The 223,068-nt window shown below is 63.1% G+C and overlaps 4 protein-coding genes and 1 long non-coding RNA gene across 11 annotated transcripts; 3 read left to right on the top strand and 2 right to left on the bottom strand.

Moving 5' to 3' along the window:
- Nucleotides 1–6,673: 6,673 nt before the first annotated feature.
- Nucleotides 6,674–87,527, bottom strand: CLPB (ClpB family mitochondrial disaggregase). 3 transcript variants are annotated; one of them, XM_066990083.1, is made up of 16 exons: nucleotides 87,078–87,524; nucleotides 84,288–84,339; nucleotides 71,335–71,421; nucleotides 58,900–59,003; nucleotides 54,781–54,909; nucleotides 36,341–36,438; nucleotides 31,536–31,650; nucleotides 22,111–22,188; nucleotides 19,419–19,474; nucleotides 16,635–16,679; nucleotides 13,967–14,128; nucleotides 11,884–12,040; nucleotides 8,923–8,996; nucleotides 8,347–8,466; nucleotides 7,748–7,852; nucleotides 6,674–7,489 (listed from the first exon to the last, which is right to left on the bottom strand). In XM_066990083.1, the coding sequence occupies exons 1-16, from the start codon at nucleotides 87,490–87,492 to the stop codon at nucleotides 7,238–7,240; spliced, it is 2,049 nt and encodes a 682-aa protein (XP_066846184.1). In that variant the 5' UTR covers nucleotides 87,493–87,524; the 3' UTR covers nucleotides 6,674–7,237. The 3 variants fall into 3 exon arrangements, with proteins under 3 accessions (XP_066846184.1, XP_047903932.2, XP_066846185.1); XM_048047975.2 differs by lacking the exons at nucleotides 84,288–84,339; nucleotides 87,078–87,524 and adding an exon at nucleotides 77,968–78,143; XM_066990084.1 differs by lacking the exons at nucleotides 31,536–31,650; nucleotides 58,900–59,003 and having other exon boundaries at nucleotides 87,078–87,527.
- Nucleotides 87,528–95,814: 8,287 nt separating this feature from the next.
- Nucleotides 95,815–105,206, top strand: STARD10 (StAR related lipid transfer domain containing 10). The gene is made up of 6 exons (XM_066990082.1): nucleotides 95,815–96,099; nucleotides 102,712–102,859; nucleotides 103,089–103,192; nucleotides 103,494–103,611; nucleotides 104,204–104,256; nucleotides 104,354–105,206. Exons 1-6 carry the CDS (start codon nucleotides 95,938–95,940, stop codon nucleotides 104,579–104,581), a joined length of 813 nt encoding a protein of 270 aa, XP_066846183.1. The 5' UTR covers nucleotides 95,815–95,937; the 3' UTR covers nucleotides 104,582–105,206.
- Nucleotides 105,207–106,983: 1,777 nt separating this feature from the next.
- ARAP1 (ArfGAP with RhoGAP domain, ankyrin repeat and PH domain 1) lies at nucleotides 106,984–151,551 on the top strand. The gene is given in 39 exon segments (XM_048047990.2): nucleotides 106,984–107,072; nucleotides 120,470–121,166; nucleotides 129,219–129,373; nucleotides 130,114–130,184; nucleotides 130,929–131,032; nucleotides 131,458–131,622; nucleotides 133,506–133,575; nucleotides 133,885–134,005; nucleotides 134,143–134,348; nucleotides 134,721–134,827; nucleotides 134,912–135,111; nucleotides 135,345–135,430; nucleotides 136,874–137,056; nucleotides 138,110–138,284; nucleotides 139,258–139,392; nucleotides 139,695–139,830; nucleotides 140,179–140,281; nucleotides 140,357–140,552; nucleotides 140,860–140,905; nucleotides 141,104–141,267; nucleotides 141,556–141,768; nucleotides 142,227–142,332; nucleotides 142,563–142,710; nucleotides 142,942–143,025; nucleotides 143,365–143,433; nucleotides 143,594–143,711; nucleotides 144,810–144,842; nucleotides 144,845–144,922; nucleotides 145,047–145,128; nucleotides 145,130–145,190; nucleotides 146,306–146,338; nucleotides 147,516–147,598; nucleotides 148,756–148,806; nucleotides 149,370–149,403; nucleotides 149,405–149,434; nucleotides 149,541–149,585; nucleotides 149,587–149,697; nucleotides 150,807–150,845; nucleotides 151,026–151,551. Coding segments are annotated over 38 exon segments (4,578 nt in total). The 5' UTR covers nucleotides 106,984–107,011; the 3' UTR covers nucleotides 150,825–150,845; nucleotides 151,026–151,551.
- Nucleotides 151,552–168,951: 17,400 nt separating this feature from the next.
- PDE2A (phosphodiesterase 2A) lies at nucleotides 168,952–221,440 on the top strand. 3 transcript variants are annotated; one of them, XM_066990080.1, is made up of 31 exons: nucleotides 168,952–169,192; nucleotides 191,845–191,905; nucleotides 207,047–207,136; nucleotides 208,468–208,556; nucleotides 209,870–209,979; nucleotides 210,739–210,794; nucleotides 211,021–211,080; nucleotides 211,193–211,352; nucleotides 211,437–211,489; nucleotides 211,948–212,022; nucleotides 212,155–212,196; nucleotides 212,303–212,371; nucleotides 212,480–212,610; nucleotides 212,740–212,851; nucleotides 212,950–212,989; nucleotides 213,901–213,964; nucleotides 214,077–214,155; nucleotides 214,257–214,434; nucleotides 214,963–215,075; nucleotides 215,201–215,278; nucleotides 216,181–216,303; nucleotides 216,430–216,500; nucleotides 216,613–216,735; nucleotides 216,834–216,921; nucleotides 217,692–217,739; nucleotides 217,889–217,963; nucleotides 218,083–218,182; nucleotides 218,442–218,554; nucleotides 218,806–218,844; nucleotides 218,997–219,103; nucleotides 219,341–221,440. In XM_066990080.1, the coding sequence occupies exons 1-31, from the start codon at nucleotides 169,125–169,127 to the stop codon at nucleotides 219,558–219,560; spliced, it is 2,835 nt and encodes a 944-aa protein (XP_066846181.1). In that variant the 5' UTR covers nucleotides 168,952–169,124; the 3' UTR covers nucleotides 219,561–221,440. The 3 variants fall into 3 exon arrangements, with proteins under 3 accessions (XP_066846181.1, XP_066846182.1, XP_066846180.1); XM_066990081.1 differs by lacking the exon at nucleotides 168,952–169,192 and having other exon boundaries at nucleotides 191,729–191,877; nucleotides 207,007–207,136; XM_066990079.1 differs by lacking the exons at nucleotides 168,952–169,192; nucleotides 191,845–191,905 and adding an exon at nucleotides 192,770–192,902.
- On the bottom strand, nucleotides 178,070–183,076 carry LOC125180056 (uncharacterized). 3 transcript variants are annotated; one of them, XR_010828479.1, is made up of 4 exons: nucleotides 182,582–183,076; nucleotides 182,132–182,477; nucleotides 178,837–179,826; nucleotides 178,070–178,643 (listed from the first exon to the last, which is right to left on the bottom strand). It is a non-coding gene; the product is annotated as an uncharacterized lncRNA (long non-coding RNA). The 3 variants fall into 3 exon arrangements; XR_010828480.1 differs by having other exon boundaries at nucleotides 178,070–179,023; nucleotides 179,601–179,826; nucleotides 182,582–183,072; XR_010828478.1 differs by having other exon boundaries at nucleotides 178,070–179,826; nucleotides 182,582–183,067.
- Nucleotides 221,441–223,068: the final 1,628 nt, after the last annotated feature.

The following is a 223,068-nucleotide window of genomic DNA, read 5'->3' as shown; positions in this document are numbered from 1 at the left end:
CCCGGCCCGGCCCCGGAGCGGCGCACGTCGGGGCGGCTGCGGGGGCGCGTCCCTGGCCTCGTCCCCGCTCGTGCCCGCGGACCCGGCGGCCTCGCCGGCCCGGCCCCATCCCTGCCCCCGGCCCCGGCCCCATCATCGCGTCCCTGTCCCCATCTCCGTCCCCATCCCCGCCCTTGTCTCTGTCCCCGTCGCCACGTCCCCATCCCTGTACCCACCACCGCGTCCCCGTCCCCATCCCCGTCCCCATCCCCGTCCCCATCCCTGTCCCTGTTCCCATCCCCGTTCCCGTTCCCTCCATCCTCATTCCCCCATCCGCATCCCTGCCCCTGCCGTCTCCACCATCCCTGTCCCCATCCCCACGTCCCCATCACCTGTCCCCCTCCCAGGCCTGTCCCCGTCCGTCCCCATCCCACTGCACCTCCCCGGCCACCCCCGGCCCCCAGCCCTCCACGACCCCACAGCTCTGTCTCTCCCCACGCTGCTCCCCATCGCACACACGCACACCCCACAGGGGACCCCAGGACCCCCCCCGTGCCCGGCCCAGCACCACCGGGTCACCCCCACTTGCCCTGGGGGCTGAACCAGCCCCGTGCCCCCCCCCCCACCTCCAGCACAGCCCCTGCACCCCAAAAGCCCCAGGCTGGAGGTGACCCCGGGGGCGGACAGACAGACAGACAGACAGACTGATGGGGCGATGGCTCCCTGCTCGCCAAGCCGGTGCCCCACGGCTCTTATGGGGCTCGTGCCCATCTCCAGCCCCGGCTGTCCTGGGGGAGCTGCATTTCTGGACCCTCCCCAGGCCAACTGGCCGAGCAGAGGCCTCTTTGATCTGTTTGCCCTCTGTGAGGTCCGTGAATTAAACACCTCGGGCCCCATCCTGCACCCCAGGGTCTCCCCCGACAGCCTGCACCCATCCCCTGGCTCCAGATTTTGGCCAAGGCAGCTGAGATTGGGGGTGCAGCAGGGGGTGGGGGGGTTCCCCACCCCCCCCATCCCATCCACGGGGGCTCTGCCCGTTGCCCCCCCTATTCTGCAACCCGGCTGAATTCCAGCGGTGCCTCATTACCGCCCCGCTGGGCACCCGTGAATGGCAAAGTCCAAGGTAAAGGCTCTGCCCCTTTTCAGAGGCTCCGGGGGGATTTGGGGGGATTGGGGACATTTTCAAGACAAACACTTTCACTAAAGAGGATTTAAAAGTCTAATTGCACCCGGCCGGGGGCTTTGTGTCCCCCTGCCCAGCTGGGGGGGGGGGGGGGGGGGCTCACTGCCCTCCCTGCAGGCATCAGTGCCGGCGTAAGAAAAGGCCGGATCCTGACCACTTGTGCAGCACCAGCTCAGCCTGCACGGGCTCAGGACATGGGGCACCAGAGACTGGCCTCTGATGTCCTTGGGGCTGCCTGGGATGTGTCCCACTCCGTGTCCTGCCCCGCGTCCTTCCCCGCATCCTGCCCCACGTCCTGCCGCACGTCCTGTACTATGTCCTGCCCCGTGTCCTGTGCCATGTCCTGTGCCATGTCCTGCGCCATGTCCTGTCCTGTGTCCTGTGCCATGTCCTGCCCCGTGTCCTGTGCCGTGTCCTGCCCCGTGTCCTGTGCCATGTCCTGTGCCGTGTCCTGCCCCGTGTCCTGTTCCATGTCCTGTCCTGCATCCTTCCCTGAATCCTGCTCCATGTCCTGCCCTGTGCTCCATGCCAAGCCCCGTGCCATGTCCTGCCCCATGTCCTGTTCCGTGTCCTGCCCTGTGTCCTGTGCCATGTCCTGTGCCGTGTCCTGTGCCATGTCCTGTGCCATGTCCTGCATCGTGTCCTGCCCCGTGTCCTGTGCCGTGTCCTGCCCCATGTCCTGTTCCGTGTCCTGCCCTGTGTCTTGTGCCACATCCTGCTCCATGTTCTGTGCCATGTCCTACTCCTTGTCCTGCCCTGTGTCCTGTGCCATGTCCCGTGCCATGTCCTGTCCCATGTCCTCTTCCGCGTCCTGCCCTGTGTCCTGTGCTGTGTCCTTCCCTGCATTCTGCCCCATGTCCTGCCCCATGTCCTGCCCCATGTCCTGTCCCACGTCCATCTCCACATCCTGCCCCGTGTCCCACACCATCCCACAGCCAGTGCCCCACCTGTGGCCATGCTCCCCTCCCAGGGGACAGCCCCCACTGGCCCGGATCCCCCTGCCCCACCGGGTCGGGGGTCCATGGGCCACCCCGGGTCCCGTGGCCGGGCCGGCCGGGGGCTGGTGGCCCAGTCCCCACGGCGAGCCCCCAGCTGCGCTGGCCGAGGCGCAGGCGCCGGACCCGGGCAGGTTGCTAAACAAGTTAATTAGATCAAGGAGATGGAGGCTGGCTGGTGAAAGAGAGCCCCAACTGTCAGGCTGCTGGAGTTGTGAAAAAGTTAATTCAATTAAGTTTTCCCTCTAAACTAATTAGGCAGCAATCTGCCACGCAAGGAGCTGCTGCTATTGCTACCCAGAGCCAGGGGCAGAATGAGGGGGAGGGGAGGAGGAAGATGAGGGGGGGATGAAGGGGGAGAGGAGAAAGTGGACAAAGGGGGGCTGGGCGGGCTGGGGCAGCGCCGGGGGTGCCCCCACCTTGCCATGGTCCTGGTGAGCCCAGAGCTTGGGCCCGGCCATGGGAGCTGGGGGGGGACATGGGTGACCTGATGCTGGTGCAGGGAGAATCGGTGCTGGCAGCAGGGGCTGCCCCGGGGGGGTGATGTCCCCACTGCCATGCGACGGCTGAGCACCCCCACCCCGACACGCGTGGCAAGGCACAGGGTGGGCTGGGCACTTCGGAGAGGCCAGGTCGGCTGCAGGGGCCAGCCTGGCCCGGGAAGGTGGGCGGGGGGGGTCCCGCAGCACGGATGGGGGCTCCCCGTGCCCCCAGCCTGGCCGGGCTCTGCGGGATGCGCGGCACCAGAGCGCCGTGCCCATTCTCCCCGCTGTCAGCACGAGGGAACTGGGGACCTTGTGTAACAGGAGGCAGTGCAGGGCCTCACGGGGTCTCCTGCAGCGCTCGAGCACCAGCTTTGCCCACGCCGTTCACCAGGGCGCAGCCCGTGCTCTGGGAAGCATCCCTCTGCAACACCCAGCACGGCATCCCCGGCCCTCCCGGCCCCCGCTGCTCCCTCGGTGCCAGCCCCGGCTGCGCTGCGGTGGGGCCGCGGTAACGCCGGGGCTGCACCGGGAGCTCAGCGCGGCGCTGGGTGCAGGAGCTGGGGCTGCTGCAGGGTGGGCAGCGGGGAGGAGACCTCGCGCCGTGCCCTCGCCCTCGCCGGCAGCGGTGCCCGAGCGAGGACCGTGGTGCTGGTGCGTGCTGGCAGCCGGCATCCCACGGCCGGTGGCTGGGCGCACTGCGAGCACCGCGAGCACCATGGGCCCCGTGGCTCCGGTTCCTGAGCCGGGGCTGCAATTTGGGGCTGCTCACCCAGTGCTGCGCTCGCCCGGCCACGGTGCCGCGGGCCCCCGGCCACCGCTGCTTTGTTCCCCGTGACAAAGCCCCGACTCGGGGCCGCGCCGAGGCCCCTCCGCGCGCTGGAGCTCGCCTGCCCCTAATCGAATTAGGAGCCCGGCACGGGGCTGAAGGCTGGCAGTAATTGAATTTCTCCCGTCACAGCCTGATGTTTCTCCCCTCCAGATCCTGCCTTGGTTTTATTGTTTCTGGGACCGGCTGCAATGGCACATTTATTTGATCTGTCACAGGGAGCCCTTTAACCCTCTGCTGTTTGCTTAGAGGCACGCCAGCTCCTCTCCTCAAACACAATTAAAAACAAATAAAACAATCGGGGAGGGCCCCGCTCACCTCCCCAGCACAGCCTGGGCCGGTGATGCTCCTGCTTGACGGGGCCTTCGCCGCTCCACTCTCTGGGGTGCTGGCATGGCGTGGTACAGCATGGCATGGCACGGCATGGCGTGGTGCAGCTTGGCGTGGTGTGGCATGGCACGGCACGGCACAGCACGGTGCAGCATGGCACAACATGGTGCGGCTTGGTGTGGGGCAGCTTGGCATGGTGTGGCATGGCACAGCACTACATGGTGCAGCATGGCACAGCACTACGTGGTGCAGCATGGAGCAGAACGGCATGGCACAGTGCAATACAGGCTGGCACAGCACAACATGATGCGGCACAGCACGGTGTGGCACAACGTGGCACGGCGTAACGTGCCGTGGCAGAGTCACACGGTGTCATGGAATTGATTTTACACAGTGCCACAGCACAGTGGGGCACGGCGCAGCACAGCACGGCATGGCACGATGCAGCACGGCATGGCCCAGCACGCCTGGCCCGGGGTTCCCCACGTCGCAGCCAGCAGCCCAAGGCTGGGGCTGGTCCCATTCCCACTGGCTGCAGGAGTCCCACGGGAGCCCTGCTGTGGTTTGTGTGGGTGCCCGTGCTGCCTGGGCTGGGCGTGGGGGCGCACGCACGCACGGCCGGCTCTGCGCCGCGGGACCACGCGTGGGCAGCTCCAGTGCTGCATTGCCGGGCTGGAGCCAGGAAGCGGCGCGGTTCAGTGAGGGGACGCGGGAGGTCAGGTCGATGGCTGGACTTGATTTATCTTGAAGGTCTTTTCCAACCGAGACAGTTCTGTGACCTGTGATGCTCCCGCTCCTGCTCTCCCTCTCGGGCACAGAGCCCCTCGGTCTCCGTGTGCCACGTGGGGACGTGGCCCCAGCAGAGCTGGACCCGGTGGGTGTCCCACGGAGCCTCCCCTGCAGTCTGGGACGGGCCGGAGGCGTCAGGGCTGGAGGCAGTTGTGGGGCTGGTGCGGAGCTGAGGGGCCGGAGCTGCGGAGGGGGCTCCTGGGGCTCTCCCTGTCCCTACACAGTGTCCCAGCCCCGTGGGGTGGGCACAGGCTGCGGCCCCGGGCAGCTCTGCTGGGGGACCGTGCAAACTCCAGCGCCCACCCCGCTGGGCTGGTGCTGAGCCGGCCCCGCCAGTGTCCACGTGGGACCTGCTCCGGGTTGGAGAGGGTCAAGAAACCCCCCCCGTGGAGCTCCGAGACCCTTTCAGGTGAAGACAAATGTGAAGGACCTCCTACTGTCCTCTCTGTCACCGCAAGAGGCTCATCAAGACCCACTCCTGCTGCCAGAGACCCTCTTTCCCCACCCAGCCCGATCCCCACGCGTTGCGGCGCGCGCACAGCACCGGCAGCTCGGGGCTCTGCCCTCCTGACGGCCCGTGCTCGTTCCCAAACCTGTTATTTCATCCACAGCCGGGCTGCTGAGCTTTGCTCCTTTTTGTGCGCTTCTGCAGCGACCCCCGGCAGCATCACCGCTTTTTTCCAGCGCCTCGGTGCTTGGGTGCAGGATGGGACCACTGGCATTGCCTGCTCCAGGTCCTCCAGGAAAACGTAATCTGTGCAAGTCTCTGGAGGGATTTTTGGGGAGACAGTGACGGTGCTTTCCATGGTAGTAAATAAAAGGACAAATCCAGGAATGCAGCTGGCTTCTGGCTGTGCAGTCCTGCTACTGAGTGCTACGCCTGCTCCTGTGCTACCCCCACACCCTCCCAATCCCCCCCCCCAGCTCTGCTTTCCACCCTGGCAGCTCTGCTTCAGTTTCCCCCCCCCCTTTTCCAGCCCTGGTGCTCCCAGGCGTCCAGGCCTGAAGCCGCTCTTGGTGGCAGCCCCGTCCCTTTGGGCACACACCTCTCGTGCGGTCGGATGCCCCCAGCAGCCCCACGGGCAGTCGGGGCAAAGCAGCCCCTTAAAACCTCCTGCAGCCCCTGGAAAATGAGTGCCAGGGACAAAACAAGCCCACGGACAGGCGGACAGCCCGGTTCCGATGTCTGCCTCGGCAGCTCAGCCCCAAGAACTCGGGCGCCTCACCGGGATGAGCCCCTCTGGCAGCCCCACGCGCTGCTCCTGGCACACCCCGGGGCCGTCTGGGGCCGCCTGCACCCACAAAGGGTCGGGGCTGTGACCCCGCCAGCGCTGCACGGAGCTGGGAAGGGGGGCACCTGGCACGCCGGGGGGGCCCTGCAGGACAGCAAGTGGCGTCCCCAAACCCGCTGCCACAGCTGGAGCAGGGTGGGTGCGCCTGGGCTGGGTGCGCCGCCCCCGGCAAGCACGGCGCTCTGCCACCTCCGGTCCGTCACTGTCGCCGTGCCCCAGGGACTGTGACTTATTAATTCCGCAGGGCTACTTTGTTTGATTTCCGTATGTATTTAATTTCCTACCCTTCACAACGCGCCTGTGGTACGTCACCGACCGGCGGGGTAATCCGCGGCGACGTGGTCGGGGAAATGCTGTGACCTCGGTGGCAGAGGGCTCCTCTCCCCACGGGGTGACAGCGACGTGGCCGAGCAGCGACCGAGGCTGTGGGAAGGGGCCCGTGCGCCTCCCCCCCACTCCCACCCAGGAGCTTGTCCGCGGGGACGTGACACCAGCCGTGTCCCCAGGAGGGGACACGTGTCCAAAACCAAGGCGCGTGGTCCCGCACTGGACCCGTCACCGAGGTGGGGCTGGCAGGGGAAACGTGCTGGCGGTGTTCCTCGTGGTGCTCCTCGTGCCTCCCGGAGGCCAGCAGGAACTGCAGGAGGCCCCCAGGGCTGGGCCTCGCCCTCCTCGATCCTATTAACGGGCAATCCCCACCCTGCTCTGCCCGGCCTCCCCCAGCCTGCGTGCGAAGCAGACCATCGCGTGTGCACGCCGCGTTTATTGCAATAAATAACGAGAAGCAGGCGAGGTACAGTCAGAGTGCCTGGTGGCTTTTAAATGGAAGCTGTCACACACTCGGTCCCTGTCCCACCCCTGTGCAGCATCAGCCCAAGCCCAGCAAACCCAGTCCCTGCGGCAATTCCCATCTTTAGGCAGCGACGAGCCCTACCAGCACCCGTACAGTCTGAAATCCGCTTGCCCATGTCTTAAGCAGCCCCAGCACCTCCTCTCTTACGCCAGCTGTTTCTGCGGTGAAATCCCACTGCCCCCCCCCCGCGTGTCCCCCCCGTGGCAGCACGGCGCCTCGCCAGCCCACGGCCAGAGCCCTCTGTGCCCACCCAGAGCCACCCGCCTGATGGTGCGGGTCCTGCCTGCCCGCGTCCTGCTCCAGCAGAGCAGAGGCAGCAGGAGCAGAGGCAGCAGGAGCAGCTTTGCCCCACCTCACGCTCCGCTCGGGCGGATGCCTGCCCTCACTGATGCGGCCACGTCGCACACTGCGAGTCTCACGGTATTTTATTGCCAGCCCGCGCAGCCGGCGTCCCCGCGCAGGCGGCTGCTCAGGAGGAGCGTGCCCCAGGAGTGGCTGCCGCTGCCTAGAGGAAGTACGCGATGTTTTCTGGGTTCAGGGGTGCCTGGATGTCCAGTTTTCGGGATTTGCTGTCTTTCTCCACTATCTCCAGCCGCAGGGTTGGCATCTTTGTTTTCTCTGCGCCGGGGGCAGAGCTGTCTTTGGTTTTCAGCAGCTGCTTGTCCGAGTCCTCCACCGTGATTCTCAGGGTGCAGCCCTTCGGCAGCAGGTCCTGCTCGTAAGCAGCTGCTAACTGGTTCACAACGCGCCGTTCAACCTGAAGGAGGAAAAAGCAGCTTCCATAAAGCCCCGAAGTATTCCCCGGGGGGAGCCATGCCGCTCTCCTTCCCACCCTCGGGCAGCAATATTTCCTCCCCTGACCATCAGCATCGTGGCTGTGGGCCCTACGGGCGCACTTTCCGCGGGATGGACACAAGCAACGGGGCTGCGAGGGGAGGCTGCGGGCACTGCCCCTGCTCCTGTGCCCTCTGCAGCACCCAGCGGGGCCAAGGCCTGCTTCGCCCTGCTGCTTTACCTCGTGCTTGATGGACCGCGCACCGTAGTGCAAGTTGTAGCCGTCAGCCAGCACGTCCATGACCTCCCTGTCCCAAAGCAGCGTGATGTTGTGCCTCGCCTTGGCCTGTGGGGGCAGGAGGAGAAGGAAGCGTTACTGGTGCATGTAACCTACCCCAGCACCCCATTCCTTCCCTCGAGCGGCTGGGAGCCGGGACACCACGGGCAGCGGGGTGCGGTGCCGCGTGTCCCTGTGTCCGAGCTCGGCCAAGCGCAGCCCGGTCGGTGCACGAAAAGGCTCCAAAGGTGCCCCCTAATTCCTATTTGGAGCCTCCGTGTGCCAGATCAAATGACAGATCAGACATTTGACTGTCTCTGAATGCTGTCCGGAGCCCATCCCTGTCCCAGCAGAGGAAGGAGAGCCCCCCGCCGCCCCAGCAGTCACTGCCCCGAGGGCCAAGGTGACCTGCTGACCGCTGGAAGAAGACTACTGCGGCACAAAACGCGCGCTCACGCCGCTTCTGCAACAGCGGGATGAAGGCTTGGCCAGGAATTCCTCCTGCTCGTGAAGGAGAAGTTACCTCTAAAGCCATCGTCTCTGAGCAACGGGCTGGATTTTACCTTTTTGGCCCAAAAATTCAGCTCCTTGTTGACAAGCTGGATGAGCTCCGAGTGGCAGAAAGGGAGAAAATAGACGATCTCGTTGATCCTCCCCAGGAACTCATCCCGCCTGAAGTGAGCCTGCAGGGACAGAGGCTGCGGGTCAGCGGGGACAGGGCGGTGACCCGGGCAGGCAGCGAGGCTGCAGGGGCACGCGCTGGCAGGATGGGCAGGGGTGTCAGCGGGACGTGTCGCTGCAGGAGGACTCCCCTGGCCCAGCAGCGCAGAAGCCGAGCAGATTGCGGCCCAGGGTGAGCGCAGGACCCCCACAAATCCCAGCGCAGCGCTTCCCACCCCATGTTTCCCCTTCCAGTCTCCCACGGTTGCACGACTGTGAGAGCAGAGAGATGCGGTTATCTGCTTCTGCAAGGCCCTGACCTTACTCCTGAGCGCCTGAAAATCAAAAAGCGACGTCGTGTCACCGATCCCACGTCTGGGAGGCAGCTGGTGAGGGGCACGGTGCTTGCTGCTCTGAACGACTCAGCGAACAAAGCTCAGGACACCTGAAAGACGAGCCGTGAAACGAATCCCCCGTACCTTTAAGATGGGGCGAATAACCTTCTCCTTGAACTGCTTGGAGATGGTGATCTTCTCGGTCACCTGCACGTCCTCTGGAAGACACAAGGACACGGGTGAGGGTGGGGAAGGAAGGACATGCAAAGCCACACAACGAGGAGCCCGTGGCTGCGCAGGAAGGAGAGATGGGTGCCCAGCAGGGTCTAGGATCAGACCCGAAATCTCCCCACGTGCCACAGACCACATCTGGTGGGTGCTGCGGTGCTCCTGCACCCGATTCCCTGACTTGGCTGGCTCTTGGTGCCCTGCGCGCCCCTCACCGGTGATTTCACTGATGCTCTCGAACAGCAGCAGAGCTCCCGCTCTGCCCCCACTCTCTGCCTTACAGCCCAGGAGCTGTCTGCCAGCAGATTTCAGACAGCAGGAGTCCTCAGCTGGCCTCCACGAAACCTGGACGGTGGCTGGGCTACGAGAACCAGCCCAGGTTACGTGGCACGCAGAGCACGGTCACCTGCGGCTGTTCTGCGGAGGCCACGGCAGCTCTTCAGGCGCAGAGGACAGGCCGTGGTCCCCTCAGCAAGCAGCAAAACCCACGCTCAGCCTGGGGCACGAGCGTGCTTCAGGCTTTGGGACTACTTCCCTCCACTGACTGCAGATGGAGCCAGGGTCTGGCAGCCCCGCTTCTAATCCCAGCTGCAGCTGCAACAGCCAGCCTCAGCGCAGGCTTTACCTTCCTGCGGCCCCAAGTCACGTTTCTCTTTGTCTTTTCCTGCCTTGATTCTTCCTACACCTTCAGGCTTTTAACTCCATGTGCTATTTAACACCAGGAAGCCCACCGGGAGATCCCTCACGGGAAAGGCGCTCTGGATAGGAGGCCGTAATGCCAAGCAGCGGAAAAAGACCCCGCTGAAGGCTGGATGCCGAAAGCCTTCCGCCTTGCCGATGGATGCCGAAAGCCTTCTGCCTTGGCGGAGCTGTGACACTCCCAGCAGTGGCAGAGGAGGCTTCCAGGCACGGCGTTGTGTGCTCTGAAGCACCCCTGCCCCTTCCCCTGGGAGGCCGGGGGGCTCTCAGCACCCATCCCAGCTCACCCCTGCCCAGGACAGAAGCACGGGGGGGGCTCCAGTGGTCCTGGGTGGGGATTTCGCTGTGCTGCACGGGAGGGACGAGCATCGCAGTGGCCACGTGGCCTAAACGGAGCTGGGGGTCCTTGGTTATAGGATTCGGCCCCTTTCACTTCCCTGAGACACCGAGGGGATCTGGCAGAGCGCTCTGCCCGCACATGGGGCCTCTGGAAGAGGAGCTGGGGAAGGCAGGGCAGAGAACAGGCAGCACTCAGGTTTGTCACCTGCAATATTTGCTGCTTTCACTCACAGATGGAGAGATACGGCGGAAGCAGCTCCTTCCCTCTATCTTTCCATTTATCTGCCCAGCCAGGCACTTAGGCTGACCTCGCAGCCACTGCGCCCAGGAGCTCCTCCAAGCCAAGGACTCGGCAAATTGCAAGGAGCTCCGCGAAACTCAATTGAGGCCGGGCTTCTGATCAAAATGCATTTTCTGGCTATGCTCTCTCGCTGCCTTTCACTCACTGCAGCTGTCTGTCGTGCAGTTCCAGAAATTAAAATTCAATGCTTTCCTCATTTAGGAGAAAAGTGCTTGGCATTTTAAAATGTTATTCTTGAAAGTTCAGTCGCAGGCATGCTTTGTCCTTTACCTAGTTTGATTGAAGCTTAAAGATTCTGAATTAAGTCAGCTTTGGCATCCACTTCTCAAAGCAAAAGGGAAGAGACAGTGAGAGAGAAGCTGAAAAATACACTCGATGCCAAAACCCAGCATTTTTTCCTGCCGTCCATGGAGCTGGTGCAGAAAGCCGTGGCTCCTGGCCGCAGCGCACACCGCACACCGCAGCTTCTCGGGCTTTTCCACGGGTGAGCAGAGAAACCCTGCCTGTATGTGAGAGGGCACACGCTGCCAGGTACCCTGAGGAAAGGAAAAAGGGAACCAAAGGGGTGAGAAAACAAGGGATGCAACCACCACAAATGACTGCCTAGTTATGCACAGGCACAGCAGCACCCAGTGGTGACGGTGCTTCCCCGTGCTCCCTGTGCCAGTGCCTGTGCTCCAAACCCGCCCCTATTTTAGAGCTAGAGGGGGAAACCCCTGGTGCAGGCACCGCTGTCCGTCCTTCCTTAGGGCAGCGGAGACCTACCAGCGCCCTCCTGGTGCTGTGGGGTTACCACTGCCTGGGCGGTGCAGGGTTGAGCGTACACTGAGACCCTGTGCCTTCAGCAGGGCCGTCAGAGGCTGCCCTCACCCTGCTCCATCCTCCTCCTGTGACCCACTTCCCACTTTGGGAAAATTTCCTTCAGGACCCTCGTGTGTGTGGGACTCGTGCTCTCACTAAAAGGCGAAGTAAAATCTGTGAAGCTCAGTCCCAACTACCTCTAGCTGAATTGAGCTAACAAGGAAGCACGCTACCTATTCTTCGTTAATGAGAGCACCTGTATGAGCCGCAGTATCGCCCTAGGAAGCATGTGGAAGGGTCCTGAGAGAAAGAAAAGGATAAGCAGCTACAGGGAAGAGAGCACGGGGTGGGGAAGGCTGAGAGGTGGGCTAGAAAGCCCCATCCAGAGACAAAGAGCTCAAGGACATGAGCGTGAACAACGAGGACTTCAGAACAGGAGGCGCCCCAGCTGAGGGGGGCGAGCAGAAGGGAAGCAACTGGGTGCTCCCCCTGGGCCGGGGGAGCTGCTGACAAACCAGCCAAGCTGCAGTTTGTAGTTTGAAGACCTTCAGTTTGCTCCCTGCTGGCAACGCAAGGGCTCTTTGCACCCGACCAGCTCCGGGTGAATGCTGGAGGGAGGCTTTCAGAAGAGGCTTCGTGGCTGATGAGGCCAGGCGTTTGATCCCCGCAGGACCTGCGGTGTTAGGGAGGAGCTGGATTCTGTAGGGGTTTGGAGAAGGATGTGCAAAGACCAGTACCTAGGTTTTCTGCGATCCTTTTCTTGCTTATTTCCATGGCCTCCTGCCTGAGCTGCAGGGCGTGCTGGGCTATCTCATCGCTTGCCACGTTGGAGGTCATGATAAAGATGGCATCCTTGCAGTCGATGGTCTTCCCCTTGCCATCTGTCAGCCTGCCCTGCAACGGCACCAGATCAACACAAGCATCAGTGGGCGCCCCGGGACATTTCCAAAACATCACAGCCCCCTTCTCCCCCAGAGATTTGGTTCTAATGCTGTCCAAGGGACGCCAAAGGACACAGGCGGGTGCTGCCTGCGATGAGAGCTGTGGTATTCACTGGTATTTACTGGCTACAGCTGGGCATTCACCAAAGGAACAGAGGAGTCAGTTTAAAGCTCCCTGGGCCACCGTGGCCATCTGGGATCTCCCCCGGTGCTGGGCCAGGCAGGGGCAGTGAGCTCTGTGGTGGTTTGGCAGCACCACGTGGGAGCACAGACTGCTAGGAGCCTGACCGAAAATAAGCAAAGCCAAAATAACCTTGCGGAAATAACAGCGTTTGGCTCTGCCCACGGAATGAACAAAGCTGGGGCAGCAAGAGGTGACAGAGAGCACCCCCTGGGACAGCCCCCACAAGCCCGAGCAGGGCTCCCCGTGCACCCAGGGAGCTGCTGCAGCGCTGAGCGCTGTGGGGTCAACGCTCTTCCCACCAAACCTGCACAGGAACCCTTCAGAAGTACTAGTTCTCTTGATTAATAAAGTAAAAAAAAGAGAGAAAAATAAGGAAAAAATAAGCAGCTCCCCAGGCAGTTTCTTTCCTCGATATGTCTCCAGCAGCAGATATCCAGCACAATGACACAAATCCTTGTTGGGTGCTTGAGATTAACATTTGGGTTATTGCCCTGTCAAGTGCGTGGTACAGGAATTGATTTCACATTTAGCTGCTGCTGTGATGATCTATGCAAGAAAAAATTGTGTTATTAATCCTTAAAAGAAAAACAAAACTCCCCAAAACCTCCCAGCACATCGCTCTGGAGCCTGTTCGCCTCCGAGGACAGACCGGGACCTTAAAAATAAATGGAAAAACTCGCATGCAAGAAGCTGAGCGTGCAGCAGGAGATGCAGCACAGCCCCCCAACTCCTGGTGTCCCAGGCTCGCTCCAGAGACACGCGTTTGTCCCCGGCTCCCACCGACTTGTGCAAGGGAAGCCGCAGCTGCCCAGGACGGGTGACAAGCAAAGAGAGCCCCAGAGACCAGCAGAAAGCAAAGGACTCCGAAGTCACTGCCTGCGCGCCCTTCCTCGGCGAGTGTCTGCTACTGCCAGCAGGGCCAGGCGGAGTCCCCAGCATCTGGGGGAGGAAGGGCGTGAGGTGACTCGCGTGCCGCCCGGAACGGCACGAATTAACCAACCCCACCTCAAGAGCAGCAATTAACGAGGCACGGCTCATTATGGCTAAGAAGTGCCCAGGCTGCCGTGCTTTCCTGATGAGGTGGCAGCACCCGACTTGAGACGGGGCGGTCAGAGCAGGTGTCCCCCATGCATGCTGCAGACGCCCCCCGTGCGGGGTGGGCAGCCACAGGGTTCACACGTGTGTGAACATCGCCCATCCTGCCACCTCTTGGTGCTCCTGCTCTCTGCTGTGGGCGAGCAGCCCACCTACACGGTCACCGAGCTGTCACCAGGGCTTTTAGCGGTATCCTCATGACACAGACTTCGCGTCGTGCCTTCCCAGCGACACGGGACAATTCCTGGGCTTTCTAGTTCAAGCTTCTGCCCCTCCCATCGCTGGCTTTTTCTCTTCCCAAAGATGTAATTTATTCCACCACGAGACCTCAGCGTGATCCTGCTTCCTGGCATTAACATGGCCTGACTGGCTGGCTCACATTTTTTGGAAATGACTATTGATTTGGAGCGCTTCCGCCCCGCTCCGGACCTCTCCGGCAGCCGTCCCTCGCACTGCTCGCTGCCGTCCTCCCGATGGCCGCTGTGCAAGCTCTGACCCCAGGTTTTCTGTAGGGAACCTGCTTGGCAGCGGGGCTGGACCCAGCGGTCTCTTGAGGTCCCTTCCAACCCCTACAATTCGGTCATTCTGTGACAGCCTCACCTCGTCGAACAGCTGCAGCATGATGGTGAGGACGTCCGGGTGGGCTTTGTCAACCTCGTCGAAGAGCACCACGGCGTTCGGACACTGCCTCAGCTTTTTGGTGAGCTGCCCGCCCTCCTCATGGCCCACGTAGCCAGGCGGAGAGCCGATGAACTTGGCGACCTAGGAGGAAGGGACAGGAGACGTGAGAGGGGATCCGTGCGCTGCCAGGAGCAGCCCTCGCGCGCGCAGAGCGGCTCAGCACCCAGCCACGGCTCTTTGCTGCAGCCAAATCGAGCTCTGCGCTCTTTGTGACACCTATCGCGCTCCAGGTATCCCAAGATCAGCTCAATAGGCCACAATTTGGCAAAACGCAGATCAGTGACTGCCGGGCAATCGCCCCACACAGGGGTTTAAGCACCAGAGCCTGCAGGAGCACCGCGCGCAGGCACAACCCCTGCTCCTCGAAGCGGTGTCCGAGTGACCCCTCCCAGCCGTCAAAGACCCGTTTCAGCGTCCTTTGGGCTTTTTAAGAGAGAGAATTTAAAGGAGCACAAGTGGTGGGTGGCTTTCGCAGAGCTTGGGAAGCAGCCACAGTGCAGGTGTGTTTCCTGCACCCATAACCAACTTCCTTACTTCTCAGCACCGGGACTTCTGAATGAGGTTAAAAAAGAGGATAGAAGAATACTTCTGGCAACAGAACTGCTTCTGCAAAAACGACAAGGGGATTTTGTTGTACGGCTTGAAGCAACCTGGCTCTGTGGGCGCACCTGAAGTCGCAGTCCTTTAAGCATACGGGAGAAGAACGCAGTTACCGCTCGGTTTGTTAGCTGGGGTGGACGCTGGGCGCGCGGAGCCAGCTGCAGGCTGCTCACTCGGGCAGAAGGAATTCCGGGAGCAAAATCCCGACCCCCCCAGAATAGCGATGAGTCCTCATAAAACAAACAATTTGCCTCTCCTTCATGCAGCACAGCCTGATGGTGGGTCTGTCATGGTTTCATTTATCGTCGGAGAACAGCGAAAGCCTTTTGTGCCGCCGCGCCGGCACAACCGTCCCCTTTCGGTGCTCCGCGGGCTGGCAGGGGAAAGGAGCCACAGCACCTTCACCTTCGCTTCCCAAAAGCCATGCCCACAGCCACCTTCTCTCTTCGAGGCGGCTCTGTTTGACCCAGCAATGCAGCCTGGGGACAGCCACAATCCCCTCGTCCCCAGGAACCAGAGCCGCGCGCTGCTGCCGCCTCCCTGCCCTCTCCCAGGGGCGCTCGGGCAGAGGTGAGGGGCTCCCGCGGGCTCAGGAACCCACCGGCAGGAATTAGCTGAAGGCAGCTAATTCATTTCATTTGTTTAGCAGCGCCTGTGGCTACGTGAGGCTCCCCAGGCTCCTTCAAAGGATGCTGTCTCCTGGGCTGACCTCCTGCTCCTTGTTTGCTTGAAAAATTTATATTGCTCTCGCTGCAATTCTCTACTTTATTTCTTCCCTCTGCTCTGCCTCTTGTCTTTGTCAGGGCACAGTATTTTATATCTTACATTTACACCGCCGCTTCCAGCTCCTCTTTCTTTGCACTGAGTCATCAACATGGCTTTATTTTCATGCATTTTTCACTCCTCCAGCGTAGGACCCCACCATAACCGCCGACAAGCGATCTATCAGGGCAGCTGCAGGCAATTCTTTATTTTCTCTTCCCACATCTCCTTCCTTCTCTGCTCTGGCTAAAATAATGCCCTCCTGGACCTTTTCTAGCCCTGGCCATTGGATGGCCCTGACCCCCTCCTGCGCACACGGCTCCCCCCACACCACAGAGGTGGTGGCTCAGCCCTCGGCAGGACGAAATGCAAACGGAGGTGCTGCCAGCTTGGGCCTGGCCTCCTGCACTCCTCCCTGGCACCTTCTTCCTCCTCTTGTTCAAGGCGATCTTCCCAGGTCCCAGCCAGTGCCTCCTCCTCCTCCTCTTCTGCAGCAGCTCCCCCGATTAAGGGCTTGATCCTCAGCAGATTTCCTATTCCGTGCTTCTGGATCTGGGTGCACCTCACCGGTGGCACCAACAGAACTAGACAAGGGACCTACGCTGCCATCAGAAGATTTCACATTTACCTTTTATTACAAACCGGGTTTATGCAGTCTCAGCTGGGACGTTGCTGCTTTTTGCACAGTTGGTGGGGACGGACCTCTCCTGAAGGGTTTCGGGCTTGGCCGGGCCAGCAGGAGGTGCCGCTATTTTCCAGTGCAAATGCCTCACAGCAGTGCCTGAAGGCTACGTGGGATCGGCCGAGGTCTGCGCCTGCAGCCAGCAGCTGCCGTATAAAACCATCCCCTTCTGGTCCGTAGTTCCTGGTGCTATTTCTCCTCCTCGGCTCACTGCAGCACTCCACCCCTTCCAGGGGACGTTTCTGCAGATTCACTGCCGCGCGTTCACTGCTGTGCGTCCTGCACCCGCCTCTGGCACACCGAACTGCCCGTTTTTTGGCGAGGTAACTCAAAAAGGCCCTGGCTGCCCTCTGCCACGGCCAGGCCCCCAAGGCAGCCTGCAGCCAGGAGGCCTGACCGTGCTCAGAGGCAGCGGGAGGCGCTCAGCACCGCCAAGGACAGTGATGAAACGCAGGGGAACGACGGGATTGGCACGATTTGTTTGAATTACCAATTAAACTCAGAACTGCAACCCCTGGAAGTACAGACAGCCCATTTACTAACCTCATGCCTCTCCTGGAACTCCGACATGTCCAGTCTGATGAAACCCTGGAAGAGAAATAAATACGTAAAGTGAGCTTTGATTAATGTGCCCCAAGTTTCATTACATTTAGAAGGCTTCTCCAGAAGCAGGCAGGTGGCTGCACGTACGAGCACACTTGCGTTCGCTTCGTGGTTCCCAAGGACTGCAGGCAGTCAGCGGCCAGATAAATCCACTGCAAATGCTAGGACTTATTCTGGAGGAAGAGGGAAATAACTGCAGTTTCTCAAAGGCAGCTAGGAACTGTTCCCACTGCTGGCTAACAGTCCCCAGCCGAGGTTCATTGAAACACCGTGCTTGTCACCAGAGCTGGGGACTGAAAACGGGACTGAAATAGCTCCTCACAGTTTGCTACATAAAATTGATTTTATTGCTGCTCAGCCTTTTTTTGAAACAAATCCCACGAAGAACACAATGCCTCCCGGTAAAAACAAAAATAAGCAAAACCAAAAATCAGAAAGCCCAGGTAAACGAGGTTCACGGACGACTGCCTCAAAGAGATAACGTTACAGAACTTACTACGCAAACTTCCTTTTGCATTTGGAAAGCTGATTATTCACTGCAGACAAGGCATTTCCTGGGCTCGCAGCTGGGTGCTGAAGCTCTGAGGAGATCAGCTTGACCTTCCTCAGCACCAGCGCTGGCACAGTCAGCTTGACAGCAGAATTTTCCATCAGCCCAATGGAGACCTTTCCACCAGCCCAACACGAGCACTTTCCCCAGCACCCCGTTGGTCTGAGCCAGCCCTTGCTGGGCGAGGGGCTCCGCATTTTGTGGCTCAGCACCAGTGAGACCACCCCAAGCAGCCACCCGGTGCTGCCGGACACCCTCGAGGCTCCAATATTGCCCTCCAAGGACAGCGAGAGACCTGGGTGATGGAGTTATTGCCTGGGGAGGGCGAAGGGAGGTGGGAGGACAGGCAGGCACCGGCACCAAGACCCGGCACCGTGCAGGAGGACGTGGCCGTGCAGCACACGCTGGTTTTGGGGGTACTCGGTGGTGGTGGTATGAGCTTAGGGCAGTTTAGGCAGCTTAGACTGACTGGAACTCTTCATTTCAAAACTGCCCACGTATTTTGTTACTCTTTGCATAGATTTGTTTTTTATCAGATGGAATCGGAACCAAATTCAACAAAACAAAACGTTTTCCCAGCTATTGTAGAAATCAACCCTATGAGAAGTTCTCCTGCCACAGACGCTGCGCTTTTGGTGGAAAATCCTCCCGTGGAGAGCACCTTGACCAGTCCAGCCTGACACTACCCATCAGCTGAGTCCCGCAGAAGTCACGCAAGGTGGTCAGCACCCAGAAAACCATCGGTACCACCTTCCTGTAGATTTGTAGCAGCTTCTCCCACCCTCCTGGTGCCCCAGACACGAGGCACACGACGTCTCCATCGCCAGGATGCTCCAGGCTCTGTGGGACCTGCCCTGCTCCGGTCTGCTCGCGGTCCGGCTCCTCCATCCCAGCGTTCGCACCGCGTGTGCTAACGCAGGTTGGGTAAGGACATTAGCGCCTGTCGTTACACCACGACCTCGCCATCAGTAAGGAAATGAGACTGTTATGGCTTCTTCCTTCTTAATCAGGCGGCTCCTGCTAAGAGCTGCATCCCCCGTAACCGCCCATAAGGGTTGATGGCCCCTCTTCAAGCTGCTCGTTACAGCGCCGGCTGCCAGGCTGATTCATTACCAATAAAACTCCGATTTGTGCATGCTATTGAATTAACACAGCATTTAGTGTTGGACTGATTTTTCTATTTGATGTTTGGCCGGGCATTGACCAGTTCCAGGTGCGGGAGTCTCGGGTGGAGGTGCCTGAGACCCAGGAACCAGGATTTATTGCTTCGGGAAGGCAATTACAGAAGGACGAGGAAAAGAAACCAGAACAGCCACTTTTATAGCGTTGGTTTACTTTTGATCTTCTTTCTACGTGTGTCATTTTCTCTTGTGTCCATTCTACGCTGGAGGATGTGGGCAAGAGGAATTAATCTAATATCAGCTTACAGAGCAGCTCTGCTCGTGTTTCCTCGTGTTCCCATTTGCAGGGCTCTCATCTCTGCGCTTCCCCCGGCCCTTTGAGGAGGAAAGCCGGGTGCTCCTCAGGGACAGGGGATGCTTAGCCGTGAATCGAGGAGTGCAGCCTTAAGTGCCGGCTGTTTGAAAAGGTAGGCACCCCTGAACCAGTCCCCTGCCAAAGAAGATAATTTTAGCCCATCTTAACTGAAAACTGCCCGGTGGATAGCAGACTAAAGCCCACGAACAGCTTCTGGTGTTGGAATCCCAAACATTTCGGCACTAAGAACCCAGGCACGAAGTCGGTTCCACCACTTCCACTGCCGGTAACTGGACACTGCTACAAACGGTGCACACGGGGACGTGCAAAACGGATTTTTAAAATTTCACCCTCCTAACGATTTACGGTGTTATCAGGGACAAAGGCGAAAAACGTGTTCACCACACAGGGTGTCAACACCCTGCGCAACCTCAAAGAGGGAACACAAGGTTTTGTTAAATTAATTTTGACATTTATGATTCCAGATATCATTAGTAACGCAGACGGGCACGGGCTGCAACCGCTTCCTTTTAACTCCGCGGAGGCCCTTGCTCAGCGTCCACGTACGGATCTCACACCGGGTTGCAATGAGGCGTGCTGCAACCCGGGGGGGGGCAGAGAGCGACCCCACCGGGAGACCCAGCGCGTCCCACCACGGAGCGCTCCCAACGGCAAAGAACCAAGCGAAGAGGGGTTACCTTTTTGACATCCTTATGTATGTACTTGGCTGTCTGTTTGGCCAGCTCTGTCTTTCCTGTTCCAAACAGAAAGAAAAGCCTCGCGTTAGAAGTTAGGAAGGCCGTGCTGCCTGTCCAGCGCTCTGCAAGCCGTGCTGACTGCCGGGCTGCCGCCCGCGACCAATACACATTGGTTTTTTTTTTTTCTGCAAATGCATTCAGGGGAAGAGGGTATCCCTGCCAACTCCCCGATATAGGGCACAGTGCTGGTTTAGGAGCACGGTACCGCAGCCCCAGGAGGGTCGGGATCCTGGAGCAGGACCCGTTGTGCTCGGCCCCGTGCACACCAGGGGGTTGGTGGCAGGGCAGTGACACAGCACGGCCGCTGCTGTAAGGAGTGAGCTGAGGGCAGGGCAGACGTGCTCCGTGCTCCGTGCTCCGTGCTCCGTGCTCTGCTGGAGCTCCTCCCTGCACGGGGAGCAGCGCCGTGAGCTGAGCCGAGCCGGCGGCGTGGGCAGCATCCTGAGCACCCAGAGGAGGAACAGCGGTGCTGAGCTCAGCGCCGGCCACTCGGTTTTTAGGAGATGGGCAGAAAGAGCTTAATTTTTTTATTTTTTCTGCAAAAAGATGCAGTTAGAGCAGATTTTTGCTACCTTTTCTCTATTCCAAGTTTCACGTGCAGTGGCTTTTACTCCCTAGATGAAGAATTTCAGGGTAGCGTGACATTCTTTATTTACTTGATCAACGCAAGGCAACTGGCAGAAAGATCCGGGATTGCAATCAGTGATGGACTAAATCCACACTGACGTGTGAGCAAGCTCAGCACTCCCGAAAGGGGAGACCCTGTCCTCCCAACCTGTCCATCCAGGTAAAACTTGGCCCAACGGGCAGCTCTGCTGTGTGTCTGAGCTACCCAGGCTGTGCCAGAGCCAGCAGTGTCCTCCCTGGAGCTTCCCTGCTGCCACCCGCTGGCACGTAATTGCTGGGTGTATCAGGTGGAGCATTTGGGGCCGGTTGCAGCTCCCGGAATTAGCAGCGAAGGAGAGGAGCAGCATTTAACAGACGGGGGAGACGCTCCGAGTTACCGTCGGTACCTCCCGGTGTGTCTGCAGCCAGCGCCGTACCTGCCCCGCGCGCGTTTTGTGTTTGGCTACACGCTGGAAAATAAACACCCGGGCATGGCAGGGCAGAGAGCAGGCACATAAATGCCGTAAGCAACGATCCTAACTAAAAAGATCCTATCTTAAAAACCAAACTAGCTGAAAAAAAAAGGTGCAATCCTACATAGCCAGCGGGGCTGCGGCTGCAGGCAGAGCTGTGCTGGTGTTACCGCTGCAGAACGCCCGCACCCGCGGCGCTGTGGCCGCGCAGCCCCCCGAGCAGCGCCAGCCCCACCCTGGGAACAGCAGTATTCTGTATTCTGCTGAAGATAAATCTGGTCGCTTAGATCTCCGGGATCACCTAATCAGATCACCGCAAACGGGCTGCGAAAATGGAAATTCGTCACTGCTTGGAAGCCTGTCCCGACAGGTAACGCTGCTGCCAGAATTCTTCACCCTATTTCGGCTCAGGCTTTGGTGACTTCGTTTGTCGCTGTGTCCTCGAGCCTAATGTGCGAGCATATAGGTGTATATGTGTGTATATATGCACATACATATTGTGTATAGATATATATATATAGGAATGGATCCTTAAAGTGCTTAACTGCTGTGGGAACCTACTGAAATGCGACGACACATTTGGCGTTTCAGTTTGTACGCATCTGGTTTTTCACACTGCCCTTACACCAAGACCCAGACAAAATACCCACTTGGTACAATCAAACTCTCAGCTGCTTTGCCTTCCCATTTCAATACTCATTTTTACGGCAGCAAAAGAAGCAAAAACCCTCACGGAAATATGTGAGAGTTGAAGAGCTGACAATTTATATCTCCGAGCCTTCAGACCTGCCATAAGCAGCGCAATGAAGTCTCAAAAACGTTTCTTACTGCTTTTATACCGCTTTATAGCAACTCGTTTAGAGTTAATACTCGGCCTGCTACTGCTGCGAGGTGCGCGTCCCGCTACCTTAACCCCTCCAGCACCAGCATCTTCCCCACAGCGCCGTGAGCCAGCCGGGTGCAGAAGCGCCGGCGTCGTTTCAAATGTCACAGTTCGGTTACTTTAAATCTGCTTTTTTTTTTTTTTTTTTTTTTCCCCGAGTAAAATTCATTTTGCCCATTTCATGAACTGATCAGCTGTCATGTCGCATTTTATTGTGCTTGTGGAAAAATATTACCAGTGTCAATACAATTGCGTCACTGCAAAGCAATCCCTGCCCGCATGGGCGAGACGAGCAGAGATCTGGTTTGCAAGCAGCAAATTTCTGTTATTACCCCACCCATGGAGGCATTAACAGCACGGTGCTGTTAAATTCGTGCTTCTGTTAGGAGAACTGTTCCTTCTCGAGCCTTTAAGGCAGACAGTCCCCTGGGACGACTCCGCGCCAGGCCAGCACGGAGTGTCCTCATGTGCCGTGTCCGTGTGTGTGCACGTGTCCATGTGTGTGCACACGTGTCCATGTGTGTGCATGTGTCCATGTGTGTTCTCACGTGTCCACGTGTGTTCTCATGTGTCCTCGTGTGGCCACGTGTGTCCACGTGTGCTCCAGCCCAGCCCAGCCTCGCCTCCACGCTCCCGTCCCGCTCACCGCGGCGGGTAACCCAAACGTTACCTATTCCAGACGATCCCAGGAAAAGGAAGACCAGCGGGTGCTCCTCGTCGTACCAGCCATTTTCCTTCCTCCGAATGGCTGCATTTAAACACAACAAAAACAGAAGTGGGGGGAGAAGGCATATAAATCAATGCCACAAAAGCAAGTATAATTATCACTAAGTATACACTATGTTTTACTGCTCTCTACCCACTCAAAGTCCTCGCTACCATTAGTGCTATCTAATTTGATTAGCCAGCAAAGGCCCCAGAGACACCTAATCAGGTTAGCATGGATTTGGAAGGCTGCCCAGAGCAGATTTCGGATAAAGTTTTCCAGGATGTGCACTCAGCGTTGCCAGGGAGACGGCGAGGAGGGGGGACGGGGAGGAACGGCGAGGGCTTGCAGGGGAGGGTGCAAGCGGCACGCTGCACTTCCAGCTCACAAGTGCGACCTTTCTGTGAAAAGGCAGGTTCGGGCAAGTTTTTTTTGCATTATTTCTCGCACGCAAATAAAAAGAGCGGTGTTGAACTGAAGGTCACAAGAGCTCTGGATGGAGGCGAGGTGTGCCTGGGGGGGCCTGGCAAGGGAGAGCCGCCAGTTGTCTCGGTGAGCGTCGGGAGGGCAGCTTCGAAGGGCATCCTGGTTAAGATACCCATGGAAAATTTTACAAAAAGCAAGGGGGGGTTGGGAGCTGAAACACCCGTCTGCCTCCCCAAACACTCACACCACAGCCCTCGGGACACGCAGCGATTTGGCTTGCAGAGCGTGCGACGCCCCCTGCCCGTCCCACTGGCAGCCTCAGGCTCGGGGGGCACGTTGGCCAAGCCAGCAAAATGGTTGCCACCAGACCCGAGCAAGATCAGGAACAGCACCTGAAGCCCAGAGGGACCAACAGGCACCGCCGGCAGGCTGGGTCTGGCCTGAAACGCCCCCCCGAGCTCAGCCCGGGTCCCCTGCTGCTTGGCCCGCTGGCCAGGCGGTCAGCGGCCCCTAGCACCTGAACACCAGCATGAACCCAGCCCCACAGCCCGGGCTGGACCGGACCTTGTAACCGGCGGTAGTTTGGTGCTGGGAGATGGGCTCGGTGCCACCTCCGTCCGCAGCGGGTCCTGGCTTGGCGCAGCGCTGCTGCCAGGAGCCGTGCGCGCAGCAGCGGGTGCAAGAGGCGGCTCGGGGAAGCCGACGTCCCTCTGGTGTCACCTCCCTCTCTCCAGGCCCTGTGTTTGAGCTCTGGGGGCTTCCTGTGCCTCTGCGGTTTGTTTTTGAGTACTGACCACGGTCTCGTCCTCAGTGTGCCTGCCCAGGCTCCCCGGGGGACAGCGGGCAGCTTGCCTCAGACCCTGGGGCAAAGCCTGTGCTGAGCGCAGGCTGCGGAGCACAGACACTATTTGTGCCCTGAGACATGGTGGGGCGACCCCAGGTAAATGCAAAGTGCTGGCGCGGGTGGGGAGGGTCAGGAACCTGCTCCAGTTCACGCAGGAGCATACAGGAGGCTTTTTGTGGGCCCTGCTCCTCATTTCCATCTGCGGGGGCTTCGGATCTCTGCCCAAATCTCCCCGAAGAGGCGAGAAGAACCTCCTGGATGAACCAAGCGCGTATTTCAGCACGGTTGTAACGATGCCTGCCGAGGGACGTGGGGACACACAAGGAAAGCATCGCCGGGCCCTGTCTCCCATCCCGTCTTGCGCAGGCTCCAGCAAGGATGGGGGAGGCAGGGGCTGCCCAGGGACACGGCTGACCCCACGAGACCCGAACACACGTGAACGGGGTCAGCAGCCCAGTTACCCCCTGGCCCAGCGCGGTGACTCTGCCCCTGCACCAGAGCCGTGTCCCAGACCCCACGGGAAAGGAGAAAAGCATCGGGGGGCTTGCTCGGCCCCTGAGCAACCTGCCGTCAGGGGGGACCCACGGCCATCAAGCGCTGCAGCTCCGGCCGGACCGCGATTTGGCGGCTGGCTGCAGCAACGCGGCGCCCAGCAACGCAGCCCTCGCCCCTTGCAGCCAGCCCTGGGGCACCGCAGGGCGCTGCACGCCCAGCTCAGCGGGAGAGGCAGAATCCCACCGCAGCCTGGCGAGGCACCCCCCCCCCCCCCCCCCCCCCCGATTTATCTGCATTATTTAAACACTGCAGCTCTTCGAAAGAGTTATTCTTGCCGTGCTGACTGCCGCGCTTTGCAAAGCGTCGCGGTGTTTTGTAAGAAGCTGCATCAGTCAAAATTGCGTCGTGTTATGCACGAGGAGGGGGCCACGCCGAGCAGCATCCCTGCAAGCGCGCGTCCCGAGCACCGAGCTGCGCCTCGGCAGCCGCCGGCTGTCAGGGAGACCAAGGATGCGGCGCAGCGCGCTTGGTGGAAGCGGGGCACGAAGCGGGCGAGACGCCAGAGCTACAGCCCGAGTTATTCCTCAGGCAGCAGAGAGAAATCAAGCGGCAGAAGCAAAAGGCCTGCAGGAGGGTGAACAGAGCGAAGCTGCTCAGGGACCCGCGGCCTGACGGCGCGCAGAGACCGGCAGAGGCCCTGCGACGCTCCGTGTTTGCTGCCTGTCGGACACCCCCCCACCAAACGCACCCCAGATGACGAGTGAGAACGGCTTCCCCTTCCTTTGTGATTTTCACTGAAAAATTCAGCCCAGGATGAGAGTGTGTCCTGGTCCCTCAGCGCTGGGACTCCAACTGCCCCTGTCTCCCCGGAGCGGGGACGCTGTGGGTTTTTGTCCGCCTGGAGCTGGAGCGCACCTGGATAAATGGGGAACGCTGAAACTCAACCTGAGAAAGAGAGAAAGGAAGCCCACGAAAAACCTCTGCTTGACTGGGTATGGGAAAAAAAGATTCTCAACAAAAGGCACCCCAAGGGCGGCACGCAAAGTTTCCCTGCAGAACGGGAACGGTAAGCCGACAGGGGAAATATTTAACAAACGTCGTCATCTGGCAGGTAACAAGAAGCCGAACATCTCGGGCTACAGCCTGACGGCGAAAAGGTGCCCCCGGCAGCAGGGGACAGGGTGGGGAGATCACAGGGTCACAGAATTGTAGGGGCTGGAAGGGGCCTCAAGAGATGATCGGGTCCAACCCCCAAGACGTCAGGCAGCAGCCGCAGGAGTGCAGCACTAGAGGTGGATTGCACAGGCGCACCGAGGAGTTGCAGGCGCATTCACCGAGCAGCTGTTGGTGCCGAGCTGCGGCTGCGAGCCCCGCGTGCAGACACGCTGCTCCGCGCTGTGTCCGCGTCTCAGGAGTGCGGGCAGGAGAGCCAGGTAGGCCGAAAGCCGACAGACCTGGCGAGGATTGGGAAAGGAAGCACAAAGCCTCAAGTGAGGCTGAAAACACCAAGGAAAAATCAATCTCCTGAGGTTAACAACGAGAGGTTTGAGGATTGACCTGACCACAGTCATTAAGCATCCCCACAAGAAAGCACACGAGTCTCTCATCTAGCAGACAAAATTAGCGTGCTCCAGGGGCTGGAGCTAGATGAATCCCAACGAGGAAGAGCGCAGAACGTGTTTTAATAACGAAGGTGATTACCCGTCAGAGCAGCGCGCAGACAGGAGTGTGCCTGAATCCCCAGCGACCTGCGGAGCACGGAGGGGACCCGCCAGGGGGCTGTGGCCCAGCCAGAAGCTCCGAGCTCACCCCCAGCTCTGGGCGGGGGGCCAGGGCAAGTGGCCGTGAGCACCTCCTGGTTCCTAAGCCCCAGGGGCACGTCCACCCAGCAGAGCGGCACCGCGCGCTCGGACGGTGCCGGCCGTGGAAACTCGAGCCCCAGTGCCACGTGGACTTGCCAGCTCATGCCCGGACGCGATCTAGATGCATTACCCAGGGCTTCAGCCGTGCTAATAAGTCCTGACTCCTGTCAAGGCTTAATTAGCTCGGGCGCAGAGCCAGGCTGCAGGGCTGGACTCCATCCGGACGCGGCTCACCTCCAGCCTGCCCGGGCGTCGCGGTGCTCGGGGTGAGCCCACGGGCTGCGAGGGCACAGGAGTGCACGGCGGGGACGTCCGGGCATGAGCAGGGAAAGGGGAAAAGCAGAGACAATGCCCTAACGAGAGGGGCAACAGGCACCTTGCATGGGTCCCAGGGGCAGACGAGGGCTGGGCACATCCATCCCAGCTCCGCACTCCTGCGTGTCCCACCCCTGCCCTCCCCGGCCGGGCGCACGTGCTCCCTCCCTGTCCTTTATCACAGCAAACGGGAGGTCAAATACCAGGGGTAGGCTTTTTTTTTTTTTAAATTGATGGGGAATAACATGACCACCGACAATTTCTGCAGCTATTTCAGCTAGGATAATAAAGGCAATAAACTTCTGCTTCAGGGCACGGAGTGACCACTTGCGGGGTCAGCACGTTCAGCGGTCCAAAGGCGGCGAGGTTAAGTGTCGTCTGTTTTCAGTCGCCTCTGCAGCAGGACACCGCGCTTTATGGCTAACGGCTTGGCTCACCCACAGCAGCTCCAGTGATATAAACCACGCCATAAAAACCTACCATAAAGTGAGTGCTCGTGATTCAGTACGAGGGCTCGGCTGGAAGGTGCTGATCATCGTTGTCTGCGGCGGGTTAGCTAGATCAAGAGTGAGGAGGTGTAAAAGCCCTTCTGTAAGCAGCCTCAAAATGATGACATATTCTAGCACACAGCCTAGCCTCAGATACGGAAAAGCTGAAAGATTTTGGTTGACTGCAGAGAGGGAACGCTGCGGCCCCAGGCCTGACAGCCACGGCTGTAGGCAGCTCTCCACCTCCGAGCCCTAAGGTTGGCCACTGCGCAGTTCGGCTTCGGCAAGAGGCACAAAGGTGCTGTGTTAGGACAAAGCAGGACGCCGGTGCCAGCCTGAGGGATGAAGACCTCAGGCAGAGCGAAGGAAGCCCCCGGGAACGCTCCTTTCCTTGGGGTTGGTACCAGCAGCCCAGGCTGCGTGCTGTGCACGATGGCCCTGCAGAAGGCTGCGGCGTGCCTCCTGGCGAGCTGCCCCCTTCCCCTGGCAGCTCCGGGGACGGCAGAAATAAATAAATAAAAAGGAAGAGGTAGGTCGCGCTGCGTTACTGAAATTTCATTAGGAAATTCAGCCCCAACATCCAGGCAAAGAGGCTGACGATGACGCCCGGGCCTTCTTCTTTGGAGCCATTTCCAGCGTCGCCGCAGTGCTCTCACTTTATTTCGGACATCTGTAACGGCGTAACCGTAGCGCTGTGTCTCCGAGAGGCCCTTCAGCTTGCTATTGAACTGATAAATTCACTGTATTACTTTACACAAATCAATACCCTAGCAGTTATCAGGGGTTGATGTGACCGAAATTGGTTTCAGCCAATTTGTGAGTGTAATAAATGTCCATTTATCAAATCAATTCATTCGGTGGTGCTTCGCAGACCGCCCGGGCTCAGGGTGCCACGGGGGCGATGTCTCCGGGTCCGTACCCGCCGCGGGACCGCTCTCCTCCGCCAGGACCCCGCGTCCCCCCGGCCGTGCCCCCACGGGGAGGAGGAGGAGGCAGGCACGGGACCGCTGGCCGTGGTGTAACAGGTGCCTGCGCACGCTGAAATGCGGGACTGGTGCAGGAGAACACTTCGTCCAAATGGAAACCCGCTCCTTCGGATCAGGGCAGGGTGCTGTTCCCGTGCGTCCGTCTTCCCCCAGCTTTGAAACTCCCGCTGGTTTCAACATCACAACCGCTCCGCGCCTTCACCATTTGGCATTTTATACTTTAAAAGTAGATTTTCCGCACTACTCTTTTATTTGTAATCTCTGAACTAAAAAATAAACAACTCTTCTCCTTCCTCCCTCCTTGTCGACTTCGGGAAGAGTCCCGATGCAAATCGCTTCAACCCGAAAGGACGGGAAAATCAGCGCTGGAAGTGGTGTTCTGCAACCCCACCTCTACCTGCCCACTGCCTGGCAAATGCTATCTATCTGTAAAACAGAGCTATTCTTCCTCCGTCCTAATATTTAGGACATGAGATCACGAAACATATATAGTTACTTAAAAATGCTCTCCTTGGGTGTCTAGTCTGAGAGAGGAGATGCTTTCTGTGGGATCCCTAAGCAGCACGCAGTTTCACCCCGGTGCCTCCGCATATTCGAGTGAAGCAGCAAAGAAGACCTAAGCAGATTCGGAGTACAATAATTGATGAGAGTGCCCTGGAAACACAGCCGTAAGCCGCTTAGCTGTTCATTTGCATGGAGCAGTTGTAGCATCCAGGCTCCCATCAGTTCCCGGGATTACAGGAACGACCTGCCCGGGGTTTTTTCCTGACGTGCCACAAGATGCAGAATTTCACCTGGATGGCATTGAGGTGCAACGAGCGGCTACGCCCGCACCGGGGGGAGCACCACGCAGCCACAGCCACGCTGCCTGGTCAGAGCATCCTCGAGATGCCCTGTTCCCAGCAGTTAATCATCACCCCCGGTCCTGCCGTCGTCTGTCCTACGTCGGGTAGCAGCACAGAGCTGCAGGGCTCTGATATGTCCCGTGCTAAGGACAGGACAGCGCCCAGGTGGTGCAGGCAGCACGAGCGTCCTGACCGCCACAGCCTCCGTGCGTCCCTGCCACCCCGACCCATGGAGCAAACCCCGAGCTCCCGTCCCCTTTGTATTCTTGGCTGAGCCTCTCTGGAGACTGTTTGGACCACGCAGCGAGTGCCGGATTAAATCGGATTATTCAATTAAGGCAGCGGTTATAAATTAAACATATCAGCTGGCCTCGGTAAATCTGGAGACGCGGTGTGCAGCAAGGCGCCCGGCCAACAAACCGTGTCAGCGAGCGCAAACGGGAGGCACGTGGAGTCCGCGAAGTGGCAGCAAAAAACAGCTGGGAAGAAAAAAAATTACAAGGATAGATAAGAAGTGCTTGAAAGAAAAAGTAATGTCTCTAAATTCACCCTTCCTGAAAGCAAACAGCCAAAATGGGGCAGAAGGGAAGGGGGGAGGAGGGGACGGAGACTCTCCTGCTACCTTTTGGTCTGATATCCTGAGGCTGCGGGGGTATCAAGCACATTCCCTATAATTCAATAAGAGAAACCTCCATAAAGGCAGCCACTTTAATGTGCAGAAACACCACCTGTGTCAGAAGCAGGCACTACCCATTAATCAAAGCTTCCCAATTAGCCCGTCCTGCTGCCCCCAGGCACAGCCGCTCTCAAAACACAGAGGGTGGCTGTTGTGTTTGCAGGAGAGCTCGCTCTTTCCAGGGCTCTGAGCTCACACAGGACTCGTCTTTGTTAACGAGGTTGCTGCGGGTTTTGTATTTACGACGGACGGCACGGCGCTCGCGGTGCTGCCCTGACCTCAGCCCTCTTACCTCACCGTCCGGCGTTCAGGCACTGAATTGGGATGCTCGAGGAATTGTTAACAGTGTACGGGGGCTCTCAGGCCTGGGACTGGCAAAGCGAGCCCAGCCCAGCTCAGTGCTGGTAACACAGCCCGATGTCCCCACGGCGGTGCGGTGCCCAGGGTGACACGAACTGCTCCTGAGAGGTGAGAGGCTGCCCCCGCTGCACCCACGGGTGACCACAAGGAAAAAGCACCCCGCAGCCCACACAGGGCTCGGGGAGGGAGGGAACGGCGCTGGCTAGGCCAAGCGACATAGTCAGAACGCGGCCCCCCCTGCTCTACAGATGCCCAGCACCCTTTTGTCTCAACGTGCTTAATTGATTAGCATAACGAAGTTAAGCTCGGAGCGACTGTCCGCGCTCATCTGAAAGGCGAGGTCGCTGTTCGGGCCTCTTTGCCTAAAAGCTGCTCTGGTTTTTCCCCCAGCTCCAGCAGCCGGTCTGCTGGAAAGCGCTGCCGGTCCCTCCAAACCTGGCTGCGCGCTGTATGCTTGCAGCACAGCCACAAGAGGCCAGGCTCCTCATTTACTCACTGTGTTTATTTAATTTTTACCAGGGAAAACTCGGAATTTGAAGTACAGGAGGAACACCTCAAGAACAAGGCGCCGGCACCACAGCTTGGGAAGGTGGCCCCAGGGGTGGCAGCCGACGCAGAGACGGAAACACCGGGCGATTGAACTCGCTCCAGGCCAGACGTGAGAGACGTAAGTCACCGAGTGTTTTACCACCCCACAGCCAGCCTGAGCAGCTCTCCAGGCAGAAAGCAACAGCAGCAGACAGGTACAGGCAGAGGGCTTTAAAGCGCAGGCTGGTGATGTGGCCGGTGCGCCGATCCTGCTCCCGGCAGGGGACGGTGATGTGCCCCCGTGTACGTCTTGGACTGAGCAGGGAAAGCTGCAGGGACACGCTGCTGACAACAGGTTTTGCTTCGGTGTTATCATCGGTATTTACCGAGCAACACCCCCAGAAGGATGGAGGTGGAAAGAGCTCAGGAGGCAGATCGCCCTTCTGCTTGCTGGTAGCCATCCCATCTCCCCAGAGGTCCGCACGTCCTGCAGCTCCCACCAAACGCAGGCTGAGAGCCCAGGACCTTGACTCCCACTGACCAGGGTGGAGCCAGACTCTGAGCTCCCAACAAAATCGGCGCGTGATGAGGAAAGAAGAGCTTTGGGCCATGAGCAGCAGCCGCTTCAGCTGCGCTACTGTTTGTTTCCTCAGCAGCCAATGCTTCCCTCGACACCAGGACTAGAGGGCACGAGGTGAAACTACCAGGAGGCAGATCTAAAGCAAATAAAACCATGTTATTCCTTCGCTAGCTATGCAACTGCCTGCCAAAGGATGCATCCAAGGGCAGCCTGGACAAACTCAAGAAGAAATATCTCTCGAAGGCTGCTGCACACAGAGATGTAGCTTCTGGGTCAGGGAACTCCTGGGTTGCAAATTGTTGGACGTGGAGTGGGTAGAGCGGGGCAACACCCCTCTGTTTGTCTTGCTGGTCTCTGCACTCCGCTGGCAGGACACGGGGCTAAAATGGCCTTTGATCTGATGGTGCACACAGGGCCAGGGAAGTGTGACCGAGCTGCGTGCTTGTATTTTGTGTGGAACAAAGTCCCACGTCTGTAAGGAATACAGGAAGGTTCCCCAAGCAGTCTGTGTGAGAGGTGTTTATGCGCATAAAGCTGCACGGAACTGCTTGTGAATTATTAATGAATAATATTCTTAAGACAAATGGTCCCGTGAAAAAGATGTTCAAGTGTCACCGTGTTCAGGCACCGTATTTCAGCCAGCAGCTGAGAACATGCTAACGGTGAGCGGTGCAGCCCCTGGAGGCCAGCTGTAACCCTTGGGCCACCGTGCTTAGAGCGGGGAGAAATCATCCTGAACCGAAGGGCTCTAACTCCGGGCCTGAGCAGAAAGCATCCAGCAGCACTGCCTCGGCACCTGAAGCAGCCCCTCTTGTGATGAAGAACAAGCTCTTTCTCGGCCAGGAAATGCCTGCAGGACCTCCCCGGCCTCAGTGGGCTGCTGAGATCTGCTGGGAGGCAGCTCGGGTCACGGCTCGAGGCGGCAGCACGCTCGCCGAGGAGCAGAAGCTGCGGGAGAGCAGAGCGGCGAGCGAGCGGTCCTACCTGCTCCCACCGTGGCTATCGCGCTCTCCTGGCCGATGATGTGCTCCTTCAGCCGCTGCTCCAGCGGAAACCTCCGGCGTTCCTCGATCTCCCTGCGGCGCTGCTCCTCCTGGAACTGCGAGAGGGAAGGAGACGTTGGGACCTGGCACTTCTGAGCAGCACGAGGAACGACTGGTAACGCGCACGCCTGTGGTTGCGTGCCTGACAGACAGACGGGCAGACAGATGCACAGACAGACAGACCGCTGCCCCTGGTCGCCAGGAAGCAGCCTGGGCTTGGTAGGAGGCAGCACCAGCCCGAGAGGTGGCAAGAGGGAACTGCTGGGTCTGCTGGCAACGGGGGGCTGAGGGCAGGGGAATGGAGAGGATGGGGCGAGCTTCGAGGGCAGCAGCTGGAAACCTGGCAGCTGATGGGAAAACCAGACTGCACCGCTCCTCTGCCTGTGATCCAAGGGCAACTGAGATCCTTCTCAAATTTCCTAGCGGGCTGTTAACCCGTTAGGGACTTGTTCATTTTGAAAAATAAAGCCTTAACTGTTCCACCTGCATTTCTTTCCTACCTGCCAGCACCCCCTGTTCAAAGAGTCCAACACCCCAGAGCGGGACGAGGAGCACTGCTGCGCCCTGTTCTGCGCCCCGGGCACACCAGACACCCGGCTTTGCAGACAAGCGCGAGAGCACTGCAAGGAGCTCTGTCCTTGGGGTGTTTGCCTCCTTCCACCTCCAGCTCGGCAGGAAGCGGAGCCTTTTAGAGCCAGTGCCGCCAGCACCGCTTCCAGCTGGGTGCAGCTGGAGCTGGCGGCTGGGTGCAGAATGCACGACGAGCGTGGCGCCTTCGCAGCTCAGACTGCAAAGACACGGAGGGGATGAGTGCAAGCACTTGTTCTCCTGGGTCCTGACCACGTTAAAGCTGTGGTTCGGATGTTTCAAAGCCACCTCCCAACAGGAGGTTGCAGAGACACCTGACACAAGCACATCTCAGATTCACGGGGACAGGACCTGGCAGATGCCCACAGCTGGAGCAGGTCTTACAGCGCGGTGAATTTCTAGAGGAAAGAGGACAAATCCCAAAGCCCCTTTGCGTCCTTAAAACGTGCTGCAAAACTTCCTGCTGACTTCCACTCTCCATCAGGGCCAGAGGCACTGCTAACATGGCCTCTCCTCAGGAAAATCCCTGCTCTGGGAAGAGCCGTCCCACGGAGCCGCGCTGAGCGACGGGCAGAGCACCCAGAGCCCACGGGGTCTGCAGAGTGAGGAACTTAACGTAGGTACACGGCCACATCATTCAAAGCACCTTCTGGACGGAGAAACCCCTCTAATGTCCTAGAAAGCAGTCAAAGGGTGCAGGAGGGCCTTGCTGTCAGCCCTGGGGAGGACCCCGCCGCCCGCCAGGCTGCCGGTGTCTGCTGGGCTGGGAGCGACTCTGCCCCGAGTTAAAAAACAAGAAATAGCAAGCAATCCGATTCTGACTAGCGCTGTCAGTCTCGCGTGTAACAGAGGTGCCACCAGTCCCGATGCCTCACACGGAGCAGTAACTTCCCTGCGGATCCCTGCGGAGCAGCACGGGCGGGCCGGACCCCAGCGTGCCAGCGCTGAGCTCCCCCGGCCTCACCGACATCGCGGGGCTCCAGCTACGGCTCTGCGTCTTTCTGTGCGTCTTGACAAATCTTTTCTTCCTCCCTCCCCTTCTTCCTCCCCTTTTTTTTTTTTTTTTTTAAGTGCAGAGAAGGCGATCCCTGCTGCCAGGGTGCTGAATGATTCGCGTGGGCTTACGGAGAGGAGGAACGACGGGCAGGACGCTCTGCCTCCCTCCTTGCAAGACCAACATCAAGAAAGTCCCTGGGTAGGAAGAAAGCCCCTTTCGTGGGCAAAGGCTGCACAGTCACGGTGCTTTTTGCAAGCTTTCCCACTACACTTTTCTGCTCAGGATGTGTTCTGGAGAAGCCTGCTGCTGCCCTGTGCCACCACGGCTCCAGCGTCCCCGTGCCAGCGGCTGTGGGCAACACCGAGTGGAGGAAACTTGGCAGAAAACCTACAGACATGGAGGGCACGGCATCTTTCACCTTACAGGAAAAGGAATTTGTAAGGTTGAAAGAAGCCAGGATGATAAACTTCTGGGCAGCTGCAAAACAAGCCAGGGACGTGAAGAAAGCTATCCCGGTGTTACAGCCTTTGGAGGCTGGGAGAGCGGTCCTTTCGTGGGAAGGACAAACAGCATCTTGAAGTAATTCCGGGGGGCTTACAGACAGCAAAAAATCAGCTTTTGCTGTGAGGCCACTTACTCTCCCCCCGATTCTACACATCAAGTTGGGTGTAGCCTAACAGACACTTACCAAGCTACCAAACCCGACATTTTCCTCAAAATGTAGGCCTGAATTGTGGAAAGAAAGCAGACTACACTAGAACCATGACTGGATGTTTGTTTTCTTTCAAAGCTCCCCCAAAGGCTATCCGATGCGATGAAGCGGGCACGAGGTCCAGCTCGGGGAGTCCTCGCACCACTGCCTGCCAGAAGGGAGCACGGGGAAAGGGCGACGACGTGCTCGTCCGGGCTCATCGCTTTCTTAAAAACCCTTCGGCAGCCACTGACAGAGAGAGGAAATCCCGCTGGGTGGTCAGGTTGGGACCGTAAGCAGACGTTAGATTCCCTGTGGACTGTAACACTCAGAGGGACAGGGTGGGAGCACGGTGCTGAGTTTTGGTGGCCGAAAAGCAAATGTGACCGACGCGTTCCAGAGCTGAGTTTTAGCTACCGCACCGAAGGGAAGGAAGACTTTGAGGAAACCGTCTTTGAGGAAAGCTTGAGAAGTCACTAAAAATAAATTTCAGCCCCTGACACTCTGCCGGGTGTGTTGGGGAGCAACAACTGAATGGGCAAAGGAAGAACCCTGGGAATTGAGATCAGTCCTGGGGCTGCTCTCAGGCCAGGTACACACAGAAGGCAGTTTCAAGGGCTACTCCCTGCCTTTCAGCCCTGTAATATACCCGACAGCTTATTTAGGCTTCACCTGCAGCGTTCAGCAACGTGAACCAGCTCAGGAGCCCTCGATACCAGCAAGCGTGGTCTAGCACGGGGAAGGCGCACACGGAGTTTTTTAGAAGGATAAAGGAAATCAAAATAAATTAAAAATACATATGAAAACTCCTTGTTATTCTGTCACAAGGATATGTAAATAAAATCTATGGGATGTGCCCATCCAGTAATAGTTCTGCCAATTCATTCTCGAGCAGTGATTAAAATGAGCAATAAATTCTCAAAGACTCTCGGTGGAACGCAGATACTGGGGTGGATGCAGCCCTTGGAGCACTGCATCCCCCCCAGCTGAATATTCATCACGAGCTGCCTTGACTGTCTTTTGTTTTATATACAAGTACAATCATCTTCATCGGGAGCATCTTTACAGATATATTTCCTTTCTCCCCTTCATCTATTAGCTAAGCATAAAAACCAAAGCAGCTCTTCAAGCTGTTTGGGGCGGGTTTTCTTGCCGGTGCTGGACCCCAGAGACTCTTTACCCAGCAGATAATTCCTCCTCCCTCCTCCTGCAATGATCCCAAGTACTTTATTCTCAACTTCCCTTCCTAAAAACTTGCTTGGAGAGCTGTCCCAGCGAGCGCAGCTCGCCAGGCGCCGTCAGCTCTGCAGCCACTTTCCCCGCTCTGATCTAGCACGGAAAGCACAGGGGAAGGAGCGCCGTGCTCCGCGCTACGGACACAGGTTTTCTGGTCGGGGAACGTGGCTTTGAAGTCTGGCTGGGGCAAGGGTTTTCCTAGGCAAGCACAGGCTGTCCAGCAGACGTGACTGCCTGGCAGACTGACTTGATGGTGTCTGCTAAATGCGGTCATCGCCACAGTTTAAATTCCCTCCATCATCTTCCACGCACGGGCGAGTTTTTAACCTCAGGTTTCCAAGAGGCAAGTTCGAATTCCACGCCTGTAGAACCTGAGGTAGGCAACGTCAGGGGACAAGTCGGAAAGCAGAAGCAAGCCTGGCCCCACCGTGACTCAGTTTCTGCTGCAGCGACCCGGTGGCACCGGTGCCCTTTCAGAGGGCAGCTCTGAGCCCCTCCTGCCCTGCCGGGACCGAGACTGATGGCGCTCTCCAGGCTCCGCTCCTCATTCCTCCGACTGCTTTTCATTTCTTGACACCAGGCTGCAGGTCCCTCGTTGTCTAATAACCTGCTAACCTCTAAGCTTAACTGCCCCTCTTGTTCTTTTCCTGGAAGCGCCACCGCCAGCAGGGATCTTTTCCCTCTTTAACGTACCTCGTAACCGTGACTCGCGGAAGGGACACGGACGGCTCCAGCCCACTCGAGAAGGAAGTGGGGCTGAAGGGACCCGATGGACATTTCACAGCCAGACAGCAGAAATCAGTGTCTTTTGCCTTAGACTGGTGCCTGTGAATACGTGGACCCCAGGCCCACAGCTGAACTTTAATTCTCAGATCTCATCCTTCTTCCAGGAATTTCAGAAAATAAAGTAAAAGAATATCTCGGTTTTACTGTATTTTTGCCAAGGGCTTGCAGGACAGAATTGCTCGTCCCTGTGTATCTCACTGTCAAGGACGACATATCAACACGGAAGAGAAGGGCACACAGCTATGGATACAGCTCATAAAGACTTCAGTTCTTTTCTTCCTCCTTTATGCATCATGTCATCAACTTACACAGCCTTCTTCCAAAACAGCATGACATCTTGGAGGTGTAAGTGTGCTAAGGCGATCCTCCACTGCAGGCACCAGACCTTCCTGAAAATTGTTCTTATAATGGAAAAAGGATGACAAAGTCACCTGAATCTCGGGCTCACCTTTGTCTCTGATGCTCTCAGAAGGTTCATGACCTCCCCTTCGCGGGCGTAATCCAGGGGCGTGTGTCCCATTTCGTTCTTCTGCAGGGGGTTGGCACCTGATGGCAGGAAGAAATTCGAAAGATCAGGGGAGCAGAGTTCAGCCTTGGTACGGAACGAGCACGAAGCGCATCTTGTGCCCCCCGTGCTAGTCCGAGTCCCCTCGTAACCTTTGCTCCAGAGGGTATCAGGATCAGAAGGGGACAATGTACAACCAGCGGTTACACGTGCGGGGAACAAGAAAAGGAATTGTCACCCCTAACAACTGGCCTGGCAGGGAAGAGCTGCTGTCGGGGACGAGAGCACATGGTCGCCAGAGGAAAATACGGCCTGACAAAAGCGCCTGCTACTGATCCTGGGGGAGCCAAACGGGGCCACGGCAGCTTCGACTGGACACGCCATCCCATCCCTCCGCTCTCTTACTCCACGCTGGAGCTGGAGATGGCTGCGGTCTGCTGAGCAGCTGCCACCGTGAGCCTACAGAAGTGGCCTTTGGGGAAAAATCATTCTCTTATTTAGAGATAAATTAAAAAAAAAAAGCCAACAAACCCCGAAGACTGAACTAGTGCAGGGAGTCAGATGGGCATCCTCACGGAAACAAGCCTGCCCAGAGCTCCCTGTCCCCTGTCCCCTCCCCAGACGTGTCGGGCTGCAGAGGGACACAGACAGTCAAACTGGTCCCAGTTGGTGCGGCGGGAAGTAGCGGTAAGCGTGTAGAGGCGATCTGGGGCAGGGCACTCCAAGATGAGAAGAAAGAGCTACTGGGGAGCAGCCAGAGATGCAAGCAAGGTCCCACAGGGCTCACCTCTGGCTCTCGGCACCTCAGGAAGCATCTCTTAATGCAGAGAGGGACTCGGCACAAATGCTCACGTACCCTGTGCCCCCGCAGCTTGCTGTGCCAGCCAGCCAGAGGTCACGAGAAGGAACCTTCCGACTGGGCTGAACCCCCCGGCAGGGTGCTTGAGCTAACCTGACCACCCCGGCGGTGCCAAAGCGGCAGAAGTCACCCAGCCTTGAGCAGAGCCGGTCGTGGTGCTGGGCAGTGCCGGCCCACAGCCTGAGAGCCGGGGGGGTGACGGTGACCGGCAGCGGGGCAGGGAGGGCTGCGGGTGCCTGTGCCCGGCAGGGAGGGACGGGAGAGGGACGGGAGCTGCCAAAAAGCTGCCCGGGCGCTGCTGCAGGCTCCCCGCTCTGCAGGCAGCGTGGCAAACACTTTCTGCCCCGCTGCACCCCGGGGCGAAGCGGCTACCTTGGCACGCGCGAGGCGGGCGGCAGCCCCTGCTCCTAGAAGGCGGGGATGCGCCGAGCACCCCGAGCGCTCCATAAAAGCGAGCAGCAATCATAATATATGAAAGAGGAGAGAGGGCTGCGCTGTCGCGAGCCGGGGAGATTAGCCATTCCCAAGCATTGGCATCGGGGATCTATATTTGCTTACAGAATGAAAAATGTGCTCCATAAACATTCGACGCAGAGTAATTTCTATTGCAAGCCTTGTCATTGCAAATAAAGAATATGATGGAGACAGGTGAGATTGCGCAGGGCCGGGGCCCGCCGCTCCATATCCCTCACGGAGGCAGAGCTCGCCGCCCCCTCCCCAGCCCTCCCGGTCCCCTCCCCGCCGCGCAGGGGGCACGTCCGGGGCTCTCCAAGTGATGACATCCTCGAGGCGAGGCCCGCTTTCATCTCAAATGAAGGCTGAGGTTTGTTCGGCTCTTCCCTTCTCCTGGATCTATCAATAATGGCTCTCCAATATTGGCCTAATCCCCCTGTTAATGGCTTTGACGACTTGACTAATTGCTGCAATAATTGATAGAACCCGACTCGCGCGACTGGTCGATTCCCACCTCCAGTACCGGCAGCAATAAAATATTACGCCGCCATAAATAACCGTGTCACTTTGCCTGCTAATAGAACGCCAAAAGTGGCCACCGGTTCATCAGCGCCCCGGCCTGACCTCCCTCCTCGCCGCCCCCTCCCCGCCGCCCTCGCCCACCCCTGCAGCCGCCCACGGCCGGGCGCCTCGGCCCCGCTGCGTGCGCCCAGCGGGCTCCGGCCTCGCCGGGCTTAATAGGAGGCAATCCGTCACCTCCCACCAGCTGTCTGGGGCTGGAGATGGACACCTGGGCGACACCTCGGGCTGTGCGAGGCGGCCGCCTCCTCCCCCGGCCCTCCTGCACCTCCCTGCTCACATTAGTAGGCCCCGGCTTATCATATTTGATAAATAGCGCGCTGGCTCTCGCCCAGCACCCGCGCGGCAGCGCCTAGCTGGAGCAGCTGCGGAAGGTCACTCATTGGGGAAATATGTTTCTGTCAGCGGTATCGAAAAAAGTTTAGTAGAGTGACAGGCCTCAATTTTTCAAATTTTATTAACTCCATCCTCTTAACAATTTGTCTTGAATTCCTTCGGATTCTGGATAACTGTCAATAGAGCGCGGGACGCGGCGGGCGCGGGTACCCGTCCTCAATGCGTCGGCACCAGGGGGGAGCGGGGGTCACCACCAGCAGCATCGGGTGGGATCCTCTGGGGGGAGGCAGCGTGGGACCCACCGTGGTGCTGTCCTTGCTCCTTGTCCTCTGTCCTAGCTTCTTGTCCTCCATCCTTGCTCCTTTTCCTCTCTCCTTGCTCCCTGTCCTCCATCCTAGCTCCTCTTCCTCTCTCCTTGCTCCCTGTCCTCCGTCCTAGCTCCTTTTCCTCTCTCCTTGCTTCCTGTACTCCGTCCTTGCTCCCCATCCTCCATCCTTGTCCCCCCCTTGTCCTCAGTCCTTGCTACTTGTCCTCCATCCTTGCTTCCTATCCTGAATCCTTGCTCCCTGTCCTCTCTCCTTGCTCCCTGTCCTCCATTCTAGCTCCTTGTCCTCTCTCCTTGCTCCCTGTCCTCTGTCCTTGTCCTCCATTTCTTCTCATCCTTACCCCCTGTACTCCATTCTTGCTCCCCATCCTCCATCCTTGCCCCTTGTCCTCCATCCTTGCCCCCTGTCCTCAGTCCTTGCTACTTGTCCTCCATCCTTGCTTCCTATCTTGCTCCATCCTTGCGCCCTGTCCTCTCTCCTTGCCCCCTGTCCTCCATCCTAGCTCCTTTTCCTCTCTCCTTGCCCCGTCCTCCATCCTTGCTCCCTGTCCTCTGTCCTAGCCCCTTTTCCTCTCTCCTTGCTTCCTGTACTCCGTCCTTGCTCCTTGTCCCCCATCCTTGCCCCCTGTCCTCAGTCCTTGCTACTTGTCCTCCATCCTTGCCCCCATCCTCCATCCTTGCTCTGTCCTCTCTCCTTGCCCCCTGTCCTCCATCCTAGCTCCTTTTCCTCACTCCTTGCTTCCTATCCTCCATTCAAGCCCCCTGTCCTCCATCCTTGCCCCCTGTCCTCCATCCTTGCCCCCTGTCCTCCATCCTTGCCCCCTGTCCTCCATCCTTGCCCCCTGTCCTCCATCCTTGCTCCTTGTCCTCCATCCTTGCCCCATCCTCCATCCTTGCTCCGTGTCCTCCATCCCTGCTCCCTGTCCCAGCTGTCCATAATTCAGGTTCTCAGCCAGGGCCTGACCTTGCAGCCGTCTCTCTGTGTCATTTGTCTAGGCAGCTCTGTGTCACTTGCCTAGTTCCTCAAGGTGCCTCCACCTCTCCCAGCTCCTCACCAGACCCTTCCCGCCGAGGAGCGCACCCAGCTCAGCCCTTCCCGCAGCAGCTCAGAGCCCACACGGGCGTTTCAGCAGGGACCAAGCCCTCTGCGGGACCAAAGCTGCTCCCTGGTCCCAGCGCAAACCCAGGCTCAGCCCCAGCACCGAGCTCCTCTCGAGTGGAAGCTCAAGACGCGAAGCTCTTGGACGAGCTTGGGACGGGCCGGGGCACGCAGCCCGTCCTCGGCACAGCGCGAGAGCCACAGGAGGGATGGAAAATCCTCAGGGATTGCCTCTTACATCTGCCCAGGCTCAACAAACACCCCCTCTGCCAGGAGCACCGCCTTGCCCCCCCCCGCAGCCCGCCTGCCCGCCCCGCGCTGCAGCACGCCGGGGAGGACGCGGGGAGCACCCCGCTCCCACGTAGCACCCTCTGCAGGACCCAGACCACTTCTCCTGGGGGAAAAACCGGGACGACTAATTGTCCTGGTGAAGGAAACTAAATCCCAGGAAAAAAAAAGACTGGAAGTCCTCAAACCTAGAGCGGGCATGCTGCTGAGGGTGGGCACCCAGAGACCGTCTCGAACCAGAGGGGCTCTGGGCGGCAGGCAGACCCGGGGACGCATTGCACAACCCCGGTGTGCTAAATGCAATTTGCCACCGCAGTTACACCTCTCCGTGGCCCTGTTCAAGCACCAAAATAGTCCGGGATTCACCAAGAGGAAGCAGCCCATATCACCTGCTGGGGATTGCAGAATGTCATCAGCCGTCAGCTTTGACAAGGCATGACATTGTTATTGCTCCACACGGCTAGTTAAAGTAATATAAAAAGACTTCTGTCCTCCCGAGTCTTCAGTGATTGAATTAGCATGATCACCCCTTTTTCCAGTAACATAAACCTGTTTTTAAATCAATAAGAGACGTATTTCACAAGCGCCTTTTAACATACACCGTTAATAGGAACGTGGCCACCAGAGCCTGGGATCCTGCCACCCCTTTTTCTGTCCGACACCTCGGTAAGTGGAAGGGACACGTTACCGGGCACTGCTCCGCTCGCTGGCAGCCACCTTCAGCCACCTTCAGCTTGAATTTCAGCATGAACACGCACTGCCCCAGGAATATCCTCAAACCTCACCGAGGGAAGGCCAAGAACAAAATCTTCAAAGGTAGCGGGTGCGACTCGGAGCTTCAGGCACACCGGAGGACGATACTCAGGTGATTTAGCACCCAGCCCTACCCCTCTTTACCCGGTGGCATTTGCTGATTACTGTGCCCATGGCACCCATCTGCAAAACGAGATCAAACCACCTCAGTGTCTCGATGTGCTGAGGCTGATTCTGCCTGCGGTCCCTCCAGTGGAAACGACAACCTCCGTAGAGGGAGTGCTCAGCATGCATCAGCTCCCAGACTTCTTACCCGCACAGCCCCACGCGTGCACCCGTGCACATCTAGGCTTCTGCCTTCATTGAGTTGAAGAAGGTATGTAAAAAAGTGATGGGGAGGAAAAAAGGAGGAAGAAAAGAGTGGAAAAGTGAATTAAAATTCTCAGGGAAGAGGAGAAATCCCAGCAACCTGCTCCCCAGAGAAACGGCCGGGGTGTGAGACCCTCTTTCTCCCCAGGACAGCAGTCAGGCCCCGAAGCGGTACGCCCAGTCCGGGGAGGGTGGGAGGAGAATCAACACGAACCAGAAACGAAGAGGTGCGGGACAGAGGTGATGCTAAAGACATCAATAAAAAACACGAATGGCTGCTGAGCTAGAAAGCGGAGAACAAAAACCCTTGCAGCGATACAGGCCATCACTAGGGAGGGTGGCAAAGTAGAGAATTTTGGGTACAGGTGGGACGGGCAGGGGCAGAACCAACACTGCAAGGCCGTATGAAAAGCAGGTCTCGTCAGGCAAGCTGCATTTCGCTATCCGAAGGCTTTACAAACGCAGTTGAGGACTGCGGATGCACCACACCGAGCAGCTGGAATCACTCATCAGTGACTCGTAAGATCCTCATTAAAAATGTGAGCGTTTATAATGCGATGGTACCACAAACACTAACTGCGGGGTGCAAAAAGATCTAGCAGAAGATCCCCAAGCGCGCCGTTGTGCCTTACGGCGGTGACACCACCCGCTTCGGTTCAGCAGGGTTTTCTGAATTCACTCCTACTGCTCCTCGAGTCCTCCCCCCTCCTGTCACCGGATGAAGCATCACTTTAATGAGAAGCCACGTTGAAGAACTTTCTTCGAGCCTGACAGATCAGCCCATGAGCACTACATCGGCAGAAGCACACACGCAGATGACGCTTGCTGCGAAATGCCACCCTCGCCCCTGAACAACTCCTGCTGGCTTCCCAAGCGCAGGATATTGCAGGAGGATTTCTGTTTCCGTGGCGCAGGATCAGTGCCACCAAACCTGGTTAACGCGTGCCCCGGGGAGGCAGCAGCCGCAGCCGGCAGCTCCTGGGGTCAGTATGTGCTGCCCCTCGTTCCTCCTGGTGCTGGTCCAGCCTCGTGCTTGAAGCCTCTCCAACACGCGTTTGCGCAGCATCATGCATTAGTTCTTGCCCTGCCCGTCCTGCCTAAAATCACTCTCGCCCTCGGACCGTTGCCCCGTTAATACAGCCTGGGGCTGGCCTGGCTCGTTCAGCTTTAGTTCAGCTCTCCCTGCTTCTCCCTGCTGCTCTGGCTGGGACTCGCGTCTCCTCAGAGCCTCCACTTCCCCCAGGTCACTAATTCCTCTCCCGGCATGCAGAACTCTGCATCTGCCTGCATGAAAGAAAAAAAATACCTTGTGCCTTAACCAAGCGTGCTGGCAGCTCACCCTCCTGAGGATTTGTTCGCACAGAATTTACCCAGTCGCCACCAGGACTGTGCACGGTTTTTAATAAATTTTAACGCATCCACCACCAAACAAGGGGATGGTGCCTCAGCTGAGAAAGGGGTGTAGGATGGAAGGGTTCGGATTTAATTACGAACTAGGGGTGTTTCTGGAGTAGAGGGAGCTCTACATGGTGAGGAAGAGATCCCTCTAAACCAGAAACAGGCTGAAGTTCTGAGGAGGGTCAAATGCTGATGGGGGCAGGTGAAAAACAGCAAGGAGGAGAGGTCCTCGCTGAGGCGCAGCTGGGTCGGTGCTCACAAACCTCGGGAACCAGACCAAGAAGAGGAGGGCATCTGCTTCTACACGGGCAGCAGCAGCGAAGTCCAAATGTAGGCTGTGCAAGCTGGAGAGCGCGCTTAGAGGAGCCTGGAAATAGCAGGCGGGAACATTGCGTCAGGACACCTCAGCGCTAGCGTGGAAATTGTACTGCGGTGAAAGAACACGTCCCACGGGTGGAGTAGTGATCTTACGTACTAAAGAAAGGCTGGAGACAAAAATATATATATATATAAGTAAGTTGATTGTACCTGCCAGTGACACAGAATTTGTACAGAATGAAATGTCCTGGCTGAGCTGGGAAAATACAGTAGCAGGACTACTCTTCTGAGGGACCGGAGGACGGGGCATGCTAAGAGAAACCGCAGAGACTGCAAGGGCAAAAAGCGTGATAGGAATAAATCGATAAATCGGTACGAACCAGAGACCAGGAGGTGCTTCCTGGAACAAAGAGCCAGAAAGCTCGTGAGTCTCAGGGAGTCTGAATTCAGGCTTGGATGGAGCAAAAGGCTTTCCTTCTCCAAAACCTCGGCTCCCACGCAGCACGCTGCAGCACGACGCTTTCTCATGCTTAACCTCGTAATAAGCAAACTCCTGCAAGGAATCTTTGCCCAGGAGTTTTGCTCCAGAGGAGTACGGGAGTCTTGGTAGAAATAAAAGCCAGCAGAAAACGTTCAGAAATGTGGACGTTAAAGGCTAAAGAAACCCACGCTGTTTATTAAAAAGTCTTTAAACGGGAAAAGTTATGATCTTAGAAATGAACCGCCCTTCAGCGAAACGAGGAAAACAACAGAGCGTTTGCTCTAGGAAGCTAAATGCAAAGCTGCAATAACGCAGGACAAAAAGGATTTAAAAGAAGCTTCAGGAATAAAACCAAAAAACCTCTTTTTAACTGTATCAGAAACCGGAAGGCAGCCAGACAACGCGAGCTTCAATAGCTGATCAAGATGTAACCCGAGGGCTCAGAGATTTTATGAAAAAACGTTCAAAGGCTGCTTTGCAGAAGTGGTTACCCCTGAGTGCTCCCACGCCCAGCCTCCCTCTGCCACCGACAGAGGTGGCTGTGGGATCTGAGCGGGGTCTGAGAGCCTCGGAGCTCCTCACCCAAGCAGCAGGCTGCTACAAGAAGACTCCCCGTAGATAAATAACGACTTAGCCGCTGAAAACAAAGGACGTAAGCAAAGGAGAGCAAGCGGTCGGTGTGCTCAGGGAAAGCAGGCTGCCCAGGGACACCCAAGGGATTCGTGCTGATGCCTGGGGGGTCAGCATCTGCGAATAGCCAGGAAGGAGGGCTAACACTGACGTGGCGATGACCACCAACACCGAGCTGTTCGGAGCCTATTGACAGACGGTGATGAGCTGGCAAGTGAAACCCAACTCATACAATAGATGTAAGCCAATGCCCACATGGAAAAACCAGTCGGAATTGCACACCAGGTGACAGGCACTGAGCCACCTTTCAGCAGGAAACCAGGCATCAGAACCCGGAGTGGCCACGAGCAGTTCCGTGAAACGTTAACTTACTGCTGAATCAAGGCGAGAATTGCTTCGGAAAGGAGAAAAGAACAGACCAGAAAAGTGTCCCGGTGCCGCTAGCGACCCATGCCTGCCTGTGCCTCGAGGGCTGCGCTCGGTTCTGGTCCCCTCATCCCCCCCGGAGCAGGGTCCTGCCGGACTCCCTGCCGAAGGGCTGGATGCTGCAGGGCAGCAGGGGCCAAAAGGCAGTCGGAGAAACTCCGGGAAGAAAAACCACCCGAGGCTGGAAGGGCAGAGAGCAGCCCCACGGGTGAGGCTGGGCTGCAGGTCGGTGAGCCTGGCCGGGGGATGGCTGTCGTGGGGTTTCTCCTAAGCACCGTCCCCATCCGTGGGTCAGACGTGTGCTCCCTCCCTCGCTGAAATTCACAACAGACCCCCCGCAATTGCTTGATCTCCTTCAGGCTGTTCGGTGCTGTGACAAAGGCGAGTGCCTCCGTGGCCTCTTGCCCAGAGATTTTCACTCCGGTATAAAATTACAAAATTCAGCAGGATGACCAAATCACAGCACAGTGGATGTTGGAAGGGACCTGGAGACCGTATGGTCCAACCCCTGCTGAAGCAGGGGCAACCAGAGTAGCTTAAATCTACTTTTAGCGACCCCAGTGGAACTCAGCAGAGCTGTGCCCAGCGCACAGGAACAACCTGGCCAAAACTGACCCCCCAGCAGTATCAGCACAGGACTGGATTTCTCTTTGAATGCATAAAACAGATGCATGGCAAATGGGAAAGTTGCAAGAGAAAGAGAAAAAAATAAGTTACCGTGTGTTAAATATGAATGTGTTATTTTGCATCTGCTTTCTTACTGGTATCTTACTGGACGGTGCTTGTGCTTTAACATTTAAGCACGGCGGGGTACCCAACCCCCCCCCTCCACACACACAGCCCGAAGTAAAGCACACACGGTCTGCAGACCTTGTGCAAGCAGAGAAAGCAAACCCAGGAGTCTCCTTCCCAGTGCCACGGCCCGTCTGTGCAAACGGGGATGTCCCCAGATCACGGCATGGCATGGGGGAGCTGCTCCCAGGGCAGGCTCTTCTGCAGCGCTGCTTCGAGAGAGGGCTCTGCTGCTGCTGCTGCCCCTGGCATGGCCTGGCACGGCACGGCCTGGCACGGCATGGCATGGTACAGCACGGCACGGCATGGCACGGCACGGCACGGCACGGCACGGCATGGCCTGGCACGGCACGGCACGGCACGGCACGGCATGGCCTGGAACGGCATGGCATGGCACAGCACGGCATGGCATGGCACGGCATGGCACGGCACGGCACGGCACGGCATGGCACGGCTGGCACAGCATGGCACGGCACGGCACGGCACGGCACGGCACGGCACGGCACGGCATGGCACAGCACGGCACGGCACGGCATGGCCTGGCACGGCATGGCACAGCACACATGGCACGGCACAGCATGGCACGGCACGGCACAGCATGACAACCTCCCTCCTGCAGCTCCACGGGCCAGGGCGGCTGGCAGGGGACGCGAGCAGCGCTGTGGGTGCGCAGCGCTGCGGGACCTCCAGATGCAGACCTCACGGTAAGGATGAAGCGGGGGAGCCAAGTTCCCAAGTGTTGCGCTCTGAGCACAAAATCTGACACACCCGAGGTGAAAAAGGCATGAAGAACGTTAGCTAAATCTGATCTCAAAACTGTTTCCAACTTGCCCAGGGACTTAAACTCAGTCTGCTTTCAAGCAGCCTTCTCCAGCAATGCCCAGGAAGGAGCAGGGCATGGAAGGGCTCAGACAATTTGAAGTCTGGGCTCACAAAAACCTCTGTTCTTGGCGATGCCTTGTAAAACCAGTTGGCCTCCCTGCTCCTTTCTGCCCTCGCTTATTCTAATGTCAGTCTGCGTTTCTGCCTACTTGGTACCTGGGTGTGAGAACAATCCTCCTTACCCTTGTTTGTGAGGTAACGCTATGGGAAGGGAAACCAAAGAATCATCATCCCTCCATACGTCTACACGCGTGCAGAGCTATTAAGTTCACGACAAACATTATGTCACCGCAGAGTTTTGTACCCAGAAACACTTAGAGAGGGATCTATTTGCTCCCCTGCCCTATGGGGAAACTATTCTTAAGCACTCCGACACGGACATAAATGTGCTTGCACTCATACCCTTATTGCTCTCGCCACGGTGGGACGTTAGAAGCTTCAGTGCCGTGATATGATTGGTTTTTAAATCCCAGTCTCACAGGATTTTAATTACTGGTCTGGAGCGGCTGGGAGTGGAACTTGCTGCCGTCGGATGGAGGGGGTCGATACGCCGGCCCAGAACATATTGAGCCACGGTGCTCGCAGACTCTATTGCACTATTTAATCATCTTTTGCAAAATTTACAGTGCAACAGAAGGAATCAATACGGAATTTATCACATTCCCTTGTAAATATGAGCACGGAGAGGGAGGGAGGCTTTCAGGCGCTCCTGCACAACAGCTGGCCTGGGCTGGCTGCGTTATGGCAGGTGCCGGTATTGTGCGAGCCAGACCTGCAGCAAGCGCCAGGACAGAAACCTGGGGGACCTCCGGGCAAGGGGCTCTCCAGAACACCGATCCTGACGCCCCGCTGCCACCTCTGGGTAAGGGAGGGCTTGGTGTCCTCCGGGGAACTCGCAGGAGCTCAGAGGACTCAGCAGCTCCTGCTGGTGCCGTGGGCTGGGGCTCTGAGGGGTCCCCGTGGCTCTGTGCGGGGCAGGGATGCTCCCTGCATGAGCGCTTACCGAGGCTGCTGGTGGGATCCCAAACAGCAGAGTTATGATTGCAAACCGGCCTGCTTGTGCTCACTGGGACTGGGTTACAGCCTTGCTCTTCCCTAGACAAGCAGGTTAACTCTGGTTGATCTGCGGCAGAACCAGAGCAGCCTGTGCTTTTCCTCTCCCCAGGCTGACCTGCAGCCGCGCCGGCTTCCAGGACGAGCACACATCCTCCCGGAGCTCCGCAGGCGGACACGGAGTGCATTTCGAACGCAGGTGCCGTGGGCCAAACAAACACCAGGCTCCTGTGCTGCTCCCCCCGGCCGTACCCGTGCCACTGGTGCTTCCAAAGCCCCGGCGGATCCCAGGGCACAGAGGCAGAGCCGGCAGTGATCACGTTAAAGGGTGAGACAGGAAAAGCTGCCAAGGTAGCTCCAGAAAAAATGATTTTGAAGGGAACCAGCTCGTGCTGGAACTGCTCAAGCACACCAACTACTGCCGCACGCTCTTTTGGGCCCTGGCGCAGCGCTTTTCACCCTGATCAATCTCTACGGACGGCTACGCAGAGAACCAAGCAAAGCACAAATTGTCAGCTGGTTTGAATTCAGTTGTATCTGAACCTTGGCTAGAAGTTTTTGGGGATCCATCCATCGGAAAAAAGCGTCAACATAACAGATCTCTGCCAGCTTGGCTTCCTCAGCTTCTCGTTTAGTTACCCCGGATTCCTCTTGCCGATGCTGGTGACCCCACCGAGCGCAGTGAACTGGACAATGACCCCTCTCGGGGTTTGGGTTTCCCCCTCTTCCTTGCTGCCACGCTCTGGCCGTGGGGACGTGGGGAGGCCGCAGCTGTCTGGTGCTGTCCTTCGCCCCCTCGCTGCAAGAACAGAGCCTTTCCCTCAAGGAAAAGCCGAAAACGCCCTTGAGTCTAAGGCATATCACGCAGAATTCCAACACAAGAAAGCCAGCTCTGATTACAACCTGAATTTTCCTGCTAATACCACAAGCACTTTCACTTCCTGATGTCAAAGGAGCATCCCTTGTAATGCCAGCTCAGTAATCCATTTACCCATCGTTCATCCTACTTACAATACTTGCAGTTACGGTGTATCACATAGGTGAGCGTGGAGCGTTACCAACTGCGCTCAATTTACTGGCAAATTGAGTTCAGAAGCCTGGGTCATTGCAGCTTCAGCTCAAATGTTTTCAAAAACGCACATTCTTTCTGTTCCCCCCCATCCCCTCTCACAGACCTGACCCGATCACTCACAGAGCTGACCCGATCACTCACAGCTGTGTGCAGAGCTGACCCGATCACTCACCCTTTATAAGTTAGCACGGATCGACTCGAGCATGGGTCTGGTGGCAGCCAGAGCCGCAGAGGCAGTGGGTGAAGTCAGGACCAATGCTCCTCTCCCGGCTCCCCAGCAGTTTGCGGTGCGGTTCATGAAAGGCGGGTCTTGCTTGACGAACCTGACCTCGAGGACTTGTTAGCATTAGGTCAGAGGCTGGACTGGGCGATCTTGGAGGTCTCTTCCAACCTAGACGATTCCGGGATTCTGTGAGCTGGACTCAGCCTCCCTGCACTGCTGAGGGGTTTCTGAGTACCCCTCCTCTGAGACACTCAAAACCCAACCTGGGCAGACCTGGGCAACCTGCTCCAGGTGACCCTGCTTTGAGCAGCGGGCTGGACCAGGTGATCTCCAGAGATGCCCCAGTGCTTTTATGGCTCTGTGATCCTACAACACCCTGGTGGGGAAACACGACTGTCCTCCTAGCACCCTCTTTGTCCTTCGTGACTATTGCAGTACCTTTGAACTCAAATGCTCCAGTCAGGGCCGCAGATGCTGTTCTTCAAAAACTGCGAAGTATGAGACAAGAGCTGGGCACAGCCAGAGGAACACGTGCCAGCCACGAAACACCGCCGAGCCAACAGCTGAGGCATCACCAAACCATTGGAGGGGCTCCTGCAGTCTGCTGAGCACTGGAGAGAGCGCTGCGGAGGAGAACAGAAGAGCTCTGCGGCATTCAGGTGAGCTCCTTCCACGCCACGATGCCTGTTTGACACCAGGGCCGGCACCAGGGCCAGCAGCTGCACGATCCCACAACGGCAAATGAGAGCTTGATGGCACCCTTCAAAACAAAGGCAAGCAGACTGGGCTTGACTTAACGGGGGAGAGACCAGTCAAGAGCTGTACAGGGACAAACAATTTCTGGTGAACTTCTCCAGTCTCTTCAGGCTCCTACAAGCCTCCTTCTGCTCAGTTCCCCTGGTTAGGCTCTGCCCCTCACAGCCTCACTTTTTGCGTGCCAGGTTTCAGACTGCTGGAATACTTCAAACCTGAATTCTTTTTCCCACATTAGCCTAATGAAGTAGCACCGGGTACTTGCTGCCCAAAAGTAAAGCTTTGCAGGTATTCTTTGGACCTAAAACCCTGCTCTGTACTTGTCACGTGGGAGTAACAAAATAAAAATACAAGACTGCAAGGATGCCCCCAAAATTAAACAAAACAAATCCCCCGTGACTGCAAAACACCCCATGAGCCCTCAGCAGCAGCAGTACAGGCAGGGTGAGAACAGCCGGGCCTCCGAGCACAGAAATGTAGGTGCTGCACGTTGTGTCTTTGCTGCCTTCCTCATCGTCTTGGATCCATCTGCTGCAGGGCTTGAGAACGCCGCGTCCACAGCGCCAGAAGCGACGGGCTCTGCATGCAAGCCCGCTCCTGGGCTCTCCGCAGGGAGAGGCTTGCTCACAGCAGCTCGCACACGCTGACGCTGCCCTGGTGCTGGAGGACAAGCGGCTGGCAGCAGCGTGAGCTGCCAGCGAGGTTTGGTTTGACTACCGGTGAAAGCCCAGGGCTACGAGGGTGACAGACGTGGGAGGAAACCCACTGGGCTTACCGGCACCGGGTGGGGGTCACAGGAACCGAGTTCCCCACAGACCTCTGCGCTCTCAGACAAATCCTGGCTACCTGCCTTTTGGCAACAGGTTCTGGAGGAGAATCGGACTCAGAAGGCTGACAGAGGAAGGCTGAGCTCTATGGCACGGCTGCCCCGTTGCCTGCAGGAAGGCGAACCTTTTAACACGGGCTATTTCGTGTAGCAGATTTAAGTGGTGACATTATGAAAGCTCCCTCTAAAACCAAGACGCTTCCATCACCAAGTAGCTGGAGACCCTGCCTTCCTTGCTCCACGGCGCACACAAAGCCCTCGGCATCGATCGTGCCTGGAGCAGCAACTGGTGCAGGCAGTAGACGTGAGCTCCCACCCACTCCTTCACATAAACACTGATATTTATGGTGTCAGCTCAGGTCAGGAGACTGTGAAATGTCACCAGCAACTGCCCCGAAGGACAACAGAGCAGCGACTTCGTCTCGCGGTCTGCTGGGCACACACATGCTGACCACAAGGGGATAAGGTCCTGGAGGGGTCAAGTGAGTCGCTGAATAGGCCACAAAAGGCCAGGGAGGTGGGGTGAGGGGGAGGCACACGGGGCTTCCCTTAAAAACGTGCCGCACAACGGGGCGGTTGTTTCAGCACAGAGGGGCCTGGGCAGTTAATGGCTTTGGCCCCGAGGGCAGGGCACCAAGCGAAGGAAGTGTTCGGGAGAGTAAATGGACACTTAGTAAAAAGGCAGGTGTAGGGAAGTGTAAAGGAGGGAGCGAGGGGAGCCTGTTCCATGTCAGCAAACAGGAAACATCCTACTCTCAGATGTCAATGGCAGACCGCTCGGGGAAATTATCCTCACAAAGGGCCGGCGGCAGGCACGCTGTGAAAGGTGTTCGATCTCCACTCGGAGACCTTCAGCCTCGCAGCCATGTATTCAGCGCAGATTACACGACCAAGAATGCCGGCCCGGCGCTTTGTTACCGCACGGAGCTGGGAGGAGGGGAGCACCCCGAGCCAAGGCAATGAAATCCTCGTGTCGCGCCACGCGCCGGTCGTGAAATCGCGCCTCCGCTTGCGGAACTCACTGAAAGGAGAGGGAAGAGGCCGGAGCGGCACCGCCAGCCCCCAGGAATTCACCTGGCAAGAGAGGGGACACGGCTGTGATTTAGAGCATCACAAGTTTTCAGCATAACTATGACTGCCAAGGGTGAATGGATGTTGTGCACGGACAGGCAAAGGCACGTTAACCTGAAGAACACGACAAAGTTAGCCTCGGATCCTACAAGGACTTCAGCGTGGTCTCGCACATTACGCACCGAGCAGGGACTCATGTCTGCGGACTGCTCTTCCCAGTGTCCAAGCACTGGGACACGCTTGTATCTTTGCAAGATGATGGTTTTCACCTGGAAATGCATTCTTAGCGTAGGCTACCTTGCATCTGTGCCCAGGAGGATTTCCACGGGGCTGGGTTAGGTACAGAATGTCGATGAGGATCGTCGAACCTTAGTGCTATGGCAGACTACATTCAGTATTTTATTCTGATTTTATGCTCAGTCCCTTCAGTTGAACCCAAACAAACGCAACCCTGCAGATTGTTGTGTGCTTTTTTTTCTGAGATCCAAGTGAGTTCTTCTGAGCTGAGACACGCCGCCACGAACAAAGAGCTCTCTGTGAGCATCGAGCAGCAGAAGTGGTCATTGATGGAGATGACGGTGGCTCCAGCACAGAAGCCCACAAACAGAAACAGCTTTCAAACCAAAAGAACAGTCCTCTCTATCAAAAGAGGCCTGTACACGGCAACGGCACTCAGACAGCTGAGCAGGGGGCAGATGTAGAAATGAGCTGGACTTGCTACTTGCCGTTGTTTATCCAGTATGGCTTAAATTCTTCACTAACTTCACTTATTTGCACCCATATTTCACCCGCGCTTCTGACACCCAGCAGCTGCCTCATCGCTTTCAATCTGCTCGTAACACACCCACCTTGCAAGGAGACTCTGAAAGGCAGGAAGAACACCCAGGTATCTTTGGAAAAATCTCTTCTTCCAGCCCTTCCCCGGACGGTACGAGGCAGGCGGCTGCCAGCCCAAACTCGACAGACCGAAGAAGAGCTCTCAGCCTCCTGCTGGCAGCTCTGCCATCGCCTTCTCTCCTTACCACCGTGGCCAACACATCCCTGCTGCTGCGAGGCGCTGTACCGTCTTCACAGAAGACTGCTCCTCTGCCCTTGCGGCTAGTCCACGCCTGTATTTGAGGTGTTTCTAGAGAGAACACAGCCCTGCCGAAACTCACAGCCTCTCACGCGTGAGACGCTCCCCAGCCCCACGAGCCACAGGCTCGCCCTGCCCAGATCTGCTCCCAGCGCTGCCAGGACGAGCACTTTGACCGCGCCGCCTCTCTCCTAACACCCCAGAGCCTCCCTTGCCTGCCGCGTTCCCCACCACGGCCCTTCCTGGCCCGCGAACTCACAGCTCACCCGTCACGAGAGGGGGAATTCCACCCTGTTCCTCCCACGGGCACCCCGGTGCCGTCGCAGCAGCTCCTCCGGCGGAGCTGCCTGCCCGCCGGTGCCCCTGCACGGTGGCTCCGTGCGGTGGGACCGTGCAGATTTAGCACCAGACCGAGCGCTCAGGCGGTGCCTGCACGTGCTGCGAACACGGAGCAGGTCGGCCGTGCCAGCCACACGCGCTGCACAGCACGCGGGCCAATATTTTGGTCTGAGGACTTCCCAGGCACCACAAGCACGCGCTCCCACGGACGCCAGAGCAGCTGTCGGCTTTTTGAGCTCCCTTCTCTGCAAGCAAACCTCAAGAACCTAGGTTAAATCCATTTGCAGTAGGTTTTCTTTCCGTGCCTCATTTCGGGGGGTTAATTCATGGCCAAGAACTCGGGTTTTGGTATCCAGAGAGAAATCCTGACCCAGAGTTAACCGTGGAATTCAGTGGCATTGAATTCCAAACTTTCCGTCTTATTTTTCTGTTTGTGAAAGGTAACGAGCATACATACAGGTGAGTATCGAGGTTCAGTGTTCCTACATTAATTTTTCCTCATCTCTTCTGGGAACGTTTACTTTTCATGGACGATACTTTCCATTATCTTTTTAGTTGCTTTCTTACCGAATGAGCCTTACGCGGACACGTCACACAATTATCTGCCTTCCTGCTTCCCGAGAATTCACTCCCGAACCCCTGAGACGCCCACACCACAGAGATGACGACATTCCTAAAATGTTTGTGAAATCAGCATCTGGCTAGAGATACCCTAGAGATGTCCCCACTGCAGGGACAGGCTGACAGCACTCAGCTCTTACACGCCGCGCTTGGCAGACGGCTGCTGGCTGGTCAGCAAGCACACACTTGCGTGCAACCCACGGCACGGCTGTTTGCTGCTCAGGGGTGCCCTAGGTGCCTCTGCAGGGAGGACAGGAGTTGAAATTGTTGTAGCAGGAGGAATGGCAGGGACAAAGAACATAAATCTGGAGGAAAGCAGAACTCGCTAGCTCCACGGCCCGCAGAACAAGGTGCGCTACGGGCAGATGCAGCTAATTTAACGGCACCGTGCACACCTAGGTACACAAGCAGTGGACCCTGGTTCTGGACAGCAGCAGAACAAAGAAGCAAATGTCATCCTGGTAAAGATCAGCAGGAGGGCAAATACAAAAAACTGTTGTCATGGTAGCACATCTCTATTCTGTTGGCTAAAAGCAGCTTCTTCTTTTCCTCTACTTCTGCTGATGAGCTTTCTCCCCGCGAAGACAGCCCAGCACTGCAACAGGCTGCCCAGCGAGGCCGTGCCACGTCCTCCCTCGGAGGTCCTCCGGACCCAGCTGGCTGAAGCCCTGCGCAGCCTGGCGTGGCTTCACAGCTGACGCTGCTGTGAACAGGGGCTCTGACTAGAGACCTCCCGTGGTTCCTTCCAGCCTGACCTATCCTACAATCCGTGAATCTTCCTCTCTTTGGATCTGTATCTAGAGTCGTGAGTATGTAAGAGAGAACGCTAAAGCGGGATTTATGAGAAGAAGGACTCTGTGCTCTAACAGAGAGGACCGATAGCTGCACAGGCCAATTTCTGCAGATTCTGCATTGCTAAGCCCAAACCACCAACAGCCATGGGTACTGGCATCCACCCAGAGCCTTGCTGCCTACAGAGCAGATATCCCAGTAAAACAGGGTACGGGTACAGTACAGGTACTTATGGGCTCGGACAGATCGGTAGAGGGCAAATTGCAAAAGGGAAAATGTTTGAAATACCGATCAGAGAGACCAGTGGATGCATTTCCATTGAATTACGGGAAGAAATGGAAGACTCGGTGATTAAGATGAGGACACCCACCATCACCACACGAGAAAAGAAGCTGGAGATGACTAAGAACACAGAGACTAAAAGATAATGAGATTAAAGCAAACAGTAAATCGTATCTAACCCTGAATATGGAGGAGTGTGGATCTCGTCTAGGCCTGGCATTCTGTGGGCCAGGCCTCCCCGGCAAAAGGGCTCCTGGCCCAGGAGCCGGCTGGAGCCACGCAACTCACCTCCATCCAGCAGCAGCTTGACCGTCAGGTAGTCGTCGGCGAGCACCGCGTAGTGCAGAGCCGTGCAGCCCCTGAAACTGGCTCTGATGTTCAGGCGGTTGTTGAATTCGTCCTCCCGGGTCACAAGGACTGCAGGGGAAGAAGAACGAAAGCTCAGCTCACCGAGCGAGGCAAAGTAAAGAACTGTCTGTCTGAAAACGCACTTAGCAGCATGGATCACCCGCCAAGGAGCTGGAAGCTTGTTAAGGGCCCAACGACTTTTCTCAGGAGACAATCGGGACCCCGCGGGGGTTTCTGGTGGCTACTACCCACTGCCCGGGGCAGCAGCACCGAGGAGGACAACACGGGGATCTACAAGTCCCGGCTGCTGCCTTCCCACTCCCCTCACGCTGGGGAGGAGGTGGTTGGAGAAAGCCAGAGAGAAAACCTCAGCGCTGTCCCAGCCCCGGCCTCTCTGCACCTTCTGTGGCTTCAAGTGAAACCAGGATTCAGCACAAAGGAGCACGCAGAGACTTCTGCCTTTTATTTCCCTTCTCCCGTGAGAAGGAAGAGAACGAACCGCCCGGTGCCTCCTCTGCACCACCCTCCTCCCCCGGCAGCCCGCAGCTCTTTAAGGCCAGGAGCACAGAACACCAAAACCCACCAAAACCAAGAGAAGAGAGACAGAGAGGCCGGGAGACGACAGAGCTACAGGTCCTGGAGACAGCAGTCAGCTGGGAGTGCCCCGGGGTGTCCTCAAAGTCCCGGTGGGCTCCCCTTATCACACAGCTCACCTCCACCAGGAGCTGCCTCCCGTACACCATGCTTCCCAGAAACGTCAAGAAGCAGACATCTAAAAGCGGGAACTCTTCTAAAAATGCTTCCTTTGCTAACTGGCAAGTAATAAAGGTTAAAGCGCCAGAGCACGATGCCCAGCTTCACCCTTGCTCCTGTCCGTTTGCTCGCTGTCTTTGGTCAGGTACTGAAACCGTCTGCTCCCTGGGACCAGGAGTTTTTATTCTGTTTCTTCAGCCACCGGTGCAGCGGGCTGCACGAGGTGCGCTCCTAGGCACTGCCAGGATGGGAATGATTCATAACGACACATTTTACAGCTCGTTAGAAAGCCTGGAATCCCCTACGCAAATGCAATTACACCGAGCCCTGGCAGGTTTTGTGAAGTCAGGCCTAGGACCTGTGATGTCTCTTCGAACAGAAGCCGACACCTCCTAAAGCTGATTAATTGTGTGTTTTTTCCTTCCTTTGAGCCCTGTTCTGCCGAATGCCGGGGCGCGAGGACACCCTGCAATAGGGAGCGGCCAGCCGTTTGTGCGGGCAGGCTGCGCGAGGCTGGGACGAGGCACTCCGAGGGCAGGAAAGGGCCGGGTGGTGAGGCAGGCACACCGACACGCCAACTCCTCCACATCAGGTGCAACACCAAAGCGGAGTTTGGACCGGGAGGATCGGGGAATACGTTAAATCAAACCCAGGTACAGTGGCAGAGCTGTCACCAGGCAGGCTGAGGGCTCCTGCGAGGTGACCCTGAAGCGCATCGCTTCTCTGCCACGCGCAGGTCCAGCCCGTCCCCGCACATCTGCATCTCGTTTTAGGGACCGAAGGGAATGCCAGTGCCGGCCTGCTGGCTAGCAGAAGGGGGCTTCCAGGCACAAAGGCGCCTTCACATCACTCCCGAGAGCATGCAGCACAGCCGAGAGAAGCCTCGTCTCAAGCCTGGCCAGGATGGAGAGGCAAGGCCCCCAAAGAGCTCAGGTATTCCGCGGTACAACCAAGAGCCCACAGCGACCACCATCCCCACGCCTCAGGGGAGCGAAGATCCATCTCCCACATCGCCGCCCACCCTCACCGGCCGTTTTACGGACGAGCAGCTCAGGGCTGTGGGCTTTGACAGCTAAACCTGAGGAAGCCCACGTTCAGGGGGTTTGTCCGTGAAGAGCTCTGGGCACCCAGTGCTCTGTGCCAGCAAGGCAAACAGGCACACACCGCGGATGTCCCGCACCGCAGCCTCCACGGTCCCTCCGCAGAACTCCTGACAGGTTTCCAGAAGATTTGATAAGTTCAGCACAGAAAGCACTGCAACGAGTGCCTGATGCTGCTCCAGCCCAGCATCTCCGCTAATGAACCGCAGTACCTCCAGGAAGATCAATTAATGCCCTGGCTCCTTTCCTTTCCTGGGTCTTTTCTCCGAGCGTACTGGGCGAGTATGTATATTTATTTATTTGTCGTCATTTCCTACCCAGGGAGGAGCAGGATAATGAACTGCGTGCGTCAGGGAAGATGAATCTGAGATACTAGGGAGCAGTGCAGTAAAGAGATTAAAGTGTTATTATTGTTGGTTTTTTTCCCCCATGGTCCGTTGTGACAGCTCGGCCGTCATCTGTAAAAAATGTCTCAGAGAGAGATAATCATCGGAAACTCAATAAAGCGTCAGGGGAAGCCTCGTCTACCATCAATCACTGGGTGCCTGGAAATTTTCAGCCCTCTGTCTCCCTTCCTGCCATCCATATAAATGTCTGTAATATATTTTGTGCAGTGTTTGTGGAGCATACCCTCTCGATTTGGATGTTTTTATGAAAAAATATTTATACACGAAATATGTAAATGGGAAAAAAAAATAAAAAACAAAGGCAGTTTCTCTCTCTCCCTCTCTTTTTTAAAATGCAACAGAATTTATTCTTTTTAATAAAACATGTCAAGCAAAGAATTAATGCAACTTCTTACTGAGTGGCCTTATCTTTTCTTCACCCCAAAAATATATAACATTAGAGAGGGATGAATGCAGACAAAAACAATTAACTTTATTGGTTGATATACTTTGCCTTAAATAAAGTCTATGTACATGCATTATGTATTGGCATTCCATTGTTCATTTTTTAATGTTGTTTCATACATTTTGCATTCACTGCTACGGCAATCTGATATATGTGTGTTCTTACTTCCATCAAGGAGCAGGTCTATGGCACGGGTGGGTTACGGTGAGGGATGAGAGCAGAGAGCTTTTAAAAATAAAATAACGCCCTGTCAAAACTGTCCCCTCGCTGATTCATCTTCTTAACTCCACCTGTGTTTTATGAAGGGTTCAAATATTACACCTTCGTTAGACTTTTCTGAGAGCTTTCAGCTCTTAGCAGTGAGGCAAAAAGCTCAGACAGACCAACGGACGCTGTCCCCGTGCGATTTTGGCTTTGCAAAATTGACGGGGCAAACACGCACCCTGGAGAACCTACGTGGCGGCTTCCCCAGATTTCCTCCTTACACTGATCGGGAAAAGGTTCGACGTCGAGGCAGAAGGTGAGAGCACGCAACCTGCAGGCAGTCTGGAGACTGCGGGCCCTGAGGAGCCCCAGCGCGGGCTGAGCTCTGACGAGGTGGCCAGAGGCGACCTGGAGACGCCGTACATGAGAATTCACGTGCCACGTCCGCCGTCCCAGAGCTGAGGACGGCGGGTCAGCTCAGCGGTTGGGTGGGGAAGACGCCTCCAGAACCAGGAGGGTAACAGTCGGTGACATGTTAGCGGGGTCCAGCCGCCTCAGCTTCCCAGCAACGGGGATGACGTTGGGGTGAGACTGGAACTTGAGACATGGGCCAGGAAAAATCGTAACAAGATCAAATGACACCGCAGAAAAATTCCTTGGTTTAGTCTGAAGACTAAAGGGATGAGTCCGAAGACAAGGGAGGAAAGCCAGCATTAACACGGCCAAAATCCAGCCACAGTGCTTGCACGCAGGTCAGCATCATTCAGCTGTATTTCAGTTGGACAAGTCTCCCTTCATTTCCTATCTATTTGTAAGACGTAAGTCTAAGTCCAGCAGTGGAATACGCTGCCCTTCCCCAGGAAGTGGCTGCGCGTGTGTCAATGGGATGGTGCTCCTACCCACAACCTTGTACTGTGTTCTGGCTGTATATAAAAAAGTTACCTCTAGGATACTGGGGAATTGCTTCTCATGATCAACTACACACTGTTTTCTCTCACCTTCAGACATACACCCACCCACACATCACCAGTAACTCTGCATTTAAATAGAAGCTGAAAAAAAAGAGGTCAAATTTCCATTTCAAAGACAGAAAATGAAATTCTGGGGACCTCAACAACAAGCGCAGGTAGCCGAACAGGAACAGTATTACCTTCTAAAGAATGGAGGCCTTTTTCCTTGGCAGTCTCATACACGCTGCTGAATTCATCTCCGAGGTTTGGATCTGCATTAGCTGCAAGCAGGGTCTTCACCATGCTGTTACAAATCACAGAAGAGTAAGGCAGAGGTACAACACGAGGGATCAGAATCCATCAGAGTCTGGGAAAGGAGACAGGGCTCAGAAAGCCATCCTCAAACACTCCCAGCTAGCGGGGGGAAGTTAAACCAACCATTGCTGAACATTTCCACAAATAAACCACCAGCACGTCCTGAAAACAACGAGATGGGGGAGGCACTCGAGGCAGGGGTGACTGCAGGGCGACATGCAGTGACAAACACAGCCGTCCCAAGACCTGCACAGAACGTGGGTCCGTCGTGGGAGGCAGTTACAGCCCTGTAACTTTTTTAGTCTGGATCAGCGGCGGAAACTGTTCACGGCCACAGCAGCTGCTCAGTCAGAGCCAGAGCTTGGCTACCAAGTGGATTTTTACAACACTCTTCAAGGCATGGGAAGTAAAACTAGCTTGTGCTTTTACTTTTGCTTTTGGGAGGCAATCATGGCAGTAAAGTCTCCATTATTAAAGGCGCCATCCTACAATACAAGCGTGTAGCACTTCAGTATGAAGCATGACAAGAGGTAAGGCTCTGAAAGGGGCCTATTCACGCCCAAGGTCTCTGCTCTACAATTTATAGCTCTCACCTGAGCGGTCCCTCTACACCTGGACAGCTGATGGAAGCCACCCCTATAAAGGCAGCTCTTGCAGCCACGTTGGATGTGACATACAGCTCGTCCTTGCTTTCTTCTGCCCTCCCAAGAGGAAGCACCGAACTCAGCATTTCGAACATAGATTTCAACTGCATTAATTATACGGGTTCTGGAAGAAAAGCATTCAACTCCTGCACGAAGTTCAGTGAAACCTCTGTCTTTGAGAGCCAGACCATTTGTATGAGATCACCGCTGAAGACAGCCCGACCACCTGCAACCCAGCTCAGCAGCTGCCAGGACTTCTGAAAGAGATTTAATCTCTGGATTTGTAGAGGGCTTCCAATTACTGCATCTTATAGCTGTAGTGCCCAGCGGAGAGGCAGATCCTCCTAGGGCTGACCGGCATGGCAACACAGGCAGCATATTTCGTACTCCAACTATCCCCCAACCATCCAAAAGCTGAGGCTTTTGGTCTCCAGACCGGTAACGTTACCAGCACGCTACGGCAGATCAGCACGAGACACGCAGGCTAGGGAGCTTGGTGTGGAAGTCCTCCGTGTCTGCTTCTGAACCCAAACAATCATCAGGCAAGAATTAGATTTCTCACCACCTCCGAAAGCGGCTTGAAGCCAGTTAATTTTTAATTTTTTTTTTTCCCAGGGTTCAAGCTTCCCATGACAGCTAGACAGTGAGGCGTGAGTTAGCATTCATCACCGGTGACATGGCTCACGGGCTGACAGCGGCTCTGTGCGACGCGCACCGCAGCCTGACTGACACGTATCTGCAGGCTGCCTCTTGTCAAGTCACATTTAGAATTTAACTTAAGCTTCTCTCCCGTTTACCCCATAAATGCATTAGCGGAATAAAAGCTGGTTATTCTGTTCTTTGAACACGGTACAACAGAGGCAGACTCCTGCAACACTTCACCACGTACAAAGTTACTTCTGGGGAATGAAGCCCCACGCTGGAAGCCAGGGGACCCTCCTGACATACACCTCTGTGATCACACTGAGTTCGTTTACATTCATACATCAACAACGTCCTTACTTCTAAAATATTTAGGTTGAGACGCACTACATCTTGATCTTCAAACGGCGATTGTTAATCACAGCCCAGCGGGGCCCCGCGGAGCCGCTGGCCCAGCCCCACGTCCCGGCGGCTGCCGGAGACCCCGCGGAGGAGCCCCCAGCCCCTCTCCGGGCAGCCTGTGCCAGGGCTCTGGCACCCGCCCGGCACAGCAGCGCTGCCTGGGGCCCAGAGGGCACCTCCCGGCCTCCAGGCTGGGCCCGGGGCCTCTGCTCCTGGCCCTGGGCACCCCCGGCGAGAGCCCGGCTCCGGCCTCTGTGCAGCTCCCCGCAGGCCCCGGCAGCCGCGGGGGAGCTCCCCCGGAGCCTCCTCCTCTCCGGGCCGAGCAGCCCCAGCTCTCGCAGCCTCTCCTCACGGCAGAGGTGCTCCTGCCTCTTCACCACCTCACGGCCCTTCTCTGGCCTCTCTCCAGTTGCTCCAGCTGCCTCTTGGACTGGGGACTTAGTTAACTGCAATCATTCACAATTCAGTGTAGTCAGGAGCACGTGACGCTGAAGATGTTCTCAAATATTTTGAATTGTGCACCCGTGATCGAGGTAGGCACCTGACTGGCAGCTACATACTGGCACTGAGGGGAGATCATCTCCCCTACTTTCGGGTATCAGCAGCGGAGGACACGAAGCCTTGTGTAAGAGATGTGCTTGTCCCCTGCCAGCTGGCTCTCTCCAGACAGCCTGACTTCTCTTCCCGTTCATTCAGCAGCGTTGTTCCTGGTGCAAGCATCACCGCGTGAGACTACCTGCTATCTTCAGCACAGTCCCACCCAGTCAGAACCTTTCTGCCTCATCCTCGGTCCTCTCAGAACGATTTGCTGCAAAGGACAACAAACCTCCCCCACCACATTCAGGAAAAACGTCTCTGCTGCTCTGCTGCCAGATGCCACCACGGTAAGGCCACCTGATGTGGGAGTGCTGTCTCTCCACACCCAACAAGCCTGTAGGTCCTTCTGGACCACCTCAGGAGCATCAGTAAGGCGTGGGGAACAAAACTTATCCTACAAGTCCCTCAGCACCTCTCACAAGGGCTTTTCAGCACACACCTAGCTCCAGACCCATCCGTCCTGCACCGATCCGACGTAGCCCCAGGTAAAGGGGCGCTGCCTCAGCTTTCCTGCGAACTTCTACGGCTGCACAAAATGGAAAGCAAGAGAGAGCTCTGGCCACAAGCACAGCCAAGTGAGCCCAAGTGTGCAGCCTTCGCTGTGCAGAGCAGCTCCCCAGGCTGTTCCACCCCTGCTCACTACGCAGGTCCTCAGAGGCCCCTCAGTCCTGTTCTTGGTGGCAGGCTGGTGATGCTGGGCAGGAGGCGTGCCGTTTGTCCACAGCTACAAAACAGGAGAAATGAAGGTGTCACAGGCAGGCTGTCTGCCCGGAGGAGCTCTAGCGCAGGTCACTGATCTGCGCACAGTGCTTCTGGAAGATGAAGTGCTGGATTACTCCGGAGACATCCTGCAACTCCAGTACTGGGTGCCGGTCACCCAGTAAGTGATGCGGGAGAAATGCACTGGAGACGTTGAAGAGGCAGATCCCTGTGGGAAGCAGGAGGTACAGGATGGAGAACAGCGGGGCAGGCACTGCCCTGTTCCCCCATGGTTTCTTTGTTGAGGACCTCCACGCTCCTAGGGATGGACATCTAAACAGTGAGCGGCCCCAGGCGCAGCGGGACTGGAGGTTCCACCCAACACGCCGTGCTGGTGCGCCAGGGCACACTGCAGAGCTGAGACAAGGTGGGTGCCTGGGAACCTCATTGCCGGGCTTCACGGCAGGGTAAAGATCTCACCGCCGCTTCTGATCACAGCCTCCTCCTGCAGAGTCTCAGGTGGGAGCCTCGCTACTGAGCAGCAAGCCATCACGAGTGCAATCTGCCTCAGGTAAGCCTTTGATCGTTCTGCCCCAGCGGGCGACTTACTGTGAAGCCCTTGCATCCGGCACTGCACCTCTGGGGCAGCTTCAGCTCCAGAAAGCCATTCTGATCCTTCAAGTCCTTCGCAGCTCAGGTTCTGATACGGACAGACCTCCCTCTCGGACCCAGGCCTCGTGGCTGTCACCACCAAAGAGATCCCTCCACTCCCATTTCAGCTGACAGGCTGTGATATGTTTTAAGGTCCGTGCCTCTTCTTCATTTTAAGAGAAATGATCCCAAGTCCCAGTGTAGGACTTTAATCCACAACCTCGCAGCCCAGGGGTGAGATACGGGTACCGAATGAGTCATATGAAACACACAACGACTTGTAATTTCCTAGGTAACTTCATCTGTCTTCCTGTCCTGTTCTTAGTGACTACCTCGAGATGAATGTTCTTCCCAGGCACTTCATCAGATATCACCTTCATGTGCTTCTGGTGACTCTCAGGAAGCCCTTTCCTCTTCATTCGTGGCATATACCTCCAGCATTGCTCTCTGGACAACAACCTTTCATGAAAAGTTTAGCAGAGTACCGCGTGTGCTAGCTGCTCGGCAGTCTAAATGTGCAGGCAGGAGGTTATGGTGTCTGAACTGCTCAGCTCTCCCTATTAAGGACCCTTTCCACCATTTCCCCCCATCTATAAAGCAGAGATAAGGAACATTTCCTGGGCTCTTAAGACAGCTGGGAGGCTCAGGTTTAATAAGCACTGATACGATCTCTTACTGGCAAAATTTGGTGTTCCAAAACCCTGGCCCGCGCTGCCAGCTCTTTTTTCAGGCTCTGGGATCCAGCTCTGTAAGCAGGAAGCGAAAGGGACTCACTGGCCCGATAACACCGTGCTGTACATCCAGTCTCCCTGTCCAACCGCCTTCCAATCTAACCTCCTGCTTTTGGGACGTGTCGTCCCCTCCAGGCACTTCTGGAGCAGCCAGCCCTTCCTGGAATCACAAATATTGATCGTACCCATCCAATTTGCAGGTAATGGGACGTTCAAGCAAATTAGCCTTCAGGAAAGGTAACAGCGGAATCAAAATGCAGAGTAACCGCACTCATCGGCGTAAAGCGTGTGGATTGGAATAAGCAAAGGACTTACAAAAATCAGATGGCACTAACAAAGCACGCTCCAGCAATCTAGTCTCTGGTTAAAAAATCCCAGTTAAATCTGGTTAGAAATCCCAGTTTCCCAGGGGGAAGAGGTGTAGCTGCTTCCCGGGTCAAAAGGCAACTCCGGGGATTAATCAAGGAGGCTCTCTGAAGCACTGCGAGGCTCTGGTCAAAGTGCTACGGAAGGCATCCTTCTCTTCCGAGGTAGCTCAGCTACTGGGTATTAATAAAGGGGTGGCTTTTCAGTGGAGGACTCCCCGGTCAATATTCCTCCCGTTTAATTTCTCTTGGCACAGGTGTCGGGGCGGAAAACTCTCCACATCAGACACCCAGAGAGGGACACAGCCTAGAGCTGGCCTAGGCCCCTCCATAACTCACCTGTGCTCAACAGCCCCAACAAGCCGAGTTTTAATTTGCTGATCAAGTTTTCATTCGATTAGAGGCAGCGCCTATTCATCAGCGCGAATATAAATCCACAGTGACCCTGCCGATGACTCAGAGGGCAGCGCTTAGCTGAAGTTCGCCGGGCAGTTCAATCGATCGGAGAAAGTGCTTTCTGCTTTTAATGGCTGGACCAACATATTGTTAAATAAATAAATACATCCGTACAATGCAGGGGGTGGGGAAATCAATGACGAGGTGGCTGGACGTGGCTGGGGCTGCGTCAGGAGAGGCGCAGCGCCCGGACCAACCCGCCGGCAGCTGGGGTTGGTGAAGCACGAAGCCCGGTGATCCCCATGACCGTGAGTTAGCAGCACAATGCAAAAACCTGGATGCGTTTTGATATGCGGCTGCCCCGAGCTCTGGTGGGAGCCCCGGGTCCTGCCTGGACACAAAGAAGAGCCCTGGTGCGGCGATGTCTTAACTCTGCAAAACTCAGCAGGGGCAGGAGGTCCGGGGGGAGCCGCTGTTTGCACACAGGTGTTTCTGTGGCTGGGTGAGGTGCAGGAACCTGCCGACAGCGTCTGCTTGTGCCTCACCTCCCGGACGCTGGATGCAGAACATCCCTGGGAAGAGGGGAGCGAGGAGGGAGAGGCGAGGGTTTTTTTTCTGCTGTGACTGTACCAGCACCCTGCCCTGCCTGGCCTGCCTGCAGCTGGGTTACAGCCACCCAACTGATCAGAAACCAGGGCGTCGCTCACGGGAATCTCAAGTGGGGATGCTGCTGGGGCGCTGGGAGTGGTGGTGTGGGGAACAGCTGCCTTGGCCTGTCCTCGGGTGGGAGGCACAACGCAGCCACGGCCGAGTGGGCGCTGTTCCTCCAAGAGCTCTGCAACGGGACCCAGAGGGGGATTCGCTCAAACACGATGCCTTGGTTTACAGGAGCAAGCCCCCAAAGTGCAGCATCCGCACGGAAGGAAACCACGTGTAACTCCTCAGCTCTTTGACAGACACCACTAACGGCCACGTGCGCTTCCAAAGGCATCCAGCTATCTTGCCAGCTCTGCTGCAGACAGCTCTAAAATAGTTGCCTGAAGTGAAAGGAGTGAAAAAAATCATACAGAACAGATGTATGTACCTAATATAGGTGACAAGGCGGCAGCAGTTAATCACGTCATTGCCTATAGACAGAAAGCAGCTCCGATAGGGCACCCTTCACTCTAAGTCTTGGAACATACCCACCAGAATATTACTATGCATGATGTACTGTTATTGCCAATATAAAACATCTGTACAGCGCCTTCAGTGCAGCCTAGGTATGTGTGGAAGAGGCACACGTCCCAGCCTTCAAGAGCCAGCGATCCACGCCGGCACAGAGGGAGAGCTTCTTCCCAATTGCTCTCTGTACGGAGAGGTGGAGGAGGGCGAGGCGAGGGAAGGGGCCAGGCTGGCCAGGCTGCTGGTTCTGGTTCCTCGTGAGAGCCTCTGGCCCCCAGCTCTGTCATCTAGGTAGAAAGACAGGGAAGGAAAAGGATTGCTGAGGCACAGAGCGGAGTCACTTGTCTTTGGTCATTGCCCTCTGAGTCCTTGGCAGGGAGGTGTTGAGAAGGAAAGGCGTGGAAAGGAGAAAAGATCCAGGCCTGAAGATGGAGGCACAAGGAGAAAAGGGTGTGCAAGAAGCCAAAGCTGCAAAAAGGAAATAGGGGAGAGGAGAGGATGCTGGAACAGCTAAGGGAGGAACCAGAGGCTAAAGCCCCTGATGAAACGAGAACATGTACGTCTGGGAGGCAAGGGTGGGAGCTCACACTGTGAACTGGATGAACGAGCAAGACTCACTGAAAAGCACAGGGACGGGATGATTCAGCAGCACAGAGCACTGAGGTTGTCCCTTGCTGCTTTAAGAGAACACAAAGGGGTCTGTGCTGAAGGACACCCATGGGAAAGGGAGCTGGGGACGAGCTTCCAACAGAAAGCATCTGTTTAAAGAAACGCTCTTTAGGTGGAGCTGAATTCTGTTCCTGCCCCTCCTCCTGCTTTCCCTGCACTCGCTGAGGGCATCTTGATAAGATCTCTGCACAGCTGCTCAAGGCACTTAGTGCAAGACTGAAGGGCTCATTTACGTGTAAAACAAGATGGGTACGTGAAAAAGGGCGCAGGAAGATGGACGGAAGCCCTGCAGTTACAAATCAGCAAAGAGGAAAAAGGGAAGCTGGAAAGAAGAGGACTTGTGTGCTTAACCTGAGAAAACACACGCAAACTCCCTCAAAGCAGGCAGCTACCTGCCTCACTCCCACCCGCACTCCCCAGAGCCGCACCTTGTCCTAGCAAACACCCCCCGGAGCAGAGACCTCGCTGTGACAGAGGGCCAGCCGCAGCCAAGCCGTTTTGTGTTCTCTCCCCCCGCTGTAAAACGTGGGCGCTGGTGCTGCTGAGAAACCCGTTACCTCGCCATGCAGGGCCTGGACGGCTGCGAGGCAGTCCCCGTACAGCCGTGCCCTCCTCCCCACCCCGGAGTTACGCCTATAGCTCTGCCATGTACGTGGCCAGCTATGCCTAAAGCTCCGGGAGCCCTAAAATCATGCTGACTGCTTCCCCTCCCCAGGGCACTGCTGCGTCTGGTTGCATCGATGGTGACGGACAGAAGCGGAACAAGGTGCGTTGGATCAGAACTACCCGACATCATCCCACCGGGGCTGGAAGCTTCCAAGCCGCTCTGCGCCTTAGTTTCCCCCTCTGCAGCACCAGTCTGCAGAACCTCTACTGCGTGAGGGGCTGAGGGGTGACTCACTATTTCACCCTCGTTTCATTTCTGGTGGAACAACACAACCCGGAGTAGCTGTATGCGGAAGAGAAAGGCAAGACGTGACATAACAGCAGCGCCCGCAATTCTCTGAACTGGCTACAGAGAGATGGTGACAGGACAGGAGACACACGGCATTGTCACTGCCACTTCTGCTGGCACGGATCAAAGCGTGCTCGTGTTCTCCTGGGGTGCACAACGGAGCCTGACCCCAAACGCATCTCTGAGCTGGTAATTTTACCCGGTCTGCAGGTCACTGGACTGCAAGTGCAGAGGTACTTAGCCTGCTGCGGTACTAACTGCTTTGTTTTATTTTATTTATGAAAGCTTATTTTAACGAAGGCACAAAACCCACAAAGCTCTCAGCAAGCATTTAATTAAAGCTTAATTACTATAAATACGTTAAATGTGCAAAGCTAGCAGGTACGGCCAAAAGAAGAAAGCCCCTAGCAGTGTTTTTCACACAGACCATAAATCCTCCCTCTTAGCATGGATGTCTTTCCATGAGAATTAAGAAACCATTTTAAAATAGGTCTTGAGATTCGGCAGAACGGGCTTTCACAAATACTAAAGAGGAAACAGACTGGGAGCAACTCCAAAAGGAAAAATTACGTGAAGAGTAAGGTGCATGTGTGTGTACGTGTGCACGGCCACCCACCTGGGTTACTCTCCAGGCCTTAGCAGGGACGCAGGGCTGTAAGACAGCACCGCAGAACGCAACAAGTGGCAGTTACACGTCGTTATGTTTAGACTGAAACCAGCATCACTGCGTCCTTCGCTACGCTAAGGCTCCCCCAGCAACAGGAATTACAGCAGAAACCCTCCTTTGCCTGGGTAAACGTGGTCACAGCTGATCTGCCTCTATCTCAACCCGGTTACAAGCTGTCTTATCACAGAGCCGAGGCATTTGGAGCGGGGCCCCTGCTCACTTATAAAGAGCAACCATAACGTCGATCTACCCGCGCTTCAGGAAAGGTCTAGAACAAGGAAACACACTTATTAAGAGAACAAAAAACGGAACACAACTCATTCTACAATATTTTTATACCATCTACATTATTTTATATCATCTAAGTTATCTCATCTAAATTTATACAGCAAATTCATAAATTTATAACAGCAAAATCAGACGCCATACCGCAGTCATTAGCAGCCTCCCTTTATTTTTGTAATTGGCATCTCAGCAACGTCTGGGGGCTTGAACTACGACTGGCACTGTGCGCTGTGGCCCTGGGAATTCGTAGCGCAAGAGAGAGCCCCAGTGGCATACAGAGACACATACAGCATTCAAAGGCCAGTAGGAAAGGAATAACTCCCCCAAGCCACCCAGCAGCGACCGAGTGGATCCCAGACGTCGCGGCAGCCCAGTCCCTCTCCGGTAGATCACACAACTAATTCTTCTTGTTCACGTGTCCGCATTTTCTACAAAACGTGCTGCTGAGGCTGACGCAGTCCAAGCAGGGATGTCAGCACTGAGCCACGCTCTCCCGAGGCACTGCTGAGGCCTTGAAGTGCCGAGAGCACGCCCTGCAGCGCGCATACCGCCCGCCCTGCCCCACTCAGCAGAGCAAAGTGCCCGGTGCTGGTGCCAGGACGATCCCCACGTGCGGAAGGTGACCGCTCCCCCGGTGCCCAGGCAGCGGGGACACGGCACCTCTGCCTGGACCTCACGCTGCTGCAAGTACCGGCACTTCTCCCAGCGCACGCAGTGCTACGAGGCTGAATCCAGGAGGGTCAGGAGCGCTTTGGGATTCCACGGGAAAGGCTCCGCTTCAGCACGACGTCAGGCCAGGACTCTGCTCCTTCCCAGCTACGCACCCTTGAAACCTACCAGCAGAAAGGCAAACCTCCGGTGGCAACGCACCAGGATCGCTACTCAACGCCTCGAGATGTTTTGGACACAGGAAATTTTCAAGAGGAGGAGAATGATCATTGTTTCGTTGAAAAAAGGAAAGACAGACCCCAAAGATCCCTGCTGGCACCTGGGATTTCATCTTGTAGCTGATGGCAGCTGACAGGAGTCATTAATGCAGCGCCTCCAAAATTAAATTAAACATATGGACTGTCGCTGTCTAATTGGAAGAGCGAGGGCTGCGAAAATTGGGAAACATCACAAAGCTAAAGGACAGGTCACGGAAATCTCCAGCAGCACAGCAGAGACTTGAAACCATAGTCCTACTTTGAAAAACGACTTGGGAAAGACAGCAATTTGGGGCCGAAGGCTTACTTTCTCTTAGTGGTTCTAACACGAAAGCACTCACTTCAGCTGCCGGCGTCACGGCCCCCCGCAGCCACGCTGGGTGGCTCGCGCAGGTAGCAACAACATTGAAAAAGAAGCGCTCGCAGAGCAAGCCGATGAAGCTAAATTGAACGACCTTGTAGTTCTCGCAAGCTAAAGGTGCAGACCCTCGCTCAGCGGCTGCATCTTGAGCACCTCCGAGCCACTGGTGACCTCCCTGCTGACGTCCGAGCCAAAGACCCAGCTCACCCCCCCCGAGGCTTTCCGACTGACGAGCTGAGAACCCAAAGTCCTAACAACTTGCAACCCACGGTCAGCTGCCGTGGCTGGGCAGACCCGTTTCAGATTATCGCTCTTCATGATGGGACCACACTCTAAAAAAAAAAAATTCTGCATCCTTCTGCAGAGCGGAGTAAGTCGTGTTCAGACCAGTCCCCAGCCGAATGTGTATAAAAGGACTGAGAGAGACCCAGAGCACCAGCAGGCACTGCGTTTGGAAGGGACAAGCGAAGTGTTTAAAATTCTGCGGGCAAACCTGTGCTATCGAGCCGAAGCCACCAGCTCCCCACGCTCGGCTTTCTCCACTCCCGCATCCGACCGCACACACAACGCCCGGCTCTGGCGGGCCCAGGTCAGAAAGGTCAGCCTGCGGACTGCATCTGCGAGCAAGCGATCTGTAGGGAACTGCAAACACTCCGGGCGTCGTGTTCCAGCTCGCTACACTTCCCAGCCGGCGGCGGGACCCCACTGCGGACGTTACAAAGCCAGCAGCAGTACGGAGGGCCAAAAACCTGCCTGGCGTCACCCCAGAGGTAGCAACAGAGTCGTTACACCAGGAGTAAGCTTGGCGGGCTGGCATTAATGTGTGCCTCCATGAAGTATCTAATTACTCTGTCCGTATATTGTCAGAGACACGTCCTACCGAGCTTCAGATACTCGAGGACTTCTAATTTTCAGTTAAAGCCAAGATTCATCCAAAACGTGGGAAAAATGAGCACAATTCACGCCACACGGCCAGCGCTGCTCTCCTGCCAGACCCCCAATGCGACGCGCTGCTGCTGCTCTGCCAGCCCGGGTGCCGAACGCCTGGTACTGCCTCGATGTTTTCATTAGCATTTCTACCTGATTTTAGGCAATTACTGTACCGTGAACGGCCTTTCTCCCCGTCTCCTCTTAGCCTTTGCAACTCGGGAAGCCCTGTTCTGGTCCGCCAGTCACTTGGAATGGTCAACAGCCGTCACACTCCACTGCTGACCATTGTCCTCCGGCAGAGGTGGGAGGCTCCGAAGCCCGTCCCTCTGCGGACGGGCAAACAACGGGGCCCGTTGCTGCTCGGACATCAAAGTTAAACAAACAGTCCCAAGCCCCCGCCTCTGTGCCCGTCGTAAGGAGCTCCCCGAGGAGGTCGCGACTTTCAGCTTGTCACAGCACACATCAAAGTTTGCACCACACACGAACTCGGCACACGGATTCGAATCGTGTCGCCCGAGAGCGGATATTCGGCCTTTGTGCCCTGCTTTAATCCTGTGTTTTCCCAAGTAATTAGGCTTTTTTGCTTATGAACTTGTGACTAAGTAAAGCATCCCTGAGAGGGTGTAACATCAAAGCTCATTCTCCCGCCTGTCCCGCGTTTTCTAAAATTGGATTTCTCTTTCTCTTTTTTCTTTGAATAAAAAACTAATTGAATTTAGTTGTAGACCGAATATATTTAAGAGTGCCTCTAAAAGGTTACAAGAAGCCACAGCGATCATCATGGGAACTCAGGAGGGAGGGCGCAGCGTTCAGCCTTTTTGCTTCATAAAGGCCTAGCATGAAAGACCCAGCAAAGGCCCCGCAAGCTAGGAGGGACGCGGCTGCTCTTACGGAGCTATCTGAGCCCCTGGCTGATGGCCTGGCGTTACACTACCTGCCGAGTAACATCCCGAGGCTACAGCCTCACCAGGTGCCAAACCCGGCGTGCTGCCGCGGCACGGCACTGTCAGCCCAGCGGTCACCTCCCAGCCCGCAGAGCAGCCGCCCTCCATCTGTCACACAATGCACGGGGCAACGAGGAGCGAACAGCTCCCTCGGGCCCAGCCGCACAGCGCGCCCCAAACCGCCCAAACTTCACAGAGACTCTGCGGAGCTCAGCACGACCTCATCAAACGGGGAGGCAGCTACGGAAGGAACCGACCCCCCAGGTGATGGCGAGCGCCGAGACGAACGTACCTGGAATTTCTGTTGATAGCTGCCACCATGAGAGCGGTCCAGCCAAGCCTGTGCCTCGCGTTGACGTCCGTGCCTTCCAGCAATAACCTGGGCAGGAGGGAGACAGGGTCAGGAAGGAGGAGCAGAGACAGCACCCCGAGCACACCGGAGCTAATGACACGACACAGAGCGTTCCACTTCCCAGGCACCCATTCCAGTGCGGCCTCGAAGACCCGACGTGAAGTCAGTTCAATTTCTCAGCGGCTATGAAACTCAGGCAGACTGGTAGGTGACACCAAGTGCTGCCCTGTCAAGTGGCCCAGTGCCAGCTGCCTTGATTGCTTTTTTCCTCATTTCCTTCTTCTGTTCAGCCTGGCACCCAACGACCCAACCAGCAGCATGACGGAGAGCGAAGCTGATTAACCTACAATCTAACGACATGTTTGAATCGTCAGCCAGCGTTGCAACCGGCAGGATTTCAGAAGAAGCTCAGGAGATCTCCCGAACACGTGCCAGTAGGAGATGCTTTGCGCTTCTCATTCACAACAAGAGAACAAACGAAACAAACTCAAAAACTGAGAGGCATCAAATCACAGCCCCACAGCGTGGCTGAGGCTGGGGGCACCCCTGGGTGCCGCCGCTCGCTCCCCCTCGCCCCAGCGGGGCCCCGCGGAGCCGCTCGCCCAGCCCCACGTCCCGGCGGCTGCCGGAGACCCCGCGGAAGAGCCCCCAGCCCCTCTCCGGGCAGCCTGTGCCAGGGCTCCGGCACCCGCCCGGCACAGCAGCGCTGCCTGGGGCCCAGAGGGCACCTCCCGGCCTCCAGGCTGGGCCCGGGGCCTCTGCTCCTGGCCCTGGGCACCCCTGGCGAGAGCTCGGCCCCGGCCTCTCCGGCTTCGCTGCCCTTTCTACAACTTCTGACCCTGTAGTCCCTCAATCTTAGCACCTGACTCCGAGCGCTTGCCTTAGGACAGCGATGTGTCACCACAAACTAACTCCCCCAACCTTGCTCGCTTTCACGGCCAACCAAGGGAAGCCAAGAACCTGCCCTAGCCAAACCCAGGCGAAGGCAGGGCTCTAACCCGCCCCGGCCACTTCCCCGCAGCTAAAGGCAAGGGACGGATCCCTGCAGAGGCTAACTCAGCTCATCCTACACCAAGTGCAAAACCCAGAGGGTACGAAGGGAGCGTCTGAAAGCGCCGTTGCCTCCGTTGCCCGCAAGGCAGGAGGGAAGTTCAGACTTCAGGCGCAACTTGTGGAGCGCCCGAATTAAATGAGGTGAGACGAGGTCCGAACCCTACGCGTTCGGGTGCAGCACCACGGTCCCGTTCCCGCCCCAGAGGACGGTGTGCTGCAGGAATTAAGCCAGGACGGCCGAGGGGGAGGTTTCAGAAAGCAGGAAGGGCTACGGCTCGTCCTCCTTCCCTTCCCCAAACGGAGGCTGTTCCACCTGCCTGGTGTGCCTCGCTGCGCAGCACGTCCCTCGCGCAGCGGGGATGAGCTACCGCTAAACCCGAGAGTTGTGAGACACAAGCGAAAAGCCAAGTTTCAGCCGTGCAAGCGCCAGACTGGTGCTAAGTATTTAAACCGGCGCCAGACCCGCAGGTAACACAACTGCACAACGGCAGCTGAGGCTGCTCGCGTGCACCGAACGTCAGATCACTCCTTCAAGGGCTCAGACAGGGTACGTGCCTGAATCTGGCTACCCTCTTTTATTAGGTTAAATTAACTGCCCCCAGCCTGCTGAGGTGGCTACCATGTCGGACGGTTAGTAAAGACTGCTGGGGTAGAATTAGAGACAAAGAGCGAAAAGCTCCCCTTCTCTCCTAAAAAAAAAAAAAAATAAATAAAAATCATCTTTCTACAACTGGAATGACCATAAAGGAAAGCGCGAACGCTAGCCTAGCACACACCCACAGCTGGACACAAGGTCTGTGCAAGCCTTCCTCCACCTTGTCCTAAACCCTCCCCATGGTTTCCCTAAAAACTTACCCCAAGATCAAACATTCTCCAGCCCTACAGCTACCCCAAGCAGCGATGCCAGCGCCTAAGCTTTGGCTCATGGTTGAGCATAGCTGAATACGGCTCTCCCTGCTGGTGTGAGACACCACAAAACTGTTACCCAAATCAGGTTCCTAAAACGAGCTCCTCTTTGCTCCCCTCCAGCCGTACCTTTGTACCCTATCGGAATGAGACTGGGAGCATGAGAGCGTGGGAGGCAACGGGCAGAGCACTTCAGGAGGCACGCCGTGCACATCAGCGGGTACCAAGGAGCAATTTGCTCCAGCCTTTTTTGACGAGAGAGCTACCGAGTGCTCTGAGCTGCTCATCAGGTTCTCGAACTGAGATGCTGCAGTGCCGTGACAAGTCCGGAGCCTGTGAGAGGCCCTGTGCCCAGGGAGGAAAGGTGTCTCCAAAAAAAATAAACTAGGAACCGGCAGCCTTCAGTTGTGGTTCCTGAGCATGGCTCAGGCGGCCGTGATCCCTGTAAATGATCCGCAGCACCAACAGAAGACTTACGCTCTCTTTACCCGGCTTACAATTGAAAGCTTAACGATAGAGAGCTGCGTGACAGGTAAACAATGGCCCCTTGTTCCACAGAAGTTTGACACTTGATACTGCGCCGTAGCAAAGGAACGAGTTCTCACGCAGAGCCCTTACCGGCTCCGTGCTGCACGCACGTGCACGTCACCAGCCCCCGGCAGGTTCAGCTCCTGCGCTACCAAAGGGCCCTGCAAGCTGCGCGGGACTCTGGGGAAACGTCCTTTTGCTCCCCCTCCTCTGGCACCTAACCTCCGAGAACAAACGACAAGCGTGCTCCCAGCTCTGCTGCAGGAAGAGCGCTCTCAGGCAGCACGTTACTTAAGGGACAGACTCGCGTGCGGCCACAAAGCTTTCTGACCCCGTCACAGAGCGAGGACGTGTCTCGATGGCAGCCCGCACGCTGGGCAGATCGCTATCTGCAGAGATCCGCTCCCGTTGCGGCCACGCACGCGGCCGGTGTTTGCGCTCGCAGCAGAGATCAGCGAGGCGGACGCGGACCCGCTGCAGGTCATGGCAATTACGTGCTCTTGCTCGGAGGGATGCTGCCTGCAGCAGAAAGCCACACCACAGCTCCATCTGTGCGGGCACGGGGGGCTGCCTGCACACGGCGGGGGGGAAAAAAAAAACAGCAAGAGGCCGGTGAACCCCACATGGAGATCTCATCCCCTCTTATCCTGGCACTTTGAAAATTTCCTTTATTGCCATCGTGCTGCCAGCCAGCTCGCGCCGTCCTCCGAGTGGTACGGAAGGTCACGCGCAAGCCACGTCTGAATTCGGTTCTGTTTGCTTGGCCACTCCAAAGTACTTTGGATGCAGCAACTTCCACCCCATCCCCTTTCTACAGCGTCTCAGTTTGACAGTCTGACAGGCCACATAACACCCGGCAAACAAAAGAAAGTAAAATATTAATGCCACAGAGAGAGAACCTGGCGGGAGCCCAGGAGAGGAGGAGGAAGCGAGACAGGAAGCCTCCAGAGGCATGGCAGGTACGGCCCCGCAGGCTTGTAGCTCACCCGACACCTCGCAGCCGCCTGTGGGTGTCTTTGGGGCTGTGAATAACGCGGTGCACAGCCTGACAGCACCCCTTGCGCTCACCGTGGTGGTGGTATGATGGAGGAACAGAGCTACGAGCTGAACGTCCCCCACCCGCTGGGTCACTGCTGCGAAAGCTCGTTTTCACCCCCAAAACAGAGGGCAGTTTAACGTTTGTTGCCTCCTGACGGTGAACGGCAGCTAAACGTTTCAGTGTGATGAGACAGAGGATGGGACGGCAACCTCAGAGTGCTCTGGAGATGCTAAAAACTACTTCTCAGCTCACTGGAAGGCTGCTTTTCTCTGCGCGCTTTCTTTTTGCTTTTTCTCTACACGCTTTCTGGAAGCGCACACTGAACGATGAGTTATCTTCCTTCTCAGATTAAAAAAAAATAAATAAGTAAGATCTTAGTGCAGCAGTCAAACCTGTTAAAACATGGTGCACCCAACAGGAAGGATGCTGGGGCCTCTGCTGCAGGATTTGATTACGGGCTCGGAGCTCAGATATTAGAATTAATCAGGTAGTTTTCCATTCAGGAATCCAGATAATCGCCAGCATCTGGAATGCCACATGACCGAGCCTAGTGGAGAGCATTACCAGCATCAGATCATCTGGCATAATACGCATTGACATTTCATTTAGGAGCCGGATTATTTTTTTTTTAAATCACTGCAAGATGCTCAGCAACTTAACAGATTTTCTAGACAACTGAACTTTATGTTCGGGGTCTTCAAGCCTATCATTAATTTTTTCCCCGCCTGATTTAATGATATGACAATCGATAAAGCGACGACCACTGCTCAGATCCTAGACAGCCAAATGTATTTACCAGCAGGAGTATTTTTTTTAATTAAATAAACTCCTCCGATCAATGTTTAGGATGTTTATCCACATTTTAACCAAATAAGATCCAGGACACTCACTCTTACCTACTAAGCAGTTTCTCGTGCGTATACGGCTCTGTTAGCACCCCTTTCGGTGTTTCTACAAGCAGCAGGTACCCCAAAGACCCCGAACAACACGGGTGGAATGAAAACATGGCTCTGATGCAGGGCAAGGGGCTTTTTCTGTTGTTTGTTTGTTGGAGTGTGTGCTTCTAAAGGATTAGAGAAAAACCTCACAATTTTAGGGCAGAAAGCTCGGCTGCTTCTCCAGAGTATTCTGCGCAAGCAGATTTTCCTGATGGATTTCTAACAGAGATCCTGCGAGCGAGCAACAGTGACTCCGGGTTTGAGTCTGACAGCGTCCCCGCTGCCTGCGGAGCCCCAGCCCCAAAGGGCAACGCGCAGGCTGACGATTTCTCTGAAAAATAAGAGGAGGATGCAAAGGAGCCAGCAGAACGTCACCAGGTGCTCTGGAATTTGCTGGAGGAGCCTCGGGAGAGCGACCCGCGCCGCTTTGTGTGCCCGGGCTATTTTGCCTCGAGACAGCGGCTCGCAAAAAGCTCCAGCGCTTTGATCCCTCCGGCCCCGGCGCAGAAAGAGCCCGAGCCGGGCCGGCCGCCGCGCGGCGCCGTGCCCTCTTCCCCCCCAGACAGATGTGCCTCCTATTCACCCCGCTGCCGGGGTTCTGGGTGACTAACTCGGTGACACCGCGCTCCCGGCCGAGCCCAGAGGGCATGTTTGAGTTTGTGCTCAGCGCCGGGAGCATGCCCAGCTCGCCCTCCCGACAGGTGGAGGAAGAGGAAGCTGGAAACTTGAACTTTTCGCAACAACAATAGCTTCTGTTGCTCTCGGCCGCTTCGCCGTTTCCCCCGGCCCTTCCCCAATATGTCGCTGTGTAACCGCGGGGGTGGCTGACACCCTAAGAAGCACTCGCCCTCCCGGGACCTGCCCTCGGCTTTGCAGAAGGAGGGAGGGGAAAAAAAACATCCCAAGCCCCAGCGGCATCCCCAGCGTGAAAGGACTATCTCCCTGCTAGGGCTGGAGAAAGGATCTGCCCGTTGAGGAGCATTAGGCAGGCTGCTGCCTTTGATCTTGCTGCTGTTCCTCCTTGAGATGGGTCGTGTCTGCTCCTCAGCCCCTGCGTGACCGCCTCAGGGCTGGTAACACGCTGCGGTGCTTCATAGAGACACGTGAACCCACGAAACGTTATGAAAAAAATGCCAAAAATCAGAGGGAAGCTCTTATCCGTCTGGATTTCTGAAGGGAAACCGAACCCTCAGAGGAGAGCCGGGCTGCCCAAGGGCGCGAAGGGTGGGTGAGAGCACTGCAGAATGCACGTGATGGGGACAGCAAAAGAAAACTGACAGAGACAGCGCAAGGTGCTGCCCTCACCCCATCCCTACCCTGCCTGGAGGTGCCCCAGCACAGCCAGCAGAGCTCCCTGTTTTTCGGAGCAGCGGTTCCTTCAGGCTGGCAGAGAGAAGGACCGGGACACACGCACGCTGCCGTGCGCTAGTGCCCAGGGAAGAGGGAAGGGCAGCAGGCCAGCGGTGCCGGCCTCAGCACGAGCTGAGCTGGGCCCCTGCTGGCATCGCTGCATCTGGGGAGGAAAAGGAAAGCGCAGCCTCACCTAAAGGAGCCCCGATCCATGGCTGACCCTACATCAACAGCTGGGACGTGCGTTGGGAAAAGCTCTGCGCCAGCCTGACGGCCTGCCTCCGGCAGCAGCCAGCAGCAGCCAGCTGGGGAGAGAACGTTACAATCACCATTTGCAGGGGGTTTGAACATAATATACTCGCTTCTGGCAGCCAGCACCACGCTGGCCTCTGAGCTGGGGGTGGCAGTGCCGCTGGCGCGGTTACCTGCCAGGCCTGCTCTGCACGAACCCGCACGGCCTCTTCCCGAACCCCCTCGAGCACCGGACCCCTGTCACCCAGCGACTTTCACGGCTTATTTACGTGCTGCGCTTGTTCTAAGCTCGCAGCCCGCACGCCCCCCGGGTGCTCCCTGGCTGCCGTGCTGAGGGACAACGTGCCCTAAGCGCTCGCTGCCTGCTCCCAGCACCCACGGCCCCCGCCTGGGGCTGACGGAAGCCATCCTGCGCTCGGCCCCGTCGCTGCCAGGCTGATAACCGCGGCAGTAATTGCAATTAGCTCCCTGATGGCTACCAGACGCATTCCGCACATCACAAACTACCGTCCGCACAGCCGCGCCAGATGAAGCAGCGTCTGCTTCCAGCGAGGATTTGGGCACGCTGAAGGGTTTAAAGCTGTTCTGGAGACAGGCACGGGATCTTCTGTCTCCTGCGGCCGGCTGGTGGGCCGCTGACTGCAAAGATTGGTCTTGTGACTCAGCATACAAACACGATCGGTCCCGGGAGGTTTTGTGGTCAGAATGCTACAAAAAGCAGGAAAAAAATCTCGCTGCACAGGAAGCGTTAAGGCAAAACACCCTGCGAACCCGGCGAGAGGCTGAGCGGCGGCACCAGCTCATTCCCCACCTTTCCTCCGCAGCCCCCGCTGCCCTGCAGGGGAAAGCTGCCCTGCTCCTCCTCCCCCTCAGCTTCTCAGCCTCCCGACAGAGGAGGGCGAAGCGTGCACAAGTCTGCCGCGATACCTCACAGCCGAAGCGAAGAAATCTGAGCCGCCACATCTGCTCCAAGCCCCCGAGGCCCCGCGCCAAATCAAACTTAATAACCAGTCGAAAACTTCCACCGAAACAAAGTGCTGCGCAATTCGGTGCACGCGTCGTGAGAAAAGATTAAAGGGAACATTTAAAGGGAAAAAAAAAAAAAAAAAAAGCCTGTTTATCCTAAAAACTCAAGTGCCCGTTAACTCAGATATATTCTAACAACTACGGGCCCGGTGAGGGTAAGCAGACAGCGGAATATAAAGCGCGGAGCAATGGAAACAAACGGCGTTATAAATTATCTCCCCACACCGCCTCCAGCACGACACAAAGATATTTGCAGTGCTGCTAACTGTTCTGGGACAGGCATGAGATGGGAGAGCTGTGCCCACATCCTCTGCACGGTTCTGTCCCGTGCTCAGCTGCTCTCCCTGCCCCAGGCACGAACCTGGAGCTGAGGGCAGCACAACTCCTCGTGCTCTCCTGGTCCGCGCGTGGCGAGGGCAGGAATGGGGCTGCCAGGAGGAAATCCACCAAGTGCCCGAGCCCCAGGGAGCCCTGAGGCAACCCCCTTTGGCAGCTCACGTTCAGCTCCCATCCGGGCTCGCTTCGGACGAGGGGCTTCCAGAAACCCAGCCCTGCACCGCAGCGGGTGCTGCTCCACGAGGGCAGCCGAAGCCTGACTCCCCGCGGCCCAGCCGGGGATTTCACGAGCATTTCTAAATGTCTTTAACGTACCCAAACACAACGGTGGTTTGAGGCGGGGAACAAGCAGCGGGTGCTGCTGAACTCCCAGCCCACCCCCTGCACTGGAGGGAGCTGAAAGATGCGAGCAGTGTTCGTGGGCAGAATCCATTTTACCTACAAACAGGCTCATCTCCATGGATCTACTGTGGTCCTGCCAGCTTAACTCAGCTCCTCCTCGCAATTTGACTACAGAAAGATGTAAAAGGCATAAAGGACAAGGGAGAATACTTGTGTGGTCTAGCTGGGAGGACTGCACGGCTCCTTGCATGACACGCGTGCCCGTGAAGAAAGGCGAGCAGCCTTCCAGAAGAGCAGCCTTGCCCTCCAGCACACCTCAGCACCATGCCAGGTACAGAACGGATTAAGAAGCAAATCACCGCCATGACCGCACCGTTCAGGGAGCGCGGCGCTGAGCTTCAGCTCAGCCTCCTGCAGCCGACCACAACCTCAGATTTAATCTTTTCTCAAGAGCAGAGAGAGATCCGGGCCAAAGCAGCATGACAGCGTATGCCCAGGGGGCCGGGGTGTTTTTGTGGTGAGGAAACGCGTCCGGCCCTGCCAGCACACGTTCCGTGTAAGCCTCGTGCTCCGGCACACGTCCCACACCAGTGGTTCTGGGGCCGATCCTGATTTCTGGCCTCTGGGATTAGGACCCTTTACCAGGTGCGATGCTGCCACAGCCAGGAGCCCGGGCCGGGCCAAACCCCCTCTGCCACAGAAGGGAACGTGCCGGACGAGCTTTGTGGCCTACGAAACAAGGAAGATGAGCAGACACGGCCTGGGAGGAGGCGGTGCAACGATGAGTCAGAGCCTCCTCGGCTGCTTGACCAGGAGAGATCGCGCTCAGCTTAGCTGCTTCTGCAACCCTCTGCCTAAAACTCAGCCTGGAGAGAGCAGAACCAGCTGCGGCAGCTGACACGCAGCTTCCTGCCTTACCTCCACGTCTGGCTGGACCCCTCCGAGAGCAGGAGAGCGCCTGCTCACCTCCAGATCTCATTAGCACGCGGATTTGGGCGGCCGCCTGCTGTTAGGAAGGAGGCTGATAACAGCCGTCGGACATAGGCGCTGCGTTTCCATGAGTCACAGTCGCCCGGCGCCCATCAGAGCGCTGCCCCGTCGCATTTAGCTGGCGAGGAAACTCTGCTGCGAGCCTGCACTTTCGTGGGCGGCTTATTAAGAAACAAAGCTGGGACGCAGAATCAATATTAATGCTGAATATAAACACAAGGAGGATCGAGGCAGCAATTTCTTATGGCTTCGCTTGCTGCTTTCCCTCCAAATGCACAGAACAGCTGAGGTTGAGGCAAATTAAACTATCCACATTAATTAGGTGTTATCTTCTGTACTGGCTAACAGCACGAAGGGCTTGAAGGGAAGAGCTGGCTTGCCACAAGCTCCAAAGGGAACGGGCTCAAAAGTGAACGCATTCCTTGACCTTGATGCAAAAATCAGGCTGGTTTCTCACATTTAGCAGTGGGTAAAGAGGAGAAAACCTGCCTGGGAGCTGCGAGCAGACAGAGGGAAACAGAGCGCCTGGCTCACGGGCTGGATCCAGCCTTTGGCCACGGGATCCTTCCCACAGCAATACCGACGTGTTAGCGTGAGGTCTGTCTGGTACGCCTGAAAGGCCTATTCATCCTCGCCCAAGGAGAAAGCTTCTGGCTGGAACAAGGAGAAACTCCCTTGAACATAAGCCTCCCATTCATCCCTGATATCCATAACTTTCATCCTTCTGCGCCTGACTGAGAGGCTTCCAGCTGAACTCATCGCGCCCACCTCACCACCTCTCCCTGCCCAGCAGCTCAACAGCAAGGCAGGACGCGGGGAGAGCCTCCCCGCCACGCTGCCAAGGACACAAGCCCTTTGCAGTCCCTGCAGCCCAGACCTCCTTGGTTTGTGCCCGAGGTTCTTCGGGTTCTTAGACCCAAGACCTGGACAGGCTTACGACAGCCTGGCTCCCAAGATGAGATGCGTTTAGTTTTGTATGGCCGTATCGCTTCTCACCTCCGTTCCCATCCTGGCTGCTGGAACAAAGCAGCCCGTTTGCCTACGGTCCTGTGACACCTGAGCTCCTTCACACAGCGCAGTTAGAGCGGTGCCCTCCACTTCCTTAAACACACGAAGTATTTATCACACAGCAGCACCCTGCTGTCTGCTGCCTCTCCGTACCTTGTTCGGGAGTTCTGCAGCTGCCTGATGTCGTGCTCCTCTACCCTTTGCCGTTATCCCGTTTTCTGACCTTCCTGCTCGGTGACGTGACTGACCTCAGCTAGCTTGAGGAACACGATGCTGAGATGTACGTGCTCAGGGAGAGGCAGTGAGAAGACTCAGAAAGAGACGGCAAGAAGATTTATGCTCCAAAACGCAGAGGGGGAGATCTTCTGAAGGGTGACCTGCCCTGAAGAGCCAGCCTCCAAAAAGCCAGCACCTTCTCCAGTTGCTGGTAGTGATGCTGCTGCTGCTGGCCCCTCCATCTTCCACGCCACGCACCCTGTGCCTGTGCGCTTGGATTGTGTGCATTCCTAAAGTCCCCATCTGTAACCTCTCCGCTCCCCATTAATTTAATTCCTACGGGAAAAATTGTTTCACCCTTCATTGCGTTGTGTCACCACCACGCTTGTCAGGAACACAGGCTCAGGAGACAGCCCAGTAAGGCCTCGCGTGCCCTGGTCCCCACACCGCCCACGCTTTGGCTGTTGTTTGCTTTAGGAACCAGCCTCTGGTTATGCTTGCTGGCATCCAGATCCTCTGCGGTGGCCCCCAAACTCCCTAGTTATGATTCGGATCATCCTGCCGGTGACTGTTAGGGCAATGAAGAGTCACTTCCTTTCAATAGAAAACAGAACATTTTGGGGATGAGGAACGCAGCTATCCTGAAAGCTCTCCAGTTCCCTGCCTTCGCTCCAAGCTGCCTCGGAGCCCCTACCCACCCTGTTTTCCCTCTGCAGTGAAGCACAAGTTAAGGTTTCAAAACCTCTGTCTGTGTACCCCACACACCCGCCTTCTGCTCTGCAGACCAAGACGTGTTACTGGCGGTTGTAGTTACAGCAGAGGGCCAGGTACAGGCAGTCAGCTGAACGAGGCGCTTGCAGAAGGCCGGCTTCCCAACTCACGCAGCAGGAAAAAAAACCAAGTCCCTAGCGGCAGGCGAGGAGAGCATGTACCAGAGAACGCGGTGTGGAGAACGACCAACACCTGGCTCGCTTTTTCTGATCGTCTCCGAGCCAAGAGGACGGAGAGCTGAACAGCACCGGGAAGTGCTCCCCGGCACGGGCAGCACCAGGGCTGTGCTCGGCCTTCCCGGCACTGCCTAAGGAGGCAGGGTGCTGAGCAGCGCACGACACGCGTCTTGAATCGCCCGAGCTACACGGCGCGCCGCTCGGCCCTGCCGCACCGCCGCCTTCTCAGCGCCTTGAGGGTATCACGCCGAGACACGAGGCCACGGGAGAGACTCAAGTTTAAATGCGCCCAGCGCTGTATTAGAAGGCTCCGTCACGCCAGCCTCCCCTTTCCTACCTGACCTCCAGCAAGCTGCGCCTGGGCTCTGCGGCTGAGGGGGGCAGGCGGGAGGGCAGAGCCTCCTGGGGTAGCGCAGGGAGCTGGGTGCTGCTGCGGACGGGGCTGCCCTCTCCTGGGTGCAGCCCTCGCTGCTCAGCTCAGCGTCACGCTCCCACCCGGCTGCTGCTGAGTGGGGGCTCTGCTCCTTGCAGGGGGCAAGAGCAGGAGCCCCTCGTGCGACTCGGTTTGCGCCTCTGGAAGCTCCAGGCGCTCGCCAGCAGCACGTGGAGGCTCTGGGCTGCTGAGGTCTGTGGTAAAGCCGAGGCTGAAGCTGCCTGGAGCGGGGGCAGCCAGCATGTGTCGCTGTCCTGCCTCACGCCTGCTGGTGAGGGACGTGGCGGGCGCAGCCAGGCAGGGAGCTTCCAACGCGGGCGCTGCGGGGCAGGGGCAGGGAGCAGGCTGTGATCGGAAGGAAAGGGCACGGAAACAAAGGCTGCGAACACGCAGCACGGCTGGGCTGAGTTCAGCTGCAGCCCTTCCCTCATCGGGGGGAGCACAGAGCATCCCTGGTGCTGCTCTGCCCGAGCAGGCTCACAAATCACCCAGACATCGCCGGGCAGCAGCTTCCTGCAATTAGGAGCAGCAGAACACATGTGCCAATTAGCCGCACGCCAATATCCTCCCCGGCCCTTGATCCAGACCAGACCCCGGCCGCTTCCTCCGAGCTCCGGGGGGCCGCGCAGAGCATCCTCTGGGCGCGGGCCAGGAGGGCTCTCCTCCCCGCCGCGGGAGGACACCCGGCACGCAGCTCCTGGGCCCTGCACTGGCTGGGAGAGGCCGGAGAGAAGCAGGGGACACCGGGTGGGGCGAGCACGGCGCAGCAGTGGCTGCTCCCACCCCGTGCGGGCCTCCAGGCTACCAAAACGTCTCTCTGGTACCGGCTCAGGGCAGCCGTCTGGGGATCGGGAGACCTCAGCACCGCTGGGCTGCACAAAGCATCCCGGGAACCCCTCGAGCCAACAGAAGTCGCTGCCCTGAGCTGCAGGCACGGGAAGGTTCAAGGGGGATGAGAGAAACGCGCCGTTTGTCGATGCCCCAGTGAATTTAACGCTGCCGACGGCTCCTGAGCAACGCCACGACCCCGAAAGAGGCAGGCACTGCCAACAGCAGCAACGAGAGCGCTGCACGCCTGCTGTCTCGGGGTTAGGGGCTGCGAGCTCTGGAGGTGCTCCTCTCCCCGACGGGCTTGGCCCCTGACTGTGGTCACTTCCCCAACCTCCTGGCTTGGGTGGCGAGCCCCAGGACAGAAGCGCAGGGGGATCCGGCTGGGCAGGAGTTTGCTCCAGCCGGCCGAGGAGCCCGTGAGAGCTGTTAGTTTGGGGACAGACCCACAGGAACATGGCTCTGCTGCTTCCGGCCTGGAGGCGTACGTCCACGCCACGCCGCACCGCGCGGACTCGCTGCAGCGACCTCTCCCAGCGCAGGGATCTGTGACCCACCCTGCAGCTCCCCCGTGCCTGCCCACAGCTCCCTCTGGCTCTCCTCCCGCCTGCTGCGCGCCCAGCCCCTGCCTGCTGAGAGCCTCCCCACCTCCCCGCCCCGCGCAGCAGCGTTCTTCGCACCCGTCTCTAAAAGCCGCTCACCTGTTGACTTCGGAAACGTTGTTGAACCTCGCGGCTTCCAGCAGAGCATCTTCTGCAAACAGGCAAAGAGAGAACGAGTCAGGAGCCGAACACACGGCTGTGTAATAACCCAGAGATGGCACAGGGCACCGCACCAAACAACACGCGTTACGGGGGATCTATTTCTGCGAGCGGGTTAAAACTAACCCGCCTGCTTGCTGCCTTACTGCGGCCTCCCTGGAAGCCCTGCTGCTAGGCTCTGGGGAGCTCAGGGCTGAGCTGCACGTCTCGAAGCGTGGCTGCGAGGCCCAGGAGCACAAGCAGGACACCTGGGAGGCGGCAGGACCCCCAGCCTGGCTGCACAGGTCCCTTCCCCAGCCCCCCCCCAGCCCAAGCACGGGCGCTCAGGCAGCAGAAGCAGCAGCTCCCTCCGTGACGCCTCGCGGCACCAGAGATCCCCCGGGCCGGTCTCCTCCTGCCTGCGGGGAACGGCCTCCCCTCGCTGGTGCCCGGCTCCCGAGGTGCCACTGGGCAGCGGCTCAGGCTGGAGGAGAGGGGAAAGCATCCCGTGGGGCGGCCGGGGCTGGGGGCAGGCCTGCAGCGACCTCCTGCTCCTGCGGGACTGCTGCGAGGGAGCAACTGCGTGAACAAGTGGCGAAACAAAAACTTCTGTGTCTGCAGCAAGCCCTGCGAGCTGCGGGTCCTGGGTCCAGCGGGCGTTACGGGGCACCGAGGCAGCCCCGGCCCAGGCAGCTCCTCCTGCAGGCGAGGAAGGACACCTCCCGGCTGCCAGGGGTAGGGCAGCACCCGCCGCCGCTGCCAGCCACTACCCGACGCGACCGAGCACCCCAAAAAGTTCTGCCAGTCGCCACCCGACCCCCGAGGGGCCCCTTTCCCCGCCCGCAGGGCCCGCTGCGGCCCCGGGCTGACAGCTCCTGGCTGAGGGGTGCTGCGGCCCCCGACAAATCGCTCGTCCCTGAGCTCTCCTTCAGAGCGAGCGCTGCAAACGGACCCGTAGCAGCACGGCTGGGAGAAGCCAGGACCATTCTCCCCGGTTCCTACCAGCTCCGGGTGCTTTCTGCCCTCTCCGCCCAGCATTTTGTGCCTCTTTTGGCCTCTTCAACCTGTCCGTGCCCGGTTTTCTGCCCTGCCTTTAACCCGTCTCCTCGGGCAGCCGCAGCAGGAGACGCGGCTCCGTCCTGCCCCTGCGGCCCCTCTCAGGGCGCTAACGAACAGCCACAATTAGGCAGGAGATGATGATTACGGCTCGCCCTGGCAGACACCTTCCTGCGCTCCAGCACCGCAGACCTCGACGCTTCCTCTCGCTGCTTCGGGACGAGGCAGCGGCGCTCGGAGTGCCGCAGGGAGGTTTTTGGCTGACGGGTGCCAGTGGTGCGAGGCACAAACCGCCGGAGGTCTCACGTTTAACCTGGCAGCGGGGGCACTGCAGGCCCAGCCCGGCAGCGCGCTGCCAGGGACAACTCACCGGGCTGCGGGTGCCCTGCAGGGCCGGCACAGCGCCTCTCCCAGCACCCGGAGGGCAACGCGGGGCTCCCCCCAAGCCCTGCTCCGAGCGGGGGGAAGTCCTCAGACGCGGGGCTGAGCTCAGCGAGCGCTGCAGCCAGAGCTACCCGGCCTACAAACCTGCAGCGAAGCCGGCCCCGTCTGGCAGCCCTTCCCTAAGCGCTAATTACACAAGGTTTCCCGTAATGACGGCAAAACCTCCACGCAAACAGCCCAGCACAGCACTCTGTGCGTTACTCATGGGGAGACCGGCCTCTGACGTGCCTGAAACTACCGAGTGAGGAGGAGTCCTGCTGCGGAGTCACGGCCCGTCCTGCCCCAGCTCGGCTGACGAGCTCGCTGCCTCCAAGACCTGACCTGTGAGCAGGGGCTCGTGATTAAAGCTCCGCAGCAAGAAGCAACTTGAACCCCATCTCATTTTCCAGAGCTTGGAGACGAGCTCCTCACCCAAGGACCGAGGTTTACCCGGGCCGTGTGTGCCTGGCAGACCATTAAGGGGGGGCTGGGCTCCGGCAGCACCTCGCCCAGTGGCACTAACGAGGCCACCCGGCCTGCGGCAGGGGTAGGACAGCACCTGGAGTCCTCCCAGCCCCAAAACGCTGCATCAGCGCTGGGCAGGGGACTGGCTGTGGCACAAACCCGCAGTTACACATCAACCTAAAAGCATTCAGCTCGCCCCAACAACCCCCTGGGACCATCCCAGATGCCTCAGCTGGGAGGGACACGTCAGCCTTTCGAGACCCACACCTAATGCTGTGGCAACAGGAGCTCGTGGCCACCCACCGAGCGCTTCCTTCCCACAGAGGGTGGACGTACAAAGCCGCTCAGCTCGTACGTGCCTGACACATTCCCTGCTCAGGACAGAGGGCTGGGGAGAGCCGACCCCACGAACACGCACCCTGCCAAGCAACGTGGCTCAAGCCCTCCCCTGCCAGCTTTCCTCACCCACAGGCGCGGAGCTGGGTCCTCTCCGTGCACAAAACCGTCGGGGACGAAGCCAAGCACGCGTCCTGCGGCAGGACGGGAGCACGCACGGCACTGCCACCGCCTGCACGCCCCGGGACAGCTGTGACAGCGCCCTGCCGTGCTAAGACACGGGCCCGGGGTGCAGTTCATGAGACGCGATGAGCGTGAGGACCGTTAGCATCCCACCGCGGGGCTCGGGGGGGATCCCCCGCGGCTCAGCGCACCCCTGGGACAGGGCCGCAGGACGCCCCCCGCCCCGCAGGGCTCCCCCACCCGCCCCCCCGGCCCACCCGCAGCCCGGCGGGGGGCAGCGATAGTCACCCTTGGTCGCTCGGTCCCTCACGTAGCAGGCGGCCAGCGCGGCGACGAGCAGGCCCGCAGGCTCCGCAGCTCCGCGGACCCCGCTCCGGTACCCGCCGGGGCCTCCAGGGCCCGGGGGGGGCCCCTCAGCCGCCGGGCCCCCCCCGGCGAGAAGGGCCGAGGGGGCTCCCCCCGGGCCCTGCCGCCGCTGCCGCCCCCCGCCGGCCGCCCCCCGCCAGGGCAGCGCCGCGCTCCCCGTCACAGCGGGCTCGCGGCGGCCCCTGGCGGCCGCGGCCGGGACGAACGGCGGTCCCGCCGGCCCGGGCCTCGCCGCCGGAGCTCCGCCGGCCCCCCGCGAGGCCGCCGGCCACGGCCGCGCCCGGAGGAGCCTCGCCAGCCCCGGCGGCGGCGGGCGGGCCGCCAGGGAGCCCAGCATCGCGCCGCGCCTGCCCCGCCGCCGCCGCTGCCGGCACACAAAATGGCGGCCGCCGGTGGAGCGGCGCGGGACGGGCGTCGGAGCAGGGCGACGCGCAAAGCCTGGCGGGAGATGTAGTCTCCGCACGGCGCGGCGCCGGGCTGCAGGTCCAGCCGCCGGACTACAGCCCCCAGGGAGCGCCGGGGTGCCGGCAGGCCGCAGGGCATGCCGGGAAGCGGAGCCAGGCCCGCCCCCCCCCCCCCCCCCCCCCCCCCCCACCGGCAGGGGGCACCGTGGGGTCGCGGGTTCGAGGCCGGCCTCGGGAGGCGGCGGGGGCGCGCGGGCGCGTTCCCGTGCTCGCGCCCTTGTGCGCTCGTGCACGCGCACGTGCACGCGTGGGCAGGCGCGGACACGCGTGGAGGTGCTCGCGTGCGCGCGCACCTGGGGTGGTGTGAACGGGCACCCACTGGTGTGCTCGCGTGGGGGCACAGGAGCTCCGGCACGCGTGGACACAGACACTGCATACACGGGACACGTGTGTGCATGGGGGGACACTGTGTGCATGGAGGGACACGTGTGTGCATGGAGGGGCATGTGTACATGTATGGACACGTGTGTGCATGGAGGGACACGTGTGTGCATGGAGGGACACTGTGTGCATGGAGGGACATGTACATGGAGGGACACGTGTGTGTGCATGGAGGGACACTGTGTACATGGAGGGACACGTGTGTGCATGGAGGGACACTGTGTGCATGGGGGACACGTGTGTGCATGGAGGGACAGGTGTGTACATGGAGGGACAGGTGTGTGCATGGAGGGACACTGTGTGCATGCAGGGACACTGTGTGCATGGAGGGACACGTGTGTGCATGGAGGGACAGGTGTGTGCATGGAGGGACAGGTGTGTACATGGAGGGACACGTGTGTGCATGGAGGGACACTGTGTGCATGGGGGACACGTGTGTGCATGGAGGGACAGGTGTGTACATGGAGGGACACGTGTGTGCATGGAGGGACACGTGTGTGCATGGAGGGACACTGTGTGCATGGGGGACACGTGTGTACATGGAGGGAGACGTGTGTGCATGGGGGACACGTGTGTACATGGAGGGACACGTGTGTGCATGGAGGGACACGTGTGTACATGGAGGGAGACGTGTGTGCATGGGGGACACGTGTGTACATGGAGGGACACGTGTGTGCATGGAGGGACACTGTGTGCATGGAGGGACACGTGTGTGCATGGAGGGACACTGTGCATGGAGGGACGTGTGTACATGTATGGACACGTGTGTGCATGGAGGGACACGTGTGCGCATGGAGGGAGACGTGTGTGCATGGAGGGACACTGTGTGCATGGAGGGACGTGTGTGCATGTATGGACACGTGTGTGCATGGAGGGACACGTGTGTGCATGGAGGGACAGGTGTGTGCATGGAGGGACAGGTGTGTACGTGGAGGGACACGTGTGTGCATGGAGGGACACGTGTGTACATGGAGGGACAGGTGTGTACATGGAGGGACAGGTGTGTACATGGAGGGACACTGTGTGCATGGAGGGACACTGTGCATGGAGGGACACGTGTGTGCATGGAGGGACACTGTGTGCATGGAGGGACACGTGTGTACATGGAGGGACAGGTGTGTGCATGGAGGGACACTGTGCATGGAGAGACATGTGATGTATGGACACGTGTGTACATGGAGGGACACGTGTGTGCATGGAGGGACACTGTGTGCATGGAGGGACACGTGTGTACGTGGAGGGACACGTGTGTGCATGGAGGGACACGTGTGTACATGGATGGACACGTATGTGCATGGAGGGACAGGTGTGTACATGGAGGGACACGTGTGTGCGTGGAGGGACACGTGTGTGCATGGAGGACACGTGTGTACATGGAGGGACACGTATGTGCATGGAGGGACACTGTGCATGGAGGGACACGTGTGTGCATGGAGGGACACGTGTGTGCATGGGGGGACACTGTGTGCATGGAGGGACACGTGTGTGCATGGAGGGACACTGTGTGCATGGAGGGACGTGTGTACATGGAGGGACACGTGTGTGCATGGAGGGACACGTGTGTGCATGGAGGGACACTGTGTACATGGAGGGACACTGTGTGCATGGAGGGACACTGTGTGCATGGAGGGACACGTGTGTACGTGGAGGGACACGTGTGTGCATGGAGGGACACGTGTGTACATGGAGGGACAGATGTGTACATGGAAGGACACTGTGTGCATGGAGGGACACGTGTGTGCATGGAGGGACAGATGTGTACATGGAAGGACACTGTGCGCATGGAGGGACACGTGTGTACGTGGAGGGACACTGTGTGCATGGAGGGACACTGTGTGCATGGAGGGACAGGTGTGTGCATGGAGGGACACGTGTGTACGTGGAGGGACACGTGTGTACGTGGAGGGACACGTGTGTGCATGGAGGGACACGTGTGTACGTGGAGGGACACGTGTGTACATGGAGGGACACTGTGTGCATGGAGGGACACGTGTGTGCATGGAGGGACACTGCGTGCATGGAGGGACACGTGTGTACGTGGAGGGAGACGTGTGTGCATGGAGGGACACGTGTGTGCATGGAGGGACACTGTGTGCATGGAGGGACACGTGTGTACGTGGAGGGAGACGTGTGTGCATGGAGGGACACTGTGCATGGAGGGACACGTGTGTGCATGGAGGGACACTGCGTGCATGGAGGGACACGTGTGTACGTGGAGAGACACGTGTGTGCATGGAGGGATACGTGTGTGCATGGAGGGACACTGTGCATGGAGGGACATGTGTGCGCATGGAGGGACACGTGTGTGCATGGAGGGATACGTGTGTACGTGGAGGGACACTGTGCATGGAGAGACACGTGTGTGCATGGAGGGACACGTGTGTACATGGAGGGACACGTTTGTGCATGGAGGGACAGTGTGTACATGGAGGGACACTGTGTGCATGGAGGGACACGTGTGTGCATGGAGGGACAGGTGTGTGCATGGAGGGACACTGTACATGGAGGGACACGTGTGTGCATGGAGGGACACACACACACATATACATACATATAGAGACCCATATGTACATATAGGGACACACATATACATGGATGGACACAAATATATTTACATAGACACATATGTACATATATGGGACACTTACATACATATAGTCACACAAATATACATATATGGACACTTACATACATATATGAACACATGTACATGTAGGGACACACACATACATGTATGGACACATACATGGACACGTACATACATGGACACACACATACATATGGGGACACATACATATGTACGCAAACATACATGTATGGACACATACATACATGGACACAAACATACATACATGGACATGCACATATAGGGACACATGCATACATATTGGGACACATATGTGCATATATGGGCACAAACATACATACATGGACACCTACATATATGGACACATACGTACATATATGGATACAAACATTCATACATATATGGAGAGAAACATATGTACGTATAGGGACACTAATGTACATGTATGAACACAAACATACATACATATATAGATAGAAAGATACATATATGGGCACAAACACACATGTAGGGACACAAACATACAGGTAGGGACATAAACATAGACATATGGACACATGCATGCACAGACATATGGACACATACATATATGGACATATACATACATATATGTACACAAACACACGTACACAAACATGTATGTACACAATACATATATGTACCCAAACACATGTACACAATATGTAAAGATACATACACATATGGACACAAACATACATGTACGGGCATATACATACATATATGTACACAAACACGTATGTACACCAACATACAAACACATATGGACACACACACATACACGCACTCACATGTCTGAACACATAGGGGTGTGCGCACACACACACGTGCCCTTGCACACAGCTGCATGCACAGCCCCCCCCACACACGTGGGCACTCGCATGTGCTTGTGCTCACGCGTGCATCCATTCCCGCGCACACACGTGTGCACACGTGCAGAAACTCTTTGCACCCTGGGTGTGTTGGCGGGCACGCGGGCGCTCCCCTCTCGCAGCAGCTCTGCTGCCCCCGGAGATCCCTGCAGGGCTGGCGCACGCACACGTGCGCCCCGTGCGTGCACGCGTGTACGGGCGCGCGTGTGCATGCACGTGTGCCCCGATCACGCGTGTGCGTGCCTGTGAGCGGGCACATCACGGCACTCCGGCGCTTCCCCCCGGCAGGCAGCGGGTGCCCCGCGTGGCGCACGGCCTGCGCCGCCTGGGACCGCTTCCAGAGCGGGCAGCGCGCGGCCCTGGGGCGCCCGCAGCGACACGGAGCCCGGGCAGAACCTCCCCGCTGCGTGGCGCATCCTTGTACGGGCGCCGAGAAAGAAGGGGCCGTGCAAAAACCGGGAATAGTCGGGAGGAGGCGGAGGAAAGGCGGGCTGGGGGCTTTGGGCAGCTGGGGGAAGGGGACGCCGCAAAGGCAAGGGGCTCGGTGTTTGCAACCATCGCGCCCCGGGGATGCTTTTTTCTTTTCTCCCAGCTGTGTATTCGGTGCTAGCGCAGGCGAGGAAGCGTTTCTCTCCCCCCCCCAGGCCCATCAATATTTCAGAAGCCGAGGCTCTGCCCTGCTTCCAGCTGCGGGAGGAGGCCGGGTGCCCCTCGGGAGCCGCCGCAGCCCTGCCAGCACCGGCACCCCCTGCCCCTTGTGCTGCCCCGCAGTGCCTCCCGCCAGCCCCAGCACCCCCAGAGCTCCCGGAGGGTCGAGCCCGGTCGTTAACATTCGTGCTCAGCGAGATAAAAAGGAGAAGCTAATAAAAAAAAAAAAATCGCGTTTGTTTACAAGAACAGGTTTTATTGCGGGCGCCGTTCTGCCCGCCTTCGCCAGCGGCTCCGGGGGGCACGGGGGGGAAGCGCTGGGGCCGCGCTGCCCGTGTCTGCGCGCCGCTGGGGTGCAAGGACGGCGGACCTGCAGCGTGTCCTGGTGGCCTGAGACCTGAAAGCAGGGCAGAGAGCAGATGCAGCAGCAGCCTGCCTGCTGTGCTGCTGCCGAGCCGTGCCGAGCCGTGCCGAGCCCGTGCCGAGCCCGTGCCGAGCCGTGCCAAACTGTGCCACACTGTGCCGAGCCGTGCCGTGCCGAGCTGTGCCGAGCCACGGTCCCAGCGCTGTGACACAGGGCACAGGGTCACTTTGGGAAGGGCCCTGGCCCCTCTCGTCCCTCTTCTCATTTTGGAGACTTTTTTTCCTGCCCGACACTACAAATGCCATTTTGCAGGTCCGGTTCCTCTCCCCCGAGTGTGTGCATGTGTGTGTGTGTGTGTGTGTGAGCTCCCCCCCGGAGAATTAATGCCAGGACTTGGTTTTTTTCAGCCTGGACACCTCAGGAAGGGGCCGGGGGGGGGACAGCTGAGCCGTGCCCGCAGCGTCCGAGCCTCGTGCAGGAAGCCCATTCCGCCTGGCTGGGTGCCGAGCCTTTCTGTGCACTATTTGCACACACCAAGCGGCTCCCGGCGGCTGCCTCCCCACGCTCGCAGCCCTCGGCTGAGCGTGACGGCGTGGGACACATTTGCACGGCTAATTTAGCTTTGCACTCCGCTAATTAGAGCCTGCCAGGAGATAGATGCCGTGCGGCGGGGCAGAGCTGGGGCTCAGCGTGCAGGCACCGCTCGGTGCTGGAGCCGGGTGCACAGGACCAGTGGGAAACCTGAGCTGGGTGTTACTGGGAACGGTGGGATTTGCCCCAAAAGCACCAAGGGGCACGCGCACACAGCACGGCACGGCTGCAGCCAGGTGAAAGGGCTCGGCTCCGGCAGGAAAGGGGGGGGGATGTGCGTGCACGTGGGGGGGGGGGACCCACAAATGTCCCCAGAGCGGGGCTCAGAGGCACCCGGCAGCCCCCGCAGCTCCCTGCTGAGCAGGGATGGGGGCAGCCAGGAACTGGGATTCCTGCACCGCGCACCGAGTTTCAGCCGGTTTGGGCACTGCGTGGTGGGAGCTGCTGGTGATGGGGTGTGCAGCGGGGGTCCCCAGCCCAGCCTGCCCCCCCTAACCCCTGCCCCACCGCCCCCCCATCCCAGCTCCGGCGCCGTGCCCCAGCCGGGTGCGCGCGGGCAGGGTTGATGGGCCCGCAGATGACGTCTGTCCTATTTTCGGCTGTCAGCCCTTGCACGCCGCGAGAGGCGAGGCCGGGCTCCCCGCGGGGCCCTAGGTGTTCCTGCGCCTTCCTCGGTGGGAAGCGAGCACGGCCCCGGGGAGGGCAGGGCCGGGAGAGGCTCCCCACGCTGCGGGCTGCTGGCACGGCCCCAGCTGCCTGGGGACAGGGTGGGAAAAAAAAAAAACAAAACAAAAACAGGTTTGGGGAGCAGGGCGGACACACAGCCCGTCTGGAAGGGCTGGGGCAGCAGGGATGAGGGCAGATGGGGGTGCTGGGGTGGGCGGCAGCCGCTCCCTGCCCCACGGCCCTGCCCCACAGCCCTGCCTTTCCGTGCCCTCCGCATCGGTGCAAGCAAAGCGCTACCCAGGGGCTGCAGCAGGATGGGGAGCCCCAGCCTCGTCCCCGAGCCCTGCTGCCAGCAGGGTACCCCACGGGGCTCGACACGATGACAGAAAGCTCCTCGGGTTCTTTTTCCTGGCTAAGGACGGCCAAAACCAGCAGCACTGAGCCCTGCCATTGCCCAGGGCTTCGTGCGGGTCGGAAACCCCTGTGCCCAGGCCACCGCGCGCCGGGGGACGTCCCCACGGCTGCTGCGCCGGGCACCTTGTCCCCGTTTCCCCACGCACGGGCTTTCTCCTCTGGGTACAGCACCCCGGGAAGGGGCTGTGCCCATTGCCCCCCCCGGGTGCTGCCGGAGCATCCCCCCATGCCGCGTGCCGTGGGCCGCCGAGCGCCTGGGTTCTGCTGCGGTAAGCAGCCGCCGCACCGCCCCGCCTCCATTTATCCGGTTATTTAGGGCAGCGGGAGCTGGGAAGAGGCTTCCTCTCTGCTTCTAAGTAGAGGCAGAGAAAACCCTGAGTCTGCAGCATTTCCCGAGCCGCCTGGGAAGCCCCAGCCTTTTCCAAAATCCGCCTCGCAGCCCTCGCGCTGCCGATGGCAGCCTGCCCTCCTGGCGAGGCGCTCCGGCGCCCGCTCCGTGCGCTGCGACGCCGCTGCCGCAGGGCCCGGGGGCACCGAGCGCCCTGTGCCAGGGCCGGCTGGGGACTGCGCCGCGGCCGCGCTCGCGGGGACATTCCTTCGGCCAGGGGACACGGGGCGCTGGGGGGAGCGCCGCTCGCCCGTGGCCTCTGCCAGTTGAACGGGGGGGCTGCGGGGTGAGGTGGTGGGGTGCAGTGCGGGACTGCGTGACTGCGTGGGTGTGCGCGTGTGCGCAGGGGTGCGCGTGCATTGGGTGTGCGTGTGCGCACGTGTGTGAGCACCTGTGTGCGTGCACCTGCACCCGCACCCAGGCGAGGGACGTGCGTGCAAGGCCAGGTCCGCGTGTGTGTGCACGCAGCTGTGCGTGTGCCCAGGCTGCGTGCGTGTGAGCACAGCGTGTGCAAGCACGCCCCTGTGCGTGTGTGCAGTGTGCGCGTGCATCTGTGCGACGGCTGCGTGTGCCTGCCCCCCCCCAGCCCCCCCATGCCTCAGTGCTCCTGATACCCCCCCCAGTACCCCCTCAGTGCTCCCAGTGCTCCCAGTGCCCCCAGCCTGGTGCTCCTGGTGCCACCCCCGGTGCCCCCCCCTGGCCAGCGCTCCCACCCCGGTGCCCCCCCGGTGCCCCCTTCCCGGTGCCACCACCGCTGCCCCCCACTCCATCCCCCCGTTCCACCATCCCCGGTGTCCCCCCCGGTGCCTCTCCCGGTGCTCCCGGTGCCCCCCCCGTGCCCCCAGTGCCCCCCGCCAGGTACCCCCCATGCTCCCGGTGCCCCTTCCCCGGTGCTCCCGGTGCCACCCCCGCTGCCCCCTGCCCCATCTCCCCGTTCCACCATCCCCGGTGCCCCCCCGGTGCTCCTGGTGCCCCCCCCCCGGTAACCCCCCCCCGGTGCTCCTGGTGGCCTCCCCCTACCGTCCCCCCCGGTGCTCCCAGTGCCCCCCCGGTGCCCCCCCGGTACTCCCGGTGCCCCCCCCCCCCCCCCCCACCGGTGCCCCCGGTGCCCCCCCGATCCTCCCAGTGCCCCCCCCCGCTACTCCCGGTGCCCCCCCGCTGCCCCCCCCGTACTCCCGGTGCCCCCCCCTCCCGGTGCCCCCCCCCCCGCCCCCCCGTGCCCCCGGTGCCGCCCCGCCCTCGCCCCGCCCCGGCCCATGGCGCACCGCGCACCGGGCGGCGCCGCGCCCCGGGGATGCCGCCGCCGCCGTAGGGGCCGCCGCGAGCCCGCGGCACCGGCACCGGCACCGGGGATCCCCCCCCCACCCCTCCCCCGGCCGGCGCGGGGCCATGTCGGGCCGCGACAGCGTGCAGATCCCCGACGATCGCGACTTCCGCGCGTTCCGGGCGGAGTGCGAGTGCGAGCGGGGCTGGAGCCTGAGCTACAGCAAGGCGGGGGTGGCCGTCTGGGTGCAGCTGCTCGAGCCCGAGCGCTCCCTGCACAAGATCAAGGTGAGCGGAGGGGCCGGGGGCACCCCCCGGGTAGCCGGCACCCCCCCCCCCGGGCACCCCCCGGCACCGGGCACCCCCTGGCACCGGGTACCCCATGGCACCGCGCACCCCCTGGCACCGGGTACCCCCTGGCACCGCGCACCCCAGTGGCGCAGGGACCCCAAGGGTGAGGGGGGACCCCAGGGTGAGCGGTGGCAGTGGGGACAAGCAAAGGCTCAGTGGGGACTGGGGCCCCCCGGGTGATCCAGCGCTGTGGGGTAGTGGAGGGGACTCGGGGTAAGTGGGGACTCCGGGGGTAAGGAAGGTCCCCGTGGCACGGGGAGGGGGGGGGGTCCCTGGTGGAGCGGGGACTGCAGGGGTGAGCGGGGACCTGGTGGCAAGTAGGGTGATGGAGCACCTTGGGGGGAGCGGGGACCCTGGGGTAAGTGGGGATCTGGGGTGAACCCAGCACCCTGGGGTGAATCCAGCACCCTGGGGGTAGTGGGGGCCCTGGGGCAAGTGGGGGACCCTGGGGGGAGCCAGCACGCAGGTGCTCGGGGGCCCTGGAGGAAAGCAAGGACACAGGGGTGACCAGCACCATAGGGTGCGCGGGGAGCCTGGGTATGTCCCGTGGCAGGAGGGCACCCTCGGGTGGTGCAGTGCCCGTGGCGGGAGCAGGGACCCCAGGGGGGAGCCGGCACCCCAGGCCGAATGGGGACCCTGGGACAAACGGGGAGCCGGGGTGAGCTGGCACCCCGGGGTGAGCGGGGACGAGGAGGGTTCCCTGGGGACAATGGGGCCCGTGGGGACGCACCCAGGGACAATCGGGGACGCCAGGGCTGTGGGGCTGTGCTGCTGCCTGCGCCCCCCACCCCAAGAACTCCCCCCAACTCTCACCGTGCGGGGGGGGGGCTGTGGGAAGGGGACTGCTGTGTCCCCAGCCCGCTCTGTCCCCATCTGGGGTGGCCCCGCTGTGCCCCGAGGCAGCCGGGGGCTGCTGGGGCTGCCCAGGTCCCCGCGGTCCCGTCCCTCCCGCGCTTCTTTGCCGGTGCGGGTGGCTGTGGGGCGAGACGCCATGAGAGCAGCTTTGGGGGGGGGGGGGTCGGGGGGGAACGGTCTGGGCTCTCCGACTGCTTCACCTCCAAAAGCAGGTGGCGAGAAACTGGGTGCGCGGCGGGCAGAGCTGCGGTGCTGAGCGTGCCGGGGAGGGGGGCCAGGGGCAGACGGGGTGGGCGCTAATCCCTTGGGCACGGCAGGCGTCAGGGCCAAGGGAAAACTTCCACCGGCGCTGCGTGGGGGGGGGGAATGTCGGGCTGGGGGTGCTGGTGGCCACGGCACCGTGCCGGAGCCCGGCGCTGGCTCCGGGGGGCTGCCGCCGCCCCCGTCCCCACCGTGCAGCGCCAGGAGCCCTCCCCGGGCCGTCCCGAAGGGTGACCCCCCCCCCCCCCCCAGGGCTGCGTGGCGCTGGGTGCCGTGCTGGGACCAGCACCCCGGTGGGGACGGTGTCGGAGCGGAGGTGGCGGCGGTGGCGTTGCGGCCTGCTGGCAGCTGCTCCGCACCGGCGGCACAAACAGGCAGCGCCGGGGAGCCCTGGCCCTGGGGGGGCGGCGGCGGCACGGCGCAGGCGGCTCTGCCCGCGCTGTTTGCTCCCCGCTGCCGGCCCCCCCGGGGCTGCGGTGCCCTGGGGACACGCGGGTGTTTGGGGGGGGTCGGGGGCTCGCGTGCTGCGGGGGTCCCCGCTGGCGCCAGCTGAGCGCGATGTCCCAGCTCCCCCCCCCCGCTCTGTGGGTCCGGCTGTTTGGTCTACAAACGTCACCGTGTCCCCTTGTGGGACCCCCCCCGGACCCTGCTGCGTGCTCTTAGGGCGTTGCTGCATCCCCAAATGTCCTTGGTTTTGGTGTGGGATGGGAAGGGGAGAGTTTTGGCGCAGGCTGGGGGTTTTTGGGGAAGGAAGGGGGCCGTCGTGCCGGAGGGGCTGGGTGTTCGGGTGCTGCTTGTGGGTGCTCCCCCCCGCCCGCCCTGCCCCACGGGTGACAATCCCAAGGTGCCACGTCTGCCTGTGGCGATGAGCTCAGCCGGGAAGCCGCACGGGACGCGCACCAGGATGTCCTGGCTGGCGCTGACGCCACGCTCCCGCGGGCGCTCGGCATCCGGAACCTCGCCCGCGCTGGCACGGGGAGCCCAGAGCCGCCGCGGGCAGCCCCCTGGGGCTCGGGGAGCTGGGTGCTGTGCTCCCCGTACCCCCGAGAGCCCCCCGGAGCCCAGCGGGGTGCTGCCCTGCTCAGCCCCGTCGCGGACTCGCCGTATCCCCAAATACAGCCCAGCGGGGAGCTGGGCCAAGGTCCCTGTTTGCCCTGGGGGCGGATCTCCCTCCCTCGCGCCACCTCTGCTCTGCACCTGCGCCTCTCCCACGTCTCCTCCCCGAAGCTTCGGGTCCTCGCCGCGGGGCCCCCTGCGCACCCCTGCCCTGGGTCCTGCCCCCAGCACCCTTCTGGATGGGTCCTGCTCGGAAAGACCCCCGCTGGTTTGTCTGCGGGCCGGGCAGAAGCCGTGCTTAGAGGGGAAGGACCCAGCTCGGGGTGCCGCTGGGCACTGTCCCCCCGGGACCCCGGTGCCGTTCCCTCCGTGCTCCGTGGCCGCTGACGTGGCACCGGGAGGAGCAGGGGCGCACGCCGCAGCTCCCCGCTCCTGCCTACCGGCAGCTTCCGAAAGCCTTCCCGGGGTTGTTACTCCTCGCTCCCTCTCCTCCTCTGTAATTAAATGAAACCCGAACGTCTCGCCCAGCTTTGAAGAGGCTCCCGGGGCCCCCCCCCTTCTCCTCTCCCCGCCGTCAGAGATGCCGCGCTCGTCCAACCTGTTTGCGGGAGGCCGGGGGCGCCGCGAGCCGGTGCCACGCGGTGCCGAGCCTTGGGGCCGGCTGCAGCTTTGGCCGGGGCGGCCGCAGAGACCCCGACACCGCGTGGGACACGTCGGCCGTCCCCGTGAGGCCGAGCTGCTGCTCGTTACGTGTTCATCCCGGCGGAGCCGGCATGATCGGCCGGCTCGGGTCACCTTGAGACGGGGAGATCTCCTTCGTCATTAATGACCCCGCGGGCGCTGCACACCGCTGGAGCATGGGGGGGGGCTCCGGGCAGGAGCAGCCCCCACCTGCGAGGCTTTGGCTGGGCTGTGTGAGCGCTTGGGGCAGGGGCTGGTGGTTGGGAATGGCCCTGGGGGGGGTTTTCTCTGTCCCGAAGTGGCGGGGACCTGCTGGCCTTGGTCCCATGTCTGGGTTTCTGCAGGCTGTGTGAGGGCTGCAGGTGCCGTCACCGGGGGCTGGGGAAACCTCTGGTGTCCCCCAGCGAGGGTCTGCAGCGCAGTGGGATCACGGCTAATTCGGGTCGGGAAGGGGGGGTCTGCCCGCCCCGCCTGACCCCAGGTCGGGGTGCTCCGCGCTGCATCCAGCTGAGCCCTGAGCGTCGCCGAGGCTGGAGACCCCACAGCCCCTCCGGGTCCCTCCTCCACTCTTTGACCTCCCTGGCAGTAAAAGTTTCGTTTTCTCCCCTCCGTCCGGCTGGGACTCCCCCCGATCTGACCCCCATCCCAACGCCAGGCACCTCGGGGAAGGCTCCGGCCCCATCACCTCCACGTGCTCCCGTGGCGTGGCCGCGGACAGCAGCGAGGTCTCCCCTCCTCCCCTCCGCCTCCATCCACACCTTTTAGAGCCGGGGAGCCCCAAAGTGGCCACAGCACCCCCGGGGCAGCCCCTGGCGGGTAGGGGGGGACCCCTCTGGGGACCTGCTGGCTCCATTCCTATCCCACAGGCTGGGACACATTTGGGTGTCCCTGCCTCCAGCCCCACAGCTGGATCATGCCTGGTTCGTCCCCCAGACCCAGCAGCGTTTTCTCCTGATGCTGGGCTCTGCACCCCAAAATTCAGGGGCAGGGGGCTCAGGCTCGCTGTGACGCTGTCCCCCCGGGAAGGACACGAACCGGGTGCTTTGTGGCCACCCTGCCAGCAGCCAGCACCCATCCTGGGCAGGGGCTGCCCCAGAGAGCCCCTTCCTGGGGCTGCACCCCAAAATTTTGGGGTCTGGGAGCGCAGTGGGGCAGCACCCAGCACAGGCGGCCACTTGAATGCATTGTGCCAGCCTCCCTCCTGGTCCTGCTTCCTCCTCCTCCTCCTCTTCCTCCTTCTCCTTCTCCTCCTCCTCCTCCTCCTCCTCCTCCTCCTCCTCCTCCTCCTCGCCACGCACACGCCAGAGTCAATATTGACCCAGGGCTGGGGCGCGCGGCGCCGGGTGGCACCGTGCCCCTCCCGGGGGGGGGGGGGGTAGGAGACCCGGCGTTTGCCCCGCGCCCCTGCGAGCCGCCCACCGTCCCGGCGGCCCCGGTGAGTCACGGCAGCCGGCGGCACCGCGTGTCACCGCGGTGTCACATCAGCAGCGCGGGCACAGGCCCTGAGTCACCGCCCGGTGCTGCCCGCGTGGGCACGGCTCCGGCCGCCCGGCGGCACCGCTGCTGCGCCCGCCCGAGGAGCGAACGGGAGCGGGAGCGGTGCTGCGGGGAGCCTGGCAGGGGGCACGGCACCCGAGGAAGCTTCCCCGCTCGCCGCACCCCACGCGCACACTGCGCCTTGCTGGGGGGCCCTCGGCCTGTGCGCCCCAGGGCGGCGGTGGCGGTGCTGCCGCGGGGACGCCGTCCCCCGGCACGTCCCTGGGGCAGCCCCGTGGTTCACGCCGAGCCCTCCTTCCTCCTCCTCTTCCTCGCTCCGCGGGGTGAGGCAGCACGGCTGGTGCGGGGCACGGGGCGGGGGACAGCCCGAAGTGTGCGGGGTGCTGGTGACCCCTCTGGGAGCTCGGTGCTCACCGTGGCCGCACCACGTTAAGCGGCACCAGCGTGGTCGGACCTTCCCGAGGCAGCAGCACCGGGTGCTGCTTGGCCACCCCTGGGTGCTCCTGGGTCCGTGTCCCTCGGCACTGTGGGTGCTGGGTGTGTGGGGTCTGGTGGCGGGGAAGGACCAGAGCCGTCCTCACGCCAGGGTGGGCTGGGGAGGGCAGCGTGCAGCAGCCCCCGAGCCCTGCCGTGGCTCTTAGCACCCCATGGAGGAGCTGCGCCCCGGGATGTGGCGATGTGTTGGGAAGCGCCCCAGGAGCCTCGCATCCTGGGGCAGCACCCCAAGGCACCGCCAGCCTCACCCAGCTCCTGCCCCGGCACCCGTGGGTGCACCCACCCTGCACCCCGCAGCCTCCCCCTGCCCGGGGGCACCGCTGTGACCGCCCTCGGGGTGGTCCCGTGGCAGCCCCGCTGCGCCGATGGCAGCTTTGCCTTTTCTCCTCCTCCTCCTCCTCTTGCCGAGGATTTGGCTGCCATGGTTACTGGAGCTGCTCCCGACCCCGCGGTGGGCACGGGGCTGGCGAGGCTGCGGCTGCCCCCAGCTGCACCCCATGCCCCCCGTGTCCCCGGGATGGAGCCGAGGTGGGAAGGGCCCCCCGGGGCCCCCCTGGTACCCGCAGCACCCCGGGCGTCCCCGTGCAGAGCTCTGCACCACGGCGGCTCTGGGGCAGGAGCAAACCGGGGCAAACTGGGCTGAGCTGTGCATGGAGAGCTCGGTTGTCCTCCAGCCCCGCTGGTGGGCTTTTTTGCCTTGGGTTATTTCTTTCTTTATTTTCAGGCCTGGCAGCAGAGGGATTTCGTAAGCACCGAAACGCAGCTGGCGGCGCGTTCTGCAAAGCCAGGCAGGGGGAAGCGCTGCGTGCCGCCTCGCCTCGCCGGGCTCTGCTGCTGCGCGGGGCCGTGAGCTGCTGGGGACGCTGGTAGCAGGGTCGGGGGGGGGGGGGTTCTCCCTCAGCCCCCTGCCCTCGGGGAGCGAGCAGCAGCCGGGGATGCGGCGACGTGGCTGCGGGTACCGGAGCCTGGCGCTGGGGACGCGCAGGGAGCTCTGAGGGCAGCTCAGGCGTGCAGCGAGGTTGTGGGGTCTCAGCCCACACGGTGCCCCGCTGGCGTGGGCGCCACGGGGGTGGGAAGGCGGGTGTGCTGCTGGTGCTGTCTGTAAAGGGCTTTGCATCTGTCCTTAGGCTGGGCTGGGGAGGCGGGGGGGCGCGTCCCGGTGCTACTGTGCCACTGTGCCCCCCGTGCCCGCTGTGATGGCCTGGCCCTGCTGCGCTCGGTTCACGCAGTGCCCCCTCCGTACGATGCCCGGGCTGTGTGGTGTCCTTCTGATGTGGTGGCCTGTCCGTGGGGTGTCCCGTGCGTGCGCTGCCGTGATGTCCCATCCCTGCAGTGTCCTTCTGATGTGACGTCCCGTCCATACGATGTCCCACGCGTCCACCACTGCGATGCCCCGGCCGTGCAACGCCCCGTCCGTGCAGTGCTGAGCCCTGCTGCTCCGACAGATCCTGGGGAAGGAGGGGAGCTGGGGGGGCACCGTGAGCCACCCGTGCGCCCCGGCATGCCGTTAGGAAGCAGGAGCTGGGCTGGCCGCGTCCCCCACGTCCCCACCGTGCTGGTGGGCAGAGACCTGGGGGCTCCCCAGCCCATGTCAGGGGTCTTTGCTAGCGGGGCCGCTGCCCCTCGCTGTGTCCCCCCCTGGGGGTGCTGGCTGCTTGCGGACCCCCCCCCCCGGGACGGTTTCTCACCCGCCCGCCTCTGCAGTGCAGGATGGAGTGCAAGGACGTGCCGGCGGAGACGCTGTACGACGTGCTGCATGACATCGAGTACCGCAAGAAGTGGGACACCAACGTCATCGAGACCTTCGACATCGGCAGGCTGACCGTCAACTCCGACGTGGGCTACTACGCCTGTGAGGAGGGGGCCGCAGCGGGGTGGGGGGGGGGCTGGGTGCCAGCAGCGCCCGCGGGTTCGGTGGGGATCGGGGCGCCCGTGGTGCCGGGGCGTCACGGTGAGGAGCCCGGGTACCGGGTTCGGGAGGGATTTGGCACCCGCAGAGGTGGGGAGGGGGCTGGGATAAATGCCCCCCCTGGGGGGGTGGGCGTCTCACCCCCGGCCCCCGCTGCTGCTGCTGTCCCCAGGGAAGTGCCCCAAGCCCCTGAAGAACCGGGACGTCATCACGCTGCGCTCCTGGCTGCCCATGGGCACCGACTACATCATCATGAACTACTCCGTCAAGCACCCCGTGAGCACCTGCTGGGGGGTGGGGGGGGATGGGGGGGGGGGGGGACACGGAGCTGGGACGGGGCTGGGTGGGCCCCGGGGTCGCTCAGGGTCTGGGAGCAGGCTTGGGGTGGTGTCGGGGAGGGACCCCGGGAGGAGGAGGTGACCCCATCGCCTGCCGCCCCGCAGTGTCCCGGCTCCCCCTGCGTCACCATTGGGGTCAGGGCTTTGGGGTGGGATCCCGTGGGTGCCAGCATGCTCCGGGGGAGCCGTGGGTGCCCTGCCCCGTCACCCGTCCTGTTCCTCCTCGCGCCCCCCCGCAGAAATACCCGCCCCGTAAGGACATGGTGCGAGCGGTGTCCATCCAGACGGGCTACCTGGTGGAGGGGAAGGGAGCCAAGAGCTGCACCATCACCTACCTGGCACAGGTGGACCCCAAAGGTGAGGGGGGGGGGGGGGGCCCGCTCCTGCCCCGCGGGGCTCAGCCCGCCCGGGTTCACAGCGTCGTAAGGGATCGGCAGGGGTTATAAATGCTGCTGGGAAAGGAGGTTTCCCTGAGCCCGGACGGGTCGGTGCGGTCAGGGTGGGTTCGGAGGGCGGCTTTGGAGAAGGGTGACGGTGATGGGGGGGACAGCAGGGGGCTGGGTCCTGACTGGTCCCAGTCGGGGCACTGGTGCAACACCGCTCAGGACATTTGGGGCCGTTCCCCTGCAACGTTTCTGGCTGTGCCCGACACGCTGAAGCCGTCTTGAACTTGGCAGCAGCAGAAGGGGAAATGGCCAAGGGGGAAGCCGGGGACGTGGCTTTCTGGGGTCCCCTGGGTGCAGACGGAGCTCCCCGGGTGCGCCCAGAAACTCCGCTTGGCTCGAACCCCGTTTTCCCAGCACCATCCTGTTCCCGCTCGCCCTGCCCCCTCGCCCCTTTGCCGAAGGGGTCCTGGAGCCCCCCGATCCCCGAGGGGGTCCCCATCGCCGCGGGAGGAGGCGCTGGGGGTGCCAGCCTCACCCCGGCTCCTCTTATCCCCACCTGACAGGTTCGCTGCCGAAGTGGGTGGTGAACAAATCCTCGCAGTTCCTGGCCCCCAAGGTGAGTCGGGTGGTCCTGGGCTGGAGCAGGGGGGGTGGGTGGGCTTGGCGAGGGGTCCCCCCGGCGCGCCGGCTCCAACCCGTTGCGCCCGTGGCAGGCGATGAAGAAGATGTACAAGGCGTGCCTCAAGTACCCGGACTGGAAGCTGAAGCACAACCCGCACTTCAAGCCCTGGCTGTTCCCCGAGCAGAGCACGCTGCCGCCCCTGGCGCTCTCCGAGCTCTCCATCCAGCACGCCGACTCGCTGGAGAACATCGATGAGAGCTCCCTCTCCGAGACCAAAGACGACCGCGGCGAGGCCAGTGACGAGGACAGCGTTAATTGAGCCCCCCCAAAAGGCCCCCCCAGGCCAGCACCCCCCCCCCCCAGTCCCCCCCGGGGGTCGTTGTTTTTGTCCCCGTCCCCACCGCACTCTGTGTCTCTTGCACGCGCGTGCGCGCACGCACCCACGCTTCTGCCTCGGGGTCCGCGGCCGTGCTGGGCACCCCCGGCTCTGGGGGGGGGGGGCCGGGAGGGGCTGGGGGTCTTTGTCCTCCCCCCCTCCCCAGGCTGGGGGTGGCAGCCGGTCCCCCCCCAGCCGCCGCTGTCCCCGTCGGTGGCAAACCCAAAGTGCCCTTCAGCTCTCGCCTTGGGGGGGGTCTGCCCACACTGCAGGGGGGAGCTCCAGGGGTTCCCGGCACCCCTGGGTGTGCGGGGGGGGGCGGGGGGCTCCTGGTGTGTCCAAGCATGCAGGGGGAGCTTGGGGGGCCCCCCAGCACCCCCGGGGGGGGGGGGGATGTCCCTGGGGGCTTCTGTCCCCCCCCCCCCCCCTTTTCTCGGGGAGGGGGGGCCCCGAGCTCGGTGTGTGACCACTCGCAGGTGCCCCCGCACCGCGCTGCCCCGGGGCGGGGGGCAGGTTTTGTACCTTGTACCGGAGCGGATTATTTAGGAATAAAATGAATAACTCGGGAGCGGGGGGGTCGCCTCTCCGTCCTGCACCCCCCCCCCCCCCCAACGGGACCGTCCCCATCCCTGTCCCCCCCCCCCCCACCCTGCGGTGGGCTCGGGCAGGGGCTGCCCCCAGGGTCCCGGTGCTGGGGTCCCTGGCACCGTGGGGACCCCCGGGGGGGTCTCTCGGAAAGGGGGGGCCACCAGAGCAGCTCCCGGCCCCATTAACACCAGTCCCAAGCGCGGTGACCCCCCCCCAGCCACCCACCCTGGGGGGGCCACCTGGGCACCTTCGGTCCGGGGTAGCCGAGGCGCTGCCTGGGTGCCCCCCCCCGGCCTTTTGCGCCATCCAAAGCCCCCCGAGTGGAGTTCCCCCCCCCCCGACAGCCCCAGGAGACCCCCCCCGGAGCTGGGCTTTTTGGGGGGGGGCGTTCGGGGCGAGGAGGCTCTGAGCGCCATAAAAAGGGGGGGGGGCGCCTCGGGGTCACCCGGGGCTGAGGCTGGGGGGGGGCTCGGGGATGGGGACCGGGGGTCGCCCCCCCCCCCCCCCCAACACCCCCCGCCCGAGGGCTGCTTTGGGGGATTCTCGGGTGGCTGATAAGGGTTGAGCAGCTCCGGGGAAGGGGGGCTCGGGGGGGGGGGGGGGGTCCGGGGGGGGCTGTGCGCTGGGTGAGGCGTGGGAAGGGCTCGGCCTCCTCCCCCTCCCCTTCCCCATCCCCCCTCCTCCTCCTCCTCCTCCTCCTCTTCCTCCTCCCCCCGCGCTGCCCTGCCCCGAGCCCCCGGGAGCGCCCGCAGCGGCACGGCCAGGTCAGTGCGCCCCCCCCCGGGCCCCCCCCCCCCCCGGCCCCGGGATGCCGCCCAGGAGAGCTGGGGGGACCCCTGGCTGCCCAGGGAGGGGGGGTCCGCAGGGCACTGCCCGCCCCCCCCCGGCCCGGTCACTTCCTGGCCAACTCCGTGCGGGGGGGGGCGGCCCCCGGGGCCAGCTCCGGCCCCCCCCGGGCCGCGGGGCGGCGGCGTTCGGGTGCCCGGGGGGGGGGGAAGGGGGCGCCGAGCCCGTCCCGTTCGCCGGTGGTGTTTTTTTGGGGGGGGGGGGGGCAAACACGGCGCCGTCCCTCCCGCTCCAGGCTGCGAAATTGCCCCAAAACAGCAAAAAAAAAAAAAAAAAAAAAAAGGCAAAAAGAAAGCTGCTGCAAAAAGGTGTGGGGTGAGCGCTCCCGGCTCGGCCGAGGTGGGGGGGACTCGGGGGGGAGATGCTCCGGCTTTGGGAGCCCCCGGCCCCCTGCAGGGGGTTTGGGTGCCGCCCCCGGGGCGCCCGGCTGCGGCCCCCACCGCTGCCCTTCGCCCGTGCCAGTGCCCCGGCGCCCCTTGGGGGGGGGCAGGGGCTCGCCCAGAGGGACACGCAGCCTTTTGGGTCCCCGCGGCACGGGCTGGGGACAGGCGCTGCGACGTCCCCCCCCCAGCCTGCGGCCGCTGCACCCCGTGAGCCCCGCGTGAGCCCGGGCCGGGCACCGGGCACCCGCTGCTGCTGCCGCCCGTAACTGCGACCGCTGCGTCCTCCCCGGCCTCCCCCTCGCCTCTCCCGGCGCTCATTAAAAGCGGCATTAAAAATAGGACCCAATTAAAACGGGAGCGGGCACCGCTCCACCCCTGCGCGGGGCAAGAGCGGAGTGAAAGCGGGGCTGAGGGCGGGCTGTGGGTGGCACGGGGCGGGGGGGGGGGACACACAGAGCCCCTCGGAGGTGTTTTTGGGGTCATTTGCCTCTTGGTGCTCCCAGGGACCTGGTGCTGGGGGGGCCGTGAGGAGTAGCGGCTCCCTGGGGAGCAGAGGATGCTTCGGAGCGTGGCCGGGTGCCGGCAGCACCACGGGGCCGGGGCCTTCGGGTGCGCAGGTAGGATGCGGGGACACAAACCGGCCGGGACAGGGCACACGAGGGCTGCTCATGGAGGCTCGCTCGTGGCATGAGATTGGTTTCGGTCCCACCGCTGGCTCAGGAGGCTTTGGTGAGCCCCCGCTGCTGCCGGGAGGTCTCCGGGGCTTGGGCTTGGCAGGGGTGCGCACCCTGCGCTTTTAGGGTGCCCTTCAGCAGCCGGGTAAGGCCACAACCTCCCCCTCCTCCTCCTCCTCGGCCGAAGGCTTGGGGAGCGCATCCTGCAGTGACTGCTGCACGCAGGGGGTCGGGATGCTGAGGGCACGGGGATGCAGGGAGCTGAGGCGCTTTTTGGGGAGGGGTCGGGCACCCCCTGGCCTGGGCACCCGTGGGGGCTCATCCCCCCGAGGCGGGCACCCAGCCTTGCTGCCGGCTCGTGGTGCTGCCGTGCACGAGGCAGCAAGAGGGGCCGTGGGGCCGGCGTGGGGCCAAGGCAGCCGGCAGCGAGCGTGTCCCCGTCCCCGTCCCCGTCCCCGAGCCGCCCCGCGGGATGAAAGGGGCATTGTCTGCCCGCGCCCCTCCGACCGCCTCTGCTGCGAGCGCCGCTGGCACCGAGACGGCGAGCGGCCACGGGGAGGGGACCGCGGCTGCTGCTTGGGGGCGAGGGCTGGGGGACCCCCCTCGAGCCCCCTGTGCAGGATCCGGCCCCGGGAGGGAGGATCCCGGTGCCAGGCTGGGGACCCCGGCACCGGGCGGGTGTTCCCGCGCACTGCGGCCCCAAGCCACCGCGCTTCATTTTTTCCCCTTGCCGAGGCCTTGAGAAGAGAACTGGGTGGGCAGGGGAAAAAAAAAAAAGAAATACAACAAACCGGCCCTTTTTTTTTTTTTTTTTGGGAAAGTCCCCGCGGTTTTCCCCTCGGCTCCCGTTTCCATGAGGCAGCCAAGGCTGCGAGTGGGGAACAAGCCCGGGCCTGGCGGAGCTGCTGCGCCTGCCTCGGCTCCGCGACCTGCGGCGGCATCCGCAGCGAAGCCCCAGCTGCTGCCGGCAGACGGAGGTACCGGGGTGCCCCTCGCTGTGCTTGGCTCCCTGCGCCTCTGCCCGGGGTGCTGGGCAGTGCCCCCACCCCCTGCACCCCAAGCTTTGGCCCCGCTCGTGCTGCGCAGCCCCACGTGCTGCTCCTGCTGCCGCTGCTGCTGCTGCTGCCTCTGCTTCTCGCACCGTGCCGAGCTGGGGGTCGGGTGAGCTGCTGGAGGGGCAGGTAGGGGGGGGGAACGGGTTGCGTTCGTGCTCCAAAGGTGCTCAGCTTGGAAACTGCGGGGCTGTGTCCCCAGCTGGAGGCATCCCAGCACATCCCAGCTCAGCCCCAGCCCATCCCAGCACATCCCAGCTCACCCCCAGCCCATCCCAGCACATCCCAGCTTAACCCCAGCACCTCCCAGCTCAGCCCCAGCCTCCCGTGGGCTCTGGCCGTGCCGTGCCCCTCTCCATCCCCGGCCACCCCCCAGCAGGGGGGGCGCAGCAGCAGCAGCGCCCCTGTTTACCCCCCTGCCCTCCTGCCACCACGGGTCCCCCAACGCCGCTTTGTGGGAATCCCCACCCAGGCCGTGCCCCTGCCTGGGCACCCTCAGGGCCCAAATCGGGCAGGGGCGGCCCCGCGAGAGCCCGGTTCCCATCCTGCCGGTGCTGAGCACCCAGCAGGGAGCTCCCAGCGGGGCAGGGGCTCGGGGTTGCGGGGGGACACGGTGCGGGGCAGCGGGCCGGCGGCGGAGGGCTGAACGCGGCGCAGAGCGAGAGCCCCGGCTGGCAGATTTGTTTTCCCTCCGGGAAACCGCTCGGCGCGTCCCGATTCACGGCCAGACAAAGTCGGCAGCTGCGGCTCGGCCGGACCCCTGCCAGCAGCGCCCGCGCAGCGCCGATCGCAGCAGGCAGAGCGCAAAGGCCGCGGGGCCGGGCGCCTTGGCCCGCTGCCCCTGCTCCTCGCCGGGCTGCGGGGCCTCCCGCACGGCCCCGGGGCGCAGGGCACCGTGCTGCTGCATCGCCCTGCGGGGTCACTGGGGTGGCAAGCACGGGGCTTCGCCCTTCTGCCCCCTCCCAGTGCCAGCGGGGAGATGCTTGGGGGTGTGGGGCTGGGGGGCGTCCCCACAAGGGGGGACCCTCGCTGTTGGGGGGGAGGGGGTTTGGTGCCGCCGCAGGGGTGCGGTGCCAGCTGGCGGTGTTCACCGGCCCCGGGTCACCTCCGAAGGCGCTGCCGTGCTCATGCAGCGGTCGGGGAGCTGCAGGCAGCGCGTGCCTGGCTCTCCTGTGGCTCCTCTGGTGGGCGAGGGATGTCCCCTGGGCTCCGTCCTGGTGGTGCTGGTGGCAGGAGGACGGCGCCGGGACGCGGGGGTCTTGACCCGTCTGCGGTTTGGGGGGGCGCAGCCAGAGGTGCCCCCGGTGGCCGTGATTTCACGGGGTGTTCGTCTGCTCTCTGCTTGCGTTGATTTGTGTGCGGGGAGGCCAATCCCCCCGGCTGGGTGGGCTGGGGGTGTCCCTGCGCCTCGCTGCACCCCAGGGACCCACCTCGGGACCCTTTGTGCCAGGCTGCCCGGAGCTGTTACGGGAGCAGAGCGCACCAGGGATGGGTGATTTATGGCAGTGTAGGATTTCGGGATCCCTCCCTGCCCCGTGGATGTCTCTGCCAGCCCCCCAAAGCAGGCAGGACCTGGGAAACCTCCCCGGGCACCGCAGGGGGGTCTGCGGGGAGCGGGGGTGGCCGGTGCCGGGCTCCGGTGGCTCTCGGCTCCTCTCCGTGGGCAGGGAGGTCCCCAAAACAGGAGCAACGCCGTGCACGGTGTGCGTCTGTGCCTCCAGGCAAAGAAAGTCCCGCTCGGTGAACTCGGAGGGCTGCTCGTGCTATCGCAGCGTGCCGCGGGTGGCTCCTGCGATCCCAGGGCGGTTTGGGGCAGGTGACGGGAGGTGATGCATGTCCCGTTCTCAGTGCTTCGAACGTGTGGGACTGGTTCAGAAAGAGCTATAAAACCCCGTAGCAGAAGGTGAAATCCTTCGGGGGGGGTGGCCAGGATGTGACCCATTGCCTGCAGCCCTTTGCAACACTGCGGCACTGCCTCTGTGCTGCTGGGCACAGGAGGTGCCGGGCTCTGCCCCCGCAGGGCCGGGGGGCTCTGGGGTGGCGAGGTGGGACCCCAGGGGGGTGTCCCCGGTGGTGCTGAGCTATGGGGTCTGCTGCTACGCCCTGCTGTGGGATGCCTGCCCTGCTCCTGCCCCACAGCATCTCAGCCCGGTCCCGTAGCACCGCTCTGCCCGCCCCACGGCTGCCCCAGCTGCGTCCGTGGCCACCGGTCCCTGGTGCCCCGGTGGGTCCTGAGCCTGCTGCTGGGGAGCAGCAGGTCCCTGCTGGCTGGAGCTGCTGGGCACTGCTCCTCACTTACCGGTCACGCCTCGTTCCCTGGCTCTGGGAGGGGTCTTTGCATCGCAGGGTACGAGGCCCACGAGCTCCCCATCCGAAAACGCGCGTGGCCGTGTGCTTAGCCAGAAACCCGTGCTGCTGGAAAATGGGGTCAGCGGGACGGAAAGTGCTCCGGGGCTTTGTGCAGGGAACAGGGGAGTGGTGCTGAACCCCAGCCCTCCTCCTCCTCCTCCTCCTCCTCCCCTACAGGGTGCACGAAGCCTCCGGATGCTCCCGTGGGCTCGCACGGTGCTGGAGGGCGGCTTCGACCCCTCTTGGCGATGCAGGGGGCACCTCAGATCCAGGCACCCCCCCCGGCTCGGTCTGCAGGCGGGCCTGCAGGGTGTGAGGGCTCCGACCTCCTGCGGCACACCGCGAGCGTCACGCTTGAAGGGAGAAAAAAAAAAAAATGCTCTAAAAATACCTCGGGGCTTCCCGCCCAGCTGGGGCAGGCTCGGAAGCGCCGCCGTGCCACCCCGCAGTGCCCGCGCCCCGCATCCCCTCCCTGCGAGCGCAGCGCTGGGGGGCTGGCGATGCCGCCCCCCCCGGGGGTGCTCGGGGGGCGGCCCTCGGACACCCCAAAGCTGCAGGTGAGGCGGCGCCGCGCACAGAGGGTTTTGCGAAGCTGGTGTGTGTGGTTGTGGGGGGGAAAGGGGGCGTCCCCGGTGCCAGCCGGCACGGCGGGGCTCGGTGCCTGTCCCTGCTGATGGGCTGCACGGGGGTGGCGTGGGGCAGGGGGTGGTTTGGGGTAGGGGTGGCTCGGGGACAAGGGTGGTCTTGGGGACAGGGGTGTCTTGGGGACAGGGGTGTCTTGGGGACAGGGGTGCCTTGGGGACAGGGTTTTCTGGCACAGGGGTGTGGTGCTGCTGCACCCCACGGAGCTCACCATTTAGGGGCACACAGTTTGGGACGGGGGCCCTGGACTGTACAGAGGAGGAGGAGGAGGAGGAGGAGGAGGAGCAAGAGGAGGAGGAGGAGGAGGAGGCGGAGGGCAGCCAGGGGTCCCGGTGCAGCTGCCTGGGGCCGCTCACCGACAGCTTTCACTTCCCGCTCGCGGGGAGGCGAAGCCGGGTCCCAGCGGGTTTCGTGCAGCAGCGGCGGTGCTGTGTGCGTGGGGTGCATGAGGCCTGCAGGGGAGGAGGTGCTGGGTCCCCCCCGAAGGCAGCAGCACCCTGCGGGGCCGCCACAGGCAGGTCGGTGCCCCCTGAGAGCAGCAGGACGGGAGCGCAGCGGGCAGCGGGGCATCCCGAGGGAGGCATCCCATGCCCCAAACCCAGCCCCATTTGCAGGGGTCCTGGTGGCAGGGGCTTCCCCTGATGGGGACAGGCATCCTCCGGTGCCGTGGCTGCGGGTGGCACCCAGTGCCGTGCCGTGTCCCCCGCCCCAGGCAGCGATTTTTGGGGTGCAGCCCCCTCGTGGCATCGCCGCCCCGCGCCGGGACCCGGCGGGACGGGGCCCGGTTTCCTGACCTATTTTTGCAGGAGGCAGAAAGTGTGTCAGGCACCTGTGGGGGAAGGTGTCTGCCCACAAGGTAACGGGGCTGGAGGGGGGGCCCTGGGAGCCAGCTGGGACCGCGCTGCCCCCCGTCCCCTGGGGTGTGCAGCCCCCCGAGGGTCCCCGCAGCGAGCCGCGCTCCCTGCCCTCTCCGGGCCCAGCTCGGCCATCCAGTATTTAAGCTCGCTCAAAGCCTGGTGCTGCTTGCCCTGTGCTTCCAGGGTGCTTCATTCCCCCTGTGAGGGGGGGGGTCCGTGAGCGCTGACCGGGGAGGGGAGGCCGGTGGCTGGAGGTGAGCCTCGTCTTCTGCCTTGCAGCGAGGTCCTGGGAGGGGGGCGTCAGCAGCAGCAGCCCCTGCAAAGAGCGTGCTGCCCCGCGTTTGGCACGTGAAAAACGAAGCAGCGCTGATTTTCTGCCCTCATTTCAGTCCCTGAGCCCCTGGGAAGGGCTGGGAGAGGGGCAGGGAGCGGGGTGCCCCATGGGGTGTCCGTGTGCTGCGGCTGTGGTGCAAGCCCTGCACGAGACAGGCCCTGCGCGGAGCTGGGGGCTGCTCAGAGCCATGGTGAGGCGGGGGGGGAATTAACCCCGAGACACAGCGGCGGTGCTTAGACCTGGTGCCTCAGCCTCGAGGCCAGGAAGGGACCAGGGCAGAGGAGAAAGGCCAGGAAATTTCCCCCAGGGACTGCTTTGATGGCGAATACAAGGGGGGAGACCCCAAATGGTGCCCCACCTGCCTTACCCGCCCGCTCCCCGCCACGTCTCCTGCGGGGTAAATACCTCCTGGGGCCGAGGGCCGCATCCGTGGGGAAGGATGCCTGGGCACGGCCGGCTCCGGATCCGGCCCGTTGGTGCAAGGCAGGAGGAAGGAGTGCTTCGGGGCCGCGGGGGAGGCAGGGGCCGCGCGTTTCCCCGTTTGTGCTGCAGCCCAGGGCACGCTTCACCTTCCCAGGTTTTACTTCCAGCTGCGGGATGACGGCCCCACGGCACCGTCACTGCGAGGGGGAACTCAGCAGGGGGCCTCTCAGGGTGCCCCATGCCATCCTCGTCACCTTCCTCCCTCTTCGTGGGTGCTGCTGATGGGGCCTGGAGCCCCCGAGCTGCCCGTGCCATGGGACAGGGAGCGGGGTGCACTGCAGCAGGACCACGGCTCGGCTTCCCTGCCGAGCTGCCACCCTGGTGGTCTGTGCACACCCGCCCTGCCGTGCACACACTGGTTGTCTGTGCACACCCCTGATTGTCCGTGCACACCCGAGTGCCATGCACACGCTGATTATCCCGGCACACCCGCAGTGCCCTGCGCACCCACACCGCCATGAGCTCCCCGATCATCCATGTGCACCCCGATTGTCCTTGCACACCCTCACCACTGGGCACACCCTGATTGTCTGTGCGCACCCGCCCTGCTGTGCACACCCCGGTTGTCCGTGCACCCCCCTGGTTGTCTGTGCACACCTGCAGTGCCATGCACACCCCCATCATCCATGCACACCCCGACTGCGCACCCAAGTGAGGGTGTCCCTGTTGAGGGGGGGTCCTTGCACACCCTCACTACCATGCACACCCTGATTGTCCGTGCACACCCGCCCTGCCGTGCACACCCATGGTGCGTGCACACCCGCCGTGCCATGTACACCCGCCGTGCCATGCACACCCACCGTGCCATGCCCAGCCACCTCCAGGCGGTTCCCACCACGCGCGGTTTGGCAGCCCGGTGACACCCCCGGAGGGAGGAGAGGTGCGGAGGAGCTGAAAGGCGGCACCAAAAGCCTGCCGCGAGGCTCTGGCACCGCGCGGGCTGCTTCAGCGAGGAGCACTTTGAGATTGCGATCGCTGGCAGCAGGAGGGGCTCTGAGGAACCTTTTCCACCCCCGGGTTTTGCTGACTTGGCAAGACACAACTTGATATCAGAACGCTGCCTAGGGCCTGGAGCGTTTGAATGTTATTTGCATGCTGTGTTTACTGGCTTGCCCTCCGCCGCGAAATCTTGAAAATGAAACAGATTCACCTTCTCAAAGTGAAACCCTTGCTGCCGCCGATCTAATTTGACTCGGCAGCAGTGAAACGCTGGAGCCGTTCCCATGGGAGATTTTGGGGCTGCGGTGCGTCTGGGAGCCAGGGCTGTCTGCGATCCCAGGCCCCTGCTTCTGCTTTTTTGGATGTTTTCTGCTCGCCAGGGATTTGCGGGGGCAGGTTTCGGTGGGAGGATGCAGGAGCTTCCCGCTCCCGGCTGGGAGCGGCTCGGTCGTGCCGCCTGAAGCCTCGCTCCCAGCCGCCTGCCTGGGTTCTGCGGGGACTTCGGGGACCTCAGCCTGGGCGCAGCCCAGGTCCTGCCGAGGATCCTTGCTCCGTTTAGGCAGGAAGAGGTAAAAATGGCCTTGGTGCGGTGGCTTGGTTGCCTCATGTGGCGCAGGGCACCCTGCGGCACCCAGTTCCCACCGGTCCTTCCCCGCCACCCTGCTGCGTGTCCCCGGTGCCCGCTGGGACCCCCGTGGCGTGCAGGGTGGGGGCTTGCTGCACACTGGGTGCGAGCCCCGAGCTGGCCAGGCCCCCCCTGGGCTGCTCCTCTTTGTGAGAGGCTGAAATCCCCTTGCGTTGGCCGCCTGCTTCCGTGGGGCTTCGCGCCTCCGCCCTTACAGCCACCGGGGTGGGGTCCTGGTGGAGGGGACGTGGCAGCCCTGCCCTGGCCGGGCTCTGCTCGTCCCTCTGTCCCTGAACCATCCCCTCCTTGGAGCCCGGGTCCCTGCTGCGAGCTGGGCTCACCGGGCGCCACCGGCGCCCCTGGCCCCGTGGCCTGATTTCCTCCGCGCGGGTCCCGCGGCGGCTGCGGTCGGAGGCGCTTCGCTGTCCTGCTGAGATAGCAGGGGCCGCGCTCACCCCGCGGCCTCTTGCAGCCGCTCTAGCAGCGGTTATTGCAACACGTTCCCATGCATGCGGGGCTTTTAACGGGCGCCTTGCTCTTTCTGCAAGTTCCTGATCTCCGAGGAGGCATTTTGAGGAAGTCCCCGGCAAGGCAGAAAGCCCTGCGCAGAGCCTGGAGCGCGGCGCGGAGCCGGGCATGGGCTGCGGGCTGGCAGCGCTCTCCCCACCCACGTCCCGAAGCTGAGCCCAGGTACCGCGCTTCGCCCGCTTCCCTCCCACCTACAGAGCCCGAGGGCATGGGAACGGGAACCTGGGTGTGCCGGCGGGGTCTGCCTGTCTGTCTGTCTGTCTGCCTGCCTGCCTGCCCTGCCTGTCGGACTGCAGATGCTGAAAGAGGAATCGGGACCTGAATCAGACTGGTCCGCCGAGCGCTTCACGCCCAAGGGCTCCCGCTCCTGCTCCCATGGTGCTGCCCCGGGGGTGGCAGCCAGCAGCAGCGCTGCCACCAGCCCTGGCCAAGCCTCTGTCCCCCCCTGGGTGACCCCAGCACCGGCAGCACGGCACAGGGGGGGCCGGGGGGGGCTGCAGTCGGGGTGCTGGGTTTCTGGCGGTGCGTGCCGGGGTTCCCACACGGTGCCGTGCCCGGCGCAGAGCCCACCGCCACGGTGGGTCCGGGAGGAGCTCTCCCGCTGGGCTGGGGGGCACACAGGGGGGAGGGCACCTCGGTTCTCCTGCTTCACTCCGTCTGCCCTGGAAATGGAGCTGCTTTTGGGGTAAATCGGGCTGGAGAGGGAACAGCGGGTGAGCCGGCCCTGCCGACCCGCTGGGGCTGGGGGCTGGGGGCGCGGGGGGCGTTCGCATGCTGAACGGGTCCTCCTGGCTCATGTGGTGGTGATGGCGATCGCTCACGTGGCTGTGCTGGCAGCTCCCTTGGCTACGGCTTCCCAGGCTGTTGGGGCCGTTGTGGGGTACGGGGACCCCCATCTGGCACCATGTCCCCCCCCCTGCTGCGGCACGGTGCAGGGTGGTGAAATATCAGGCGGCAGCTTGGAGCAGGCAGCACCCCCCCAAGGGGATGGTGGGCACAAGCTGCCTCTGTGGGGGTCTTCTGGGGGCTCTCCCAAGGACCCTGGGAGCAGGGTGACCCCCCCCAGGGGCTGGGACAGGGGGGTGCTGGCGCACAGGTCGGGGCGGATGGGGGCCCTGGTGGGAGCCCTGCCTGGGAGCTGCATGCAGGTGGCCGGGGGTAAAAAAGGACCCAAATATCTCCGTTAATTTGGGTGCAAGCAGGCCAGGTCCGTGAGGATATGGGGTGGGTGGGGAGCACACAGAGAAGCAGCTGTGTCCCCTGCAGCGAGTTCTGCGTCCACAGCATGGGGAAACTGAGGCACGGCAGGGGGATGAAGCCGGTGCTGGGGCTGGGGGGGTCTGTTCCCAGCCGTTCTGGGGTCCGGGCTCCGTCCTCCTGGCTCGGAGGCCGTGCCCGCAGCCCCAGGCACGAGGCTCCCGCAGCCGCTAAGTCCCTTACAAAATAATCGCGGGAGGAATGCGGCTGGGAAGCACAGGGGGGGGATCTGGGTGCTGGGAGCAGGGGGGGAGGGGGCACCCTCCTTGCCCAGCCCTGGAGGCCGGAGCTGCTCCGTGCATCTTCTGGGGCCGTGCCACCAGAAACCGTGTCCCCAAAAAGGGGACGGGGGGGTGCGGGGAGCGAGCTGGGAGCTGGGCGCCGCTCCTCAGGTTGCAGCAGCCCGGGTTGTTTCCAGCGGCTCTCCTCTTTCTGGAATTTCCTCGTCTCCTTTCGGGTGGAGGTTAAATGATTAATGGCCCAAGGAGGAGAGCCGGCGAGGGGCTGATGAATGATTTACGCGGCTGACACGTGCCGGGGTGAAGTGCTAAAGAGCGAAGGCGACTCCAGCCCAAGGGGCAGGGCCCGCAGGTCCCTCGGGGAGCTGATGGGGTGGTGCCGTGGTGCCACCTCGGTGCGACAGCCCCGCTGCAGTGCCCTCCGTCCTGCCGGGCTGCCTCAGCACCGCCTCGCCCCCAGCTCCAGGTGCTCCCAGCCCAGTGCCCGTCGCTCCTGGTGGCTCCTTCTCGTCCCTGCGTGGGGTGACATTATCCATGTTGGGACTGCGCACTGCAAAACGCACCGGGGGAGCTTCTCCAAACCCCTCGTGCTCCCCCGAGGCAGCAAGCTGCATGGCATCGCTGCGCTGGGCAGGCTCAGAGTGGTGCGGCACAGGCCTGCAGCCCCGCTGGAGCCAGGATCCGTCCCTGCACCCCCCCGGGCATTGCTGGGGACAGGGCTCGGGATGGGGAAGGGGGTGTGCGGGGTCCAGACGTGTCCAGTGGGGTCCAGCCCTGGGCCAGCAGCAAACCGAACGGCAAGGGAGGGGTGGTCCTGAGTGGGTCTGCCCCCAGGGCTTCTCCGTGCCAGGAGTGCTGCTTGTGCGCTCCCCAAATCCCCCCTTTTCACGGTATTACCCCCCCCCAGGTGCTCTAGCAGGGCGCTGCAGATGGGCTGGGTCAGGGGTCTCACCCTGAGCCGGGGGAGCCACCAGGGCTTTGCTTTTCTCTCCAAATGCTCCTGGAACCCAGGGTCCTCCCCGTGCCCCCCGCTGTGCCGCAGGGCTCAGAGCTTTGTGCTCGGGGCTGCGCTTTCGTGGCCCCAAGGAGCCCGGCGAGGACCAGAAAATGGGTTTTCAGGGCTTTTTTTTTTTTTTTTTTTTTCTGCAAAAGGTGGCAGAGAGGGGACGGGACGGCGGCAGCGCTGCAGCGCTGCGTTTCCTTCTGCTTTTCCTCTGCAGGGCCCGGACTGGGGCAGGGAGCAGCCGGGGGACGAGCCCGCGTGCGCAGAGGCAGCGCCGGACGTCCTGTGACAGCAGTGTCACCGCGCGGCGTCACTCGCCTATTTTTAAAGCCAGGTGGCTTTTTTTTTTTTTTTTTTTTTTTTTAGCACCGGGGGCGTGAGAGGGAAAGTGCCCGGCTGTGCGCGCATCCCTGCGCAGCTCCCCGCGGGGCTGACGGGGTTTGTGCTTCTGGGGGGGGGTTTATTGCTGGTCGTGCACCCTAAAAATATCTGGGGGGTTGTGGGGGGTCTGCCCTGGGCCCACTGCTCGCTCCGCACCCTGTAAATGTGCCTCTCTATGCACATTGTGCACAGCACCACGTCGGGGAGGAGCAGCAGCAGCTGAGCTGCCGGAACCACGGGGGTCGGAGGAGCATGAGTCAGAAAAAAATGTGACTCCGAGGGCCAGATTTCGCGACCAGCGTATTTATAGCAGCAGGAAATCCTCTGGCTCTTGTTGAGCAGGGCAGAAGGAGCTCCTAGCGAGCCCGAAATAAAATGTGTGTGGGGTCAGGGCGGCGGGGGAATCGGGGACGCCGGCGCTGCTCCGCTGGTGGCGCTTGGGGACGTGTGGCCCCGTGCCTGGCGTGCTGTGGCCGCGTCTGGTGTGCCGAGGGGGGGTGGCAGGGGCAGGATTTCCCGCCACTGCTGCTCCTGCAGATAAGGGGGGCTCTGCACGGCGGTGCTCAGCACTCTGCTTTGCTCTCCTCCTCGGGAAGGAGCCCCCTGCACCGGCGCCGGCTCTGAAAGGTGCTGTGGGTGCTGCTGGTGGGGTGCCGGGGGGCTGCGGGCGCAGGGTGCAGGATGGTGCTGGGGGTCCCAGCCCTGCTGCTGCTGCAGGAGGCTGAACGGGGGCAGCAGCAGCTTCCCGGCAGCCCCAGGCCCCGCAGCTCCTGTCAGAGGTGTTTGAGCTGCGCAAACCCCTCGGCCAGGGGCATCCCCTCACCTGCCTGGCCCCCATCATCCTGCGGTGCCGCAGGCTGAGCACCACGTCCCGCTGCCCCGCTGCCCCGCACGCTTTGGGTCTCCTCGGGGGCAGCGGGGGGCGAGCTCAGCGCGCGTTCCCCCGGCACAGCCGCGCTTCCCAGGCTTGCAGATCCGGGTCACCCAGGAAAAGAGGAGCTCTCGCTTGGCTGGCACGCAGCCGGGGCCGAGCTGTGCGCCGAGCGGCACGGCCGCGGGGCCGTCGCGCTCCCAGCCCGCTGCGTGGCCGGGATCAGAGTTCATGGGTGCGGGAGCTCAGCCTCCCGCCCGGAGCCACCAGGAACTGGGGTGCTGAGGCTGAGGGTGAGCCCTGCTTCTCCTCCCTGCCCGTGCCCTGCGCAGTGCTGCGGGGTGCTGAGCCCCCAGGGCTTTGGCTTCCCGTGCCCGAGCGTCGCCCCGTGGGCTCGGTGACACCCGCTGGTGCTGGCTCCTCTGCCGCTGGGGACAACTTCGGGCTCTGCAGGTGGGAGAGGGGCCGAGGGCCGGAGCGGGGCAGGAGAAGGACTTGGGACTGCGGTGCCGGGGGGGGGGCTGAGTCCCTGAGGAACCATCGGCTGGCCCAGATATAGGGGCAAGCTCGTGTCAGGTCCTGGGCACCAGCCACGGCCCTGCTCCGTGCTGCTGGGTGGCTGGAGAGGCTCAGCCCAGCAGCCTGCAGCGCCCCCGGCATGGGGAAGCAGAGGGGTGGCATGGGGATGGCACGGGATGGCATGGGGAGGGCACAGGGGTGGCACAGGGCAGCAGGGAGGTGACATGGGGGTGACACGGGGCTGGCCCCCTGCTGCCACCCAGTGCTGTGAGCAGCCAGGCAGGGAGCTGAGTGCTTGCAGTCAGAAGCCGGGAGCTGGCCCTGCTCCTAAAACCACGAGCTCGCTCCCCACGCCGGCAGATTTACAACCCGCAGCCAAGCACACGAGCCCCTGGGCTGTGAGATAAAGCGCCGGGGGCTCTGCGGGCACGGTGACAAGCTGGGGACAGCCACGGCCACCAGTGCCCTGCCAGGGCAGTGGGGACCTCGGCTCCTCTCGGCACCACGTTTCCCTGGAAAGGTTTTGCCCGGTGTTTCGGGAGGAGACGCGACCTCCTGATCCCATCCGTCTGTCCGCGTCCCCCTGTCCTGGCTTGTGCACCGGCTGGGTCTGTGCTGGGGGCCGTGGCCACACCATCGCCCAGCATTTTGGGGCTCCTCAGCGGGCTGCCTGCCTGCCTTGCAGCGGCTCAGGAGCTGTTTATACATCACCCCCGCACCCTATCGATTAGCCCATCACTGGCTGCGTGTCCTCTGTCCTGCGGCAGGGACACAGAGGAGCGAGAGGATGGCAAGATCAGGCGGGGGGGGGCAGCCAGCAGCTCCCCCAGCCAGAGCCTGCTGTGTCCCCCCCGGCCGTGCCACCCTTGGCACTGTCACCACCGTGTCCGGATGGCTTCTGCAGGCTCCTTCTGCTGGGACCCAGCCATGAGGACCCCACGGGCAGCACGGGTCCAGCACCGGGCCGTGCCACCAGCACCCCCAGCACCCGCTGCCGCGCCATGCCCAGCTCTCCGCGGCGAGCCCCCATGGCGACTCTAATTAAAGCCCCGGGGGGTGGCCCTAATTAGCGCTGGGGCACCTACATTGAGGATCCTGGGCTGGTACCGTGCCATTCCCAGCTCACCCGCAGCCCCATTTGCTCTCCAAATTGGTGGGGATGAGGGCGCTGCTGGGGGGGGCGAGGGGACCCCCCCCCCGAAACTCAGCCTGCTCGACGCGGGGAACCTGCGCTCACCCCGTCCCTTTCCCCCCCCCCCAGGTCCCGACGCCGTGCTGAGCCCCGCCGGGCGGAGGAGATGCGCTGAGCGCCGCGGGACCCCCGCCATGGAGGAGGAGGAGGGGGGGTGGCTCCCGGTGGCCGCCTGGCTGGCGGCCCTGCACCTGGAGCAGTACGCCGACGCCTTCGAGCGCAGCGAGCTGCGCACCGTCTGGGACTGCCGGGCGCTGACGGACGAGGGGCTCACCCGCCTCGGCGTGCTGCTGCCCGGCCACCGCAAGCGCATCCTGCTGGGCGTCCAAAAAGCCTTCGCCGAGGCCGCCCTGCCCGAGCCCCCCCCGAGGAAGCCGGTGCCCATGAAGCGCCACATCTTCCGCCAGGGTGCTGGCACCGCCGCCCCGACGGAGCCCCCCCGCTGCCCGCCGCTGCTGGAGCCCGAGGGGGCCGCGAGCGTCGCCCTGCTGCCGCCCCCCATCCCGCCCAGGGTGGGCTGCCGGCCCCCCGTTAAGTTCTCGCCGGCTGCCAGCAGCCCCGAGCCGCCCCCTCCCTGCAGCCCGGCCCCGGAGCTGCCCCCTCTGCCAGCCCCCAAAGCCGAGAGCCGGGCGAGACCCCCGCTGCCGCCTCTGCCGGCCAAGCGTCACCAGGTGGAAGGCAAATGCCAGTCCCTCAAGGCCCCCCCGGCGCCCAGCCGCCCGCCCGCGCTGCCCCCCAGGGCCGGGTCCCAGCACGAGGCCAGCAGGTACGGGGCTGGGAGCGGGGAGCGGCGGGTGTCGGGGGGGGAGGCTGGGCCTGGGGGGCCCCGAGCTGTGGGGTCTCCATGAGGGGAGGGTCCAGCGCATCCCCTTGGGGGGCCCCCTACAGCCCCGTATCCCCCTGGAGGTCCCACAACTCCAGTACGTCCCCCTGGGGGTCCCCATACCCCCAACACACCCCCTTGGGGGTCCCTACACCCCTGTATCCCCCTAGGGGTCCTACAACTCCAGTACATCCCCCTGGGGGTCCCTATACCCCTGGGGGTCCCACAAATTCCATACTTTCCCCTGGGGATCCCCACACCCCCAGCACACCTCCTTGGGGGTCCCTACACCCCCTGCATCCCCCTGGGCGTCCCACAACTCCAGTACATCCTCTTGGGATCCCCATACCTGCAGCACACCCCCTTGGGGGCCCCTACACCCCCACATCTCCCTGCGGGGTGTCACAACTCCAGTATGTCCCCCTGGGGGTCCCAGTACGCCCAGAACAACCCCCTGGGGGTCCCCATGCCCCCAGCACAACCCTCACCCCCCTGGGGGTCCCACAATTCCCATATATTCCCCTGGGGGTCTCCTGCTCCCAGCACACCCCCTTGGGGGTCCCTATGCCCCCGTATCCCCCTAGGGGTCCCACAACTCCAGTATGTCCCCCTGGGGGTCCCCCTACCCCCAGCACACCCCCTTGGGGGTCCCCACAACCCAACGCCCTTTTGGGGGTCCCACAACTTCAGTACATCCCTCTGGGGGGTCCCCATACCCCCAGCACCCCCCCCCCGGGTTCCTACACCCCCAGCACACCCCCTTGGGGGTCCCCCCACCCTCCCACCCCCATCTCACCCCCCCGGTCTCCCCGCACCCCCGTGGCCGCTCTTGTCCCGGACACTGGTGCCCCCTAGTGTCACTGGCCCCACCGGGGGGGGGGACACCCGCTGGGACACCCCCAGCTCCGTCCCAGTCCCCGGGGGGGTGCCGAGGGGGCCAAAACCTCGCCGTGCGCCCCGGGCTCCGCGGCTCTCCCCTTGATGCTGTTTTTGGGGCTGAAAGTTGTATTTTGCTGTTTTGTCGTCTTTTTTTTTTTTTTTTGGTTTTCTGCCCCGGCAGCCCCTTTGGCTGGGCAGTTTGGGGCCGAAAGTGCCCCGTCTGGGATTTTCCTGTCCCTCGGTGCCAGCGGTGCCCGCCCCCCGGCACACGCAGGCGGGCGGCGGGGACGTGGTGCTGAGCACGGGGTGGCGCGGGGTCACCCCGGGCACCCCGCCCCTGCTGTCACCCCGTCCCCTCGGCCACCTCGTCCTGGCCGTGCGTTTGCTCTCCCCCAGCTCTCGGGGTGCGGGAGGCCCCCCCCCCCCGCGGCCCCCCCCCCCCCGGCACGGACCCCGTGCCCCGGTGCGGGCGCTGAGCGCCGAGGAGCTCATCCTGCCCTGCAGACCGCAGGCAGCTGCCGGCCGCGCAGCCCCCGTCACATGAGAGCGGCTGCGGTGTGGTGACAGCAGCCTGCACAGCCATCGGGGGGGGGGGTGCGGGGTGTGAGGACGTCCCCCCCCACCCTCCAACCCCCCCTCGGTGCCTCCCCCCCCCCCCCCCAGCTGCAGCACCTCCCCGCTGCCGTCGGGCGCGAGCCAAAGCGGCCCCGGTGCAGCTGCAGAGCTGAGGCTGAGCGGGTTTTGCTGCAGCGGGCTGGAAATGCGTGTGCTGCCCCCTCACCCCCCCCCCAGGCATGATTTCCATCCCCCCCCCCCCCAGGCACGGCCAGAGCTTGTGCACCCCAAAATCCTGCAGGGCAGCACGTGGGTACGGGGCTGGGTGCTGAGCACAGCGCTTGCAGGGGGGGCGATGTCAGCCAAGATGCTGACCAAGACGGGGGGCTGCCCCGTCCCCCTGCTGTCCCCTGCTGGGGGAGGCCATGTGTGCCCCCCCCCAGCAGCCCAATGTGCTCCTGCAGCTGGTGAGCCCCCCCCCGGCAGGCAAAGCCCCCCTGGGTGGCCCCATTTCTCCAGCCTCAGGTGGCAGCACCCGCCCTGTCCCTGTCCTCAGGAGGGTTGCATGGAGGGGGGGGGGCCCTGCAGAAATAATGCCAGGGAGGGGGCTGGGGGGGGGGGGGTCCCCGCGTGCTCAGAACTGAACCGGGGCTTGCTGTGGTTTTGGGGGCTGTGGAGGTGGCAAGGCTGGGGGTGCTCCCGTGTCCCCGTCCCCACTCCCCATCCCGTGTCCCCATCTCGTGTCCCCATCCCTGTTCCCCCTTCCCCATCCTCTCTCCTTGTGCCACGTCCCCATCCCATGTCCCCAACCCCACTCCCCATCCCTGTATCCTGTTCCCTATCCTCTCTCCCCATCCCAAGTCCCCATCCTGTGTCCCCATCCCGTGTCCCCAACCCCACTCCACATCCCTGTTCCCCGTTCCCCATCCTCTCTCCTCATCCCATGTCCCTATCCTGTGTCCCCAACCCTGTTCCCTGTTCCCCATCCTCTCTCCCCATCCTGTGTCCCCCATCCCATGTCCCCATCCCCACTTCCCATCCCTGTTCCCCATTCCCCATCCTCTCTTCCCATCCCATGTCCCTATCTCGTGTCCCCATCCCTGTTCCCCATCCCTGTTCCCTGTTCCCCATCCTCTCTCCCCATCCTGTGTCCCCATCCCATGTCCCCAACCCCACTCCACATCCCTGTTCCCCATGTCCCCATCCCATGTCCCCATCCCTGTTCCCCATCCTCTCTCCCCATTCCATGTCCCCATCCCGTGTCCCCATCCCATGTCCCCATCCCACGTCCCCGCAGCCCCCCCAGACTCATTCTCCCCGCCGGGAGGAAGCGAGGCCCTCGGGGCTGCGGGTTTGGGGCCGGCCGCGGCCGCCTCGGGTCGCTCAGGAAGTTTTTGTGCGCGGCGAGCGCCGAGCAGGAAGTGCTCGGGGGGCGGCCGAGCGGGCGCCCAGCTCCGCTCCCCGGCATCGCCTCGCCCCGCCGCGCCGGATTTGGCCCTGTTGGGACCCCCCCCCAGCCGCCGGCCCAGGTAGGGGCAGTGCCACCGCCGCGCGCGGCGAAGCGCAGCCTTCGTGGCGAGTGTGGCGGAGGGCGGGGGATTTTGCATGGGGAACGCGTTTCCTCTTCTCCAAAAGCGGGAATTTCACCTCCTTTTGCGCCATTCTTGCGTTTTCCTGAGCCCCCCCCGGTTCCCCTCCGGCCCTGGGGACTGGGGTGAAGGGGGGCGGAGGAGGGAGGGTGCTGTGCGCTGGGTGCTGCGGTGGCACCAGGGCTCAGGGCTGGCCACGGCACAGTCGTGGCACGGCGCCTTCGTGCACCCCGGCAGGCGGAGAGGAGCCGTTTGCAGGGCAGGACCCCGGTGCCAGGCAGGGGACGCCGTCATGTCGTGACCCTTTTTTTCGTATGCGTCGTGTCCCTTTTTGTGCGTCGTGACCCTTTTCGTACGTCACCACTGAGGTGGTCGGAGCCTGAGTGCGTGCTGACACCCCCCGGGGCCATGAGGCAGCGTCGCCTCCTGCTTTTTGTTTTGCTTTCCTTGCGTGGACATTTCCTTCCTCTGCGCCCTGGGAGGTGGGGACACGTCCCCGTGGTGCCACGCTCCCCTCTCTGCCCGTCCCTTCCCCTCCGGGGCCACCCGGGTGGCACCAGGAGATGCTGAGGTTGCTGGAGGCACTGGGGAACTCCTCGCTGCAGGGTTTGGGAGGCGTTGGGTGTTGGTGAGGCTCTGGAAGCCTCAGGAGCGAGTCGTGGAAGGGCGTTAAGGGTCACTGCCACGCTGGGGACCCCGAGCCGTGGGAGCGGGTCCTGCGTGGGGACTACTGCGCCTGGGCTGGCTCCCACTCACTGGGCCAAGCTGGTGGTGGTGTGTCCAGTGCTGGAGAGGACGGGGACAGGGATGGGGACATGGACAGGGACGTGTCCTCACCGTGGCCTGGAGCCTGAGCGTGCCGGCGGCTCCAGGAAGGGTGGCAGGAGCTGTTTTGTGCCAGCATGGGCATCGGGACGGCTCCTGGCCATCGCTGTTCCCCGGGACACCGATGCCCGTGCAGTGTGCGTGTCTTCACGTGTGTAAATTATCCGTGTGGACTTCACGGGTGCGTGGTTACTGCAGTGACTGTGTGCACAGGGTGTCTGCGCAGGGGGCGTGTGGAGCGGGCCGGGTCCGCGCTGCTACCCGCGGCTGCAGGGGGTGCGCTTTACGTGCTGGTGCCCGACCGCTGCCGTGGGTGTGCACAGGAGGGCGCTGAGATTTTTTCTCACAGGTGTAACCCGGTGCACGGCTCCCGCGGTGGGCGTACGCGGCAGGCAGTGGCTGTGGTGGGGCTGGGTTCCTACAGCAGAGGTACGCGGTGAGCCGAGGACAGGGAGGTGCCGGGTTCCGGTGGTGTCCGGGTACCCGGGGGCTGCGACGTGCTGCCGCTGAGTGCTGCGGGGAGTGGTGTAACGGCACCGACGCTTGGCTGCTCAGGTACACGCCTGGCTCCTGGTGGTACGGACACGCTGCTGCCTGCTTCCTACAGAGGACAGACGCAGTAGGGCATGGATACGGTGACGCGTGGTTCCCGTGGACGATACGCACAGTAGGGTGCGGATGCACAGGTGCTTGGTACCCATAGAGAATGTGCATGGCAGGGTTTGGCCCCGTGCCGGGTGTCGGTGGGTGCCTGCCCACCCCCCGGGTCCATTCAGCACCGGTGAGGCGATGGCAGTGGGGCTGGGGGAGCTGGAGACAGCCCCAGCTGCAGCTCGTGTGGGTTTTGGGCGTGGGGACCCCGAGGTGACGGCTGAGTGGGGTGGCTGGGGAGCAGGGTGCTGTGGACCTGGTGCTGGCTGGTGGGGAGCCCCACAGCTCGGACCGTTGGGTCCCGGCCCCTTGTGCCCTCCCCTGCCCCACGGCTGGGGCTCTGCGCTCTGCTGTGTGAGCTTGGTGAGCTCAGAGGTCCCGAGGGGTGTGGGGACACTGCCCGGACCCAAAGCGGCGGGGTGATGCTCCTCCGCATCGGGGTGCTGCTTGTCCACATCGGGGCAATGCGTGCACTCGGGTGATGCTTGTCTGTGCTGGGGGGGGGCTGTTTGCCCACGCCTGGGTGATGCCTCCCCACCTCGGGGTGGGGGTTCCCACCACATCTGGGTGCTGCGTCCAGGCTGCTGCCTCTCGCCGTCAGCCAGCGACACCAGAGCACGGGTCCGTCCCCAGCAGCCACGGCTCTGGGAGGGGACAGCCCCTCCAGAAGGACAGGGGGGTGTCCCCAGGATGGGTCTGGGGGGAGGACCTGCTGCCTCCCCAGGTCCCGCCGGGGCCCTCTCTGCTGCGCTGCCCGGCATTTTGGGGGTGCAGCCGCCCGCCCCGGCTCCCCCTCTTCCGGCAGCGCCGCCGTGGTCCCCGGCACTTCCTCCCGCAGGGCATGGCCGCTGCGGGGCCGTACCCACACCCTCCCCGACCGACCCCCACAGAAACAGCCCTGGGGGAGGTGGGAGGGACACGGGGGGGACTTTTTGCAAAAGTCACCGAGGGGCCAGACCTGGGGGGGGCGGGTTGAGCCTCGGGGTCCCGGCGGGCTCCAGGTCTGCCGAGAGCGAGTGTCGCGCTGCAGTTTCCTCCGTGCTGCTGCTGCCCTCCAGCCAGCTCCGTCCCCCCCCTGCTGTGTCCCCCCTGAGCCCTGCCAGGTCCCCAGGTCACCCCCAGCCCTGCCAGGTCCCCAGGTCACCCCCAACCCTCCTGGGTGTCACTGTCACCCCCAGACCCGCTGGGTGCCACTGTCACCCCAGCCCTCCTGGGTACCACCGTCACCCTCGGCACGCCTACTTCCTGCTGGGGGGGCTTGAGAGGAGCGAACAGAGGGGCTGTGCTGGGGGGTACCCATGGGGAAAGTCACCTCCTCGTCCCCAGGGGATGGAGGAGGGCAGGGAGCGATGGCTGAGGAGGGGGCAGCGTTCTGGGCTGTGCCCCCTGCCTGTGCTGGCACGGGGCGGCACACACGGAGCTGGGGGTCCCGCTCCGCTCCCCGTGCGGGGCCGCAAGAGCTGCTGAAGTTTTCGGGGTTGAGGAGCCCTGGGGTGTTTGCAGCTCTGGTGCTTTTGCAGCTTCGCCTCTCGGTGTTTTGGGGAACTGAAACGTTATCAGTGCCCTGAGGACACTGTGGCTTCCCGCTGCTGGCCTCATCCCATGAGCCCCAGGGGGCCGGGCACGCAGGACCGGGTGACAACAGGAACGGCGTCCTCCTGAGCCCTCCTGAGATGTCCCTGGTGAGGAGGCAAGGGTTGTCCTTGCCTGTCATGCTGTGAAACAACAGGAAATGGGACAGCCTGGGGACCTCAGGACAGCTTGGGGACCTTGGGGCAGCTTGGGGACCTTGGGCAGCTTGGGGACCTTGGGCAGCTTGGGGACCTCGGGGCCATCAGCTCGCTGCTGGCATCGGGGCTCACGATGTGGCCCACGGGGCGCCTGGAGGCCACGCAGGTGGCCCCCTCTTGCTGGGGGCCCTGTGACAAACCCGCTGTCACCTCCCTGCCCCTGGGTCCCTGCGCCCCTCGGTGCCGGCCCCCGGCTGGTGGTGCCGGTGGCACTGGGAGCTGCGGGAGGGCTGGCCCCCGCTCCCCTAATGTATGGATGGTTGTGGCTGGTTCCCATGGCAATGGCTGCTGAGAAATGAGGTCAGCCTGACCCGCAGCGAGGCAGCCGAGGGAGAAGTTTGCTCTCCGAGGCTCCAGGAAAGCTCCTGAGCACCCTCGGTGGAGACAGAAGCCAAAGCATCCGCGGGCAGCCTGGGGACCCAGCGTGGCGTCCCCAGGGCGCACTGGGTGCTGGGAGCAGCCCAGGTGGTGCTGAGCTTTCTCCGTGTAACTGCTGGGACTTGGTTCTCGAGGGGCCGGATCCTGCCCAGACGCCCCAGCTCGGGGCTGCAGTGCAGGCGGGAGGTGCAGGGCTCGTGGATGGGGACGGTGGCCCCAGAGCAGGGCCGGGAACATCTCCAGCGGCACCCGCGGCTCGGCAGCGCCCACCTTGGGCACCCAGCCGTCTCCAGCACGGGCTGTCAGCTCCCCCAAAAAACTCTTTGGTGAGCGATTTGGAGTGGGGCTGGAAGCTAAAACTGCCCAAATGCCCGCGGTCTGCGAGGCTGTGGCCATGGCTATGCCCTGGAGTAGGCGGAGTAGGAGTAGGGCTGTGGAGGGTTGACATCGCCGCCGCCAGTGCCCGCTGGGTCTGGAGCCGAGTTTTCCACCTCGCTGGCTCTGACGCATGGGGCTTGGGCTGCGATTCCCTGTGGGACAGCAGCCCAACGGGACCCCCGTTGGGCTGCACGCTGTGTTGGGCGTGTGGCTCTTGCACAAAATCCCGTTCCTGGTCCCCCCGAGCGCACCCCCTGTGCCACCGGCGGAGCTCAGCGCCCCGTGGGGCTGCGGGGCCGTGCCGAGCCTCCTCCCCGCTCGGCCCCCTCCGTCACATCGGGGCCGCTCAATCAGGTCCCTCTTATTTTTGTACCCAGCGGGAACTTCCTCCAGTTTCCTGCCCCCAGAAGCACTACGGTGCGGAGGGCTTTATTTATTGCCGCCCGCCTGCAGTAGTTCGGGAGGCAGGAAGCGAGCGGAGAACAGCGGTGACGGGCAAGGGGCGGCCAGAATCGGCTCGGCGGGGGGCTCAGGGGGCTCCAGGCAGAGAGCTGGGTGCTGTGAGCCTGGGACCCGCGTCCCCTGGGTCCCCTGGGACCCAGCCCCCCGCCAGCCCAGGGGACAAAAACACCTGATACGGGACCGGGTTTCAAGGCTGGAGGCGGCCCCTGGTGTCCCTGAGGGCCCGATAAGAAACCTGAGCTGCGAGGGAGGTTTGAGGCTGGCTGCCAGAAAATACTTCCAGGCCAGAAAAGCGCCGCCATAACCCGCGCGGGGTGAGGCCTTTGCCACGGGAGGGTTTTGGGGATCGGGGATGGGGTTGGTGCGTGCGACCCGTGCTGTAACAGGGGCTCTGTTCTGGGGTCCCCCCCCGGGGGAAAGAGGGTGCAGGAGGGTCCGTGGGATGCCCGCGGTGCTGTCCTGCAGCGCCTGCTCCTGTCTCTCCGCAGCGTTCCTGCCAAGGAGGAGATCCCCGTCCCCATCCCCGACAGGGAACCTTGTGTCCCTCCATCCCCACCGGCCCTGCTGCCCCGTGCCAAGCTGCAGCCGGCCCCGCAGCCACAGACGCCCTCCAAGCCCTCCTGTCCCTTCGTGCCCGAGTTCGGTGAGTACGAGCGGGGCCAGTGCTGTCCCTTCCTCGGTCCCAAATCCTCCTCTGGGCCACCTGGTGTGGTGTGGGTCCCTCTGTCCCTCTGTCCTGCCCAGCCTGCCCAGCTCCCTCCCTGCTCCATCCCCATCCCAGGCTCTGGGCTGGGGATTTTTGTGGGGTACAACATCTGGGCTGGGGTTTGGATGCGCCCTCTCCCAGGAGGGGAGCGAAAGCTTCGCACGGGCTCAGGAGTCACCTGCATGGATACACGAAGAAGAGGAAAAGGCAGGCGGGAGCAGGATGCGGCCACCATTTGTGCCCCCAGCAGCTCTCCCCCTGCCCCGCGGTGCCACCCGCTGCGGCCCAGCTCCCACCTCGAGCGGCAGGAGGCTCGGGGGGGGCCGCACGCTGCTCCCCTCCCTCAACCAGCTGAGCAAAGGAGCAGGGGAACAGAAACGGGCTGCGGGGAGAGCCCTGGGCCCCCTCGTGGCAGCTCCCGGCCGGGGCAAAGCTGCCCCCCGAGCGGTGCCGAGGGGTCGCGATGGTGCCGGGAGCTGCCCGCGGCTGGACTTTGCCCTTCCCTGGTGCTACCCAAGCCCTTGATAACGCCACCATTGTCACCCTGGAGGTTGTTTGCCAAGGGCAGAGCGCGGGGGAAGCCCACGGTGCTGGTGTGCTGGGGGCACGGCCGGGGCACGCTCCCCTCGTTCCCGTGAGACCCAGCAGTGCCCAGCACCTTCTGCTTGCCCTTGCAGATGACTCTGACTACGAGGACTCCGCCTGGGAGGAGGAATTAGCCAGCCCCGCGGGGCAGATGGCCGACAAGGTTGGTGTGGGTGCTGGAAGGGGACGGGGCGGTGAGCAGGAGAATGCAGGGCCCCTGACGATGATGCTGGTCCTGGGTTGCTTGGTGGGCACAGCTTGGGGCTGGGGCGGAGGAGCAGGGTGCTCTGCGAGCCCACGGAGCTGCTGCTTCCCCGGCAGCACCAAAGCGCAGCCTCCCCGCAGGCTGGCGTGCACAGAGTGCGTGCTAGTGGACAGCTGCAGCATCACAGCCTACATTTATTGCCTGGATTTGGGATTTTTATCCGCCGTGCGCTCCTTCCTGAGGCCGAACTCGTGCGGCTCTGGGCCGATTTTGGGGGCTGCGGCACCCTGAGCACCTGGAGCCCTCACCCTCCTTTTCCTGGCAATGGGCTGGCTTTGGAGCGATGTGCATTGCCTTCCTCCGGCCCCAGCCCTGCCACCCGCTGCCCCTGGGGCCGGGGGGTTATCCAGAACCGTCCAGAACCACCACGCCACCTCGCAGAGCCATGGGCACTGCTGGAAGCTGCAGACGTGGGCGATGCAGGCGGTGCCGCTGCATTTCGTGCCCTCTTTCCCTGCCTCTCCCTGGGCATCCCTAACTGGTGGTGGTGCTGCGAGCTGTGTGGGGCCGGGATGCTCAGCACCCTGCTCGGTGCCGGGGGTGGCTGGAGGGGCTCGGCCCCACGGGAGCCCTCCCCAAGCCCCCTGGTGCGGAGCAGGGAGGGCGCGGGGCTGCCAATGTCATCCATGCCCATCCCCGCAGGAGGATGCCGAGCCTGTGACAGGTCGGCCGCGGTCCCTGCGCTTCAACAGCCTCTTCAGCGAGGACGAGCTCATCGAGGACTACTACGATGCTCCCCCGGCCAAGTAGGGGCTCCTCCTGCCGCTCCTCGTGTGCGTGTTCACGTGTGCCTGCGTGTGGGTGTGCAAGCATGCACGGGCAGGGCACGTTCGTGGCGATGTGCGGGCAGGAGCACGCGCGTGCGAGCACGCGTGTGAGCAGCTGGGGGAGATGCACGCGCAGGGCTGTGCGTGCGCAGAGGGGCTGTAAACATTCGGGGAGGGGGCACTCGCACGTGAGCGTGCGTCCGTGTGCGTGTGCTGATGCTGATGCCCGAGATGTGTGCGCGCACAGGCGGTTGCGCACGGGGGGTGCGTGCGTGTGCACGCGCCACGCCGGCATCGCTCCGCACCTCGGGGCAGGGCAGGGCGCTGAGCCGTGCGGGGGGGGCCGTGCCCACCCCGTCACCACCTCATAACCCCCCCCTCCCCGCTCGGCTCCCGCTCCCCAGCGCAGGCAGAGGCTGGAGCGACGACGGCCCCAGCCCGCGCCAGCCCCTGGTCGCCCTCTCCGGCGGCAGCCCCGGCACGCTCGGCGACGGCATGGAGCGCTCGGCCGCCGCGCAGCTCTTGACCACCATCCGAGCGGGGTGGCTGGACAAGAACCCGCCGCAGGGGTGAGTGATGTTGGGGGGGGGCACAGTCCCGCTGCCCTCCCCGTGCTGTCGGTGTCACCCTTTTTCCTGCCCCGGAGGTGCTGTGCCTTTTTCCCCTTGTAAATCCTGCTCGCTGGGGGTGTCGTTGCGCTCCGGTGAAAAGGGGTGCCTGCAGCCCCCTCCTGCCCCCTGGTTTAGGTTAAAAGTAGCCCCTTTTAGTGAAAGATCCTTTCTCAGAGAGGGTGCGCTGAGCTGGCTGAGGAGGAGGAGGGAGGGAGCTGGGGGAGGAAGGAGAAGCACGAGGGGAGGGTGGACGAGGGGAACGGGGATGGGGAGCAGGATGGGGACCGCGGCTTTCCGAGCACGGGCCACGCACGTGGCCCCCCTGCCAACGCCCCCGCTGCCGTCCCGGCCTGACGTTGCAGCTCCAGCTTCCCCCCATCCGAGCGCCGTGGGTCAGGCTTGTGGGGAAATGAGCTCTGCTCGCTCCGGGGAAGCCCGGTGGTGGCAGCAGTCCCGGAAAGCTGCTGTCTGGGGAGAAGCGGTGACTGCAGGCTGCCTCGCACCACCGGCACGGCCGTCCTGGCTTCTCCGCGGGGCTCAGAGGATTTTATTTTATTTTATTCACTGAGTTTGCTGCAGGAGGAGGCTTTTCTGGCAGCGCTTTTTGCTGCGTTCACCTGCGGGTTGTTGGGGGATAACACCCGTGGGCGCACAGACCCCGCAGCCTCCATAAAAGTGTTTCTTGTGCCGGCGGCCCCTTACCGCGGGGCTCCGCACCCCTGCTGCCCTGCTCCCGTGGGACCCGCGGGTGGCACGGCAATGCCGGGGAGCTTCTGCGGGAGCCCTGGGTCCCTGCCAGCATCTGAACGCCAGCCAGGAGGAAACCCCGAAGCCTGAATCCCCGAGGAGGAGGAAGCCGGGGACGGTTTTGGGGAAGTGAGAGCCGCACGGAGCTCCCCGGGGAGCCGGGGGGAAGCTGCTCCCTGGGTGGGGAGCCGGAGCCTGGGGAAGGCACTGGAAGGAAAACCAAAAAAAGAAAACCCAACCCCTGAGTGCCTAAAGCCAGCCGGGAGGGCTGAGGGGTTTCTGCGGGACGGGGATGGGGAACGGGAGGGCCCGTGGAAGAGCCCAGAGCCTTAACAAGGATTTCCTCCTTACGTAAAGGCCGAGCGGCGGGGTCACGTGTGGCGGTGCTGAAATCCTTTCCTGAACAAACAAGCGCTTAAGCAACAGCCCACGAAGCTGGGGGGGCACCAGGGGGGCTCCCAGGGCTTGCCGGAGGCTTTTAGGGGGTGCCAGGGGGCGAGGGGGTGGCCTGTCCCCCTGCACCCCCATCCGGTGATGCTGATGCGCGCCGAGGGCGCGAGGTGCCCGACTGCCCTGCGGGGAACAGGGACGCCACCAGCCCAGCTCTGGGGTCTCCGGTAGTGACTGCTAATTAGGATCAGCAGCTCACGGGGTGCTTTTAGGGGCAGCCCCTGCTCTCGGCTCCGTGCTTTCATCGGTGCCCGCAGGAAAGCACAAACCCCACCGCTTCCCCCGCTGCCACGAGGGCCGGGGACGCGGCGAGGGTCGATGGCGAGGTGGCCCCGGGCTGTCGGCAACTGGGGCGTGAAGGCACAGGCGGAGAGGCCCCGAGTTCAAGGGCGCGTGGTGGGGATTCGGAGGAGGGCTGGGGGGGCCGAGGGCGCTGCTGCAGCCGGGGGCTCGCCTCTCCTTCCTGCGCCCAAGCCCATGCAGGCAGAGAAGGGGCTGCGGGCGCTGGGGTCTGCGCTGTGTTGGGGTCCCCGTGCCCGACCTGTCCTGGCCCCCTTCGTGCTCCATGCAGATGCTCCCCAAGCCCCTGGGGTGCAGCTCGGGTTCCCCGTCCCCTCCAACGGGCCCCTGCTGTCCCTCCCCAGGTCCTACATCTACCAGAAGCGCTGGGTGAAGCTCGACGCCGACTACCTCCGCTATTTCGACAGCGAGAAGGTGAGGGGGGAGGAGGGCTGAGGCTGGGGTGAGAAGGAGTCGGGGGGGCTGCCCGGCTGTCCCACGCCGAGCCCACCACGGCAGCTGGGGCCGCATCCCTCCGGGCATCCCAGAGGCATGGGGATGCAAAGGGACGATGTCCCCATGGCACCACGGGCTGGGTGCTGGGGTGCTGCCAGCACGGGGTGGGATGTGGGGTGCCCCGAGCCTCCCGGACCCTGACGCTCCCAGCTCGGGGCCGTTCCTGACCCGTGTCTCCGAGGCGGCGGCGGTGACGGTGCGTCTCTCCCCCCGTGTCCCCCCCCCTAGGACGCCTACTCCAAGCGCTTCATCCCCGTCTCCTCCATCTCCCGCGTAGCCAGCGTCGGGGACCAGAAATTCGAGGTGGTCACCAACAACCGCAACTTTGTGTTTCGGGCCGAGAGTGACGGTGAGTGCTGGGGACGCCTGCCTGTAGCCAACCCCGACCCCACTGCGGGGCCGTTCCCATCCTCCTGGCAGCCCCTGACCCCAGGGACGAGCCCCCCCCAGCCCGAGCCCTGACCCCTCTCTGCTCCTGCCCCGCAGCTGACCGTAACGAGTGGATCCAGACCCTGCAGCAGGTCGCGGAGGAGCGCAAGAGCAAGGCTCCCGAGAGGACGCCCATGTCCCTGGCCGCCCCCGACGCCACGGAGCTCGTGGACAAGAGCGGCTTCCTGGAGCTGCGGGGGTTCAAGCACAAGCTCTTCGTGGCGGTGGCCGGGGACAAAGTTTTCCTCTACAAGAACTCGGAGGTAGGTGCCGGGGTGCAGCAGGGGCTGGGGACCCTGGTGCCCTCTGCAGGGGGACCCCCGCCCTTCGCTTTGGCAGCCGGGGCAGAGTAGCGGTGAGCCGTGGCACCCCGGGGCTGCCACCCCCAAAATGGGGCGGGGAGACCCCACGGGTGGGAGACCCCAGGCTGCAGACCCCATCCCCGTGACCCCAAGGTTTGGGGACCCCAGGAGCATCGCGCCCGCTTGGGTTGGTGGCATTTCCATCCCAAACCTTGTGTGCCTTGGGGCTGGGGGTGTGCGTGGGGACCCTGGCCACTGCCACCAGCACGGGCAGCGTGTCACCCGGGGGGCTGCCCTCCCTCACCTCTCCGCCCCCCCCCCCTCGCCCCCCAGGACTATCGGCAGGGCATCGGCATCACCTACATCGAGATGAACGTGGGGAACGTCAAGGAGGTGGACCGCAGGGGCTTCGACCTGACGACGCCCTACAGGATCTTCAGGTGAGCCGAGGGAGGGGATGGGGTGCCGGCAGTGCTGCCCCCTCCCCGGGGCCATCCCTCCCTCACCCCCCTCCCCGCCGGCAGCTTCTCGGCTGACTCAGACCAGGAGAAGGAGGAGTGGGTGGAGGCCATGCGGCACGCCATCGCCGAGGCCCTCTCCAACTCGGAGGTGGCGGAGAGGATCTGGGCGCTGGAGCCCAACCGCTTCTGCGCCGACTGCGGCTCGCCCCAGCCCGACTGGGCGTCCATCAACCTCTGCGTCGTCATCTGCAAGAGATGCGCAGGTACCAGCCCCGCTCAGCACCCCGGGGTGCTGAGCGCGCCCCAGCACTGGTGTCCTCTCCAAATGGCCCCCAGCCGTGGGGAGAGGGGGTTCCCCCAAACCTCCCCTGCTTGGTCCGTGGGCACGCCTGGGTGCTCTGCAGCACAGGAGGCTGGGGGGAGAGGCCGGGGGGGGCCATGGCTCTGTGACCCCCCTACCCCAAGGAGGGTCCCTAACGGCTCCTCTCGCCGGCAGGGGAGCACCGGGGCCTGGGCCCCGGCATCACCAAAGTCCGAAGCCTGAAGATGGACAGGAAGGTGTGGACCGAGGAGCTGATCGAGGTATTGGCGCGGATGGGCTCCAAGATCCGGTCTGGGGGCAGCTGCCCCGTCCCCCCCAGTTGCAGACCCCGCTCACCAGGAGCTGGAGGTTATCCCCATCCCGACCCGAGCCCCCCGGGTGACACCGTGCTGGGACTTGGATAGGGAGGGGACCACCAGCAGCCCCCTGCCCCCATCCCCGCGGTTGCACCCGGCATCGCCTGGGGGCACGAGGGGTGCTTCACGCCCGCGCTGGGGACAGAAGGCACCTGTGCACCCACGGGGTGACGGCTGCGGAGCCACCGGAGTGGCCACGGGGCCGGGCAGGAATTTGGCAGCGCCCAGCGCCGAGGGCGGGCGTGGAGCTGGGCTTTGTCACCGCACCAAGCCCCTGCCATCGTTCCCAGCAGCTCGGCGCTGGTGCCGGCAGCACCTCTGTGCTTCGTGGGGCCGCTGGAAGGGACCCTGGGCTGGCCACACGCCTCGACCCCACCACCGTGCCACCCTGCCGCCCCGTGGCACGGGGTCTGTGCTGCCCTGGCTGGGGCTGGAGTGGAGCAGCCCGATGGGAACGGCCCCGCTGCGGGCGCCCCGGTGCCGCAGCCCCGTCTGGCCGGCCCCAGCCGCCCCGCTCGGGTCCTGCATTCCTGCCCCGGTCCCACCCTGCGGCCCCCGCCTCCGGTCTGCCTGATCCCCAGCCCAAACACTTCCAGCTGCAGCCCCGATCCTCCCCTTTCCTGGAAGGCTGCCGTTAACCCCTCCGGGCTCGCAGAGAGCTCTGCAAGCATCCCCTTGCATCCCAACCTGCTCCGTGCCCCCTCCCCTGCACCCCAGCCCCAGCCCTCTCCTGCTCCTCATGGCCCCAAAGGGCACGGGGATGCTCACCGAGCACCCCGCAGGGCTCACTGGGGCGATGCCATCTCCCAGAAGTGTCCCCAGGGCAAATGTTGCTGCGTAACGGCACAGCAGCAGGCGGGCACGCCTGCCACAAGGCTGCAACGCCTGCCGCAGGGCAGACCTGTGCTGCCCGGCCCCGGGGGGGCGAAGCGGGGCTGTGCACCACGGGGTCGGGGAGCAGGGTGGCGAGGAGCTGTGGAGAGCTCTTTAAATCCACTCCTGGCTCTCGGTGCTGCTTTCCAGATGTGTTTTCTGGGGCAGGAAGGGGAGTGGAAGGATTGCAGCGCCGCGCCTGGAGCCGGGGCTGGGCAGGGTCACACCGCGGGGCTGTGGCGGGTGGGTGCTCCCCCACCCTGGGCTCAGCCCCTCTCCTCCTGCCCACCCGTGCTCTCCACTCCCCGTGCACAACGCCTCTTCCCCCTCCGTGCATGCTTTGCCTGCACCCAGAGCCGCAGCATCGCTGCTCTGTGGTGGGCTGGGAAGGTCCCTGCAGGCTCCCCCTGCCCCGCAGAGCCCACCCCGTCCCCGCGGCGGCACCACCACGCCGGCCTCCCCTTGCCCCCGCAGCTCTTCCACCACATCGGCAACGCCGTGGCCAACCAGTTCTGGGCCGCCAACGTGCCCCCCAGCGAGGCCATCGGCCCCGGCAGCAGCAGCCAGGACCGGAGGCGCTTCCTCATCGCCAAGTACCGGGAGGGCAAGTACCGCCGCTACCACCCGCTCTTCGGCAACCAGGAGGAGCTCGACAGGGTCAGTGGTCCTGGGGATGGGTGTCGTCACGGGGACCCTGCCTGGGGGGTCCCAAAGAGCGCAGGAGCGAGGTCACCCCCGGCTCTCGGGGTGGGGAAGTGGCTTTTGTGGGCAGCGGGACCGGTCCCAGGCTGGGGACACCCCGTTGGGGTGCTGGGGGGGGGCCTTGGTCCCGGTTTGCTCAGCCAAACAGGCTGCCAGCCTTATGCGTGGGGCTGGGTGGTCTCCATCCTGCATCCCTGCCTGCCTCCCTGCCTCCCTCCCTGCCCCCATCCCTGCCTGAATCTCTGTCTCTATCAACCCAGCCTCTGAGGCTCTCCCCATGTCCCCCCCAGCCGAAGCCTGGGGTCTCCAGGCGGGATGGGAGCCCTGCAGGGACAGGGTGGCACCTCCACTGCAGGGCGCAACCAGCTGGGATTGCAGCTCTGTCCCCAGCCTGCAGCACTGTGGGTGAAGCTCCCCTCACTCTGGGATCCCCGGGTCCCACCACCACTCATCCCAATGCCCTGCCCGGCCCTGGCACGATGGGCACCCTGCTTCCAGCGCCCTCTCCGCAAACCTCTGCCACCCCCTGCCCCCCAAACCGCCCCAAGCAACGGGGTCAGACGCTCCCAGCGAGCAGCCCCCAGGCTTTCAGCATGCCGTGGCGGTGGCACCACCAGCTCCCGTCCCCTGGGCTGTGCAGCTCCCCTCGGCGCTGCTGTTTGCACAAGAGCCGGGGGCGCGCCGTGCCGGCGGCCGCGGGAATTCGCATGTGGGCTTGTTTGTTTTTCTGCTCCAAGAGCCCGTCCCACCCCGCTGCCGGATGACTTCACCCCGGCTCCTTAAGGGAGGGATTCGCTGCCGCCGAGCCAGCTCCAAAACTTTCTCTCCCTCCTTTGTCCTGCCCCGGCGGCGGCGGCCGGGAGGAACCCGGCCGCGCTCCCCGGCTCCTTCCCGTGCTGTGTCCTCCCTCGCAGGGCTGGCTCCTTGCTGGGTGTCTCGCCCCCCCTGGAGCCGCGGCCCCGAGGGCAGGCTCGGTGCTCACCGGCCGCCCTCCCCGCTCTGCCGCAGGCCCTGTGCGCGGCCGTCACCACCAGCGACCTGGCCGAGACGCAGGCCCTGGTCTTCTGTGGGGCGGCGGTGACGTGCGCCACCGGGGACCCCCAGTGCCCGACCCCCCTGGCGCTGGCCGAGAAGAGCGGGCAGCGGCTGCAGATGGAGTTCCTGCTGCACAACAAGACCTCAGGTAAGGGCTGTCCCCACTGCCAGGTGCCCTCTGCGTGTTCCCAGGTGTCCCCAGGTGTCCTCTCGGTGTCCCCAGGAGTCCCCCGGGTGTCCCCAGGAGTCCCCAGGCGTCCCCTGTCCTGGGGGGAGGCAGGGAAGTTTGGGGCTGATCCTGGCTCCGGCACCCGCCCGGCACGGGGCGCTGCTGTGTGCAGAACAAGGCAGCCCTGTGTGACCCAGACGGGCTCCGCTCCCGCCGGGTTCCAGCCCCAAACCGAAATACCAGAGCGGAACCGCAGGAGCCCTGCGATCCGCCCCGAATTCCTGAGCCCGCAGCCGCCTCCGGGCTCAGCTCGCTCCTGCCACCCCGCAGCCTTGCTCTGCTTTCCCGACGGGCGTGCAGCCCCCCTGCCCCTGATTTCTGCCCCTCGCCGGAGTCCCTGCACCTTTGGTTTCGTCTGGCCCTGCTGGGAACGCCCCAGAGGTGCCCAGGAGCTGGTTTGGGGCAGGAGGGGAGAGGCTGCGTCATGTTGGGCACTTTGGGGAGCCCCGCTGGTGCCCGGGGTCCCGGGAGGGAGCGGTGCTGGTGCCTTGGGGACATCCCCCTGGGGGATGGATGGATGGAGATGTGCGGGGAGCGAGCCCCAGACCCCGCGCCAGGGCCGGGCCAGCGCCAGCGTGGGCTGCAGCCGCCTCCTCCCTCCCTCCAGTCCCGTCCAAGCCCTTCCCGCTGAGCTGGAGCTGGCCCAGGAGGGGTCTGGCCCTGCGCTTTTGGAACTGTCAGCACAAAAAGAGGGCTGGGAGAGCAGCTGCGGCGAGGCCCCTCCGCGCGAACCGGAGAAACCCGAGCCCCTGAGCTCATCCCGCGGTGCCGGGTGGCTCTGCGGCTGCGTGCGGGCTCTGGCAGGGGAAACCCCCAGCCTCAGGGGACATTTCATGCCCCCATCGCCCCCTCCGAGCCGAGCCCTGTGCCAGGCTGTCACCCCCCTCCGCAGAGACGCCGCGCCTGGAGGTGGGGGGCAGCGAGGAGAAGCACTACTCGGTGCTGCTGCCCTGCGTCACGCACAACGGCTTCCTCTACAAGACCCCCTCCATGGCCAAGCCCGTCAGCGAGAGGAAGGGCCAGGAAGGTATGTGGGGGACCACGGGGTGGGGAAAAAGGGGTGCAGGGGGTTGGAGAGCCCCAGCAGGAATGCGGGGGAGCTGGTGGGGGGCGATGCAGCGTCCCCGGCTCCCCAGGGCACTGGTGAGACAGCTGGGGCTGCGGTGCGAGCCAGCCAGCCTGGTTTTGGAGAGGTTTTGGGAGTGAGGGGCTGTGCCCTGAGCTGTTGGGCTGGTGGGTGGTCTTGGGTGGCCTCGGGTGGCTTTGGGTGGCCCCGGGTGGCCGGAGCATGCGGGGCTGCTGAGCACCCCCCCCCCCTGTGCCGCGCAGAGTTCAGCCGGCGGTGGTGCACGCTGCAGGATGGCATCCTCAGTTACTACGAGAACGACCGCAACGCCGTGCCCAACGGTGAGATCAAGGCGGGGGACATCGTGTGCCTGGTGAACAACCCGCCCCACACCCACGGGTAAGGCTGGCCCCAAACGCCCCCCCATGTCCCCTCCGTGGGGCTGCCGCCCCCAGCCCCACCGCCGGCCCCGATGGCGCTGAGCTGCCCGTCTTTGCAAGGAGCCTGTTTAACATTTTATTCTTTGCAACATTTTTGCTAACGTCTTGGGTCTCTACCAGAGTGAGCAAAGCACTTGGGAACCCTGGGGATGGGCTGGGGGGTCCCCAGTCAGATGGACCACTGGTGGAGCTGAGCCCCTCTCCGCTCCTGCCGTGGGATGCTCCCCCCGGCGCTGTGCCTGGTGCCAAACCGGTGCCTTCGTGCCACGCGTGGGCATTGAGGCTCCTCGTTCCCTCCCTCCCACAGGATCGAGAGCACGTTCGAGGTGTACATCGAGTCAGAGAGGCTCTACCTGTTCGGGCTGGACTGCCCCGAGGCCGCTCGGGAATGGCTCAAGTCCATCGCCAAGGTGGGAACCGGGGCTCTGGGGCCGGCGTGGGGGCTGGGGGCTGCGCGCTGACGGCCCCCCCTGCCCCCTCCCCAGTCCTTCGTCCCCCCCCATGCAGAGGAGCTGCTGAGCCACGACTTCGAGAGGATCGGCCGCCTGCTCTACAAGGGGGGCCTCAACCTGGAGCGCGCCAAGGAGGGCTGGTTCGCCCTGGCCGGCTCCACGCTCTACGTCTGCTTCGAGGACAGCGAGCGCCAAGAGGCTCTTCAGCTGCGCAAGCTGCAGGAGCTCTGTACGTGCCCCGTCCCCCTCCGCTGGACCCATGTTCAGGCTGGTGGGGGGTCCTGGGGGTGCCAGACCCTGCCCCAGGCAGCTGCGTGGTTGCTGTGGGGTTATCCAGCCCGGTGGCAGCCAGCAGGGTGCTTGCGGTGGGGTCTGGTGGGTGCCGCTCCCATGTCCTGGGAGCTCGGGGTCCCTCCTCTGGGCAGGGCGCTTCCCCTGGCAGCTCTTCCTCCTCTCCATCCTCTTCCCCACTGCTGCTCACCCAGCCTGGGATGGAGCTGGACGGCTCCTGACGGGCTCCTGCCTTCCCTTCGCAGCCATCCAGGGGGACAACGAGGTGCTGGTGCTGGTGGAGAGGCGGAGGTAAACGCGGAGCTGGTGGCGCAGCCCGGCTGGAGGGTGGGTGGGGACCAGCCCCCCTCCAGCAAAATATCCCCCCCTGCCCAAGCCCACCATGGTCCTGGGATGCCTTCACCCTCGGGGGAGCCCGGGTTGGGGGCTGTGCCCGTGGGTTTGGGAAGGGGGCGGCTGAGCCCCCGCTGAGCCCGCGGCTGCCGGCAGGACGCTGTACATCCAGGGCGAGAGGAGGCTGGATTTCCTGGGCTGGGTGCACGCCATCCAGAAGGCTGCGGGCAGCTCGGGGGACACCCTGTCGGAGCAGCAGCTGACCGAGGGGGACGTCCCCATGCTGGTGGACCGGTGCATCGACTACATCACGCAGTGCGGTACGCGCCCTCGCTGTACGGGGACGGTGTGGGTAACCCCATCAGCTTGCCATGGCAAGGGGCAGCCTGAGACCCGTTTTCCTCCCGCCCTGAGCATCTGCCGCAGCTCTGTGGGAGGCTGGAGCGGGGCTTGGCTCCTGCCCACAGCTCCTCGGTGGCCGGGGAACACCTGCGGGGCGGGGAGCACCGCGTCCCCTCGCGGGGACCCTTTGATGGGCAGCCAGCGGGGTGGGCGGGTGGCCAGAACGTGGTGGTCCCAAGGGCTCACCGCCGGCTGCTCTGCCCCAGGGCTGACGTCCGAGGGCATTTACCGCAAGAGCGGGCAGAACTCGAAGACCACCAGCCTGCTGGAGATGCTGCGCCGCGACGCCCGCAGCGTGCGCCTGAAGGAGGGCGAGCACCACGTGGACGACGTCGCCAACACCCTCAAGCGCTTCTTCCGCGACCTGGGCGACGGGCTCTTCACCCGGCGCTGGAGCCAGGACTGGCTGCGGGCCACAGGTGAGGGCGAGGGCAGCGGCGGTGCTGGGATAGGGGCTGCAAGCCATGGTGGAGCCTTCCCCGGAGGGTCCTGGTGCCGAAAAGCTGAGCCTGGCCCCCCCCTGCTTGATCCTCTCTTTGCACATCTGGGGTCCAGATGTTTCCCTTGGCCGGCACGGCGGTGGCCGTGAGTCAGAGCCGCCGGGCGCCAAGCCTGGGGTGGGGAGAGGAATGCGCCCGCCGGCCCCGCACCCAGGTCTGGCTGGGGGGCTCGCCTTTCGTTCCTGGATCCGGCCCCCAGGCACCGGGGCTGGAGGCACCTGGGTGCAAAACAGCCAAAAAAGCTGGGATGTGCCAGCCCCACCAGCTCTGTGGTGGGGTGGGAGGCCCCAAAGTGGGGTCCGGGTAGGGGATGGGGTGGGTGGGGGTCTTCATCGCGGCTTCACGCCCCTTCATGCTTGCACTTTTCCCCCTCGCAGCGCTGGAGGATGAGGAGGCGAAGATCGGGGAGTACCGGCGGCTCCTGGACACCCTCCCCACGGTGAACAGGGCCACGCTGAAGGCGCTCATCAACCACCTCTTTCGGTACGGCGTGGGTCCCCAAAGCCCCGTGGGGCATCACCCCATCTGCTGGGGGGTTTTGGGGGGGGTGTGGGGTGCAGGAGAGCCCCCATCCCTCCGGTTCATCCCAAACAAGAGAAGGACGGGGATTTGGGGACAAGCTGTGCCCGAAGCTGAGCACCACGTCCCGGTGCAGCTGAAGGGGGTCCTGGGGGGGTGGCACGGGGCAGGAATCATAATGGGGTGCCCCGTAGGGTCCAGCGCTTCTCGGGGGACAACCAGATGAACACGCACAACCTGGCCATCGTCTTTGGACCCACGCTCTTCCAGACGGACGGGAAGGACTACAAGGCGGGCCGGGTGGTGGAGGACCTCATCAGCCACTACGTGAAGATTTTCAACGTAGGTTTGAACGCACAAAATTCAAGCCTACAAAGTTCTGCCCTGGGGGGGGTTGGGAGATACTGCAGGGCCCCCTGGCACCTGCCTGTGCCGACACATGGATGCACCAAGGGTGGCTCCCCAGGGATGGGGGCGGTGGGAGGAAGGTGGTCCTGCATTTCCCACAAAGTCTCCTTATTTTGGAGGCACGTGGAGGGTGGGCTGTGACCCCTGGGCTCCCCTCCTTGGCAGGTCAACGACCAAGAGATGAAGAAGCAGCAGGACGAGATCATGGCCATCATGAAGATGCGGGAGGCAGCGTCCAGCGGCACTCAGGTGGGGACCTTCCCGGGGCACCCTCTCCGTGGGGGGGGGACATTGCCCCCCTGACTGCTCAGCACCTTCTGCAGGTTCCCCCGGCTGGGGTGTCCACGGCCAGGGTGCGGGGGCACTGGGACACGTGCTGAAGGTCCTCGTGTCCCCTCTCATGTCCCTAGTGGTGGCTGCGCTGCTGGTGTCACCCTCCTTGGGGGGCTTATTTGGTGTCCCCAGATTAGGGGAGGATTTGAGGGGCAGGCAGCCCCCTGCCTGCAGCAGCACATGGGGGGAACATGGGGGGGATAAAACCCATGCGTGGGGAGCTGTGGGTGAGAGCAATTTCCCGCTGCCCTGCAGCAAGCCGGGGACTTCATCTGCACGGTGTACCTGGAGGAGAAGAAGACGGAGACAGAGCAGCACGTCAAGGTGAGGGGGGGCGGAGGAGGGCGCAGTGGGGATGGGGACCCCCGTTGTGTGCCCAAACCTCGGCTCTGAGCCGGCATCTCTGCGAGGAGGGTGGCACGGCACGGGGACGGGCGCGGGGCTGGCACCGGCTGAGCGAGGGCTGTCCCCCTGTCCCCTGCAGATCCCGGCCACGATGACGGCCGAGGAGCTCACCTTCGAGATCCTGGACCGGAGGAAAATCGTCACGAAGGAGAAGGACTACTGGAGCTGCTTCGAAGTGAACGAGAGGGAGGAGGCAGGTCGGTGAGGCGGCGGGGATGGGGATGGGGATGGGGATGGGGATGGGGATGGGGATGGGGATGGGATGGGATGGGGATGGGATGGGGATGGGATGGGATGGGATGGGGATGGGGATGGGGATGGGGATGGGGATGGGATGGGGATGGGGATGGGAATGGGGATGGGGATGGGGATGGGATGGGGATGGGGATGGAATAGGGACGGGGATGGGGATGGGATGGGATGGGATGGGATGGGATAGGATGGGGATGGGGATGGGATGGGGATGGGGATGGGGATGGGGATGGGGATGGGATGGGATGGGGATGGGGGGATGGGATGGGATGGGGATGGGGATGGGATGGATGGGGATGGGGATGGGGATGGGATGGGGATGGGGATGGGATGGGGATGGGGATGGGGAATAGGGATGGGGATGGGGATGGGGATGGGATGGGATGGGGATGGGGATGGGGATGGGGATGGGGATGGGGATGGGGGATGGGATGGGGATGGGATGGGGATGGGGATGGGATGGGGATGGGGATGGGGATGGGGATGGGGATGGGGATGGGGATGGGGATGGGGATGGGGATGGGGATGGGGATGGGATGGGGATGGGATGGGGATGGGGATGGGGATGGGGATGGGGATGGGGACGGGATGGGGATGGGGACGGTCCATGGAGACCACGGTGTGAGCAGGATGAGGCCCCAGCCCTGCCCATGGGGACCCAGCTGGAGCCCCTGCTGGTGGCTCAACATGCTGGTGGGGAAGCAGGCGATGCCAAGGACCAGCCAGCCCTGAAACACAAGAGATCCTCAGGCTGTCGGGGGCTGGGATTAGCCCCACGTTGACCATTCATGCACTAACTTTTGCGAAATACTCTGTGTGCGTGGAAATGTGTGTGCATGAACTGCCTCCGTGCGTGTTTTGCCAACACGTGTGCAGGTTTCCCATCGCCTACAGCACCGTGTTTAGAAACCACACGCATTTTGCAATTGCAATACATTTTTTTTTTGCAATTTTGGGAAATTGCAATTGCTCAGCGGCCACCTGCCCACCCGGCGCTCCCCGGGACCCTTGTGCGTGTCCCCGAGCCCTGCGTGTCCCAACAGAGCGGCCCTTGCACTACTCCGAGAAAGTGCTGCCATCCTGCACTGCCTGGGCACCGACAGCTACCTGGTGGTGAAGAAGCACGTCTCCATGGAGAACATGCTCATCTACCTCGGTGAGGGCGGCAGGCGGCGGGACACGGGGGGTGGGGAAGGGGGTCTGGGTCTGCCCGCACCCATCCTGGGGGCCCGACCCCCCCTGGGGGGGCTGGAGCTGCTCAGGTGTGTGTGTCCCCCCAGCCAGCAGAGTGGGTGACTGCAAGCACGGCATGATGAAGTTTCGGAGGAGAGGAACCTGCTGGGGCTCGGCCCTCAGCACCGGCTTTCCACGACCGCTACTTCATCCTCAACCACACCTGCCTGCGGCTCTACAAGGAAGTGCGGGTGAGCTTCCTTCCCTTCCCTTCCCTTCCCTTCCCTTCCTTCCCTTCCCTTCCCTTCCTTCCCTTCCCTTCCTTCCCTTCCCTTCCTTCCCTTCCCTTCCCTTCCCTTCCCTTCCTTCCCTTCCCTTCCCTTCCCTTCCCTTCCTTCCTTCCCTTCCCTTCCCTTCCTTCCCTTCCCTTCCCTTCCTTCCCTTCCCTTCCCTTCCTTCCTTCCTTCCCTTCCTTCCCTTCCTTCCTTCCTTCCCTTCCTTCCTTCCCTTCCTTCCCTTCCCTTCCTTCCTTCCTTCCTTCCCTTCCCTTCCTTCCCTTCCCTTCCTTCCTTCCTTCCCTTCCTTCCCTTCCTTCCTTCCTTCCTTCCCTTCCCTTCCTTCCCTTCCTTCCCTTCCCTTCCTTCCCTTCCTTCCCTTCCTTCCCTTCCTTCCTTCCTTCCCTTCCTTCCCTTCCCTTCCCTTCCTTCCCTTCCTTCCTTCCCTTCCCTTCCTTCCTTCCCTTCCCTTCCTTCCTTCCCTTCCCTTCCCTTCCCTTCCCCGCCCCCTTCCCCTCCCCTTCCCCTTCCCCTTCCCCTTCCCCTTCCCCTTCCCCTTCCCCCTTCCCCTTCCCCTTCCCCTTCCCCTTCCCCTTCCCCTTCCCCTTCCCCTTCCCCTTCCCCTTCCCCTTCCCCTTCCCCTTCCCCTTCCCCTTCCCCTTCCCCTTCCCCTTCCCCTTCCCCTCCCCTTCCCCTTCCCCTTCCCCTCCCCAGCTGTGCCGTGCTGTGTTCCTGCTGCTGGGAGTCCCCCGGGGACGTGGGGCATCGTGCTGGCACCGTGCGGGGCTGGCATCATGCAGGCTGGTGCCAGCGGCGGTCGAGCTGACCCCAGACCAGGAGCTTGGTGGGCACGAGCCAGGAGCCGGCCCCGAATTAGTGCAAGGGGTCAGGGGGAGCCCCAATGCTCCCTTGTCCTTTGGGGATGCTCTCCGGTCCCCACTGCCCTCTGCTCAGGACCCCCAGCCCAGCACCACCCCGACGTGCCGCTGCCTTCGCCCCATCCCTGCCGAGGCCCGGCGTGCCTGGTGGGCGGCAGGGGGTCTCCATCCCGTCCCCCGTGTGGGGTTTAACCCCACTCCTCTGTTAAACAGAGCCTGAAGCAGCGGACCCCCGTGCTGGAGAACGTGAGTAGAGGGCCGAGCCGGGGCGTGCAGAGGAGCCCTGGCCCTCTGCCCTTACAAGGCTGCCGGGGCCCAGCCCCGATCCAATCCTGCAGCTCTCGGCACGTGCTGGGTGATGTGCGCCCCTCCGTGCCCGAGCCCCGGCCGTGCTGGGGGGGGTGGTTAACAAAACGGTGCGATGCCGTCCCTCCCCGTTAGCCCTGGGTGGCCCCCAGCCTTGGGGACGCACCGTCTGGCACCCTGTTATTCTCCGGTTCTGCTCCAGGAGCTGGGCACGGGGCAGGGGGGGCAGCACGGAGGGGATGGGATGGGCTCACGCCACCATCCCACGGGCATTGGATCAGGCCCTTGTAAGTCACCCGCCCGTATGCTAAGGGGGGCCCTGAGGTCCCCCCCGTGCCACACGCTGCCGGAGCATGGCTTGTGGCACCACGTGGGGCATGGCGAGAGAGCAGTGGCACCGGGAGGTCTGGGGGCACCGGGAGGTCTGGGGGCAGCAGGGCACCGGGGCGGGGGGGGGGGGGGGGGGCTTCCCCACATCCCCCCACCTTTGGGGGCTGCCCAGTGCAGGTGCAGCTCCGTCAGCACGCAGAGGATGTGACAATGGGCAGGGTTTCCCTGGCTGGTGTGCGGTGGGGACGGAGCTGGGGCTCCCTTCTGCGCCCCAGGGGTGTGAGAGTGGCCCTGGGGAGGCACCTGCCTGCTGCGCCGTGCCGTGCCGTGCCGTGCCATGCTGTGCTGTGCTGCACCACGCCGTGCCATGCTGTGCCATGCCATGCCATGCTGCGCCATGCCATGCCATGTCATGCTGCACCATGCTGTGCCATGCCGTGCTGTGCTGCACCTTGCTTTTCCCTGCCGTGCCGTGCCGTGTCGTGCCGTGCCGTGCCGTGCCGTGCCGTGCCCACAGCAGGACATTTGCAGAGGTGGCAGCACAGGGCCAGCACGCGGCCGTGCCTCGTCGCAGGCTGCCATCTGCTGGGAAACGTCCCCCATGGTGCTCCCAGCTCCGAAGGCAGCCAGCCCCATGCCTGTGGACCTGCCTTCCCGCGTCCCCTCTGCCTGGGGGCTCTGCCCTGGGAGATGCTGGGGCTGTGGCCTCTGCTCCGCCCTGGGCTTCGCCCTCACCCTTGGCAAGCCCAGACCAGGACCGGAGCCCAAGGCAGCGCTCTCTCCGCAGAGCCACAAGCCGGAGAAGGAGTGGCCCGTCAGGAACCTGAGGGTCTACCTGGGCGTCAAGAAGAAGCTCCGGCCCCCGACGTGGTGAGCGAGCACCGCCTGGTGCCCAGCTGCCGGGGACAGCCCCCTGGGGACGGGGACGGGGGCACCGTGGGCTGCGGGGACGCGGCTCCTGGTGGCCATGCCTCTTGCCACCAGATGTCAGAGCAGCCTCGCAGGGACGCGGGCTGCAGCCTGGGGCCAGCGTGGGGACGGGGGACCCGTCACCATCCTGCCCTACCCTTGGTGGCACGGCAGGGATGAGGCGATGGGTGGAGGCCGGAGTGTGCGTGTGCAAGTGTGCGTGAGTGTGTGTGCATGTAAGTGTGCCTCCGTGCCACATATGCATGTGCATCCATGTCAGAGTATGTGTGCGTCTGTGCGTGTCTGTGCATGCATGCAAGTGTGCATGTGTGTGCCTGTGAGCGTGTGCATCCATGTCAGTATGTGCGTGCATACATGTGAGTGCATGCACACTCGTGTGCATTTAAGTACATGTGCAGATGTGTACATGCGTGTGTGCACATGTGCGTGTGTGTATGCATGTGAGTATGCATACATGTAAGTGCCTGTGCATATGTGTACATGCACATGTGTGCCGTGCATCTATGCACATACGTGTAAGAGTGACTGTGTATGCGCATGTGCATGCATGTGAGTGTGCACGTGTGTGTGTAGTCATGGGGATGGTTGTAGGGCTGGGGGTGGTTGTAGGGATGGGGATGGTTGTAGGGATGGGGGGTGGTTGTAGGGATGGGATGGTTGTAGGGATGGGGATGGTTGTAGGGATGGGATGGTTGTAGGGATGGATGGTTGTAGGGATGGGGATGGTTGTAGGGATGGGATGGTTGTAGGGATGGGGATGGTTGTAGGGATGGGATGGTTGTAGGGATGGGGGTGGTTGTAGGGATGGGATGGTTGTAGGGATGGGGATGGTTGTAGGGATGGGATGGTTGTAGGGATGGGATGGTTGTAGGGATGGGATGGTTGTAGGATGGGGGTGGTTGTAGGGATGGGGGTGGTTGTAGGGATGGGGATGGTTGTAGGGATGGGGGTGGCTGTAGGGATGGGATGGTTGTGGGGATGGGGTGGTTGTAGGGCTGGGGGGTAGCTGTAGGGATACTTTAAAACCTGACGTGCCTGGAGCTGCGGCAGGGAATTCCGGGAGGCTGTTCCTCATGCTTTCACTTCTCCCCTTCCAGCTGGGGCTTTACGGTCTTCTACGAGAACGAGAAGCACGAGAAGCAGCAATGGTGAGGACAGGGGCGGGCAGGGGGATGCTAAATCCCCGTGTTAGGACAGACGGACACCCTGCACTGGCCGCGGGGGCTGCAGATGGGGATTTCCGCAAGCAGAGCCATGCCCTGGCGCAGGCTGCATGCCAATGGGGTCGGATCCTGCCCCTGCCCCTTCCCTAGCTCCTTCAGTCCCCAGGGTCTATAGGGCCCCATGCAGAGCAGCAGCTCTCGGCCCCCCTGTGTCCATCTCTGCCCCCCGGGGGTGGCTCCAGCCCCTCTGAGCACCCCTGGGCTGCCTGCGCCTCACCCCGCACCACGTTGGGGGGTTTCCCCAGCAGACTCTGGGTGTCACCTGCTCGCTAATGACTGTGCCAGTAATTTGTCACCCGCTGCATTGCTCCTAAGCCCCTGACGCCCACCGACACCCCCAGCCCGGGGGCCCAGACAGCTTCCTAGCACCCGGCTAAAAAACGGGCCCTGCAGCAGCGCTCAGTCCCCATCCCCACCCCCGAACCGTGCCGGGTGTCCCCAGCCCCACAGGAGCACATCCCTGACACGGGTGGGTGCTGTCCCCGCAGGTACCTGTGCTGTGACACCCAGGCCGACCTGCGGGGAGTGGTTCGCCACCTTCCTCCACGTGCAGGTAAACGCCGAGCCCTGGGGGGCACCGTGGGCATAGGGACCCCCCCCCCCCCCCCGTTGGGTTCCCGCAGCCCCGGCGCTCACCCGGTGCCGTGCCCCGTCCCCAGCACGGTGGCGCCCTGTGGCCCTCGGAGACCTGCAAGGTGCGGGACGTCGCGGACGCAGCAGGACGCCAGGTTGGGTAACATCTCCCTCATCCCGCTGCGCGGCAATGAGAGCGAGATGAGGAACAGTGTGGCTGCTTTCGCTACTGACCCGCTGACCGTGAGTGAGGCCGGGGGCCGCGGGGCCGCGGCCCCGCTGCATCACACGGGGTGGGGGGGGAGGGGGCCCTTATGGAACAGCGTCACCCTACCGGGAGACACTGGGATGACTGGGGGCGGCTGTCCCTTCCCCGTGCCCTGTCCAGCCCCCGGGTGGGGTGTGTGTATAGGGGGGGGTGTTGTCCTGGGAGCAGGGGTGCCCCGAACCGTGTGATGCAGGGCGAGGGGCTGCTGCGGGACCGGTGATTTTCCCGGTAACGGGGCCACGTCTCCGGAACGCCCTTGGGTCACCAAGCAGCTCCCCTCCTGCTCTCTCGCTGCCGGACCCCACACCAGCCATCCTGCTGGGAGGGCTGCTGTGTGCCGGGGTCCCCCCCCACGCCTGGGGTGTCCACGCTCAGCCACGGGGCCTGTGGGAGCAGCACGGAGCTGCCCAGCACCCTGCGGGTCCTCGTTGCTGTTATAAACCTGAGCGCCTGGCTGCGCCCCCGTGGACAACTGGGCGTCCTCGGCTGTGCCACCGAGGGTGCCCCGAGGGCACGGTTTGTCTGCCAGGGGTGCACCCCACCTCAGCCTGGCTCGGGTTTATAACTGGGAAGTGGGGCTGCTCTGCTGGGGATGCTCCCCGCGGGCTTCGCTCCGGTCTGCGCTTCGCGGTGTGCGCCCACCCGTGGTCCCTGCCCCTGCCTCTGCACCCCAGGGGCCGTGAAGCAGGGGTCGGTGTGGTGCGGGGCGAGGGGCCAGCACCCCGGGGTGCCTGGCGTGGTGGGCAGCACCTGCTGGTGCCAGAGCACGCGGCTGTGTCCTGCCAGCAGGTTCAGAAATGGTTCGGGTCACCCCCTGCCACCAAAGGAGGGGACGGGGGCTTCGTGGGGTGACACTGCCCTGCTGGCAGGCACAGCTGCCCTGGTTTCCCCACGACGGAGCAGGGACAAACGCAGTGTGTCCCTTCTCCTGCTCCTCCAGCACCCAGGGGAGAGGCAGGGGAGACCCCCTGGTGCCCCTTGCTCCCTGGTTTTCTCCCCCGAACATCCCCAGCTGCTGGTGATGCCTGAACATGCAGGCAGTGGGGAATTAACCGGGGTCTTTCCGCTCTCTCCCTGTCCCCAGCTCCTCCGAAACGTCTGAGCTGGAGGCCTGACACTGCAGGTGGGTGTCTGCTGCTGGTGGGGGGCAGCTGCTGGCTCGGGGTGACCGCGGCACACGGGTTTGGGGACGGGGTGCGCGGAGGTGCCCGCAGGAACGCGTGCTGTGCCTTGCGTGGAACAAGAAGGGGGACACAAGCAGTGCCCCCCACCCCGCTTCCCTGACCCTCTGCTTGTCCCCCAGGTTCATCTGCGAGCGGGGAAGCCCTCGGGGAGCCGACACCGTGGCGGTGACCCGCGGGCAGCCGGGAGGGGACACGGCAGCAGCGGGGGCAGTGGCCACGGACCCTGGGGGGAACCAGGCTGGGCCAGCCCAGCCGCCCCCCACCCCGGCTGCTGCTGCTGCTCCGAGCCCCGGGCAGGGAGGCAGCGCCCAGCCGGGCACCCCGCAGCAGGGGGCTCGTCCTTCCCCTCCTTCTCCTCCCTCTGTTTTTAAATCCCTCCTATAAAACGATGCGCGGAGCCCCAGCCCCGCAGCTCCCCATCGCTCCTGGAGAGCCGGTGGCCCAGCCCCGGGGTCTGCGCCCCCCCTCCCCGTGCCGGGCAGGGCAGCAGGGTGGGTTTGGGGAGGGCTGCGTTTGGACAGACCCCCCCCCCCCGGATCCAGCCTCTTCTGTTGGCTGGGGGGGCGTGGGGCAGCGGGGTGACTGGAGCTGCCCCCGTCCTGGCACCACATCTTGTTGATATTAAATATTTTGGGGGAAGCCGTGTGGAGGTGTCTGGATCGGTTTAGTGGGTGGGGGGGAGCACCCCTCACCCTGCAAGGGGCTGGGAGGGCTGGGTGCCTGCTCCGGAGACACGGGGATGGGGCGGTGCTGGTGCTCGGGTGTCTGCCCAGCACCTCCCATGGCAGCCAGAGCGCGCCCACCTCCCCGTGGCACGTCCACCACCCGTTGGGGGACAAAGCCAGCCGCCAGGCGAGGGGAGAAGGCAAAATCCCCCGGGGAAGGGGCTGGGGGGACACCGTCAGCATCCCGCCTGCTGTGCCAGCAAGGAATGGAGTGGCCCTGGGGATGTGCCCGGGGGTGGTGGCTTGTTCCTGGAATCGCCCTGGGGCGAGCTCTGGAGGGCGGCGAGCTGGATCTGGGTGCGCTCTGCTTTTAGGGGAAACTGCCTGTGGCCGCCATTCTCACAGCACTTTAGGGGTCTGTAGCTCTTGTTTTGCTGAAACGCCTTCCGAATCTGTGCTTGGACTTTCCTACAGCCTTGGTAAACGACAAAGCCAAAGGGCACCCCATGTCACCGCCACCAGAAAACGCCCCCTGGTCCCTCCTGGGCTCTCTGGCTGCTGCACGAAGATGTGGGAATCGGTGGCTCCTCGGAGCCAGCCCTGCGATTTCCTCCCTAACTCCTGCAGCAGCCCCAAAACATGAGTCTGAGAAAAGCTCAGCTCCCAGGGTTTGCTGTGGCCAGGATGGGGATGGGGACGGGGACAGGGCACCTCTGTGGCACCGAGAGCCCCGGGGCGCAGGGACACCAGGGGGTGGGAAGGGGGCACAGGATCCAGCCGAGGGCTGGGCATGGCCAGGGCTTGTCCCACTCGGGGGTGTTCCCAGCTGGGGTCACCCCTTGGTGACCCCTTCCCTTTGGAGTTTCCCAGTGGGGACATGGCTCTTGGGCCATGCCCAAGAGTGGCGGGTGCCACCAAATGGCACCAAACAGGCCCCTGCCTGTGCCAGCTGTCTCCAGGACAGCTCCCCCTCCTGCCCTGCGCCAGGAGCTCTTTGCCCCCAGACCAGCTGGGCTTCCATCAGAGGCTGTTTCCGACGGCTGGGCTTGGATTTCCCTGCACTGACCCCACGCGGGGACCTCCACGTCGGAACTCAGCACCCCGGAGACGCAGACGGATGCGATGCCTCCAGCGCAGGAGCCCAGAGCAGGCCAGGCCAGGGGTCCCTGAGGTCCCTGAGGTCCCTGAGGTCCCAGAGGAGCAGCACGGTGGGATGCAGGCTGGCACAAGCTGCATCAGGGAGCGTGCAGAGCTGCGCACCCACGGCCGGGAGCAGAGCTGCGGGTGCTGCACACACGGGATGAGCACGTGCACTCGGAGCCCGCCTGTGTGCTCGGTGTCTGCACAGCACCCGCTGTTTGCACGTGCATTTTTTTGGCACCCACACGTGTGCTCGAGGTCTGCAGCACGTGCTCGGTGCCTGTGAGACACGCTCAGCATCTGCAAGGCTCACATGTCTGCGTGTGCACGTGGGGCTGGCTTTGCGTGTGCACTCGGGGTCTGCGTGTGAACTCAGGCTGCACGTCTGCAGCGTGCTTGGTGGCTGCACATGCCTGGTGTCTGCATGCACCTGCACTCAGCTGGCATGCACACTCGTCTGCACACACGTAGGGCATTTGTAAGTGCATATTTGCATCTTACCATGCATGTGGTCTGCTCGTGTGCTCGCCGCCTGCCTGTACATTTGGTTCCTGCACCGCGCGCTTGGTGCACCGTGCCCCTGAGGTCTGCACGTGCTGGTGGGGAGGTGAGCAGTGCAGCACCCAAAAAGGGGAGCAGAGCCTCCGGGTAGCTCCGAGCTGGGCTTTTCACTCTGAGGACTGATTCTGGCCTTTGGGGCTGTGCTGGAGGCTGGCTGGTGCCGCAAGCAGATCCTGAAAGCCACCACGGTCGTGGTTTGGGCTGGGGCTGAACCACGTCAATACCATGGTTCCCATCAGGTCTGGGACCCACGAGGGTGGGATCTGGTTTTCCCTTCATCTCCCTCCTGGTTCCCTGCCTGCACGTGGGCTCCACCAGTGACCTGGCGGGGACCTGACCTGGGAGGGCCTGGAGGACACGGGGGGGGGGGCTCTGCCCCTCACCCAGCCCCTCTGACCGCAAAGCTGGAGCTCTCAGGGGACCCGGGGTGGGTGCAGGGGGGACTGGGTGTGTTGCAGCCCCTTCTGCTGACCCCGGCTTGGAGCTGGCCCCGCCGCAGGAGGAAGCCCAGCCAAGAGCCTGTCTCCGAGGAGCGGGATGGATGGCTCCTACCTACACCTCCCCTCTATATATAGAGCCGCGGAGGCGAGCGCCATGTGATACCTTGCACAGACAAGTGATTAATCGCAGAGTCATTTGCAAACAACTTAATAAATTCCTGACACCGCCGGCATGCCGGCACGTGAGGGTGATTTCTGGGCCCTCCCCAGCCGCAGGCTGTGACCCGGCGCTGCTCCGTGGCGTGCACGGAGCCCTCGGCACGCTCCAGGCTCGTGCTGCTATCACCAGTGGCCCTGGCACGGGCTGGGTCCCTGGGGTGCCGCCGTGCCACCCTCTGCCATACACCAGAGCAGGTAACGGCGGTGCCAGGAGCAGCAGTGACTTTGTGCACTGAGCATGGAGAGTCCGTAAATGCCAAGCAAGAGTCACTGCTGGGGGGGACACCGTGCACCCACGAGGATATTGGGGGCTGCTGGTGGAAAGGGGCTGCTCAGAGGGTCTGAGCCTCTCCGCCTGCTGGCCCTGCACTGCTGGGGGATCGAGGTTCGGCCCCTCGGTGAGCAGGCAGAAAGCGCAGAGTTGCTGTGGGTGTGTTTGAACACGAGCATTTGCTTTTCCCAGCAATGCCACCCCCTCCTCCCTGCAGGCTGCATGATGGCTCAGCACCCTGTGTGAGCCCGTCCCTGTCCCCCCTGAAATAGCCCTGAGTGCCTCCCACTAGCCTGGGCTGGTGAGCGCTGCCCATGTGAGGGCTGGAGGGCTGGAGGTGCAACGGCTGGAGGTGCAAGGGCTGGAGGTGTAAGGGCTGGAGGTGCAACGGCTGGAAGTACAACGGCTGGAGATGCAAGGGCTGGAGGTGTAAGGGCTGGAGGTGCGAGGGCTGGAGGTGCAAGGGCTGGATATGTGAGGGCTGGAGGTGTGAGGTCTGGAGGTGTGAGGTCTGGAGGTGCAACGTCTGTGCAAGGGCTGGAGGTGCAAGGGCTGGAGGTGTGAGGGCTGGAGATGTGAGGGCTGGAGATGCAAGGGCTGGAGGTGTGCGCAGAGGAGGCACAAGGGCTGGAAGTGTGAGCAGCGGAGATGAGGGCAGTAGACGTACAAGGGCTGGAGATGTGAGCATTGGAGGTGCAAGGGCTGGAGGTGCAAGGGCTGGAGGTGTGAGATCTGGAGGTGTGAGATCTCTGGAGGTGCAAGGGCTGGAGGTGTGGGCAGTGGAGCTGTGAGGGCCGGAGGCACAAGGGCTCGAGGTGTGAACAGGGGAGAGGAGGGGGCCGCCCTGCACGTGGGCGCTGGTGCCCAGGCGCAGGGGGAGGACGCTGCCACCCCCACGGCAGTGCCTGGGCGAGCAGCTCTGCACTCGCAGCCGGGCTGGGTGTGCGGGGGGGATCCATCGCCCGCGGTGCTGCTGCCGCTTGCCAAGTTATGTAAAGTGCCTGGCACCTCCCTGGCACGCAGCAAGCATGCAGCACCTCCGAGCTGGCCGGCCCTGAAGGCCCCTGGGGACTGGGGAGGTGTCGTGTAAATGCATCTGGGGCGGACACCTCTGCGCCCCCCTGACCTGCCCCTCGGGGGCTCCCCATGTTCACACTCCTGGCCCCGGCAGAGAACTGAGAGGGATCGGGGCAGTGCAGGGAGCCCAGGTGCCCGCTGCGGTGCTGCAGCTGCCCCAGGACACCCGTGGGGGCCGTCCCCCTGCGCCCCCCGTGCCAGCACAGCCGTGCCCATGGCACGCACCGGCACGGGGACCCCGCACCCCATCCCCACGTCCCGCCGAGCGGCTGCTTTTCTCCCCAACATGGTAATGAACTCCGCGGATTATCAGCTCCCAGATTTAATAGAGGCACAGCCACACTCCAGCAGACTTTAAAACAGTCATTATTTCATCAGCAGCCCCATTAAACTGTCACGGGCTTTGCTGTGCGCTCTCTCATATATTTTTTTTTTCGTTCTCTCCCTCCCGCCTTTTCTCCATCACCAGTTTTTTCACCCCAGCAGCACAGAGCGTGGGGCCGCTGCCTTCCTCCCCCGGAGCAGCACAGCCTCGTCGGGACGCTGCTGCAGCCAAGGGGGTGGGAGGACGGAGGACTGCTTCCCCCCACGCCCACCCTCGGTTTACCCATCAGTAAAATGGGCTCAGCGTGGGCTGCCCATTGGGGCTGCTCCATGGGGAGGAAGAAACTTTCTACGAATGCAAACTCCAGCCCTATTTTCTGGGGTCCTCACCCCCCTGATCCCATGGAGAGGGGCAGCAGGGCTTCCAGCTGGCGGCAGTGGGAAGGGGAGAGGGGCACAAAGAGATGGGGCAGGGAGAGCCCCCCCCCCCCCCCCCCCCTTTTGCAACCTTTCCTCAATCCACGCGCTCCCCACCCCCTTCCCACGCTCGCCTCCTCCCTCTCCATCAGCCGCCTACACGCCGCTCCTGGCGTAACAGGGAAAATAAAGGAAATTTCAAAAACTAAATGCGTGCCGAGCGGGCGTGGCGCTGGGGAGAAGGGGCTGCAGAGTTGGGGTGACCCCGCGAAATGCCTCGGCTGGGTTCACCGCTGTTACCTGGGGTGCTGGCGGTGCTGGGGGCTTGGTGCTGAGCCCCCTGCACCGAGGTGCTGGGGTGGGCGTCAGGGGCTCTGCACCAGGCAGCTGAGGAGGATGGACGAGGACGTGCAGGGTGAGGAAGGACGCTGGGCGAGGAGACAAACCCAAGGAGAGCCGGTGGCGGAGGTGGCAGAGGCAGCGATTAAACCTGGGAATTAAATTTTCTCCCCTGCAAAAACCATCCCGGGGCTACTCTGTGCCGAAGGCGCGTCCCAGGGCATGAACGGAGCCAGGCCAGTGCTGTGCCCTCGCAGGGGACGGTCACCAACCCTTGTCACCCCTGTGGCTCCCGGAGAGGTGACGCTGCTGCTCCACGCTGCCCTCGTTCCGGCACAGCCCCGGGTGCGCCCCGGGGGGGGGGGGGAGGCAGCCGTGTGGGCACCGGGCTCCTCTTCGCCCACCCGCCTTTGTCGCGCTGTCTGCGAGGGGGAGCTCGCCTTGTCTCTCTCCGTTAAGCTGACAGCAATTTACATTTATTTAAAAATAACAGAGCTTTCAATCTCCCCACGGGCATCGCCTCCCGCCCCAGCCGCCTCGCAGCGACGCTGTCAGCACGGAGAGGTCCCCGATGTGTCCCCGCACGGGGCTGGCGCTGGCACTTTGGGTGACATCCTGGCACAGCGACACGGCACACACCGGTGCTGACCACGGGGCCCTGGCCGCTCTGATGGCCAGAGCTCCCCTGGCCGACGCAGGCCGAATCCTAACTGAGATGCCCCAGGCAGCCTGCCAGTGGCAGAAGGGCGAGCTGGTGGCCCGAGGTGGGTGGTGTGGGACAGGGACAGCAAAGGGCATCCCCCTGGAGCACCCGCATCCCTCCTCGCTGCAGCCCAGCGCCACGCCGAGCCCTGCCTCTGTCGCAGAAAGCGGTGCCAGCGCTCTCCCGAGGGCAGAGGCCAGGAGGAGAAGTAAATCATAAAGCAAAACGAGGAAAGGGGAGAATCGTTCGGAGGAGAAGAACAAATGACAGACTGAAACTCGGGGCATAAATCAGCTTCCTTCTCGACGCCAGTTCAGGAGAAGAAAGAGCCCGGGCTCCTGCTTGGCCGCTGCTCCTCCGGCTGCGGGGCATTTCGGGGGGGATCGTACCTGGGAGCTGACATGGGCTTGGTGGGGACATCCCCACAGACACCCTGAGCTGAGCACACAGACGGATACACACCCGTGTGTGCACACACGTGCACAATTTGCAAATTCCCACGTGGATGTCGGGTGCAGGATGCGCAGGCAGAACGCGTGCTCGTGCCCCTGCATCCAAAATGCGTGCGCACGCTCGGGCACATGCACACACTCGGGCACGTGCACGGGCACAGGGATAAACAAGCGCCCAGGTGTGCAGCAGCCCCGTGCACACGCAGGCTGGGAACAAACTCACATTTCCATGTTTGTCACCGCCGGGATAAACTCAGCCTGCTTTGTTGCTTTTGACACAAAGAGGTGTCGCAAGTCACCGTCACACGGCGCCTCCCAGACCTTGAATCCAACGCGAAAGAAAGAAAGAAAAAGAGGAAAACCTAAAAAAGCTGTGGGACTTAATCATAAAAAAAAAAAAAAAACAGCTCTTTGAGGAGAATCACGTTAAATTGGCTATTTATCTGCGCAGCATCCCGCCGGGAGGTTTCCATGGCTACCTGCGAGCCCTCGCAGCCCGCTGCTGGGGCGGCGGCGTGCCAGCCCCATGTGCCGCGTGTCCCCGGCGGGCCCACCGGTGGCAGACCCCGTGCTGCAGCACCTGTTGCTGCGGCACTTTGCGAACTCGCGTGGATTTAGCCTTGCGTCGTGCAGGGGAGGAGGCGGCGGGTGCAGGGGGCTGGGGTGATTGGCCCCTGGGTGGGTTTGGGAAGATGCCGGGGTGGCCAGCCCCTGGGTGGGCTTGGGGAGATGCTGGGGTCGTCAGCCCCTGGGTGGCCGGGTGGGTTTGGGGAGCTGCCAGGGGTACGACAAGGGGCTGGAGGCTGGGATGGCCGCAGGAGGCAGCGGGGGGCACAGGGGGGCTCGGGCAGGGTGTGGAGCCCCCGTGTGCTGGCACAGAGAGGCAGGGTCCGGTGTTGCGGTGGGGACCACGTTCCTCTTGGTCCAGGGAACACCGATGTCCCTGTCCCTGTGTCCAGACAGCCCTGATCACTTCCACACTGCCACTGCCCTGCTGGGAAGGGAGAGCTGAGCACCAGCTCTCAGTGAGGGCAGTAAAACTGATCCACAACCCGTGCAGGATCCTCCAAGGAGTGCTTGGGGACACCAGGTCCCTTCTGTGCCTGCAGGCAGCCCTGGTGGGCACTGAGCCCCCCTCCCACCACTGCCTGAGATCTCATCCCTGTTTTATCCCCACCACAAGAAGCCCCCGAGCACGGCAGGGAACAGGACTGTCACCGCAGGGTGACACCCTCACCACCACCCCCCCCAGCGAGGACTTTCCTCCCAGGCAGCCCGTCTGGCTGCTGCCGTCTCCCGTTTGGCTGCTTCCCATGGCAGCACCTGCTGGTTCTTCCAAACAGAGAAAAATAAAGGAGTAAAAAAGCTTTGGTTCGCTTTCTGTTTGGCAAACGCGGATGGAGTGCCCTGAGCTTGGTTTCTGAGCCGTGCACCGTTCTTTGGGGCCATTCCTGGCTGTTTTGGGGGCAGGCACAGGAGCAATACGTCAGGAGGGAACACACCTGGATCCCGCAGAAGCCAAGCGCCGAGCCCTGCTGTTTGCAGCTGCGGATGCCCCAAACACCAGGTTTTGTGCCTCAGTCCTTGCATGGCCCCAGAAAACCCATCCCAAACACCCGCGCAGCCCCTGGCCCGCGGGACCCCCACCCCAGGGGCTCAGTGCCTGTCCGTGGTGTGGAGCGTGGGGGTCACCGGTGCGCTTCCCGGGGCTTGTTCAGCGACACGGCGCTTATCTGCAGCGCTGCGTGTAGCGCGGCGCCTCGTCACCGCCCGACAAAAGCCCCCGCCGCTGCCTGGCATTGATTTTGTGCAATCCATTACTGCCTCCCGCACAGCTAATCCCCGTCTGCGCCCCTCTGGGGGAGGCAGCGCGCGCGCAGAGGGGGCGGTTGGTAACGCTGCTAATTTCCACGTCCCCGCGTCTGGCTGGGCACGCTGCTGATTTCATTTGATTTTTTTTTTAATTTTTTTTCACCCCAGTCTCGCTTCTTTCCCGTGGCCGCGTGGGGCTTTTTAGCCCCCGTTTTCTCCCAGCATGCGGATGGTGGAGGGGTGAGGAGGGTGCTGAGCACCAGGAGCCAAGCACGAGGCCCCTGCGTGCTGCCAGCAGGGCACAGTGGCAGCGGGGGTGCCGATGTCCCCCAGCAGAGGTGTCCCTGGGGACCAGGTCTGTGCAGGGCGGCTGTGCCGGGACTGTCCCATGAGCGTCCCAGGGCTGGGCGCCACATCGTCCCTGGGGACGGATGCCACCACCCCTCGGCTCGCTCCCCACTGCCAGCACTGGCAGTGAAGTCTCGGCGCGATGGAGCCCGCGGGTCCCCGTCTGCGCCGCGCAGCTCGGCTGACAGATGTGACCAGGCAGGGGGAGCTGGGAGAGGCTTCAGGGCAGGCTCGCTGACGAGCGCTGGATGTGGCCCCAGGAGATGGGACCAGCCACTCTTCTGCTGCTCCTGCCAGCTCCAGGCTGTGCTGGGGGGGGGGGATGCGGGGACCCAGCTGGAGCCAGCAGTGCTGTAAATCCCTCCCCAACTTCATCTCTTCCCATCCCTACCTCTATCCCCATTCCAACCCCATCCCCATCCCCATTTCATCCCATCTCATCCCAACCCCATCCCAACCCCATCCCCATCTCATCCCATTCCCATCTTTATCCCCATTCCAGCCCCATCCCCATCTCATCCTATATCCCCATCTCCATCCCCATCCCCATCCCCATCCCCATCCCCATCCCCATCCCCATCCCATCCCCATCCCATCCCCATCCCATCCCCATCCCCATCCCCATCCCCATCCCCATCCCCATCCCCATCCCCATATCCCATCCCATCCCATCCCATCCCATCCCATCCCATCCCCATCCCCATCCCATCCCCATCCCCATCCCCATCCCCATCCCCATCCCCATCCCCATCCCCATCCCCATCCCATCCCATCCCATCCCATCCCATCCCATCCCATCCCATCCCCATCCCCATCCCCATCCCATCCCATCCCCATCCCTATATCCATCTCATTCCATCCCCATTCTATTCCCTTCCCATTCCCATCCCTTTGCCATCCCTTTTCCCATCAAATTCCCCTTTCCCAACCCTTTCCCCCATTCCCACTCCTATCCCCTTTCCCTTCCCCTTCCCGCCCCCAGCCCCATCGTATCCCCATCGCCATCCCCATTCCCACCTGTGTGGGGACACCTCATACACCAGAATCCAGATTTTTTCCCCCAGGATGTGCCTGCTTCCTTCCTCCTACAACCAGGAGGACCCAGCCTTGGCTGCCCTTCTCCAACCCCAAACCCAAGGCAGCTTTTGGGGTTCTCCAGCCCCTGCTGTGCCACGGTGCTGGTGTCTGGGGCACTGTGCTGCAGCTGAAGCTCTGGAGCTGGCGAGCTGTGCCGAGCCAGGCTGAGCCACTGCTGGAAGCAGCCCTGGGTTGTCCCAGGTGTGGGGCCACCACCACGGCCACGGAGCCCCTGCACAGACCCCAAAAATGGGATCAGGGCAGGCGGTGCCAAGTGCAATATCTGCTCCGGGTGGCCAAGCCAGCACCACATGCTCGGCTCTGATTTCGGCCCCTGTAGGACAGAGTGGCAGCAGAAAAAGGGCTAAAATTAAATTAAAAATAGGTGTGGGTGCTGGGGAGGCAGGAGGGGGGCGCTGACCGGAGCCCCACACCAGGTTTGCTGACCCCCCCCAACACCCTGCCCTCACCAGCCAGGGGCTGTTCCCGCAGCTCGCCCTTCCCCACCACGCTGCTTTAATTTCCCCTCCCTATCTGCTGCGAGCATCTTTTCATTAGCAGGAGCTGCAGGCTGCTGCGTGCCTCACATCACCGCCCTGCCCACCGGAGGGGGGGGATGGCAGACCACCGGCAGACCCCCGGGGCCACCCAAAACGCCCCCCCCCCCCTGAGTGGGACCCCCCAGCTGGGGCTGGAAGCACTGGGTGAGGACCGGGGGGGCTTTTTCCCTGCCCACTCGTGGCAGATTCCCCCCACCTGCTGGCGCGGGAAATCATCTTCCTGATCATTGAGGATTTCTTTCCACTTTATTTATTTATTTTTTTTTTGAGAACAGCTTGTACCGACCTTGCGATGAAAACAGCGCGCCAGGTTCCTCTGGGTGTTGTTTTCTGTTCTTTTTCTGTTCCCGTGATAAATGTCACCGAAAATGGGAAAGCTTTTCTCCATTTCATCGTTTTCTTCCCTCCCTGAAAGACTTCTTGGGTTTCTGGGTGCGCTGGGAAAAACAGCTGGAAAATCGGATGGGGGAAAAGAAAAGGGTTGCTGAAGTGGGACTTTCTTTCAGAAATTTCTGCCGGCACGACAAGAGCAGTGCTCCTTTCGGTGGGAATACAGATGGCGATGGCACGATGCGTTTTGAGGGAAAAGTGCAGTTTTTCCCCGCTGGAAACGAGCTCCATTGGGGACGTCCCCGAGCAGCGGGACCCCCCCCAAGCCTGACCGTGCTGTGGCCGTGTCCCCATCCCTGTGGGGGCTGCGTCCAGCAGCAAGCACGGGGTGTCTGGTGGTTGGGGCTGAGAGAGGGGTTCATGGGCATGGCCCGAAGCCGAGGTGCCTGGGCTGGAGCGAGCTGCCAGGCACCATCCTCCCCCTGCCGCCCTTACACCCTGGTGCCCCCCAGGCCCACCTGAGCACACTGGGGGCTTGGCAGGGGATGCAATTCTGCACAGCACCAAAATCTGCGGAAGCAAATGGAGATACATGGAGGAGAGGTCCCCGGACACCAGCCCCACGCATGTGGGTCACCTCCCAGCCCTTTGCCGCAGGCATGCAACCCCCAGCACAAGAGCACGGAGAGGTCAAAAAAGGGTCCCCCACCTCCTCCCCGCTCCCCTGAAGGCTTCGTTCGGGATGTATGCACACCCAGGGGAGCTCGAGAGACAGGCGTAAGGGAAACCTGGGGGGGCTGGAAACCCCAGGGGCAATCCCCTGCACCCGCGCTCCTCCGGGGGGAGAAGCAGGCTTCGAGGAGCAAATTGCTCTCTCCAGGTCTGCGGCTCCAAGAGCGGCGCGGCGGCGGTGCCGGGCCCTTTGTGAGGAAGGTATCTGCAGAGCAAATTGCTTTGTATCAGCAAATACATCTACATTAGCGGCGGAATTGGTATCCTGTACAATGAGCACTCGAGGACAATGCGCAGCTATTCAGAACTCAAAAAAAAATTCAATACCGTAGCTAAGGAGGCTCTGCAGAAGTCGAAAGCACGGCTTGTTTGATATGCACGGCACAAATATCGGTACGAGGGCATGTAGCTGTAGCGGTGCCTTCGGAACACCAGCAGCGCTCGGGCTTCTTGACGACAAATGAAGATATACGGCTCGTGGCAGCGCCGGGAGCACGGGCTGCCGTCCACTTGGCCAAAGGGGTTTTTGCCACAGCTAGCATGGAATCACGCGGAGGATCAGGAGCAGTTTGTGCAGGGGCCCCTGTGCCCCCCAGGGACCCTCTGCCTCCAGCTCAGCTCCCCCAGCGCGAGGCAGGAGCTTGGGGCAGGGCGCAGGAGGGAGCCAGCGCGGTGCTGGGGCATGGTGCTGGGGGGAAAGGACCATCCTCCACGTCTGGGACCTTCTTCAGAACTACAGGTGATGGTGGGGCTGGGAAGGGGCCTCTGGAGTTGATCTGGTCCAGCCCCTGCCCCAGCAGGGCCCCGCGGAGCCGCTCGCCCAGCCGCACATCCCGGTGGCTGCTGGAGACCCCGCGGAGGAGCCCCCACAAGTTCTTGGGGCATTTTTTTCACGTGAGGTCCTGTGAGCCCGGTGTCACCTGGGTGGGCTCAGGGAAGCACGTGGAATTGGGAAAAAGGTCTCAGAGGTGTCCAGAGGATCAGGGAGCAACCAGCTGGGGAGACACCCAGGCAGCTTCAGGCTGTTGTAACCCCAGGCTGCAGGCTGCAGACAGGCACAGCGAGGTGCTGATTTAGGTAATTCAGACAAAGGAGGTAAATGCAGAAATTTCACAGCTGAGAGCAGTTGGCACAGCAGCTGGGATCCCCACGGCACAAGGAAGTTCCCCGTATTCGATGCAGGACACAAATTCCCACAGGAAAACTCAGAGGAACTCATCTCACAGCCGGTGACTTCTTGCACCCCTGGGTGCTCGAGGTCGGTGGCTGCTTTGCTGCTACTGCTGCTCCCAAAGCATCCTGAAGCACATCTGCGTGGGCCCTTGAGGGATCAGAGGGGGCTGTGATAATGGTGATGAGACCCTAAAGTGGGCTGGGGGCTGCAAGCAGCACAAGGAGCAGCTTAGGTGGGTTCTCCCAGGCAGCAGGAGAGCATCGAGAGAGCAAGTCTTATGAGGAGGGGCTGGGGGAGCTGGGCTTGTCCGTCCTGCACAAGCAGCGGTGTCAGGGGTCCAGCAGAGCCTGCTGCTGCCTCCGGGCTGTCACCGCACGCAGGATGGAGCCAGGCTCTCCACAAGTGCATGGCAGGAGGATGAGCAGGACCAGCTGGAGACAGCGAGGTTCACACTGGGTATATGGAGCAGCTCTTCCACCGTCGAGTGGCCCAAAGGGGCTGCGTTGCCTCCATCCTTGGAGATGGATGGGATGAAGCCCTGAGCTGCCTGGCTGGCCCCATTGCTGCCCCTGCTCTCAGCAGGACTGGGCTGGAGACCTGAAGGTGCTCAGCACCTCTCGGCAGCACCTTTGCTTTGTCACCCTTTGCCGTGCCAGAGGAAGCGATGAGGCAGGGAGCGATTTGCAGCAGGAGGGTGCGCGGTCCTCGGGCGCACCACAGTGATGGGTGCCGCATCCTTCGGTGCCCCAGACCTGCAGCAACCCCCTGCAGCTCGTGGTTGGTGGGATGTGGCCGTGCAAAAATCCCTGCTGGTGCAGGACTCGGAGAGAGGTGGCAGGAGCTGGGCTGGTTGCATGCATCCACGACACACACAGATGGGAGCAAGCGGCGGTGCCTGTACGGGCACCTCCAAAATGTGCGCGGGGGGAGAGGCAGCGCGAACGCACCCACGGTGGCTCTTACGCATGCAGGGCCTCGTGTTTGTGCCAGGAGGGCAGGAACCTGGGAATGCTTGCAAATGCCGAGGGAGTTCATTGTCGGAATCCTTGCCTGCCCCTCCTGTGCCCAAAGGCAGCCGCTTTGGGAGGCGCGGGCTGGCAGGCGCCGGATCAACAATGTCTGAGAGGAGCAGGGACGCGGGGACGTGTGCGGCGGGAGGGAAGCTCCAGAGGATGCAGAGGTGATACCAGAGAGATCCGAGCACTGCGAGTCTCCTTCACAGTGGTGGGGAGCAGCAGCAGAGTTCAAGACCTCTTTGCTTGAGTCTGGTAGAGAAACCTGTTGAAAAAAACCTCCTTAAAACGTGGCATGGGCATTTGGTGACAAAGCTTGGTGATTCAGGATCCTCTGCCTTCAGCGTCCTGTTTTTGTGGCATCCATCAGACATTCACATCCTCCTGAGGTCTGCGCGATGTCTCCGGCCTTGGCTGGGAGCCTGGAGCCCTCCCATGCTCATAAACCCCCCAGATCCCCCCAGTCCTTGGGGCTGGAGCATGGGTCCAGCCCTCCCCTACACTGCTGGGTGCTTCCAGACGAGAGAGCGAGCAGGGAATTAGCTTGAAGTGACTGGGAAAAAAAAAAAAAAAAAGAACATTTCTAATGGAATGCATCAAAATATTTTAGAAGTGGAAGCGTTTCATCAGGCTATTTAAATTTCTCAGTGTTTCTGAAACTCCAGGGGCTGCTGAGAGGAGGAGATCCGTCTCCTAGCGAGTGAGCCTGGGAGCTTGCGCTGCCGTTTGCAGAAGGACTATCGTAAGCTGCTTGGATACCGGGCTAAGTTTTCTCTAGAGGAGAAAATAGTACAGACCTACATGTAGCAGAGAAAAACGCAGCTTTTAAGCACCGGGAGTCACATTTGGGTAGGAGAGGCAGCCGGCACTACGCTGGCTGCACGGAGGGGCTGAGGGGGCGAGGAGCAGGCTGGGCACACCTCGGTGGGCACGGGCTGGTGCCAAGGTCCCCGCCACACGGCTGGGTCAGGAGGCTCCACGTCCTCCCCACCCGAAGCTGCTCTCATCTTGTGAGCTGCTTCTGGCGGGGGGACTGGTGCCAAGCGTTTATTCCACTTGGGAATAAGACAGGCGGGGGATAAACAACCATGGGAACCATCTGTTCCGGGGAAGAGGGGACTCCCCGTGGATGTCTTCTTGCCAAGGCGATGTGGGAAGGCCAGCTCTGACACGCAGGGGTCAGCAGGCTCGGCGCCACGCTGCTGGCTGCTGGTGCAGGGGTCGCACGCTGCACCCACGCTGCTTCATCCCTGCCACTGCTGCAGGGCTCACGGGCACGGCACGCCGCGTCTTCCAGGGCAGCCTGACTCTAGAAAGTCCCCGAGAAGTAACAGCAAAAAGCAAGGCAGTGCCATTCCTCCTGCCTCATCCACACCTCCACCAGAGCCCCGAGATGGAGACAAATTGAAAGGCGCTGTAGCCCGGCTGCATTAATAACAGCGCTAAGTGCAAGCGTGCAGTGACGGCCTGCTGAACTGGCCTGCGCCGAAACGAGAGCCATCGAGCAGTCGTTTTCCCCCAAGATCCAGGCTGGTGGGAGGAAATCAAATAACAACAACACGGAAAAAAAATGAGCGGGAGTGACAAATGAAATCAGCAGGTCGGAGGACGGCCATGGGAGCCAGCAGCACGAGGAGGGGCAGGAGCTCGCGCGCTCCCGCCGAAGGGAGATTTGTTGCCCGAAGAATCTGGGGCAACCGCAGCACATGTGCGGGCGGCAGCGTGCTGTCAGGCGTGCGATCTTTCCGCCGTGGTGCCAGAACTGCCAGGGCTCAGGCAGCAGCCAGAGGATGCCCCAGCACTGAGTCACAGCTGGGGAATCCAGCCGGGCAGGTACGGCCCTGGGTGCACCCCGCTGCTTGCGCCCTGGCTTTGTCCCACCTTGAGCAGGCACCGGCCACAGCGCGGGGAGAAGATGGGAAAGTGGTGATGGTTCCCAGCCCCTGGGGCTCACAGCAGGGCCCCCCTAAAGGAGCGTGGGATGTGCTCCCAAAACCTCTGTGAGTTCAGGCCGAGAATGAAAACCTGGGGCTGGTTGTTGAACCCATGGCTTGGAATGGAAGGAGATAAGGATGAGGTTAAAGCGCAGGGATGGTCCTTAAAATAATGCCACATCAACACTGGCTCCGCTCCTGGGATAAAATTTGGGCAAGTCATCATGGGTCTGGACCTCAGTTTCCCCCCTCCGGACAATGCAGGCAGTGAATCTTGTCTAATTTATACAGTACACTGCTTGCTTCTCTAGACCACGGGGGTATTAATCCTTGTGAATTTGACAGGAACTGAAGTGATTTGAGTGCTAATCTCTTAATATCTATTGCTGTTCCTAGTCCCAGCTGAGCAGTTCATGGTGGAGCCTGGAACTGTCAGCGTTTTCACGGAAGCTTGTATTTTACAGCACACTCCTCCCCGCTCCTCGCAGGAAGAGACCCTGGAGGAACAGAGATCCACAGGGCTGGTGACGAGCAGCAGGAGCAGGTCCTTTGTGAAAAAATGCCTTAGATGAAGCTGAGCCCCCAGGGTCGGGGCTGTGGGGCAGCACCGTATGCACAGCACTCAGCACAGGGAGGGAGTGCCCATACCCGCAGGGATGCTGCTGAGCCTGCAGAGCTGGGGGATGCTCCTGGGTTCGCCTGGGTGGCACGAAGCTGGTTGTTCTGGGCCACACGTGAAGCCCATTGCTTCTCTTTGCTGGTGGCCAAGAGCAGGTGCCATAGGGAGGGAGGTGTAAGAGCAGGGCAAGGATATCTGAAACTTTCCCAAGCACTCTCCTGGCCATTTGGTGCTCAGGGATCACAGAATCATGGGATTACTGAGTGGCTGATGTTGGCAGGGACCTCCAGGACCCTCTGGTCCAACTCCTGCTCCAGCAGGGCCCCGCGGAGCCACTCGCCCAGCCCCACATCCCGGCGGCTGCTGGAGACCCCGCGGAGGAGCCCCCAGCCCCTCTCTGGGCAGCCTGTGCCAGGGCTCGGTCACCCGAGGTACTGATGGTTGCTGTATCATCATGTGCTCCAAAATGCTGCCCTTAAGCCATGTGAACTTTTAGCATCCACCACATCCTGAGGCAAGAAGCTCTGCTCCTCTCCTGATGCTCTCCTCCTGCTCTTTGTCAGGGACCTGGCTCCTGTTGGCTTCACCTGCTGTCTCTAGTGCTTGCATTGGAAGGAACCGAAATGTTTAAATAAATGTTAAAATCCAGGCTGCACTTGCTCCCTCAAGCCCTCCCCGGAGCCAGGAGCTGTGGGGTTTTGCAGCAGGCAGAGCCTGCTCTGGCCCCGATTCAGTGTAGGATGCCCTTCCCTGGGGTCCCTCCTTGGAGCACAGCACCGGGTGCTGCTGCAGGTCAGCCCTGACTGGAGAACGCTGCAGCTACCTGTGCCCTTCCCACCTCTGGCACCTCCCGCCCTGGGTGACCACACCCCCCGACAGCCCCCCAGCACAGCAAGGACCAGGGCAGGAGACCCCGGTGTGGCTGTGGGAGACAGCCCTGCTTGATGTCCTGAGGGACAACACGGCGGCACCTCCAGCCCAGCCAAGACAGGCTCTGGTGGCGGCTGGGGCTGTGTGCTCAGCAAGGCTCCCGGAGGGGAGCTGTGCTAATTCAGGAGGTGATGGCACGGGTACGGAGAAGTGCTGCAGGCACCTGGGAAGCTCTGGCTCTGCTACTGCAACCCAGCCTGGGAGTGGGCCAGGGCCCAGGGCAGGTCCAGGCTAGGGACCCACCCAGCTGGGGTGGCCGAGGGCTCCAGGCTCCATCCTCTCCTGGCTCCAGGTCCAATTTCCACATCTGAGCACGGTGGAGCCTGGCCAACGCAGCACTCAGCATCCTGCAGCCCAGATGGTCTGGACAGGGACGCGCCTGCGGGACCAGTACATCCCAGCATTGCCCTGGTGCTGCTGGAGCAGGAACCTGCCTGTGGGACCGGTGATGTCTCTCGACACTGCCCAACATCCCCGGCCCACAAACCTGCCCCTGGGACCGGTGCTGCCCAGAGCTGCTCTCTGCGGCCAGCACCCCCAGGCCAGGACCCTGCCGATGGCTCTGGCGCTGCCCAGAGCTGCCCCATTCCCCCAGGGGAATCGGGGGATGACGGCGCGGCGGGGGAGCGGGCAGGGTCTCCGCGCTCCCCACCAGACAAAGGCGGCGGCCGCAGGGAGCGGCGCGGCGCTGCGGGCGCGGCCGGGCGCAGCGTGCGGCGGCCGGGCGCGGGGGGCAGGTGCGGAGCCCATCGGGCCCTCCGCCGGAGCGCCTCGGCCCCCGCCCAGCCCCGCGGAGCCGCAGCGGAGCCGTCAATCAGCGCCCCCCCCCCCCCCCTTTCTCCCCCCCCCCTCCCTTTTTCTCGCCCCCCCTCCTTCCCCCCCCCCCTCCCTCTCCGCACGCCTCGGCGCGCTGCATCGGGCTCGGTGACAGCAGCGGGCTGGAGGCAGCCTCGCCGAGCGGCTCCGCTCCCAGCCAGCGCCGAGCAGGGCGCAGCGGAGGCTTCTCGCTGCTCGCAGCCGCCGGCAGCCCCCGCCGAGCCCCCGCCGCCCGCCTGGCAGGGCTGCCGAAGCATGCGGAGCCATGGGGCAGGGCTGCGGACACTCCATCCTCTGCCGGAGCCAGCCGTACCAGGCGGCCGCGTCTGACCTGTGAGTCCCCTCCCGTCGCCACCGGGGATGGGGGGACCGAGCCGGGAAGGGGGGGGATGCTCCGGGAAGGGGGGGATGCTCCGGGAAGGGGGGATGCTCCGGGAGGGGTCCTCCAGGGGGCTGCGGGGCGAGGGAGCGGGGGATGCGTGGGGAGAGGGGAGGCAGGAAAAAAGTTCCTGCTGCATGACAGCTGGAGGGGAGGGGGCACGGCGGGGCCCTGACCCCCCTGTTGCCCCGCTGGTGATCGCCCAGGGCAGGTCACTGGTGGTGGAGACTGAAGGGCTGCGTGCTGGAGGGCCGCCGTGCTCAGCATCCCTGCGTTTCATGAGCCACGCTCACCCCACCACGTTTTCATATGGGGGTGGAAGGCTGTGGGCCCGGCGGTGGCCCTAGGGGGGGCACGGCCAGGCACCGGATGCCTTGGTGAAGTGTGGGTCAGGCCTCCGAATAGTGGTTCCCACAGCTTCACGCAGGGCAGGGCAGCCACCCCCGCACACCCACCCACGCAACAGGTCCGGGGGTCCGGGTGTTGCTGCACCTGCCTGCGTGCAGCGGGGTGGGGAAGGGTCTCCGAGGCTCAGCGGGGCTCCTGCTCCACCGGCACAGGCAGCAGGGGCTCTGCGCACGAGCGTGGGGTGACCTTGCTCAGGGATGACAGTGCTCCCTGGAAGCGGTGAAGGGTGATGCTCTGGAGAGCCCACGTGGGAAGCTGGGCTGAGCTGGCTAACGGGAAGCATGCGGTGCCTGAATTCCCAGCACCCGGGGCTCTGCTGGGGGATGGCGGAGACCCCCGGCGCTGCGTGCGTGTGTGCAGCGCTCACGAGGCTCCACAGCTGCTGGCTAGCAGGCTGTGCAGAGGCGGTTTGCAGTACGTGGGTGCTCTGCCTCCGAGTGCCTGGATATCTTGGGTGCTCCCCGTCCCTTACCCCTGGGGCAGCTGCTGCACAGCCCTTTGGATCCCACCCTGCCAGAGGGGTGGGCTGAGCCGGCGGGGAAGGGATGCAGGCAGAGGGGGAGAGGAGGAAGGCGGCTCGGTGCTTGCATTCCTTTGTCTGGCAGTGCCAGCTCCACGTGCTCAGACAGCGGCCGAGCCGCCTGGCTTGGCAGCGCAGCCTGGGAGCAGCCACCGAGCTGCGTGGGGATGAGCCTGGGAGCACCCTGAGCTCCCCTTGGGTGTGTTCACAGATCCCCTAATGCCAGAGCACTGGGGCGCAGGGGAAGGCTTCTGCTTCAGCACAGAGCCTTTCCCTCCCTGCACCCCGCAGATTTCACACCTTCAGGGAGGTGACCTTCAGATAAGTTTGCCTCTCTCTAGTAGAAAATACCCTACAGCATCTCCTCTACCTACAGCCCCACACATGGTGGGGCTTAGACCCACCTTGCCTTACACCAGGGCACAAAGAGCTTCCGTGGGTGCTGGCCCCGTCTCCTGCCCTGGCAGCCTCCTTCCCCCAACCCTCCTGGCTAGCTTTCTGGCGCCGAGTGCTTTGTTCCCCGCAGAGACACTTTTATGCCGCCATCAGGACATGTGCCCGTGTCCTTTCCTTTAAGCAAAACACACAAAGGGCTCGAAATGCCATGCTATCCCCATGTTTCCTCTGGCTGGAGCTCCTCTTGTGACTTGCAGCTGCTGCTTAATGACCTTTAAGGCAGGTGGATGCTGCCGAAACTGCGTGCAGCCGGACTGGCCGGGCCTGCGGAGCCGCCGGGGTGACCCAAGAAACTTCACCCTTTACCCAGGGTATAGCCTCACCTTCTGCCTAGAAGATGTCTGACCATGTTCCTGCACACCCCGGGGGCTGTGCAGAGGTGGAAAAGCTTCCCAAGTGCTGTTCTCCTGCAAAATGCTCTAGGGAACCTGCTTTGGCAGGGAGGATGGACCCGATGATCTCTTGAGGTCCCTTCCAACCCCTACAATTCTGTGATTCTCTCGTCCCCACGTGCGCGGTGCAGCCCCGTCAATAAGTTCCGATTTATTTTGCAGGTGGCAGCCAGTCAAGTGCCATTTTGTGTTATCCAGGTCATGTTTTAACCCATTTCCTCTTTTCTTTCCCCCGGCGGGAAGCGTGCTGCTGGGCGGGCGGCTCCTGACCCGGTTAGTGGCGCGTGCTGGATGCGAGGGTGCCCGGAGCGGGTGCTGTCAGCACGCCTCGCAAGCACGGCCAGCCGTGGAGAGCAGGATCCGAACCCTCTGCATGGTTGCAAACCGCCCTCTCCCCTCTTCCACCAGGATCCCATCTGCATGTTAAAGCAGGGCGCAGCGTGGGGGGGGGCCCGCGGGAAGCATTGCGGATAGCCCTGCTCCGGGAGGGGTGAGCTGGGAACCAGAGCTGGGATTAAATCCGAGAGGAGAATGCAAAGTGGCCTCGTCAGCAGTGCCCTGCTCCTCGTGTCCCCGCTGCATGCAGCGTGAGCAGGAGGCGAGCAGGCACGCACGAGGAGGGCAGCCCCGGCTGCGTGTGCCGGGATGGAGAGCAGGTCCAGCTGGACACGGTGCCGGAGCGTCCGAGTGAGGCCAAGGGCAGGATCTGGCAGCAGCTGGGGCTGGAGGAGAAACTGCCAAGCTCGGCGGGCTGAAAACGTGCTGGTGGAGGAGATAAGGCACCGAGGGCTGGTGCAGGGAAGGTCCGGGCTTGGCGGGGGCTGTGGTGGTTGTGGGTCTTGGGAAGCCCTTGGGAATCACTGGAGCAAAGGTGCTGGGGACCTGCGAGGGGACAAAGGTGTTTCCTGCGCATCTTTGTGCCTTCGTGTTTACTCCAGGTAAATGTCACATCCTGACCGCCTGCCTCCATCGATGCTCGTGCAAGCGATGCGCGATGCGCCTGCCCCCCCCCATCTCTGATGCACGGGGCTGGGAGCGGCTCCATCCTGGGGGTGCCCAGAGGAGCAGCAGGAGGGGCTGTTATGCCTCCCTTTGCTCCCAGAGCGTGGCCAGAAGGGCCTCAGAGACGTGGCTTGCTCTGGTGACATTATGCTGCCCCGTGGAAAGGGGCCGAGCCGCGTTTTGGGGCTCTCCAAGCACCTGCACCGAGCGAGGGCAGGCTGACGAACACCCCGGGGACCACCCCAAACCCGTGCCTTGGCAGCCGGTGACTATTCCCAGCCCCTGTCTTGCAGGTCTGAAGCACTCTGCAAGGCTGGATCTGGCCCCACAAGGGGAACGAGGTGGATCCAGGAGCGGATGGGCCCCGGCCCGTGGGGGTGCCTGGCAGCGGAGCTGGGGCAGGAGGCACGTCGGCATCACCCCGACGCTTCAGCACACAGCCCCGGGGAGGCAGGAGGGTGACCGGGAGAGGTTGGGATCCACCCGAGAGTCCTCCTGGCTCCACTGTGCCCTGCTGAGCTCTGCCTGGGGACACCAGGCTTGGTGCTACCCACGCACGTTGAGGTTCAGGGAGGATTTTAGTGTGATGCAGGCTTTGCATCCGACTGTGCTGCTCGTCCACAGGGCAGGGGAGCGGGCTTCGGCCATGCCTTGCTGGCAGCAAGATATCTGGGTTACGCTGGATCCACGCAGATCCAGGAGGGGGAAGGAAGCCGTGAAAACACAATACCAGTGCCTCAGGCTCCGGGCAGCCTGGCTGGGGGGGCTTTCCCCCATTGCAGCCCCCCCCCGTCTGCTGCAGGCCTTTGCGGAGCAGAAGCAAGGGGAGGCTCTGTGCGTGTGGAAGGAGAGGAGACGGGGAGCGCTGTAGCAGCGGGGTGCCCGGGGATGTCCCCTTTTGGCATGGGATGCATGGACCTGCAGCAGGATGGGGCTCCTGGGGCGGCCGGGAGCCTCCTCTTCACCTCCCCCTGAGCATCCTCAGCATCCAGCCTCCCTCCAGCCTCCCCCCGAGCATCCTCGGAGCCGCCAGCGGTGCTCAAGTGCTGGGAATTCACCTCCGGTGCTCGCCGGCTGCCGGCCAGCTGCTGGCGCAGACGCAGGCAACCAGGCCAGACCCTGCTCCGCCTCGCAGGCTGGCATCAGCCCCTTGTGCCCCACGCATCCCCCTGTGAGACGTGGGCCCGGAGGAGATAACAGCTGGCTGAGCCGCGCCGCCGGCTCCAGGGCCAGAGGACGAGCATCGATCCGGGGCAGGAATCCAGCTCCTGCAGCTCCTGGCTGGGGGATGCTGGATCTCCCCGGGGCCGCGCTGCACGCAGCGGCCCTTTCTGGGAACCCCCCCTGCCTTTGCCCAGCCCTCCGCGCTCTCCTCCCCAGCCTGGTACTCGATTTCGCTTTTGTCTCCTTCCCAGCTCCCACGTGGCTCGCCGAGAGCTGCGCTGGGCCGCAGCCAGCGGCTCAGGCCGGGAAGCACGGGGCTGCCTGGGACTTTCTGCCCCCGTCCATCCCTCCCCTGCCAGGGCTGAGCTGCCCTACTTAATGCTCGGGCTGGTCTCTGGGGTGGGGGGGCGAGGGGGTGGGCGAGCCCGAGGATGCTTTGTCCGCGCGGCCGCTCTGTCAGCAGGCAGCAGCGGGAGGGCTGCGGGCAGGGGGAGGCCGGGGAGGGCGCAGGCGTGCGGCTCCCCCCGCAGCCGCAGCAGTGGGGGTAAAATCCTGCTGGGGGGGGCTGGACCCCGGGTCGGTGGCGATGCTTCACGGGTTCCCAGCTGGCAGGCGCTCTCGGTGAGCGGTGTGCGGCGCTGCGGCACCCTTGGGCCGTGGGGAGGTCTCCCCAGAGCCCTGTCACCCGTGTGAGAGCCCTCAAGGAGTGGCCTGCAGCCTGCTGCAGATCCTGAGTGCTCCTGGGGACTCCTGGGTGGGTTTCTCCCTGCCACCCAGCTCCTGCAGCCCCCCGGGGCCAGTTTGGGAAAAACCACCGGGTGGGAAGGCTGCAAACCTTCCCTTTGCAGGCAGCGCTTTTGGGTGGGCTCAGGCCTTCCGAGCGCTTGGCAATGTGTGTTTTCCCGAACAAACGGAGTAGAAAAAGGAGGTGGTTTTGGATGGATTCATCTCCTGCAGGAACTGTTACTACCTGCCGTTTGGCTCTTCGGTTTGGGAGCGGGTCCCATCGGCCTGGCACTGGCATTTCGGGGGGCTGAGGGTGGCTTTGCAGAGCGCTTTGGGGCCACCAAACCCCTTCTTCTGCCAGAAGCAGAGGAGGGCGATGGCACCTGAGAAGGAAAAAAGCAAACAGCAGCTTCGGCGGCAGCCTGGAAGCGATGCCTGAGCCAGAAAGCCTCCCCTGGCTTCTGATCGCTTCCCTGAGCCAGCCAGCCCCTTCCCAGCTAGTTATTAGCTTGCACGTTTCAGCTGGGTGACTCAGAAGACAGTGAGGAGCTATTTATAATGAGCATTTGAAAGGCTAAGCCTGTTTCAGGGCTTTTTCCCCCCCCTTCCCTTGAGCTGTCGCAGGGCAAAGTCGCCCGTGCTCCCTCTCGCCCTGGCCCAGCGTGCCCGTGGCCGTGCAGGAGGAGGGAAGCTGCTGCTCCGAGGTGGTGACAACCTGGCCCAAAAACCTCCTGTCTGCATGAGCAGCTCCCCAGGCACCTCGCTGTCCCGGTGTTACGGACAGCAAAATTCAGAGATGGGGCAGGGAAGTGCGGTTTTGGGGTTGCTGCACCCCGAGCAGAGTGGCGATGCTGCTGCTCCTCCGCCTCCTGCAGAGCCAGGGCCAGCGGGACCCAACCCGTGCCCATTTCTCCGCATGGAAAACCTCCGTGCAAACCCCTCCTCACAGGCAGGGCTCCCCGCAGCTCACCCCGTCGCACAGATGGGGGCAAGATGCTGTGTCCCACAGCCTCTCAGGGAGCTGCTCCCTGGGACCTGAGCCCTTCCCGGCTTGGATGCTGCCCAGCTGGGTGAGCCCGAGGCTGGCTCTGAGCGCACGAAGCCCTGGCGAGCGCTCGGATTTATCAGCCTGGTGAGGATGTCACGCTGGTGGAGCCAGCGGGTGTTTGGAGACGGCTCCAGGAGCTGGGTTTTGCTGATCCAAAGCAGGAGCCCCAAGCAGGAGGGACCACGGGGTGGGTGCTGTGGGTGGGGAGCAGGCGGGGATGCCACGGGTTCCTGCTTTCCCCCAGAATTAATAAAATGAGCCGGGGTCTGAGCTCTCCTCTCTGCACGGCGATGTGCTGGAGCTCCGCGCTCGCTCAGCCCACTGCGGTCCCATTTGGAGCGGGATAAGTGCTGAAGGCAGCATCCTTCCCACGTGCAACAAGGAGGCAGAATTTGGGCAGCCTTTAAACAAGAAATCGCCGCCGAGCAAGGCGATGGGCAGAGGTGTTGGCGCCAGTGAAATCTTTAATCTCCCAGCTCGAGCCGAGTGACGACACTTGCCCTGATGGTTTTGTTATCAGCAGCCCCGGGCACGAAATCTCTGCCCACGAGCTGGGTGCGCTCTGGCCGGGCTGGGTCCGGCCGGGTGATGGAGGTGCTTGGTGGTCCCGCGGAGCTCGGGCACCCCAGGGCTTGAGACATCCTTTGGGGGCACCTCGGGTTTCTGGTCGGGAGGGACATCAGGGCCGCGTGCTGCTCGGGACTGACGCAGAGCCAGCAAAACGCGGGCGGAGGAAGCACCCGAAATTTCAGGGGCTGTTTGAGCCCGGTGAGGAGGGCTAGCGCCTCGCTGGGCCACGTCCCCGCGGTGTCTGGAGAGGGGAGGGAAGGCAGTGAAGGCAGGCAGAGGCAGGGCCTGGCTCCCAGGGCTGGAGGTGCCCCGTTCGGGTGGGGAGGGCTTGCCGTGGAGGAGCAGCGTGACCTTTCGTAATTCAATTCTTGCTCTTTTATTTCCCCCGGTTACCTCCAGCGCTCTGCTTTGTTGGAGGCTTGAGTTCCCATAGCAGAGCACTGCAACGTTTGAATCGCAGGGATTTTTTTTTTTACCAGCTGGCTGCTGCAGGTCGAGCATCCCCCGAAATAAACACAAGGCCCCTTTGGGTGCTGGTTTCCTCTGGCCGAATGGAGGCTGCGGCGCAGAGGCAGCCGCAGCCACCCCGAGCGCTCCCACCTGCAGGTGCTGGGGGGTGAGGACGCGGGGGCTGAGCCCTGCTCGCTGCACCCAGACAAACGGGGGGCTCCCCACCTGCCCCACGGCTCGGGGGCTGAGCCAGCCCCTCCAAACGTGGGGCTGTGGGGAGGAGAAGGGGGGTCTCTGCCCCCATGGATGGCGTGGGAGGCTGGGGCGAGCACGGAGGGGCTGCGCGGAGGTGGGGTCCTGGCAGCCCCGTGGGGCTTGCGGCGCTGCTGGGGACCCTTCCCCGCCGAGCTGGCACGGCGCTGTGACAGCAGGTCCGTGGGCTGGCAAGCCTGCAGCTCCGAAATAAGTGCAAAGTCAGCCTTGCTCATGCGTTGCTGTGCATCAGAGCTGGGGAGCGGGGTGCTGGAGCCGGAGCTCAGCGCGCGGGGAGCGGCGGCGGGTGCCGGCCACGCAGCGTGGGCAGGGGGCACCTCCCTCCGATCCCTCCCGCACTTTGAGGTCTGCTGGTGCTCGGCAGGGGCAGGAGACGTGGTCCTGCCTCGGATGGGTTGGATCCTGCCCCGCACCCCCTGGTCAGTGGCACCCGGGCTGGGAGCAGGGAGCCAGCAGCACACCATGGGGCGAAGCCGCTGATTTATTTAACGTGACCCATCGCTTAATGAGACCCATCTTTAACCGCCGGACCAGCTCCAGTGCTTATCTTAATGACAGCAGTGGTTGGCTGCTTGGCGCTGAGTGGGGTTTGTGGCCGAAGAGCAGGTGCCGTGGGCTCTGTGGGGGCTTTGGGCACGTCCGTGAGGGTTCACAGCATCTCCTCGCCGCGGCCAAGCTGCCCCCCGACCTTCACACCTCTGCTGCACGGCCCCATCTGCTGTAGGGCCGACCATGGGGCTGGGGCCAGCTGCCCCCAGCACCCCGCCGCTGCCCCCCGTCACCCCCCCCGGAGCCTGCCCCCAGCAGACAGCGATGCAGGGAGATGTCTGCTCGTCGCACCGCAGGCTCGCGCAGACGGCAGCCGCCGCGCCACGTATTAAGGACAAGCTCTGCTCTCGCCCTCCGGGCATTGCGGCTGCGGTGCTCACGGCAGGGGCTCAGCACCCCCTGCTCCGGGTCTGCTGGGCGGCCTCATCCTGCAGGATGGATGGTAGGGCTTGGTGGGGGGGCTTGGTGCCCCCTGCCCACCCGGTGAGGGTGGCAGCAAGCCCGGAGGAGCTCGGTGATGGTGGCACGAAGAGGGCTGGATGCGGTGCTTGCAGCAGGGCTCTGGGGAGATGGAGGTTGCACGCACACACGTGCACAAGTGCACACGCACACAAACACACCTGTGTGCACACGCCAGCCCCTTCCCTGCTGGTTTTTGCCACCAGTGCCTGTCCCAGCCCCATTACTCTTGTCCCTGCTCCTGGCCGAGCCACGGCTGCTGCCGGGAGGTGGCACCGGCCCTGGCGCCCGCGGCCCCCTCCCAGAAAAAGCTGCGACTTTGCAAGTTAAAAACCCAGGGCTCAGCTCAGCGAGATGCTGCTTTTAAGCAAATGGGTGTCAGCTGAAGCAGCTCTCGTTTTAACAAGCCTCAGAGGCATGAGAGACTTTTAGCCGTGTCCTTCCCCTTCCCATTCCTGACGTTCCAGATACCCGGCTGGCTCTGGCTAACAGGAATATTTTGTATTTGCACCGTGCGTTTCCTCCTCCGGGGTCTGGTGCATTCATTTCGTTGTCGTTGGGATGGGGCTAATTTCGGAGGGGAAGCCAGCCCGGTGCGCATCGTAGGAGCACGTGGAGGCTTCAGCTGAAGTCATGGCGTGGAGCTGCCGGGAGGATTTGGGCACCAGGGGAGGTGGGAGCAGGATGGGCAGGGGGCAGAGGCAGGACGTGGAGCTCCTGCTCCTCCCCAAAAAGCACCGGGATCCTGCTGGAATTGGGATGGAAAGACTGGGGGAATGGGAATGGAATTGGAATGGGAATTGGAATTGGAATGGAAAAACTGGGGGCTCAGACCCGCTGCAGGGGAAGCAAAAACGCAGGGCCAGAGTGGCACTGGGGAGGGAGAGGAGGCAGAAGGAAGCGCCACCTCCGGCTCCTCTTTTTCTCCCGGTTATCAACTAAACCTCCTAATTGAATGATGAGTTGGCAAAGTCTGTAACGCTGCATTTATTCAAGGACAACTCCCAGGAGAGCCAGGGGTAACCGTGCGTTTCCTCTCCGCCCCGCCGCGCCTCCTGCCTGCTGCCGAGGATCTCGGTGTCAGCGCCCCGGCGCTGTGCTCAGACCCTCGGGGTGCTGGTGCCCCTTCCTGCTGTTCTCTGCTCTGGTCCCGGTGGGCGAAGCTCTGCATTTCCACCATCCCCCCTTGGGGACGGCCTGTGGGACCTCAGGGCTTCCCCCGTCAGCCAGGACCTGGCATCTCTGAGGTGCGGCGCGCTGAGAATTTGGCGGCTTCAGGATGTGGTCAGGCCACATTCCTGGGGCTCCTTGGAGTGCCGGATGCGTGCCCGCTCCCCAGCTGCTCCGTGGGCGTGCGGCGCTGCCGGGACAGCACCGAGGAAGTGCGCCTGCCGTGCAAACACCGCTCAGTGCACCCAGCCGGAGCGGCGGCACTCGGGGCTCGAGGCGTTTGCTGAGCAAACAGAGTGCACCGGGAAGCCCGGGGTGCCACCTTTCCCCTCCCCTCCCACGCTCCTGCCAGCTGCTGCGGCCCCGCGGCATCCTGCGGCACCTGTCCATTAATATTCATGCTGCAATTACCCACAGCAAACGTCGGATCCAAACGAGCCACCCGAGCTACGTGGTGGCTCCGCTCGTCCTGCGCGTGGGGCCGCTCGATCCCGGGGCGCAGGGCACGGCGCAGGGCACCCGACGTCCCCGCAGCCCCTAACGCCCACTCCATGCCCTGCGTTTCCATGGTGAAATCCTTCGGTTTGGGGCTTGCTGCCTACAGTAAACAGGCGATTTTCTGTCGCTGCTTGGGACCGGGCAGGATGAGCCACGGTGCGCCAGGGGTCAGCACTGAAGGTTTGCTCTGTGCCACCCAAACCCTTTCTGCCCATGGGGTCTGCGCTCCCCGTGCCCCCGTGGCTTTGCTCCTGTCCTCCCCTGTCAGACAGGGCTTTGTCGAGGCTGGGGCAGATTACATCTCCCGTGCTGCCTTTGTCTAGAAACGAGTTGTCAGCTGCCGGGGCTGTCTGGCTGGCGTGGCAGCGCTAAGGCTGTCGTGTCCGTTCGGGTCCCACTTATCCCTTTCATCACATTTTTCCCTGCCAGATATGCTCCCAAGCCACCCCTGCCCACCAAGCCGGGACCCCAAGCCTGTCCCCCCACGACTCAGTCATACCCAGGGGGGCTTTCTCCACCCCGCTGCCCCCTCCCCTGCTCCAGGGACCTCTTGCACCCACCGCAGGAGGGAATGCAGCTGCTGGGGACTTGGAACATGGGACACGGGGACAGGGGACATGGGACACAGGACATGCTGTGCAGGGATGCACCCATCAGGACCACTCCCCCCCTCTCACCACTCATCCCGAGCATCCTCTCGAGTGACCCCAGCTCGCTCCTGCGCCCTGCCACGGGCCACCCAGCGCTGAGGTCACCGCTGTCACCGGAGCCACCCCTCGCCGACAGCCTGCCCCGCCGGGGACCTCGGTGGCGGGGGGACGAGGCTTCGCCTTGCAGGGGACACGTGCAGCCCTCCGCGTTTCCAGATCGCTGGGAGCTTGTGTACTTGTGGGCCGCTAAGTGCTGTAATTACAGATGTGCTTTAATTAGCATAATTGCATTTCTGCACAAATAAAACATTTGGCGGAGTAATTCCTCGCCTGCAGCTCTGAGAGCAGAGCAGAGGGGAGCGGGGCCACCCCCGGTCCCACCAGGTTGGGGGGGGGGGAGGCTGGCATGGAGAGCAGCTGGGGGCGGGGGGCTGGTGCCTGGACACCCCCTGGGTTTGCTGGGATATGGCATTGGGTTTGCTGAGATATGGCATTGGGTTTGCTGGGACACTGTACTGGGTTTGCTGGGACATGGCACTGGGTTTGCTGGGACACTGTGGCACTGGGTTTGCTGGGACATGGCACTGGGTTTGCTGGGATGTGGCACTAGGGCATGGCATTGGATGTACTGGGCCACAGCACTGGCTTTGCTGGGATGCGGTACCAGTCTTGCTGGGACATGGCATTGGTTTTACTGGGACATAGAACTGGGCTGGATGGGGCATGGCACTGGGTTTGTTGGGACATGACACTGGGCTGGATGGGACACAGCACTGGGTGTACTGGGCCATGGCACTGGGTTTCCTAGGGCACTGTACTGGTTTTACTGGAACATAGCACTGGGTTTTCTGGGACACGGCACTGGGTTTGCTCCTTCATCACCCTGGGGATCCCAAAAAGGATGCACGAGCAGATGGCAGTGGGAATCCAGCCCGTATACACACGACGCTGGGACATCTGTGCCCCCTGTCCCCCTGCGGGCAGCCCCTGTCCCTGTCCCACCACCGGGCAGCGTCGCGGCCACCTCGTCCCGAGCACCTCGTCTCCTTGTGCCTCGGGACTGAGCCGAAAGGAAATGAGCCCCAGCATCATCTGGCGAAGGGCTGGGAAAGCAGCTAATTACCGCGCGACTGCAGGCTTTGCTAAATGCCCTTTTCGTCGAAATAAAATAATAAAAGGAAAAAAAAAAAAGGGAAGAAAAAAAAAATTCCATTTTTCTCGAGCTGAAAATGAAAGTGATTATGTAACAAGCAATAAATTACTTAAAAAGAATGACTCATTAGAGCAAATACAGAAAAGTCACCGCATATTTTTAGCTCGAACGCCCTGTACCCTGCGGTAACCCCGCGGGGGTGCCGGGGGGCGCAGGCTGCCCCCTCCCCTCGCCCCTCGCCAGGGCCGGGGCTGTCGCTGCCCCCCCCAGGGGTTTTGCCCCGTGGTGGCCGTGATGGGGCCGGGGGACCCCGCTTTGTGCCCCCCCAGCCGTTCCCCTGGGGCCTGTTGAACACGAGCCCCTCGCCGAGCCCCAGTGCGCCGCTCCCTGCCCGGAGAGCCTGACGAATTAATTTGGAAATGGAAGCGACGAACAAGTTAATTGGAGGAGAAAAAAAGAAGAGCGAGAGAGCGATCCAGTTTTAATCCAGGTTAAATTGGCGAGTGAAGGCGTCGTTAACGAAGGAGAGATAACGAGGGGAATTGGAGCAGGCAGGTGCGGAGCTGCCAGCTCAGCTCCTGCCAGGCGGGAGGGTGGCAGCAGGTGCCCAGCTGGGGACACGGGAAGCCAGCAGAGCGCGTCCCTTAACGGAGATCCCTGGGGACACCTGGGCAGGAGACAGAGCCGGGGGTCACCCATGGATGGGGGGGGCCCTGAGAGCTGCCACCACCCCTTTGCTCCCCCTTGGCCTGTGCGCAGCATCCTCGTGCCCTGCTGTGCCGAGGAGGAGGAGGAGGAGATGATTTCACCCTGGAAGGTGTCCAAAAGAGCTGGGACCCTCTTGTGCCCCTTTTTTTGAGGTGCCCCTCCTTGGGTCTAAAGGTGGAATTGGGGGCCTTTTTGAAGAGGGTACGGCAGCCAAATCCGATGTATGCGTGCTGGCAGCTGGTGAGCTGCTGCAGGACACGGGGGCTGGGGGGGCTGCAAGGGGTGCGGGGCAAACCCAGGTCGGGCTCAGAGCATCACCGGGTCGGGCTCGGAGCTCCCCCAGGTTGGGGCTTGGAGCTCCCCAGATCGGACTCAGAACATCCCTGGGTCAGGCTTGGAGCACCTCCAGTGCAGGCTCGGAGCTCCCCCAGGTCAGGCTCGGATCAGGGATCAGGCTCAGAACATCCCTGGGTCAGGCTCAGAACATCCCTGGGTCAGTCTCAGAGCACCCCTGGGTTGGGCTCAGAGCACCCCAAGGTTGGAGCTTGGAGCATCCCTGGGTCAGGCTCAGAGCACCCCCAGTTTGGAGCTTCAAGCACCCCCAGGTCATGCTCGGGGCACCCCATACTCAGGGGATTTGCAGATCAGGTCTGCCTTGAGCCCCCCCCAAGTCCCACGGCCGTGCGTGTGAGCTCACCTGGTGCCAGCAGCGAGACCTCAGCTCCGCTGTCACTTGGGGGCCACCCCCGGCCCCGCGAGGGGCTGGATGGTGCTGGGTGGCAGAAATCCCCTCTTGCAGCCGCAGCCCGGCCAGCACGGAGGTGAGCGAGGCACGACTCGTCCCGCTGCCCGCGGATGTTGCCTATTACTCTTTTATTTAATCCGGCACTAAATGAACGTCCTCCGCGCGCCCGGGGTCTTCCTTATTGCTGCCCGGCCACCTGCAGCGGCTGCTGGCGCAGTCATTAACGCGCTAACGATTTGCGTAAGTACCTCTGGACGAGCACTGCCCGCCCGGCTCGGGTGCTTCATTTGTTCTTCGCCTGTAATGTAGCAGAAGAGAAATTTACAGCGATAAAAGGGGGGGGAAAAAAGTCCCCGAAAAGGCAAAATGGTACAAAGCCTGAGGAGCTGCGAGGCTGCCCGCCGGTGCCCCCCGTCCCTGCAGCCCCCGAGGGGTGGAGATGTCCCAAAAGCGGGGCTGTGGCCGTGGAGGTGAGGCCAAGCCATGGCCGAGGCTGGGCTGGAGATGTCCAGAAGCACCAGGGTCTGCACGTCCTCGGGGTGACAGCGTGGGGACACGCCATGTCCCTGCGTGGGGGCTCGGGTGCGCTGAGCGGTGAGGACAGGGTGGCGCGGCAGAGCCAGTGCCATCGCCACGTCCACAGGGGGGGTGCCGGGGGCTTGTCACCCGCCTTGCTGTCACAGTGGGAGCTCTGGAGGGAAGTGGCAGGGACAGGGCTGGCCCTCTGGACGCAAGCTGTCCTCCAGGCACATGCTGTCCCCTTGGGTGCAGGCTGTCCCCTGGATGCACGCTGTCCCTGGATGAAAGCTGGACGCACACTGTCCCTGCATGCACGCTGTCCCCTGCATGCACGCTGTCCCCTGCATGCACGCTGTCCCTGCATGCACACTGTCCCCTGGACACACGCTGTCCCTCCGGACACACGCAGTCTCCCAGGCACGTGCCGTCCCCCGAGCGCCTGCTGTCCCCCGGACACGTGCTGTCCCTTGAGGCACACGCTGTCTCTCCCGATCCGCGCTCTCTGCAGGCACACGCTGTCCCCAAAACACATGCTGTCCCTCTGGACACGTCCAGCTCTCCCCCGAGACACGCGCTGTCCCTTCAGACATGCGCTGTCCCGCTGGACACGTCCCGTCCCTTGGGACATGCTGCACCTTAAGGCACCCGCTGTCCCCAGATGTGCAGCGTCCACCAGGACACACATTGTCCCTCCAGGCACCCCCTGTCCCTGGGGATGCCTGCTGTCCCCCAGCGTGTCCCTCCCCAGACGCACGTTCCTCCAGACGCATGCTGTCCCTCTGGGCACGATCTGTCCCTCGCTGTCCCTGCGGATGTCACCTGTCCCTCGTCCCTCCGAGCCTGCAGCAGGCGCGTGCCCTGGTCCCTGCGTGCAGGACACAACGTGGGCTGCGTGTGACAGCAGGGCTGAGCCTCGGGGTGCAAAACCCTTTGCAGAGCAGGCTCAGGAAGCTGGCAGCAGCCATGGCCGGGGCTGGCTGGCACCCACGGGGCCCCGGGGCTCAGCGTCACTGCCAGGTGCTCGCTGCTGAGCCCTCGGTGCAGCAAACAAACCCTGCTGCACCCAGACCTTCCCCGAGGGCCCCTCGGGACAGAGCAAGGAGGACACCGGCCCCAGCTCCCAGCCCAGCCCCTTCCAACAGCCCCTGGCTTGCAGGTGCCGTGTGCGGGGGGGAAACACGCCAAGCACCACGGCGCTTTGGGGCTGGGGGGGCCGCAGCGTCCCCCCGCTGCCCGCGCCGCCTGCTCCCAGCGGTCTCCATAGAGATCCTGGCAGAGCTTCATCACTTATTCATCGCCGGGCCCTTCCTTTTCCAGCTAAGAGCACGGAGATAGCAGTAACGGCAGCAACGGGGACAACAAGCCCGTGCCTGCGCCCCCTGGACGTGCCACCAGCGTTTTGGGGGCACGGCAGCTCCTGCCGCCAGCTCTGCCATGGAGCAGGGCACCGGGACGTCCCCTCCTGGCTCTGGGTTTGTACCCGGTGGGGTAGGGATGGGGTGAGCCCAGGGACCCGTCTCATTGCTCGGGGTAAGGCAGCTGCCCCCAGACCCTGCTGGTGATGAAGGAGCCCGGTGCGGGCAGATGCAGGGGCTCAGCGCGGTGCTGAGCTGCCACGGGGCGGCACGGGTGCAGGCACAGGGCTGCGAGAGGTGCAAGGGTGCATGGGGGGCAAATACGAGGCTGCGCAGGGTGCGCGCACAGACACAGACCCAGTGCACACAAATATTCACCCCCTCACCCTCCCACACACACATATTCCCCCCCCGTGCACGCCCACCCCCACACATCAGTGTGCACGTGCCCCCCCCCCAAGCGCGCACGCCCACCCCCTGTGCACGTACACACTCCCCGCGTGCAAACCACACCCACCCACGCCCCTGTGCATGCACGCTCTGCACGCACGGACAGCTCTGCTAACGCATCCATGTGCACCCCCCGCACGCACAGCACCGTCCGTGCACCCCCCCGTGCAGCCACACACCCGTGCGTCCCCGTGTGCACCCCACGCATGCACACGTGCACACCCCCCTGCGTGCAAACACACTCCACACGCAGGCCCCCCCCCGTGCATGCCCCCCGATGTGCGCACACATAGACGTGCAAGCCCACAGGTAACACACAACCCGCTCACACGCAGGCTCACAGCTCTGCACGCCCACTTGTGCACACACACACACACACAACACACAGACCGGGAGGGGGGCTGCAGGAGCAGCTCCCAGCACAGCCCTGGCACTGGGTTCCTGCCCCGCTCTTCCTCCCAGCCCTGCTGCAGGTCTTCCTCACACCTGCACACGTGCTCCCTGCGGGCAGCCCGCAGCCACGTGGCAAGGCCGAACCTGTCCTTCCCGACCCCAAAAAGCAGGGCAGGGCACGCCGGGGCGGCTGCTGCCAGGCTGCCAGGCACATTTATCAACACAGGCTGAGGAAGAGGAGCATCGCCTCCTTCCTCTGCGAGCAGCGAATGCGGCTTTGATTTGTGGCCGTGCCAAAACCCCGAGCAGGGGATGCGCCGCTGGGGAGGGGTGGCAGGGCTGGGGTCTCCATCGTCCCCTGCCACACACCTGAGGGATGCAAGGAGGGCGTCCTGATGCTTGCACCGTTGCTGCACCCCCTCCTGCCTCCCCGAGGGCACCGCTTGCCCCTCGGGGCCACCCCTGTCCCTGTGCCTGGCCGTGCCTCAGTGCCTGCTGCGTGCGTGTCCCTGGGTTAATGAGGCTGTGCTGAGGCTCAGCACCACTGCTGAGTTAATGAGGCTGTGCAGATCCGCCACGATGTGCAGCCCCACCAGCACAGCTGGTGCCAGCCACTCTCCCCCTGCCCTGGCTTTGTGCATGGCAGCGTGGCACCCAGTGCCCCCAGTTCGCCCAGTAGCAGCTGGGGGCGCAGCCCTGGGGGAGGTTCTGCCTAAATGCGACCCGCAAAAGGGGCTGGGTGTGGGGTGAAACACGTTGTAGGGCTGCTCCCTGGGCTCGGCGTTGCTTCTTAGCCCTCACAAATCACTCGGCTTCGATGTCTTGCTGCCAGCGCTCTCCGAGGGAAGCGCCCGGCCGCGGGTCCCGAGCCCCGGGGGGATTTCTCCCGGGTGGGAGCAGCGCCTTGGTGCCACGTAAGGGTTAACGTTTCCTAGCCCAGCGAACTTTGCTCCCTCCCAGGCAATTAAATACCCTCTGGCTGGAGCTGCCTGTCGATGCCTGGCGGGTTTCCAGCCCCGCCGAGTCCCTGAAGACGCGGGGCCCGACCGATTGATGGAGCCCGGGCTGGGAGCAGGGAAAAACACACCGAAATGCGCTGACCACGGCCGGGAAGCGCTCCACTTAGATTTACTCCCCAGAGCCCACTGGGGCAGGGGCACGGCGCTGCCACATCCCCGTCTGCCATCTCCCTCCGCGAGGTTGTGTAAACCAGCGAGCTGCTGCTAATTGCACGGGGTCATTAACGAGCGGGTGCTCTGTGGCATTAAGGCGCTGCTTCTCTGCAAGCAGCCCGCGCACACCTGCGGTCCCGCGGCCCTGCTCCCCACGCTGTGGGGCGGACGGGGGGGGACGGGGCCAGCCCACACTGCGCCCTTGTGTGGCCCCAGCAATGGCCCCTCTGTCCCCGGGGCAGCTGTGCCAGGCCCACGTCCCGCGCGAGCGACCGCGTGCCTCGCTTGGCACGGCCCCTGCCGTGCACCCGGCTCTTCCCCGGGGACAATTGGGCCCCCGTCTGCCGGCCCCACGGGACATCTGCTGCGTGCACGGGGCACAGGACCCGAATCTGAGCGGGCAGGATCCGTCCAGGCTGAGCAGAACCCGTGGGCTCAGAGGATGCTCGGTCCCCGCAGCGTGGTGTCCCCGAAGCTGGGGACCGCGGGGCTGTGCCGTGGGGACCTGGGGGTGCTGAGGGTCCCGAGGTGGCCTGGGCAGGGTGTGGGGACACATCGGCTGCCCCACGGTGAGGTGCTGGCTGTGGGGCAGAACTGAGTGGGGTGAGCACCCAGCCCCAGCCTCCCCGGTGCTTGAAGCTGGCAATTCGGTGCTGCACGGCTCCGGCTGGAAATAGCCCTCGCCCCCCCCCCCGCCCTGCCGCCTCCCTCAGCCCCGCCGGGGTGCCACGCCGCGGCTGCGCTGGTGCCCTGCTGCTGCCTGCTTCATTAAGGCCAGCAGCTGACGAATCTCCCCCCGCCTCGTCTTGCTGGGATCGCTAATTATAGCACAGCCCTGGGGTGACTCACCGGGAGCAGCCCCCGGCCCGGCTCTGTCCTTTCCCCCAGCCCCAGGGGTCCCAGCGCTAAGCCAGCAGCTCAGCATCCCACCGCCCCTTTGCCCGGCAGGGTGAGCGGGGATTTCAGCCCCGGGGCTGGTTGTGAGGTGTTTTTTCCACCCCTTGCATGTGGATGTGCACAGCCTGGTGGTGGGAAGCGCCGCTTTCCAGCCCAAACGCCCGCAGCTGAGCGCTGCTGCAGGGGGCTCAGGTCGATCCTGCTCATGCAGAGGGCTGTGACAGCGGGGACAGGGCACGGCCCCAGGTGCAAAACCCCCCGGCCAGGTGGATGCTGCATCCCCTCCAAGGACCCTCTCGGCCGGGACATTTCCTCCAGCAGCAGCCCTTGGGGACGAGGTGAGGATGGGGGTCCCATCCTGCCTGGCACAGGGGTGCTCGCCCCCAGGCTCCGGGGCAGTTGGCAGCCACGTCTGCGGCTCCAGAGCTGTTTGCAGCATCTGTCTCCAAGCATGAGCCCGCATCTCGGCGGCACTTATCCCCATTGCCATAGAAACACACCCTCACTGCGGGCTGCGAGCCGCGGGGATCGAGCCCACAGCCTCCGGCACCGGGGCTCGGAGGCTCCTGGCTGCGGGGCGAGGTGGGGAAACTGAGGCTGGAGGGGAGGAAAAGCCTCCCCAAAGGGTTCCTCCGGAGGCTGGGAGGGCTGAGGAGCTCGCAAGCGTCTGACCTCTCGCCCTCTCTCCTTTTCATCTGCCGGCAGTGGGAGGAGAAAAAAAAACACAAAAAACTGAGACCAAAAATCCACAGCGGGGATTTGAGCAGATCTAAGGGCGCCAACGGGGTGTGGGGCGGGCAGTGGGGCGCGGGGGCGAGGCAGCCTGCTGCCCACGGGGCTTTGACGGGAGGCCAAGGCCCTAGAGAGAGGAAAAAGCTCCTGGTGTCCCCGAGGGGGCGAGGAGCAGAGCCCAGAGAGATGTCGTTGCTCAGGGTGAGGTGCCTGTCACTGTGTGCCATCACTGGGTGGTGTGCCATCACCGTGAGCCATCACCGGGAGAGGTGCCATCTTCGTGTCCTGCCACCGTGTAGGGTGCCATCACCATGTGCCATACCAGGTGAGGTGCCATCACAATGTGCCATCACCGTGTAGGGTGCCATCACCATGTGCAGTCACCAGGCGAGGTGCTGTCACCGTGTGCCATCACTGGGTGGTGTGCCATCATCGTGTGTCACCCCTGGGTGAGGTGCCATCACCGTGAGCCATCACTGGGTGGTGTGCCATCACTATGTGCCATTCCAGGTGGGGTGCGCATCACCACGTGCCATCACCGTGTAGGGTTTCATCTCTGTGTCCCATCACTGGGTGAGGTGCCCATCTCTGTGTGCCACCACCAGGTGAGGTGCCATCGCCACGTGCCATCACTGGGTGGTGTGCCATCACTACATGCCATACCAGGTGAAGTGCCATCACAGTGTGCCATCACTGTGTATGGTTTCACCTCTGTGTGCCATCACCGGGTGAGGTGCCCATCTCTGTGTGCCACCACCAGGTGAGGTGCCATCGCCATGTGCCATCACTGGGTGGTGTGCCATCACTATGTGCCATACCAGGTGGGGTGCGCATCACCATGTGCCATCACCGTGTAGGGTTTCATCTCTGTGTCCCATCACTGGGTGAGGTGCCCACCTCTGTGTGCCATTACCTGGTGAGGTGCCATCCCCATGAGCCATCCCCAGGTGAGGTACCATCACCATGTGCCATGTCACTTGAGGTGCCATCCCCACGTACCATCCCCAGCTGAGGTGCCCATCCCCACGTGCCATATCAGGTAATATATCATGCCATATCATCCCCACGTGCCGTCCCCAGGCGACGTGCCGTCCCCACTTGCCATCCCCCGGTGAGGCACCCACCTCCCTGCAGCCAGGGCTGTGGCACCCCCTCGGTCCCAGGGTGCTGCCAGACATCGCCAAGGGCCGAGGACCTGCGGGCAGAGCCGGGAGCTCTCGTCCCCCCCTCCCCCGGGCCAGGAGGGTCCCTGCCCGGCCGCTTCGCCCCCTGCGCGCCCCGGGGCCGGCGGGGGCGTCCTTCGGGCTGGCCCGGGTGGCTCTGGCCACTAGATGGCCCTGCGGCTCCGCCGGGCCCCCCCGAGCCCCCCCCCGCCCGGCACCGCCCGGGGGCTGCGGGGTGCGAGGAGCAGGGAATGGGGGGCAGGGAATGGGGGACAGGGAATGGGGAGCTGGGCATGGGGGGTAGGCAATAGGGGGCAGGGAATGGGGACAGGGAATGGGGAGCAGGGAATGGGGACAGGGAATGGGGAGCTGGGAATGGGGACAGGGAATGGGGAGCTGGGAATGGGGACAGGGAATGGGGAGCAGGGAATGGGGACAGGGAATGGGGAGCTGGGAATGGGGGGCAGGGAATAGGGGAGCAGGGAATGGGGACAGGGAATGGGGGCAGGGAATGGGGACAGGGAATGGGGAGCTGGGAATGGGGACAGGGAATGGGGAGCTGGGAATGGGGACAGGGAATGGGGAGCTGGGAATGGGGACAGGGAATGGGGAGCTGGGAATGGGGACAGGGAATGGGGAGCAGGGAATGGGGACAGGGAATGGGGAGCAGGGAATGGGGGACAGGGAATGGGGAGCTGGGAATGGGGGGCAGGGAGCTGGGGACAGGGAATGGGGACAGGGAATGGGGGCAGGGAGCTGGGGAGCAGGGAATGGGGACAGGGAATGGGGTGCAGGTTGGAGGGTGCAGCATGCAGGGTGCAGGGTGCCACATGCTCTGCAGGGTCAGGGTGCACCATGAAGGGAGCAGGGTGCGGGGTGTGCAGCCCAGGATGCAGCTCGTGGGGTGCAGAATGCACCGCGTGGGGTGCAGGACACGTGTGGGGTGCAGGATGCAATCTGTGGGGTGCAGGAGGCATCATGTGGAGTGCAGGATGCAATCTGTGGGGTGCAGGGTGCAGGGCGCAGCACACAGGGGACACAGGGGGCTGCCACCTCGCGTTGGCAGCAGCTCGAGCTGGAGCAGTGTCCCTGCAGAGGGGAAGGGCTCACGAGGAATGGTGATTTGGGGGCTGTTGGGGCCCTGCAGCCAAAACATCCCGGGTTGGAAGTCAGAGCTGCAGCCGTGGCTCAGCCCTCGGCCCCGGGGCTGCGTGGACACCCCGTGCCCACCCGTGCGCACCCGCCTGGGCTCTGCTTTTGGTGCAGAAAACACAGAGGGGAACGGGAATTCCTCTGTAGGGTGTGCTGGGGGCATGAAGTGAGTAGGGGAGAGCCCGGAGAGAGCCCCAGTGATGTAGCAGCAAAGGGGGGATGAGTTGGGAAAACACCCAGGGGGGCTCTGGGTGCCGCTGCCATTTGGGTTGGGGTCCAGGCTGGTGATGCCTGGGGTGGGCTGAGGGGGTGGGTGGGGTTGGGCATGGAACGCAGCCCCGCGGAGCTCCTGCCTTTGTTGGGGAGCTGGGAAAGGCAGCGCCACCCCGCAGCCCCTTCGCCAGAGGAGGATGAGGAGGGGGCCCGAGGCCAGGCTGCGGCCCCCCAGTGCCCCTCGAGGGGCGCAGACGGGGACGGGGCACACCGTGGAGGAACCCGCGCCGCCACGTGCGCTCCCCACCTGAGCCTGTCCCTCGATAAAGGCTCGAGATAACGCTGGCAGCCGCTCGGAGCAGCCTCTGCCAGAGGCTAAGAGCCCGAGCAGCACTTAAGGAGCCGTTACGGGTGGCTTAGGCCAGCTCAGCTCCGATTTATCTGATCTGGGTGGCGAGGAAACCCCGGCTGGGCTGAGGGAAGGCTTTTGGGGGGGCCTCCCCTCGCTCGGCGGGGCTGGCCTCTGCCCCGGGAAGCGGGCAGGATGCGGCCCCAGCGCGGTGCTTTCCCCGCCTGCAGACCCCTCTCCTTCTCCCTTTGTTGTACGGGTCCCTGCGGGATGCCGGGGCGCAGGAGCACCCGCTGCTCCTCCGCGTGTGCTGCCCCTGGTATCCGCATGGATCGGGCATGTGGCACCCCAAAACCCCTGTGGTGGGGTGGCACTGCTCCCCCCCCCACCCCCCCCATTGCTCTGGAGGAGGACGGGGGGGGGGGTTTCTCCTCTTTCTTTGCCCTCTCCCCCTGCTTTCCCCAGGGGAGGCTCTGGGGAAGGAGGGCAGCAGGGCTCGGGCAGGGTCCCGCAGCAGCACGATTCAGGGCTGGCACCGAGCAGCGCCGCCACCCAGCTCCGGGGGCTGGGGGGGGTTGGGGGGGCTCATCCCTGCCAAGAAGGGGAGGGGGCTTCTGGCTGGGAATTCAGTTGGGGAGGGGGAAATTCCCACCGAGTGCACGGGGGGGGCACACACCTCCCTGCTGGGGGGGCAGGAGGCTGGGGGTGAGCAGCCCCCGCACCCCTACGGGGGGGTCGTTTCCAGGAGGTGTGTGCCCCCTGTCTTGTGGGGGGGTGGCTCATGCAATATGGGGCTTTTAAAGGCGGCATCCCCAAAATCCCCCAGGGACGGGGGCTTCCCCCAGCCCAAGGGGGGGGGGATGACATGAAGGGGGGTGGGGACGCGCCCCCCCCCCCCCCCCCCAGCCCCTCTCCAAGTGCCCGGACCCACCGGGGCTCACCCCGCAGCAGGAGCACCTCTCGCAGCCCACCCCCCCTTGGGGTCCCCCACCCCCGGCTGGGGGCAGTGCCCCGTGTCCCCCCCCCTCCCCTTAATCCCCCCCCCCGGTCCCCGCGGTCCCCGCAGCAGGTGCGGAGCGGAGCGGAGCGCAGGGCGGAGCGGGGCGGGGAGCGCAGGGCCCGCACCCCCCCTGCCCGGGGGCGGGGAGCGCAGCGGGGCCGTGCCGAGCCGAGCCGTGCCGAGCCGTGCCGTGCCGCTCCGAACCGGGCCGGGAGGCGGCATGGTGCTGGTGCTGCAGCATCTCCTCACCGCCCTCCTTCAATTTTTCAGACGGGGCCAGCAGGTCTTCCTGAAGGTGGAGGACGCCGTGCCCGGCTCCGAGGCGCTACAGGTAGGGATGGGGACAGCCCCCCCCACCTCCCCCTTTTGCCCCCCCCCCCCCCCCCCCGCGGTGTCCCCTTGGGTCCCCCCCACTCCCCTCCCAGCCGCGCCCCCCATCCCAGTCTCCCCTCCCCTCCCATTTGGGACCCCCTTCCCCGTGCCCCCCTTCCCCTCCCCTCCCATTCGGGACCCCCCCTTCCCGTGCGCACCCCCCTCCCCGTGTCCCCCCTCCAACCCTCTCCCACTCGGGACCCCCATTCCCGTGCCCCCCCCCCCCCCCCCGACCCGGTTGGGATGGGGGAGCTTTGCTGAGCCCGCTCCCCGCCCGGTCCCGGGGGGTGCCCGGTTTTAAGGGTGGGAAGGGACTGGGGGGGGGGACACGAAGATCAATGGGGGGGGGGGCGGTGGAGCCGCGGGTCCTGCTGGAAAAGCGGGGTCGGGACGCTGCGGGGGGCCGGGACCCCCCCGTGTCAGGGCTGAGCATCCCGCACGGCACCTCCCGGCCGGGCCGGGGGCTTCCCCCCCCCCCCCCCCCCCAAACCCCCGGCGGGGTCTGTGCGCCCCCGGCAGCTGCTGGGGTCCCGAACCGGGGCGGGGGGGGGGGGGACACGCTGGGGAGGTCGTGCCCGGTGGGGAAACTGAGGCACGGAGCTCTGGGACCGGCCGGGGGAGCAGCGGGGACCCCCCCATCCCGGGTGCACGGGGGGGGGGAGCCCACCCCCGGCAGGGACAGGGGCAGCGGTGCCCCCCCGGGGGCTCGGGGACGCGCCGGGCTCCGCGCCCCCCCCCCCCCCCCCCGGCGCTGCCTTTCCTGCGGGGAGGTGCGGATCCTGCCGGCCCGGAGGAAATGGGCTGGCCCTGGGGGGGGGGGGGGCGGCCCCGGCCCCGGCCCCTGCCCCTGCCCCGGCCCCGGTCCCGGTCCCGGCGGGCCCGCAGCGCCCTCCCGCAGCCGCACCGGGAGCCGCCGCCGCCGCCGGGGCCGCGCCATGGGCACCCTCCGGGACGCTGTAAGGCCGGGACCTGGGGGCTCTGCCCGGCCGCCCCCTATACCCCCCCCCCCAACACCCCCGGAATGGGGGCTCCGGGGCTGTGGGAGGGGGTGTGGGGACGAATGTGGGGGAGTCCCGGGGGTCGCTGGGCTCGGGGTTGGGTTTGGGGGGCAGGGGGTGTGGGGCATCCCGTGCGTTTGCGGGGCCGGTTTGGGGTCTGATGCGTTTTGGAGCGGCTGGGGGGTGGGTTGGGGTCCCCGGCTCTGTGCCCACCCCCAGGCAGGAGCCGGCTCCCCCTGCTGCTGCCCGGTGCCCGGCATCGTGCCCACCGTGGGGCTGACACCGGGGTGGCTGTGCCAGGATGGAGCAGGGGGGGCACCATCAGGCCCCCCCAGCAGCGCCATGCCCCAGTTCCTCTCCTCCCTCACGCAGGTTTTTGGGGGGAAGGATGCGCCCCGGCTGAGGAGGATGGGAACGCGCTGGGTGCTCTGTGCTTCAAACGCACCCAGATTTGGGGCAGCTCGGGGGGCTTTGCTCCAGCCCTGAGCCCCCTCGTGTGCCCAGGGCTGGATTCCCTGACCTCAGTGCCCAGCACCGTGGTTTGGGTGCGAGTGTCGCGGCCGTGGGCTCGGTGTCCCCCTGCCCGCAGCGCAGCTCGGCCGCTGCCGGGGCGAGGAAGGGAGCAGCGGGCTTTGCCCTGCGAAAAGAGGGGCAGGAAACAAAATGCGCCGTGGGAAGCAACCAAAAGCTGCTGACAGAGAGAAAGGAACTAGGAGAGAAAGGCCAGCAGCACTGGGCTGCGCTGCGGCCGGCAGAGAGGGGCCAGGGTCGGCACGGCGGGCTGGGCCGGCAGGGTTTGCTGCGGGGGTTTTGAGCCTGGGGACGTCGGAGCTGTCACCCAGCAGGGGCAGGATGGGCGATTCCTCCCCGTGGTAGTGCTCGGGGTGAGGGGATGTGGTGTGGGGTCCGTGGTGGTCCCAGAGCCCAGGACCCAACCCGCCCTGCCCCAGCAATGTGCCTCGGGCAGCCTGTGGCACATCCGTCTCGGTGTTTTGGGGACGGGGGACACGGGACGGGCAGAGCTGCCTCTCCGGTGGGCGATGCTGTGGCAGCACGGGGTGAAGGGACCAGAGCGGGGCCACGGAGAGGTGCGTGGCGAGGGGAGGACACCGCTGTGCTGCCCTGCGCGGGGACGCCGCGTCCCTCCTGGGATCACCGTGGTCACCAGCAGTGCCAGGCCGGTGGCACCGCCTGCTTTGGGACCAGCAGCCCCGAGCCTGCATCTGTGGGGCTGAGTTGGCCCTTGGGGCTTTTGGCTTGGTGTCCCCCCCCGGCCCCGAGCACCCCGCAGCGGGGTGAGGCCGCTCCGGCGAGCTGTCTGCGTCTCCACCGCTGCCTCCTCTCCCTGCCTCCTCTCCCAGCCAGCGGCCCCAATGCAATTACCCGCTGACTGGCCCATGAATCAGAGCCTAATTGATACGTGTTCGCAGCCTGGCCGAGCAGGAAGCCAGCCGGGGGGGTTGGGGGGGGGGGGGGGGACCGTGCTGACCCACTGCTGCTGCACCCGCGCTGGGCTGGGGGGGGGCACGGCGCAGCTACAGGGCAGGGGGCAGCCGTGTCCCCGCGCCCCCCCCCGGGGCACCCCGTCCCGCCCCGGGGACGCGTCGACCCTCAGGGCGCACCCCTCTCCTGCCTCAGTTTCCCCACGGGGGGTGCGGGTGGGGGCAGGCCGGGCTTGTGGGGCGGGGGACAGCGCGGGGACATGCGTGTGTGCAGCCGTTTGTCTCGGCGCGGCCGCCGTTTCCTCCCGCTGACACAAACACATCAGCAGGGTAATAAAGGGGAGGAAAGGGCCGCGGCGGCCGCGCCGCACAATGCAGGGGCGCTTCTTTCCATGACGTGCAACGGGGGACGGCTTCCTCCCCTCCCCTGCCCTGCTCACGGCCCCCACCCTGCTGGCCCGGGGGCAGAACGGGACCCCCAGACCGGGGCTGGGCACCCCCCGGCCGTCCTTGTCCAGGGGGTCCCCACCATTAAATGCTTGTTCTGTGTGTGCAGGATCAGCCCGTGCCACCTCGGTGCCTGTCCTGGTGCTGCTCGTTTGGGGGCTGTGGGTTTTGGCATTGTGGATCCCCCAAAATCTCCCGTGTCCGTGGGGTGAGGTGTGTGCCACGGGGTGAAGTCCCCAGGGATGTCACAGCCACCCTCTCGTCAGCTCCTGCGCCAACCCGTGGGTCTCGGTTCTCCTCCTGGAGCCTCCCCGGGGACATCCTGTGAGCTCCTTGTCCTGCTGTGCCCACAGTCAGGGTCCTTGGGCACCTCCGGGTGGGTTTTGGGGATGGCCCTGCTGTGGTGCCCAGCCCCGGGCTGCCACCAAGGGGCTGCGGGGGGAGCCCAGAGCCTGGCCGGAGCTGCGCCTGCCCCGGGCGCACGGGGACAAGGAGGCTTTGGGGCAGCGGTGCCGGGTGGCTTTGACCTTTGGTGTTTGCTGGAGGGGAGGAATTTCTCATGCTGGAGCCGGCAGCACAGCGCCAGCATCGTCCTCCTGGGCACAGCGTCTGCTCCGTGCCCCCAGACCTCGGCCCTTTCGAGCTGAGATGAGATATTTGGCACGGAGGCGATGGCACGGGGCCCTGCCCGCAGCGGGGACGCAGCGAGGCCGACCCCGGGGGGCTCAGCAGGGCTGGATCCAGGTTTCACCTGAGCATCCCCAAAACACATTCCGGAGCTGGGGAGACCAGCAGCCTCCTCTCAGGGCTGGGTCTGAGCCGGTTGCATCCCCAGCCTGGCTGCCCCACGGTGCTGGTGGCCTGTCCCTAGGAGGACGGGTGGGGAGATGACGGGTTTGGGGGAAGCGGGGCTGCCTCCTGACACCCCGTGTCCCCCGTGCAGGAGCAGGGACGGCCGTGATGTGAGGCTGCTCCCAGCCCAGGATGCTGCCAGCCCCAGAAGAAAATCCTCCCTGGCAGCTGTGCTGTAGCCGGAGGGGGATTTTCGCTTCGGTTTTCGGCTCCTCGTAGGCGCATCCTGCTTCCACCCACGCACTGCGCAGGCTGGGGGGCCCTCAGCCCTTATCTCCTGCTCCCTGCTCCCTTATCTCCTGAGCCTCAAGAGAGAATCCCCCCCAAAATCCTGTGCTGCTCCTTTAGCCCCCTCCTTGCTTAGCAAAGCCCCCCCAGCCCCACGCAGCCACCTCTGGGGTGAGCCCCAAAACTAAAAGGGGAGCTGTGTGGCCAGCATCAGGCGTGTGAGCATCCCCTGCGCCCACAGGTGCTCAGGGTGGGCGATTGCACCCCAAAATGAGCCCTGCCAGGGAGCTCCGTGTCCCAGCCCACGTGGATGGAGGGGGCCAGATCTGGGGCAGGGGGGCAGATTTGGGGCAGGGGGGCAGATTTGGGGCAGGGGGCTGTGATGCTGCCCAGGCAGGCGCTGACCCATTGAGCACCAGCTCGCCGTAGGGTGGCCGGGGTCCCTCCTGCGACTTCTCTCCCTCGCCTTCCCTTCGTGTCTCCCCGTGCCTGCTTCACCCATCCTCTTCCTCCAGCCAGCTGGGTGCAGGGAGGGAGCCAGGCAGGGCTCGGCTGCTTTTCTGGGGCAGATCTGTGGGTTTTTGGCTGCGTGCTCTGGTCCCGGCCCTGGCCTGGATTTAACGTGTGACTTTGGGTTGCGCCTCAGCTTCCCCCCCCGAGTAATGCAACTCCTGCCGTTCATGGGGCCAGACAACCACGGGGCTGGACCCCGTAACCCAAACCCCTCAATATATGGAAAATAAAAGATTATTTGGGAGCCAGGAGCAGCTTTTCCATGCACTCAGAGCAATGTCCTGATGATGGTGTTATTGCAAGCAGCGAAGCTGCTCTGTGCTTGGTCCCAACGGAGCCGGGCAGTGCTGGCACAGCCCCGGGCCCCCCCCAGCCCATGCAGGTACTGCCTGGAGAGCTGCCCCAAATCGAATTCCTCCCCGGCTGCAGATGGCCAGCAATTAAATTTTCCCAGTTCAATCAGAGGCTGGTAAATGAGCTCCCTAATCACCGTGCAGATCCCATTAGTGCCGAGTGGGGACGTGTGAACGTTTCCCCCCCCCCCCCCCTTTCCCATGCCACTGCCCAAAGCACCCCCCCCAGGTCCCTCTCCAGGACCGTGTGCCCACGGGCTGCATCAGGCCGGGGGCTCCATGCGCAGCACCGAGGGGTCCTTTTGGGGTCTGTCCCAATGCCCTCCCCGCTGGGCACCCTCCTGGCCAAAAGCCCTGCTCCTGGTTGGCAACGCGGGTGGCCAGCAGATCCTTGCCACGGTGACCTCTCGGCGAGCCCAGCCACCAGCAGGTGTCTAGGAAAGCTGCTTGGTGGCAGCCCGGGAGGCGCAGGCTGCTGGCGGGGACAGGAAGGGCACCGGGTGCCAGGGAGAGCCTTCCAGGAACGCCGCGTCCTGGGGATGCGGCGCCGGCACCATGCCCGGCTCTGCCGCCGTGCAAAGGGCTGGCACCGGCGGGTGTGAGCGCGGGGCGTGCGGGTGTCCGCGTCCCCCAGGGACAAGGCGTCTGGGTGCAGGGGCTGCTGCTACTAACGGGGCGGAGAGGGCTCCGTGCTTGGGGATGGAGCTCGTGTTCGCTGCGGGGTGATGTGGGGAGGGCGTGCGGGGCCGGCGTCACCCGCGGTACGAGGTGCGGGAGGATTTTAGGGACTGGTTTCGCTCTCCCTCTGCCCAGGCAGCCACCTCTTGCATGGATGAGGTGGCTGGGTGGATGCGGATGCTCAGCCAGGTCCGTTTTCTGCCCAAGCTCTGGGTTTGCAGGACGGACCTGGCTGCACCCCAGCCCACAGGAACATCCCCTCCAGGCACCTCTGCTGGCACAGGGACGGGTTTCCCCATCCCTTTGGGCTGCTCTGAGTTGTGAGCTGCATCATCCCCCGGGTGCTGAGAGCCGGAGGGGGCAGTGGCAGGGCCAGCAGCACCAGGGCTGGATGTGTCCCCGGCACACGTCGGGCACACAGCTCCACCGCCTCGCCCCACAGCCGGCCCCGCTCCCCTTTCCCCCATCCTCCGGCACTTTATTTATTGCTGCGGCAGCCTTGCGGGGCCGGCAGCTCCTCGCCGTGCTGGGAACACAAGGGCAGGGGTCAAGTCCCTTCCTGGGGACACTGGGGTGTCACTGCGGCGCCGCAGTGCGTGGGTGACTCCTTCCATGGGGCCGTCCTTTCGCTTCCAGCCGTGGTTCTTGTGCTCACCCCGGTTATGCCGGGAACAAACCCTGCCCCGGCTGCCCCCAGGAGTGGGTATGGGGCAGGAGACGTGGGGCTGCGCGGGGCGCGTCGGTGACCTCAGGCTCCTGTTTTATCCAGGGGAGACGTGGCCAAGCGCTTTCCTTAGCAAATGCGTCGGGTCCGGGGTGATTCGGGGCTTTGCCGGCGCGCGGCACCGCGGCTCTCGCGGAGCGGGGCTCTGACAAGCCATTTATCTGCTCCTCGCAATTTGTTTACCGCCCGAGTAACAACTTCCTTCCCTTCCCTTCCCTGGCCGAGCTGCTGCTGCTGCTGCTGCTGCGGGAGAAATCCCGAGCCCTTTTCCAGCCCCGCTCTTATCAGCAGCTAATTAGCCGCGAGTATTTTTGCCAGCCCTGCGGGGCTGTTGTTCCAAGAAGGCCGCGATGTTCTGGGTGACGGGAAATCCTTGAGGAGGACGACGGCCGCGGTCCCCGGGCCGTTTGTCCTGCCTGACAATGGTACATCAACAGGAAGCGGCCTTGACTCCAGCCCCTTTTTATCAGCGGGGCCGTCGCTGGCCCACTGTGGGTGGAGGGATGCGGCCGTGGCCGGGCCGGCCACGATGCGGGGCGCACGGGGATGGCTGGGGAGCACCCCGCTGTGCGCCCGCCGCCACCCCCGTGTGCTCCCCAGGGAGAGCCATTCCAGCTGAATCTGTCACAAAAAAAATAAATGGAAACTGGGGTGCAAAGGGACCCATGCACACCGTTTGTGCAAACCACCCCGCGCAAACCACCCCGTGCGCACTGCTCCATGCGCGCCCCTTGCACAACCCGCCCTGTGCCAACCACCCCATGCGGGCCACCTGTGCAAAACACAGCCCCGTGCACACTGCCTGTGCAAGCCTCCCTGTGCCCTGTGCAGCCCCCCCCGTGCCCCCTCCCTGTGTGCGCTGCTGTGGCCACGGGCCTGGCTGCCCACCGTGCGCCCCGCACCACTGAACGGTGATTATATTGCGGCCTCATCAGCCGGGACTCGCTAATAGAGCAAGAGCACCTGAAATGCCTCTTAAAGTGCTATTTAAGGAGAAGCAAACGGCTCACGCTGGTGCAGTTAGCCAGCTCTTTGTGCCTGCTTGGTGGTGGGTAAGGCGCTGGTTAGGCGCAGCGGGCTCAAGCGAGCCCGGATCAGGGGCAGAGGGGCTCACCACGGCCCTTTTACTCCTCCATCCGCACTAAATCCCAGCGTGGTGCTGGTGGAGCAGGGCTGTGGGCTGTGTAGGGACTGGCTAATCCCACAGGGTGTGGGTACAAGCCCCAGGGAAGTGCCAGCCCCAGGTCCCAGCCCAGCGGTGCCGACGGCTGGGGCCGGCTCCGTGCTCTTGAGCACCTGCCAACGGTGCCGAGCTCCTCATCTATCTGCTGCACCAGGACCCCGGGCAAAATAACATCTGGGATATAAGAGATATCCCAGAAGTGTTTCCTTCCCGTTTACACTCATTAGCCCGATATAAAGGATGAGGTAATTAGGGGCTACCTCGGGTTGCAGGTTGTTGCTGCCTGATTGGATTAAACCAATGTAATTTGCGACCGAAAGCACTGCTCTCAGCCACGACTGCAGGCACGGCTGGGCGGACGGGTGGGTGGGTGGGTGGATGGACAGACAGAGGGATGGACAGAGGGATGGACGGATGGACGGATGGATGACTTGCCAGCCGGGGCTGGGCAGAGCTCCCCTCCCTCCATCCCTCCCTCCATCTGCCCCTCCATGCGTCCATTCCTCTGTCCTTCCAACCCTCCCTCCATCCCTCCACGCCCTCTCCTTCCATCTCTTCTTCCTTCCTTCCAACCCTCTCTCCCTCCCTCTGTCCCTCTGCCCCTCTCTATCCCTCCATCCTGTCCCTCCAGCCCTCCATGAATACATTCCCCCATCCCTCCGACCTTCCCTCCATCCCTCCACCCCCTCTCCATCCCTCTCTCCCTCCTTCTGTCCCTCCTAGCCTCTATCCCTCCCTCTCTCCCTCACTCCCTCCCTCCTTTTGTCCCTCCCAGCCTGCGTCCGTCCATCCCTCCATCCCTCCGTGCATCCGTCCCTCCATCCCTCCACCCCTTCTTCCACCCATCCCCCCAAACCTCTGTCCATCTCTCCACGCTTTCATGCACCCATCCTTCCACCCTTCTGACCCTCCCTCCCTCCTCCCCTCCCTCTTTCTGTCCATCCTTCCCCCCTCTCTCCATCCATTCTTCCGACTCCTTCTGACCCTCCCTCTGTCCATCCCTCCCCCTCTCTCCATCCATCCTCCCGGCTCCTTCTCCTCTCCCTCCATCCCTTCACCCTTCTGTCCCTCCGTTCCTCCCTCCATCTGTCCTTCCATCCCCGTCCCTCCATCCCTCCCTCCGTCCCCTCCACCCTTCTGTCCCTCCGTTCCTCCCTCCTCCCCATCTGTCCCTCCGTCCCTCCACCCCTCCCTCCCTCCATCTGTCCCTCCATCCCTCCATCCCTCCTCCTTTCGCTGCCTGTGCGCCTGGGCAGAACCTTGCCCCATTTTTGCCCCATGCCCTGTCGATGCAGACTGTGGGGCAGGGCAAGGATCCGGCCCCGGGGGATCCTAAAACAGGGCTGGGGAGGGCTCGTGGTGCCCCAGGCTGCCCGCGCCATGCAGCAGCTCGGTGGGAGCTCCGTGCTGCCGGCACCCGGCGCCGGGGCTATATTTAACCTCACCCGGGGGGGCAGGGGGGCAGCCCCGGGGGGAGCGTGGCTGGGGGGCTCGGCAGCCTGGAGGCAAGGCGGGGGGGGGGACGGGCGAGCTGCCTGAATCACTGGATATTTTTAACGCCGCCAGATTGCTCCGCGGATGCTTGGGAAGGGCGGCGCGGGCGCTGGGGGTTGGTTGGCAGCCGGCAGCGAGGCTTGGCCGGGGGGCTCGGGGGGGGGGGTCTCGGCTGTTCCTGGAGCTGCTGGGGGGGACGGACGCACGTGTCCCAGTGCAATGACAGCCAGCCTGGTGCAAAGGGCCGTGTTGTTCCTGGCCGGCAGTGTGTGTGGCATGGCGGGGAGGGGATGCTCGGCACGATGCTTGTGCTCGCGATGGTGCCGGAGGGTCCTGGAGGGGGGGACATGTCCCCGAGGTGCCCCTGGGGCCCTGCTGCGTGCCACCTTGTCCCCCCCCGGCTCCGTGTCACCCTCCCAGCCCCGTGCTGCAGGCAGCAGCGAGATTCCCAATGGTTTTCCCTCCTCCACGCCCACCCCCAGCCCCTGCTGCTCCCCCCGGGCTCCAGCCCCACCAAACACGACCCAAACCTGGCCAGCGCCGCGACTGTACCCCCTTCGCGTGCAGCTCTCCAAAAATGCCCGGTGCCCCCCCTTGCTCCCACCCCACCGGCAGCCCCCACGGCTCCCTGGGCTGGTGGCTCCCAGCCTTGCCATCCCTCCAGGAGCTGTTGTAGGGCCGGTGGGGGGGCACAAGCGTGCCAACGGCACCCAGTGTGAGCTGGGGAGGTGGCAAGGGCTCGGCGGCCCCGCGTCCCTAATTCCGTTTCGCCTTCCCTGGCTCGGGGAGCGGAGGTCGGCCGCTGTCCGCTTGCATCCCCAAGGCGATCGTTCACGCGGGGGCTAATGCGCCCTGACTAATCCACTTACAAATTAATTGAGACCATTTCCCTCGCGTCCCCAGGTGGCTGCGTTCCCGGTCAAGGGGCAGGTGCCGGCACGGAGCGGGAGCTGGGCTCGGAGCTCCGCCACCCGCTGCCGTGACCATGAGCCCGGCAAGCTGCCGGCAGCTCGGGGGGGGATTTACTCGTGGCCTTTACCGAAAAAAAAGCTGGGCTGAAAATTCGGCTAGAAAATAATTAATTTACTACAGGTTTCTCGGCCCCACCGGGAGGATATTGGCGGAGGCTGCCAGCCTTGTGGCACGGGGAGCAGATCCCCCCGGCTCCCTGCCCGGGGCTCAGGGAGCTCCTGGGAGCCAGCACCCATGGGTGCTCGCTCAGCCTGGCCAGGGTGCACCCACCACCAGCGCAGCACCGGGGGCCAGGACCAAACGTCTCCTGCCTGCCCCCAGCTGCTGGCGGTGCCGGGCGACATCCTTGCGCCAGAAGTGAATGGCCACATGAGCTGTGCACGAGAGGCGTGGGGACAATGGGGACGCTCTCCCCGTCCTTGCACGTGGGACCCCAGCCCCGTTGTCAGCTGGATGTGGGGCAGGACCCAGCCCCGCTGCAAACCCAGGGCCCGGGGGTGCCTCAGTTTCCCCTCGCTGGCAGAGGAGCCCGGCAGGGAGCAGTGCCCGCGTCGCAGTGCTCGCTGGTGCTGGCACTGCTCTCCCAGCGTAGCGGGGTCCCAGGGGCCAAGGGAGGGGGGTGCAGGCCCTGAGAGCCCCCCCGCAGCGAGAGGGGGTGCCAGGAGGCCCCACAGCACCTGGGTCCTGCTGCGTCCAGGTGGTTGTCCTCGTCCCCTCGTCCCCTTTCCAGAGAGGAAGGGCGGCCAGGGCGGGATTGCGGTGCTCCGTAAACGTCCCCACGGGGCAGGAGGAGGCTGCAAATTTGGGCAGGATGGGGCAAGGGTGGGGTGGTCCCAGTAACCCCAACCAGCCCCTGCTGCCCGCCCAGCACCGTGCAGGGAAGGGTGCTGGGTGCTGCCGCTCTCGGGGGGGGAAGGTCGGGTAAATGGGGGCAGAGCGCGGTGGTGCCTCTCCAAAATTGCTGGATTTGTGTTGCCCAGTCACCGATGAATCCCCAGCCCTACAAAGGAAGCCGGGGGGGGGGGGGGGGGGGGGGGACAGAAAAGGGGGCAAATACCTGCCTGGTGCTCCCCCCCCGGGGAGGAACGTGGGGTGCTGGCACTGGATGCCGACGCCGTGGCCGAGGGCGGCAGCGCTCCTGCCCGGTGGCTGCACCCTGGCTTGTGTCGGCGCGGACAGATTGCTTACCCTAACGAGATGAATGGCTTCATTAATCACCCCGTGGCTCCGCCGAGAAACGGGGGGGGCAGATACGGCTCCGGCGCTTCGCCGCCCTGCGGGGGGGGGGAGATGCGTGCTGGCCGAGCGGGAGCTGGGACATGGGGTGGGCAGGGGGCACGGACCCCAAAAGCTCCCGGCACCCCAAAAGGAAGGTGCTTGGGGTCGTGGTGGGCCCATCCCCTCCGCGTGAACCGCCTTCGCGAGCTCCTCTCCATCATGCAGCCCGTTAATTGCGATATCGAACGGAGCCCTGCTGAGGGCACAGCCCCGCTGATGAATTCCCCCAAGGAGCTGATGGAGATTTAATTGCCCCTCGCTCTCCTGGGGCGCTTGTACCGGGTGGGGGGGCCCCTTCCTGGCCAGGCTGGGTGAGCCGAGGGGGGGTTGCAGGGCCACGGGTGGGATCACCCCATTACCACGGGCACCCCGAGCCGCTGCCCACAGCTCCATGTCCCCCCCGACACCCAGCCTGCCCCCATGTGCTGCCCCCACGTCCCTGTTCCTGCCACCCTGGCACCATTACAATGTTGTTTTTTTTTTTTTTTTTATGGGGGGTAGGACACAGACACACGCCAGGGCTGGGACCCCAATGGTTTTTTTTTCCCCAATGGGACCCCCAAATGGTTTTGAGAGCTTTTTGGGGACGTGTTGCTGTGCCAGGCAGGCGGCTTCTCCTCCGCGCACAGCTGCTGGGGGGGGCGGGGGGGTGTCTGCGTCTCCAAAAAATGGTCCTTCCCCTCGCACCCCCCCGCAGGAGGCATTCTCCGAGGGGCTGCTCCGCTCGCAGCGCCGGGGACGAGGGCAGCGGGCTGTGCTCTGACAGCTGGGAATCGCAACCCCTCCACGCCCAGGCTTTCCGCGGCGCTTCCCTGGCTCCACAAAGTTAATTAACCCCCGGGAAGCGTTGGGCCTCGAGAGAGAGCTGGGCCGGATGAAGGAGAAGGGTTTTTGGTCCCCAGCCCTGGTGTGCAGGGGGCCGGGGCTGGGGCTGAGCCCCCCCCCCCAGTGGGTCCCAGCGGCAGGGACCGGGTGGCCGATGGCCAACGTCGAGCGTTGCGCTGCAGGAGGGCGCCGGGCTGTGCCAACGCAGCCTCCTCCCGCCAGGCCCCGCAGCTTAATTAGCCCCGTAATTAGCTCCCTGGCAGGGGTGCGTGCCTGGAGGAGCCCGGGCTGGGAGCAGCACCAATCCGGCAGGGATGCCATGGGGGTGCCGCAGGCGGCGCAGGATGGGGCCAGGCGCTCCCGCAGGGCTCAGCCGCTCCGTGTCGTCCCCGGCGTTTGGGGGTGTTTCGTCCCGCTCTTAGGGCACCCAACGGGACCTATTCACAAAAATCCCATCCCCATAACCAGGCAGGGGGGGGATCTAATCATGGCACATGGTGCAGGATGTGGCCGGGGGGGGGGGAGGGGGGCGACACGACGAGCCCCCTCCCCATCCGTGTCCCCTCCATTTTGCACGGCGGCCCCAAGATGCTCATCCCCCTGCCCGGCCAACACTCATCACTGCACCCCACAGAAGGAGAAGGATTTATTTGGGGGGGGATAGGGGTTAATCCCCCCCCCCCAAGGCCCCCTCCAGGTTTGTGCAGAGCGGGGTTGGGGGGGCCAAGCCCGTGGCGCCCAGGAGGGCGCGCGCCGTGCTGCTGCGTCGGCTCCCGAGCGCGGCAATTAAGCAAAGGCAATAAACAAAGCTGACAGCAGGGCCCCAGCGGGGCCGGGGGGGGCCAGCAGCGGGGGGGGGGGGGGGGGGGGCAGCACCACAAGTACTATTTATGGCAAGAAATTCAACACTGGCCCCGCACGGGGCAGGGGCGCAGAGGGGCGCGGAGCTCTGCGGCGTGGCACCGGGGAGCGTGGCGATGCCCCGGGCTCGGGAGGGGGACAAATGCCCCCCCCCCCCCGACCCCCCCCGTCCTGCTGGGAGCAGGGTGAGCGGGGTGCCCCCGCCCCGCAAACGGCCCCACCTGGCTTTCTGCTGGCCTTTTTTTTTTTTTTTTTATAGCTCCTGCAGCTTTTTTCCACCCCGCGGATGGGGGCCGGGTGCGGGGGGGGGGGGCCCGCGGGGGGCGGATTTTCCCGTCCCTTTTAAAGCCACTGCTCGCATCCAGCTGCCACCTCGCCAGCACCCGTCTGTCACCGCGCCGTCGTGCCACCGCCGTGGCTTTCCTGGGAGGGGACGAACGGCTCCCCCAGGACCCCCCCCCCAGCACCCGTTCTGGTCCCGCTCGGGCTCTGCCTCGCCCCCCCCCCACCCCCCAGGCGCGGCGGGGATGCCGGGCACACGCGGCACCCGGTCGAGGCCTGGCTGTATTCTACAGTGCATGTGTCTCCAGTGTTGGTGAGCGGCTGGAGATGCGGCCCTGTTGGAATCACAGCCAGAGCCCAAATCTTCAGCTCCCGCCGGCGCCGGGTTCCCCGCCGAGGACGCCGCGGGGCGGGCAGGTGGCGCACGGGGGGGGGCCCGGGGTGGGGGTGGGGGAGCAACGCGGGGCTGTGCCGGTTTGCAACGGGATTCGATGCTCGGGAGCGTTTTGCTGCCGTTTTCTTCCCCCCCCCCGAAAAAATTGGGTTGGCTCCCAGCACTCGGAGCACCCCCCCTCCAAGCCCTGGAGATGCCCAGCGCAGCGGGGAGCCGTGCGCGGTCGTGCAAGGCGCACGCGTGCGTGTCGGGGCTGCTCCCGGTGTCCCCTGTTCCTGCACGGGGCTGTTCCTGGGCCACGTCCGCCAGCTCTCGGCGCGTAGGAGCTCTTTGGTTCCCCTCCTCCCTGCTCTCTCCCCTTCCTCCCTCCCGGTTCATCTTCCCCGGGTTGATTCATTGCCGCGTTAGCCAGGAGCAGCCGGAGTTTCTCCTTGCCCCTCATGCGCCCCGTGCCATTCAGTCCCATTTTGTGCCTCGGGGACATGGTATGGGGACAGCCAGACCCCCCCCCCCTTGGTGACACTGCTCTAGAAGGGAGGACACGGGGCTGGGTGTCCCTGCCAAAGGGGGACAATTTCAGCCCCCTCCTCCCCAAACCCCACCATCGCAGCTCCAGCCCCGCTCCGTGCACCCCATCCCATCGGCTGCTTGGGGCAGGAGGAATTTGGGAGCCCCAGTTTGCACCAGTGGTGCCCGGGGCATGGCGCGCCCCCGCCTGGGGTTTGTGACAAGTGCTGGGACGTCGGGGACCGTGGCCAGCCCAGGGTGGCCGTGCCCTCACCGTGCACTTCGGGGGGGGTGGCCGGGGCGCAGTGCGCGGTGCTCGGGGGCTTTGCCAGATTTCGGTGCCCACGAAAGCTGCCGGCTCTTCTTTAAAATTCCACGGCTGCCTCGGCTGTCGGGGCTGTGAAAGGCGGGAGCGGGCTCGGGTCGTTTTTATTCGTGCAAAGAAATCAAAGGCGTAAATAAAGCCGGCCCGGGGTCAGCGCGGGGGACCCGGCTCTGGATTTATCGGCACGCGGCCGCCCTGCTGCCGCCGCCCGGCGCTGGTGTGGTGCTGGTGGGGCTGGTGCGGGCACTGGTGTGGTGCTGGTGGGGCTGGTGCGGGCACTGGTGTGGCTCGTGCTGGTGCTGCTGTGGTCCGAGCAGACGCCCGCAGGGCTCACACACGGCCACGTGTGGCTCCCCGTGTCGCCCTGCTGTGCCAGCCCCGTGTTGCACCACGTGTTGGGGCGCTCCCCTGCCCAGTGCTCCCAGTATGCCCCAATATGGCAGGATGGCCATTTGCATGGTCACAGGGACACCCAAAAAAGGGGTGACCGCCCCCCCCCCAGCAGCGCTCTGCAGGGAGGTGGCACCCGGCTCCTGTCCCTGTCCCCCTGGGGTGTCCCTGGCACCATGCACCCCCCCCCCCCCAGGCAGGCAGCGTCACCTGGTCGGGATTTTGGGTCCAGGGGGGGAAAAAAAAAACCCCGCTGTGGTGACGTGGTGACGTTGGTGACATCGCAGCGGTGACCACCTCAGCCCCCTCCCCGTGTCACCCCCCTCCCCCCCCCCATGTCTGCTCTCTCCCCAGGACGCCCTGCTGAGCCTGGGGGCCGTGATCGACGTCTCCAGCCTGCGGGACGCCCTGCGCGATGCCGTCCTCTCCCTGCTGCCCAAAGCGGTAGGTGGGGACCCCATGAGGTGCTGGGGGGGGAGGCACTGGGCTTCGATGGGTATCCGTGAGCTCCCCGCAGGGGGTGGATTCTCTGCTGGCTAATATTGGGGCTGAGCCACACGTCAGCGCTCTCCTCTTTGCCATTTTAAGCATGACCTCTGCTAACGTCCCCCCTGGACCCTTGCTGATGGCAGGGAGGGAGCGGTGCTGAGCCCTCCCCCCCCCCCGAACCAGCAGGACCCCTGAGCTCATTGTCCCCTTGCTGTCACCCAGCCTGGCCGCAGAAGGTGGCACTGCCAGGGGCACAGGTACCCGGGGCTGAGCCCCCGCGCTGTTTTTGGGGTGGGACCGTGCTGCAGCAGGAGGGTGCTGGCGTGCCCGGTGATGGGGTGGGGGTGTCCCCGGGGTGCTGGTGGCCCCGGGGTGCTGCTGGCACCCAGGCATCACGCAGACCGTGCCAGCACCGTGCCCCAGCCGAGCAAAACTCCCCCCTCGCCCCCAGCTCTGCCTCAGTTTCCCCCACTGCTCCATCCCCGCGGGATCCCGGCGCTCTCCTCCCCGCGCGTCCCCCTCGCTCCCCGCCTGCCTCCGCCGTTACTTCTGGGCGCCGAACGTGCGATTGCTGAAACCCTCAGCCCGGAAAGTTTGCCGAGCCCGGCCTTCGCCTGCCGCCGAGGGCTCCGGCAGCTCGCGGCCGTCAGACAGGGAGCAGCTGGCGCGGAACAAACCCGGAGCCGCGGCCCCTAACGTGTCCGTGGCACCGCAGCGTTAAATCACCCCGCCGCGGTGACACGCGCGTTATCTCCCGCGTTGGCAGCCGATAATGGGATTGCATCGCCTGCTGCTGCCGTGAATTACCCTTCCCTCCCTCCCCTGACCCCCCCGCCTCAGGGCGCTGGAGCGTGCCGGGGCCGCCTGGTGCCGGCTCCGCTGCCGCCGCCGCGTCTCTGCCGCCTTCTTCCCCCGCGTTGGGAGGTTTTGGGGTCCCGTGCCCGCGCTGGGGGCTCTTCGCTTCGATCCTGCCTGCTGCGGGGTGTCGGAGCTCCTGGAAAATCCCCCCCCGGGGAAAATGAGGCACGCCGTGCTCGGGGCGCCGCAGCTCTGTGTGCCCCGGGAAGTGCGCAAGGGGAAACTGAGGCACGCCGTGCCAATCCCGGGGGGCTGTCGGGGGGGGATTTGAGAGGTTTGCAGAGCCGGGGGAGGGCTGCAGGGGAGCAGCCCCCAGCCCCACGCAGGGTGCCGTGTCCTGCCCCGTGCCCTGTGCACGGGAGTGCACTGAGGCTGCACTGGGGGGGGGGGGGCTCACGGAGTTGCTGTTCCCCCCCCCCCCCCCCCAGGAGCACGTCTACATCTACCTGCTGGATGGGGACACCCGGCTGACCTGCGACGACCCCCCCCACGAGCTGCCCGCCGAGGGGAAGCTCAGGTGAGCCCCCCCATGGACCCCCTCTGCAGGGGGACCCCCACCGTCCCCCCCCCCCCCCCCACTTGGAGCCTTTTAGGGGATGCGAGACCCCACCAGGCTCTCCTGGATGAGCAGCTCGGGGGGGGGGCTGTGGGTGCTGTGCACGCGCGTGTGGGTGCTGTGCACACGTGCGTGCTGAGGGCAGGAGGTTTGCTGCAGCCCCTCCTGCAGAGCTGCTGCTGCCTCCCCCAGTGGTGGGTTTGGGGCTGCGGGGGCCTTTGGGCCACCCCGGGCTGTGCTGTGCGCCCCCGGCCCCCCCACCCACTGCAAGCCCTGCTGGGCTGTGGGTCTGGGATGAGCCACACGCATGCACACACCCCGTGCACGTGTGTGCGCACACACACACCCCTTGCACACACATCCACACACGTGCACTGCCCAGCCACGCATGCACAGACACACGCAGTGTGCACACACACACACACCCTGTGCATGTGCACACCCCTCCGCCTGCCATGTGTGTGCGCACACGTGCACACACTGTGCACATGCACCGTGCACGTGCAAGCACACATGCACCGTGGACATGAAGCATGCACATGCACCGTGCACGTGCACGCACACCCCATGCACATGCATACACACTCAGTGTGAACATGCACAATGCACGTGAAGCATGCAGATGCACACACTCGCTGTGCACATGCACATGGATGCACATGCCTGCACACTCACTGTGCACACGCACGCACACACCATGTACATACATGCACGCTCACTGTGCACATGCACACACGCACAACGCACATGCAGCATGCAGATGCACACACACTCTGCACGTGCACACTCCTTGTGCACACACACCCCATGCACACCCATACACACCCCTTAGGGGTGCACACACACACACACACACACACACACACACTCACTATGCACACGTACACACGCACACACCATGCACACGCATGCACACTCCCTGTGCACACCCCCCCTGTACCCCAAGCCCTCCCCGACCGCTTGCACCCCATGTGCCCTCCCCACCCTCTTACCCCCCACTCCCCCCTAGTTTTTTGGGGCTGCCCACGCCCCCCCACAGCCAACCTGCCCCCATGGGTGGGGGGGCTGCGAGCCCTCCCAGCACCACACCCCCCCCACTCACTGGGTCCATCCTGGGGGTCCCTTAGCGGGGGCGAAGCAGGGGGACATGGCACGGGGGGGGGGGGGTCCAACAGAGGCGGGGAGCAAAGCGGCCTCCAGGAGGGGGCACGGGGGTGGAGGCCCCTTGCCTGGCCTCGTGGGGGGGCGGCTCAGGGTGCCCCTGTCCCCCCCAGGGATGCAGTGCGGAGGCAGAAGCGGGTGGAGTGCGGGGGGCTGCCCCCCACCGAGCTGCAGGGCCGGCAGCTGGGCCCCCTGGCTGCGCCCCTCGCCCCTGGCACGCAAGGTGGGGGCTGCACGGGGCTGGGTGCGGGGGGAGGGGGCAATGGGAATGGGGTGGGCAATGGGCGGGGGGGGTGAGGGGCGAGTGGGGGGACAGACGGGTGGGATGGAGGGAGGGGTGGGTGGATGGGTGGAGAAATGGATGGGTGGATGGATGGATGGATGGATGGATGGATGGATGGATGGAGATGGATGGAGAAATGGATGGATGGATGGATGGATGGATGGATGGATGGATGGATGGATGGATGGATGGATGGATGGGTGGATGGGTGGATGGATGGATAGGAGAGTGGGTGGATGGGTGGCAGAGTGGGTCGGGGGCGGATTGATGGATGGGAGAAGGGATGGATGGGTGGATGGATGGGTGGGCACATAGGAGAGTGGGTGGGTGGACAGACGGGGGCTGCATGGGTGGGCACAGGGGTGGGTGGGTATGTGGATGGAGGGTGGGTGGGGGCTGTGTGGCTGGGCATGGGGAGGGTGGGTGGATGGGAGAGGGGCTGGGTGGGTGGGTGGAGAAGTGGACGGGAGGGGACAGCATAGAGTGGGTGGGTGGGCGACAGGAGGGCTGGGAGGGGGCACACGAGAGGTGGCTGAAGGCGGGCGTGGTGGGGCAGGGGCGTGCGGGTGGGTGGGCACTGGAGGGCTGCATGCACGGGGGGCAGGGGGGCATGGAGGGAGGGGGGGGGACGACACAATCTGAGGGGTCGGCGCCACCCCTCCAGCACCCACCCGGGGCTGACCTGCTGTCTCCTTGCAGTGCTCATCATCCCGCTGGTGGACAAGGACAGCGGGGCCGTGGTGTGTGTCATCCTGGTGAGCACGGGTTTGGGGGTGGCTGTCCCACAACGTGTCCCACCCCTCGGGACCCCTGAGAGCGAGGGACCCAGGCCGGAGGCAGATGCCGAGCCGCGACCCAAAACGCACGGGAAATGCCAACCAAAGCCGCATTTCTCCTCCCCGAACCCCATTCCGCCCAGGGGCCGGGGGGGTGCCACGCGCCCTGCCCCGGCCACCAGGGTCCTCCCGCTGTCCCCCCCAGGTGCACTGCGGCCACCTGAGCGACTCGGACGAGCAGAACCTGCGCGCGCTGGAGCGGCACGTGAGTGACCCCAGCCCCGCCGCGGCGGCTCCCGGCACCCGCACCGGTCCCGTCCCCTGTGCCACGTCCCCCCCCCCCCATCCCCGGTCCCTTACTCCCCCCCTCCCCGCAGACCCTGGTGGCGTACCGGCGCGTGCAGGCCCTGCAGAAGCTGCAGCCCTGGCCACAGGTCAGCCTGTCCACCAGCTCCTCGCAGACCTCCCTGGCCAAGGCCGAGAAGGCTCCCGACAGCAGCTACAGCGAGCTGGACTGCAAGATCCTGCAGCTCTGCGGTGAGGGGGGCCGGGGGGGGGGCTGCGAGGGGGGGTGCTGAGCGGGCAGGGTGCGGGCAGGGTGCTGAGCCGCCCCTCTCGCAGGCGAGCTGTACGACCTGGATGCGGCCTCGCTGCAGCTCAAGGTCATCAACTACGTGAGTAGCTGCCCCCCCCCCCCCCCCTTGCACCCCCTGCCCCTGCCGTGCCAAAATGCAAAGCCCCCAAAGTGCACCCCCCCCCACCCCCCCCACCCCCGGGCATCACCGGCACAGCCGTCAGTAGTGACCAGAGTGAACGACCTCGGAGCCGTCGCTGGTCTCCAGAGTTAACGGTGCCACCCCCAGGCACAGGATGGGCAGGAGGCGGCGCGGGGGGGGCTCCTGCTCTCAGCTGCCCCCCCCCAGCCCTCAGTAACGCCAGGGCGCACAGCCCTTGGGGTGCCATCGGTAGGCTCCAGGGTTAACGCGCCCAGCCCCAGGGGAGAGGCTCTAGGGGGGGGGGGGGCGTACAGGGCTTTCTGGGCATGGGTTGGGGGCCAGATCCTGCCCTCGGGGGGGGGCTCAAGGCAGGCTGCAGCACCCACCGCTGCCCTTCCCCCCCCCCCCCTCCCCAGCTGAAGCAGGAGACCCAGTCGCTGTGCTGCTGCCTCCTGCTGGTCTCGGAGGACAACCACCAGCTCTTCTGCCAGGTGGGTGCCCCCAGCCGGGCTCCCCCCATGTCCTGGACCCCCCCCAAGTGTCCTAGACACCCCCCCCCCCCCCACCCCGGGGCATGGCACCCCCCCCCCAGCAGCTCAGCCCCGTGGCCCCATCTCTTGCAGGTGGTGGGCGACCGTGTCCTGGAGGAGGAGATCAGCTTTTCGGTGAGGGCACCCATGGGTGCCAGCTTTGGGGATACGGTGCCCCGAGGGGGGGGCGGTGCTGGTGTGTCCCCCCCCGCCCCGTCTCAGCCCCCCCCTCTGCCCACAGCTCACCTTCGGGCGCCTGGGGCAGGTGGTGGAGGACAAGAAACCCATCACCTTGAAGGACATCAGCGAGGTGGGTGCCCCACGGACCCGAGCCCCGCGGGACCACCTTGGGGGCTGGGGGTGAACCCTGCCCCCCCCCCCTTTCTTTTGCCCCCCCCCCCATCTTTTTCCCCCGCAGGAGGAGCACAAGCAGCTCAACAGCATGCTGGGCACCGAGGTCACCTCCATGCTCTGCGTCCCCGTCATCAGCCGCGCCACCTCCCAGGTGGTGGCCTTGGCCTGCGCCTTCAACAAGCTGAGCGGCGAGAGGTGAGGGTGGCACGGGGGGGTGTCAGGATCCGTCCCTCACCCCCCCCTTTCCCTCTGGGGGGGGGGGGGGTAGGGGGCAGGGACAGGGCGCTGAGCTGGTGTCCCCCCCGGGGGGGCTCCGTCCCCCAGCTACACGGAGCGGGACGAGCACAAGATCCAGCACTGCTTCTGCTACACCTCCACGGTGCTCACCAGCACGCTGGCCTTCCAGAAGGAGCAGAAGCTCAAGTGCGAGTGCCAGGTGAGCCCCCTGCCCCTCCAGCCCCCGACTGGCTGCATGGCACCCGTGGGTGGCCCCCCCCCCCCCCCCACTGATGATGTCCCCTTTGTCCCCTCCAGGCCCTGCTGCAGGTGGCGAAGAACCTGTTCACGCACTTGGGTAGGTGCCTGGGGGGGGGGGGGGGGGGGGGGGAGGCACCCACGGGTGGGCGCTCACCCGGGTGACGGTGGCACCGGGGTCCCCGGTCCCCTGCCTGGGGGGACGTGGTGCTGTGCGCCACCAGCCCTCACCCTGCTGGTCGCAGGAGGGCACCCCTGAGCTCCACAGCGGGTGCATGAACGGGCTGCTCGGGTACGCGCGCACACACAGAGCCCTGCGTGCGCGTAGTGGTGCGCGCACACACTGCGCTGCTGCATGCACACGTGCCTTTACAAGCACAGACACTGCTGCACATGCACGATTTCATGCACACGTACCATTACAAGCACAGACACTGCTGCACACTCACCGTTTCTTGCACACGTGCAGCTGCATGTACCCATGCTGCTGGATTCGTGCATGCACTGCAGTGTGCACCTGCTGTGAGCACAAGAATTTCTGCATGCGTGCACCACTGCACACAAGTGGCCTGCTGCATGCCCGTGCAGCACGGCATGCACACGCAGCAGCATGCACATGCACCCTGCTGCATGCACCTGCATGGCTGCATGCACTTCTGCACGTGTGCGCACACCCTGATGCATGCATGCGAGCTGCATACATGCACGCACTGCTGCATAAGCACACGCACACAGCTGCATGCACACGTGCTACACGCATGCACGTACACTGCTGCACAAACACACACTGCTGCATGCACACGTGACGTATGTGCACACACTGCTGCACAAGCGCACACACCCCGCTGCATGCACACCACTTGTTGCAGACTGAGCAGAGACACCCCCCCCCCCCCTTATTACACATGTGGCTGGGGGGGTCTTCCCCCTGGTCTGGGGGCTCCCTGCCTGCAGACCTGCCCCGGGGGCACCCTCCCCCCGGCCCCCCCGTAACCCTTCCCCCCGCTGCAGACGACGTCTCCGTGTTGCTCCAGGAGATCATCACGGAAGCCCGAAACCTCAGCAACGCCGAGATGTGAGCGGGGACCCCACGCGGGGAGGGGGACACAGGGGGACGGTGTCCCCCTGGGCATCCTGGGGGGGGGGGGGGGTCCCGTGGGTGCGAGTGCCGTGGTGGCCTCTTGCAGATGCTCCGTGTTCCTGCTGGACCGCCTCAGCCACGAGCTGGTGGCCAAGGTGTTCGACGGCGGCGTGGTGGATGACGAGGTGAGGTGGGCTGCGGGGGCAAGCAGCCCCATTTTAGGGGGGTCCATCCCCCCCCGCTCCGGGGTCGTGTCGGCTGCCCCCGAGCCTCTCCGTGCCCACAGAGCTACGAGATCCGCATCCCCGCCGACCAGGGCATCGCGGGGCACGTGGCGACCACCGGCAAGATCCTGAACATCAAGGACGCCTACTCGCACCCGCTCTTCTACCGCGGGGTGGACGACAGCACCGGCTTCCGCACCAGGAACATCCTCTGCTTCCCCATCAAGAACGAGAGCCAGGGTGAGGGCGGCGGGCACCGCGCCGGTCCCAGTACAGGGGGAAGCCCTGTCCCCCAGCATGCAGGCACAGCGCCATCCCCAGGGTGCGGATGTGACCCTGTCACCCGGCACATGGGCACGATCCTGTCCCCAGCGCGTGGGCATGATCGTGTCCCCAGCACGAGGGCATGGCATTGTCCCCAGCACAGGGGCACAATCCTGTCCCCAGCACAGGGGCACAATCCTATCCCTAGCACATGGAAACAGTCCTGTCCCTAGCACACGGACATGATCCTGTCCCCAGAACATGGACACAATCCTGTCCCCAGAACATGGAAGCAATCCTGTCCCCAACACACGGACACGATCCTGTCCCCAGCACGAGGGCATTGCATTGTCCCCAGCACACCGACACGATCCCGTCCCCAGCTCATCGCACGGTCCCCAAGCCCACCCCCTGGGCACAGCACTGTCCCCCAGCACGTGCTGACAACCCTGTGCCGGGGGGGGGGGTCCCAACCCACCCCCCCTGACCCCGCCGTGTCCCCAGAGGTCATCGGGGTGGCCGAGCTGGTCAACAAGATCAACGGGCCCTGGTTCAGCAAATTCGACGAGGACCTGGCCACCGCCTTCTCCATCTACTGCGGCATCAGCATCGCCCACGTGAGCGCCAGGGGGGTCCCCTGGGGGTCCCCGGCTTGGGGAGGGGACACGTGGGGACCAGTGACGTGTCCAGAGAGGGGGTGCTCGCCCCCAGCGCACCCACGGCCCCCCCCTTTGCCCCCCAGTCCCTGCTGTACAAGAAGGTGAATGAGGCGCAGTACCGCAGCCACCTGGCCAACGAGATGATGATGTACCACATGAAGGTGAGGTGTCCCCCCCCCCCGGATGGCGATGCACCCCCAAATCCCAGCACGGGGAGGGGCTCCCCTGCTGGCTGGGACCCCCGGTGTCAGCGTGGTGCCCTGGGAGGGGGGTGGCAGAGGGCATGGCCAAGCGGTTGGGGTTCTTGGTATCAGTCCCAGGGGACATTTGGGGACACCCTGGGTGCTGTGCCTGTGCCATGGTGCTGGCTGAGGGGTCCCAGGGGATATTTGGGGACACCCTGGGCGCTGTGCCCGTGCCATGGTGCTGGCTGAGGTGTCCCAGGGGACATCTGGGGACACCATGGGACATTTGGGGACACCGTGGGCGCTGTGCCTGTGCCACGGTGCTGGCTGAGTTGTCCCAGGGGACATTTGGGGACACCCTGGGAGCTGTGCCCATGCCATGGTGCTGGCTGAGTGTCCCAGGGGACATTTGGGGACACCGTGGGACATTTGGGGACCCCCCTGGGTACTGTGCCCATGCCACGGTGCTGGCTAAGGTGTCCCAGGGGACATTTGGGGACACCGTGGGCGCTGTGCCCATGCCATGGTGCTGGCTGAGTGTCCCAGGGGACATTTGGGGACACCATGGGACATTTGGGGACACCTTGGGTGCTGTGCCCATGCCACGGTGCTGGCTAAGGTGTCCCAGGGGACATTTGGGGACCCCCTGGGTGCTGTGCCCGTGCCATGGTGCTGGCTGAGGTGTCCCAGGGGACATTTGGGGACACCTTGGGTGCTGTGCCCGTGCCACGGTGCTGGCTGAGTTGTCCCAGGGGACATTTGGGGACCCCCTGGGAGCCGTGCCCGTGCCATGGTGCTGGCTGAGGTGTCCCAGGGGACATTTGGGGACACCATGGGACATTTGGGGACACCATGGGCGCCGTGCCCATGCCACGCAGGTGTCGGACGACGAGTACACCAAGCTGCTGAGCGAGGGCATCCAGCCCGTGGCCACCATCGACCCCAACTTCGCCAACTTCACCTACACACCGCGCTCCCTGCCCGAGGACGACACCTCCATGGTGAGGGCTGGGGGGGACGGGACGGGGACGGTCCCCAACGGCCCCCACCCGCCGTCGGTCAGGCTCCCCCCGGGGTGAGGAGGGGGACGCGGGGACACCCCCTGCCCACCCCCGTCCCCTCCGCAGGCCATCCTGAGCATGCTGCAGGACATGAACTTCATCAACACCTACAAGATGGACCGCCAGACGCTCACCAGGTGGGGGTCGGGGGGGGGGACGGAACGGACCCTGTCCTCCTGCGGGGTCCCTGGGGGGGGACGAGAAGCCCCCTCCTCACCCCCCCCTCCCCTCATCCTCCTCCCCGCCCAGGTTCTGCCTGATGGTGAAGAAGGGCTACCGCGACCCCCCGTACCACAACTGGATGCACGCCTTCTCCGTCTCCCACTTCTGCTACCTGCTTTACAAGAACCTGGAGCTCGTCAATTACCTGGAGTACGGCCGGGACCCCCCCAAAACCCCCAAACCACCCCCCCCGGGTCTTCCCTGCCCTCCCGCCTGCCTCAGTTTCCCTCCTCCCCCCCCTTCCCCAGAGACATCGAGATCTTCGCCCTGTTCATCTCCTGCATGTGCCACGACCTGGACCACAGGGGCACCAATAACTCCTTCCAGGTGGCCTCGGTGAGCTCCGGCACGGCGCTGGGAGGGGAGGGGGGACACCGCGGGGTGGGGGTGGGGGGTCACCCGATGGTGAAGATGGGGGCATGCTCTGAGCTGGGACGGCCAGGGTTAGGGTTAGGGGCAGAGGCAGGGTTAGGGGCAGGGTTAGGGTTAGATTTAGGGGTTAGGGACAGGGTTAGGGTTAGGGTCAATGTTAGTGTTAGGGTTAGATTTAGGGGTTAGGGGTTAGGGGTTAGGGTTAGGGTTAAGGTTAGGGTTAGGGGCAGGGGCAGGGGCAGGGGCAGGGGAAGGGATAGGGGTAGGGGCAGGGTTAGGGTAGTATTAGGGTTAGGGGCAGGTTTACGGTTAGGGTTAGGGTTAGGATTTAGGGTAAGGTTTAGGGTCAGGGTCAGGGTTAGAGTCAGGGTAAGGGTCACGGTTAGGGTTAGGTTTAGGGTTAGAGCTAGGTTTAGGGGTTAGGGTTAGGTTTAGGGGTTAGGGTTAGGTTTATGTTTAGGGATTAGGGGTTATGGTTAGGGTTAGTTTTAGGGGTTAGGGTAGGGTTAGGTTTAGGGATTAGGTTTAGGGCTTAGGGTTAGGGTTAGGGTTTAGGGTTTGGTTTAGGTTTACGGTTAGGTTTAGGGGTTAGGGTTAGGTTTAGGGGTTAGGGTTAGGTTTAGGGTTAGGGTTATGGTTAGGGATAGGTTTATGATTAGGTTTAGGGGTTAGGATTAGGATTAAGGGCAGGGTCAGGTCAGGGTCAGGGTGACCCTGGATGCTCCTCCTTGCAGAAATCCGTCCTGGCGGCGCTCTACAGCTCGGAGGGCTCAGTCATGGAGGTAATTTCCCCACCCCTACCCCTGCTCCCTCCTTTGGGGGCACCCAGGTGGCTTTTTTTTTTGGGGGATGGTGGTGGCAGCGGCTGCCCCCTCCCCCGTCTCGCTGGGGCCGTGCGCTGCCCCCTGCCACCTCCCCGCTCCTCCCGCAGCGGCACCACTTCGCCCAGGCCATCGCCATCCTCAACAGCCAGGGCTGCAACATCTTCGACCACTTCTCCCGCAAGGTGAGCCCCCCCCCGTGTCCCCAATCCCCCCCACCCCCCCCCATAAGCCCCCCGACCCCCCCCCCCGGCGCCACGTGCTGCTGCTGGGGGTGCTGAGCCAGCCTCTGGGGGCCCCGCAGGATTACCAGCGCATGCTGGACCTCATGCGGGACATCATCCTGGCCACCGACCTGGCCCACCACCTGCGCATCTTCAAGGACCTCCAGAAGATGGCAGAAGGTGGGGACAGGCCGCCGGGACCCTCCGGGGGGGTCCCGTTGTCCCCGGGGGGGGGGCACAGGGTGGGCTGGCCTGGGGGCACCGTGCAGCATCCCCAGGGGTTTGGCACTGGGGGTGCTGAGTGGGGGGCTCGTCCCACCGAGGCTGAGGGGCACAGCATGGGGGGTCCTGGCTGTCCCCAGAGCCTTCTTCTGGGGGCAGTGGGGGTCCGTGCTGGCCCCCCCAGCCCCAAACCTGCCCCCCCCCCCCCCGCCCGCAGTCGGCTACGACCCCAAGAACAAGCAGCACCACAGCCTGCTGCTCTGCCTGCTGATGACGTCCTGCGACCTCTCCGACCAGACCAAGGGCTGGAAGACCACCAGGAAGATCGCGGTGAGCGGGGAGCCCCCCCCCCCCCCAACCCACCCCCCCCTTTTTGCCCCCAGGGTCTGCCCCTTGCTGGGTGCCTGCACCAGCAGGGGACCAGCACCAGCAGGGGACCAGCACCAGCAGCCCCCAAGGGACGTCCCCCTGCACCCTGCGGGACCCAGAGCTGTGGGAGGGGTCCAGAGGGGGGGTGAGAGGGGAGGGGGCCCCATGGTTATGTCCCCCCCCCCCCCGTGGTGACAGCCTGTCCCTTGCAGGAGCTGATCTACAAGGAGTTCTTCTCCCAGGGAGACCTGGTAGGTGGGCAGGGGGCTGAAGCTCTCCAGCGCTTGGCATGCACTGGGGGGGCTCGGATGAAGATGGGGGGGGGGGGGCTGGGGGGGCTCGGCGGGGGTTTTCCTGGTGGAGGGGGTGGCATTGACCCCCCCCCCCGGTGTTGGCGCTGTAGGAGAAAGCCATGGGCAACCGCCCGCTGGAGATGATGGACCGGGAGAAAGCCTACATCCCCGAGCTGCAGATCAGCTTCATGGAGCACATCGCCATGCCCATCTACAAGTGAGCCCCCCCCCCCCCAAACCCCCCCCCCCCCCGCCCCGATCAGCTACCCCCAGGGGGGATTTTTGGGGTGTGTGTGTGGGGGGGAGATGCCCTCCCTTTTCCCACCCCCTGCAGCATCCCAGGGCGCTGGGCGCAGCGCCCTGCAGGATTTTGGGGGGTTTTCCAGGCAGCGGGGACGGGGGGGAGCCCCCAAAACCCCCGTGCTGAGGGGCTGTGCCCCCCCCCCCCCCCCAGGCTGCTGCAGGACCTCTTCCCCAAGGCGTCCGAGCTGTACGAGAGGGTGGCCAGCAACCGGGAGCAGTGGACCAAGGTGTCCCACAAGTTCACCATCCGCGGCTTGCCCAGCAACAACTCCCTGGACTTTTTGGACGAGGAGTACGACCCGCAGGCGCCGGACGCCCAAATGAATGGGTGCCTGGACGCCGAGGGGCACCCCGAGTCGGGGGCTGAGTGAGCGCCTTTGGGGGGGGGTTGGGGGGGGCCGGGGCTGGGGCGGGGGGAGGTGGTGATGGAGAGACCCCAACCCTGCAGCCCTGCAGCCCCTTCCTCCTGATATGGGGGGGGGGGGGGGGCGAGGGGGACTTTGGGGGCTCCGCGGTGGCACGGCGAGCTCCGTCCCTGCCCTGGTGCCACTGTGGGGTGGTGGTGCCCCCCCTCCGGGTCACCGGACCCCTTCTTTGGGCTCTGCTGGCTGTGGGCTCGCTGCCTGGTGGCGCCTGGGGACGGCGTGGGGTTGGGGGCGGCCGTGCCTCAGGGTGCCAGTGCCACCCTGGCGTCCCCGCGGGGCCGACGATGGGGACGTCTTTCCTCGGCAGCTGGAGGCGGGGAGGGTTTGGGAACCCCTCCGAGCACCTCCAGGCAGGCTGTCCCCAAAAACGGGGCCGTGGGGGCCAGCAGGATGCAGGGGGATGGCGTGGGGCAGGCGAGGGAAGCACTTGTGGGGTGGGGGAGATGGGGTTGCTGGGTGGGGGGGGGCTCTCGGCTCCGACGCTGGAGCCCCTGGGGTCCGGGCACCCCAGAGGGATGGGGACGGTGCCACGGCCGCTGTCCCTGTGTCCGAGTGTCCCCCAAGGGAGAGCAGAGGGCAAGAGCACCCCCCCAGTGCGATGGGGTGATTTGGGGACAAACCACGGCTTTTGGAGTGTGAGGGGCCAGCGGCAGGAGGGTGGCACCGGGAGCAGGATGCGCACGGCCACCGGGGTGCTCCCAGCCCCGCACCTCGCTCTGCCCGCGTCCCCCCCTGAGTCCCCCCCGGGTCCCCCCACCGCCCTGCACCAGCACCCGGAGGCTGAGGGACCCCCAGCGCCGCCACCCCCCGGGACTGCCATCTTCTCGTGGTCCCTCCAGCCCTACAGACCACCACGGATGGACCGATGGCCTCCGGTGGTCCCTCTGGTCCTACAGACTGCGTGCGTGGGCTGTGGGGGCCTCTGGTGGTCCCTCTGGTCCTACCAAGCGTGCATGGACCCTGCGGGCGTTGCATGGTCCCTCTGGTCCACCAAACCACCATGCATGGACCCTGTTGACGTCCCACGGTCCCTCTGATCCCGCAGACCACCGTGCATGGTCCCTGCTGGTCGGCAGCCCCCTGGTCCCATCAGCTGCCATGCGTGGACCCTGTCAGCCTCCTGCTGTCCTTGCAGTCCTACAGAGCATGGACTGACGGCCTCTGGTGGTCCCTTGGTCCTACCGACTGCCATGCATGGGCCATGAGGGCATCTCCTGGTCCTTCTGGCCCTACAGACCACTTGCATGGGCTGTGATGGCCTCCCGTGGTCCCTCTGGCCATGCGTGGGCCCTGCTGGTGGCCCACGGTCCCTCTGGTCCTCCTGGGTGTTGTGCATGGACCTTGACAGCGCCCCGTGGTCCCTTCTGTCCTACAGTCCCTCCAGCCCCACCGTGCATGGACCCCGCCACCCTTCCATGGTCCCTCCAGTCCCATCAATGTCCATGCATGGACCCCGCCATCCTTCCACGATCCCACAGACCGCAGCTCGTGGACCCCGCAGGCACCACATGGTCCCTCTGGCCCCCGTGGTCCTCCTGCCATACTGACTGCTGTGCACGGACCCTGCCAACGTTGTGGGGTCCCCCTGGTCCTGCAGATTGCTGTGCGTGGACCCCAGCAGCACCCCGTGGTCCCCTTCTGTCCCACAGACCACCGTGCATGGACCCTGCCAATGTCCCGTGGTCCCTCCGGTCCCATCAACTGCCATGCATGGACACTGCCATCCTTCCGTGGTCCCCCTGGTCCTACAGACTGCTGTGCATGGGCTTTGGTGGTCCCCCTGGTCCTACAGACTGCCGTGCATGGGTTGTGGTGGCCCCCCCTGGTCCTACAGACTGCTGTGCATGGGCTGTGGTGGTCCCCCTGGTCCTACAGACTGCTGTGCATGGGCTGTGGTGGTCCCCCCTGGTCCTACAGACTGCTGTGCATGGGTTGTGGTGGCCCCCCCCCCTGGTCCTACAGACTGCTGTGCATGGGCTGTGGTGGCCCCCCTGGTCCTACAGACCACCGTCCATAGACTGTGGTGGCCTCCCCAGGTCCTTCAGGTCCTACACATCACCGTGCGTGACCTGCGGTGGCCCCCTGTGGTCCCCCTCTGGCCGTGCACAGACCCTTCAGGTCCCCCGTGCTCCCTCCTGCCCCACTGACCGCCGGTTCCCCGTGCTCCCTCCCCGCCTGCAGCCCACCGTGCCCGGCCCCCACCATCCTGGGGGGCTCTGCCCTGCTCCGGCAGCCCAGCAAAGAGCCCTGGGGGGGGTCCCTTGAGCCATCCCCATGGCCTCAGCCCCGGCTCCATGTCCCAAGCCAGAGCCACCCCAAACAGCTGTGGGGTCAAGCTGGGGTGGTGCAGGGCCATGGGGGGGGGTGTGTACCATGTGCCGTGGGATGGCCATGGGGTGGCCGTGGGATGGCCATGGGGTGGCCGTGGGGTGGCCGTGGGATGGCCATGGGGTGGCTGTAGGATGGCCATGGGATGGCCAAAGGATGGCTGTGGGGTGGCCATGGGGTGGCTACGGGGTGGCCATGGAGCCGTTTGCTGCCCACCCTGCGCGTCCCCCTCGCCGTTTCTCTTTCAAGCAACGAGCCGTCTGCTTCGGTGCGTGCGCGTGTGCCTGGGGGAGCCACGGGAGACCCCACAGCCGAGACGGCGCCGGGCCCAACGAACTGCGTTCATTTTGCCTTACCTCCTCGGAGTTGCCTTTAGAGAGACGCTTTGGCCAGCCCCCGGCAGGACCCGCGCAGACCCTCCCCGCGGATGCTGGCCGATCGCTTCGCCTACGAGACCCCCCCCCCCCAGCCTCCTGCCCCCCTTCCCCGTGCCGCAGCGGGGCAGGGAGGGACGAAACCAGCGGGAAGGAGCAGACCCCAAAGGCAAAAAAAAACAACAAACAGACAAACACCAACCAACCAAACCCAAACCGATATAGGAGAAAGCCAGCGCGGTGCCAGCCCCGCCGGCGGCACCGTGCCCATCCCCGCTGGCAGCCGTGCGCACCGCCGAGGCCCCGTGCCCACCGGGCGCTGCCAGGAGCCCCTCTTTTGGGGCGAGAAACCACGTTTTGATGCAAAATGCCCACTCTGTGTGCACGCTGGGGGTTGATTTGTATGGACATCCCCAGTGCCAGCTCGGTCTCCGTGACGCCGGCACAGCCGTGCCACCGAGGCGCCGGTGCCACCACCCCGGGGATGCTTGGAGCCTCCTAAAGCCACGCGTGGGCTGCCGATGGTGGGCACCACGACCCGGGCCGTGCCACGAGCATCCTGCCAGGCAGAGCTGGAGGTGTCCCGCAGCCACGTGTCCCCACGGGTGTGAGATGGCCAGTGCCACGGGCACGTCCCCCAGCTGGTCCCCAGTGCGTGTGCGTGGCCCCGCTCCTGCCCCTGCGCCTACCCTGGGGCATGGGCATGCGTGCCCGGCTCACCAGCGTGTGTGCGCAGTGTGCACGGGTGTGTG

This window comes from Anser cygnoides, chromosome 1 (genome assembly GCF_040182565.1).
Source record: "Anser cygnoides isolate HZ-2024a breed goose chromosome 1, Taihu_goose_T2T_genome, whole genome shotgun sequence".
Taxonomy (NCBI): Eukaryota; Metazoa; Chordata; class Aves; order Anseriformes; family Anatidae; genus Anser; species Anser cygnoides.
Note: the sequence above shows the minus strand (reverse complement) of the source record. Positions and strands in the feature narration are given on the sequence as shown.

Bases quoted from the DNA above. Each gene is read 5' to 3' on its own strand.
- CLPB (XM_066990083.1), bottom strand. From the start codon at position 87,492: ATGCTGGGCTCCCTGGCGGCCCGCCCGCCGCCGCCGGGGCTGGCGAGG. The intron at 16,680-19,418 runs GTAACCCCTCTT...TTTCTCTTCCAG, and splicing joins TACATAAGGATGTCAAAAAG to GGTTTCATCAGACTGGACAT. The intron at 14,129-16,634 runs GTTAGTAAATGG...CCTTCCTCCTAG, and splicing joins AGTTCCAGGAGAGGCATGAG to GTCGCCAAGTTCATCGGCTC.
- STARD10 (XM_066990082.1), top strand. From the start codon at position 95,938: ATGTCGGGCCGCGACAGCGTGCAGATCCCCGACGATCGCGACTTCCGC. The intron at 102,860-103,088 runs GTGAGGAGGGGG...TGCTGTCCCCAG, and splicing joins CGACGTGGGCTACTACGCCT to GGAAGTGCCCCAAGCCCCTG. The intron at 104,257-104,353 runs GTGAGTCGGGTG...CGCCCGTGGCAG, and splicing joins CGCAGTTCCTGGCCCCCAAG to GCGATGAAGAAGATGTACAA.
- PDE2A (XM_066990080.1), top strand. From the start codon at position 169,125: ATGGGGCAGGGCTGCGGACACTCCATCCTCTGCCGGAGCCAGCCGTAC. The intron at 191,906-207,046 runs GTAGGGATGGGG...CTCTCTCCCCAG, and splicing joins CCGGCTCCGAGGCGCTACAG to GACGCCCTGCTGAGCCTGGG. The intron at 208,557-209,869 runs GTGAGCCCCCCC...TGTCCCCCCCAG, and splicing joins CCCGCCGAGGGGAAGCTCAG to GGATGCAGTGCGGAGGCAGA.